Genomic DNA, 250,455 nt, shown 5'->3' with positions numbered 1-250,455 from the left:
AATAAAAACAGCATGGTACTGGCACAGACACAGACGTGTAGATCAATGTAGGACACAGTCAAGCCCATTCAACTAAACCCACCTCAATCTTGATAAAGATACACATTGGAGAGGTTAGCGTCTTCAACAAATGGTGCTTGGCTATCTGGTATGTACATGTTGAAGGAGGAAACTAAATTCTTATATCTCACCCTGAATGTGCGCGCGCATGCACACACACACACACACACACACACACACACACACACACTAGCTCCTTGAGAGTTCTTATCACCTATTGCTCTTACAGAAGACCTAGGTTCTTTCTGTTCTGTCACCTACATAGCGGTTCACAACTATCCAATGCTCCAGTTCCAGGGTATCTAACATCACCTACTGACTTCCAGGAGCACCAGGCACACATGTGGATCACATAAAACCATGTAGGCAAAACACTCAAATCTTTTTTTTTTTTTTTTTTTTTTTTTTTTGCTTTTTCGAGACAGGGTTTCTCTGTGGTTTTGGAGCCTGTCCTGGAACTAGCTCTTGTAGACCAGGCTGACACTCAAATCTTTTAAAACAAAAATCCCTCCAAATGGATCAAAGAAAAAGCCTAGCTGTCCATCAGTTGATGAATGAAAATGAATATCTGGTATATTATATAAATATATAATTTATTTAGTTAAGAAAAATGAGTCAGGTGTGGTAGTGCACAGCTTTAATCCCAGCACTCAGGAGGCAGAGCCAGGTGGATCTCTGAGTTTAAGACCAGCCTGGTCTGTAGAGCAAATTCTAGGGCAGCCAGAGCTACATAAAGAAGCCCTGTCTCAAAAATGAAAAGAAAAAAAGAAAAGAAAATGAAATTCACAGGTAAGTGAATGGATATGGAAAAAATTATTCTGAATAAGATAGCACAGGTCCAGAAAGATAAATACCACATCTCTCCTTTACAGATGTTAGCTCTGAATGTTCATTTGTGTATGTTTCATTTGGAATACTCGGGCCAGAAATCAGTAAGAGGCCATGTGGGGGTGCTTCTAAGGGAGTTGAGAGAGAGAGCTTAAAGTGGATTAGTAGAACAGAAAGTTAAAGTATGGTCAACCTCCTGAGGGGAACACTCTGGAAGAAAACTGACTCTTCCTTGCCCCTAGCTATCAGTTGCCATTAGCTCCTTAGCTAGGGGTGGGACTTCCTGCCAGCTCCCCTTTCTGCTGAACTGATCAGTACTGAGCTGGCCTTGTATATGCTATCACAATGGCTGTGAGCTCTTAGTGCGACAGCACTGCCGTGTCCTGAAGACTCCATTGACTTGTATTCTTCCATCGCCTCCGACCCTTAGTCTTCCCAGCCCCTCTTCTACAGTGATCCCGAGTCCTGGGGTTTGTGTGACGCCGTGATGGGGAAGCACATGCCAAACAAACCCCGTCCTCCCCACGTTGCTTTGGTGATGGGGTTTCATCACAGCAACAGGAACCCTAAGACAGTGGGTATCATGAACACACAGAAGAGCTAGGAGAGCGCTCATGGTGACTCAGGAAACAGGCGCCCTGCAATGCAACTAGAGGAGGAAAGAGAATTACAGAGCCCCTGAGAACCTCTCACTTACAGCCCTCAACTAAAATACACAGGCTAATTGGTTATATTAGACAAGATCCAGCACCCTGCCCCGCCCAGGAAACACTCCTCCACGGCAAAGCACCCGGAGCTGAGAGTTACATGGGGTCAACATAGCAAGAAAACAGAAGCCCACACAAGCTGACATAGCTATTCTGACAAGCAGGCTCCAAACCGAGGTTAGAAGAGATAAAAGGGCCTACGTATTAATAAAGTAACTCCATATTATACATTAGTAACTATATATTGATAAAGTAATGTGCTATCAAAAAGTTATAACAACTGTAAATGTATATGCACCAAACTTCAGGACTTTGGAATTTCACAAAACAGGTACTGGGCATAAAACAAAACAACAAAACAAAACAAAAAACAGTGCTTCAGATAAAATAACATTGGGGGACTTCACAATTCTTATATTCAAGAGGTAGGTTCATGTGGTAGTTTAAATGTAATTGACTCCTACGCTGGGTGGTAGTGGCGCACACCTTTAATCCCAGCACTCGTGAGACAGAAGCAGGCAGATATCTGTGAGTTCAAAGCTAGCCTGATATACAAGAACTAGTTCCAGGACAGACATCAAAGCTACACAGAGAAACACTATCTTGAAAAGAACAAAGAAAAGGGGCTGGAGAGATCTCTAAAAGCACTGGTTGTTCTTCCAGAAATGCTGAGTTCAATTTCCAGCAACCACATGGTGGCTCACAACCATCTATAATGAGATCTGGTGCCCTCTTCTGGCCTGCAGGAATACATACAGTCAGGATACTGCATACATAATAAATAAATCAATCTTTTTTTAATAAAGAAATTAATTGACCCCTATAATCTCATATGGGGTGGCACTGTTATGAGGTGTGGCTCTGTTGGAGTGGGTGTGTCCTTGGAGGAAATGTGTTACTGTGGGGGTGGACTTTGAGGTTTCCTATGCTTAGGATACGTCCTGGTGTCTCAGTTGACTTCCTATTGCCTGCAAGATGTAGGACACTCAGCTACAACTCCACAGCCAAGTCTGCCTGCACACAGCCATGCTCCCTATCATGCTGATAATGGACTGAATCCCTAAAACTGAGACACCCAATTAAATGTTTTCTTATAAGAGTTGCTGTGGTCATGGTGTCTCTTCACAGCAATGAAAACCCTAATTAAGACAGTTCTCTATAATAAACTCCATCAAAAAACATCAGAGTTAATCTGTACCACAGATGAAAGGCCATATTGGACATACTACTCCACAAACAGTTAAAATACATGGGCCTCTCAGCTGCCTATGAACTTTCTCTAACACAGACTACTACATTTTAAGCCATAAAGCAAGTCTTAGTAAATACAAAAAAGTTGAAATGGTTTCTTGCATCCATAGCATAAGAAGCTACACAAACTTTGCAAATGTATGGAAAGAAGATATTATACTCTTAGATGACTCGTGGGTCATTGAAGAAATCAGAAAAGTACAACTTATCAAAACCTTTGTGATACAGCAAAGGAAGATTACAAAGGAAATTTGTAGGAATGACATTAAATACATTAAAAGATCAGGAGCTGGAGAGAGATGGTTCAGAGTTTAAGAGCACTGACTATTATTCCAGAGGTCCCGAGTTCAATTTCCAGCAACCATACAGTGGCTCACAACCATCTAAATGAGATTTGGTGCCCTCTTCTGGCATGTAGGCATACATGCAAGCAAGCAGAACACTGTGTACATAATAAATATTTTTTAAAAATCAGCCAGGCCAGGCAGTGATAGACCACACATTTAATTCCAGCATTTTGGAGGCAGAAGCAGGTGGATCTCTGAGTTTGAGACCAGCTTGGTCTACGCAGTGAGTTCCAGGACAGCTAAGGCTACACAGAGAATCCCTGTCTCAAATAGATAGATAGATAGATAGATAGATAGATAGATAGATAATAGGAGAGATCTTAAATATGTAACTCAACGATGCATTTCAGTATTTTAGAAAAACCAAATTCAAAAGTAGCATGATGTGGGATCCCCCTCTGTATGCAGTGAATACCATTGGTTAATGAATAAAGAAACTGTCTTGAGCCCTTGATAGGGTAGAACAGAGCTGGATGAGGAAGACTAAGCTGAATGCCGGGAGAAAGAAGCGTGGAGTCAGAGAGAGGCCATATAGCCCCCGGATACAGACACCAAAACTTTAGCCAGTAAGCAACAGTCATGTGACAATACACAGATTAATAGAAATGGATTAAATTCATATGTAAGAGTTGGCCAATAAGAAGCTAGAGCTAATGGGCCAAGCAGTGATTTAAATAATATAGTTTCTGTGTGATTATTTCAGTTCTGAGCAGCCAGGACAAACAAGGAGCCTCCTCCAACAGTAGTGCATGAAAGAAACAAAGATCATGACAAATGAATGAGATCGAGAATAATAAAAAGAATACAAAAATATCAATGGAACAAAAAGTTGGCTATTGGATAGAGAAATGATTGATAAACTCCTAGTCAAACTAACTAAAAGAAAATGAGAGAAAAGTCAAAATACATTTTAAATTATAGGTGACAAGTGGAGACATTACAACAGATAAAATTGAAATCCAGAAGATCGTGAGGTGATATTTTGAAAGCTTATATGTAAAACGCTGGAAAATCTAGAAGAAATGAACAAATTCCTAGACACATACGACCTTCCTCTATTAAAACAGGACAGAAAACCTTCACTAGATCTGTCATGATAGAGGATGGAACAGAAACAATGAATGAGGAAATGTCATGACTAAAAGGAGTCACTACCAATGTTAACCATACCTTCAAGACCAAAACACGGGGTCCTCATCCACCCAGACTCACTCCATGGAGCCAGGATCACCATCCCATAACAGACTGGAGAGAGAACTCCTAGGTTAAGAGCACTTGCTCTTGTGTAGAGGATCAGGTTTTATTCTAGGCACCCACTGAGTTACCATCTCCATCTCTACAGTTCCAGGGGATCTGATGTCTCCCTCTGACCTTCACAGCAATGTGCACATAGGCAGAACACTCACACAAAATAAAAGTAAGTTCAACAACAATAACAACAGCAGCAGAAACTACGGCCCAATTTCCCTGAAGAACTTAGGGGCAATAAAATATTTGCAAGCTGAACTCAATAGCACATTAAAAGGTTATAACCATCACCAAGCTGGTTTCATTCCAGATGTGCCAGAATGTGTCAACATATGCAAATAAATAATGTAACACAGCACATAAACAGACTCAGGTGCATAAGTCCTATACTCATCCCAGTAGCTGCAACGAAGACCCTGAACAAAGACCAACATCTCCTCATGTTGAAAGCCCTGAAGAAGAGTTGTCTGGATGGCTCAGGATATTGTCAGTGGCCAGGATATTTGCCACCAAACCTGACAACCTGAGTTGGTTTCCCAGGACCTCAATAGTGGAAGGAGAGCTGACTTCTACAAATTGTCCTCTGCCTTCCACATGTGTGTGTACATGCACACATACACATTTTAAAATATAATTAAAATATTTTTAAAGCCCAGAAGAAACTAGAAGAAATATAGCTCAAAATAATAAAGGCTATGTATGTCAAATTTAGAGCCAGCAAAGTTATTAAACAGTTAAAACGAAGTGTTTGCTGTTTGAAGCCTTTTCGATAGCAATAAACAAAAGAAATAAAAAGGCTACAATTAGGAAAGGGTCAAATTATCCCTTTTTGTATGATCTATACTTAAAAGACCCTCAAGAATTCACAGGAAACAAAGCTCGGATAAAGGCTTTCGGCGGAGCAGCGGGAAATACAACGCTCAGTGTCTCTTCAGTCCTAGTTAGGCTTCTATTGAGACACAACAACGACAACGACAACCTGCCCAAATGCAAGTTGTGGAGGAAAGGGCTTATTCCACATACAGCTTACAGTCTGTCATAGAGGCGAGGCAGGGCAGGAGCTCCGGCAGGAAGCTGGAGGCAGGAACTACAGCAGGACCAGGGAGGAAAGCTGCTTACTAGCTTGTTCCCTATGACTTTCTTAGCAAACTTTCAGATCGAAGCCTGGACCACCTGCCTAGGGATGGCAGCACCCACGGGGAGCTGGGTTCTCCCACAGGAAGCGTCAATCAAGAAACTGTTGCACAGATTTTCCTCCAGGTCAGCTTGTTGGAGACAATTCCTCAATCAGGAGCCCTCTTCCCAGATGCGTCTAGTTTTGTCTTACATCGACAAAACTGACCAGCACACTTCCTTTTTTCTCTTTTGTTTTTTTTTTTTTTTCAGACAGGCTATTTTTTTCCTCCCCTGGCTGTCCTGGAGCTTGCTATGTAGACCATACTTTAAACTCACAGAGATCCACATACCTCTGCTTCCTGAGAGGTGGCATTAAAGACATGCTCCAGCGTGACCATCCTGAGACAGGCTGTCATATAGAAAAGGAAGGCTCCGAACTCATTTTCTAATCAAGATTGGCCTTGGTACATCTCCCAAGTGCTAAGACTCCAGGCATCAATATTTATGGCAAAAATAAATAAAATAAAGTGTGTTTTTCTAAGTATCTATAATGAACTTGCTGATTAAGAAATCAGGGGAAAACATTACATTCACAACAGTTTAAAATATACCTAAACAATGAAGTGCAAGACTCTTATAATGAAACTTTAAAACACTGAAGAATAAGACGGCAGTTGTAAATGGAAAGGCATCCCACTGACAAGATTGGCATAATATTCTGGAAATGACTATATTACTTGTATTAGTCATGGTTTTCTAGAGGAACAGACCAATGGGAAACACACACAAGCTCATGCACGCACACACCTGTGAGAATTTATTAGGTCAGATTTAAAATAGTAAAAGCCAAATCATACCTGAGACGCCAAGGCCCTGAGAGTGGGTCCTTGAAGCTGAAGACCTCAGTAGTCAGCTGTCCCACAGTAGCTGTTTCTTAGAGGGTGTGAGGAGGAGACAACCGGCAGCTACTTGGTCCACAAGGCAAGACGCCTCAGTCCTTTCTGGCTCCCGAAGCCCGGGAAATCTCCTAGAGAGCCACTAGTCTGTTGTCCGGGATGAAGGGCCTGGAAACGCTGGCGGTGCTGTCAGCAAATGAACAGCAGCACGGGGTCAACCAAGCCCAGAGAAGAGGAGGCCAAGCCAAAGGGGAGGTGACCACCTTCTGGCACAGGCCTTTTATCTGGGCTGTTAATGGAAGGTGCCGCCCCCAATCCAGGTGGGTCTTCCATACCCATCAAGACAGTCAGGACACTTCTTCAGGTGAGCTCCCAACTCAGGTGATTCTCATCTGCAGCAGGTTGACACTGAAATCAACTGTAATATTACAGAAAGTAATCCAGAAACTCAGTGCAATCCTTATTAAAATTCTAATTGCATTCTTCACAAGACTAGAAAAAAATTCATAGAAACTCATTTGTAAGCATAAAAGACCCCAAAATAACCAAAGCAATCCTAGCCAGAAAGAGAAAGAGGCATCATAGTACCTGATCCATTCTCTACTGAGCCATAAAAAGAACAGTATGACAAGAACTGTCACAAAAATAAACACACAGATCAGTGGGATACAATGAAGGGACTTGTCCCATTCAGCTACAGTCTCTGGAGTTTTGACAAAGGTTTAAACAACATGCATGGCCAGGTGGTGGAGGTGCATGCCTTTAATTCCAGCACTCGGGAGGCAAAGGCAGCAAATCTCTGTCAGTTTGAGGCCAGCCTGGTCTACAGAGTGAGTTCCAGGACAGCCAGGGCTTCCCAGAGAAACCCTGTCTTGTGAAAACCAAAACAACAACAATAACTACAACAATAATAAATAAAAACATACATTGGCAGAAAAAGCCAATCTTCTCAATAACTGGTGCCCAACCTTGAAACCCACATGTAGAAGAGTGAAATTATAGCCCTATCCTGATGGGAAATCCAATCAAAATGAATCAATGACACTAACGTAAGGCCACGAACTCTGAAACTGCCAAAGGATAACCCAGGCAGGACACTAAGATATGGCAGTCATGGGCTTCCTCAAAGGACTCTGATGGCTCAGGACAGAATACCAAGAACTGGCATCTGATGGCTCAGTCATTAAGAGAGCTGGTTGCTATTCCAGACAACCTGGGTTCGAGTCTCAGCACCACATGGTAGCTCACAGCTGTCTGCAACTCCAGTTCTAGAGGGTCCATCATTCTCGTCTGGTTTTCATGAGCGGCACCAGGCAGGGCGCACAGATGAACATGCAGGAAATGTCCGGGATTCTGTGAAATAAAAAGTGTTTTGCACAGAATGCAGTGAAGAGGCAGCTCACAGAATGGGAGAAAATATTTGCCAACTGTACATCTAGCAGGGTCTATAAAGAACTCAAAAATTAAATACCCACCCCATATCTATCTTATAATAAACAAAGTTTGTAAGGGAAGAAATACAAATGACCAGTAAAAAAAAAAAAGCTCCACATCCGTAGACATCAGGAAATGCAGATGAAAAGAAAACAACTGATAACAAATGCCGGCAAGGATGAGGAAAGAAAACCTTTTATACACTGCTGGTGGGAGGCCGGCTGTACATGATACATTACAGTGGGATTCTGTGCAGAGGTTCCTCACCACACTGAAAACAAAACTACCATGGGATCCAGCTGTGCAACTCCTATGTCCAAACCCAAAGGATTCTACGCTAGCATAGCACAGGGAATTCCACATGCATATTTACTGCAGTGCTGTCACACACATGCATGTTTACTGCAGTCACACACATGTTCACTGCGTTGCAGTCACACACATGCATGTTCACTGCATTGCAGTCACAATTGTGCAGTCACACAATGCATGTTCACTGTAGTGCAGTCACACATGCATGTTCACTGCAGGGCAGTCACACACATGCATGCTTAGTGCAGTGCAGTCACACACATGCATGTTCACTGCAGTGCAGTCACACACATGCATGTTCACTGCACTGCTGTCACACACATGCATGTTCACTGCAGTGCAGTCACACACGTGCATGTTTACTGCAGTGCTGTCACACATGTGCATGATCACTGCAGGGCAGTCACACACATGCATGTTCACTGTAGTGCAGTCACACACATGCATGTTCACTGCAGGGCAGTCACACACATGCATGTTCACTGCAGTGCTGTCACACACATGCATGTTCACTGCAGTGCAGTCACACAATGCATGTTCACTCTAGTGCAGTCACACACATGCATGTTCACTGTAGTGCAGTCACACACGTGCATGTTCACTGTAGTGCAGTCACACACGTGCATGTTTACTGCAGTGCTGTCACACATGTGCATGTTCACTGCAGTGCAGTCACGCAATGCATGTTTACTGCAATGCAGTCACACACATGCATGTTTACTGCAGTGCTGTCACACATGTGCATGTTCACTGCAGTGCTGTCACACACATGCATGTTCACTGCAGTGCAGTCACACACATGCATGCTCACTGCAGTGCAGTCACACACATGCATGTTTACTGCAGTGCAGTCACACACATGCATGTTCACTGTAGTGCAGTCACACACATGCATGTTCACTGCAGGGCAGTCACACACATGCATGTTTATTGCAGTGCAGTCACACACATGCATGTTCACTGCAGTGCAGTCACACATGTGCATGTTCACTGCAGTGCAGTCACACACGTGCATGTTCACTGCAGTGCTGTCACACAATGCATGTTCACTGTAGTGCAGTCACACACATGCATGTTCACTGCAGTGCTGTCACACACATGCATGTTCACTGCAGTGCTGTCACACATGTGCATGTTTACTGCAGTGCTGTCACACAAATGCATGTTCACTGCAGTGCAGTCACACAATGCATGTTCACTCTAGTGCAGTCACACACATGCATGTTCACTGTAGTGCAGTCACACACGTGCATGTTCACTGTAGTGCAGTCACACACGTGCATGTTTACTGCAGTGCTGTCACACATGTGCATGTTCACTGCAGTGCAGTCACACAATGCATGTTTACTGCAATGCAGTCACACACATGCATGTTTACTGCAGTGCTGTCACACATGTGCATGTTCAATGCAGTGCTGTCACACAATGCATGTTCACTGCAGTGCAGTCACACACATCATGTTCACTGCAGTGCAGTCACACACATGCATGTTCACTGCAGTGCAGTCACACACATGCATGTTCACTGCAGTGCAGTCACACACATGCATGTTCACTGCAGTGCAGTCACACACATGCATGTTCACTGCAGTGCAGTCACACAATACATGTTCACTGCAGTGCAGTCGCACACATGCATGTTCACTGCAGTGCAGTCACACAATACATGTTCACTGCAGTGCAGTCGCACACATGCATGTTCACTGCAGTGCAGTCACACACATGCATGTTCACTGCAGTGCAGTCACACACATGCATGTTCACTGCAGTGCAGTCACACACATGCATGTTTACTGCAATGCAGTCACACTAGTCAAGATATGGGACCAACTTAGATGCCCATGAACAGGTACATTCATACTGTTCAGCCATCCAAGAAAGTGGATGGGACTGGAAATCATGTTGAATAAAGTAAGTCAGATTCAGGAAAAGAAACACACACACACATGTAAAAGAAAACATTTCTCTTTCTTAAGAGTGTCTTACTTTGCTCAACATGATATCCAGTTTTGCACATACACAAATGTGTGTGTGTGTTGACATTAAAACCAATGAAGAGCCGGGCAGTGTTGGCACACACCTTTAATCCTAGCAGTTAGGAGGCAGAGGCAGGCGGATCTCTGTGAGTTCAAGGCCAGCCTGGTCTATAAGAGCTAGTTCCAGGACAGTCTCCAAAGCTACAGAGAAACCCTGTCTTGAAACCCCCCCCCCAAAAAAAAGAATAAAAGTAGAGTATGGATATATACAAAGTACAATCAATGACACATACACATGAAAACCCATTCTTAAGTAAGACAATCCCCAAACTACTTTACAATGTTAAAAATGAGAATGAACCAATATGAGAAGAAAATGATAAAAGTAGCCCAAACTGTTTATCTCTACCAGGTTGTTTATGTGTAATAAACATTTTTTAGCTTGGATTGGTGTTTAGCCAAGAGATGAAAATAATTTTTTTTCTCATTTCCTAAGGGAGTGCAACCCAAACATTACAGGGGAAGCAGATCTGAGCCATTCTCCATGACCTTGCTCTTGACATCACCATGGAGCAGTGACTCTTCCCTCTAAGCTGAGTAGGTAAGCATCGGCTCTGGGAGACTCAACAGGTGCATTCTGAGCACTGATTTGAAGATGCTGACAGAAAGCCTGGTGGGCTCAGGTCTGGACTACAATATGTTGTTCATTCTTGCTTTCTTGACAATGAAGCTGTTTGAGCACAGTTTGTAATTCTAACCAGAACTCCAAGAATAAAGAGTGCAATTGCTACCCTGGTCAAACCCGAACACATGATGTTACTTGGGCTCAGGTCAAATGACAAATGATATATGAGGTGCTTGCTGCCTTCATAAAGGAGCAACCAGAGAATGAGAAAAACAAATACTTCAAAATTTAAAATATAGCTGAAATGTAAATCAACGAATCATACAATTAATTCAATATATTAAGTCCAGGATTTGTACATTATAACTTTATTTCTTAGATGACTCACCAGGCAATGGTGGCTCATGCCTTTAACCACAACACTCAGAAGGCAGAGGCAGGTGGATCTCTGTGAGTTTGAGATCAGTGTAGTTCAAGGACAGCCAGAACTACACAGAGAAACTCTGTCTTCAAAAACCAAAAAAAAAAAAGAAAGAAAGAAAGAAAGAAAATATAGATGAAAATATAGATGACTCAGTAGGTAAATGTAGGATGGAAGCTGCTTGTTGGTTCCTGGCCGCCCGGCTAGCCTAGCCCTGAAATAATCATACAGAAACTGTATTAATTAAATCACTGCTTGGCCCATTATTTCTAGTTTTTTATTGGCTAACTCTTACATTAATTTAATCCATTTCTATTAATCTGTATATCGCCATGTGGCTGTGGCTTATCAGCTGAAGTTCCCAGCATCTGTCTCCAGTGGCTCCATGGCTTCTGACTCTGCCCTTCTTTCTCCCCAGCATACAGTTTAGTTTTCCCCACCTACCTAAATTCTGCCCTATCAACAGGTCAAGGCAGTTTCTTTATTTTTTAACCAAGACAGAAGGACCGCCCACATCATTTCCCCTTTTCAATTTAAACAAAAAGGAAGGCTTTAACTTTAACACAGTAAAATTACATTTAACAAAACAGTTATCAAACAAGAATTACAGTTACAATATTTATATCTACTTCCTATCTATTCTTCAACTCCATCAAAGACTCCAGAAGGATGTGATATTACTTAAGTAAATAGGAAGTACATTGTAAGCAACTTCCAAAACTTGAGAATTGACAGAGACATCTCACTGCCTGGACAGTCATTCAAGGTTCTTCTCTACCATTGGGGCATCCAATCTTCAGCCTACAGGCCCATAGTATCCAGAAGACCTTTCATTATGCAGGACATTGCAAAGATAGTTCTGAGTATATTGGCAGTTAGCCAGTCACTTTCTTTTGTATCCTGCAGAATGTCTAGTAGAGTCTTTTATGAAGCAGGGACCCCAAAGGACCATCTTGCCTTTAGGCAAGTTCAGCAGTCATTTCTCTCTGGGTCCTGCATGTCCAGTCAAGCAGTCCAGACAAGAGCAGTTTCTGGCCCAAATGGCTAACCAACTCCATAAGGAGCCTCTTCAATGCCTCTACGACCTACATCAGCTTTGTGCTGCCATGAACAGAAGTGTCTCACTATCATGAAAGGTCTTAAGTTCTTAAACATTATAAATGCCATATTCTGTAGTCTTTGAAAGATTTGAGGAATGCCTATTTATCTGAAATACATATCTGTCCAACTAGAAAATCTAACATGACTACAAGATTGATGATTATCTATTAACCTATATTTCTTAATTATACATTATTTTTTTAATGAACTGCACAATCACAATACCTTAATCAATAGCAGAAATATATATATATATATATATATATATATATATATATATATATATATATATATTAACAAAATTGACCTTAAATTTGTATCAATAAACCAAGATTCATACCAAAGCAGAGTATTCATCTCTACAGCAGGTAGAGGTCTTTGTCGACAAACCTAATGACCTAGGTTCAAGCTCTAGGAGCCACATGGTAGAAGGAGAGAACTGACTTCCACAGGTTGTCCTCTGATCTTTGCATGTATACCATAGCATATGTGTGCTCATACATGAATGCATGCACATATTGGCAGATGCTGTGGGACAATGGTTTTACTCTGTAAACATTTGTTTCTTGTACTTGTTTAATACAATGCTGATTGGCTGGTAGCCAGGCAGGAAGTAGAGGCAGGGTGACCAGGCAGGAAGTAGAGGCAGGGCAATGAGAAGAGGAGAATTCTGGGAAGAGGATTCTGCAGTCTGCAGTCATGACCCAGCTGCAGAGGAAGCAAGATGTGACTGCCTCGCTGAAAAAGGTACCAAGCCACATGGCTAACTCAGACAAAAATTATGGGCTAATGTAAGTTATAAGAATTAGTAAATAAGAAGCCTGAGCTAATGGACCAATCAGTTTATAACTAATGTAGACCTCTGTGTGATTTCTTTGGAACTTAACTACTGTGGGAACTGGGTAGGACAGAAACACCGACAACAGGCAGAGGCTGCTCATATGTTCCCAGCTGCCCAGGCTCGAAATAACCACAGTATTGATTAAATCACTGTTTGGCCTATTAGCTCTAGCTTCTTATTGGCTAGCTCTTACATCTTAAATTAACCCATTTTCTATTAATCTGTGTATCGCCACGTGGCTGTGGCTTACTGGCAGGGTTCTAGCACATCTGTCTCCTGCAGGCGGCTACAAGGCATCTCTCTGACTCTGCATTTTTTTCTCAGCATTTAGTTTAGTTTTCCCACCTAGCTCCACTCTGCCCTATCACAGGCCAAAGAAGCTTATTTATTCATTAACCAATAAAAGCAACACATATACAGAAGGAGTTCCACATCATCTCCCCCTTTGTAAGTTGCATTGTAAGAAAGTTCCAAAACTCTAGAATTGACAGATACCTTGTACTGCCTGGACCATCACCCAAAGGGCTTCTGTAACAGTTTCATGAAGCAGGAAATTTCAAAGACAGTTCTGCCTATATAGCAGTTTGTCAGTCACTTTCTTCTGTGTCCTGTATAATGTCTGGCAAACCCTTTTTATGAAACCAGAACCCTGAAGGACTGTCTCTACTTCTTTAGGCAACTTCATCAGTTATTTTTCTGTGGGTCCTCTATGTCCAGTTTATATAGTATAACATCAAGCAGTCCAGGCAAGAGCAGTTTCTTGCCCAAACAGCTAATACACTTCGTAACATGTCCATCATCCTCTTGAGGTAGATTGGTGCTGCCAGGAGCAGATGTGTCTCACTGTCATTAAAAGTTCTAAGTTCTTGAAACATTTTAAATGCAATATTCTGTTAGTCTTTGAAAGATTTGACAAATATCTATCCGTCTGAAATATATCTCTGTACATCCAGAAAACCTAACTAACACGACTATAATTTTGACCATTACAAATGACTATCCATTAATCTGTATTTCTTAACTATACATTACATTTTTAAATGAGCTGCACAAACATAATACCTTAATTAAGAGCAGAAATACACATATAACAAAATTGACCTTAAATTTGTATCAATAAACCAAGAGCCATATCAATGCCAAGTATTCATCTTTATATAGCATATCCCTTTTTAAAAGTAAACAAATATTTATAAACAATATTTGGGAATTTGGGTGTAGTTATCTCCAACTGCTTCCTGCTGTTTTTTGGGCAAAGTAATTTTAGGGGTTTATGAAGACCTTTTGGGTAGTCTTGGTCCATCAAACCACACTAGTCTAGAAGGAATCCATAAATTCTCATCTTCTGTGGAAACAAAAGCAGAACTTCTTTTCCAAAGCAACATATCCTTAGACCTAAATTTTGAAGTCAAGGTATCTTTAAAATAACATGCTGGTTTAGATTAGCAGCCCATACAATGAAATGTCTCTCTGTACTTATTCACAGACAAAAAAAATTCAAGGAAAACACAATAATATGCATAATCCAGACTCTCTGTATATTTTCCATCTTCACGTGGCTTATTTTCCTTATTTATTTTTTTACAAGTTTAATATTTATTTTATTATCTTTACTCCTTTAACCTATGACTGTTTGTACTCTTTTATATTATAACTGTCTATACACTTTTTCCTCTCTGTCAAACCTACATACATTTATCTAACATTGTGACAAATTTAGAGGTCTTTTCCATCTGAATTTCTATGTATTGCACATGTAGCTGTAATTTTTTTTTGTCAGGAGCACTTTTTTTTTTAAATGCTAAGCAGGCGTGGCTAGGACCAACTCCAAGGTCCTGCCTGTTGGCTCTGCCCAGTCCAACATAAAGGCGGCATGTTCACTGCCTCTGAGAGCCATGTACATTGCTCCATTTTCATGCACACAGCAGGTCTATGTTGCCATTAAGCAAGTTGTAGCACTCTGTTCACAAACCCCATTTAAATGCTCCATAGCTGGACCCCCTGAAAGAGTCAGAGTTCACCCTGCCAGCAGGAACCAGGAAGTTGTTTTTTTAAAAGAAGTTTTTGCCACTAAAGCTGAGAGTCAGGAAACCTCTTATAGGAGCCATGTCTCTGCTTGCTGCCAGTAAACAGAGCCTATCTGAAAAGAAAATGATGGCTACCAAGAAGCCATGCTTAACTCTGCTCTCTTGTGCTTAGAATTCCTTTCCACTCTCAGGTTTTATGGATGTAGTCATCCATGTTGGTGCCAATCTGTTGTTGGAGGCTGCTTGTTTGTCCTCAGCTGCTCAGACCCGAAATAATTACACAAAACTGTATTAATTAAAACACTGCTTGGCCAATCACGTAAGCATATTTCTAGCTAGCTCTTACACCTTAAATCAACCCATTTCTGTTATTTTATATTTTATCACAAGGCTCATGGCATACCAGCAAGGTTGTGGCTGGCAGCTCACATCTTTCTCCTCTGGTGGCTACATGGCACCCCACTGACTCTGCCTTCTTTCTCCCAGCATTCAGTTTAGTTTTCCCATCTAGTCTACTCTGCCTAATCACAGGCCAAAGCAGCTTCTTTATTCATCAACCAATAAAAGCAACACATATACAGAAGGGAATCCCACACAATGCACATGCACACATATAAAGGTTAAGAAAAAGGATAGGCATAATGAGCAGAGTCCAGGGTGGTCACCTTTATAGAAAAAAATTAGTTGGGGGAGGAAAGGCATGTCAAGCAAGTTTTAACACCCCCACAGTGATACACTTCCTCTAACAAAGCCACACCTACTCCAACAAAGCCACACTGCCCAATAATGCCACTCCTTATGTGCTTATGGGAACCAATAACATTTAATTACCACACACACCCATGAAGAGATGTCTTAATCTCACCAGTGAAATTCACATCATCACCTCCCAGCAGTGCTGTAAACTGAGGACCCAGTCTTCAACACATAAGCCTTTGGAGCACATTTTGGATAGAAGTTATGGGGCTAGAGAGATGACTCGGTGGCTTGAATGTTCTTGCAGAGGTTTCATTTAGTAGCCACATTGTGAGGTCTCCCACAATGACCTGCAATTGCAGCTCCGGCAGATTTAATTCTCTCATTTGGCCTCTGTGGACACTGCAATCAAGTGCACAGATCCACACATATATACCAACACTCACATAATACAAATTTTAAAAAAATCTTTAGTGAAGAGACCCAGGTTTGAATGGTGTTTTAGTTAGTAAGGGCACTTGTGGCAGAAGACCTGTGTTCAGTTCACAACACCCACATGGTAGCTCAAACCATCTATGACTCCAGTTCCAGGGGATCTGATGGCCTCTTTTGCCTTCTATGGTACATGGCTCATAGATACACATGTAGGCAAAACACTCATATGTAAAAAAACCCAAAACCACAAAAGTAAAAAACCCAGACTATGACTCCTACATGTGTTTTTCATCTTCATTAGTCCTACCATAATGTGCCTAAATAATTAACTAACTGTTGAGGGAAAAAACTAAGTATTCACATGTATGTGTGTAAACCTGTCCATTTCTCTACATCATTTGGTAACTTTTATGCCTGTTAACTTCTGAGGCTTTATCTGAGACTAACTTGGCATAGAGTAAAAAGCCTTTCTGACCTCCTCCCAATTTTCCAAACTTTTATTTATTTGTTTATTTTTTTGAGTTTGGGTATAGTTTATTTAGTGGGTTATGGAAGTGAAGGGAAAGGGGGAGAAGGAAAGGAAAGAGAGAGAGAGACAGACAGACAGAGAGAAAGAGGGGAGAAGGGAGAAGGGAGAAGGGAGGGGGAGAGAGAGAGAGATGGCAGCCACCTTTTCTGAAGAGGGACAGGGAGAGTCCAATTTTCCAAACTTCTTTAGCACTACAATTCCCTTCTACAATTCTCCTTTCTATGTCAGCACTCAACTGTAGTTAAATATTTGTGTACTTTGTGGTAACTTCCCATCCCTACTACAATAATGCATACTTATTTGTCAGTGTTTTCATAGTTCATAGAAGGCACTCAGCAAATAGTTGCTGAAGTAGAATGTGCAAAACTCAAAAATAATGAACCCAGGATTGATAACAAATTATCTCTATGACAAACCATTAATACATAAGGAAAGAGTAAGTCAAGGTTTTAATTTAGGACGGAGCTGAGTGTAGTCTTCACTCCCTGTCCTCTTCAATGCCAAACTCTTCTCTGTACCCCTCCCACCCTGAGCTCACTCCAAGAAACCGTCTTATGAGCTATCTGATGTATCATCCCACAACTCCACTTCTGCTCAGCTCATTACACACACTCTTCCAATCCTGAGACTTCCGAACCTTGGCCCTGCAGTTTCCTCTCATCTAGTTCTCCATGAAGTTGACAAAGCACACTCTGGAGAGCAGCTGAACACTACTGGAGAAACCAACACGGCCCTGCAGTCTGCCATCACATTTGTTCACGTGGCAGCCAATGATGGCCTGCAGTCTTTCCACACCTCCACAAAGTCTTCCCAGAACTCTGGTCGTGGCCTGGCAGGCCCTTCCCTGCCCCCACTCCCAGCCTCTGGGTGCAGGCTCTCTTCCCTGCCGCTCTTCCAAAGCTTTCCACCCCCATTCCCTGATCCCAAGTCACATGCAATCTGGTTTTTGCTCTCATCCTCTTTAAAATCACTCTCCTTGCCGGGCGGTGGTGGTGCACGCCTTTAATCCCAGCACTTGGGAGGCAGAGGCAGGCAAATCTCTGTGAGTTCGAGACCAGCCTGGTCTACAAGAGCTAGTTCCAGGACAGGCTCCAAAACCACATAGAAACCCTGCCTTGAAAAACCAAAAAATAAATAAATAAATAAATAAATAAATAAAATCACTCTCCTTAAGGCTAAAATTTACATCACAAATGGAAGACCTACCATTTTTCTATCTTGGTTTCTGTATTCTCCCGAGTGACTTTCCTCTTTTTCCTACACAAAGTTCATTTTCTTCCATCATACCTTAAATGCTGGTAGCCTCCGTGGTCTCTCCTTGGCTCCATGCTGCCTGTCTTTTGTAGCATGCATGCCAATGACTCAGAGACACAGCCTGCCCCAGGCCTCACATCTAAAGAGCCATACATATGAGTATTGTACCATCTGACATTACCCAAATGACCCATGGGTACAAACTTTGAGTATGTTGAAAATTCAACATTGTCATTTGAGCTAGAGGAACTTGCTAGCTATCCTCCACAGTCATTTTAATTTGTCCCATTCAGACAATTGTTAAATTATTTTTATTTTCTTTTTATATAAATTTATTTAACTTTATTTTATGTGCATTGGTGTGAAGGTGTTAGATGCCCTGTAACTGGAATTTACAGATAGTTGTGAGCTGTCATGTGGGTGCTAAGAATCAAACCCAGATCCTCTGTTAGAGTAGTCAGTGTTCTTAATCACTGAGCCATCCCACCAGCCCTTATTTCTACTTTCTAAATGTATTTGTAACTCTGCCAGTCTTTTTATTGATATCACCCCTACCTCCCAGTCAGTGGCTATCTGTAAGACTTAAATGTTCTCATCTTGACACTCTTAAAATCTGTATATAGAGCCGGGCGGTGGTGGCGCACGCCTTTAATCCCAGCACTTGGAAGACAGAGGCAGGCGGATCTCTGTGAGTTCGAGACCAGCCTGGTCTACAAGAGCTAGTTTCAGGACAGGCTCCAAAACCACAGAGAAACCCTGTCTCGAAAAACCAAAAAAAAAAAAAAAAAATTCTGTATATAGCAGAGTAAGCTCTGAATTGCCCCCTTTCCAGGCAAGGGCTCACTCTATCCCTTTAAATACTTTAGATATAAATGGTCAGATTGTATTGAGTTGTTTAAATCGTCACAATGCACATGCTGTTTACAAGCCAAGCAGGGGCTCACTGCCACCCTAGTCAGGATTTCCTGATTCTCTTAGCTTCATCTTTTGATATTGAACTCTATGCATATCCATTCTCTACTCAGTATGGTGTTTCCATCCAAAGCAGAATTCGCTCCTCCATATCCCTATTTAAAGGAAACACTACAGTTCCACCTGGGTAAACCACACAAGATAGGGATTTAAGCTCTCACAAATGCTAGGTGATTTTTATTTATGAAGCTTCATTTTACACTGTTTGAAAAACACATGCCTTCAAACTATGTCTTCTTGACCTCAAATCTAACACTTAGAAAAACTCAATTCCAGTTTAAATCCCCTATATCAAAGTTTAAAAAATAGAAAACAGTAAAAATACAACTTTTCATTCTCCATTTATCTAATAATAAGGCAGACACCATAAAACATCTGGAAAAAGTGGGGTCTCTCTGGAAAAAAGCAAAGGCGAGGTTTAGTCATTAAGTACCATCCCTTCCCAGCTTCATTAGGAGGTGAATAAAGACTTGCTTGTACTCACCTTGGCGGTAGGGGCCTCGTGCTGCTCTTTAGAACAAGCTGCTGGACAGCACGCGGGTGTTACATCCCTTGTTTTCGTATGAAGTGTAAGACTGTTATAGCAAAAACGGCACTTTTGGAACTTGGGGTAGGGCGACTGTGGATGTCTTGAAATTATGTGTATGATACTGAGTATGGATTTGTTAGTTCCATCTCCTAAAGGACCTTCCTAACTCATCAGATGCCCAAAAGGCAAATGGAAATGGAAAATGCTTAAGATAACCAAGAACAAGTGATTTCTCAGACCCCTCCCTCATATATCCATATATATATTAAAACTATAGAATAAAGAAATTCAGTATTTGGTTCAGGTTTTACAATTTTTTTTTCCATTTTGCTGCGAGATCTAAATCTGAGAATGCTTAAACTTTATGCTGTCATTTCTTAATGGAAGAAAGTGTAAAATTCCAGTTGAATGGACAGTAAATAACTATTTTCAAGGTTGTGACTGATTAATCAGTCACGGAGAAAAGTTCCAAGTGAAAGGTTTGAAGTCCCATTCAGCATGAAGCACAGCACACGTGAAAATACATGTCAATCACAGCCCGAAAATCTGCTTACTCTATGGAGGAATGAACAACTCAGACATCCACCTGTCTTTGGCTGCAAGTGTTGGGATCCAGTAGCAAGCTTGGTATTTGCAGCTCGAATGTAGAGGGACAAGTAACAGCGCTATTTTCTGCAAACTGCATCTTGCTCACTGGATCTCTAGGGCACCTCCGTTGTTATACAGGCTCAAGCATTAGTGAACTGGACTATCTCTCAAACCTACAGCTCGGTTAAGGAACAGATAAAAACCAGAGGATAACTGTAGCCCTCCATATGAAGTAAACTGCTTTCTTAAGAACCCAAGAAAAAACTTTCTTTATAAACACTTTTTACAAATGAAATGATAAAGACACACAAAGAACCCCCCAAATATGAAGTTGGATTTTTTTGGGGGGTGAGATTTTATTGTTCTCAATATCTGTCTTGAACTAGGCTCAAATGATCCTCCTGCCTCAGCTTCCTGAGAGTTGGGACTGTAGTTGCTCATAATCATAACCAGCTAGACAGCTGGAAACTGAGCACTTAGTGGGCATTTGCTAGCAAGTGAGTATTAAAGATAACAGTTATAAACGTGCCTAGGATTTTCTCAAATGCCTGTCTCAGGGGATGCATGGGGGGTTAATAGTGGTCTGAAATTCAGTGTGTGAGATGGGGCACTGGGTATGTGGAGTTTCTTCTAACAATTTTTTTAAAAAAACGAAACCAAAATTTCAATGAGAGGGGAGGGAGGGAGAGAGCACAACACCCTACTTTCAGCAAGTAAGCCATGCATTGCTGATATTTTCAAAAGGAAGAGGTTTGATGGTAACCATCCACCGTCAGGGACGGAGTCTAGGACCTCAGAGACAGGCTACCACTGAGCTATACATTACACTGTGCAGAGACTTCTGCCCTTATTTTCTGAGACAGGGTCTTGCTGAGTTGCTTTGGTTATCCTCAAATGAGATCCTCTGCCTCAGTCTCCAGAAATGAGATTAGATGAGCTACTTACATGGTTTTTAATGACCATTAGTCATTACACAAATTTGTTTGGTTAGAGATTTATCATATCCAATTGTCATTCAGCTATTTTAATCCAATTTCTCACAGAGGTATGTTTAGAAAAAGAAATTCAAATTCAGCAAAACTCAATCTGCAATAAATATACCTCCACCGATGAAAGTTACATAGAGTATTAAACATACCCACCAAAAATGAACAAACTGCAAAACATCCAAACAAACAGGTGCGGGGTCCCCCCCACTTTACCGCTAGGCTGACTATGTCACGGAATAACAGATACTGTTAAGCTTCGCTATTAGTATTTGGTGGAGGAATTGGGCGAGTTTTAAAGGTGGTGAATCACACTTTAATCTCAGCACCAGGGAGGTGGCACCGCAGTGACTGCGCTAATGAACAGAAGCTTATTCGTTTGCCATTACAGGTTCCGAAGAGCAGCTCACCTGGATCTCATCCTAGTGACCTGAAAGTGAGGGGAAGGAAAAGGCCAGCCCCTCCATTTACTTCCTAAGTTGAATTCTGAGAAATCCATTAGGGAACATTCAGCTTGAGGGGCTGAGGTAGCTTATTTAGTAAAGTGCTTGCTAAGCAAGTATGAGGTCCTGAGCTCGGATCCTCAGCACCCATCAAAGAGCCAAGCACAGTAGCCTTGGCCTCCACACACGTGCCCATGCATCTGCACATGTAATAAGCAAACAAAATTAAAGGCACAGCAGCTTGACTTACCTGTCTTCATCAGACAAAGCATTCAAAACCCTGGGGCTTGAGTACCTTGCGAACAAGTCAAACAGGCACACTGAGTGAAGTAAGCTATTTTTCTCTAAAAACTGTTTAAGATTACTGAGTTCTAGGAAATTGTACTGACTTCTGACTTTTCTACCATGTATATTTTCATATGGGCAGCTTTTGGCAACTAGACATTCTTTGCTAGAATAGTAAAAGGTTTTCTTTCTTTCTTTCTCTTTCAGCAGGGACTTACTGTGTAGCCCTGGCTGGCCTGGAACTCACTATGTAGTCAGGCTGACCTTGGGCTCAGAGATCTCCCAGCTTTTGCCTCCCAAGGGCTGAGATTAAGGGCATTCAACCACCATTCCTGGCTCCAACAGTTTCTTTCGAGGGGTGCTGCAGAAGACACCTCCTCTGATTGAGGACTCACTCCATGCCAAGAACACCATCTGGTCTTGCCCCTGTGCATTCCTATACTACCTGTAACTTCAAGTCAGTACGAGTTACTCATCTATAGCAGTTAATCAACAAAGCAGTTTAAGCCTGAGCTTTGTAAATCCCATATGCCTGAAGTTTAATTTTCTATGCTCGACTACCAAGGCCTTAACTTCAGTGTTATCACTTAGAAAGGTCATCTTTGAGATACCTTCAACTTCTGAAAGCTCTGGTCTCATGTTTAAGAGTCACTCGCTCCATTCTGCTGGCATTCTGCTTACATTGCGAACAGCTTAGAAGTTATAGAAAATCCCAGTAACTGGTGAACAGGAACCCACCTCTGACCAAGGAAACAGATTTATTCAGGAATCTGCTCTAAGGATGAGTTTAAATAGGATTCCTCACCAGGTATGTGTGCACAGGGGAGGGTGAGATGGGGGGACTATGGACCAATCTGTCAGCCTGGGCTGTAGTTAGTTCCATGCCAGCATGGACTCCATAGTGATATACAATGTCTCAGAAAACAAAATCAAAGTTCTTGTACTCCTAGGGAGACCAGAAGGGTTTCTTTTCTGTAGATTTCAACACAGTTGAGCCTGAGAGCTCTGAGCCTATCATCCTCATCTACAAAACGGGAACAAAATATTATAGGATTTTGTGAGACGTGAGAGACAGCAAGCATCGCCAGACACAAAGCACTTAAGAGTTGCCTTTTAAACTCAAGTTTATTTAGTATTCTCTAGGCGGGACTTTTATGTTTTCTCTAGATGGTATTTTCCCCGTACTGATAGACTGCTGTATTTATAAGCTACCTCAAGTCTACTTTAGACGTAAACACTCCAGGGAAAACCCACTCTAGTGCGCAGTGAAGGGAAGGAAGGGCCATGCAGCTGGGGGGAAGAAAACAAACACAGCCTTCAAGCAGGCGTTCTCAAATATCCCACATAGGAAGTAGAGTTTGGAGGTATTTTCATTGTGTTTAATAGGTGTTCACAAAGAGGAAGTCCGTGGCAGTCACTGTTCCTCACAAACTGAGTACGTTCATTTACTTGCTGGTTTTATAAAATTTAACATTTTAGAGGTCATTTAAAAATCAGTACATATAATAGCCTCCCAATTTAGTTGAAATATCTGTAGTAACTAATCTATATGACAATTGTTCTGAAAACATGTATAAAATTTTTAGGCTACAAAATGAATATCCCAACTAGTAAAATTACTCTCAGCATTAAAAAATAGCGTGTCAAAATGTAGTGTGTTTAACTAGGAAGTGTCACACTTAGTCAACTCTATTTCTAAAATAACATGGCGTCACTTTAAGAGAAATGCGGTTTTTCCAAAAATAGCAAAATTGTTATCTTTCCCCATGGTTTAAAAAATAAGTATTACCATCATGACATCACTAGAAAGAAATGGAAGCATACAAGGAATAAACTATAGTTTCTTTTATATCAAAATGTACTCTTGAAAATGTGTTTGGCACAGTGCTAAATCATATATAGTTAATACTAAATATTGCAGGATACAATAAACCCTGGAGCTGTTTACACCCTCTTATGGGAATGAAAATAATAGATAGCAATTATCAGAAGTCAGCCTGTACAAACTGTATAAACAATATTTTATGTTCTGCTTTGAAAACCAATGATATAATAAATTTTACATAAAAGACTGCAAAATAATATAAATGGATTTAAACAGATCTTTACAATAAGAAATTCAAATGGAAACAGACAAGTAACAAAGAGAAGTAAAAAAATTTATTGCAGTATTCGCTCCACCAGACGGCCGGGGCCCTTCTCGTACTGTTTTCAGGATGACCTAATACAACAAAATCTACATTTACAAAAGCTCCTTCTGCAGGTAGGCCACAGGTACTGCATGCTTTGTTCTCGACAGAATAAATTATATGTCCAGGAGAGTCTGCCACTTTACAGCCTGGAGAGACAATGCTTCCCTGGAAACTGGGCTAAGCTAAAGAAAGCCATCCGCTTAGGTTCAACTCCAAGAACACTTTATTAAGAACATTAACAGACTAATTTCCAACATTCACTTGTTTATTTTTTAAACAGAAAGTTTTTTCCAAGATATAAACAATTTTGTTAAACTATAATACAGTGGGAGTAAAAACGAACCGAGAAAGGTCTCTGCTGCACAACAGCGAAGGGAGCTCCCACAGAAATGTCTGCCCAACATTCCTTCCTTGTTCCTGCATCCCAGGGTCCACTCTTCAAAAAACTCATTTTTTTGCCAGAATGTTGATATTTCAAGTTTTTTTGCCTTTTAAAAAAATTCCTGTAAATTTGGCTGCATGTACAAATTCATTAGCTGGAAGTCCCGTCCTTGGCGGCATACAGGGATCGTAAAGTCTGAACAACTTTATTAGTCAGCTTATTAGCACTCGTTAGAGTGATTTTTCTGTAAATAATGTCTGACTCTTTAATAGTGTCTACCCAAGGCACCAGTTTGCGGCCATCGCGGCGCTTAGCCTCCGTCCAGGAGCCACTGTAGGAGCCTGCCATCCACTGAACACTGAAGCCACTGCTGGTTTTCTGTACTACTCTTGCAATTTGTGGTCGATCTTTGTACTTTGGACAGCAAATAGCGATGACATCCATGACGTCAACACTTTCATTCATCTGTGCTGCCAACTCCGTAGAGTCTGAATTTCGTTTTGACCTTCTCAATGACTAAAACATTGGGAGGGGAAAAAAGACCAAGTGTTACACAAAAGAATTTTAGTGAAATTATCGTTTTTATTGCTTTTAATCCCTTGACGCCGGGAGTTGGGATTTCCCAGCACACTTCCATTGCCGGCAATGAGACGCACCGTGACCGCCAGCGCCAAGGGGTTAACATATACTTGTAAAACCATATAACTTTTAATTTGTACCCGTGTCTTTACTCTTGATATATAAAATTATATGTACATATAAACCATAAAGCTACATAAAACTTAGCAACAATAAAAAGGATAGCACACATTAATACAATCCAAAAAATTATTAACCCTTTATGCTGGATAAATCTCATTTCTGTTTTTTTTTTATTATCTTTTATGTTAAACTTTCTACAAAAGAATGTATAAATGGTTGAGTAGAGAATCTCTATCTACAAAATGTTTTGTTGTATAAGTATTACATTACTTGGTGTACATTTAATAGACTGACATATATAAGCACATAAAATCATTTTACGTAATACGCTGGGAAATACGTTGACTCCTCCTCCGCCTCACCCCTGAAGTGCCTCCTCCTCTATCCTCCCCATCACTTTCATCATCTTCTGTCTCTGCTGCTGTGTTATTTTTAGGGCTGCCTCCTCCAAGCAGCGAGGTAATTGCTTTGTTCCGAGCATTCGTACTGGCCGACACCTCGCCTTCCTCTTCTTCTTCATCAGGGTCCAGGTGTTCCATGAGAAGTTTAAACTGAAAAAGGATTGAGAGTTTTAAGTAGATAGGCAATGTGTTTGGACTGGTGGCCACGTGGTCCCTCTCCTAGTTAATGCTCTCCCACAGTTGCATGAAAGCACACAGACTGCACACGGCTGTTTCATTAAAATTTTAGGCAATGGGTTTGCTGGAGGTGGGTCCAGGTCACCGAGCATTCAGGTGATAAGCAAGGACACACACACTATCTTTCATCTTTCTGCTTGTTTTATGCTATGTCAAAAAAAAGATGAATAATTTTAAAAATTAAAATAATTTTTAAATAAAGTTTGAAAATATAATAGTATAAAAACAATGGTGTACATTTGTGTTTGGTTATAAACAATAACAATAATACTCGTGTTACTTACTCTAAGAAAATTATAACATAAAAATGTTAGGACAACATTCTTTTTTTTAAAAGAGATTCGTTTATTTATGTTTTTAAGTGCTCTGTCTGCATGTACATCTTCATGCTGGATAAGGGCAATGGATCCCATTATAGATGGGTATGAGATGCCAGGTGGATGCTGGGAATTGAACCCTGGTTCTTTGGAAGAGAAGCTAGTGCTCTTAACCACTGAACCATCTCTCCAGCACCCTAGGACAGCTTTCTAAACATATTCCAAAAATAGTATTTTAAAATTTCATTGTGGTAAAATGTACATATAATTTAGTACTTTAAGTATTTTAGGTACCTTCACTGCTTTGTACAGCCATCACCGTCTTCCATCATTTAAAGAGAAGCTCTACTCCCTAAACCTGGCAATCTTGATACATCTGCTGTATTTTGGGTGTGCTTTAGGTTTACAGCTGTTTTCAAGCTGCCCATGCAGTCACGCCTGGACTCGGGGCTGGATGGAAGACACGCACGGCCACTCAGGGGTTTGCTTATTCTACAACACATTTTTTTTTGGGGGGGAGGGGGCGGTTGAGACTGGGTACCAAAGATTGCCTGGAACGTGATATAGCCTAGATTGTTCTTGAAATTACAGTCCTCACATCTCAGGCTCCCATGTACTAATATTATAGGGAATCTGCTAGCAAGCTTGGATCTTTAAAGACATCTTAAAAAGGTGTATTTATATATTTGTTACACACACACACACAGCATCCAAGCATATGTATACTTTGATTACTCATGTAAAACTGAAAGAAAAGCTGGGTGTGGTGAGGCACACCTTTAATCCAAGCACCTAGGAGTGCAGAGGATTTCTTTGAGTTCAAGGCTAGTCCAGTTTAGATATCAAGTTCCAGGACAGCTATAGCTAACACAGAGATACCAGAGAAAAAGAAGAGAGGAACAAAGTGGCCGAAGAAGGTAAGAGGACGACCAGTCATGGCTCTAACTTTAAGATTGTAACCCTCACAATCTGATGACAGTAGCTTACAAAGCAGTGTAACTACGCTGCGGTGGGTGCAGTGGGAAGCTCGCCCTGACAGCCTGTGGTACTCACGTCCAGATACTGCCTTACTATGCTCCTCTTCACCTCCTCCGTTAGCTTGGTATTAGCCATGTCACTTCGCAGGAAGTCCAGTGTTTGTTTGGGATGAAAATGAACCCCTGTTTTTCGGTTAATGGCTTTATCATATACTTTTGCAGATTCAGATGGAGAATATTTCTGAATTTTACTGTTTTGGAAATATAAAACCAGAGTTTTAAAAAACATCAGGCACATACTTAAACTGATTCTAGTTCTTTCTTACTTAGTAATAACTCAATTTTTAAATCATATGAATTTCAACTAATGAAAAGAGAAAAGAAAAAGCAAATATTAACAGTGTTCTTTAGTTTTCATCATAAACTACATTGACAGGGATATGGAAAAGAGATACCTGGCTCAGGAAGCAACAGACCTGGACAAATCCAATTATAAGTAGAAGGCATTATTTTAATGAAATTAGTTTCTTGTATCTAATTTATAGACAGTAACTATGGCAATAGGGCAGCTTTCTTACAAATGATCTTATCTAACTGCTAAGTTAGTTAGTTTGCCTGCTAACTTTTAGTTCTTTTCTCTAAAAAGAAATGTCAACATTTGTGTGTGCTTGTGGTACATGTGCTCACCTCAGCACACATGTGGAGGTCAGAGGAAAAGTCAAAGGTGTCAGTTCTCTCCTTTCACAGTATGGTTCCTGGGAACTGGACGTGGCTTGCCAGGCTTGGTTGCAAGCACCTTTATACATCAAGTCATCTCAGTGGTCTTACTTCTTTTGGTTTACAACTAGTTTCAGATGATGAGAAACAGTCTGGAACTCTTTACAACTCCTTATCAAGACTTTACACTGCTTAAAATTATTCTACATTAGTTACTGATATCTTACGCCCAAGCATTTCTCTGAAAAATCGGGACTTCTAGGGCTGGCAGCAGAGCTCAGGGACACAGTACACACCTGGCAAACACAAGGCTCTAGCTTTATCTCCAGTACTAGATGAACACGGTGGCCGGGTTTTTAGCACCTCTTGAAAACATTGGAAGCTCCGGCTACACTGTGTAATCTCTCCTGTGGGAACAGCTGACAACTGAGAAATCTCTTTGTCCCTGACTGCTGTTAGGGACAGAACCCAGGGCTTCACACATGCTAACCACATGTTTCATCATGGAGCTATGTTCACTAGTTACAGAAATGTTCACTTTAGCAAATGCCTTTTACATAAGATATACTGTGCTGTGGGATTGTGTCAACTTATCATAAGTTAGAGTCACTGGAGAGAAGGAGGAACCCTCAGTTGAGAAAATGCCTCCATAACATTTGGCTGAAGGCAAGCCTGTGAGGTATTTTCTCAATTAGAGACCAATCAGGAGGGTCCAGCCCATTATGGGTGGTTCCATCCTTGGGCTGGTGGTCCTGGGTTCTACAAGACAGCAGTTCAGCAAGCCATGAAGAACAAGCCAGGAACAGCACTCCTTCGTGGCCTCTGCATCAGCTCTTGCCTCCAGGTTCCTGTACTGACTTCCTTTGATGATGAGCAGTGATGAGGTCCTCCCAAGTTGCTTTGGTGATCGTGTTTTATCACAGCAACCGTAACCCTGACATGTACTCTTGCCATTTGGCTACTAATATTAACATTTGACTTGGAGATGTAAAAAAGATTTTTAAAATTTGCATATATGTATGTCTGTGTGTCTCTGCCATGCACGTGCAGTATCTGCTGAGGCCAGAAAAAGCTGCCAGATCTCCTGAAGGTAGAGATACCTGTGAGTGCTGGGAACTGAAGATGAGTCTTCTGAAAGAGGAATAAGTCCTCTTAACCACTGGGCCATCTTTTCAGCCCCTAATTGGTGAGTTTCTTTAAGCCCAAGGTTTCAAAGACTGTGCAACGCTCAAAATTCCACCGATGGCTTCAGACATTAATTTATGTTACAAAACCTATTTGGGGTGCTACCAAGAGTTCTGCGTAGTTAGTCTATGTTTACTCTTATTGTATAGCATTTTACAACCCCAAATTTGTGATACATTTTAAAACTAGACTGAATATCTAATAAAGCATTCTTATGGAAATCAACAAAAAAAGTCCTTTAAGTTTGGAATTTATTGAGTGAAGAAGTATGTTTTCCCTTCTTTTGATATTGTAAAAAACTCCAAATAATGGTTTACAGTAGATGAATAATACATAGCAATAAAATGAACCAAATCTGAACCTCCTGTGGATTTTTAGATGGGGTGCCTGTTAATGTGATCTGAACAGAGTATGACCGCTTTCTTACTGATTATATAAACTCACCTATCAGAAAATCCACAGAGATTCTTCAAATGTTGTTTTAACATAAGGAGTAATAAAATACCCTGGGAAACATTTGCAAATTCAATTAAAGGGGCTGAATTTTCTGGCAGACACTTCATTACTGAGTTGACATCATCTTCAGAGTCCGAATCAGAATCCGAATCTACCCGCTTCCGAGATTTCCGAGGCCTGGAAACTTCCTCTTCACTCTCACTGGACTCATTCTCCTTGGTAGGGGACGTTTTCCTTTCTTTCCTTTTGTCCTTCACCATAGACTGAAAGAAAGAGGAATTGTTCTGTTTGCAAAATAATAAAAACAAAGTGCCACTAACAGTGTTAGGGTCCATCTAATAGCCGCGAAAAGTTCACTAAAGAATTGATAAAGCTCATTGACTTTCTATTAGCAACTGAGATGTAAGCCTGAAGGGAAAGCTAGTCCTGAGACTAAATCATATACAGCACCCATGCCATCTCCCCAATCCAAACAGGCCCTCTACAATACTTAAAGAAAAATGATTTTCTCATAAAGACAGTAATGAGAGACCTTATTATAAAAACATTAATTTGGCACATATACAAACCACTGAAGAATAAGAACAACACTTATAATTTAAGGGAGACTATGGTGGGCTCAACACACCTCCAGATTCCATCTGCAAGCTACTCTGCAACTTCCTTACATTAGTAAACTCTGCTTCTCTGCACTCTGAAAATTTTCTTTGGAAGAGCTGATTTATAAGAGTGAGGGGTCACACTGAGAGAACCAAATTACAAAAGCAATTGTTCAAATTTTACCTGTTAAGAAATAACAGGAGACACATTTCTAAGTACGTCCTACAAAGTAGAATAAAATTAAGAGAGCAAGATAGCTAGAATTGCTAGAAAATTAATATTCTCAAATTTTATTGTGCACACGCATACCCTAGAAGCTTCCTTTAAAATGTGCAACTGATTGAGCAGGTGCAGAGTGAGGATTTAGACTTGGTAGCTAAAGGGGGAACCAGTGTTGCTGTTCTGTGGTTCACAAGAGATTAGGTACTAATGTAATTTACTTTGGTTTCTAAGGTAATTTCTCTGAGTTACTAGTTTCATTAGGCTGAGTTTTGAGTGCTACAATTTTGTAAACTGAGATCTAACTGGATTAGCAGGCATACAAAAATATTTTATTCAAGTATTAAAGAATGTATCCTGCCTAGTGCTGCATCAGGTATTTTCATAATTAATTATATTTGTTCTTATGAATTGTGACAGAAAGGACAAACTTAGTGCATGCCAGCTCCATTTTAAGATGCATCTTGGAAGGACAAGGACATCAGTGGTGTAAGCTACACACCAGACACATATCCATCTATATCAATGTATACTCACTCCAGTCTTACGAGCTAACACAGTACCACAACACCAGCACCAGCAGAATAGCAACAGCTTCTAATGGGACTCAAGTGGATACATGTATAAAACAAAATATTTTGTCAGTCCTTAAGGTGGGAGGGAGAAAGTGGATGACCTATCAATGGAATAGTTCAAATGTGCAGAAAGTATGCATAAGCTATCTGGAAATAACATGGTTTTAGACCTGAGCAGAAATGAAATAGTAACCCACTTCTCTCAGTTCAAGTACTGCCCAGATTTCAGTAAGTTCATTTAGAAGGCATTTATACGCCTGTAGAGAGAATAATGAGAAATGAAACAAGGAAAATAGTACATTTGCATTTGGGTGGATGCATTTGAGAATAGCAACATGCTGGTGTGGTAGTGCATGCCTCTATTCCCAGCACTGGGAGACAGAGGCAGGTGGATCTCTGCGTTCAAGGCCAGACTGCTCTACAGGGCTACCCAGAGAAACCCTGTCTTGAAAATTGAAACCAAACAAGAAGAACAGCAATGTGTACTTACCTCCTTGAATGACTGCAATAGGTTACTACCGGAAACAGAGAGTGTAATGTCTATGTGATGCATTATAAACAACGGCTCTTCCTGAGTCTGGTACGGGAAACAGGCTAGATTGTCTGCTATGTACAAGAGCATAGTCACTTCAGTTTTCTGCAAATTTTAAAAGAAGGTACACAAGTTTAGATAGCAGCTGGAAACCCGCCCAAAGAACTTTTAGAAAATTATCACAAGGCACGTTTGCCTCAGTTAGTACTGGAGAGAGAGGAAGCCAAAGGAAAGAGAGAGGAGAAAAGAAGCAAAGAGATAGACAGTGGATGACAGACATGCAAGGGTGAGGCTAGGCAGAAGCAGAATTCACAAAAGTGACCTCACAGTCACTCTAGGAGATTTTATAATGATGTACACCATGCTACCTCACGAAGGAAGAGGCAAAGTTTCTAGTGCAGTTACGTAAAAATCCTTTTCCTTTATAGATTATGTGAGATCTTTATGACAGATCCACACTATATTAGAAAGCATACATATGAAAATATAGTAATTAGTCATTGTTGTCTCAAAATGTAACTCTTATGGAGAACAGTTACACACAGTTATTATTCAGCCTCCAAAAAAAGTATATGTAATACACTACTAATATCTGAATTTACCCATGGCTGATTATGCACTGGTAAAATACTTTCCAGGGCCAGGCCTGGTGGCAAACACCTTTAATCCCAGCACTGGGGGGCAGCGGCAGGAGGATCTCTGTGACTTTGAAGCCAGCCTGGTCTACGTAAGGCTACATAGTAAATTCCAGGACAGCCAGAACTATTAGTGAGACCCTGCCTCAAAAACAAAAACCACCACCAACAAAAAAAAAAAACCCTAAAACAAACTAACCCATAATACTATGAAATACACAAAATGCAAAAGAAATTATGGTTGATACTGGTCGTTGGCTTTAAAAATAACAACTTTAAACAGAAACTTAGGCTGGGAAACACTGGAATGTGACTGTAAGCCTAGCATTATGGAGGTAGAGGCAAAGTACCACTTGAGTTAAGGGGTTCAAGACCAGGTCAGGCAACACAGCGAGATGCCATGCCCTAAATAAATAAATAGGAAGGCACGTTAATATTTACATTTATGGATGTTTGATAATTTACAGAAAAACGATCATAAAACTAGTAACCAAGGCAATTACTTGCAGATATTCTCCACTAAGCTTACTGACATTTAGAATTTTAACACAGAAAGTATTAACTTTTCCCCTTTTCTCTTAAAAACATCATCATCATCATCATCATTTGTGCATGCTGTGTGTGGGGGACATGTGGAGGTTAGATGACATGTGACACTGATTCTCTCTTTCCGTCTTCATAAAGGGTCTAGGAATTTGATTCAGGCTTGCATGGCAAAGTTTTACTGCTGAGCCACATGGCAGCTAGCCCCTTTTGCTCTTTTCTTTTTTAAAAGATTTATTTTACGTGAACAGGCATTTTACTTGCATAAATGTATGTGTATATTTTGTGTGCCTGGGTCACTGGATCCCCTGGAACTGAACTTACGGATGACTGTGAACACCATATGGGTGCTGGGAACTGAGTCTGGGTCCTCTGCAAGAAGCACAAGGGCTCTCAGTCACTGAGACATCTCTCCAGTTCCCTTTCCTCTTTTCTCTGGATACTGGTCAAAAGCTTAAGCATGCTTGTCCAGATTCTCTGGGCTAGACAGATGTGGTAGCACACACCTTTATTCCCACAACTGCAGGAGGCAGAAGAAAAGCATCATAGTATATTCCAGGACAGCCAGGGCTACATGGTGAGACCCTGTCTCAAGACACCAACAGATTCTTGGAGCTTCCACCTGCCCCAAACAGCTGCAAAGCCACTTTGTTGAGCCTTCTGCTGTTTTGGACCTAACTCAAAGCCTCTCTCTCCTCTTCTCCATCTCCTTCCTTCTAGCAGCAGCCAAGACAGACAGCGTTTGTGCCCTGCTGTTTTCTTCTCAAATCCTAATGAATTGGTTATTAAACTAAAAAACCAGACTAAAACTAGTAATTAAAAGCATGCTATTTTCTATCTATTTTCTCTGCATGCAAGTAACAAAACATATAGCAGCAGCAGAAGCAATAGTAAAAGCTCATAAGGCAGATGTAATAAATTTAGTATTTATAAGACACCAAATTTTTAAAAGTTAATTGTTTTATTTTCACTTTGTTTCTCTTTTAAAAGATTTACTTGTTTTTACGTGTTAGACTGTTTTGTCTGCTTATATGTATGCTCATTATGGGTAAGCCCGGTACACAGAAAGCAGAAGAGGGTCTCTGACTCCCTGCAACTGGAGTTATGGGTGACTGACTGCAAGTGGTCACATGGGTGTTGGGCACTGAACCCAGTCCTCTGTGAGAGCATCAAGTGATCATAACCCGAGCCTTCTTTCCAGATCCCCAGTCTACTCTTTAAAAGTTGTATACCACTGTCCAAATGTCACAGAGAGGAACACAGAGGACAGAATTCCACTTGTCAATATTCATCCTTTCACCCGTCTCTGACTTCTTCTCTCTCTTTTGGTTTGGCCTGAAATAATCAGCTGTGGACAGGGTAGCTTTGAACCTACAGTGATGACCCTATGACCCTGCCCCTGCCTCTGAAGACTGGGATTAGCTACTATACCTAGCTTGTCTATTATTTCTTTTCTGATACCCTGTGTTAGAGGAAGTCAACAGTAAAGTTCTGTACTGAAGGTAGTCAGAGTAAAGTTTTAAAGTTCTAATATCCTAATAATAGAATATCTGATGATTTAGCAAAGATTATGCATTGAAACCACACAGGCATGAATTCCAGCAGAGATAAAGACTGAAGAAATATCAGTAGAAACCATATTCAATATATGTTAACTACAATCGTTTATTTTCCTTATTTGTATTGTATCCTCTTAATGGAAAGAAACCCTTTAAATGCCATAGCACTATAGCATACCATACTTAGTCTTAGCAGTAAAGTCCTAGTCCGTGAAAACTGAATCACAAACTTATGACATGTATTTGTTATGTCATATGTAAAAAGTTTTCACGCAATATTTTAAAAAGAACAGATCTAGTAAGGTATATATGTTCTGGTAAGTATAATCCTGCTTTACTATAAAAACTCTGTGTCATATGATTAAATAAGAAGAATGTTTACATTGCTCATCCATAAGCTGCTCTCCAGATAGGCTGGTCTGTGCTCTATGTGGGTGGGTAGGTGCTACAGCTGGCTTTGCCATTCTATCTGGTAACGTCTTATACAACGGTGGGTACCATAATAGGTACTAAAGAAGTATTTGTAAAATGGATGAATAAATTAAAGATAAACCTAAAGAAAAGAACTTTCTGCATTCTTGACTAGTGGACCTGGCCAGTGCAAATGTGTGTCAACTTGCAATTACATAAATGTGTAATTTGAAGAAAATCAAAATCAAAAACTCAGCACTAAAAATCTATATTATTAAGCCAGGTGGTCGTGGCGCATACTTTTAATCCCAGCACTTGGGAGGCAGAGGCAGGCAGATTTCTCGGTACGAGGCTACCCTGGTCTACAGAGCAAGTTCCAGGACAACTAGGGCTACACAAAGAAACCCTATCTTGAAAAACAAAAAACAAAAACAAATAAACTCCCCCCCCCCAAACAATATTATTCTCCAACAACATTTGAGTCCTCCAGAATGGCAGAAATAACTGTTCCTCGCTGGTCAGATGTCTTAGTGGAGAGAGACGCCTGTCACCTAGCCTGAAGACCTGAGCACAATTCCTGGGATCCACATGGTGGAAGGAGGAAAGCGACTCCAAGCTGGTCTCTGATCTCCATATTCACAATGTGGCAACCCCGCCAAAGATAAAATAAAAAATGAAACGTAAAAATTTAAGGAAAAAAATCCAGATAAAATTTCCAAGATATTCAGTATAGAAGAAACACAATCATATTTTATTCCTCAATACATTTTTTTCTCATGTAAATGCCCCTTTTGATTGTGACCATAAACTTTGTAAGTAACTTAGTAGAATAAGGAAACAACTTAGTCAGTGACATTTACCAAAATGGCAATATTTAAGTCATGACTCCTTTAGGCATCCAGTTTCTAGAACATTTATTTTTGGATGATAATAAAGTATATGCTTACTGCTGTGTCATCAAAGAGGTTGAGTAAGGAAATAAGGAAGGCGCGTCTGTGCTGGCGGTTCCCGCGGATCATGGAGTAGAGGTGTGAGCACAAAGCACTCGATGACTCATCTTGTCGGAACCCCCTGACAGGATCTTTTAGGCACGTGTTGATCGCCTGTTGTACTTGGTAAGACATCTTCATACCAGCCACTGCTTTCATCTGAAATTAAAAAAGGCTTCACTTGCATAAGGGATATTAAGACTCATACTCAACATCACACTGGGCTAACTTATTATTTGATTTCCCTTATTAAAATAAGAAAAATCACAGAATGAGGTACTGGAGTAGTAACTGTAACCCCATCCATTTGCACATACAAGAAACCAAGGTCTAGAAGTCATTGCTAGCCAAAGTTAAGTTAGGGTCTACAGTTTATGCCTCCTGACTTTTTTTTTTGAATAATCACCCTGGCCCAATGTCACAGTTAATTGTAAGCTAGAATAATAAACACTTTAAGGAAAAAACGTGGTTGTAAGCTAAGAAAAATATTAAGTGACTCATTCTAAAATAATGATTTGAAAGTAGTGATTTATTAAAGCAATATTAATTTACTAAAAGCACTTACATGAATGAATCCAGCATACTTCTTGTCTATTTCCACAAGCTGCTGATCAGCCTTGTTCCTCATAGCAGGTTCTGGATCTGTGCCCATGGCAATTAAATATGGGACACACTGGGAGAAAAAAAGGCTTTATAAGACATCATAGTAGTAAAAATTCTATATGGATTTCAACAAATGTCAGGCTTGTACATAAGATATAAAAATCTAGCAGTACAAACTTTCTTTAATTGCTATGTTTTGGTGTGACAATCTTTCTTTTTTTTTTTGATTTAAATTAAAGCTAGAAAACATCAGCAATAATGATGATGCACTTAGATTTAAACAATTTCAACACAAATTTAAGTTTCTTTAAAGTTCCCGGGTTAACACTATTCATGTAAGTCTATAATATAGGGACCAGTGAGGTGGCTCAGTGGACAAGTTAACGGCTGCCAAGCCTGAGGACTCGAGTTTAATGAGAACCTATATGGTAGAAAGATAACACAAAGTTCTGCAAGCTGTCCACTGACATACAGACAGACAACCTCTTCCTTTACCCACTGAACCATCTCATGGGCCCTATCTCTGAGTAATAAAAAAAGGTGAAAATCTCAATATGCTGCTAGGTGTTATAAAGTGATCTTAACAGCCGAGTGATGAAAAGCAGACTAAATAGATGTCAATATGCTGTTTTATGACACACAGTTATATTTACATTAGAAAGTATACATTTACTTATATTTTAGAAAATAGCAGAAAAGTTCCTTTTCTAACATATCAGTGTGCATTAGAGTAAACCCCGTGGAACAGACGAAGAAAATATCCATAGTCTCTGGAAGTCCCACAGTTTGTGGTGCTCTACTGACTACTGGATAGCAGTTGTTCGCCAGCAGAGGACACTTCACGGATACTAAACATTTTATGACATTACTTCTTTTTCCTTTTTCTTATGCTGGGGTCAAGTCCATAACTCAAATCTGAATATCCTAGGCAAGTACTCTACAACTGAGTTACAAACCCGGCCTTTTAGTCTCTCATCCCAACCCACACTGCGACATTTTAACATGCTGTATAGCTGATATTACCTCCAATTTAAAGAGAAAAATGGAACTCAGGCGATGGAATTTATGTTTTTGTGGTAGAACAAAATCTTATTTATTACTCTTTTAAACCTATTTAATTCCATTGACATTACTTATTGTTGGTTTTTAGAGATCTGAGTAAAATTAGATTAAGATGAATTTTATCAAAGCTAGTGAGAGAAAAGGACAATTTCTCAAAATAGAAACTGAAAGTTTAACATAAATATATAGGTATTCTGTGGCAGTGGCAACATAACAGATGATTAAGATTTTTAGGGTCTTCAGAGTTGAAGACAACCCAGAAAGTTGAGGCAGGAGATATTTAAGCTCATGAGGGTAGATGGCCTGAGTAATGCTAAAAGACTATTTTTAACAAAAGGAAGAAGAAAGAAGGAGCTAAGAAAAGTTTAGTCACAGGAGTTTAGGACACAGGTTTCATTAAGGGGAATAAAGAATTCCTGATGTCCCCATCATGGTGTCATCACACAGTTCACTTTGCTGTCTGTGAGTGCTGCTATCATAGAATTTGCTTACCTGAACTGGATGAATAAGACCCTGGTTTAGAGTTAATGCGATCACATTTAGGGCAAAGTGGCGGACACTTGACTGGGTGTGAAAGAAGGCCTCAAGCACCTGTTTGAGGTAAAGCTGCATGATGGAGCTACTCATCCCCGAGGAAACATCTCCCATTTCTTTTAGGTCTTCCTGTTTTGCAACTTTCTTCCCTACAACAGAGGACAAAGGAGAAACACATCAAGGTCATATTAACTTCGGCTTCCTACTCCTGACTGAGCCTACGACTGACTACTACGAACACAGTAGTTCAAGCTCAAATGGTTTCCAATGGTTTTTCCTCAACTGTGTCAGAGGCTCTTTGAGAACAATAAGAGTAGATACCTAAAATCTTGTAACTATTTTAGAGAGTTTAAGAATGCCATGGGGCCTATGAACTTAATAACTCCCACTAACAGAGTTCCATCATCCTTTCTAGGACGAGGGGTGCTACCCGAATGAGTTGTGTTTAAGTGTCCGGACTACCTGCACGGGCAATCATCAACCACACTCTCACTTACAGTCTCTGTCTGCTTGCTGCATACGCGTGTCTTCTTCTTGTAGGTAAGTCTGTAGGTTTTTTAACACTTGTATTTTTAAATTCACTGAGGAGTTTTTATCAGATAAAATATTATTATACAGATTCTTCACTTCTTGCTCAAACATTAGACTTGGATGCTGTATAAAGGCAAAGCCTAAGAGAAAGGGAAAAATGTTTTTATATATTCCTACTAAAGGTAAATAGAACAATGAAAATATCAAATTACACAAAGAGCTCCTTATTTCAAAAATTTAAAACTTAAAATGACTGGAAGAATATGCTGGTGGCCTTACCTAGAGAAGCATTAGAGCAGGTACTTCTTTCCCCATGAATTAAAAACAAGAAATTGCATTTCAAAGGAGAATTTCACACAAGAGGAAACCTTGAGGAGGGAGCAGGGCCTAGTGGCTAGGGGAGTGGATTAGGAGTCAGGAGTCTTGGGTTCTATTCCTGGCTCCACCACTGACTTGTAGTGTGACCTTGGCTGAGTCACACAATCTCTCTTTGCCTCAATTCTCCATCTGTAAAATGGGGACAATAATATTTACCACCCGCCTACCTCAGAGGGATGTTGTCAGGATTTAAGATGTAATGTCTGCAAACATTTTTTCAGACCCCTAACAGAAGGTACTACAGTGACAATGTAAAAAAATATTGAAATATATCCACTGATGAAACAGAATTTAAAAACAGAACTAAAATTATCTTCCCGATCCTTTCTCAAATGGCCCTAAATTTGAGGCCACAATGCTAACTTATAACCACTAATTAATAACTAGCAAAATAAAATTATCAATGTATATATAGATAAATGTTTAATAAGAAAAAATTAAGACTCGTGATGTCAGCAAGCATTAGTAATACCACAGCCAAACCACCAGAATTAAAGCAGAGCAGACAATCATGTCAAGGTCACACAAGGTAACCATGGCTCATACAGTGCTACTTCCTTACATTAAAACTTCATTTATTTGTTCTCTGAATTATCTGTCGTACTCTATGAAACTTATTCTCTGCATTTCCTGCTAAAGGATACACTGGCACGAAGGCAGTATCACGTCACAGAGCTCTTACATTGTCACCCTCCTTCCGACTGTAAGGACTTTCCCCGATGGCTTGAGAGAGGACTTCGCTACGCAATCCCAGCTGACTTGGAACTCACTCTGTAGACCAAGCTAGGGTCAAACTTAAAGATTTGCCTGCTTCTGCTTGCCAAGTGCTGGGATTAAAAGTGTTCACGACCATACCTGACTTACGAGTAATTTATGAAAGGAATGATGAGGAAGAAAGCAACTATATTTAAATATCTATAAAATTATCAACATGATTTAATAGGGTTTGGGCAGCTCAGAATCTTTTCAATTACTTCTTCCAAAGACCATTATCAGTGACTACTCATGAATATCAATTAAATTATAGACCTTGACAATGCTATCAAATATTCCCCAACAAATCAAGTTATTGAATATATATATATATGTTTTGTACATATATATATATGTAAAAAACACACAAAAACAGTATAGGGCATATTTATCTTTTTGTCTTTTATAAATAAAAAAATTTATTACAGGTTTAAGGCACATGAGTTTTTAGATCTCTTTTATTTTTTAAAAAAGAGTATTTAATTCAGGCAATTTAATACTTTCCTGTTCCTAATTCTCTATACTAATTCTTTTCCAGGTAATCTGTATAAAGCTGCATGCAAAACATGTTTTTATTACACCATTGTTTCTGGAAAAGGAACATGGATCAGGTTCACATATCCCAACTGATCTTATAATAAAAGACTGTCCATTTAACAAGTGGCAGATATATATAAAAACATTATTTGCACTGAAAAAGAACAATTTTAAGAAATACACATAGCCTAAAACTTTCAACATGTCCTCAACACTACGGGGTCCAGTCACTCTTCTTACTAGCTCTAGGAAGGCAGGTGGGAGACAGCACTGTTAGCTCTGCTTTACTAAAAAGAAACTGAGGAAGGGAGAAGTAGTTTTTACCCAGAAAGGCCACAGGCTGAAACATGAACAGAATCCAGTTGCTTTAAACCCCAGTTTCTCATTCTTCACATCAGATCACACAGCCATAGAAGTATGTCTAAATAAACCAACAACTTAGACTCACAATAGTCAAAAAGCCTATTCTACTACCCAAAGAGCTAAAAACTACTAAGAAATTTAGATTTAACTTACCTAGACCAATGATGGCTTTTGTTTGTACTTCTTCATCTGAGTGTTTCGTAAAATACATCAACAGCTCAAGTACTTTATCCTTTATGTTAACCTAAGGGGGGGGCACATAATAAAGGTATTCAAGAACACTCAATGTCAGAGCAAGTTTTCAAGTATGTGTAACAAAGAGGAGGGGAAGGGAGAAAGGGAAATAGACAGACAGAAAGATAGAATGAATGAATGTGCAGGCCCCATAGTGCTTGTGTGGAGGTGTGGAACCCAAAAGAATTAATTTTAAGGACTTGGTTCTTTTCTGTCACCTTGTAGGATCTAGGGATGGACCTCAAGTAAATACAAGTTCCTCAGCCTGCTAAGCCATCTCACCTGCCCTCAATTCCCAACTATAGAGGAGGAAAATGCCTAAAAGCAAACAATGAGAATTTTCATGTGAACTTTGCAGTGGATGTTGGTCAATTGCAGAGCACTGGCCTGGCAAATACAAGGCACTAGGTTTGATTTACAACACTGGGAGAAAAAAAAAATCAATTGCATTTATTTTAATTATTTAGATGTATTTACACTTTTATATGCATAAGTGTTCTGTTTCCATGTATGACTGTGCATCATGTGTGAGTCCCTGCCTGCAGAGGCCAGAAGTGGGTATCAGATCTCCAGGAACTGGAGTCACATAAGGTTGTGAGCTGCCATGTGGATGTTGGGAACCAAACCCAGGTCCTCTGGAAAGCAGACAGTGCTCTTAGCTTCTGAGTCACCTTTCTAGTGTCTTCATTTATTTTAGAATAGTGGCGACAGTCTGTGACAAGTATGTGCCACAACCTGTTCTAAACAGTGTGTCTCTGTTAATGAATTGATATAATTGGTTGTGGAAACTTCAAATCTGTCATAGACCATTACGAAACTACTCATAGATTGCAGGAAGTCTAGCGATAGTGCTTGTACTAGCACTCCTTCCAAAAGTCTCATTCCATTACTCTAAAGATGCCTTCTTCTGCGGTCATTATACTGATTCTTAGCCCAGGGCCACAGGACTGTGTTTCACAGCACACTAGGTAATACTGTGATCTTTACCTTACTGTTGCCTTTAAAATCTTCCAGATCAAAGTCAAAATGCCGACAGAGTGCTCCAACAGTGAAGAGGGACCTAAGAAGCGCTGGCTTATTTGTTAAAAGGGAAGTGTTATTTGGGTCTTCTTGGTGCTGACTTTTTAATTTTGAAATAGCACCTAGTAAAGATAAATCAGAGTTACTTAGAGTCATCTCTTCATCTTTGAATTATGCAAAAGCAATTACTAATAAAATACAGTTAACTTTTACTAATGGTTTTAAGTATTAAATACACCAAAAATGTGTGTGTATCCTTTAGAGCTAAAACAATGTAAGAATACTAAAATTTTACTTTATATGGTGGCCAGAAAGCTTATCACTTTAAAGAGAGAAACTTGAACTAATAAGAATCCAAAAGATCATAGAGAACTTCTCAGTGTGGACCCCCAAGGTCACACTTATATCTTCACAGCTCTCCTTGATCAGATTTTTTTTGATGTAGAAACATTTGCAGAACTTAGCAAACAATTTGAAAGCCCAGCACTGAACTTACCGTAGTATCTATTGAAACAGGCCCACACAAACTTAAAATTCTGTGTCACTTTATTTACAACAGCCCCAAGACAGCTCACACAATGCTGTACTACCTAAAAGATAGAGAGAATGTTATTCTTTAAGTAAAAACTAAAACAGTTGAAATATATGATCTTTTTTTCTTTCTAACATATTTGTCTTAAAATATGATAAAAGATCTTGGGACTTATCTCTGACATATTATATAGCAATCTGCTGTACACACTACAATAGACATGGTAAACTACTCACAGTCATGCCATATTTGATAATCAGCTTCATCAGGTCTTCTTCAATAGTAGCAAGGAAAGTCTCACTTGGGTGTTCCATCAATGGTACAACTAACTCAAGGATTTTTGCAACATTGCAGATAACCATGAAATCATTTTGTGTCTACGAGAATAAAATTAATGCCTTATTAATATCTAAAACTTAAAAAAACATATACAGGTTTAAGTCTGGAGTATAAGCATAGAGCATTGTGTGTGTAAAGTTACATTTAAAACATTAAAAAGGAGCTCTCTACCCCAAGTATGAAATGAGCAGCATCTGAGAGATTATCAAGAGTCTGCATTCTAGCTCTAATGCTAATTTACCGTGTGACTTTGGGGCACTTAATAATGTTAAGGCTGTTATACTTAAAATAATTTGGGGGCTTCATTTATTTTTAGTTTATGATTATGATTGTTTGCCTGAATGCATGCATGTGCACCATGTTGCTTATAGCCAGTATTCTTAATTGCTGAACTATCTCTTCAGCCCCACATTTCCCTCGCTAAAACAAAATGTAAGTCAATTATAAACAAAATATTTAAATATTAGGGGAATATTTTACAAAGTCTGGCAACTTTGAATATACCTTCTTTATGAAGGTTATTAACCTGATAGTTCTCAATTGTAGGGGATTGCTCTCCATTCTCCACCCACAATTACTTTGCAGTGTGAGAAGGATTTCTAGTTGTCACAGTGGAGGTGACATTTATTGGACAGAGACCAAAAGATACTGTCGAACATTCCATAATACAATAAAAGCTCTTACCAACAGTGGATCATCCAGCTCTGTCAATAGTGCTGGAGTTGAGAAATGCTGGGGTAAATATATTTTATTTAATAACTATTTATTACCTCAGAACTAGTTAGGAGGCTCTTTAATTTTATACTTACAGATATCTTGATTAAAAAATAAGCACATAAAAATTTTTGTTATTTATTTATACGTATTAGAATTTTGCTTATATGTATGTACCATGTGCATGATGTGCCTGTAGAGGTCATAAGGGGACACGTGATACCCTGGAATTGGAGTCACAGATGATTTGTGAACCACGTGCTGGGAACTGAACCTGGAAAATGCTCCTAACCACTGAGCATCTCTGCAGCCCCATAACACACTTTTTCCCACTTGTCTTCTGATCAGCTAATTGTCTCTCTAAGAGCAACATTACTAGTCTGGAGGGAGGGGCTGTAAAGGGAAAGAAGACTTTCTATGTATGCCTTTAATCTAGCCAAGCAAAATTTCAAAGTAACATGTGGACAATTTTTTTTTTTTTTTGGAGACAAGGTCTCTCCATAGAGTCCTGAAACTTTCTATGCAGGCTGGCCTTGAATTTAAACATCTGCCTACTTCTGCCTCGAGAGTGCTGGGATTAAAGGCATATACCACTCTGCCTGGTACGTATATAGTATGTTTAAATTATTTAAAGAATAGTTTAAAATTTCAAACTTTGAAAGAAGGCACACAATTCACAGAAAACAGGAAAACTACATAAACAGTCAATTTACAGAACTGGTTAACTGTCAATATATCAATAAGGCCAACTGGTCAATATGAAAAATGCTTAATTTTCTTAGAAGTGAAACAACGAGAAATTATTCCTTTATGCCTGTTAGATTAGCAAAAGGTACAAAAATGATTCCAATAGTTATGCACTGCTTTTCAAAAGAGCTAAAGATATATCTAAAAACTAAATTAAAAATCACACAAAATTCAAGAAGAAGCAAACAGAAACACTCAAATTTTTCTCAATGCCTTAGGGAACCCATTCCTGAGAATCTGACCAATAAAATGAATGGAACACTGTTTCAAAGTGTATGTCAGAAGAGTGTGTTTTATACTAGAATCCCAACTATAGAAAAAGAATATGGCACTGAATTAAATGCTTGGCACGGAGGAGCTATGTGACATGGATTAAGATACATATATTTTCTATGCTTTAGTTTCCTTAACTTTAAAATTAAATGAGAAAATGCATGTAAAGTTCTTCAAGTGTCTAATCACAGTGTTACGCAGACACGAGCTAACTATTAGCTACAGATTATATATGAAGCTAAGTCATTTCTGGATCTACTATAGGCAGATGGAATAAGTGTCTTGGAAATAATATATAAAACATATAATAGTATATATTTATATATAATAGTATATGTATGTATGTACACACATACATACATATATAAATATTTCTTATTCTCTATTATTTTCCTTGATCCTTAAAAATTTCTCAGGAAGTCCTGAGGTTTTCATGGAACTTACAAATTAAGTGGAAATTGTTTAACACCTAATAACAAAAGAAAAAAACCAATTCAGTAGAGGAAACTATTAAAGTTAGCTCTTTAGAACACAGTATATAAAAAATTAAGAGTGGTTTCTAAAACATTTTAAAATTTAGCATATGTACAAAATCACAATTTACTATTTTGCTATACATCACATTTAAACAATCTCATTTGATTTACACTATTTTTATTTAAGCAATATTTTGTGAATTTTTATTTTATTTTAGGAGAACATAGCATATTAAAATATCAATGTCTCTACTATCCATATTCAATATATTGCTTTATAATAAAAGTAATAAAATTTATTATGACAAATGAATTGCAAATTAAGAATCCAAAATATGGCTGGGTGGTGGTGGCACACATCTTTAATCCCAGCACTCAGGAGGCAGAGACAAGCAAATCTCTGTGAGTTTGAGGCCAGCCTGGTCTACAGAGTGAGTTCCAGAACAGGCTCCAAAGCTACAGAGAAAGAAACCCTGTCTCAAAAAACCAAAAAGTAAAAAATCCAAAATATAGTAAGTTTCTTCAAGTTACAATTTCTGCTTTATTCACTTTTGAGGTACTAACAAGAGCTACAACTTTTATTAAACAGTTACAAAGGGGTTAGCTTAAGATCTAATAGAGAGGTCTAGAGAGATGGCTCAGAGGTTAAGAGCACTGTCAGCTCTTCCAGAGGTTCTGAGTTCAAGTCCCAGCAACCAAGTGGTGGCTCACAACCATCTGTAACGAGATCTGGTGCCCTCTTCTGGTGTGCAGGCATACATGCAGGCAGAATACAGTATACATAATCAATAAATCTTTAAAAGAAAGAAGAGCAGACATAGAGCCTGCATTTGAATTGTTGATATGTTTAGATAACAAGCAGTAGAATGCAAATCTGAGTCAGTGAGAATGTGGCCAGCATTCTGTATACAAGAAAGAATAAGACAGCACAAGCTGGGTGTGGTGGCACATACCTTTAATGTCAGCACTTGGGAGGCAGAGGCAGGCAGATTTCTACTGAGGGAGTCCCAGAACTACCTAGACTGTTACACAAAAAAATCCTGTCTTGAAAAAAACCAAGCCAGTAGTGGTGGCGCATGCATTAAATCCTAGCACTCGGGAAGCAGAGACAGGCAGATCTCTGTGAGTTTGAGGCCAGCCTGGTCTATAAGAAAAAAAAAAACTAACCAACCAAAAACACAGTACTTGTACTTACACTACATTTAGTGGTAAGGTACGGCTGCATAGTCATAGCATGCTTAACCATGAGTTGGGGTCTTATTTTGCTGAATAAGAACAAAGTGGTTATACAAGCTACCAATCTTCCAGAATTCACACCTTTATTGTCTGAGTCTAAAAAAAAAAAACCAAACAGAGAAATAAGACACCAGATTAAGGCAAAGTAGTGAAAACTAGAATATTATTGAATTTACTGAACATAACAGATTCAGTATGGGTCTTAATAAAATGCATTAGTATTTCTCATGATATCTGATTTCCTGTATTTCATTTTTGGGCACAAAATTACACAATGAAGAAAAAGGACAGAGGCCTTACTAAGAAAGGCAAGTTTCAGTGTAGGGGCACGACTGAAGTTTAGAAGGAGAAGGGAGTGGGAAAATTCAGGGAGTCTTGGGAAATGTTGGCTACATCTATGGATGGAGTGAATACAGAGAAGACAAACAGTTCAGCTACACGAGACTGCAGAGCGCCCTGTGAGGCTGTTGAGTAACTATCAGCGCTCTGTGCAGTCAGTTACACAGAAGACTGTGCAAATGAGGCCAGTTAGAGATACTCTGGTTCTTAAAAAATACATTTTTAAGAGATGATTAGTAATGTTAAACATTAATGGATATTAATATCACCAATGAAGTCTAGGATGAGAAAAATAGAAAAGGCAAAAAGGTACACATGAAAAACGAGAAAATTTAAAGAAAACTAAAAAACCAAAACAAACCTCCCCAAACTAGTAAGTCCTGTGTAAGAAGAGAAAGGCTATCTACAATTTCTTTAGGGGCCATAAGTGATATGTCCATAAGAGGAAGTTGGCCCTTCAGTTGAGTAACTGATGTCTAGTGCTGCTCTTCATTATGTTTATCAGGAAATGGGAAGTTATATTAGTAGTTTGTGTTTTTAAGCAATAGGTACCAAACATAACTTGTCTTTTTGGTGCAATTTTTGATATTTGTGACTGACATAAAATATTAAGCATTTAATTTATATTAAATTTCAACAGATTAAAAATTAAGATTGAGAAATTTAACAAATTAAACATTAATTATTAAGAGAATTTTATAAACAATGAGGAACAATGTTAGAAAGATAGTACAATATTCTTAGAATATCTTAAATGGTTACTACATTTTCTTTGAAAGTTTTCTATAATTTAAATAATACCAAATAATTTTGTGATGCCATTAAAAAACATTAGGCTGTGGACTTTATTCTTATTCAATATGACATCTAAAAGTACATATTTAGAGATATGTAAAACAGAAAATATTTATGAATTTATTATACTGTCTGATCTAGGCAATCTTACAATATAATCTAAAATAAATAACCAAACAGAAATTTACATGAACTCAAATTACCCTTAAAAATGACACACTAGTTACTAAGCAGGCAAATCCAGAGGTAAAACTGAGAAAAGGGACCAAGTACTTAAAAATCTCATAAATTAACTTAAGGATTAATATATAAAATATCTTACCAGCTAGAGACTCCTCATATTTAAGAATATGCTCAACTAGGTTATCAACAAGTTGAGTACAAGCTTTCTTCACAGGTTTATATGAGGAATCCTCTTCAGACTTCAACAACTATATGTATACATATAAAAATTCCAGTAAAATTATTTATGAGGCAATGATGATAATGTACATGCATTAAATATCAATAAGCATTTTTTTAGTTAACATTAAAAGACAAAGGAAATATACATGACATATTTAAAACCAGCAATCTGCAAAGTCAATGATTTTAGTAGAAGTATTTGAACTACTGTGTGCAGGGACTGACACTGGATAGATGCAGGGAAAGTGGCTTTTCTCTCTCAAGCCAGCCAAGACCACAGAAACACTGTCTGATATTAGCAAATTATTTTAAATAATCAACTACTGTATCTGAATTATACCTTAAGCCTTACAACTACAAAACATAATGGCATATTCTTTGGAAGATTTTTTTCTGCTTCATTTTTTGCCAAAGCATTAATAAGATGTGCTTAAAAACACGATGAAGAACAATAAAGAGGATGGAGATAAGCCTACCTGTAGTAACAAAGTAAAACCAACCCAATCTGAAATCATGGAAAATTTTAAATCTTAAAATCACGGAAAAAATGACTTAAGGTGTATCTGCTTTGCCAATAATAATTACGTGAATATTTCTAGGGATATTAAAAGAAAGTTGCACTTCCCTTCTGTGGAGAGTTTTCCAGAGCTATCAGACATAATTTTCTGCAATAGCATAAACGTTCTCTTTTCTTGTGTCTGACAGAGTTGCAACAAGTCATGAGTGGCTCATATGAGAGGAACGAAAGTGAAGTAAAACAAAAAAAAAAATTCAATATTCAAACTGTAAAAATGCACGATTTTAAATTTTTACTACAAGATGCATGGGTAGGCAAGTGTTTACAAAGAGCATTATACTACTAGGTTGCCTGCCCCCCCCCCCCCCTCGTAAAAAACTGGACCAAGTCTGAGAATCCTGGACTTTTCTGGACATTCTGATCTTTCTCAATCTTTTTAGAAGCTATCCCTCTTCTCCTTGCTGTACAGTTACTTGTTAAGCCTCACTGCTGAACCTGCAGGCTTCCATGCACCCTAACTTAAGACATGGCTTTTTTCCTTCCTTTTGGTGTTCCTCCCCAGGGACAGGGTCTGTCTATGTAGCCCTGCCTTGAACTCAGAGATCCTTCTGCATCTATCATCTTGTTCTTCTCTCAAACGTTAATAAAAATCATCTGGATAGTTAAAGGTGAGTGACAGCAACCAGAACAATACAAAGTCCACAGCATCATTGTTTCAGTTAAAAGATAAAAGAGACAGTTCAATTTGCCCATTTTCAATTTATAAACTGCAAATTTTCCTTGATCAACTCTATAATTCAATTTCTTAAGTGTAGTTACCAATATCTTACCAATATCTTATTCTAGCTTGGTTTACATAAAGCAGTGCAGTCACCCAAAACTATCTCATGTTCCTTTTTTGTAAGACATCAAGAACAAGCAATATAATTTATTATAAATCTTGGTTCATGACACTATCACTGCTGACTGGTATATGATTTAATATATTAATCATAAATAATACTCTGGTATGAACCCAATTCAGAAACACTTCTAGTAATTTGCAACTACCAAAGTATCTTCTTTCTTATCCTATGAAATAACTCGAGAAATTTGATTACCCTAATGCATAAAGAAATGCCTAAGCTGGCAGTTTTTTTCTGTTGTTCTTGTATTTGTTATCTTTTTTTGACACATGATCTCTGTTCTGAAACTCACTCTGCACACTAGGCTGGCCTTGATCTCACAGAGATTTGCCTGCTTCGGCCTCCTAAGTGCTGGGATTAAAGACTTGCGCCACTGCGCTTGTCCTGGTAGCTTTTCTTTTCCTTTTCTTTATTTAAATTTTAAACTTCTACAAATGTAATTTGATTAGTGTTTTGAGTCTTGCATTTTTACTCAAAAATTATGACATAACTTTAATTCAGGCTGTTCCAGAGAGTTAATTTTATATTTCACTGCTATTTAGCAGTCTTTTTTGTATACAAGCCACTTAGTTGTTCTTCTGTGTGTAGATTAAGTCAAATTTTAATGGTGTACACACTCAAAATAATCTTTTCCAAAATGATTGCATAGGACAAAATGCTTATGTGAAATGCTTGAAACCTAAAATCTTCTAGACTTTAGGGCATTAACATACAACACAAGGGAGATGCTTGGGCAAAGGACAGAGGTCTAAATATGAAACTCATTTAAGTTTCATACACTTCTTATATAAATCTCTTGAAGATAATTTTAATATGTGTGAGTCTGGCTGTCAAATGAGCTCAGGTGTGGAATTTCCAATTTGCAGAAGTCATCTCAGTGCTCAGATATGTCAAATGGAGTACTTCAGATTTTAGATTTCTAGAGTAGAAAGTAACATATTCTCAATGAGCGCAAGTGTTTATAGACACAATTTATTTTTTATTTAGATCTATTTATCTTATTATTTTACGTGTATGAGAGTTTTGCCTGCATGTATGTTTATGTAGCACCTGCATGCCTGATGACCTAACAGGTCAGAACAGGGTGTCAGATTCGCTAGGATTGGAATTACAGATGGTTGTGAGCTGTCATGTGGATACTGAGACAAACTCAACAAGTGTCCTTAACAGTCCCCACCCCCTAATTCTCTCTCTTTAGCTGGGTGGTGTTTGGGGCAGGCTTTTAATCCTAGTACTCAGGAGGCAGAAACAGGTGGATCTCTTGAGTATGAAGCCAGCCTTGTCTATAGAGTGAGCTCCAGGACAGTCAGGGCTGTTACACAGAGTAATCCAGTCTGGAAAAGCCAAACAAATAAACTTGTGTGTGTGTTTGATGTTTTATAGAATAATCTTTCTAAATAGCCTGTTGTACCTGAAGTCAAGATTCTCCTGTTTCAGCTTCAAGAGCACTGGATCATACAAAGTTAGGCGGCATATGCCTTTAATCTAAGTGCAGTGGAGGCAGAAGTAGGTAGATCTCTGTGAATTCAAAGCCAGCCTGGTCTATATAGAGAGAGTTCAAGGTCAGAAGGCCTACACGATGAGATCCTGTCTTAAAAATAAAACAACAACAAAACACGTGGGGGAGGGCTAGGCCTAACTCAACAGCAAGATGCTTGCTTTGCCATCAGAAAGTGTTAGCTTCAACTCTCAGCAACACAAAAGGAAATGTGAATAGAATCTTAAAAACAGTGAGGACAAACATAAGCACTAACTATTCAACAGTTCATGTGGAGAATTTTTACTTCCTAAATGAAGTTGAACATATGACAAATTGTATTTTACACTGCTGAGTTGGCAATATTTGAGGACTCAGATGACAAATGACAGAAAGCTAAATGGACTAAAGGCTAGAAATGCTAAGTCATGCCTGTTTATACAGACATACATAGAACATATATATGTAAAATAATGATAATACTCTTCTGTGTAAGTCTGTCATTCTGCAAAAATTGGTGCATGTATGAATTTTATGCTATTTAATGTAGTACTCTAAGTTGCCCTATGAAATTATATCCCATATATAGAAAATTACTGATTCACAAGAAAAAAATTCAATAAAATTATAAATTTCTGCAAGGTGCTAAATGGAACATATGCATGTATGTTTGGAAGTATGGAAATGGTAGGTGTGCTATGTACTCTTGACTTTAGAATTCTTAAGAACCCCAGGTTATCTCTCTGGCACATACACTTTAACAAAGTTTTTGTGTCTGGGGCTGGAGTGATGGCTCAGAAGTTATGAACACTTACGCTCTTTCAAATCACAAGTATGTAATACTAGCCTCAGGACCCAATGCTCTCATCCTGCCTTGTACACATGCACACACACATGTATGTGCAACACACACACACACACACGCACACTGTCATGAAAGAAAAAGGGATGGATGAAGGACAGATGAAAGAAGATTTGATGGGTAGGCAGAGGTGGAAGGATCACCGAGCCTAGAGTTTTGTGAGCAAAACTGAGGGAAAAAGTGAGATACTGCCTCTAACATTAACTCTGTGGGTAAGAGCACTTGGGGACTGTAATTCACATCCTTAGCACCCTCATACAACTAGGGCAGGGCTACTGTCTGTAACCCCAGCACTGGTAGACAGAAACAGGTGGATATTGGGAGCTTGCTGGTTAGCTAGCCTAGCCCAATCAGCTAATGTCAGATTGAGTGAGAGCGTCTCAAGAGATTAAGGCAGAGAACCACAGAACACCCAACACTCTTCCAGCTGCACACATGCTGCCTACCTCCTACAAAGAAGGAAACATGCTAGTAACTTTTACAGTTGGGAGATGAATACTCTTACTAAAAATTTCTGAAAGTTCAAATTGTGGTTTAATTTTATACTACTAAAAGAAGTTCTATATGTTTTATAATATGCCAAACAATTATGTATTTAACATTATTTTAACTTAAAGATCTCATGAGTAGTCCCTAGATCAGTGATTGTCAACCTGTGGGTCATAACCTCTTTGGGATCAAATGACCTCTGTCACAAGTGCTTCATAATATATCACACATAATAGATATTTACACATTATGGCACACAACACCAAAATTAAAGTTATAAACCAGTAATAAAATACTTTTAGAGGGGATCACCACAATATGAGGAACTGTATTAAAGGCTTGCAGCATTAGGAAGGTTGAGACCCACTGCTCTACAATAAAGGGATAAGAAACAAGTTATCTGAAAGTGGAGCTAGTTATTAGTAAATCAGAAAACATTTTTAGCAGTCAACTAGATAACTGATTCAATAAAAAATTATTGAATTCAATAAAGGAATTAAAACATAGCTTAAAATACTGAAGTACCTTTCTTCTACTAAAACACAAATAATTAAGAAAGATCTGAAAAGTTTTTTTATTTATTTTTTAAGATCTATTTATTTTATGTATATGGTGCTCTAACTGCATGTACACCTGAATGCCAGAAGAGGGCATCAGATCCCATTACAGATGGCTGTGAGGCACCATGTGGTTGCTGGGAATTGACCTCTGTAAGAGCAGACAGAGCTCTTAACAACCAAGCCATCTTTCGAGGCCTAAAAAGTTTATTTTTAAAGGATAAAGGTCTTTATTAAATTTCATGCCATCAAATATACACTCACATTTTGAAGGAGTTGCTCGAACCAATCATATCCAGTATCTCTACATGCTGCAACCTACGGTGAAAGGAAATGAAATTATTAAAATAAGGCATTTATAGCAACATTAAAAGGGCTGAGAAAGTTATAAAAATGAAAAAAGAGGCCATGGATTTGAAAGGCAGCAAGAAAGAGGATAGGAGAGGGTTTGGAGCAAGAAAAGGGGAGGGGAAAATGTTGAAATTGTAGCTCATAAAACAAAAAAAGGCATTCATTTTAAAACAGACATTTTAGTTATGCTGTAACATGAAGGGTATGTCTACTTTTTAAATTTGAAAGGTTATATTTAAAGTAAAATTTTTATTCAGTAACTTAAACATCAAAAACATTAGTTTAATATTAAAAAGACAAATATGGTATCAAATCATAAAAATATAGTTTATGCCATGCTTTATCAGAAAAGTCTGTGAGATTTCAAAAAGTAAAAAAAAAATTTGTTCCTTAGTCCTCTGGACAATAGAAAATGGAGATGCTCATGAAACTGAGTATATAATTACTCAACACACATCAGCAAACTACAATCATTTATGTAATAAAACCTAAACTCTGAATGCTATCTGCAAGCTGCTAGCCCAGCAGTACACAGCTGTCCTCCGCTTTCTCTCTTCCTTTTTCAATTATGGAAGAAACAGAAAACTTCAACATCAATGCTTATACAAATGAGTATGAAGAAATTGAGCCATATGCAGACATCGGTTTCCTCTTAATTAAATCCCAGGAGAAGCTCTAAGGATACAAAGGAAGCAGCACTAACGCCAGGCACAGGTAGGTATTTCATCTCTGCAGTGACTTCAACCAGCTTTGCAATCCTAGTAACCACACACATGCCCATCGTTCTTACCACATCAGTGATGTTTAAGATCTTCCTTGTCATTGCTTCTTTGTCATTATGTGGAGTTGGAGTAAACCAGAGTTTTTGGAATGTTTCATTTACTAATTTCTAGAAGAAAAAGAAACCTAGTCAATTACTAACAACAAAAAAAAGGCAAACTTTTAATTGTAAATCCCCATTACAGCTAGCTAAAAAATAAAATTTCAGGGATTTATAAAATTTTCCCTTTATAAATTTATAAAATTAAAGAAATTTATTAAATTTCTTCATGATTAAAATGACCAATTGATTTCCCAAATTATACACTTTTTTCAAACAGGTAATGATGGGCAATACTCTGTTTAACCTACAGTTTCTGCATAAAATACTACAAAATAACTTTAAACATGTATTTATAAATGTGTGCCTACAGAGCTGTATATCACCTGTGTGCAAGTGTCTGCAGAAGCCAGAGCCAGCTGGGTCCTTTGGAACTGGAATGCAGGTGGCTGTGAGCTACCTGGTATGGATGCTGGAAATTGAACCTGGGGTCTCTGCAAGAGCAGCAAGTATACTTGCCAAGCCATCTCTCTATCTCCTGAGAGGCTTTGATCAGACTAACATCACTTTTATTTATTCATCCATCTATCTCTATCTTTCTCTCTCTCCTATCTATCTATCTATCTATCTATCTATCTATCTATCTATCTAATCTATCTTAGTGTTGTATACATATACATATGTGGGTGTTTATGCCCATGAGTACACATAAAATAGATCACAGCAGGACATAAGGGTGTTTACCGCTATCATTTTTCCACCTAGTTGTCTTGAGATGCAAACTCCCACTGAAGTGGAAAGCTTGCTGTTTTGGTTAGGCTTGCTATCCAGCAAGCCCTTAGAATTTGCCTGTCCCTACCTGCCCACTGCTAGGGTCAAGGCACATGGGACTATGTCCAGCTTTCAGTGTGGGTGGTGGAAATTTGAACTCGGGTCCCCATGCTTGTAGAACAAGTACTGTTAAGCACTTTATTGCTTTAAAGGGAGAAACTTGTGCTGGATAGCTTTATGCCTACTTGACACAGCTAAAGTCATCTGAGAGGAGGGAACCTCAATTAAGAAAATGCCTCTGTAAGATTCAGCTGTAAGGTATTTTCTTAATTAGTGAATGAGTTGGGGAGAGTCCAGTCCATTGTGGGTGCGATCACCCCTGAAGTTCTACAAAACTTGGGTCCTGGGTTCTACAAAAAGGTAGGCTAGATATGCTGGGCGGTGGTGGCGCACGCCTTTAATCCCAGCACACGGGAGGCAGAGGCAGGCAGATCTCTGTGAGTTCGAGGCCAGCCTGGTCTACAAGAGCTAGTTCCAGGACAGGCACCAAAAACTACAGAGAAACCCTGTCTCGAAAAAATTAAAAAAAAAAAAAAAGCCAGAGGGAACAAGCACTTCCCTATGGCCTCAGCATTAGCTCCTGACTCGAAGTTCCAACCCTGTTTTGAGTTCCTATCCTGACTTCTTCCAGTGATTAATAGTGATATGAAGTTGTTTTGTTCATGGCGTTTCATCATAGCAATAGTAACCATAACTAGGGACAGGAACTAGTTAACAGAATAGTGGGCCACTGTTGTCATATTTGGTAGGATTGTGGAAGGGCTTTAGAAGTTAGAGCAAGAAAAGCCAAGGGGTGCTCAAACGTGGTGGGCTGTTCTGTGGGAGCCTGGAAGACTGCTGAGAGCAATGCAGAATATGGAAGACTGCTTTGTGAAGTTTCAGAAGTTTGTGAGTCTCTTAATGACTATCAGAGCTATTTGCTATTTTGAGTTAATTTAAGATTCTGGTTAGCTGGAGCCAAATAATGAGCCGTGATTAACAAGATAGCAGAACCACTAAAGAAAAATCTTTGGTTCACTGGGACAATTGCTGCTGGTTAGGTGGAGCTGAAAAATTGTGGGAAGTCTTTTCTCAGAGTCAGCACACACAACAAGTTGTGTTCAGAGGCAGCCAAGGACTGGTTTTGAAGGTATGAAGGGGTCATGGAGAGCAGCTGAGGCTTGGCCCTGGGAGAGGCCACTTGTGAAGGTGTAGCCAGAGTAGCAGTGGAAGCCCCAGGACTGAAGGGGTCATGGAGAAACATTGACGTTTGGCACCATGAAGAGGATATCAGCGAAAGCACAGTTCAGTTGCAGTACAAGACCCCGCATTTGAAGACATCAGTACCATGGGATGACGGCCAAGAACAGCCGCAGCCCTGGAATGGACCCAGCCTGAGTCTAAAAGACAAGCTGGGTTGCAGTGTGCAGTCTGAGAAGTGACCTAGGCTCTTTGAAGGAGCCCAGATTGTGATTGAATCCCAGATACTGGACATTAAGTGATTTATACTGTTGGAGTCTGGTTCCTGAATTTATCTGAATGTACTGTGCCCTGGTTTTTGCCTCTTGAAATAAGAAACTATTTAACTTATTATTATTTTTGTTAATAGAAGTCCACAGTTGAGACTTTCTATTTTAAAAGACTTTGGTTTTTTTAAGAGACTGAATTTTTAAAATGTTTGAATTTGTAAGACTGTGGAACTATTTTTGTTTATGTTTTGTTTTTCGAGACAGGGTTTCTCAGTGTAGCCTTGGCTGTCGTGGAACTTGCTCTGTAGACTAGGCTGGCCTCGAACTTACAGAGATCTGTCTGCCTCTGCCTCCCAAGTATTGGGATTAAAGGCGAACACCACCACCAACTGGCTGGGCCTTTGAAGTTTGTAAAATGTTTCACATTATGATTTTTTTTTAAGTTTACACTAATGTGTGATTGTGAGGACAAACAAGAAAGGAGAAGTATTCTTTACGGTAATATGTTTTCCTGTCAGGCTGACAAGGGATCAATTATACAGAACAGTTTGATGACAACTAGACACCAGCTGAAGACATCTGAGAGGAAGAAAGCTCAATTAAGAAAATGCCCTACAGGTTGTAGGCAAGTCTGTAACTGAAAACCAACATACTATTTAAAAACTGAGATAATTTTATTCTCACAATATCTCTGGATAGAATAGTTTCTATAGTTAAATACACAAAACTGTAATGGTTGGATAGGTTGGGAAAGATCATATTTTATTAATATAAACTCTAGATTATATATAAATAAATAAAAAATAGATTAAATAAGTATCTAAATTATTTTAAACATTAATGAAAAAGATATTTCACAAGATCAGATTTCCATCTTACCTTAATGCCTTCTTCATCGTTGACTCTACGAATCATTTTTACACACATTTCTGTAATTTTTGGAAATGTTGGTTGTTCAATACAGATGTCTCTTAAAATCTTTATTACCCTTTTCCTGACACTGATACCAGTATCCTAAGAACAAAAATGTATTTTCATATGTTAGGAAAATTTAGAGGTTTTAGGTGTGTGAAATTTGAAAAAACAAGGTTAAAGATTTTTTTGTAAGCATTATAATTCCTATTTGTTAAATGAAGATTATGTTGCATATATTCACCCATATCATAAACATGACATTTAGCTTACCAAATTTACTTTTAAAATATGATGTAACATGGATATATGTACACTCAGTAATGAACTCAAGACCAGAGAACAAATTCAACAAATTTGAATAAGAGGATAAGCTTTTAGAATAGTGTCTGGTACTTCAACAGCATATAAAATGCTAATTATGATACAGACAACAAAGTGTTTACTAAGCTAAATCAAGTAAACCTTTTGGCACTAACTACTCTTGTATTATACTAATGGTAATAAATGTCCCTGAAGCAATATGTAATTTTTTGTGTGAATGTGTCAATGTGTAGTTCTATAAAAATCAATATGCTTGTAGTGGGTGGTGTGCCTGCCATGAAAATAATTTTCAGACAGACAGACAGACACACACACACACACAATCACTCTGCAATGATAATTACTCTAGAGTACTCTTCAGAACCAGGTAACTATCATACATAATTACTATCACTATCAATTACTCATTAAAAACTGGTATAATAGTAATTGAAAAATGGATCTTATTTTCACTAACAATTGGCTTGATAATACTGAGTAGCTTGCCTCTTGAAAGCATAACCTTCTTTAGAATGGTGCTATATGGTTCAGATTAGGCAATATAAAATTGTAATTGTCATATATATATTTTTAGATTAATTTAGTAACATTTAGGGCAAATTATATTCATAAATTCTATAAAACAGAAGAAAATACCAATATTCTTTCAATCAGCATATCATAATACTGCTCAGCAAGCTGAGGTCGACAAAGGACAAATCGACCTAGTAATTCCACGGCTGCCTCTCGAACACTAGTGGAGTTATCCATTAATCGGCCATGAACTCCTCGCTGCATGTCAAGCTAAAGAAGAGTGAGAGAAATGTCATTTGTAGCAGAGAGATAATCTTCAATATTCAAATTTGAATAAAAAAGCAGGAAATATTATTTTTGCTCTTACCCTTGCTAGAATACTGGGGTCTACAGCAACAACCTCAGATAAACACTTCATGGCTTTTGTTCGAACGGCAATTGCATTTTCACCAAGAACTCGTAGTATCTGCCAGGCAAAATTAACATTCTCATAAATTTTAAAATACATAAAATTTAATGAAATATAGCACGAATATATATAAGAACACAATCTATAACTTGCTACCTTTTGTTTTTTATGTGTAAGTCAAGTTATACATCATCTTACTCATCCAAAAATCTTTTCTTTTTTTCCACAAAGACAGGGTTTCTCTGTGTAGCTTTGGAGCCTGTCCTGGAACTCTCTCGGTAGCCCAGGCTGGCCTTGAACTCACAGAGATCTGCCTGCATCTGTTTCCTAAGTGCTGGGATTAAAGGCCTGTGCCATCACTGCCTGGCTCTAGTCCAAAATCTTTTTTTTTTTTTTTTTTTTTTGGTTTTTTGAGACAGGGTTTCTCTGTGGTTTTGGAGCCTGTCCTGGAACTAGCTCTTGTAGACCAGGCTGGTCTCGAACTCACAGAGATCTGCCTGCCTCTGCCTCCCGAGTGCTGGGATTAAAGGCGTGTGCCACCACCGCCCGGCTACTAGTCCAAAATCTTAACAGAGACCAGTATACATGGAAAAGCACTCTATATTTTGGGGTCTTTACCTCAGTATTCTCAGTTAAACATACTGCTGCATATATATTTAAGAACATCAAGCTCCACTAAATCTATGTGTAACTAAGACAGTATTATCAAAGACTTTATAACTGAACAATTTTCATGTCAAACAAGCATGTCTATTTGTTTGTACAAGAAGAATCAGTTTGTGGATGGTAAGCATAGCTAAAGACATGCAAACAACATGGAATAGAGACAAATGCTGCTTTCACAATGAACACAAACTGTGCACGATCTCCAAAAGTAACTAGAATAAAAAAAAAATCAATCAGAACAATCAATCAATTTACCTGCGTCAAATAAATATCAAAGCTCTGGGCAAACGGCCTCATAGAGGCCAAGTATCGGACAATCAAGCACGCATCATCATAGTCCACAGTATCTGAGTTCATCCTACAACAAAAAGCACTGCAGTTTTAAATGTTCTTTGTAAATGAATATTTACAACACACACACACACACACACACACACACACAATTTTTTTTCTCTCTCTGTATCTTACTTTAATGTGCTGAACTGAGATGGTGTGGTTTTGATAATGCTTCTAAGGAACTTTTTCCGGTTTTCAGCTCGATGCATTATTTGACCAGTTGTCTCAATTTCTTTTGCATGATGTGCCCCATCAGAGGATTCTTCATCTTTTTGTGATTTCATTGCTTTTTCTGTTTCCAGAGTTGTGTCACGAAACCACTGGGCTATATAGAATTTACGAGAAAACTGGAAAGACATTAGATAGGTTTGAGCTCATGTAATTAGTAACATTTTAAATCAGGAATAGAAGTTCTAAGTTTTTTTTTTTTTTAAAGCAAACTCTTGGACAGAAGCAGATGTAAAGACAGAAATATCCTGGATTACAGGATTTTCCCTTTTTTACATTTAACTAAAAATTTAACTGTTAATGTAAAACACTGACAATAAAAATAGCTACATTAAATAGAGTACTACTATCAACTACTTAAAGTAGGACATTTCATATAGTTCAGTAGATTTGGTAAGACCACTAGAAAAGTTTAGAATAGATGGTGTGAAGGTAAAAGACTTTCATCTGTTTCCAACTCTTGTCTTATCTGTGCAAAAATATGCAAGTTTTAAATACATTAAAACATTCAGCACTGAAGCACTCTGTGCATTTGTTCCATACCCACAGACTGGAAATCTACTAGGTAGTTAAAATAATACAGAGGTTATTGTAACTTTTTCATTTCACTATTTAGAAAAATTGAAAATACTCCATTATGTGCATAGTGTTATTTACAAACTTATGCCAAGACTATAAAACATACAAATTGTATACAGTTTGTTATATTCCAGATATGCTACTTAATATACATTTTCAAAGAACTGTATGTATGCATATATATGAACTTGACAGCTTCTTTGTATGCTAACAGGTCACCTTCACCATCAGGAGGTCTATATTCAATTTTAGGATTAGCCTAGACTTGAAGATAATCTATAAAAATATTTCCAAATATTTCTCTTATTTTCTTTCCCTCTAATGCCCCACCTTACTTTTTGAAGATAATTTAAATTTAAAAAGCAAAATGAATCTCACCACCAGTGAAGGGTCAGTCTCAGTGTTCTCATCCAAATAATCCAGCAATGCCTTTTGCAATTGTTGGATTTCATCTTCTCCTCCAGAAACCTAAACCAAAAACAATAATCACAAGATTATTGGTAACTTATTTGCCTGTTACTGATCCTCCCACCCATTTCTAAAACAGTGTTGTACCAGGGCTCACTTCAAGTTTGGAAACCTCGGCCCAGCCTCCCAAATGATAGTCACAGATATGTGACTACTAAAGTACTGGTGTGCGTTAATAAATAGTGTAGATGTGAATGGAAGCCTAGCGGGGGAACAAGCCAGGAAGAAGGAAAGAAAGTATACTCATTATATAGAAACAAAAAGTATGGTTTTTCAAAAACACGCTGATAGCTAAGTTTGGCTTTATAAGCTATTTGCTATCTTAAAGAGTTGGGAAGTGGTTGATATAAATATCAGAAGTAAATATCATCACAAAAACACCCTATTCAGCTCTGTACCTAATTTACATTTACAACTGCTAATTTTTTTCTTTTTTTCTGGAGACAGGATTCACATATCACAGCACTGTCTTGAACTCATTGTGTATTTTGTATTTATGAATATATACCAAAGTTTTGATCTAGTAAATAAGAATGTTAACAGCTGTGATAATATGCATCATACATTTCAGGTAGCTTTATAATTACTGTGGAAATAATACTTTAGGCATAGAAAGGGAGAGAATTTATAGGTTCTGGGAATTTAACTGAGTTTGCTTAGCATGGATTCTGAGGACCTGAGTTCAGATCTCCATGCTTTTATGACACTTTGTCGCTGAGCTATCTCCCCAGTACTATTTCCATCATTCTTTCAGACTTTATTTCATGATGTAATAGGTACTTTAAAGACAGCTTTTACTTTCAGTGTCTCATATGTGGGGTCATTTATTTCTTCAAAGAATCCTAGTCCTTTAACTAATAATGATAAGATAGAGAATGACTGAAAACAAAACAAAACAAAAAGAAAAAAACCTGAACTAACTTTCTGGCATCCACATGCATGTGCAGACATGCACCTATGCATCCATGTGCACACACATTAGCAAGTACACACACCATAAACACAACACATACCTACTCCCCTGCCCCACACCCAAAAAAGAATATAGGGAACATGTCAAAAAAGGCACAAAGGCTAGCTTCAAAAGGCATCTCACTAGTCAAATGTAAGGACAATTTGACCATTAAAATAATGATGATGGGTTAGAGAAATGGCTTAGTGATTAAAAGTGCTTACTACTCTATAGGTTAAAAGTGCTTACTGCTCTATCAGAGGACTGGAGTTCGGATCCCAGTACCCACATTCAGTAGCTCACAAATGTCTGAAACTCCAGCTCCAAGGGATCCAATGGACCCTTCTGGTTTCCATGGACACCTGCACACACACGTACACATATACACACTCACACAAATAAATGAAATAAAACAAATCTTCAAATAAAAAGGCCGGGCGGTGGTGGCGCACGCCTTTAATCCCAGCACTCGGGAGGCAGAGGCAGGTGGATCTCTGTGAGTTCGAGACCAGCCTGGTCTACAAGAGCTAATTCCAGGACAGGCTCCAAAACCACAGAGAAACCCTGTCTCGAAAAACCAAAAAAAAAAAAAAAACAAAAAACAAAAAAAAACCCTTCAAATAAAAAAGATGGCAATAGATTATACTCTTAGTATTATATTCATTAGTAATATAGTAATATTAAATTTTTGCTTTTGATAGTGTATTACAAATATTTATGTGCCAATTCTTATTTGTACAAATATACACCACACAACAGCACTCAAAATTTAGCACTAATTACAATCTGATGGGTTTGTTAAATCACTGACTACTCCACTCCTAGGGTTCTGGATTCAGTGAATCCAGAGAAGGACCTAAAATTTTATCTTAAGGATTAGTTCCTGAGGACATTATGAATACAAGACTAGCTGGGACTATAGTGAGAGCTTATCACATTCAGGACCAAATAACAAAACAAATTTTCCTTGAATCTACAAAATCTACTCTTATAAGGCAAGAACATGTAGGGCTAGATGACACAGTTCAGGTGGTAGAATGTTTGCCTAGAATGCACAAAGCCTTGGGTTCCTAGCACTTCTTAAAATGGGTCTAGTGTGACACATGCCTGTAATATCCAGCACTTGGGAAAATCAGGAATTCAAGGTCATCCTTGACTATAAACTACACAGCAACTTTGAAAGAAAGCTGGATAACATTAGACCCTGTTTTGTTCCCCCACACCAAAAGCAACCAAATATCCAACTATTTGTATATTAATTTAAGTTCTCTATTTTAATACCTGCTTTAAAATTCTTTCTATAGACCCTTGGTCCATCTTGCTGGTAACAGCATCTTTTCTCAGTCGTGCAGCAACAGTTCCAAGGTAATCAAGAGACGCCACTCTTAAAGCCATTTCTGTTGACTTATTACTAAACTGATGAACCTAAAGTTCAAAGATGGGATATCACTGAATAAGAATTTAATAAGATTCTGTTGTCTACAAATCATTATAGTTTCAGAATAGTAGTATTACTTTTTTAAGTTAATAAAAAGTTGCATTTTAAAGTTTTGTAGCAACTTATATTGCACAACTTCAAATATACTTTAAAATGAAAAGAGATCACTGTATTTCCATTTTTATTCTATACTATGAGACTTAAAAGGTGCCATATAATTTTAGAAATAATCTTAAAAAAATGACAAAATGTTTGCATTAGTCTGTTTCATGCTTTCAAACAGTTAACTCATTACTGATATTTTAAACCAATGACATAACAAGTCCAAGCCCCACCCAAACCATCTCAAAAAGCATTGCCATTATATGTAATGAAATGAAAGTGCTAAAATGTACAATTTTGTTTTCTACAGGTATCAATGATAAAATGTACAATTATACACATGCAAAAATAGATGCAATGTTCATGTTTCCTTACACATTTTTAAAGAATTCATCATCTGTGAATCAGAGTACATCCTCATTATGTTGTCTTCTAGTAATTAATAATCTTTAAATGCTATACTCTTACCAACAGTCTCCCTAACAAACTAAGGAGTAGTTCAGCAGCTGGCCACTCGGGCTTATTGACTGTTGAAAGAAGGTCTTGAACAAAATTTTCAAAAAGTGGTCTGTAATCTTCTTCACCTTGCTTACTACCACATCTAGTCAAAAAGAAAGAAAATCCCAAAAAAAAACAAAAAAGATGTTAATTTATATAATGCTTGCAATTTTGTTAAGTACAGATTCCTCCATGGTATATGAGAGTACATTAAATAAAATGATGTATAAATAAATATATTTCTATAATTGTCTTTTCCATCAATTATAAAGTATATTAACTGATATTATTCTCTGAAAGTTACAACAACTCTGAAGAAATGAATTTTTCTATAGTTAGCATTAATTCTCATGAAGCCTGAGTAACATCTTTCCATAACTTTCCTTTACAAGCAGAGTGCCTCAAAATTTTGTAAAGAAAATTCTAGAAATCCAACAATCCAGTACTAAAACTTGGGAGTCTACTGGAAGCAAATTCACACATTTTTAGATTTTTAATTCTCTTCCTCATTTTAAAGATCAGGTGTATCTGAGGTTCCAGTTATGGCAGGAAACGTGATCAGTCTTCTTTCTATATTGACCACTCCACACTATGGAAAATAAAAACCACATCATTGATCTTACTCACTTTTTAAGGAAGATGGAAAGAAAGTTTTGGGCTGTTCTCATAGCTGTTTCATATGAATTAGTAATGACAACATCCTGGTCAACCTACAGTGAGAAAAACAACTTTATAAAGATAGAAGAAACAATGAATAAATGAGGCCAGCTGCTATTGGTATGCTATTATTGAAGAGAGTATTTACGTATTTAAGATACTATTTTTTACAAAATAGGACAAGCCAGTTGGCATATTAAACACATTTTTAAAAATTATAAAAATATGGAAACAGTGGTAATTAATTTAAGTTTATTAAAGCAATCAGAAATGTATTAATACTTAATCAGTAGTTGTATATCATAATCCATACTGGAAAAAGAAGAAATGGAGTCAAAGTACAAAACTATTTTTCAGAATTGGAAATATATAGTTCAGTGTTAGAATATGTGCCAGTACAACCAGCTAAAACAGATAAATATTTCAACCGAAGAATATTCTAACTTCAAAGTTTATGAAGCCACTACAATGTAAACAAAAATTTGAAACTTTCAGTAGAAATTAAAAGATTAAGATAAAAAAAAGACATAAAAAGTCAGTCTACAGCTGAAGAAACTCAGTGGTAAACATAGAAAAAGGAGTTACATCAGTAATATTAAGCAGAAAAAAAACAAATGAGCACAGTAGTATTTTATAGTAACTAGAATCAGTAAAATCAGAATGCAGGAATGCAAATGGGACTATCACTTAAGTGAAAATATGGACAGCCTCAGTGAAGTAAATGCTTTTATACTATAACAATTCTGCTTCCAAGGACCTTATAAAAAGATTCTTCTTTTTTTTTTTTTTTTTTTTTTTTTGGTTTTTTCGAGACAGGGTTTCTCTGTGGCTTTGGAGCCTGTCCTGGAACTAGCTCTGTAGACCAGAGATCCACCCACCTCTGCCTCCTGAGTGCTGGGATTAAAGGCGTGCGCCACCACTGCCCGGCTATAAAAAGATTCTTAACATTAAACTCTGATGGAACTGTTGTGTGTCAATCTCAAGGAAAAACAAATCTGACAAAAACTGTCAGCTAAAAAAATTAGCCATGAATTCATGTCATTATAATTTATGCATAAATTGTAAAACAAAATAACCATATTCAAATCTATATATAAAATAGAAATAAACATACTTATGATAATAGTCACCAATGGAAAAGGAAGGTTAGACTAATCTAATCTAGAAAGGAGAAAAACAGTATTTTGTACTACATTTATTTTGTTTATTTTGTGTGGAACATACACATACACACACACTCTATACTATAGATAGACAACTCTTGTTTCTTTGGAATTGTCGTTGAAGTAAAACTATATAATCTAGAACTGGGCATTGTGACACACACTTTAATCATAGCACATGAGGGGTAAAGATCTTTGTGATTTTGAGGCCAGCCTGGTCTATAGAGTGAGCTCCAAGACAGTCAGCGCTACACTGTAAAACCCATCTCAAGAACAAAACAAAATAAAACAAATAAAGCCTTCAGTATACTAAAAATAAGTATCAATAGACTGTATAAAACAAAAGCAAACCTTAGCTGCCACTCAGAGAACATTAAATTATTTTCCATGTCAATTCCATACTAAATTATATGTATGCACACATAGACACCTAACTCTGATATTCCCCTTGACATTCATTTCTCAACTGAGTTTTACAAGCTGGTGTAACAAGCCTGTTAGGTATTGTTGATTTACGTGCTTCATAATGCCCAGAGAAGAGTTGGAACCAGAACTTACTATAATGATCTACAACCCAAACCCCAATCATGAACCCCTAGATAAGAATTTCGGTTTTAGAAGAATTACAGAAAGTATAGGTGTTACCAATCCTTAATGTACATACAAAGTTATAAAATAAATATTTCCTTACTTTTTTGTTTGAGTCTTCTTCTGAATTAGGGTCCTTCTCTGTTGATGGTAAGTGAACTACACACTGAATAAGTTGTAAAACTAGTGCTGTAACCATCTGAATATACATAGGTTCTCCATCCACATCACTACTATTTAACCTTTAATGAAGAAGGAACAATTTAAATCAGAGTTAAAAATAGTCACATTTTACATGTTTCATTACGACTCGAAAGTTTCAATATGCTTTTTTTTATCGTGCATTACTGCTTTATGACAGTTGAGTATATTTCTGAAATAGTTTGAAAAAAAAAACACCAAATAATGCCTATTCATGAGGAAAAACAGTATTTAATATAAAATTTTCTATTTTTATGCATCACAGATAAAAAGTTAAAATGAATAATTATTGAAGAAGTTAGAACAATAAAAGTCTGAGGTTTCTAAATGCCAATGTATTCTGGTCTACACCTGCTGAGTAGGATAGTTAACTGGTATTAAAATCACCTACATGAGCCGGGCGATGGTGGCGCACGCCTTTAATCCCAGCACTCGGGAGGCAGAGGTAGGCGGATCTCTGTGAGTTCGAGACCAGCCTGGTCTAGAGAGCTAGTTCCAGGACAGGCTCCAAAGCCACAGAGAAACCCTGTCTCGAAAAAACAAAAAAAAAAAAACAAACAAACAAAAAAAATAAAATCACCTACATGGACGTGTATATTTGTGTGTGAAATAATAGTGTCTCACTTTAAAGTAATGTGTGTGCCTGCTATCATAGACCTGGCATTTAGAGGACAACTTTCAGGGAATCAGTTCTCGCCTTCCGACATGTGAGGTTCCAGGGTTTGAATTCAGGCCATCATGTTTGGTTGCAAAAGTCTTTACCTACTGAGGCATCTAGTTCATTATCTGTACTAGAGTATGAGGACTGAAACACGATTATATAAGATCAATTTCCAAGTGTTTGCTTCTACAAATATTGTAGAAGTGCAATAATTCATCTGCATGTTGATCGGTTTTCTTCAGTTGAACAGATGTTTATCAATGCACCCTTAGTTCAAACTACATAAAAACAAAAATAATTATTTTACAGGACCAACCCCAAAATAACCCTACATACCAGGGTCAATGCACTAATCACTAGGAATTATATAACTGATGATAACCTATGATAACAGGCAATAAAGTTGATTACAGCAGTGAGTTTATAAATGTCTGTAGTGAATAAACAGCATTTAATCAGTCTGTTCTGTGCAACTCTCAATTTAAAATAATTATTTTTATGTGTACTGGTATTGGTGTTTTGCCTGAATGTACATCTGTGTATTACGTACATATCTGATGTTCACAGAGGCTTTCTTTTTATATTTAGGGGTGTTCTATGTGCATGTATATGTGTGTACCATGTGCATGGCTGGTGTATCCTCTAGGGCCAGAGTTACAGACAGTTGTAAACTGTCATGTGGGTGCTGGGAATCAAACATGCAATCCTTCCTGGAAGAGTAGCCAATGCTGAGCTATCACTCCAGCCCTTCTATATTGCTCTTAAAGCCATCTTTTAGCTTCCTAAAATTATTGAATAGTTAAATACTGTCTAAAAGATTAAGCCTAACTTTATTATCATAGTTCCTAAAATCTTTTAAAACTGTCTGAAGTCTTTTGAACCACATTTCTCATGCTTTTCATGTAGCACATTTTGACCTCTAGTGCTTAGAAACAGTTTTGACTGTCACAACTGAAAGGGGAGGTTTCTATGGGGTTAGATATGAGCCTAAGCATTATGGAAAGCACAGAACAGCCCGGGCATGAAGACATTAACTGGTCCAAATGTTACCAGTGTTTGAACTGCCACAGATCTTTTTATTTCAGATCAATGAATTTCTTTAAGTCTCCCAAATTATGCTGTATTTTTTCATAAATCTAAGCTATCTATGTAGTTCTGATTGAAGTAGTTTTTTCCTATAACCATTAAAAAAATAAACCAGACAGAAGTGGTAAGGAATAAATATATAGCAGTTAGAACATAACAAAATTCTCCATTGTAGTTAAATTCTACTATAGTTACCTGAAATTCCTTAAACTTCTCTTGCTAGTTGGTAATCTTGCAAGTGAAGTAAAAATTTCTTCCAATATTAACTGCCTATGCTTTTCATATCTTGAGAATACCTGTTTAGTAATTATAAAATTATAAATTAAACTTACTAAGGCAGAAAAAATAAAAATAGTATGAAATTAGGACAATATTTTATCTGAAGGAAAACTGAAGTAGGCATGTTACTCAGAATGAAAATGTTTTCAACATGTTAAACAGTAATGTACATGAGCAAGGAAGTCAGGACCGCGAGGGGTGCGTCCACCTACGGAGACAGTGGAACCGATCTAATGGGAGCTCACCAAGGCCAGCTGGACTGGGTCTGAATGAGCATGTGATCAAACCAGACTCTCTGAATGTGGCTGACAGTGAGGGTGGACTGAGAAGCCAATGATGACACTGGATTTTGAATCTACTGCATGTACTGGCTTTTTGGGAGCCTAGTCTGTTTGGAGGCACAACTTCCTAGACCTGGATGGAGAGGGGGGCCTTGGACTTCCCACAAGGCAGGGCACCCTGACTTCTCTTAGGACTGGAGAGCGAGGGGGAGGGGGAGGGGGAGGGAAAAGGGAGGATGGGAGGAGGTGGAAATGTTAAATAAATAAAATTTAAAAAGTAATGATCTAAAGAAATGTATTCAAATTTTGTTATTAATTACCAAAGTGAGGGAGTATAAAGTTTTGTTTTGAGGGATATGATACTTTGGGTAGAGAAGTAAGACAAGATTTAAGATTTTAAATAATTCTGGTTTTTACAATAATTTTAAAAAGAAAAAAATTTAAATTCAAGGAAAGCATGATCAGTGAAATTAAATCCTGTTAATAAAATATAGTAAGACTAAAATAGTATTTATTATGAAAAAAATCTAATGGAAAACAAGAAAAAAATAAATCCAATATCATAATTTTTGGAAGTTTGGACCAAGTGATGAAACTCTTACTTCATTTGTGGGTAACTGAAATTACAAATTGATTATACTTACTGCAGTGACTAACTTAATAGCACACAATTGTAGTTCACTGACATTTTCCACAAAAAAAGGTGTTATTCCCATTGATGAAACCTGAAAAATCCAAGATTAATTGTTTAGTATGTTTCTCGTTGACTTCAGTAACATTGTACCCTACACTACATTCTAACAGCCACACCTCAGTAACATTGTACCCTACTACATTCTAACAGCCACACCTCAGTAACATTGTACCCTACTGAAGGAATTAAAGGAACAAAAGTAATTTTGTTTTCATGGATGAAAATATCACAAATTCTTAAACATGAACTTATTTTTTGTAGAATTAGAGTTTGGAATTTATGTAGTATTCTTTTCTCTTCAGCTCAGGTAGGTACTTCCTTTAAAATGCTGCAGAATCTCTATTTCTTTAATTTACACATAAAATACTCTGAATGGGTAAGTTGAACAGAGTGTTGGTATTACTACCGAGTGAAGAAGAGTATACTAGACTAAGATTTTTCTCACGCCTAGAAGTGTTCAAAATGTTTAAAAACAAACAAACAAAAAACTTACCTGAAGAATTGTTGTGTCTGTAAGAAGCTGTATCTCTAGCAGTTCTGATAAGCTACTAACAATGTCACAAACTTTGTTATAAAGCATTACTATTACTCTCTGCTTATGAGTAGAACATTTAGCCCGCTTGGCCTTCGAACTTAATAATCCTCCTAAAATAAAAGAGGATTCAAGATAGGAAAAGTATTATTAACTTTTTGCACTCTTCCATGGAGGTTACAGCACTATCTTCTAAATTAAGACAACACAAACATTTCAGGGTGCCTCATAAACATACAGTGAAGCCTCTACAGATGAGTGTTGATTAACAGAGGAATTATTTCTTAGTGGTACTGTAGTGGAACATCCTTTAACAAATGTCTGGTAAACTACAGTGGCTACTATACAGATTTTTCTTTTTTTCCCCCCTTCATTCAAACTAGATAGTAAGATTATATTTTTCATTTAAATTACCTGGCATTATTACACAAGTAATCAAATGAACTATATGAATATTTAACTACTGTACTGATCATATAGTACAGGTTATGGAGCTATATATATGGAGAATATCTTAAATCAATTCATTTTGCAAGTAAGCATTATTTTGAACTAAATTAGAAGGGATTTTCTCTAATTAGGAACAATTACTTCAATTATAAATAAATACTGGTTGAATATCTCTTATTCAAAAGTTTTTCAGATTTTTGGAATATTTGTATAGATTTTACCACTTGAATATTCCTAATCTAAAAATCATAAATCCCTCCCCCCCAAATCCAAAGCTTTTTGTATTTCATGCTCATCCTTAAAAAAGTTTTTAAAGATTTACATTTAATTTATGTGTATATATGTATATGCTATGTGTTTGGGAGCCCATAGAAGTCAAAAGAGGGTGTTGGATCCCATGGAGCTGGAGTTATAGGTGGTTGTGAGTTGCCAAGTGTAGGTCCTGGGAACCAAATTCAAGTTCTATAGAAAGCACTCTGAACTGCTGAGTCATTTCTCTAGCCCCTCAAAGAGTTTTCAAAGCATTTTGGATTTTCAACCTATAGATGTTAAAGTAATGTAACAGTTATTAAGCTTTTATATTCTAGTCAAAAGTCAAAGTCAATTATGTATTGTATGTGCATAATCTCTGAATTTGGGAGCCAATTAAAATCACTGGTTTCTGATTCACCTAGCACTGAAAATTTACAATGGATAATTCTGGTAGTGTGGGGGAAAAAAGGAAAAAGAAAAAGAAAAAACAAAACCAAAACCCAAAACAGCAACCAAGCTATCAGTACAAAAAAGAAAACTAACCTCCATGCGGATCTAATCTGTAAACAGGGTCATACTGGGGATAGAGTGTATTCTGTAAGTGAAATTTAGTGTACTGTATAACTCTTTCAATTACATCTTCAATGTACACAGCTTTCGGCATGTTAGGAGATGTCATGATGTTGATAGTGGTAAGACAAGCATCTGCTGATTTGGTAACTCTCTCCATAATAAGGTCTCTCCACAATCTTTCTTCTTCTTCAGTATCATTATTCTATAAAACAGACCATTGTTAGTGAAGTGGGAATAAAATACCTATAGTTCACAATATTAAAAAACAGATATATGACTTTCAATGGTAGGAGAACAACCTGAAATAGTATCTAGAACTTTTATTAAGACTATTCTAAAAAAATGTCTGGAATAAAGTACAAATAATGTTATCACTTTAGCCAAGATTAAAACAATGGTTTGTGAGATAAAATTTCATTCTACAGCCCATGCTGGCCTAGAGTTTTCCAGGCTAGCCCTGAATTTGAAGCAGTCCACCTGCCTCTGTTTCCTGAGTGCTAGGATTATATGCATGAATCACCAGGCCTTATTTAGGCAAGATATTTTTGTATTCTGTTTTTGTTGTTGTTTCAACATTTTCAAACACAATCTACTTTTCTTCCTATCTCACCACTAGAAGATACTCCAACAACAAGGTTCTTGTCACCTTTATCTTCTTTGTGTTTCATCCAGATTTAACATTTTAATTTAAACTATAATGAATGTAAATTATTTTTGTGACTCGGGTATAAACACAATAGTTAAACTTTACATGAGAACAAAGGAAGAATTTACAAATGAAGAGCTTTTACTAAAAAAAATAGCAAAACGTTACTGACTTAATTACTGCTAATATCTGTTTTTGTTTGTATCCTGCTTGGAGACAAGGTCTCACTATATATCTCTGGCAGGCCTGAAACTTGCTATGCTGTATAGGCTGGTTTTGAGCTGCCCCCGAGTGCTACGGTTATAGTCAAATTTGTTTTTTAAGCACTATTTTCTGAAACATATTGAAAAGTAAATATACACAGATCAGTGGTATAGCTCTAGGTAGAACTATGTACTCGGTTCAACTCCAATCTCCAGAACTTCTCTCTTCCATCTGCAAATGAAAAAGCTAAAGGTGGGAATGGCAGTGCTTGCCTGTAACTCTAGTTCTTGGTAAATTAAAATGGGAAGATGGTGTACTTAAGGCAAATCTGGGCTACGCAGCAAGTTCTAGTCCTGTCTGGGCTATATATCAAGATTCAAAACTAATGTCTCAAAAACATAAGAGTAGAGATACACAGAGTATTTATGACCTAACATTTTCTAAAATGGATAATTTAAAATTGACATAAGTCTTCCTTTTATTTTAGACATTAAAATTATGATGGAGTAATGCTTTAGGCTTCCTGCTAGAGTGTAAATCCTAACATATTCTTCTTGTAAATGAAATACAATCTTTATATTATAGGATTACTTGAGAGCCTCACACATGTGATTTGTACTCTCTGTCACTGAGTTTATACTTCAATCCTAGAATGCAGCCTCCACGGTATTCATTAAAATTTGTAGGTGAAGTGTCTAAGAGACTTGTAAACTTAATTATGGAATACATTGGCACCTGAGGTTTCTCTAAGCTTCTCTTCTCATTCTTCCCTTGCTCCACATGCCTTGATCAAAACCTGGTTAGAGAGGCAGCTCAGGGGATACCTTCATTTCCCACAAATACCCTATACTTATCACACACACTCTGTCTTACTCTATCAAACAAAAACTCAAAATTCTCTTCTTTAACTAGTTAACAAAAGAAGGGCACTAAATATAGATCCAATGAGAATGGTAGCAGGTGCTTGCAATCCCGTCACTCAGGGTGAACCAAAGGGAATGGGAAGTTGAGGGTCAACCTAGGTTCTATGAGTCTCTTGTTTTAAAAAACATCGCCATCAAAATTAGTCCGTATAGATATATTTAATAACCCTTAGAATACAATATTTTTCTGTGGATTTTATTTTACATATATCACTTAGAGACCCCATCTATTCTATAACAACTTTCTCATGAGATAAAAATTCAGTGCATGGCTGGGTGGTGGTGGTGCACACCTTTAATCCCAGCACTTGGGAGGCAGAGGTAGAGTAGAGGCAGGCAGATCTCTGCGATCTCTGTGAGTTCAGGGCCAGCCTGGTCTACAGAGCTAGTTCTAGGACAAGCTACAAAGCTATACAGACAAACTCTGTCTGGAAACCCCTGCAAAATTCAGTGAATGCATTAAAGACAGACATATATGTATATAGATTGTGTTTATACAAATGAGAGCAATATGCAAACACACATAAAAATTAAAGATTTTATCCGTGATTTAAAATTCAAAAGTGTTAAATAAGTAGTTATTGCTAGATGAGGATATGTTTTTTAATGTTTTAGAAATTTTCAACAATAAATACACTATTTTTGTAATCAGGCCCATTTTAAAGACAGAATGTCCTTATACTGCCACGACTAGCCTGGAACTTGCAATTCTCTTGTTTCAGACTCTTAACTGATGATTCAGTGCTTTAGCTACAGAAACTTACATTTGTTTTCATTGTTTCGCTTAAGACAAGTCATCTTCCACCTCTCCTTAAGACAAGGTTTCTCGGTGTAACAGTCCTGGCTACCTTGGAGCTTGCTTTGTAGAGAACTCACAGAGATCCACCTTTCTTTACCTCCCAAGTGCTGGATTAAAGGTATGGGCTACCACTGTCAGCATGGCAAGGCTTTTTGGATGTGTGTATACATGTTGATGTGTGTGCGCACGCATGTTTGCAGAGGTCTAAAGTTGATGCCTTCCTTGATCATTCTCCACGTTACTTACATGAAGCAAGGTGTCTTGCTGAGCCCAAATCTTGCCAATTCTAGGTAGTTTCATTTGCCAGCTGACTAAGAATGTCACTGTCATCTCCCAAAAGGGGGAAATTACAGCAGTCAGCACACTTGCCTGGCTTTTATGCTCATTCTGGGATCAGCACTTTGGTTTGGTTCTCAAGATTGTGGGGCAGGTACTTATCTACTGAGCCATCTCCCCAGTCCTATGGCAACATTTAATTGACAATGCATGTTGGTATCACTAAAAGTGAAATTGCACTAGAAATGTTAATCAACATAACTACTAATATGTGGTAACAAACTAATGAAATCTAGAATCTGTTTAGTGAGTAAAAGTTGTTTACGAAAAAATTTGTATCTTAATGTTCTATAGTTAGCTGTAACTGCCAACTTGAAACAGCCCAGGAACTCCTGAGAAGAAAGTTTCAATTGAGTAATTGTCTTTTCCATGGTGGTTAACAGACATGTTAGTGAGGGATGGTCTTGATTATTAATTGATGGGGGACCCAGCCCACTGTGGGCATACCATCTCTAGGCAGGTGGTCCTTAGCTGTACATGAAAGCTAGCTATGCATGAGCCTGTGAGCAGGTTGGTAAGCAGCACAACTCCATGGTTCCTGCCTTAAGTTCCTGAAGTATAAGATGAAATAAGCCGCTTCTCCCCTGTGGTGCTTTTGGTCAGAGCACTTTTATCAAACCAACATAATGAAAACCAGGGCATTTAACAACACCAGGGGTAAAGTTAGTAACACAGGTCTTAAACTTACATGATTTAACAAAGTAGAAAGCTTTGATCCATCCTGAATATTTTTCTCCAATATATTTAGGACTTTCACAGTTTTATCAGTTGAAAGCTAAAAGGAAATGTAAGTTGTTATATCACTCACTGGTAAAAGTTTCAAATTACTCGAGAAACAATCTAAGTATTTATTTTCTTTAGGCTATGGAATATAAAAACATTATCACTCTTTTAAATACTGGTAGAAAACAAACTTTCCTCTCTAGAGCCTCTACTCAATTCTGACGTAATTACCTCCTTTAAAGACAGATAACTGAACCCAGGATGAGCACACATGCATGTGCATGGCTCAGAGCTCACCTCACACCACTTATCTAGGCAAGATTCTGATACACACACAACCACGCATTAGCTATTAAAGATTTCACCCATGATTTAATTATCATTCAGTGCCACACAATCCAACAGGCTTTAAAAATTCAACACGGGAAAAAAAAAATCCAAGTATTCTGAATACCAAGCATGAAATTGTGAGTGAAAAAGTTAGGAATGAGAAGAAAAGTTGCTTTACTTAGGAATTGCTTGTTACTTATGCTTTATTCACTTAACAGTATTTCTTTAAGGTCCCTAGCATGCTGGTAGGACATGCACACAAACTAGCCATAAAAGCCAAATAGATCAAACAAGTTTGATTACTGATGCTGGATTATAGAAAATTGTTCCTCTGTAAACTATTTTAGATTATCTTGAAACATTGACAAAATATCTATATTTAGTCAACAGTTAATGAATTTGCCTTCTGAAAGAGAAATACCAGCTGTAATGTACTTACTGAACTTATAAAACAAATGACCAATATTTGCACTGGTATCTCAAAACTTATTGAGATAGTCTTACATACAAAACGAATCAGTATCTCTGTATATAGTATTATCAATACAAACCAGAAGTCCATTAATTCTTTATTTTTAGATTCACTGACTTTTATTTTATGTGTTTCAGTGTTTTGCTTGGAAAGGGGGGCACTGAACTCCCTGAAACTGGAATAACAGATGGCTCACCTGCCATGTAGGTGCTGGGAACTGAGCACATGTCCTCTGCAGGCGCAGTGAGTGCTCTTAACCATCTCTCCAGCACCCACCCCTAAATTTTAATGTGCTTATTTATAAACGGAGAAATCCCTGGTTCATTATCTGATATTTCCAGCTTTAAAAGTCAACTTCATGGCACACTGATAATTTAGAATGTAGGCAATATTTGAACAAAACAAAACAAAACAAACAAACAAACAAAAAAACCCAAAACAAAACTGGAGTTCAATACCAGGCCCCACAATGGAAGGAGAGAACCAGTCCCTGAAAACTGCCCTCTGCCCTAAACATTCATGTCACAAAGCTTAAGAACTTTCTCTAAGCACACATAAAATAATCAAATAATAAATGCAATTTAAAATGTAAAAACAAAATAAAACCACCAAAATATTTTCCAGGCTATGTTAAAATTATAGAACTGGAAAATTAAGTAAACAGGCTTAAGGTGTTAGAATCAATTCCAAAGTAAAGATAATCTTTTATTAATTTTTATCCAACTAGAAGGACAAGGCATGTAGACCAGGAAACTTAAGACTAAGAGTAATACCTCTGTACTAGAGACTGGTTAGATAGGGAGGGAAGTCTATGCTGACTGGTGGATGACAAATGCAACGGCAGACCACCTTTGGATGAACAGCTGCTGCTTCTGTTTGAACTGTCACACCAGAAATAATGTGCTATGCATTAGTGGAATGAGACACCTCACTAACATGGACTCCCAGGAAAGAGAACTGACCAAAGCCTACGGAAATGAGACTATAAATGGAACAGCAGTTAACCAAACTCGGCCACCTTCTATTAGTACCAGAAGTGATGCTACTGTTTTATAACCCAGGACTAAAACAACGCCAGAAAAAAGTCTAATTATATTTCTACACAGAACAATGTAAATACTTGAAAAAGTGAAAAGTCAGAGTCCATGATGATAATCTGCACACCTCTTTTACCAGGAGTTTTTCCTAAGACATAGTTCATTTAGATGCTTAGATGACAATCCTGAGTTTTCTTTTCAATATGTTCTTAACTTTGTAATCTGCCTGAAAACTTTAAGTTAATTTCACATGCCATGTCTTAGGAAAATCAGAAGTTTACTTTGCTGAAATACCTTGTCCATTATACCCATGGCTTTAATCTTAGCAGATTCGCTCCCAAGTTCATTAAGCTGATGCTTTCCTAACAGCAGTTCCTGAGGGATTTCATCATCATCACCTGAAAGTCAAACCAACCAAAAGTAGTTACGTAAAAGAAAGAGCTGAAAATGGTAAGTTAATAAGCTTTTAAAAATAAAATTTGATCACATATATAAAAAACCCTGAGGAGTTTAAGAGAACTCTGTAAACCCCATAGAAGCCATAACCAAAAATAGCAAGGGTGAACTCCGAGTTCTACAAAGGGAAGACAGTGGTCCTGTCTTTACTACTGTCGAGATAGTGTTGACACTTGTCAGTCATGCTCTCTGCCTCAGAAAGCTGGCCTGGATGAACTAAGTTAACAATATTCAATGCCCTGTGGCTTCTGTGTGGGCTCAGCCAGTAGGGTACCCTGTGAGAGGACCAGAGAAGAGAGTGAGATCAAGCTATTTATAACCTCATTCTTTTCTCCACTCTCCTCATCCAAAAATTACTACTTCTTTCAAGCAGGATATAGTTTTTTCCTATTGAGTGAGTTTTAGAGAACTCCATTTAACTCTTCTTTTGGGTAAAGGGGCAATAAACGGTTCCACAGCTGTTAACTCTGGGTTCTGGCACTATCTTGTCCAATACTTATAATTACTCTTTTTTTTAATTTTTTTTTTTTATTTTCGAGACAGGGTTTCTCCGTAGCTTTTTTGGGTTCCTGTCCTGGAACTAGCTCTTGTAGACCAGGCTGGCCTCGATCTCCCAGAGATCCGCCTGCCTCTGCCTCCCGAGTGCTGGGATTAAAGGCATGTGCCACCACTGCCCGGCTATAATTACTCTTTTTATATATAATTAATTTCTTTGGTAAATAATTCTTCTACATAAAAACCTAATTTGAGAATTCCTGTTCTTGTTTTTGGGATTCTAAACTATATAGAAGATAATTTCTTAGCATAGAATTAAAAAGTTTTAGAAAAACTAAAACATACTCTAAATAATCAGAATGATACTTAGATTACAATTCTTAAAAATGCTTTAAAAAGTCAATACCTTTGAAGGTGTCCGCATATCAAAAGTATTGTGATCTGTAAAGCTTTTACATCAACATCAGTGAGGTCGCATATGATGTCTAAAAGTAGGACAATCAATACATATTTTTTTTTTTTTGAGACAGGGTTTCTCTGGGTAGCCATGATTGTCCTAGAACTTGCTCTGTAGATCAGGCTGGCCTCTACCTCAGAGATCTGCCTTCTTCTGCTTCCCAAGTGTTGGGATTAAAGGCGTACGTCACCAAACCCAGATCAATCAAATATTCTAATCGGTGTTCTTTAATGGGCTATGTTTTATTTACAGATATAATTTTGTTTCTTATCAAACTATATAACATTAGCTATAGTACATTTTAGCTGGTGCTTCATTTTATTTTATATATTGAATTTTTGTTCTTCATATAAGGGGCTCTGGTATTATGTATTTTAGCATCTAATATCCTTACATAGTTGACTGCTATAATAAACAAACTGATAAGTTGATTCCTATTTCTGCATGTTTCTCATTATCTAGAGAATGTTCAAGAATGACCTGCAGAGCTATTTCATTACTCTACCCTGTTGTGATAGCTATATTCTCAGGGACTTAAGATAATTTGGAGCCTAGGTTTTGCAATAGTTTTAGTTTGAGAACATGAACTCATACTAGATTTCAAGTTTCTTGATAATTCAGATCATGACTATTTTTTAGAGTAATTTGCAAAAAATAAAAAAAGACACAGACAAAGGGATAAACAACAACAAAAAACCCTATAATTTGATTTTACCAAATGCAGTAAAATCCATATCTTCTAAATTATCCAAAATATTCTCTATTGAGGCTGTAAATCTCTTAAAAGTTGAAGAATCCATCATTTCTACAAGAAAGAAAAAGACGTTATGTTCATATTCCAAGTAGGTAAGTAAAACTGAAAATCACACAGCTGAAATAAAATGTTACCTTCGGGTGTTAATTTCGGTTCATAAGCTTTCCTTTTCTTTTGTTTTTCTTTTTTCTTCATTTTTCTAGCAACTAAAATAAACAAAAAGAAACACTGAAACTCAAGAGTGATAAAATATTTCCACTTGTATTGCCAGTTTCTGAACATTAATTCTTAAACAACAATCACTGTAAATATAAAAATACTTTTATTTTAGTTAAAAATTAGATGTGTTAATTAGCTATGACACGATAAAAATGTTCTTTAAAGTTAGAACCCAACACTGAAATCAGTTTTAGAAATCCACTGGAACTGATGAATTACCCTCACTAAGGCTGGGAGGAGGAGAGTAATCTTCCATATCAGAATCTGATGGACTTCGGTTTCGGTAACGACCGCCACCCGAGCTCCTTCTTCCTTCATGTGAGTGGCCAGTTCTCCTATGATCCCCAGAGCTTCTTCTGTCACGTTCTTCGTATTCCCAAGCTTTATCGTCATCCTTTTTATGCCGTTTCCTAGAGGCTAGAAGCAAATCCCCATGACAAATAATTTACCTCACTTTAAAAGACTGTCAAAACTTGTACTTTACAATGAACTACATCTTCATTCTGAGGGTCTATAAATTCTAAAACATTTATCTAGCAGAAGATTAAATTTTGGTAAAGAGAGGATACCATGAATTTTAGCATTATTTAAGCTAAAAAAGAGATTTTTACATGAAGCTATTAAAGCAACAGGAAGGTTCTGAGAATGAAAACACAGTGTACATTTCAGTGAAAGGTTTCAGCACATCAGCAAGGATTATATAGAAAATTCAAGATTAATTAAGACTTATAAAACAACCTTTATTTAGAATTTGGTTAAAAAAAAACAACCAACCACCATTTATATTTTTTGGGGGGAGAAGGGTTTGGGGAGAAAATAGTCAATTTTGAGATACTGTTACAGAATATGAGTAACCAAGTATTTCACCAATCAACAGCTAAGTTTATACTTAACTTAGCAATAAATTCCAGAGACTCTGATAACCTAACATCACAAACCTACAGAGATAGTATATATCAAAACTGCAAACACTAATACACTGAAACAGTTCTCTGACAATTGACGAGCTAACTCAAGAAAAGTTTCTAAGCTTATGCATGCTACATAAGCATTTTTATATGGTACCTTCAAACTTCCCCCCATCTTTCCAAAGCATAGATGCATTCTGCTAAAATCACCAATACTGACAGGAGACTGTGGCAAACAATTTCATCTGACATAGCAACTAATGTATTAAGTTGAAAATGATTCTGAGCTCTAAGAAAGCATTACATTACAGTAGGAAAAATGACAGTTCTGCAGTGAAAGCTAGAGGGCAGTGCGAGCAAAAAATACACACTACACTTGGTTTTCAGCACAGGCACCACCAGTTAAAAACAGGTAGGACGGATGTGTCTTAGGACTATCACAACAGCATTTAAAAATATTTATTTATTGTTACTCTGCATGTGTATGGTTATGTGCATGTATATGTGTAGCTCAGAGGGCAGCTCTGGAGTCGGCTCTCCCCTCCCACCTTAGGTGTGTTCCGAGGGTGAACGTAGGTTGCCAGCTTGTGTGACAAGTGCCTTTTCACAGATGAACGATCTTACTGGTTCCTACACCAGTTACTATAGTGACAAGTTGCTGGTGACAAAGATAACTCTCTAGTTCGTTGGATTGTTTTTAAAAAGCCTTTCCTCCTGTCTGGTTTCTTTCCTGAATTCCTAACTATGATCAATATACAAATTTTCAGACAGCTCTCTTGAACACACTATGTGGCTTAGATTTAAGGCTGTCAATCTGGCCCGTACACCCTATTATATTTGTGTTAGTACTACTAGTGTGGACAATAAATGTTTAAATCTGGTAATCTTAACCCATATACAGCCATCATTATTCCTACTCATGAGATGGTTTGTTTCTGTCAGATTGGACAGAAAGGGGTCATTTGGTCTGAACTAGTTTGGGGACAGTTTTGTCACAGGAAGAGTTGTTATTAAGAACGACTGTATGAGAATGAATATATTCAAATCTTCAATCATTTCCTTCATAATTAGATACAAATTTGATTTGGCTATAATGAATGTGAGGAAGGCAGGCCCTCCTTTGCACATTTATGATTAGGGTATGCTCTAGAACACCATTTAAACGAGTTGTCTCATTTATTAGAGAAAGTGGGAGAAATCTGCTGAGATGGGTAATGTGTTTATATAATACTCACTAAATGCTAACATGTCAACAGTTACTGAATTGTCTACCAAATAAGGATTTGGCAACTAACAAACTTGCTCAGAAAGAAGCATGCTATAATGTCAAGTATAAGACCTTATACGTATGAACCAAAACTATACAATCTATTATACTCTTTCTATATTTTAATTAATTTCAGAGAAATCTATACTTGCCTTCAATTCTATCACTAGAAAACACATGATAAATCTTGTGGTTATTAAAAATTATACAGTTTGCTGCACTCATTATTCTTTATAGGCCTTAGAGCATCTTCATGTCATACTCATTAAAGTTTGGGTAGTTTGGATTAGAACAGAGTGAAATAACCTAACCTCACAATGTGTGGCACATTATGTATTCCATGAGGTTAGTAGGGTTGCAATTCATTGGCTAGCTTGTCCTTTATTTTTCTCTCTGCTCTAGAAGGAGCACAACTGAGACTCACACACGTAAAGTATGGACTCAGTGTTCTCTACCTCCCCTTTCCAAATTTAAGCGCCAACTCTCTCATATCTGTTATCTCTCTATCTTTTCTGGGCACTAGTGACCTTATCATTATTATTATTTTTTAAAACAAAACTATTTCGTTAAGCTTTAGATTTTAGTAAACTTTTTTGAACTTAAGGGAAATCTTAAATTTCACAAAGTCTACCTCAAAGTAACATAATTCTTCCAACCACTGTTCTTGTGATACTTTTAAATTTTGTACCATAGTATCTTTTGATTATTGTTATGACAACATGACAATTGGGTTCTTTACCAAATTACCAATTTTTATAAATTACCAATTGAACACCTTTCACCACTTGAACCAGCAGGTTCTTGTTTTATACTTAATTAGACTGAAATAAACCAAGTAAAACAGTAAGCTACTTGGACATCTTTTTAAATATCCAGAGAAAATTTCCTTTTTCCTAGTAGAGGTTTGAAGACCAATTTCTCTCAATATTAGTTTCCAATATATTTGGACACAGCTATAATGGCATCCATGGTTTTAGAATGAAGCTTTATGCTTTCATAAAATGAGACATCACCCGCAACAGAAAGGGGGAAAAGAAAGGAATTTTGTCTGCATTGATGACAAACGTGTGGCTCTGCTCTTCCTTATTTTACAGTCAGTGAACATTTCTGCTTATGTCACCCTTCCACTATTTGGTTATTTCATAATCCTTACAAACTCAGCAATGCAGGCAGTCACTAGCAAGCAACTAGACACAAAGTGAAATTTATAATGAAGCTGCAAGTAAGGAATTTAGAAATGGTGAAAGAATAGGGGGAAGGAGAAGGAATAGACAAATAAAAGGGAGTGAGTTTCTCGGCCACCATGCTTCCTTTCTCTTATTTTTTCAGACTAACCATGTCCTTATATCACCAGAATGTTTGATATAATTAAAAAAAAAACTTTAGTCATTTTAATATACTGTATTGTTAATACATCTCATAATAATACAAATTATAACAATCACACATGTCATATTATCTTGTTGTATATTTCAATTTTAAAACTGTTAAAATTTGTTCATTATCATAGTCTACTGCTCTAGCTGAAGAGCTCACAATTTTAAAAGGATGAATAAATGAACATTGATTAAAAACTTTGGAGGAGGTGAAGAGCTTCCATCGGCAATATACACTTAAAAATGGCAGCATGCATCTGTCCTTCCTGCCCTTGCTTGTCACACCTCAATCTACAGACACTAGGTGGAAAAGGTAGAACACACTGGTGGTCTTCCCACTTCTTTTGGTCATTATGACTAAGTCAGTTGGCACACAAGTGAAGATCTCCCATAGTCTGTTTCCACTGAATGCCGTTTAAGTCAAACAAGGTTGCTGACCCCTCTTGGCTAGGCTCAATTCTCTTGCTCCAGAAGAAGGAAGATAGGGATAAAAGAGAAGAACTTTTTCAGTGGACCAGTAGGAAGACAGGCGAGGTATAGCAAGTCTAGTGCAAAGACAGGTGATCACAGTGTTGTAGAGAGGTAGCTGTGTAGTGAAGAAGCCAGCTCTGGAAAACAGTGAAACAAGGGAGGAATTCCAGGACACAGCTGGGCAAAACGGAGAAGCCAGGTCCAAACCACACAGATAATCCACAATGTGGCTAAGCCATTCATAATTTAGTGATAGTATGGCTTTAAATATTTCTTTATCTGGCTATCTCCTACGTGTCCTTCCGGACTCAACTCAAGTGTCACCTCTTCCAGTAAGCATTCTCCGAACCCCCACTGATATTGATGCCAATGTGCTCCCACAGCACCCTGCATTCACTATTACCATTGTACTACAATTATTAATCACATATTTCCCCCAACAGACTGAGACTGTGAGACAGGGGGTCACATTTTTATTTGTAATTTTATTTCCAATGCCTAGTATATATCAGGAGTCCAATATAGGTTAAATACAAATAGACACATACTTGGTGTTTTCTGTTACTAATTACAGCTCATCTAAATTGTTTTCTTGGTGCCAACTGATCTCATCTTTCATATAATTTTAAAGCATAAAGAAAAAAAATCTTACTATACTAGGTTATTAAACATTACGGTAACTGTGCTCTTGTTAACCCCCAAATTATGTGACACATATTAATCTGCCTTTAATTCCTAAAAATAGTTAAATGATACTTACATTCAAAAGCTTCATCACTATCATTATCTTCATCTGAACTGATTTCAGCATATTTTGGCTTTTCATTAACTGTGCTACGCTTGCGTTTGTTCATTTTCACACGTTCACAAAGTGGCATGGTAGATTCAATTTCTGCCAGGAGTTCGGGGGGCAATTCTTTTAACACTGATTGATCTATACTACCTATTAATGAAAGGTAAAAAAGAAATTTAAATCTGAAGATAAAATTTAACCAACTTAGCACTATAAAAACAAATCTTTTTATATTTACAACACAAATATTAACCCTAAACACAAAAATTTTATACATACATGTATATATTTATATAACCTCAAAAATCAATGTTATTAATGTAATAACAAAATTAATGTAATAATAAACTTAATTATATAGTCACTTTTCCTAAAAGGTACTGGCGTCTTGTACATGTTGGGTAAGCACTTGTACCACTGAGTTACATTGGCATCTCTATGTCATAATTTTTTAAAGACTAAAGTCTTTACTAGGTCTAGGGCAGGTTTCCATAGACTGGAACAAAAGCAGATCTTCAGTACACATGGTAAGTCGGAAGGCACTTACCACCTCCTTATACTCCGGTATAGTTCTGACAGTTGCCTACGGTGACTGGGTAAGAGCTTTATAGATCTTTACCTGCCACTTTCTATTTGAGAAGCAAATTAGTGCCTTTAGAATCACAAAAATTTCTTTGTAAGAACAAAACAGTGAACATTTTAAATATGACAAGAGTCTGGAAAGTAGGATCAATAAATCAAAATATTTTAAAATGATTACAAATGAAAATAGTAAATGAATTCAAGCCTGTTATGATAGTTTCACATTTTCCAATTAAAGAGTAATGACAGAAAAATCTATCAACAAAATATACTGAGAATCATTAACACCATATAAACCTAGAGACATAAAACATTCACATAGTTTCTATGAAGAAAATATTTGTTAGTATTATTTTGACTACTTAAAATAAAGGCAGAAGTAGCAAATACTATGTTTTTCAAGACAATTTACCTTTGAGGACTAATAAAGGTGACAATTTTACCTAACTTTACTTACCTATGTAAACCTTTGTGTGGAAGACTAGAATTGATGCCTTACATAATAGATTTTATAAAATGGAATCAAATAGTTCCTTAAGTTTACAGCAGGAAATATCAGCAACTTGTAACCAACATTAACACTACCTCTTGCAACATTCAAATAACAGTGCTTACATTAAAAAAAAAACAAATCATGACAGAAAAATAAATGGGTATTAAGATATATTTCCCAATCCCAAGAGTCTACATTATTTAAGATACAGAATGAAAACCAATTTTGAGAATATACCCTTTGCTGTTTTGAAGGTTTTACTCAGTCTCACAAAGGCTCTTCAAGCCTTCTCAGTCTTCTGCTCTGCTATGGACACAGATGGCAGGGTTCTATGGAAGACACAGGTCTAGTGACTGAGGGTGAGCAGAGGACTCAACCAGGGACTGAACTTCCCAGTGAGTGGATATTGAGAGCTCGTGAATGCAAACCCGAGGTCACAAAAGAGGTTGGTGTATGTTTGAGCACTAATTTGATAAAAATAAAACGACAGAAAATTGGGAGGGAAAACTACATACTTTTGGCAGAGCCTCACACATTAAGTCAAAATAGCAATCAAGTGAAATGTTACTGGTTGCCAGCGTAATAAGAAAAAGGATCTGTGCATAAGTCAGGTCACAAGACACGGTCTTAATTTAAGGGAGAAGGACACAGCACAAGTGTATAAAGTTGCCTTAATTTTGCTTAAGAATGTAGATGTCTTAAACGCTGCCAGGAAACCTAATCATTGTTCAGTCTTAAAAAAAAAATAAAAGAAAAAGAAAAGAAAAGAAAAAAAAGGGAGGGGGGATGGAGAGCTACCAGCCATTTATCTTGGCATCAGAAGAGTTCTCAGGGTAAACGGTCCTCAAAGAGTTTCAGCAGTTTATGCACCACTGTGTCTTCTTTTTAATTTCCTAGTCATTTTCTCTTTAACATTATTTTTATGTAATGTGAGTATGCATGCACACAAACAGAAATATGCATGCCACAGTGCATGTGTGGAGGTCAGAGGACAACTTTAAGGAGTTGGTTCTTTTCTTCCACTATTTGGTTCTTAGGGATAACACAGGTTATCAGGTTTGGTAAAGGGTTGTTACCTGTGGAGCCATCTCACCAAGTCGTTACCTGGTAACGTTCAAGCTGTGACTTAGAAGCAAGTTACAAAATAGTTTTATGGTTGTCCTTTCTTTGTTTCTTTCTTTCAAGTAACTATGGAGCTCTGGCTGGCCTGGAACTTGTTACGAAGATCAGGCTGGTCTCCAATTCACAAAGATTCATCTGCCTCTGTCTCCCAAGAACTTTTGCTGGAAGTCTTATGGTCCTGAGATTATTTTTTTATCAATTCAAGCTCTGCTTCCGAGGTACACACACACACACACACACACACACACACCATTTTCTGACCTGTGCACACTCAGACTCTGCTAATACAACAAGTAGTCTTCCAACTTTTTAGCAATACCACTGTTGAATATTATTCAACAAAATAAAAGAGCTACACTAACGATTTTTAGTTTCGGCCACTATACCCTTAAAATGCCCCCAAAGAAGAGTTGATCACATTGAAAGATAACTACAAAAATTGTTGGTACTGAAACAACAATAATATTTACTTACAGTCATTTACAGAAAAAGCTTGCAGGCCTCCTCCGATCCACATCACATATACTTAGTTAAAAATGAAACAGTCACACATATCCTATCACTAAACAATCTATAAAGTTTCGGTCATCACAAAATCTTCTGTTTTTTGGGGGAGTTACTGGGTACTGAAACTAGTATCTTGAGCATGTCAAGCATACGTTCTTGTAAAGCAGTTTACTTAATGAAGACAAATATCAAGGGATTAGTTGACTTGTACCATGAAAGAACAATATTATAAATGAAACAGGCAAAAGAAAACCCAGGGTTAGCATTATAGTTTTAATTTTGACATCAACATTATAAAAATTTCCATGTTCAGTTGCCAAATTACTACATGGAAGACTGTAAGAACTTGTTTTCTGGTAAGTAATGTAAATGACAACATACTACGCGAGACAGAAAAGTAGAAATTAGGGATTGTATGACCTTTTCCTGCCATGTACATATCATGACAGTAATGAAGTGCAGCAGGAGCATCCTAAGAACACATTGCTTACAAACAATAGACAGATAAAGACATTTTAAAATTGGATTGGCTGCATTCCTGTATATACAGTACAGCTCTTATTACAATATCCATTTGCTCCTCCTAACCATACAGAGCAGAAGAAAGCTGGTTTTTCAGTTTTCAAAAATGAACATACAAAGCTTTGAAAGGTTCTTTATTTTCCAAAGTTTGGATTCCACTACTTCCAGTACTATAATTTATATAAGTAAGTTTAAATGAGAAATTCAAAAAAATTGAAACATGGGAAGACAGAGTATTTGTTGGAAAAGGTAGGAAAGCCTGCATTTAGAATACGTGTTTTATAATCAAGTAAAATTTATTGTCTTGTCAGTTGCACAAACTCTTCAGCAAGGCCACATTATTTCTTTTAGAATAGGGATTTGTGTATGTTAAAGTTCATTTCTTTCACAAAAGAACATTTTTTTATGAGAGTTATTTGCTAACCCTTTCTGTCATCAAATATGCGATGGCTAATATTATCAACCTGACAAGATCTAGAATCAGCTCTAAGACAAGCCTCTGGGCATACCAGTGAGGAATTATTTAGAGCAAGTTAGCTTCTAGTTAATCCTCTAAGGGAGTGACTTGATTGAGTAAATATGAGATGGGAAGACCCTTCCAAGATTTGGTAGAGGCATTCCCAGGTCCTGGACTATGTAAGAAGGAATAGGCTAGGTGAGCACCAGTATTCCACGCTCCCTCATCCTGAAGGCTACAATGTGACTGGCTGCTTTAGTTTGTGTTATGTTGACTTACCTGCCATGATGGACTTGAAATAAATAAATCCCTCTTCCCACGTAAGTGGGTTTGGTAAGAGTATTTTATCCCATAACAGAAGAGTAACTAAGACATATAAGATGCCTATTTCTGCATATCTGAGAACCCTACAGAAACTGTGCTGTGGGGTGACTTGAATTACAAACTGTTTAAGTAGTAAGAATACCTTCAGTATATGTTCATCTCTCTCATTGTGGTACTAAATTGAACCTATAGCCTCAGCTATTCTGGAGCAAACACCACACAGAGCTCAATCTCCAGCTCAATCCATTTAATTTGTATGAAAGTCTCTACTGAACAAATCTCTTTACATTAATAATAATTACTGCATATAATTTGACCAAAAATTTCCACAAATGGAAATAATGGACACAAAACTTCAAAATACTCTTCTAAAATCACACCTAACTAGTAGATACACACATGAAAAACTCTATAAAAAATATTCTCCCAACACTTTCTACAGATATTATCAACACTAAAGTCTTTATGTGAGATTTTTGAAATGAGCATCATGAATCTGCTAAAACGAAACCAATTTCTATTGTGGTATTATTAAAGATGCTTAGTAGTATGATTTATAGTAAAGAAAACAGAATCCTATTCCCTAGTTCAAGAATTCAGACTATGCTACAAACTCACTCAGAAACAACATTCTCCACAGAAGCTGAGCAAAGCATAGTTCTATTAAATGAGACTGGTAAGGGTGGGGTAAAAAACAACACATTTTAATGGTAGCACATAGTAGTTCAACGACTACAAATGATAACGTTTTGTAGTACTGATGCTGAGTACTTCTAATAAGAACAACTATCATCTGATCAAACGACACTGATTACATCATTGCTAGTCAACACTCCTACCCAGAGAAACTTAGATTTAAAAAGACAGCTCAGTCGATAAAGCTCTTGCCAAGTAAGTGTGAGGCATGCTCACATCCCTGACACCCATATAAGAGCCACATGGGGCTCATCTATCACACTAGTGCTTAGAGGAGACTGGCTAGCCAGAATAGCAACAGGTGTGACATATTTCAATACGGTGTGACAGCTAGGTACTGACCTGATGATATTTGTAACTGCATATAAGATGTTGAAAAAAGTTGGTATTGACCAACAACGCCGAGAATCATGGTATTGGCATGATGATAATGTTTGAAACTATGTTGAGAGAGGTTTGATACACCCTGTAAATGTTGGGCTTTAATGCATATGTTAAGAATTTTAGATTTTGATACAACGTAAAAGATTTAAGAGCTGTTCTATACTAGCTAAAGAAGCATTCTCAACTCAGGCGATTCTCTTCTCCTTTAAATAGGAGACTATAGCCTTTGGGAGCACAATTATTCATAAATATTATAATTTATCCTGACAAGAAAGTATGGCTCTGAGATACAGAGCCCAAAAGGTATCTCTCTCCCTTAATCTTTTTTCTTCACAGAGATCAGCAGTCAATGACGGGTTTGAAGCTTCTTCTTCTTAGATGCCTAAGACAGGAACTCGCATATATGTATGCTTGCTCCAGAGAGGGGAAATTTGGGTAAATGAAGAGGTCTTTGCCCAAGCCAGGCACAACTGTCTGTTCAGTTGCAGAAGCACAGGTTTTATTAAAATTAATAAGAAAGAATGGATTGTAGGCCCTTATTTCTATATGGTGTGACAGCCAGGCAATCAAGTCATAGTTCCCCACCCAAAGTGGTTAGGTAACCTTCCAGACAGGCTGTTGCTACCCTAACAAAAGGTCAGGATGTTGCTCTGCTCCTTTCTTTGTAATCTGGAGGATGCCTGAAAAGAAGTAATAATTCAGCCTACATGACAGAGCTAGATACTGACCAGGAAGCTGTGACAGAAAGCACAGGTAGATGTGGACGTGACTAAAAGCCATTCACCTGGTTACTAGGAAACAGAATGCTATTGATTTTCCCCCTCAGTTTGTGTCTTGATATATAAGGCTGTTTGGGGAGTAAAGCAGAAGAATTCTTCAGGATGTGAACTCAGGATTTCATGAGGGATCTCTGAGAATCTCCCTCCCGATAAAGCCATGTGAGTTGTGTCTTTATTCCTGCGCCTCCACGCCAATCAAGAGAGATAGTTTATGTTGGGGTCTGGTCCAGAGAAATAATTTATGGTCCGGGCTAGCACTGGACCCCGATAAATAGGTGAGCAACTTTCAGGTTCAGTAAGAAACCATGCCTCAGTAAATACAGCGAAGATCCATTACAGCAGACACTTGATATTAACCTCTGACACCCACACCAAAGTGCACACACATGAGCATAATAACAACCCACATACACCACCACCAACAACAAAGAGAGATGTCCACACAAATAGTAAAGGATATTCTTGGAGACACTAAATCAAGTAATGGAGAATAAGGTAACTGAGAGAAATCAGAGGGAGGAGAGGCAAAAAAAAATTTTTATAACCTTCCCTTTTAAAAATAGTTTTGTTTCAAAGATTTAAAAATTTTATTTTTGTCCTTTTGTGTGTTTCGCTTTCACAGATGCATGTGCACCATGTGCATGCCTGGTGCCTGTGGAGGTCAGATGATGGCATCAGATCTCTGGAGCTGGAGTTATGGATGGTTGTGAGCCACCACGTGGGTGCTAGGAATTGAACCTGGGTCCTCTGGAAGAGCAGTCAGTGCTCTTATCTAAGGATCCATCCCCCAACCCTCTAGTGAAGACTTTCTGAGGTAACTTCTGAGTATCTATTAAACTGTTAAGGTCTATGTAAGGCAAGCTAGCTATCATGCCACTTTTAAAGGATCATTTCATTATTTAATATTTTATTTGTAGATATACTCTATGTAATATTCTGATAAAACAAGTATTTTGGCATTTTCTATACTGATACAAATTTACGATATTAAAAGGTTCTCCTTTGTATCACAGGAACAAGAAGATATGCTGAAACAAGACTGACATGGAATCTACTGTGTAATGACTACAACTCAGAACAAGGCGGAAGGAAAGTGAACACACAGGAATATGACTAGGTTTCTTTTGTATTCTAACAGAAGTCAGGCAGCTGGCAGGGCAAAGAAAGTTAATACAAAGTTTAGAGAACAACAATTTGGAAATTAAGTAGATCTTGTTATAATGTAACTTGTGGGAATGTAAGAGATCACTATATACTTTTCCTTGTTTGCTTTTTTTTTTTTTTTTTTTTTAAGACAAGGGTTCTCAGTGTAGCTCTGGCTGTCCTGGAACTAGCTCTGTAGACCAGGCTGGCAGCGAACTCAGAAATCTGCCTGCCTCTGCCTCCCAGATGCTGGGATTAAAGTGTGTGCCACCACTGCACAGCTTTTTTTCAGTATATACTTTCAACCTATACACAAAAGCCTTTTCTGAACATAACAGCAACATAGTCACAATTCATTTATTAGGCACTTATTATGTATGAAGCAATACACAAGATATTAAGTCTACATACATATTACCTCACTGGTCAAATGTAACTATCAGTTTACATTCAATACCCTCATATAAAAAATTAAATTATGTCAGTAACCTAAATTAATTTATGCCTCTCTATTCATTGAAAATTTATTGGCCTAAAGCATATCTAAAGAATTTCAAATTATGCTAAAGAGTGAGTATTAACTATATAAACATTAAAGTAAAATATTGGAGGGTAGATTTTTATGGTTCTTTCAACAAAGGAAGTTACTAAGAATTTCTGTGCTAGGACAAAAATTAACTATAAAAGTATCCCAGGAATAGTCAGACTAATTCTTTTACCTAACTGGGCTTCAACTACAAATAATAATAACATACACAATTGTCTAATTGTGTCAGCTTAGTAACAGAGATATAAAACATATACAAAAATAGAATGTCACTAAAAACAAACAATAGATGCTGATTCTGAGACATAACCCACACTCCCCAGTCTAATGTACTGTCTGGAAGTAAATCTGAGAATGGAAAGATATTCCTACTAAAGTCCTAGCTAGGTGAAGGCTGTGGTGCACACCTTTAGTCACAGCACATGGGATGGGGGCAGGGTCAAGTATATCTCTGTGAGTTTGAGACCAGCCTTGCCTAAACCAGCTCCTGCCTCCTGAGTGCTGGATTACCCTCCAAACTACATTCTCTGTAAATATATTCTCTGTGGGTTCCAGGATAGCCAGGGCTACATAGTGAGACTCTGTCTCAGAAAACAAAATATCCCCAAAATTCTGCAGATTGTAATCGCAGATCTATTAATATATGTATACAAATAATATATATATATACACACAAATATCCTCATCTCTCTCTCTCTCTCTCTCTCTCTCTCTCTCTCTCTCTCTCTCTCATAGGTAGATACCTAGTCTATTTATTAGTATACTTATTAGTATGACCATATCAAGCATATACATATAAGAAACATGCATTAGCATTAAAAAGATGTGGAAAAACCATGCAAAATAACAAAACAATTTGGAGTTTGAATCTTTGTAGTTTGTAGCTCCTTCTCAGCAAGTGCCTTTGCCCCCCGAGCCTTCTCACTGGCCCCATAATATACTCTTTTTGCTTGCTTTGTGTTTTGAAACAGGTCTTGCTATGGAGTCTTGGCTGTTCTAGAACTCACTCTATATACCAGGCCGGCCTACAGGTCACAGAGACTTCCCTGCCTCTCCCTCTCCTTCTTTGTATAGGATATCATATCTAGTTTTGGTGGCAAGAAACTCTTTATGTAGACCAGCCTGGCCTACATCTTGCTGGGATCCTCCTGCCTCTGCTGCCCAGGTGCAGACGGTAGAAACACAGGCTTGCACCATCACACCCACCTCTACACACCTCTTAATGGTCTTTAGCAGCTGTAAAGGACTTTGTTAAAACAGAGCTTCAAAAGCGAGGCAGTTGACACTTTCCACCTTTCTACTTACTCTATTAAATTATATACATATTCTTATTTTAAAATTTTATTTATTTTATTGTGTGTGCTTGCATATGTCCATGAAGTGTGTATAAGCCTGGCATGCTTGGTTCAGTATTTGTGTAAAGAAAGTAAACACACACTTAGGAGGCAGAGGCAGGCAGATCTCTGTGAGTTCGAGACCAGCCTGGTCTACAAGAGCTAGTGCCAGGACAGGCTCCAAAACCACAGAGAAACCCTGTCTCGAAAAACCCCCCCCCAAAAAAAAAAGAAAAAAAGAAAAAGAAAGCAAACACAATTTATAAACTTAGCTCTCTCTTTCTACATGTAGATTCTGGGTCTTGAACTCAGGCTGCCAGGCTTGCACAGCAAGCACCTGTATTCTGAGTTTTTTCACTGGTTTTTCGTTTGTTTGCTTTGTTTTCTGAAACAGTAGAGCTAGTTGGCCTAGAACTCACTCTGTAGACCAGGATGGCCTCAAGCTCACAGAGATCTGCCTGCTCCTGCCTCCTGAGTGCTGGATTACCCTCCAAACTACACTTTCTGTAAATATAAGATGTCCTAAAACCTTCAGTGAGAATTAAAGGAAATCTTCACCTATCAAACAAGCAAACAAACAAACTTCATTTAAAAGAAACAATTCTTGTGCCAGTCATATACTCAATATCACTTTGTATTAATTTAAGAAACAATTGCAGAAAGACACATTCAAGTTAAATACCACCTATTAGTTTTCTAGTTCTGACTGCTCTAACAACCCAAGAAGGGCACAGATGATAGTGATTCAGAAAGTAATCTTCATTTTTGAGAAACAAAAGTGAACGTTTGATATGAATCTAGAAAAAGTAAAAACATATTTGCCATAAGTCACTTTGAATGAAGAGACTTTATAATACTATTTTCCTTGGTAGACAGCTGCAATAGTATGCTCCGAATAGTCATAATTATACCCTCCTCTTCTACTATACTGAAATGTTACACAGTCGAACTCTGTGATGATACAGATCTTCTCTGTGCTGAACAATATAGTCAATAATCATACTTGACTACAGAAAAACAGATTTTGACATTTAATTTATGTTTAATTTCAATTAAAATAGCCAAAAAGGCTACTACTACCACACTGGACAGTAATTTTAGATTTCATATATTTGTTTATAAGTATAAATTTAAGTTTTAAGTGATGGTCACAGAATGAAAACCTAAAATTAAACAAACATTTTGCTTTACTGCCTTCAGAACTATATTTTATTTAGATTGTATTATCAGATTAAACCCAGTTTAAGTAGGTCTTGCCACATGGAACCATTAAAAAAAAAACACCAAAACCAAACCTGTATTTCAAACAGTTATACAAAGAAATAAGATTACATTTTCTTCAGAAACTGCAATTATATTCTCAGCACTTAATTTTAGTCGGGTTACTAACTAGAGAACTTAATTCAGCAACCATGCAAAAATACACCAGCTTCAACTTCACAAACCAACAATTTAAACCAGTTTTAGAAGGAAGCACCATTCCCTACCATTTTATATTCTTAAGTTACAAAACCTATTTGACCAACTGCCTCCCCAGGAAAAAACTTTTAAATAATTTTATAAATAATAAAAATTAAAATGATTCATTAATAATTAAAACATAAAGTCTACAGTGTATGACAATTAAAAATCATAAAACTTGTTCTTGCATGCCATAGATAGCTTTATTGAGCTGTTTGAAACTAAGTACTTCATTGAATAGTGTATCTCTATAGTCAAAACATCTTCTTAAGTCTAATGTCTACCATAACACATCATGCACTTGACTAACAAGTAATTTTCAGAAATACCGGAAAGCACAGAGAATGTCTTTCTATACCCAGACAGAAAGTAAAATTCATGACTGCTATGACTAGTTGAAGTACACTGGAAGAAAAGTTTACTAAAAAAATTTAATTTATATTCCTGAAAATAATTCACTGCTGTCTTATATGAATACTGCATTTTCATGTATCAGCATGATATGATTCAGTTTTAAAGATTTTTATTGCTTATATTTAGCAAACTTAAAAAACACAGTGACAGGGAGTCTTCTTACCTTTATTTGACTTGGATGGCTTATTCTTGATAGACTTAAGGGAGCTTCTTGCTTTATCCTCTCTATCTTTAATTAGCTTCTGGACATCATCCAGCGACAGTTTTTGCAGAACAACTACAGGCTTAGCGCCTTTGTTTAGATCTTCAACTAATCCCATTTTTTCTACTTTGTCTTTCTGCTCTCCTTTCATGTCCATTTTCTTAGTTTCCTGAGTAATATTGCCATCTTTATCCCTCTTGATTTTTGGAATGACGAAATTTTTCAATGCACCAGACCTGCCCCCCAACAAATAGCTTGGAAATTCAGCCTTATTGTCAGTGTGCGCTTTATTACTGTCTACTTTACTTCTGTTACCCTCTGTCCTTTTGTCATCTTTACTATTTGGTGATTTAAAACCAGGTCTTGACTTATTAGTATCTCCTTGTTTTACACGAGGACTATCTGGTCTTGATTTTTGTTCCCCAGGAGTTCTGTCCCGTGAGTCCCCTGATTCATGCCTGTGTTTTCTTTCTAGCTTCTCAGGTTTTGAACCATCAGATTTAATGTTATGTTCATTTCTACTAGAAGATCTCAGTGTTTCTGGTCTTCGAACCCTTGACTGATCCCCCCGATGTCGTTCTGACTCACCCCTGTCGTCTGATTTCTGTTTACTATCATGGTCACGTCTTAATGACTCAGATCGCCCATCAGGTCTCTGTTTTAAGGCTTCAGCTCTTTCTGATTTTAAGCGAGGTGAGTCAGATTTGATATCCTGTTTATGCTTAGACACATCGGGCTTTTTCTCTGTTGATGGCTTTCCAGCATCCCTCCTATTTTCATGCCTGTGTTTTGGGGTTTCTGGCCGGCCTTCACCCTTTTGCTTTGGAGTCTCAGGTCGTCCATCACCCTTCTGTTTTGGGGTTTCAGGCCGACCTTCACCCTTTTGTTTTGGAGTTTCAGGCCGGCTTTCAGCTTTCTGCTTTGGGGTTTCAGGTCTTGATTTTGTTGTTTCTGACCTGGTATTGTTTTGTTTGTTGTCATTTGGTTTTGTGTCACATAGTCTACTTTCATTCTGCTTAGGCTCAACTACAGTGCTCTCATTTTGTTTGGATTCTGCAGCTTTGTTTTCATTCTGTTTAAGTTCTTCTGTTTGGGTTTCAGTTTTAGTTTCTAACTTACTTTCATTTGACTTTGTCTCCACCAGTTGGTTCTCATTTGGTTTAGATTCTGACAACCTACTTTCATTTTGTTTCGTTTCACTTTTGGAGAGCTCAGGATCAGACTTTTTTTTAGGTGTCTCAGGATGGTTTTCTGGTATAGACTTAAGACTTCCAACAATATCTTCCTGAAGAACAGAACTGGGTGCATCATTACACTGTTTGATTTCTTCAGGCTTTTTTATGGAGTCTGAATCCTGAGTAATAGAAGCCTGAGAGTCCACTCTTCCTGCCTGATGAAGATCAATGCTAACCATTAATGCTGGCCTTGACCCATTTCCCGTAGAACCCGTCTCCTGAGAAGCTGGTCTATTACCTCCTGTAGCACCCCCAGCCTCCTGTGGGTAAGAATCTTGTTTTCTTTTTTTCAAAGGTTTATCTGAAATTTAAAGATAAATATTCAATATCAGTAACAGATATAGTCTTATCTTACTAAAAACAAAATATATATTTTTTAAAACAGGATGACTACTTTTAAAACTAAAATTTGAGATCTATATGCTTCTGAACTTCAATAATTAATATATTATATCAACAATAATTCAATAGCATTTTGATTACATAAGTATAAGAATACAAATGAATAGAACTTGTAATACACACATTAGTTTATATATAAATGACCCAAGACTAGCTATAAGTCATATTTTCACCTTAGATTATTTTATTATTAAAACAAGAGTCCTAACTTTGCCAAATACCATTAAGAACACAATCTTTTACTACATCTAATAAGACATATAAAAATAAAAGTAAAACGTAGATGCAGTTGTGTCACCAAAGAAAAGCAAATGATAGAGTAACAAAATACCCTGATTTTGTCATTATACTTTAATCCAGAATTCACACTCTTCAGATGTTAATAACAGTGCACATGGAACTTAAAAGCTAACACACAATGTTAAAAATAAAATCGAATAAAGAAGTTATATTATAGGCATTCTCAGAAACGTGGCACTTTTTTTTTAAAAAAAAAGATAAATCCTGTCTTTCTGTTTGTGTGTTTGAGACAGGGTCTTGTTCTATACCTTAACCTGGGCTAGAACTTATAACTAACATAGCCCAGAGTGGCCCTGACCTCTGGCTCCTCCTGCCTCAGTCTCCTGTGAAGGAGATGATAAGCACTTTACTCAGATAAATTTTGTGTTGAGCAACTTTCATGGACAAAAATGTCTTTGGGCTTTTCATTCTAGTGGTTTATATTATCGACCACAGGGGGGAAGAAGAACTACAGTATTCTGAAATATAATAACATGTTTATACTAACCCAAATCTACTATAGTAGACTGTGAAGCACTTTTTAGCAGCTATGCATTTCTGTTTGTTTGATTCTATTTCTAACTCAGAAGATTTCTGGTTCACTGTCTATGAACTGAATCTTCAGTTCTAAAAACAGTAGATTCGTAGTACCTTGTAGATTTTGTCTACACAATTTATTGCCTGAACTCCCTGACTATGTTTTAAAGTCATTTTTAGTTATTTTAAGAAGAGAATCTCTAGATTCTCTGATAATATCCACTATTTGGGATACACCATTTAAGTTAACACTGTTACAAGGTAAAAACTTCACAGCAGCGGGTGAGACATCACATCATTATTTTACTGTAGCAGAACAAAATCCTGAAAACATTTTTAAAAGTTATACTGTGTATTTTATATACCAAATTTCATTGTTTGACTCTCTTAAGACAGAAGGAGCAGCTCATTCCATTATAAAGTCTAATCAAATGTAATGAAAATGTACTTCAGGACTCAGTGCTTGCCTAGAGTGCACCACAGTACAAGTTTGATCTCCAGGACACCCCCGACCCCCAAACATACAATCTGCTCTTTCTGTTACACAGAAGTAAAAAACATAGTCATGCATACTCCACTTCTAAAACAACAATAATAAAATGTTATCATTATTATCATTACATTGTTTTCCCAAGTTCCAAATAATCTGTCAGCTAAGAGAGCCTTTAACTCCAATACCTGAGGAAAAAATTCTCAGAATACTAAAATTATATTTATTGAATCCCTTTAAAATATTGTCACAAAATTTTTAGTCTTGCCATATACCACATAAAGCAATTCCTAGATTACAAACAGAATGTCTTTACTAAGATTATCCCTTAATCCTTTATAACAAATACAAAAATTCATACAACTTAAGACTTCTACAGTTTCAAGGCAACAGATTTTTGTGAATGTCATTAAAATAGTAACTTAACCATATTTTGAAACTAATATAATTAACCCCAGGCATCTAAAAATTTGTTAAATCTGTGCCTCATTCTTTGATTAGTATATTTTTTCAGAAATAAATAATAGCTTAGTAGGTAGACTTTAAAATAATAAAAAATTCTTAGAATTTATGGATCATTAACTTCATTTTAATTTACACGTTGTTATTAAAATAAAAATTTGGTAAATAAGTTATTTCAAAGAAATTTCTTAAACTAAAGATTCTATGAATAACAGCAGAAAAGATAGTATGTATATAAGCAATGCAGTAAAGACTAAGAAAGGATCTTACATTTTTTATTATAAAGAAAACATTGCTGGATACAAAGTTTTAAACCAGCCTCCCTCTTCCTCTTCTCATCCCCCTTTCTCTCTTACAGTCTCATGCTGGCTGTGGGACTTGCTATGGTGTCCAGGCTGCCTCTTCTCATCTTCCTGCCTGGCCTTGCAATTGCTGAAATAAAGGTATGGGCCACCAAACTATGTCTGAATTTTTCATCTGTTGAAAAATACATCGTTTCTATGAAACTAGCAATATTTTATCATTGTTGCAGGGAGCTGGGGGAACTGGAAGAGAACTTATTTTCTGATTTCAGGGTCTGCTTCAGTTCTCCCATGGTTCTGGATGGATAAAGGCGGCTCACCTTTGCCCACGTATGTTTGTTTTCACTATATCATGACCTATCTACATACCAATGGAAGCCCATCTGTATAGAGTAATGTTAGTATTTGGGACACTGATTACCTTTAATTCTGAATCTTAACATTAGCTATCAGAATTTACCACACTCCTGAAGAAAATGTGTACAAAGAATAATTTCAATACCATTTGTCATCTAGTTGTGAATATTTTGAAAATAAGACCCTACCTTCCAAAATTTCTAGCTTCTTTGGCTCATAAGAAACAAATTTTAACTGTTACTAAATATATTTTAAGCAAAATGTAAACCTACTCAAAGCAAACACACAGAAACTGACTAGAACAAATGAAAATACTCACACCTAACCAACAGCACAGGCCAGGTGGCTCGCTGTTTTACTCTTGTACCTCTCTTTCAAATAATAGTAGGTAACATAGTTTGACTATCTCTTATCTGGAGTGTATGGGACTGAAGTGTTTCTGATTTTTAGTTATTCAGACTTTGAAATATTTTCATGGACTTTCCTGGCTGGACACCCCTAATCTCAAAATAACAAAATTCATAATGCTTTGGAACCTGAAATTTTGATGCTCAATATGTTTTATATGTGAGAGAATTCTGGATTTATTTATTTTTTGGTGGGGGAGAAAAGCAAAGATGCTCAATCTATATTTTTATATATTTCATATATAAAATTTTATATATTTACTTCTTATAAAAGTTACAGTCAGAGTATTTCAACATTATAATAAACATTAGGAAGGTAGGCCATTCCTTACATTTGGTGATATGGAAAACACACCTTGGGAAAAGAAACACACAAAGATAAACAAAGGAATTCTTTTGATTAAAAGAAAGAATATTTAGCACACAAAGGACAAATATAATTCTGATAGGTCATCCCAGAAGCAAAGATGAACAGTTTGTTTTCTTTTAAACTTTACTTTATGTACATTGGTGTGAAGGTGTCAGATCCCCTGAAACTGGATTTTTCAGACAGTTGTGAGCTGCCATGTGGGTGCTGGGAATTGAACTTGGGTTCTCGGGAAGAGCAGTCAGTGCTCTTAACTGCTGAGCCATCTCTCCAGCCCCTATGAAGTTTTTTTTTTAATATCAACATATATAATTACAGATGCTATAAGTATGAACAAGGCAGATCAAGAGAAACTTAGTTTGGGAATAGTGTAACACTGGGTTGCAATTAGTCTTTTAGTGTATATATTTATGATGCCCAAAGAAAGAACAGGTCAAAGGAACACAAAACCTAACATCCAGAAGAGCAGTTTTGCCTGGGTGTAGAACCAGGTAATCGTAGGCTTAACCACAATACATGTAGACTACTTAAGACTAACCTATTACTTTTCTTGAATTCCAGTTATCAGTTTCTATTCTTAATTATAAGAAACAGGGTTTTAGTTTCTGTTTTTTGTAGAAATTTTTTTTCCATAACAAATAAATGTCATGACAAACAACTCAAACCCAAGAAAGGGCATGCAACAAAACTCCAGACTAAACAAGTACTTCAGTGTGCTCCTTGTAATCAGCAATACAACAAAAAGTTGTCAGAGCCATACTCTAGAATACATTAAAAGTTAACTTTAGACTTTAGTTTGAAAACATCAAAATAATGATAAGAAATTATGAATTAATATCAAGTGATTATTTTGTCTTTTCAGGGCTCATTTAGTAAAAAACCAACTTCAGAAAATTACACTTTTACTGATAATTGTATGTACGACCTTGAAACACTATAACATACAATTTTAATCTATTTATTACTTCCATATAATTTATGTACGACATAATAAGAACTGATGTCAGAAAACAACTTAAAAATGACAACTGTGACATGAAGTTAGCAAGGTCTACTTAATTTTTATAGTCACAGAATGTATATGAACTTCCACTAAAACTATATGCAGCTTTGTCCTCTGAGTTTCAGTTAAATAGCCACACAATCACTGATTACGGAGAAAACTATTTAAATGATTCAAAGTAAAATATGTATTACAAATTTCTGAAAGAATAAATTGTAATTGCTTTGTTTTATTCTCGCAAATAAGTTGGGGGGAAAAGTAAGTTTATTAATAAGCAAATTATGCTTAGTATAATTACATTTATTTTCACACCACTTTCTAAAAATTTTTATTTTATGTGTATGAATGTCCTGTTTGCACATTATGTCTTTTTACTACATGTCTGTTTGGTCCGTGTCGAGGTCAGAAGGGAACATCGGAGCCCTGGAACTAGAGTTATGGAAGGCTGTGAGCCACTTGCGGGTGGGTTCTGGGAATCAAACCTGTATCCTCTACAAGAACAAGCATGCTTAGCTGCTGAGTCATTCTCCAACCCCTTTACTCCACTTTTAAAAAACAGATTTATCTTATTCTTGCTCATGTATGTGTGTTTATGTGTATGTATGTTATGTGCACACGTGTCAGCTGCCTTCAGAGAACTGAAGAGGGCATTGGCTCCCCTAAAGGTATAGTTAGAGGTATCTGTGAGCTGCCAGATATGAGCGCTGAGAACCAAAGCCTAATCCTTTACAAGAACAGAATTTGTTCTTATTCACCAAATCATCTCTTAAGCCCCCCCATTCCACTTTTAAAAATAAAATCTCTGGTTTCAACAAATATGACATAATGAAAATCGAGAAAAAGTAACAAAAGTGTTTGTGATTTCTTCTTGTCAACAACTACTAAAAATCATTTGAAACACTACCCACCTCCCCCTTGTTTCCAGAACAGACTCCCCCTTAACAAAAATGAAATGCCACACAGAAATTTTGTTCTCTCCACTACTACTATTTCTCGTTGGCCAATATCTGTTTCAAAACTGTCATAGTAGTCACAAATTTTGTGTAGATCAATATTATAAAGAAAAGCTGAATGACTTAACATACACAATTTTTATAAAAGCAAAGAATACAATACTCAATACAATCTATACTGAAACTCAATCACAAATTAAAAAAACCAACACTTTCTTATCTTTAGCAAAGATTTATGACCAAGGTTTTCAAAAACTACAAAACAAAAAAACCCTCAATCATAAAAGACTCCAGTTCTCTAACCAGTAAGATAAAGACAATTGTTCCTATTTATGATTTACTCTGCAAACATAGTATAATAATTCTCCAACAATGTTGACAATTCATCGTGACAGAAGAGGTAACACGAACCTTCAGCATATGTTTTAAAGAAAAACACAATTAGTGATGAACCTTTCACATAACAGATAGGCAAAATGAACTCTTCAATATCAAGAAATAAAATTGAACTATAAAGCATCCCTTACATTTGGATAATCAAATGTATATACACATTGGTAAAGATATCAAATTCATAAATTATACTAGCAATCCTAGTAACTCATGTATCTTGCTTAAAAATTTTAAGGGATTTTATATCTAGCATTCGCCAAATAATTAAACACTAGAGAGTTCTTTTTTTTTTTTTGAGCCTGTCCTGGAACTAGCTCTTGTAGACCAGGCTGGTCTCGAACTCACAGAGATCCGCCTGCCTCTGCCTCCTAAGTTCTGGGATCAAAGATGTGGGCCACCACTGCCCGGCAAGGCTTATTTCAATTTGATTATGAAGGATAAAGCAAGCAACAAGCTCATAATACAGGTATACCTTCAAACTGTGCCCATTATATACTAATCCAATAAAAGGTGAACACTTAATTGTGAACACCATCAAATGATCTTTGATCCTTAGGATTTGATATTTAATATTAGCTTAAACTTTCTAAAACTTGTTATAAAAACTTTGCATTATCAAAATAGAAGAATCCTAAACCAAATGGAGTATGTAACTTACTAATAAACATACACATAAGATGTCAGATATACCCACTTTGTATTATTATTATTGTTGCTGTTGTTATTGTTGTTGTTGATTTTTGAGACAGGGTCTCACTCTGTGGCCCAGGTTGGTAATAAACTCACTATAAAGCACAGCCTGGCTTTCAACTTGCAGCAGTTTTCTGACTTCTGCCTCCCAAGTACTGAAATTACAAGCATCAACCATCACACCTAGTTTGTGCCCTGCTTTAAAACAATTCGATGGTAATGAACCTAATTCTGTCAGCATAACTTAGAGAAAATAAGTATAATATTGAAATAGCAATGCTTGTTTTAGTAGAAGAGTAAAAATAAAATCATATAGTTCAAAATTGATAATATATAATTGCCAAATTTGATATAGTTGTTTTAGATAATGAATGGAGCTCACACATGAGAAGACATAAGATGTGCGTGCCCCTTGTTGAAGTTGGAATAAAGAGATTTCTTACCTTTATCTTGAACTTCCTTTGAGAAGCGCTCCCTTTCAATGGCTGATTCTCTTTCTATCCGCTCAATTTCAGCCAGTGCATCCAATTCCACTTCATCATATATCGGCCCCTGCTGTGATACCTGTTGCTGATTCTGTACTACAGAAGTCTGTGGTTGTTTCGTAGCAACTGAAGTGTTCTGTTGTAAAACAGGCACTTGGTTTGCTGGAAGGAATGCTGTTTGTTCTTGCTGCGACAAACACTGAGCAGCATTAAGTGGGCGGTTTACGTCCTGTGGAGTAATGGGTGTTTTTGAAGTCTGTCCAGGATACTGCACATTAAAAGGAATATCATTTTCTGAAACATTGCTATTTTCCATACCAGATAGCATATCCTCTTGCTGGTCCATATCTGAAGATTTTACACGAGAGAGTCTTAACGTAAGTTTTGTAGAGTCCTTGGTTGGAGAACTAATTATATCATACATTGCAGCTTTCTCATTCTGGTCTTTTTCATCCTTGCCTAATTTCATTTTCTTTTGCTTTTTTTGTTTTCTCTCTGGAGAATCTAGTAAGATATCTGGAGGAACATCTCGAGGTGATGAACAAGGTAAAGACTGAGATTGTAGAATTAAAGGTGGTCTTGATCCTAGAAAAACAATTTAGCAGAAATAGTTATGCTACTTTACACATTTTATTTTTGTATAATAAAATATTAAGTGATAGCACAGTTAAGTTGGATCAAATACTAAGAAATTATCTAATCCAAGTACTTTGGAACTGTAGCTTGAACTATAAAAGATACATAATATACTACTTCATTTAATTTTTGAGACACAGAATCATGCTACCCAGGCTGGCCTGAACTTGCTAAGAAACCAAGACTGACTTAGAACTATTGATATTGCCATCAGCTTTCTAATACTGCAATTACTGTGTGTACCACCATGTTTGATTAACTCATTTATTTTTAAGAAATTTCTTGAGCATTAATGTCACAGTTTTGCTGAAAAGGAACCTGTTCACAGAAGTTAAGAAAGTTTTATAAAGTTAAATAGCCAGCAAGCATGAAAAGCTAAGGGTAAGATTTTTCTCTCTGCATTTTTACATGGTACTATGCATGCTTTTTTGCTTCAAGTTTATGTGGCAAATTATATATATATATATATTAGAAAAAAGCCTCAAATTTCAGCAATTTACCTTAAAATTAAATTAAAATAACAAACAATACACTAATATTTCAAGACTATTTGGAAAACAACCTGATAAAGTGAAGTTTAGGCTTTTGACATATAATGCATTTAAGATATTGTTCAAGCTGTCATTTTGAAGTTTTCTATCATTTATCTACCCATGATCCATCTTCCCCTAAGTGTCAAAAGAAAAGCAAGATAGTTATTTAGATTACCCATCTGTTCCTTTGTTATCCCCTCCTTAGAGCCATCAATAACTTCCTACCTTGACAATACTTGAATGGGGAAATAGCTAACTGTGGCGGAAACTCTACAAATACACTATCTTTCAAGTTTCTTTTCTACAAGTTGGGTTTTTAAATCTCTCAAAATGAATATATTTATAGAAATAAAATATCACACACTGCAGCTTTCTCACTCTTGTCTTTTTATCATTCTTGCCTAATTTCATCTTCATTCTTTATTCTCTCTCTCTCTTTTTCTCTCTCTCTGGAGAACCTAGTAAAACATCTGGTGAAAATGAGATCTTCAACCTATCTTGAAGAGATAGGTTCAGACTTTACTTTATAAAGAATGTCCTTGAGTTGGAACATTGCCTGCATAAAGAAAAAAAAAAATGCTTTACCATATGGGACAGAAGCCCATATTAAAACTTACAAGGAAATGATAAATCACCAACTATCTTACAACTTATTACCTTTGTCTTCTTTCGTGTGTTCTCTCTCTCTCTCTCTCTCTCTCTCTCTCTCTCTCTCTCTCTCGTTGTTGTTCCTCTGTGTAATAACCACGGAGGTCCTGTCTGGGAACTCTCTCTGCAGACCAGGCTGGTCTGGAACTCATAAAAATCCGCGTCTGCCTCCTGAATGCTGCACCACCACTGCCTGGCTTTATTACCTTTTTCTAAAGACAGGGTCTCATGTAGCCTGGGCTGCCCTCCCAAGTATTGGAATCAAAGGTCAAATGATAAAAAGTACAGTGGGGACACTGACAGAAATCTTGAAAAGGAAGTACAGAAAAGGAGCCTGTAGAGATACAACAACATCAACTCAAACAAAACAAAACAAAACAAAATGAAACGAAAAAGAAAAACCAAGAGAGCTAGCCAATTCAATATGAAGTAAATTTTTTCAAGTGGACAAATGAATCTGATTAAACAGTTCAAACATTTAAGAGAGGTTAAGAAGGTTATGACTGTGAAAGGTCATTAGATTTACTAGTGAGAATGATATTGTATTGTATATACCTAAGAATACTCTAAGAGTTTACTGGGATTTTGCAAATATAAAGATGAACAGTTTAAATAAATTGAAACAGACTCAAATATCTAGATAATTGGTCTATATCTGCCTGAAAAATGAAATATAGAGAAGGAAATTCTAGTTAAAATAATACCTTTAGGTGTTCCATCACTTCCAGCAGGAGAACACACTGGCTGAGGAGACCTCAAAGGAAAAGATGTAGCATTCCTCATTGTTGAAGAATCACCATCCTAAATATGAAACACAAAATTTCTATTTGAATGCTAGGAAAGGCCTTACTGAAATCGGAAGGACAACTAATAGAGACATAAATTACTGACAGGTAAAGTGTTGAAATTCAACAATATAATTCTTCTGCACTTTTCTGTTTTCTTCATGGTATACCTTAGAAGAATTGAAACTGTATCCAAAAGAATCAACACCCTATGCATGACAATGAATAAAGAAAACTGACATAATGAGCATGCTCCATTTTGGTTTGTTTTCTATAAAAGAGATATGTGAAGAATACCCTATGAGACTATAAACATCTTGAGAGCAGAGTCCATTGTCATCTCTGTTGTGGTTACCTATAGGAAATTTACATAAAAGTGCAGTTACATCTACAATACGAAAATTTCTAACATGTAAAATAGCTTAATGAGAAAATGTTAAATATGAAGAAGGGAAGAAGTCCGAATATAATTTAGAAAGAGAAAAGCCAAATACGAACAAAAGTTTGCTACTTGAGAAAATATTTTGGTATAAACACTATTAAATTAAAACTAAAATTTAATCCTGCTCTACAGATTAAGCCCTAGGTATGGTATTCATACCTAGATTCTTAAAATATAGTATAATTCTCAAGGCAAACTAGATATCCTTCACCTGTGCTATAAAAATGCTGGACTACAAGACAGATATCAGCTGTTACCGCATTTATAACTAGTACATTACATACATCACTACTTAGCCTGTGCACCATGTGTAGGTAGTCGTCACTTGAGCCATGTCTAGGGTTATCAGCATGATGATTAGCTGAGTTGCCAGATAATGGACCAGAAACTTTGTTATCATGGATGTTTCTCAAGCCACCAGCAACAATAGGACTTGATACTGATGCTGGAATAAAACATTTTAAAAATATAAAAATCAACTAGAGGAATTCTTAGAAAATAATTACAAGAATATTTTAAACATATAAAAATTACAAAGAATACAATGAACATTTATGTGCTGATCTTGGATACATAGCAAGTTTGAAAAAAGCATGAGCTATTTAGGACCTTACATTAACAAACCAAAACCTAAACAAAACCACAAACACTGACAACAAATCTTAACACCATGATAGATGTCATTCAGACCCATTTTTAAAAGAAGTGTCACACCACAGACATGGGTAAAGCTCTCTATATTTGTGTTTTCTCTAGTCTCTTCTCTCTTTATCCCATAGGAAAGAACAGTTTGGATTCAGACCACTCTACTTATGCATGCACATCTTTATACTTTTATTATAAGTAAATATATTCTCAAATAATACAAATAAGTACTGTTTTGAATATAATGTGCTAAATGGCTTGTTTATAAATTCATTTACAACTTGCTTTTATTTTTTCAGACAGGGCCTCATGTGGCCCAGGATGGCCTCAAACTTGATATGTAGCTAAGGCTTTCCTGGAGCTTCTGGTATTCCTTCCTCTACCTCCAAATGCTGGGATTACAAGACTGTGCCACCACACCTAGTTTTATGCAGTGCTGGGAACAGAATCCAGGGCTTCATTAATTTCAGGCATATAACTTCTTTTTTCATAATGTATTATGCTGTGATTTTTCCATTTCGTATATATGCAATCTTAAGTTCATTTGTTTTTAATGAACAATTACATATATTTTGCTGTATAATGTACACAGTGTATTCATTTTTATATGGGAACAGTTGGATTATTTAAACTACAGGGTGTTACTATTTATGATATATACATGAGTCTTTTTATAAATGTGCTTGTAACTTTAAAGACTTAGATTAGTAAATAAAATTACTAGTTACATATGTTTGTAAGTCTTTCTGAATACTTTCAAATAACTTTTACAAATTACTTCAGTCCCTTAATTCAACAGTAGTATGTGTAAATTCCCACTGTTTTATATACTTACCAACAATTTTTGTGATTGAGGGTAAAAAATATTCTTGATAGCCATTTTACTTTACATTTATTAATTAGCAGCAAAGCCAAGACTTTTTTATTTATACTGTCACTCATATTCCCTCCTTATTACCAAGTCATAGAAAAGGTTTCTACATTTTAAAAAAAGTTTTATAAAAATAAAATTTACTTTTACATATATAGTGGGTAAATGACCCAATTAAGCTTTCTTTCTTAATTGTCTCACCATAATTAAACAAATAACACCCCTATTATATATAATACACAACAGATACTATATATAATAGTTTATATATATTATATATAATACACAATTATATACTATACAGTATATAATTAAGTATTATCTCCTAGTAAGATACATATGAAGTTTTCATTTGCTTTATGGGTATGTTTCTAGACATTTTATCACACTGCACTTTAGCATACATTTTTTTTTTCAATGTCTGTCCTAACAGTACAACAGATTCGATTTCTGTTATATTGAGCTATTACAATACTCCTTTTAAAAATTATCCTATCCAAAAAGAGAGGCCAGCTGGATGTGTTAATTCATACCTTAAATCCCAGCAATTCAGAATCAGAGGCAGGCAGATCTCTGTGAGTTAGAGGCCATTCTGGTCTACAAAGCAAGTTCCAGGACAGCTATGGCTACATAGTGAGACCCTTTCTCCAGAATAATCAGAAACCAAAACATAACAAAATGAAACCTCCCAAAAGAGGCCATGATTTGAAAGAGAGGAGGCATATATGGGAGGATTTAGATGGAGGAAAGGGAAGGGGAAGTGATGTAATCATAAAATAAAAACATCACGATAAACTGTTCTGCCTATTCTTAGACTTCTATTCTTTCATATGAATTTTTAGGAGTTGCCTCTGTTTCACAATACACTCTGCTTCAAATTTCTGGTAATGCTATACTGAATTAAAAGATTTGGAAAAAGCAATCTTTATCTCAATATTCTTATCTATGAGAACAGCACATTTTCACTTTTTATCATGTTGTTAGCAAAGCTTATATAATCTTTCACTAATCACAAGACATCTTGCAATTTTTGTTACAAGTGTTACTGATAGTTAAAATAGTATCTGTAATTGCTTATTGATATGTAAAATATGGTTAATTACATTCAGGAACTACAAAGAATGCCTTTATTAAATGTAATATCTTTTCTGTAGCATCTTTTGAATTTTTACCAAGATATTTCTATACCCAAAGTGGTATTTCATTTCTTCTGTTCACATGCATACATATGTGTATGTATATCCACACACCGATATTAGATATGTAGAAAGGTCATATGCAGCTCCTCTATTGTGTAGGATACCCATTATCCACTAAGTTAGAGTGGTGTTCAGATACTCAGGTAAAAAAAAATTTTTTTTTTTAAATTTCTAATTTGTCACCATTAGATACCCTATAGCAAGATAAAGCCGTACCAATTTATTATCATTTGGTAATATTTTTGAAATAATGAATTAAATTGCTTTGAATGTTCTTTTGGTCCCTATGAAGGAGTTTACAAGATCCTCTTATTCCTATCAATCTGAAGTAATAATTATATACTTTAAGTATTCCACAAATTCCTAACATATATCCAATTTTGTCATAAAGGCTGGTAACATTGAACGCCTAAGTTTTTAGAATTTTGTTTCCATGAACATGAATAACAGGATCATACCCTCCTCCTCATATTCTTCACCTTACCTAATTTTAGAATTCAGTTATTATTTAATTTTATAAAATAAGTTGGGAAAGTGCTGATGTATTTCTTTTTTTGACAAAATAGTTAAGGATTTGAGCAACTCATCATTAAATGCTCTGGAAACCTGATTTAAAAAGGTGTTTTATCCCTTAGCCTTTTGAAAGAAAGTTTTAACTTACTGAGTGAGGTAAATAATTTATAAACTATGCAAACTGCTTTCCAGAAAATTTGTATAAACTTTTTTCCTTATTAAGAATGTAAACATTGCCTGACGGAGGTGCGCATGCCTTCTCCCAGCACTTGGGAGTTAGAGGCAGGCAGAACTCTGGGAGTTACAGACCAGTCTGGTCTACGAGAGCTAGTTTCAGGACAGGCACCAATGCTATACAGAGAAACCCAATCTCGAAAAGCAAAACAAAAAAAAGTAAAACATTTACCGATTCAATATAATTTTATTTCAATTTATAATATATCGGTTTACTTGTTACTTTAAGTTAATAATTATTTTAAATACGAGTTAAACTTTTCTGTATTTGTTGGCTGTTTAATAAAAAATTGCTTATTTTTAGTTCTTAAGGTAATTTTTGTCTTGTTCTTGATACTGTATATAGAAAATGCACATATATACAACATTAATAATTTTATATACCTTGGTATATAAAGAATAATTGTATATAATATATACTTATGTAGTAACATATTTATGTTCTCATGAAGAAATTTTGGATAATCTTTCTCTTTTCTCAAATCTAGGTATTCAGTCTGCTCAGACACAGGTTTTTCTCATTCGCTACTAAAATTTTGTAATTCTATTGTATAGATTATTTATCATTCTTAGATACTGATTTCAAGGAGTCATCTTTTGAATGAAAATTAAAACTATTACAACATTCCAAGAACAAGTCTAAAGAAATCTTAAAAACTGAATCACTGGATGATGCTCTCTCTATAAGATTACTAGAAAATAGGATATTTTTAGTATTAACCCAGATTATCTAATAATTACAAAGGAAAAAAAAATACATGCTGTATTTAGATTAGTGAACACATTAGATGGTACTACCAGTCCTGTAGACTTCCAAATGTAATACATGACAAAGTATACATCACTTATAGAATATCCTTGCAAAACTCATATAACACATTAATCCCTTAAAACATGTTTTTAGCTGAAAGAAAATATGAGAACAAACCAAGTCATATTATGAGAACACAGTAACGTCTGGAATGTGACATAAAGACTGCTAAATCCCCACTACACACAATTCAGACAAGACTAGTCGATAGACCTGTCGTCCAGCTACTCAGGAGGAAGGAAAGTTCAAGGTAACCAGAGCAAGTTTACTGCCAGTTTGGGTAGCTTAAATTCTGCCTCAAAATAACAAGAAAAGACTGTAATTATTGTTCTTGAAAATTTGTTTTTTAATATTTATTTAAAGAGTATAAGAATTTGTACTGCTAATAAATTACTTAGTAGTTGTGAGACAGTATATTCTTTAAAAGATAATAGGTATAAACAAACGTTCTGACAATAAACTGAGAATAGTAATTCAATTCAGAAAATTCTGCATTAAAACCATAATTTGACAATAAACTGAGAATAGTAAATCAACTCAGAAAATTCTGTATTAAAACCTCTAATTTTCTTTAGTTATAAATATGAAATAAAATGATACTGTAAGAAGAAACTCAACTAAAAGAGTTCTAAATTTCATAACAAAATATAACTACATCGTAACCTAATCAAAGACTCAATGACAATGCCTCATTTACTCCAAAGATAAATCCCAAAAAATAATTTAATGTTTAAAATGATTTAAGCCACAGTTAAAATTTGACAAACTGAACATCATTTTGTTTATATTTAAAAATTATTTTTAAAATGAGCTTGTTTGGAATTAAGGTTATTTAGGTATATCCAATATTTAGTGTAATTATTTAGGTAACAAACAACTTTCTTACCTTGCTGCATCTGTTGATGTGTTGTGTAACTTGAAGGATGGGAATATGGCATGTATCCTGCAGGGCTCTGTGGGGCATATGGACTAGGCACTGGGCTATTTTGTTGTGGCATAAATCTGTTCCCAGAGCTTGTCTGTGGTGGCACAAACCGGCTAAAACCCAAAACCCAAATGAAGTATATCAGGAAAAGAAATCAAAAGGCTATTCCTTGAAATTTAACTGTGACTAAGTTCTTTGGACTTCAATTTATGCATAAAATCTACACAAACAGAAAATAGCAAAATAACACATAAATTATTCACACTGATCATGAGTCACATCAAATAACTAAAAATTCACTTCTTTAACTACGTAAAAATCAGCATTCTATTTAGAAAAAACAATCTATGGCTCTTAAGGTCTGTTTCCCAAATTTTGTTATTTATAGAAAACCTACATCAAACATTACTTTTCTCTGTTTTAGGTGGTAATGCTGCTGGGAATTAACCTACTGAACCAAGGGTTTTGTAAATTTTAGGTAAACACTCTACTAGTGAGCTATATTACCACCCCAAACATCATTTATTTTATCAAATATTTTTCTATGTGAAATTCAATTACTAATATGGTAGTTTCTTTAGTTAATATATTATATTACAGTAATTCTACACTCAACATTTTTAGGTGAATGTTCATGAGTGCAGCTAAGCATGGAACTATTTATATATAATTCATGATTATTTAAACATATAGACTTGATATTCAATAGCATATTCATTCACCCAGAATTCAATATTTAATATATAACATATACATAACTATTTATTTACCTGGAGGGGCTATGTGAGATAGTGGTTTGTTGGTAATTGGAAGATGCAGGACTATGCATGGAATTCTGAGAAAGTTTATACTGAGACATCATCATTCCTGTGCAATAGATAAAAAACATTATTATTTTCTTCTTACAATAAAGAGTTAACTCATTCTTTTAAAACCATTTAAAAGTTCCTTTCTTCCATCCAGAAATAATTTTGTTTTGGAGAAGCAATATACAGCTACTAGGCAAACTAAATTTCAAGAACCATCAATTTTATTAAAACATAATTTTAATATAACTAGTCTAGTACTGAACATAGAGATGTTGCTCACAATTTTTAGAGAGCTAGGAATTGACACAGAACATCATACACTCTAGGCCGGTGTTAAAACTGAAGTACACCCCCAACCTTATACACATCCCGTTAGCCTTTAGCCTTAGGACTAAGAAGAATTTTTAAGTCATTTCATCTAGCTTTTGTCAAAATTCTATATACTTCTTTTAATATAGGCCTCTAACTAGTTTATTGTTATTATATAGAATTTTTTTTTTAGCATGTACCTCTCCTGTGCTTAGGTACTTAATTTCACCAAGTTAATTGTTTCACTCCTAGGTTTTATTACTAATTTATCTATGGACCAAACATTTGGTTCATGCAATTTCCATCCAAAACTCTATTAACAAAGCATCATATTCATATGTCTTCTAAAATAACCTTTTGTTACTCATAAGGATTAAAAGAATATTTCATTAGTAAATGAAAACACGAGAACATCTTCATTTTCTTTTTTTTTACAGTTTATTTTTATGTGTATGAGTGTCTGCCCACATGTACATATGTGTACCATATGTGTGCTAGGTCCCCTTGGAGGTCAGAAGAGGACACGGGATTTCCTGGGATAGGAATTAGATGTCAGCAACCATGTGGGTGCTCAGATACTCTACAAGAGCAGCAGCAAGTGCTGTTACCAACTGGGCCATCTCTCCAGATCTAGCTTTTAGATTCTTCTATTTCTTTTCAAGCAGGACATTGCTTCTTGATTCATGCACAAATGGCATTTTGTTATTTTAAAAAAAGCAGCAGAAAAATTCAGTTAAATCAGAGATAAAATTCTGCAACTAACCCTGACTTTCTTATATGGCTTTTGGGAACTGCGATCAAATTAATATTTAAACTTTATTTCTTGCTGTTGACATGAAAAACGAAAGGTTTATATGTTTATTTGCCAGTAGCACTGCAGAAGGGACGATAGCTCAACAATCAGTAGAATGATGTGAGGGCTCAAGACCACCTCAAAGACTACTAAAATACGAATCAGTATGAAGCAGTTTTATTCCACAACTTAATAATTTAATGACTATAAATACTGTTCCTGGTTGTCCTTTTTTGTTGATGAATGGGGAAAGCAATGTCATAAGACAGAAATTAAAAAATTTCTTCCTCTCAATTAACAGTCATCACTTGGGTAAAGCTGAAATGACCAGTTTGAAAGTAACGACCATGTAAAAAAAGAGGCAAATAAAATCAGAACAGCTCTTTCTGATTACCCCAAGGTTCCAAAGACTATGATTACAGTGACGTGTGTATAGTAAAATTGTTGTGTATGAATCACATTTGCATTTAACTACAAAAAGTTATCTTTCTAAGGATGGGATATGGCTCACTTGATAAAGTACTTGTTCTGTTAAAAAATAAATATGAGGGGCTTGAGTTTAGAACTCTGGTGATGTAGGAGGGTTGCTATCTGTTGCTTTCATTGGCTAATTAATAAAGAAAACTGCTTGGCCTGATAGGTCAGAACATAGGTAGGTGGGGAAGACAGACCAGAATGCTGGGAGGAAGAAGGCAGTGAGGCAGACGCCATGGAGCCAGCCGCCAGGTCAGACATGCTGAATCTTTCCCAGTAAAACACCAACTCGTGGTGCTACACAGATTATTAGAAATGGGTTAATCAAGATGTGAGAATTAGCCAATAAGAGGCTAGAACTAACAGGCCAGGCAGTGTTTAAAAGAATACAATTTGTGTGTTGTTATTTTGGGTGTAAAGCTAACCATGTGGGAGCTGGGCGGGACAAAAAGCAGGCCTGCTCGCCTTATCACTACACTCTGGTACCAAAATAAAGAGCTTGTTGTGGCCACACACTTCTAACTCTAGTGCTGGGGTAGGTTGTAAGAGTGAAGACAGGTGAGTCCCTGAAATTCAGTAGCCAGCTAGCTTATGCTAGAAGATAAGCTTCAGATTCAGTTAGAGATTCTGTCTCAAAATATGAAAGATGCAAAGTGATTGTTGTGACATGTACACACACACATGTACAAGCACATATGCACAAACCCACAACATAATAAATATCCACATAAATTATCCTTTGTTTTTAAAAATGACAACAGTATTAACAAATTGTTTTAAAAATTCTACTTTTCCTTTTCACAAAATAGGATATATAGCAATATACAATAATTATACATTTTAACTAAAAATGTATACAGAATCAAACAAAATGTATAACTTAAATAAGGTGAATGCTGTAAAACCTTTTATTATAGTGATTTAATATCCAAATTTATACTTAAAAATATAGATTACAAAAAATGTAGCACTAGTATACTTGAATCATTTTATTTATCCAAAATTATATTTACATTCTCTTAACCTTATTAATTAATTCTACTAGGCCTTCTTTTAAAGTTCTATTCTCATTATTTAAGAAATAGTTTATGCATGTGTTTTTGTGTCTACATTTGAATGTAGCTGTCTGCAAAAGTCAAAAGAAGGTATTAGATCCCTTGGAAATGGAGTTACAAAAGCCCAAAGCAGAAACAAAGAATAGTATATGCTTTTAATTAACATCTGGGCCATTTCTTCAGTTTCCTGTAGTGATATTTCATTTGTATTTTAATAAATAAAGCTTGCCTGAAGATCAGAGAGTAAAACAGCCCCAATTGTCAGCCTTACAGACCAGGAAGTGGTGACACACACCTTTAATCATAGCCCTGGAGAGGAACATAAAACAGGAGGGGACAGCTCTCACACACAGTCTCATTCTAAAGTTTCTTGGAGGCAGACTGCCATTTCACACAAGGTGGCCTTGCCTTTTTGACCTTCAGGATAAACCCCAATATCTGTTTCTGAGATTTTATTCATCATGCTACAGTTTTCTATTTTTTTTTAAAAACAACACTAACTTTATATTCTCCTTTAGCTCCAGCACTTTCAGAATGCATAGCTTTATTTCCTTGCATCACTGTTTAATGGATCTGGTTAATCCACAGCCATGCTCTGTATATCTGTTTTCAACTGAGAGGTAAGAGGAGCATAACTGAGTTGTGAGGAATAGGTAGGAAATATGTTAATTGCTTTAACAAAACAAACAAAATAAAACAAAAAATTCAATTCACATAGAAAAATATAAACAAAATAAAACAGTATTATTTAAAAATATTCATATACAAAAAATAACTAGGAGACATAATAGAAAGCTGCATGGAGACATTGCTGAAAAGAAAGCTAAAATGAATCTGATGATATTTTTTAAAAAGTGAACCAATTAGCTATAACTTGGACCTTTCAGAATTGCCTAAACTATTCCTAGTTTAACCTTGAGAGTCGAGGATAAACTTGGATTTGCTAAACACAGCTAAATTCTAGAAGACAATGTTTCTTTAGCTTTTAGGTACAGTTAAATACATAACAATGATATCTGTGATAGATATTAAAATTTAACCAGCCTTATAATACTTAGAATAAATAAAAGCTTTGTTACTAACAATATTAACTGAGTTTTACTGGTAAGGCAAAATGAGTATTATGTCAATTCATAGATAACCATGAACACTGTTACTAAAAATAACAATATATCTATAAAACATATGCTCAAATGTTTTCATATATTTTCATTACTGAAAGATTTCTTCCAAACTTTCTAATTTTCTAAAAGCAAAATTTCTAAAGTTCACTTAATAAATACATTTTAAGAGACTTTAAAAAAACCTCAAAATTTTAATTTCCAAGGAATTTAATTACATATTAAACCACAGGACTAATTACTAAGTTTCCTTCTCGCTCTTGTCTTGATGCAAAATATAAACAGACATTTGTAGGTGAAAAGCCAGCTAGTTAAAGACACTTGAATTTAATCATGTGTAAAACAAGTTCTGATACAGTATCCACAAACACGCACTATAAAAAAAGAACCTCACCACTTTGTACATATCTGTTCTGCATGCTTTTCTCCCTGAAGACATTTGGACTCCTTGCCAGGACGGCCTGCAACAAGACTGGTATATCACCTTCTGGGTCATCGCTCCCAAGGTTATCTTTCAGTTCTCTGGCATTGAAAAAAAATTATAAGCATGATTAATTTCTTAAGAAGACTTATAGAATAAAATCATATACTTCAGTAGGCCCAAGGCATAGATTTTCCCAGAAGAAAGGAAATTATCAAAAACAACAGAGAGGAGTGACTATAGACAACAACCCCACTTCATTTTTCTAGGGCATGGGAAAGGGAAACTGAAACCATAATCTTACAAAACAACACGATTATTTGAATTTTCATGTCAATTTTAAGAAAGAAAAGCAGGATCTATTACATATTAATAATTAACAGATACAGAAGTGTTGATAATGTTAAGAAGCTACTATTTGAACTTGGAATATTTGTTTTGTTTGGTTTGGTTTTTGAGACAGGCTTTTTCTATGTAACAGTCCTGGCTGTCCTGGAACTCGCTATTATAGACTAGGCTGGCCTCAAACTCACAGAGAGTCGCCTGTCTCTGCCTCCCAAGTGCTGGGATTAAAGGCGTGTGCACCACCACTACCCAGCTGGAGTTGGAATATTTTGACTCTCCCTTATGTCTGAACATGAAAAGAATGCGACTTTCTTGAAACTGTTCTCTCAATAAAATAACCAATGTTACAATATTGATTAAGAGAAGGTTAACATACAGGTTATGTGATTTTTCTATCTTACACTGGTTTTTCAAATAAAGTCATAGTAAGAGGCAGAACCAAACAAGTGATAAAAATAAACACAGTAGCAATTCTGAGAAAACATCTCAGTAATTGGCAAATTAGACAGGGACTGTTTGGAAACAGTGTCTTCAATTTTTTTTTTTTCCATTCAAATACTAAGCCTAACCCTGCTTAGTTTCTGAGCTCAGTGGGCATTGAGTGTGTTCATGAAGGAATGGCAATGGACTCTATTTTGTTTACTACATTACCACTGCTCTATACCCTGCTTCAACTTGGTAGAAGTAGAGAACTGATCTCTGAAAGTTGTCCTTTGACCTCCACAAACTCACACACCCTGGCACATACATGGGCAAACACAGAAACTCATTGGATCCAACAATAATGACCTAAAATATGGCACCCAACAGAGACTCAATAAATTCCTGGGAATAATCTTAAAGAAACTTCCTATATAATAAATCCTAATTTTTTTACATGCCTTTCCCTTACCCCTTTAAATATTCAGAAACCACTGCAGAGTATATATAGGCATAAGCAACTGTGTAATATCTAGACAATGGAATTTCTAGAGTAATTAAAACAGGAACATTATAGTTCCTTCTGGTTTGTAAGCAGCCATTTCTTAGTTTCTTCACCAAAAAGTCACATTTAATAAGTTCAACTAGTCAACTTGGAAATTGTCCCTCAAATATGTACTGCATCTAATATGCTTCATCTTTTCCCTAAATCTTTAAACTTGAAAAATTAATTATGAATGGAAGTTTATATGAATACTATTTAATAGTAGGTTATAATGGTATGAAAGTGACAGATCTTACTTGAGAAAAGCTTGTTATTATATGTGTGCATGTACAGGTATGTGCATGTCATGACACACATACAGGGCTGGGAGATCTCTATTTTTACCTTCATGTCTATTCTGGGGACGGAACTTAGGTCCTATCAGGTTTGAGTGACATTTACTTTAGTCACTGAGTCCTCTCTCTGCACCCAGATGTTACTGTTAAATACATTCTGTGCTGTTTAGCTTGTAAAGTATGCATTACTTTTGGATTGAAAAACATATTAAGTACACCCTCATTGTTTAGCTCAATTTTATTTTTAAAAGTCTACTACATAAGCCGGGCGGTGGTGGCGCACGCCTTTAATCCCAGCACTTGGGAGGCAGAGGCAGGCAGATCTCTGAGTTAGAGACCAGCCTGGTCTACAAGAGCTAGTTCCAGGACAGGCTCCAAAAAAAAAAAAAAAAAAAAAAAAACACAGAGAAACCCTGTCTCGAAAAAAACCAAAAAAAAAAGTCTACTACATGAAAACATACACTTATGTTGAAATGCTATTGTCAGTTCCAAGAAAAAGAAACATTTTACTGCCCAAGGAGTTAATTATACTCAGAATTGTATTCCAGTGTCTAGAAATTTACTAGATTACTCCAATACTATAAGAAAAAAGAAGATAAGTTTTATGAGCACATTTAAATCTTTATGCAGATGTTATCAGTATCATTTCCGTAAGTTGAAAAGATCTGCATCAATGGGTATGGGTCAAAACTATTGTCACAAATCGACTATGGCCTACCTAAATCTCTTTAATGTTTCTTCAAAATTGGCTATAATCTCACTTGGCTACTGACATTTTCTTTTCTTCCTTTTTAGAGAGAGGGTTTCACTAGGTAGTCCTGACTGGCCTGGAATTTGTTACGTAGACCAGGCTGGCCTAAGACTCAAAGAGATCTGCCTGCCTCTGTCTCTGGATGCTGGGATTAACGGCATAAGCCACCACTCCTGGTCGGGTACTGACATTAAAAACAATGTATGAACTTGCGTGATAACTCAAGACATATTCTAGTCCTTGCAAGGTTGGCAAGAAAAGGACAGTTGGTCCAAGGTCAGACTGGGTTTTAAGGTGAAGCTGTCTCAAAAACCAAAGGTAGGTTGTGGATATAACTTTACTATCAGTGCATACCTATCATATATGAGACCCTGGAACTGAGTCCCAACACCACATAAGCCGAGCATGGTGGCACATGAAATACTCAAGAAAAGGTAGCAGAACATCAGCTGCACGGCAAATTCAAGGCCAGCCTGGGATACACGAGACCCACCACAAACAATAACCTCCTTGCCCCAATATGAATCTGAATGCTTGGGAAATTACTTAAAAAGGAATGCTGATTTTTCTTAGCAAGACAAAACCTTTTTACTTTTAGATATAAAATTGATTGTACTTACATGTGATCTGTTGATACCTGGTTGAGACTATGGACAAGCTGTGAAACCAAACTGTCATCCCTACAGGCCAAAAGGCAGTTCACCTCTTCTGCTATTCGTGAGTTAAAGAGGAGGCTCTTTGTAGTTGTTGCAGGTAAAGGAGATGGAAGAGGCAGCTGGTTCAGGACTATTCAAGGGAAAAGCAGATTATTAGAAACTGACTGACTATAAGAAGTCTTTCTATACATATGTGTGCTTATATAAATTTTAGGACAAAGAATAAGTTATAAGTATCAACGTGACAAATGACTGAAAAACATTACTCTTCACTCTGAAAAACAATCTCAATTAACCCAAGAAATCAGCCCTCTCAAAACACCACAGGCCACTGCAAACCACAGTACTAGAAATTACTTAGCTTCTTTGTAGTCATGCTTAATTTTCATTTAGAAACTTGAATGAACTAAATAAAACACAACTTTGAGACATAATGTTGGAAGGTAACTTATCTACAAGATGGATCAGATTAGTAGCACTCTCAAGACAAATAAACCAAGAACACTACCTGACTCTCTAGTACAATGATATGCAATATAGTTTTAAAAGCTTAAGAATAGACAAAAACAAATAGCTCACAGTAGAATATTCAGAGTACAACATTCCTAAAGATCAATAAAAATTCCTGCCATAAATTCCTAAACAGTTCTTTTTTCCACTCTACTCTAAACAGCAAACAAACAAAAATAAATATTTTGCAGCTTAAATTATACTATTTAATGTTAGCACATTTAATGAGGATTTGTTAATTTGTCTAAAGGTTAAAAATTTCCAACTAAAATATCAGGTATCACGCTTTTGGGGTAATTTCAAACCAACTCCATAGTGTAGTATCACACTGCTCTCACCAATAGGCAACATGCTATTCAAAACCCAGCACCCCTAGAATTTAGGTAAGATGCTCTCAAGTTCTCACTGCTGGAGAGCAATTTCAGGTGCTGTTTTTATAAATGCATTCTAAAAAAGTCCTTATTCTTATTTGTCAACAAGTTTCTTTAGTTTTGGCATTTCTTAAAGTTTTGTGTCATGTTTTAAAAGTCTTTAGGAAACAGAAATTAATTTATGTATTAGATAGCAATATTAATTTTGCTACTCCCACAGGTACAACAACCAAATATATTGTTTTTCCGTTCTTTACAACATTAAAGATAATTTCAAGTGTCTCTAAAATTGAATGTTCGCAAACAACAAAACTTAAATTAGATAAATTATCCAAACTTACGGTCTGTGAGACTAGCGATCCCCGCAAGAGTAGTTATGGGGACATGGGGCATATCCCCATTCATCCTGAAGTTCTGGAATGGTGTTGCCTAGGAAAGTACTTAGTTCAGGTGCCAGCTGTCATTACTTTCCATTTCCCAAACTCTGCAACACACACACAAAAGAAAACCACATATTATTTGTGGAACTATGTCAAATATATGACTAGTATAAGGATGCTTAATCATTTAAAAACTAAAAATCTCAGCTTCTATTTGTTCAATCTATTTAACAAGTCATCTATATATACCACAATCAAAGAATGTGCCACCAGCCTGGTCTACAAAGCTAGTTCCAGGACAGCTAGGACTGTTACACATAGAAACCCTGTGTTGAAAAATTGATAGATTTTTGTATGTTGAACCAGCCCTGCATCTCTAGGATGAAACTACTTGATCATGATGAAAACAATCCTATACAATAAAGGATCTTCTGGAGGCATTACCATCCTGACATCAAGCTCTATTACAGAGCTACAGTAATGGAGACAGCTTGGTATTGGCATAAAAACAGAGATGTTGACCAATAGAATCAAATGGAAGACCCAGATAGTAATCCACACATCTATGAACACCTGATTTTTGACAAAGAAGCTAAAATTATACAATGGAGAAAAGAAAGCATCTTCAACAAATGGTGCTGGCATAACTGGATGTCAACCTGTAGAAGAATGAAAATAGATCCATATCTATTGCCATCTCAAAACTCAAGTCCAAATGGATTAATGACCTCAATATAAATCTGACCACACTGAACCTGACAGAAGAGAAAGTGAGAAGTAGCCTTCAATGCATGGACAGAGGAGACAACTTCCTAAATATAACCCTAGTAGCACAGACAATAAGAGCAACAATAAATAAATGGGACCTTCTGAAACTGAGAAGCTTCTGTAAAGCAAAGGACACAGTCAATAAGACGACAAAAAAAAAAAAAAAAGGCAGCCTACTGAATGCGAAAAGATCTTCACCAACCCCACATCACACAAAGGTCTGATCTCCAAAATATATAAAGAACTCAAGAAATTAGATATTAAAATTCTAAATAACCTAATTAAAAAATGGTGTACTGAACTAAACAGAGAATTCTCAATAGAAGAATTTCAAATGGCTAAAAGGTACTTAAGGACATGTTCAACTTCCTTAGCTATCAGGGAAAATGCAAATTAAAACAACTTTGAGATACCATTTTACTTACACTTGTCAGAATGGCTAAGATCAAAAACACTAATGATAGCCTATGCTGGAGAGGATGTGGAGTAAGGGGAACACTCATCCTTTGCTGGCAGGAATGCAAACTTGTGCAACCACTTAGGAAATCAGTGTGGCGGTTTCTCAGAAAACTAGGAATCAACCTACCTCAGGATCCAGAATACCACCCTTGGGAATATACCCAAAAGGTGCTTAATCATACTACATAAACATTTGTTCAACTATGTTCATAGCAGCGTTATTTGTAATCGCCAGAACCTGGAAACAACCTAGAAGCCCCTCAACTGAAGAATGGATAAAGAAAGTGTGGCACATCTACACATTAAAGTATTCATGATGATATCTTGAATTTTGCATGCAAATGGATGGAATTAGAAAACACTCTCCTGAGTTAGGTAACCAGACCCAAAAAAATGAATATGGTACATACTCACTCATAAGAGGATACTACCCATAAACAAAGGTCATTGAGTCTATATTTTATGATTGGAGAGAAGCTAAGTAATAAGTTGAACCCAAAGAAAAACATATATAGATCCACCTGTAAATTAGAAACAGACAAGATTGCCTGACAAAATTTGGGAGCATGGGGGCAGAGGGTAGAAGAAAGGGGAGAAGGGGAGGGTTGAGGAGAACTTGAGGGAATGGGATAGTCGAGATGGAGGAAGGACAGATATGAGAGCAAGGAAAGATATCTTGATTGAGGGAACCATTATGGGGTTAGCAAGAAACTCTAGAAAAATGCCCAGGAATCCACAAGGATGACCCCCAGGTAAGACCCTAAGCAATATAGGAGAGGGTGTCTGAACTGGCTTTGCCATGTAGTCAGTCAGACTGAAGTTTATCTTAAATATCACCATAGAACCTTCATCCAACAACTGGTGGAAACAGAGGCAAAGACCCACATCGGAGCACTGGACTGAGCTCCCAAGGTCCAGTTGAAGAGTAGAAGGAGTGAGAGTATGAGCAAGGAAGTCAAGACCATGAGGGGTTCATCCACTGAGACAGTTTGCCTGAGCTAATAGGAGCTCACCAACTCCAACTGGACTGGGAGTGAATGAACATGGGATCAAACTAGTCACTCTGAATGTGGTTGACAGTTGGGGCTGACTGAGACACCACTGATAGTGACACTGGGATGTCTCTACTGCATATACTGGCTTTTTGGGATCCTATTCTCTTTGGATGTATACCTTACTCAACTTCGATAAAGGGCCTTGAACTTTCTACAGGGCAGGGTGCATTGCCCTCTCTTAGGATTGAAGGGGGTGGGGTGGGAGGATGTTGAGGGAGTGGGAATTTGGATTGGTATTTTTTATAGTAATAATAATAAAAGAAAGTATCTTGAACATGGGTGGGAGATAACCCAGTCTGTAAAGCCTGCAGCACAATCATAAGGACTTGAAAATAACCTCAGCACTTGTGTAAAAACCAACACACATTATTGTAGAGTGCTAGAAACATGCTCAGCTGTTAAGAGCATTTGCTGCTCTTCCATGGGACCTTCCAAACACCCATATTGGGGGACTCACTCTAACTCCATAGTAGTCTACTCTCTTCTGGCTTCACAGACACATATGCATATATATTTATTCCACTCCAACCCACCACCACAAACATTTTTTAAAAGTTTGGTATGGTAGGGTACACTTGTATCAATGCTGAGGAGATAGAGATGGGTGTATTTCTAGGACTAACAGGCCAGTCAACATATCCTAGATGGGCAACAAGAAATTCTAAGGAAAAAAAAAAGTTGGCCTGAGTGAGGTGGAACACTATCCCAGCACTTTGAAGGCAGAGGCAGGGGAATCCCAGTGAATATAAGAGGTAGAACACCATCCTGGCACTTAGAAGGAAGAGGGAGGGGGATCCCAGTTAGTTTGAGGCCAGCCTGATTTACACAAAGATTTCCAGGCTAACCATGGTTACATATTGAAACCCTGTTTCCAAAAAAATAAAAGACAACTGAGGCTGTCTTCTGACCTTTATATGTGCACAAGTGTACACTCACACTTACAAGTACGCACACTTGCATGCCCTGTACATAAGAATATGCCCTGAAGGGGCTGGAGAGATGGCTCAGAGGTTAAGAGCACTGGCTGCTCTTCCAGAGGTCCTGAGTTCAATTCCCAGCAACCACATGGTGGCTCACAACCATCTGTACTGAGATCTGGTGCCCTCCTCTGGCGTGCGGGCATACATCGAGGCAGAATGTTGTATACATAATAAATAAAATTAAAAAAAAAAGAATATGCCCTGAAGAACTGATCATATATATGGCTCAAAACATATGTGCCCATATAAACACATTATAAAGCATTTTAGCAGTAAAAAATGGGCAGAAAAGATAACTGATGTTTATTAAAAGCAGCTACTATATTATAAAGTTGCTTTAAAACACTTAAGTGTACTTTCATCTAATCTTTGATGAGTAACCTGGTATACAGAGAAGGTAAGAATTTGTCTGAGATCTAGCCTATCAGACACATGGACATTTTACATAATTAAAATGTATAATCAACAATGTCACAATATATAATCAAAGAAAAAAAAACTGGTCTATTTAAGCTCTTCCACTAGGCAACCACAGACAAATTATTTAATATTTCTGTACCTCAATTGCTTATCTCTGTAAGAGACAAGTAATTATTATTTCTAATTTTGTTACAACGATGAGTTGAATTAATACATGCAAAGATGTAAAATATTTAGGTTTGTGCTTGGAATGTAGAAAGTTTCGATAAAAGTGTACTGCAACTTAATATATACTTTTCTGTGCTTTGCTTCTTATGTTATATCAGACTATATTTATATACATACATTTTATATATATATATACACACATAAATATGGTGCATTCTTTTTCTAATATTGTTAAATGGGCAGTTAAAAGTTAGATTTGGTCAGTAGTTCACAAAAACCTATGCATGGCATCCAATATAACAAACATTTCTACACTATTTGGTTCTTCATGATGATGTACCCAATGTCAGTTTTGTGTCACAGATACTATATGCTAGGAAAACAAAAGGGATTGTAGCACATGTTAAAGAATACTAGATAGAATATACAAGATGTATTTATAAACAGGTTGACCAGCGCATATGGACAGAGAAGAAATGCCTGCAAGAGTTTATCATATAATGTTGAAGGAGTTCCCATATCCTTGCCATAAACAAACTCAAGATTTCACTTAGGAGTAATAAAATAATCAAAAGAAAGATGGGATAGTAGTGTGAGAGAGAGAAAGCAAAAGGTTCTGTGAGAATAACAGTATTAGCATGCAACAATGGTCCAAGTCTGGATTTAAATAATCTAGAATAAATGTCTGTGTAATATTTAACTGCAATTTTCAAAGGTAGGAAGCTGATAAGGATAAAAATAGTGAGAATTACAGCTATGCTATAGAATGTAGCTCAATGGGAGTCATTGACTCACCTGCCCAAAGCCCTGGTACAATCAATGCCAGCCGCACAAAAATTACTACCCCTTACCTCCCAAACCCAGAAATAGTTCAGGAAGAATCCATATATTACATAGAGTAACTGTTAAAATGACACAGGATAAAAATATAGAATGTTTCAACAACTGGAGCTTTCAGCATTGACAAGATGCCACAAGGGGAAAATTCCATAACTGACAGACATCATGTGACAGTGAGGTGTAACATGGGCATATCTGGGCTAAAAACATAGCTTGCCAAGCCTGTGGCAACCTGAGACTGATCCTACATAAAGGCAGCCCAGAACTAACTCCACATAGCTTTCTTACCTCCTCACATGCGCCATGGTACACATACTTGGCACACAGAGTAAATAGGTAAAGTACAATTATATTAGAAACGCTACTTAAAAATTACCTTTTTCAGTAAGCATAGACTGTTTTAAAAAATTACCTTCAGGCTTGATTTATTAAACAAACAAGTTTTTTGGGGGGAAGCAATTCAAGGCAGGGTTTCTCAGTAGCTTTGGAGCCAGTCCTGAAACTAACTCTTATAGACCAGGCTGGTCTCGAACCCATAGAGATCTCTCTGCTTTTGCCTCCCAAGTGCTGGGATTAAAGGCGTGTGCCACCACTGCTTGGCTGAAACAAATGAGTTTTATCATTAGATTTGGTCTCATTCTCAAGATACCTATGTGCATACGAATATTCCCAAATTAAAACAAAACAAAGACAACAACAAAACAAAACAAACACCATACCCAAGTATAAAAATCTGCAATAGTTCTGATACTAAGCCTTTGGATACAAACAGGAACAAGAGGAAGGTAACTTTGTTGTAGGACATTTGTTTTTAAGCACTTTTTCCTGTCAGGCACATGTGCACACACACACACACACATGCAATCTTTACTAACTATGTAGTAAGAAAGTGATTATAATGATTGTTATTACTTCCCTGATTAAAATTTTAAGTCTTAGGACCTGAGCAGTTTGTAGCTACATGGGTAGAAAGCAGAGGTAAGATTTGAACTTGGGTGTTTTCCATTTCTTTTATGTTTACTTGTTTATGTTGAAGCTAGGATCTCCTTATATAGACCAGGCCTTGAATTCACGATCTTTCTACTTCAGCCTACTGTGTGCTAGGGTCACACACCTATGAGTACCACAAGGAGTCTGAATTCAAGTGTTTCTAAACCAGGTTCATATTCCTGGCACATAAAAAAAGATTATAAGCCAGGGATACATGATGTGGGATGTCCTTCTTTATATGTGTTGTTTTTTATGGATTGATGAATAAAACTTTTCAGCCAATGGCTTAACAGAATAAAGCCAGGTGGAAAATCTAAACAGAGATAGAGAGAAAAAGTAGGCAGAGTCAAGCAGATGCCAGCCAGCTGCCAAGGAAATAAGACATGTAGAAAATGAGGTAACGCACGGCCATGTGGCAATACTTAGACTAATAGAAATGGTTAATTTAAGACATAAGAGCTAGCAAGAAATATACCGGAGTCATCAGTCAAGCAGTGTTGTAATTAATAAAGTTTCTATGTGATTATTCAGGTCTGGGTGGCTGGGAAACAAAAGCACAATCTCTGTTTACAGATACAAGGATCCATCTACATTGTTATGTCCAAAAATAAAAATAAAAAAGCCAATAAAGGTACAAAGAATAAAAGTTCTTTTAAAAGCTAAGCATTTGTCTAAGCTCTCAGAGAAAAATAATTAGATCCTAGTCCAAAAATAGAATACAAATGTCTGATATGCTGTAATTCAAAATCTTTATACCAGGTGATTATAAGATTATTTTCATCTTTGACTCAAATTTCATAAATATGGACTATTTTAATAAACTGATGCTTTTCCTTCTTTGTTAATGTAAATTTTTTTTTGTTAGGGGTAGACAAGGTTCAAAACTAGCATATCTCAGAGCTAGGGAGATGGCTCAGTGAGTATGGTGCTTGCCTGCCTGTGAACCTAGCACTGGGTTAGGTATAGATGCGTAGATCCTGGGGAAAAGCCAGCTGGTGAGCCAAGCAGAATGGAAACGGCAAGCTCAAAGGTTGAAAGACCCTGTTTCAAAAAGAGAGGAGAAGTGATTGAATGATACATCTCCATATCAACCTCTGGACTTCATACACATCCTACATGGGCGCGCACGCGCACACACACAAGTATATTTTATTACTTTAGTTAATATTATATTGAATTATATAATGGCTTCAAATCCGTTTGGGAAATGAGTGGAATATAAATCTTCAAAAGCTACAGAGTTAAGTAAATAAATCTTATGTTGCACTACTTAATCATTTCACTTTAGTTAAACTACCTTCAGAATCTGTTTCCCCATCTGCTATTTAGGAATATTTTTTTCCACATTATATTCATACATGGAAGAGTGGATTTTCCTCAAATCCTAGCTCAAAAACAAAGTTATCAATCGGCAACCCCTGTCTACTGTGAAAATTTACTTCCTTTAAAACATTTCTGCCTCTGTAAGATTCCAAATTACCACCATTGAGTAAGAAAAATATAAAATAAAACAAAGCTACTATGGGGTATTGGCTTCAATTTTAGAAGTTCCCTTGAATCATTCAGGGAATACTAAAAATGTTTGTGTATACATGCCTAAATCATGTAGCTCTATCATAATATGTACAGTGAAGTGTACAAACATAACATAGAAGGGTATACTTATATCACCGAGTTTATTATATAAGGAAAAATTAACCACTAAGAAAATCAGTTTGGGATTTGCATTCTTCAAAAGCAGTTTGTTTGTTTGTTTATTTATTTTTGGTTTTTCGAGACAGGGTTTCTCTGTGGTTTTGGAGCCTGTCCTGGAACTAGCTCTTGTATACCAGGCTGGTCTCGAACTCACATAGATCCTCCTGCCTCTGCCTCCCAAATGCTGGGATTAAAGGCGTGTGCCACCACTGCCCGGCTCAAAAGCAGTTTATAAAATGAAGTTCTGCTTGCTGAGAAACAAAAGTGTAAGAATTTGCCTTGATATTTGTTTTCTTTCCCAATTTTACATGAACTTAATTAGTGGCAGTTGTATATAGTGAGGACTGAGTACTTAGACAAAGTAAGACAATATCAGTATATAAATATACAAACTGCATCAGAAAAAAATTAGCACTAAATCCCAGAATGATAACATTAAATTTATAGAGTGGAGTCTGGGGTGTGTCTCAGTTGCCAGGGTGAATGCCAAACACGAAGGAATTCCAGCGTTCATCCCTAGCACTTCACAAACAGGGTGTAGTAATACATAATACATGCTAGTAAACCAGCACTTAGGATAAGGAAGTCCTCTGCTATACAGGGCTATAAGAGACCCTGCCTCAAGTAAGTAAATAAATAAGTAAAATTAAAAAGATTTTATAGAAGAAAAGAGCTACTGTGTTTTGGTTTGCTAGTCTATCCTCCCCCAACATAAAAATATTTTTTAATGCTGCAAATAAAATAGCCTGTCTCTAAGATCTGCGTCACCAAATTGAGACTATCTTAAAAAGGTTGTTTCTAAAACAGAGATGGATGGTATTAGAAGGGTAAAATAAAGCCACTTTTTTATTTCTTTCTAAATTAAGTTTTTGTTTTAAATGTATTAAGAGTTGGCTCTCAGGCTTGGAACAAAATATGTTTGGACAATATGAAATTTTAACTGTAATCCAAGAACTCCACAAGAGGGCAGACTTTCAATTACTGTTAAGTGGAATAGTTAAAAAAAAAATCAGATTTAATAAACTACTGTAAGGAAAGTTTGCCAAATTTTTCCAAACTGATGACTCAACATTATTAGAAAGCAAGAAATGATGAGTGTGTGATGTGTAAAGTGCTCGCATAGTGAAGTCTTTTTTTCAATGCATGCAATCTTTTAGAAAAACTTGGCTATACAGAAACTCCTATATTAATATTAAATTACAAATAACCTTAGTCTTGATATCTGTGTTGACGTTTGGCCGCCTTAGAATTGTCCCTCTTTTCTCCTCCTCTCCACTCCTTTCTTTTTTCTTGTTTTTTGAGACAGGTTCTCAATATACAACTCAGGCTAGCCTTTAGCTCAAGTGTGCACTTTCATGCCCATCTCTGACCTACAAACCTTTCCAAGAAACTATGGCAACATTGATTTTTTTTTATCCTAATATGACACAGATTTGTGAGCAATCCATTAATTAATATAACTCAGGGTGATTACAAATGGGATGCGAGTCTGATATTTTACTAAACTCTTCTAGTTAAAGAGGTGAAATAAGAGGCTAGAGAGAAGCCTTAGGTAAGAGCACATTCCAGAAGACCCCAACATTTATAGGGATGCTTAAAACCATCGGGGACTCTCGTTCTGGGGACCTAATGCCCTCTTCTGGTTTCTATGGACACTGGGCACATACAAGGTGCACAGACATACACGTAGGCAAAACCACCATATACACTTAAGATCATTAAGAAAGTTATCTGAAAAAAAAAAACTTCAAAAGGATACAGACTATAAAAAAAAATCAGATTACCTGTGCGTAATCTGCATCTCAATCTCTCTCTCTCTAAAGATACCATTCAAGCAATCCTTTGTAATGATTTTTTTTATTACCAAATCATTTTAATCAGTATGAAATACCTGCTTGGTTAATGATCCCTGTTCCCAATGAAGCAAAAACAAAAACCTGATCTTGACAGATTCTCCTCCAACGACTGCTTGGTAGTTCTGTTTACTTTCACAAAGTCTTCAGCTATCTATCCTCATTTCAGAATTTTTCTTGAACCCACACTATTATATATTCACTCACATCCTTTCTCCAAATGCCTCACCAAAGTCAGTAATCACAATGACAATGTTAAATTAAATGAACAAGCAAGTCTCAGGACCCACATAATTTGTCCAATACAACTGACTATTCTTTTTACAGAGTAATTCTTCCCTTATCTTCCAAACAACAATATAAACTTCTCAGACTGTGCTCCTCTTCCTGAATCTCCCCTTTGCATCTTCCTGTCTTCACTCTGCTATACACCGCCTTCAGTTTCCAGTTTAAAAAACAAGAAAAACAAAAATCAGCACCTCCATGCCGATAACTCCAGTTAGTACCTCCAGCTCTGCTCTCTGCTCACCCCAACTGCCCAGAACAATTTCTGCCTTCTGTTTCTGTTAGGTGCAAATGTGGAGCAGAGGCCGGCACAGTACTGACCTGGAGAATGTTTGCATAAATCCTTTCAGATATAAATTTGCAATATTTTGTTTTCTTCGGCTTTTCACTATCTCAACATTAGTCTTTGAAGAACTGAATATTAATTTAGTGATGAAATCTGATATACCAAGTTACTGTTTTATAAATTATTCTTTTTGGTGTTATAGGAACTTTCTACTTAATACAAACAGATAATGATTTTCCCCATTTTTATTTAGCAGTTTTATGTAATGTGATAAGTATGGAATTAATTTCAGCTAATTTCTTTTTGTCTGTTGTCACATCAACATTTGATAAAAAATGTCCTTCTTTCTAGACTGACCAATCTTTATGCTATTTTAAAACCCTCAGTTTTTAAACGTTGAGAGGGTTCTATTTCTTGACTCTCTCCTTTAAATATCACATAGCCTTGATCACTATCATTGTGTGGTGAATTTTTCAATTGGTAATGTTAGTCCATATTGTTTGTTCTTTTCTTTAAAAATCACTATGCTACCAGCTTGTACTCCCACCAGCAATGCAGAAGTGTTTCCTTTACCCAGCAACCTTTCCAGCATAAGTTGTTATCAGTGTTTTTGATCTTGGCCATTCTTACAGGTGTAAGATGGAATCTCAGAGTTGTTTTGATTTGCATTTCTCCGATGACTAAAGATGTTGAGCATTTCCTTAAGTGTCTTTCAGCCATTTTAGATTCCTCTGTTGAAAGTTCTCTGTTTAGGTTTGTATTCCATTTTTTTAAATTGGATTATGCGATCTTTTAGTGTCCAATTTCTTGAGTTCTTTGTATATTTTAGAGATCAGACCTCTGTCTGATGTGGGGTTAGTGATGATCTTTCCCAAGCTGGTACAGCTCCTCTGGATGTCAGTGTGGCAATTTCTCAGAAAATTAGGAAACAATCTTCCTCAAGACCCAGTAATACCACTTTTGGGTATATATCCAAAGGATGCTCAATCGTGCCACATGGACATGTGCTCAACTATGCTCATAGCAGCACTGTTTGTCATAGCCAGAACCTGGAAACAACCTAAATGCCCCTTGACCAAAGAATGGATAAGGAAAATGTGGTACACTTACACAATGAAGTACTACACAGCAGAAAAGAATAACAACATCTTAAATTTTGCAGGCAAATGGATGGAGCTAGAAAACATCATTTTGAGTGAGGTAACCCAGATCCAGATAGATAATTATCACATGTACTTAATCATAAGTGGTTTTTAAACATGAAACATAGAAAACCAGCCGACAAATCACAATCCCAGAGAACCTAAACAACAATGAAGACCCTAAGAGAGACATACATAGATCTAATCTACATGGGTAGTAAGTAGAAAAAGACAAGATCTCCTGAGTAAATTGGGAGCATGGGGACTTTGGGGGAGGGTTGAAGGGAAGAGGGGAGAGGCAGGGAGGAGAGCAGAGAAAAATGTAGAGCTCAATAAAAATCAATAAAAAGGTTTTATTTTGTATTTAGAAAAAAATCAACTATGGTTCTAGAGTTTTTACAGTGATGGATTATAATCATTTTGACAATTTCTAAAACTTTACTGGTATTATGGTAAGTATACAAATTTGTATACCTACTAATTTGAACAGTAGTGACATGTTAATGATAGAGTCTTATGATCTACAATGCATGTATCTCTTGACTAATTTTCATCTTTTTAAATTGCTCTCGCCTCATGACTTGAGTATTTATTTTTTTGTTCTATGTTCTTGGGTTGTTAGCAATATCCTTTATCCAGATTGTTTTTTGTTTGTTTGTTTTTTGGATGGTGAAATGATGGAAGAAAGGAAACCTTGTAGCATCATAGGGGATTTTTGTTGTGAAGAAAATAAGCAAAAATTAGGAGTACAGAAATGAGGTATGCAAAGAGACTTCTCAAAATATTTCTTTTATTTTATATCTTTATGTGGATCTCCAGGAACTAGAGTTACAGGTGGTTCTGAGTTGCTATGTGGTTGCTGGGAAGCAAATGTGGATCTTCTGCAAGAGTAGTAAGTAAACAGTACATGTGCTTAACCATGAGCCATCTATGTAGTTCTGAATTATGATGGTTTTTGAAGAAGACTCTCCTGATCTTCCTGCCTTAGCTCCCCTCAGTGCTGGAATTACCAGGAGTTCACCACCTAGCGTTCAAATTATGTTTTAGCACAATTAGTTTTAAACAAAAACAGAAAAGCGTACAAAACACTTTCATTTAAATTATAATACTAAATTATCTGGACTCAACACAATATACTTAAGGAAAATTAACTTACAAGTTTCCTTCTTTCTGTTAATTTTCTGAGTTTGAAATGTCAGTACCTATGGGAAAACTAAAGGCCCACATGTAAAGGAATGAAATTAGACCTCTATCTCTGACCTGCAAAAAATCAACTACAAATGATCAAAGACCTCAGTGTGAAAGGTGAAACACTGAAACTGCTAGAAGACAGCAGTAGCAGAGAACTGACTCTCAAAGCACCTGGAAAAGTAAGCAAGCTGCCAGCAAGGAAACAGCCAAGGATAAATCATAGAGAAAACAGATGTGTAGACAAGTACTTTCTGACTAGGATTCCATTTGCCTAGGAATTAAGCCCTACAATAGACAAATAGGACCTCATAAAACTAAACAGCTTCTGTGAGCAAAGGAAACAATCAAGTAAGGAGGAAGTCCACAGAGTGGGAGACAATTTTTTTTTGCCAGCTATGCATCTGATTAAGGATTAATATTCAGAACACACAAAGAACTCAAAATAGAGTCAAGAAAATAAGAAAGCAGGGCATGGTGGCATACACCTTTAATCCCAGCACAGTCAGGCAGATCTTTATCCTGGTGGACACAGGACAGGCCAACGTGGTCTACAAGGTGAGTTCCTGACAACCAGAGCTATATAGTTGAGACCTGTCTCAAAAAAACAAACCAACCAATCAACTAAACAAACAAAACCCAAAAAGCAAAGAAGCAACCAGATTAAAAAGTGGGTTATGGATCTGGACAGAGTTCTTGAAAGAATAAAAATAGCTAAAAAAAAAAAAAAAAAACAAAAAACAAAAAACCAAAAAAACAACTTTTAAAGTATTGGACATTCTTAGCAATTAGGGAAATGCAAATTCAAAGTACTTTCAGATTTCACCTTATCTCACTCAGAATGGCTAAGATCAAGACAACAGCTGGAAACAAATGCTGGCAAGGACCAATTATTACTGTTGGTGGAACTGAAAATTGGTGGAGAATCCCTGGAAGTAAGTTTTGAAGATTCTTGAAAAGTTAAAAATAGATCTACAATATGAACAACTATACCACTCCTCAGTAGATGCCTGAAGGACTTGACATTCTATTCCACAGATACTTGTTTGGATATGTTCTCTCTCCTTTTCTCCATCCCTCTGTCCTAGCTGCCTCAACTCCCAGTCCCTGGTTGGGTCCTACCTATAGTTAGTACTGGCTAGCCTGGAACTCCTTACTGAGCTCACAGAGATCCACCTACCTCTGCTTCCTGAAAGCTGATATTAAAGATGTGTGCCATTACACTTAGTCAAATTTTTTTTTTCATATTTGTGGATCCTAGCTCTGCATTCTCATATGTGAGTAGATAGCCCAGAGTAAACACAGATAGGAGTAAGAAAAAAAGGGACCACAATTGGGGCCGGCGGAGGGAGGGGGTAGCTATAGAGTAGGACTAGGTGGACACAGGTGCAAACAGGGGAAATGAGAAAGAAAGACTGGGAAGGGGAAAAGGTTGGGAATAACAACAAGGATGTTTGGAAAAGCCATTGGGATATCATATTATTTTATGTTTAGTTAGAATCACACACAAATACACATTAATATATATGTACATAATACACACATATATTTTTGAAATTTTTGAGATTATAATTACATTTTCTTCTTCCATTTCCTTTATCCAAACCATCCCATATATCCCTCCTTGATCTCTTTCAAATTTATTGCCTCTTTTTCTTTAATTGTTAAACATATACATGTGTGCCTAAAAACAATCTGCTCAGTCTATATTTTACTTGTATATATGTTTTCAGAGCTAACCATTTGATATTGGATAACCAATTATTGTGGGAAAGACTATTTCTCTCACTTAGCATTCTTTGTTGCCTTTAGTTCTTTGTCTTGGGTTGAGGCATGTGAGCTTTTTTCCTTTCACATTATATTGTCTATTGGTCATCAAGTTTAGGCAGCTATACACACTACATGGATATAGATTCTGACATTTCTAGGAGACAAATATCACAGCAAAAATCTCTGTTCCTATGGCCCTTTACAGTCTTTCCACTCCTTCTTTCACAATGATCCATGAACTTTAGGTGCAAGAGTTGTGTTGTAGACATATAACTCTGCATTTTGATCAGTTGTGGTTTTCTATAATGGTCTCCATCTCTTGCAAAGAGAAGTATCCTTAATGAGGAATGAGAACTATACTCACCCAGCTAGATCCTGGAGAAGGATGGGATATACATATATGTATATATAAAATGAAGTTATATCATGTGGGGTGATGATGCCCTCCCAAAAGACATACACTATCTAACAAAACCCCCCAGGTCAGGCATGGGAAATTTCCTTTTGAATTGTTGGTCAGGAGTCCAAGAGACTCCCCAGACAATCATTGCCCCTGGTTGCTGCCCATAAATTGAAGGTAAGATCACTGCTAAAACACCACATATTTTGGACACACCAGAGCTTCCAACTTGTAAAAAGAAAAGACAAACATTTTTTATGCTCCAAAAAGGCAACAAAGGAAGGTTGCTGTGAATGTGGTTCAAAGAGGCCAGGCTCCATCCCAAGCAGGCAGTCAAACTTGGCGGTGTTGTCCATGTGGTCTGGCTTTTGAAGGATACAATCGTCAAAAAAATTGTGAAAACTCCCAGAGTTAAAGAGAGCTGCTGGGGGCATTGCATACAGCTGTGAAAGTGAAGCCCGGGTTGCGCTGGAGACCCCAGGATGTTAGAGATGCCAGAGCGGTGGGATTATCTGCCAAAAAGAGCTGCATGCAGGATGTGAAAACAGCACAAGAGAGAGAGAAGTGTGGTGCAGGCAGTAAAGCTGGGAGGATAGGGCCATTTAAGTCCATTGACATCAAATATGAATTTGGGAGTTTGCCCAATTTCAGCATTGCTTTGGGCCAGTATTTCCTCACTGTGCCCCTACTCCTTTTTGAAATGGTAATATATATTCTGTGTCATCGTATTCTGGAAGCATATAATTGCTTTTTGATTTTACAGGGGGTTACAGTTAAGAGATTACCTTGAGTCTCAGAAGGTACTTGGACTTTTATCTTAAAGCCAGGTATATATATATATACTTGTAATCCTAGCACTCAGGAAACTGAGGCATTAAGATCATGAGTTAAAGGTCAGTCTATACTATTTAATGAGATCTTGTCTTAGAAATAAATTAATTTGAATTATTATATATGCCTATCAGATTAAAGTGCTTCAAGCCTTTGAAAAGAAAAATTATCATCCTCAACTGCCTCAGAATAAACTTTAAAGGACAGAGCTAAATGTTAAATAAAAGGCAAGTGTATATCCTTTTTCATTTATGAAATGAAACCTAGACACAAACACTCATAGAAACTTTAGCTGTGATATCCCAAAGCTAGAAACACCAAACATCCTGCACTGCAGTTAAACTATGGTGGATCCATAATAAGGAATGAATGATGTTACTCGAGAATAGAAAGCAAGAAATTATAGGCACATACAGCAACTTGGAAATCTCAAGATTATGCCGAGTGGAAAAATGCTATTCTAAAGGCTATATACTATATGATTCCATTTATGTAATGCGAGAAACACTGTAATAATGAGACAGGAAGCAGATGCTGGGGATTAGTGATGAAGAGCTACGGAAGAGCACTATTTCAGAATATTTGTTTACCCTGTAAATAAGTGTCTCCACATAAGATACCTTCTGATTGGCTTAGTAAAGCCCTAAATGGCCAATAGCTAGGCAGGAAAGAATAGGCAGGTCTTCGGGGCAAAGAGAGAAAAACTGGGAGGAGGAATCTAGGTGCAAGATTTTGCCAGAGATAAACCCAAAGAAAAACATATAGCTATCCTCCTGGTTAAGGGAAGTAGACAAGAGTGCCGGGCAAAAAAATGGGATCTTGGGGATGGAGTGGGAGGGGGGCAAGGGGAGATGGGGAGAGAAAAGTGAGAAGGGGAGGATGGGGGAACTTGGGGAAACGGGATGACTGGGATAAAGGAAGGTTGGATAGGGGAGCAGGGAAGCACATATCTTAATTAAGGGAGCCATCTTAGGGTTGGCAAGAGAATTGGCCCTAGAGGGGCTCCCAGGTGCCCAGGGCAATGTCCCCAGTTAGTTCCTCGGGCAGCTGAGGATAGGGAACCTGAAATGACCCTATCCTATAGCCATACTGATGAATATCTTGCATATCACCATAGAACCTTCATCTGGCGATAGATGGAGATAGAGACAGAGACCCACACTGGAGCACCGGACTGAGCTCCCATGGTCCCAAATGAGGAGCAGAAGGAGGGAGAACATGAGCAAAGAAGTCAGGACCACAAGGGGTGCACCCACCCACGGAGACAGTGGGGCTGATCTATTGGGAGCTCACCAAAGCCAGCTGGACTGTGACTGAAAAAGCATGGGATAAAACCGGACTCTCTGAACATGGCGAACAATGAGGGCTGATGAGAAGCCAAGGACAATGGCACGGGGTTTTGATCCTACTTCATGTTCTGGCTTTGTGGGAGCCTAGCCAGTTTGGATGTTCACCTTCCTAGACCAGGATGGAGGGGGGAGGACTTTGGACTTTCCACAGGGTAGGGAACCCTAACTGCTATTCAGACTGGAGAGGGAGGGGGAGAGGGAGGGGAGAGGAGTGGGAGGAGGGGGAGGGAAATGGGAGGCCAGGAGGAGGCAGAATTTTTTTTTTTTCAATTAAAGAAAAAAAAGAGTTTGCCAGAGACTTGGAGCAGGTCAGATGTGCCATACTAAGAAGAGTTAAAGAAGCCAAGTGGTAGAATATAGATTTAAAAAAAAAGAGTTAATTAAGTTATAAGAGCTAGTAGGGGAAAAGCCTAAACTGAGGTCAAGCTTTCATAATTAATAAGTCTCCAAGTCATTATTTTTAGGCTGGTGACCCAAAGATAGTCCGACAAAAAAGCTTGCTACAGAGCACAAGGACGTAGTTCTTACAATAACTCTGTTTCAAGTGTCATAGTAGTTACATGTATTACTTAGCAAGACAAAAAAATATCCTGTTATATTCCCTAGTAAGTTCTCATAAAGAACTGGGACTTGGGGATGGAATGATGGCTCAGTGTTCAGTTCCCGGCACCTACATGGTAGTCCACAACTGTCTGTAACTCCAGCTGTAGAGATCTAACAACTTCTTTTAGCTTCTATGGGTACTGCATGTATAGAGTACACAGATGAACATGCACACAAAATGCAAATATACATAAAAATTTAATTAATTAAAAAGTCTATTGTATAAAAAAATAACTGGGAATAGATGAAAGATATCATGGGAAAGGCCTTGATATAGCACCCCTAAAGCCCTCCCCACAAAGATCTGCTTTGTATAAATTGTCCTGTTCTTTCTCTTAAAAAAAAAAACAAAAAATCATATCCTAAAACATGTGTGAAGCTATAAAGAGACCAAATAATATAATGCACATATATAATACGTCTAATGATATGATTTATCTAAGATTAAAATGTAAAGTATTCACAGGAATGGATAGAACACTAGCCAATCAGTGCTCTAGAGACATCTTTTCTTAAAATTGTGCTTCTAAAAAATTTAGACGGGTAACACTTGAAAACATTTGGTATTCTTTGGGGCAAAAGATTGCCCTATATATATGTTAATCAATCACATTAAAATGGCATGCTTCTGTGAGTGTATATGTATGATGCGTGTGCAGGAGCCTGTCGAGGACAGAATGAGTGTCAGACCACCTGGGACTCAAGTTAGAAAGGTTGTGAGCCTTCATGTAGGTGCTGAGAACTGAAGCCGGGTCCTAAGCAAGGGTCACATGTATTCATAACTCTGAACATTCTTTCCAGCCTCTGTAAGAACTTTATCCAACCCAGCTGTGGTAGCACATACCTGTAATCCTAACATCTGGGTAATTGGGAGGTAGAGGCAGGATGATCAAGAGTTCAAAGATCATCTGTGGCTATACAGTGAGTTTGAAGTCAGCCTCATCTATATAAGACCACAGCAGATCAACAAAACAAAATAGAAAGAAGGGGAAAAAAAGCTAATTCCCCAAACATTCTATTTCTATACAGATGCCTCAGATAAGAGAGAATATTTTCAATAAGACTGATATTGCATACATGAGTGGACTATGGTCACAAACTATAAAACCAGGGCTACTAACTACAGATAAATGCTGTATGTAACATATATAATTTTGAAGAATTGAAAGCCAAAAAGCTGATGAACACCTTATATTAGGCAATATTTCAAAACTGTTCCTATTGTTCAATATCTTGAAAATTGACCTTTGTAGAAAAGAATATTATATATAACAAACTTACCAGGCTACCTAACTAAAGGCAATACAAAACCTATATTCTGAGGTATACATGAGGAGAAAGAATCTTATCTACAGTGAGTTATGTATTTTGATAGCTACCTAGATAACTTCTATTTACTGTTTACAATAGCTCAACAAGTTAGTTTCACCCTCATTTTAAATGTGTGAAACCAATTTAGAACTAACACTCACCACTAAAATCAGAAAAGCAACTGAAACAGCTTTTACAATAAAGAAGATAATCTCACATTTAATATTTGTCATACAAACTAAAACTACACTGAGACAGCAAAGTTATAATCTTGCCCACCATGCAAGTGGCAAACAGCTCTTGTTAAGATTGACAAATAGGTACTCTCGGTACTAGTTAGAAAGCAAAATGGAGCTGACTTTAGCAATATTGAACAAATTATACATATAAGCGAGACAGGCATAGAAGATCATGCTTGTATCACTGCTACAGGAGGACCAAACAGACAGGTTATGCGTTTGAGCACAACTTGACAGCATATTTTCATCGCCTACCCCTTTCCCTCCTTGGGTTTTTTTTTTTTTAAAGATAGTGTTATTATGTAGTCTCAGTCTCTAGAATGTTGGGATTACAAAGGTGTGTGGTACCATATCCAACTTAGGTAAACATGCATAAGAAGCTGAAAAAGGCACTATGAAATATTATAAAAAATCTTTCTTATATATACACACCCTAAACAGACCTCTAAGCAATGTGGGATAATTTCTAAAATATATTAAGCAAAAAAAAAAAAAAGCAACATGTTACAAAGTATACAGAGTGTTTTTTTTCTTCCATGAAGGTGAATTAAGAATATAGATAGGTAATTGCTTGATTTAAAAAAAAAAAAAACAAACCTGAAACTAATGAGATAGGTCTCTATAAGTAACTCAGTGGTCCGCTATGTGCAGCTGCCAGCAGACGAGGTGGACACACAGCTACTGCAGGATGCAGCCAGGAAGGAAGCCCTTCAGCAGAAACAGTGATGCCCTCGTCCCCGTCCCCTCCCTCCCTTTCCCATTGGTGACCATAACTTTTCCAACAAAGGACAAGGCCACCCTGCCCAGTCCTTCAGGTGTGTTTTGTTAACGATTTTTTTTTTAATTGAATGGATGAAAATGATACTAGTCGGGAGCAACTGCCCTCTGTTGGTGAGGGAGGGTAAAGCTGGGAACTGAAATGTTCCTGGTCCCTCCCTCCCTCTCCCTTCCCTGGAGCCAGGAGAGCCTCCTAGGCCTTTCAGGGCAACATGTGATACACTTGGGGTGAGGGGGGAACTGAAAGAATCTGTCCCGCATTGTAAATAAAATTTATGATGGAAACTGGAAAAAAAAAAGTTAATGAGACTCAAATGTAGCCTTTAAAAAAATTGTATTTTTGAACTATACATGTTAAACATATTCCAAAATCACTATTATTAATAGAGAAAAAGCAAATTCTACAACCAAACACAAACAGCAACAATTGATATATTATCAATTACTACCATGAAGAAAAAATTAATTCCAGGATTTTTGAAAGAAGTAGTCCTCTGACTATAAATTTTTTGGGTTCAGTGAGTTGAAATGTAAACTCTTTTCCTTCTGTTGTGGTTTGGGGAAAAAAAAAAACCAGCCCCCAAAGGGAGTGGAAATATTAGGAGGTGTGGCTTTTTAGGAGTAGGTATGGCCTTGCTGGAGGAAGTGCAGAGGTGATCAGTGAGGTCTCATATATGTTCAAACCATGCCCAGTGTCTTAGACGACTTCCTGCTGCCTGTGGGTCAAGATGTAAGAACTCTCAGCTCCTTCAGCACCTGACTACATTCTGCCTTGCTTCCTGCCATGGACTAAATCTCTGAACTGTAAGTGAGCCACCACAATGAAATGTTTTTCTTTGTAAGAGTTGCCATGGTTATGATATCTCTTCATAGCAAAAGAAACCCTAACTAAGACACTTCCCAAACAACTGTACTGGGAATATATAAACATGAATTTATTGAAAGGAAGGATAGATATCTGATAAGAACATTTTGGGTACAGGCTAGAGCCTATATCTAGAGGTCAAGGTCAACCTGACCTATACAGGACTATAAGAAAATGAGAAGAGCCATACACTTATTAACTACTTTAGAAAACATCATTATTACTTCAGGTATAATGGGTAAAGTGAAAATTTCTAAGTAACTTTGAAATAAGTAAAGGTTCTGATACTACACTTAGGTGAATGTAAATTTCACTGGATACCAACATAAATAGCTAACTATTAAGGCAAACTCCCAGAACTGACAACACCATAGATTCAGAGATACAAAATAGCCATCATTATCAAGGTATAAGTAAAATCTTTGTGATTGTTTAGAGAAAATATTTTTGAAAAATTAGCTCTCATTCTAGATAATCTACTTAAAATTTCATTAAAGGAACTATTTCCCCCAATAAATTCAAATATGAAGATAGTTGTGATAAATTAGGATGGGACCCTCTAAGTAAACTCAAAGTAGTTTTTAAAAAAATCTACATAGGAACTTGGTACCCTAAAAGAACACTTAACACAAAAGATGGCAGTGAAAAAAAAATGGAAAAAGCAAATATAATAAAGTATCAATGATTATACTAAATAGGAATAGAATAAACATACCATTCATAAAGCAGAGATACTGCCACATGAAACAAGACATGCACACACTTCTACAAAAGACATATCTTAACATTCAAAGATACAAATAAGTTAAAAGTTATGCCATACATATAGTAACAATATGAAAGCTGGAGTGGATATATTAATAGCATACAAAATGGACTTTAAAGAACTTAAAGACAAAAGGGATATTTTATAATAATAAAAGAATCAATACATCAGGAAGACAACATTCATAAATAGATTAAAAATAAAACTACCAAAACACAAGCAAAAACAAAACGATAAACATAAATGATGAAAAAGAATGAAATAGAATCAGCACAGATATAAATGAGTTCACCAACACTATCAACCCACTTGACTTAAATAAATCTCAAAACATTTATAACTGAGACATTTTTTAAAAGACAAAAGAATGAACTCAAAATTCATTAAAAAAAAAAAGAAAATCTAGGAAAACCCACCAGTCAAAGAAGAAATTACAATGGACATTAAATATTTTGAACTAAGTAAAAATACAACATAGACTTCATGGGATGCTAAAGCAATGTTTATACAGAAATTTATAGCTTTAAATGCCTAAACAGATGATGCATCTCTTGGAATGTTCAAGACCAGACTTATTCAGATTTGAGGTGTTTCTAGATTTTAGTAAATTTGCATAGGCTTTACTAGTTGAGGATCCCAAATTTAAAAATCCAAAATGCAACCTATTTAAAAGTTTCAGATTTTGTAACATTTTAGATTAAGGACAGTTAATGTGACTTTTGTTTGTTGGTTTTTCTTTTTGGTGTGGGGGATCCAGCTCATGGCCTGGCACATGTTGGGCGATCACCCTACCACTGAGCTACATCCTCACCCACCAACATGTATTAGAAAAGTCACAAATCATAATTATCTAAAGCTTCCAAACTTTAAGAAACTAGTAAAAGAGCAAATGAAGTCTGAAACAGAGAAGAAAAGAGATAGTTAAAGTAAAATAAGTGGAACTAAGCACTGCTGTTGAGAATGACACCGAATTTTGAAAAAAAAATTACAGAGCCATGTAAAATTCTAAGACAGGAAACTATGTAATTATTGATGTACAATACATGAACTTTCTATTATGTAAATTACACATCAATAATTTGCAAAAGAAAAACCCTTTTTATCTAGAGAGTAATTCATCTTAGTTTTAAACACCTTTCCTTGACTGGTAAGATGCTTTAGTGGATAAAGGCACACACACATACATAATTTAAATTCTGCTATTTCTTATTATCTTGTGTTTCTAGGCTCTTTAAATCAGAAATAATCTTTAAAATCTTGAACCAGTTTCTGATATAATAGTTTTCTAACAAAAGTTTATATTGTTTAGGGAAAAAAAAAACCTTAAGCAGAAGAAAAAAGATATTTTCACAATACTACAATACTAAAATCTGGCCCTGCTCCATCCCTTTTGGAAGTCAGGGTCTCCCTATATATCCTTTGTATCCTTGGAGACCAGACTAGCCTCAAACTCCCAGAGATCTGACCTGCTAGTTTCTGCCTCCTGAGCGATAGGACTGAAGGCATGAGCCATTGATCCCAGGAAAAATCTGCTTTTTAATATGAGAGGGGGTAGATTATGATACTTCCAAGAAAGTGACACTTTTTCTTCATGAGCAAAATAAAACACACAATACAGTTGTTGATTAGTATGAAACCAGGGAAGCAGTAATCAGTTTGTACTGTATGTATCATTAGAATTCAGTTAAGTCTATAACTTCATTAGAAGTTTTATCTAGCTTAGAAGTATCCGGGTTTGGATTTATCTATTAACCAATATGAAGTTCATTGCAAGGTAAAATAAAATCCTGCTTTCTTCCTGAATTTAGCTTTTGCTCTCTCCAAGTTTTTCTGGATGTTAAAATCTTGGGCTTGCTCTCTTACAACACATGTTAGGAAAATAAGTTAGCCTATATTTTTAAAATGTATTTTGCTACCATACTTGTGTGTCTGTTACTCTCATGTATGTGCACCACACCACACATGTCCAAGTCAGAGAATCACTTTGTAGAATAGGTTCTTGCCTTCCCCCTTTCTGTGGGTTCCCAGGGTAAAACTTGGGATGACAGGCTTATGCAGAAAGTGCTTTACCAGCTAAGCCGTCTTGCTGGCTCCCAAGTAACTTGGTTGTAAAAAAATAATGTGAGAGACTTGAAAATTAAGAGCCCTAGCTGTTCTTGCAGAGGATCCAATTCAGCTGTCAGCACATAACTGATGGACAGTAAACTTCAGTTATTGGCATGCAAGTGGCATACACACATTCAGGCAGACATATTTAATTTAAAAAATCTTAAAAATGTGAGAAACTTAAGTTAAATAGAAGGAAATCTAATTTTGCTCTTGAAGAAATTTCCAAAGTTCACCTTTCTGATGAATTTGAAAATGTGAAACAGAAAAAAAGAGATGCTGGAAAAACCAGAGATTGGTTGAGACTGGCACATAAAGGAAGACTAGATACTGCAAATGACTTAGTAACTGTAGTAACACTTGGAGCTACAATAATTTCATCCAGAAAATTCCATGTAGTTGTGGACACAGAAAACTATATAGCCAACCACATCTCTTGAAAGGGAGGAAGGGAAAGTCAGCACTCACTGAGAAAGATTTTCAAGCCAAAACCATTTTCCGACTGCCTCTCCCTAGATGGCTTAACCACTTGCCAGAACAATATAATTTCTGCCTGTGCAACAGGAAACAGCATTGCTAACAAAAGAATGTTAGTCATTTCAGATAATTTTTACCTGGACTATTAGCATATCTGTAGTTACTTACCACACATTTCTATACACATCTTCACAGGCAACTTCAATCCTAACAGTAGTCTCTAAATTGATTAGGTCTCTTGCTCTATTGCAGCATTAAAACCATTGTACTTTTCAGAAACCCTAGTTTTAGGCAATCTCATGCTTCCTCTGTATCTAAGATATATAATTATTTATAAAAAGTATGTGTTTCACATTAGATTTATATAACTTAATAATAACCATTTAATTCCTTATTTTAATATATTCATTGCTTACTACAATGCCATTTCGTTTTAAACTATAAAGAAAAGTCACACTAAATTGTTGACCATCAAAATTCTTTCCACACATATATGTATTCTACGAAACAAACTGGTTTTTGAGAAAGTCACTTTCTAATTTCCCACCAAAAGAGAGGACTAAAGAGACATCACACTCTGCAAAGTACCTGCTGTGCAAGCATGAAGACATAGGTTCAAATCCCAAGCACCCATGTCAGAAAAAGGCAGGTGTGGTGGCACATGCCTGCAATCCTAGCCAGGGTGAGACAGAGACAAGAGGATCCCCGGAACTCACAGGCCAGCTCATCTTGCTGAATTAATGAGCTCCAGGGATCCTGTCTTACAAAATGATACAGAGAAATAAAAGGCTGAGAGAGAGAAACCCAAAACTAACCTCTGGTCTCTACATACATATGCACAAAATCATGTACACATATATGAAACACACAAAAACACACTTAGCAGGATTATCTGATAAAAAACTATTTTTCTTGAGTTATCTACATTTAAAGTTTATAATGCTTGACATATAAATCTGCACACTTAAATACACATATACTAATATTAAGGAAAGGGTTGCTAACTTAAGGACCGACTGTGATGATGAAATCACTCAAAACAAACAAAAATAAGAATGGGTATAAAACAAGAAGCCCCTGTCTTCAAATCCACATAGAAGGTGACTGTTTTTTAGCCACTACCCTTTCTCAATTGATCTTTTTATGTAGGTACTGCACTTGATTGTGTCTAATGCAGCTCCTTGGTTGATCTTTTCTATCCTTGGTACTCCTAGGTAGTTTTACACAGTAGTCAGCGATTTTATTCAAATATACTGTTGCTTTTTTCTGTTCAAAAACCTCTCAAGTACTTTCTTTTTCATTCAGAAAAAGGCACAATCTTTAATATCTATAAGCTCGCATATAAATTTTGACATTTCTTAACTAAAAATATACCTTGATATTTCCCCTCAATAAAATACAAGTCTTTATTATTAATTCATAGAAATATTATTTGTAACATACAAAAGTTACACAACTTGATGAGTGAGAAGAGACATAACTCAAAAATTAAAAATAGAAGATTCTTGTCTTTCCTTGAATCTCATCTCTACAAATTATTTTGGTTAATTTTAAAGGGATTTTTTTTTTTAAAGTTGCATGAGTGAGAGTGTAGGTGGCTCCAGGATGGTCAGAAAGTAGCACTGGATGTAATGGACTGTCCTGTCCCCTTAAGAGACAAGACACACCCTCCCTCCCCTGCCCACCAAGGCAAGCTGATCTTTAGCTCCCAGCCTGGGTCCTTTCCTTTCCATCTCTCTGAGGCAGCTTTTGTCTCTCCCTTCTTCCCACTTTTCCCCTTCCCCCATTTCTGTTTCTCTCTCTCTCTCTCTCTCTCTCTCTCTCTCTCTGCTCTTCACCCCCTTCGCCCCTTCCCTTCCATAACCCCACTAAATAAATATTCAACTTCACTCTGTGTGGCCTGCCTATCCCTAGGTCTTTCACCCGCCACATGGCTTTCTGCCTGGGACCGGGCTGCCTTCGTGGCCTGTCGTGGTCTCAGGACCTCATGCCCGCTGCTTGCTGCTGCTCGGGGAGCTGTGGCGTAGTCTCATGGCCCGCTGCCCACTGCCGTCACTCTGGGACTTGCAGTTTTTTACTTAAACCATTACACTGGATCCCCTGGAGCCAAACATGGGTGCTAGGATCTGAACTCAGGTCCTCTTTGCTTTTAAGCACTGAGACATCTCCCTAGGTCCCCATACCTATAAATTTGTAAGCTCAGGATATGAGATGAAAGTATATAGTATTACAGTATTAACCAAGAATCAGGTTATTAAAGGGAGACTTTATATATTTAGAAGAAAAAGGATTCATAGTTTTAATGATAACAAAACCAACTTCATCTTTCAAATCAAATCAATAAATGCTTTGGTTGAGCTACAGGAGAAAATTAACTCCAGTTATAGCTGTTCTGATTCTAACAAGTAAGTGCTTAAATTTGTCAGTAGCAGAGAAAGACATGAAATCATTTGTACTTTTTATAACCAATTCAGTTTTCACTTGGATTTACACAATCTAAAACTGGTGTGATTTCATGGTGGCATATTAAAAACAGCTACACTTTTTTTGGCGGGGAGGGGAAGGGGTTTCAAGACAGGGTTTCTCCGTAGCTTTGGAGACTGTCTTGGAACTCACTTTGTAGACCAGGCTGGCCTGGAACTCACGGAGATCAGTCTCTGCCTCCCAAGTGCTGGGATAAAAGACATGTACCACAACTGCCCAGCTCAGTTACACATTTTTTTGCTAGTCCTTATTGAAATCTAATTTCCCTCTTGAATCTGGGTTGACCTTTGCGATTTGCATGACAAATAAAATACAGTGCAAACAGCTTCTGGAATTCCAAAGCCTGGGTCCTAAGAAACGTTAGATGACCATGAAACAGACACAGAGCTAATTCTGTTAAAAGGTGTAGCAGCTGAGATACCCAGACTTCTGCATATCTCCATCAGGGTTTATCTGTCTGAAACTAGCTTGGACTCACTAACTCAGCCAGCCAACAACTTCAAGCAATCACCATCAAAAGCATATCACCAGAGCTAAGAACCAACTCAATTCCTGATCAACAGAATTATGATACATAAGAAAATGGTTACTATTTTAAGTCACTCTAAGTTCTAAGGTTAGTTTGTTATATGGCAACAGACATTGACAGCACACAGTTTTTGAAGATACATTTAACAAGTGCTAAATGTTAAGGGGTATATGAAGTGAGTTTAAAAATTAAGTCAGGAAATAGAGCTGTTTTTAATATTTGCTGTGGGCCTAGGGATGGGGAAACAACTGAGTCATTAATAAATTAGACATTGGCATAGGTAGAAGAAAATATTCATAATTTTGGTAGCAGCATCAGCAGAGCAGGAGATTAAAATCTATCTATGATATAGAAATGTGGGACATAAAATTCTGTTTGGACAGAAGAAAAAGAGAAAAACAAAAATGTAACGAATAAGAAAAATAAACAGACAAGGATACAACAGTTGTGTATATTTTCTCTTAATTCAGATTCAAGGAGTAATTATTCTACACTGAAAAGCAAAAATATAAGCTTTAAAAATATAATTTAGTGCCGGGCGGTGGTGGCGCACGCCTTTAATCCTAGCACTTGGGAGGCAGAGGCAGGCGGATCTCTGTGAGTTCAAGACCAGCCTGGTCTACAAGAGCTAGTTCCAGGACAGGCTCCAAAACCACAGAGAAACCCTGTCTTGAAAACCAATATATATATATATATATATATATATATATATATATATATATATATAATTTAGTCACTGATAGTTGAACAACTTTAAGCTATTCGTTTCTTTGATGGTGCCTTCAAATATAAAGTGAGGATGAAAGTATTGAGCACATGTATTTTTAAATATTAGGCAATGAACATGAAATTAATATAAGAGAAAGACTCTAAATAAATATTAACAGTTGTGAGATAAATGTGATATGAAAGAAAAAGCTGCTTAAAATTATTATTAATACAACTACAACTAATAAGCAGCATCTCTTCAGTAATTCTATATGGAAGACATTCTGTTAATTGTATTATATAAATGCTAATCTTCACTACATTCTTGCTAGCCAGAAATTAGCCTCCACACATTTATGAAATGCCTCAGTAAGTAGGCAAACTAATTGTTTAATAGCACTGTAAAATGTGGGGGATATGAGCATACAGAAAATTCATGTACTAGAAGAACAGAATTTTCTATTATTGTTGGTAGGAACAGCAGCTAACACCTCTGACGTATATTATTAACTCTTTTACACTCGTAATTTTCATGGCATTCATGTAAAAACATATATTCATTTAGAAAAAAAACTTACTGAGTACCTACTAATACCCAAGACAATATGGTTTCCCTGACCTTCTCAACTTGCAAGTTGCTGCAGGATGGAAGTCTTTTCAAAAGGTTAAGTAATTTTCTCAAAGTAATACAGTTAAGAGGAGACATACAAACTCAAATGTTACTCTAGACCTACATTCTTTACTATTCTCAGTGCTTCAAAACAATATTTAAAAATAAAAATTTCATAATTCCTGAGCGCTAAAAAAACGGAATGAAAAGTGGTTGTTTCCTCAAATTATCAGCAACACTTACACAGTTCTCTACTACCTGACCTAGTTTAATTCATCACTTGAACAATCATTACCAGGCAACAATAAGTGTTGAGAGTGATGAGACCATACATAAGCAATCACTAACAACAAAAAAAATCTAAAGATGGAACAAGAGTAGACCTTTGTACAAAGCAAAATACACGAGTGGGCAAATTATAATGGTGCCACCTACAGGACAATTCAGAAAACTTTGAAACTTGTAAACAATTCTTAACCACCTTTATTAGGAATTATTTCAGAATAAAAATTAATTACCAGTAAAACATTCAAACTGGATCTTGTCCTACCCCATTGTAAGGCTAAAGCTTTCTAGGACTTGATTTGCAGTATATGTACAACAATATATATGGACTTCCTACAAAAGTGAACCTAGTCTGGCAGGGTTAAGTAGGTCTTACGATTTATTAATACATAATACCCTTAAGAAACTTATTCAAGTTTATCAGTTGATGTTTAAGAATACGGACCCTACACAGAAAGTCAAATAAATAAAAACTGACTTTTAAGGCCACTGAGGTAGTTCAGTAGGTAAAGACGCTTGTTGTGCAAGCCTGGCAACCTGGAAGGTAGAAGGAGAGAATCAACTCCACAAAACTGTCCCCAACACCTACATGTGCATTGTGGCAAGCACATCATATCCAATCCCCCTTATCCATGATTAAAAAAATTAACTTCAACAGCTGCAATAAAAGCTCTTCTGGGGGCTGGAGAGATGGCTCAGTGGTTAAGAGCAGTGTCTGCTCTTCCAGAGGTCCTGAGTTCAATTCCTGGCAACCACATGGTGGTACACAACCATCTGTAATGAGGTCTGGTGCCCTCTTCTGGCCTGCAGATGTACACGCAGACAGAATATTGTATGCATAATAAATAAATGAATATTTAAAAAAAAAGCTCTTCTGTTTGTAGAATTTTAGGAGTATTTATCAGAACACCCTAAAATACAAAGCAATATAAGTAAATTTCATCTATTTTCATGTTACAGAGAGGAAAATGAAGGAAAAAGTAAGAAGCTGGGCAATTTTCATTAAAAAAAAAGTCTTGATAAAAATTGTTAACATTATATAACATTCAAAGATTGTTCTAGTTACTAGAAATAATGATCAATAGATGTGTGCAAGTTAGTCATGAAAAATTTAAAAAGATAAAACCTTGTCTCATAAGAAGTGAGTTTAAAAATTGATTACAACAAATCTTATACTTAAAATGTACTTCCCTTTAACTTTGTCTATAGATATTGTTGGAAAGTACCTAGAGGACTTAAAGATAGGTGAAAATAGTAATTCAAATCTTCTACAAATGTAGTGTCTCATTATTAGTCATAGTTTAAAATTCCCATTACCAAAGGCAAGATAAAGAAAGGTAATCAATTTTACAGGGGTTTGTATTTGGTATTTACTGGTATCAACAAAATTGCTACAGTACATTAAATCTTAATATAATAACTCTATTTGTTAAATAAGGTGACACATGAATAAAATGAGGGAACCTCAAAGAAACTGTTACTTGCCTAATTTCAAAAAATGATAAAGCTGAAAAAAAGCTAGAACCTAAGTGTTGCAGTAATGCTAACTACTGGTCACAATGACAGTGACACCACAGAAGGTAGTCATCTACCGTGGCTGATGTTTGTATAACAGATCAGAAGTACAATATTTGGTGACAGCCAAACAAAACAACCTGTTTAGTTTTATACACAGCTCTTATGGATCAAACATTACTTTTAGGAATATATTCCTAAATTGGTTCATTTCTGATGAATCATACCTATACTATGAATAGCAAGATTTTTTTTATAACAGGTGACAAGAGTAAAGAAATCAATGAAAATCCAAATTTAAATATGAGTCAAAAATTCAAGGCCAGGGGATGGTTCAGTTGATAAAGTGCCTGCCACACATGACGGCCTGGGTCCGAATCCCCAATACAACGGTTAAAAGTCAAACAAGGTTGTATATACACTTGTAGCCCTATATATGAGGAGGCAGAGACAGGATTCTTTTTTTTTTTTTTTTTTTTTTTTGGTTTTTTTGAGGCAGGGTTTCTCTGTAGCTTTGGTGCCTGTCCTGGAACTAGCTCTTGTAGACCAGGCTGGCCTCGAACTCCCAGAGATCCACCTGCCTCTGCCTCCCAGTGCTGGGATTAAAGGTGTGCGTCACCACTGCCTGGCCAGAGACAGGATTCTTGTAGCTTGAGGGTCCACAAAAACCCCAAGAAAACAACAACAAAACCCTCAAAAAACTACCACCACCACCACCAACAAAACGAAGGGATCTCAAAAGGAGTAGGTGGAAAATTATAGAAGGAAGAACTTGACACTGACTTCAGGTATCCACACGTACATGCACACATAAAGTGAGCATGCACACCTCTCTCTCTCTCTCTCTCTCTCTCTCTCTTCTCTCTCTCTCTCTCTCTCTCTCACACACACACACACACGAGTTTAAAATCCAAGCATATTAAAAGATTAATGGGAATATGGGCAGCCACAGAAACTGGCAATATTTTAAGGACCATATTAAGAAAAAGTTTCTTGAAAAATAAATGACTAGTCACTTGTTTTACTTTATTAAAGAATTACGTATCAAATTAAAACTGAAGTTTTAAAGTACTAATCAATTCTGTGTTATCCACATTCACTTTGGAAAGGAAGCATTTTCATTTCATTAAAGAGCTTTAAGAACTACAGAATCTGACATTTTCGATACACTAATCTCCTTTACCTAAATGAAGGTAGAGATTTAAAGAATCTATGCAACTTCTTGAAATGAGTTAAAGAGATAATAGAGATATTTATTGTTATCAAATAGTCATGTGTAATTTCCAATATGACTTAGAATCCTACCAGTACAGGCATGTAACATATTTTGATTGATGGGTTGTGGGTGGAAGTGATCTGTCATTCCGAGGCTAAAATATTTAAAAGTTAAAGGCGGACCCACGAACTGTTTATTTCCCCGTACATCCTAATGCTCCAGATGCCCAGTTGGACAAATTGTCAGAAACTCCATCAGTGTGGCTTTTTTGAGATACTAAGTGAAGCTCATCTATTCCTCAGCCAACTGATGAATAAAAAATTTTCACCCTCTGACATTGTAGGGTTAACTTAGAGTAGTCTGACTAAAACAGGGTTCATCAATACTAGATAACAATAATTCTGGCCCATACACCTAGTAGGTTTATCTGAAGAGACAAGAACCCCATGATATGACACTGCTTTTACAGTGAATGTTGCATGGTCTGACCGTCTGTAGTCAATTCAGAAGAGTCCAACATATGGTAAATAGAATCCTATTTAATTTCTAATACTCAATTATATTTATTAAGAAAATTCGGCTGGATGCAATGCCAGGTGCCTGTAGTTCCAGCTCTTGGAAAGTTGACATAGCAGAATCACTTGAGTACAGAGGTTTCAGCCTAGCCTGGACAACATAGAAATATACCCTCGAGTGATTATATCATGGCACTCTATCCTAAGAAAGCGGTCATTCTCTCCTATGTAACAATAAATGATCACACTTGTAGCATGAATAATAAAGACTCAGCGACAGATATTAGGATTCAATCTGAAGATCGGAAAGGCAAAGCAGCCAAACCACTAGAGAGCTCTTACCTCTAAGAAATCCTCAGACTGAAAGAGAACGAGTTCCTGTCTTATCCTGTCTTATATTCCTCTCTAGTGCTTAGATTAAAGGCATGTGAATTCTTAGTCCTGAGATTAAAAGCAAGCCTGCCACCACCACCTAGATGTTTCTGCATTGATTGTGTGTAGTCCAAGTGTGGGTGCCTTGAACTCAGAGATCCATCTGCCTGTCTCCCAAATCCTGGGATTAAAGGTTTGTAACATCATTGCCTGGCCTCTAGTGACTTGTTTTACCTTATGATTTTCAGGCAAGCTTTAATTATAAAACATAAATAAAGTATCGCTATACACACTAAGTTTAACTGACATTTTTTCCCAATATACGGCTCACATTCGAATTTTCCCATCTGTCCCAATATTGTAGTCTAGAAGGATAACTCAAGATCAACCAATCAAGGATCCAGTTGCATTATTTTTTATGTGTCTTTTAGTCTCCTTGAATCTGGAAATTTTTTCAACCCTTATCTTTAATCTTTCAAGATGCTGACATTGGTGAAACCTTAGTATCATTTAGTTTATGGTGTTCATCAATTTTATACTGCTTTGATTTTTTTCCTTCTCATGACTTAGGTTGAAAGAAAATGTATGTAGATAATTAGAAGAAAAAGAACTATAAGTAAATCATCTTCTAGGCCAGTGGGGACAAAAGAGGGGGAGGAGAGGATGGTGGGAGACTGGCTAATTGACTTAAAACTACTTTTCATGCTCTCTTACCTCAATTACTAGCTACTCCTACTTTGAATCCACATGCTGATGACTCTAAGCCTTCAGAGAAATACAGTTGACTATCAGACATCTTTGACTGTTTTACACACAATTGAAGCTCATTATGTTCAAAACCCACTTTAGCTACGGACATTACTGCTGATTCTCTTACTCAAATGTCAACACTTCATCTAGTCTGCAAAACACAGTTAAGAAACTTGTCTCTGCTTCACCCCACCATGAAGTAAGATACCAAGAAGTCTGTTAATTTGTTACCTGTTTCTTAAAGATATTCTCTTCTAAACTACTATACTGTCTTTGTTCTAGGAACTTAGAATCTCTTCTTTTTCAATTGCCTAGCTGGGTTCCTGACTTTTAGTTTTATCATCAATAGCTAGTTTCTTCACTGTGTAACTTATCTAAAAATAAGTTTGATCAAATGATTTCCTCCTAAAATACCCTTCAAGCACAGGATGAAGTCAAACTGCATTTCCTATCTACATCTCCACTAACTAGCTGACAAGTGTTAATGCTGTCTTCAGTACAGTTTTCCTAACTTCAGTCATTAGATATTACCTTTATGGCTTCTGTTTATTTTTGGTCAGGAAAAAATATTTCATGGGGAGAATAATTACATTTGAAGTTCACTAACCTTTTCCCACGTAAATCTCAAAATAATTTGATCAGAAAATATTTAATGAGCCTCTACACTATGTAGAAGGTATTGTATTAGTATCATGAAAGACACAAAATAAGTTATGTACCCTACAAAAGCCTAGAATATAAGCTTTATTTAAAAATAGTCACATGTAATTTCATAATAAGGTAGAAAAGTACAAGAGTCATAAAAAGATCTAGGTAAGGTCAGAGGAAAAAAATTATTTACAAATGTGAAAGGTTAGAAGGACACCAGACAAAATTTCTAAAGGGGTCTTTATAAATTCACTCTACAAGAGTAGACAGATAAAACTGCTCCCAGAAGCCATTTGTTAACAAAATCCCAAGTCCAGGGCAAGGATACCTCTTCATGAGCTGTTATGGTCAATGAGGACTCAGAGGCCCTAAAAACAACACAAGCATTGCCAAACTAGATGGTAAGATTCTTTTGCTAAAGATGCCATATACTTTGAGTGTAGAATATAGAAAAATGAAGTTGGAACTGAGCTAGAAGCTTCCTCCTTGCTGGCTAGCTTTTGGTGTAAGGCCACTGTGAGAGAAAAATTATCCATGGTTTTACCCAGTAGTAGTCTGTGTATGATAATAGTGATCTTCCAGGAAAATGTGCCCACTAATACAATAGTGTCAGACCTTTCAAGGTTAACAACTGCTTTCAGATTGTTTTTGAGGCCATATTATAGGAAGGAATTCATGTCTGGGGAGATCATAAGCCCTTGGAGGTACTTACTACTGTAGTTTTGCTAATCACACACATGGTCAAATATTTACATCAGTGCTGCTCTCAGCCCTGGTCAGAGAAGATTCTTTTTGCTGTGAGTAGTGGTTAATTCAGAGACAAACAACTAGCTAAAGTTCTGAAACGAAGTGACTGTGAAATGTTCAGCCCTGGTACATCCCAAATCCTCAAGGCTCAGGGAACTTTGAAAAAAAAAATAGAAAGAATGTAAGAGCCCGAGGATGGGAAGAGATGTTGTGAAAGACTGTCTTCTGAACATGACATAGCTATTGCACTCATGACCTCACGGAAGCTGCAGTTTCCTGCACAAGATGGAGCCACCCACATTGGAGTATAGCTTGGGGAGGGGCTCAGGAGGCTCCACTCCTCTCTGAAGAACTACTGGCAGTTGATGGCTGCTGGAGGAAAATCATCTTTCTTCAGTTAGACAGCCACTGGTAAGTTGCCTGAGCTACAGTAAATAACCCTCCCTACATTGATGCTCAAGAAAGTAATTAAGCTCAGTAGGTCATCAAACAAAACAACAACAAAAACTCTAAGTAAATAAAAGTAGGAAAGAGATGGTCTAGGAAGAAGTGGTCCAGAGAGTTGGAAGAAATAAAGGGTAATTTACCCAGTTACCCATTGTGTGTATGGATACGATCTCTTCACAGCAATAGACACCCTAACTTGTATAACTGTGCAGGAAGTAATCATTCTTGCTCCCAACTCAATTTATGCCAACTGCACTAAATTAGTTTTTGTTCCTACACATAAGAAATCTTCATTAAGTACACCTGTATTAAAACAGAAACTGAAAGGATGAAAGGTATTAAGTGGATACAAACTCAGAATCTAATGAATATCCTTTTGGACAAAGTTCTCCAGGTGTTATGTCCTCTCTACAATGTCTTCCAAATGGGATATTTACTAACTAGTTTCTAGGTTCTGTAGTCTTTATAGAATGCTTCTAGACATGTGAATATAATAATTTTTCCTTGTTAGTTGAGTCAAGAATTTCTCAAAGAGAAAATAGAAGGCAGTGCTAGATGGGCATCTGGGCATGCATGTCAGGGATTATCTTCAATGTCTTGGGTTGAGGTGTGAATCCCTTCCCACTATGGATGATGCAAAGTATTTGGTTGGGGTCTTGGACTATGTAACTGGAGAAAAGGAGATAAGCAACAGAATGCATTCATCGCTCTCTGCTTCCTGATTGTAAGTGCATTATGTCAGCTTTTCTAAGCTCCTAATTCTAGTTTTCCTGCTGTGATAGACTATACCCTGGAACCGTGAGCCAAAATGAGCTCCATCTCTCCTGATTTGTTTTTGCTTGAGAATTTTTATCACAGCAACAGTGAAGAAACATTCAAAGAGATGGCTAAGTTAGCAAGTGCTTGCCCTTAAGGATCTGACTTCTGTCCCTCAGAAAGCACACTTTAGAAAAAGCCAGGCACAGTAAGATCACTTGTAATCCCAGCACAGGGGAGGAAGAGGCAAAGGTGGATCCCTCAGGCTTGTTGACTAACTGATTAGTCTAGTCAAATCAACAAGTTCCACAGTCAATGAGAGACTGTCTCAAAAAATAAGGGTGGAGAATTGAGGAGTGTGCATGCTATCAACCTCAAACTTTTATACAAAATATGTACAGATGGGCACAAACATCCACACTTACAAATGACACACAGAGGAAAATAGCAAATAAATAAGTCAATACTTAAAGATTTTAGGAAAAGAGACATAGAATTCTCAATCTCAAATTTTACCATGTAGGCTTCTAGCATAAATATATTTAAGTTTTGGCTTCAACTTATTCTGTAGTTTAATATTCTCTCTTCCTCAAGAGTTAGTTCAGTGTCCTAGCCTATATAATAACGACTGTATTTCAAGACAGATTACCAGTACCTAAGTGTAGTAATATCAGCTCCCATACCTCCCTTTTTCTTTACTTGCTTTCCTCACTACTAAACAAAGACTAGTGCTGGGGAGATGGCTCTGGGGCTGTTTGAAATGTAAACAGGAGAACCTAAGTTTGAATCTCTAGAACGTATATAAAGCTAGGTGCAGCAGGAGTAGTTCCAGCATTTCTATTGTGGGATGGGAGGAGAAGGCCTGAATCCCTGAAACTTGTAGGACAGCTAGCCTGGCTTGTGTAGTGGCAAACAAGAGGCACTCTTAAACAAGGTAGAAGGCCAGGACCAAAACCCAAGGTTGTGCAATGTGTGTACATGTGCACAAACACAGACACACAGATGATTCTGATACAGTTCAGTGCTAAAGATTTTGCTTGTGTAGTAGGCCAGAGTTTGATGATTAGCACTAAAAAACTAAAATTATTTCTTTTTAGAGTGAAGAGGTACAAACTACTAAAACAATTAGTTTTCAATCAGCATTTAGTATTTAACTATTTCTCTATGAACAACTTTATAGTAGGTGGAATATTTTGTTGTTGGTTAACTAGTTTTCTTTTAAATTTGTATTTATCTTAGCCAATATTTTACCCACGATAATACTGTAAATGAACATTCAAACAAATAAATTTTGATGCCCCTCAAGTTTTCTTAAGGTTAAATTATTAAAGTTCATGAGAAATGCTTATTTCAAATTTTGACTGAAAGTAGAAGACAAAATTATCTTCCAAGAAAATTGAATCTCATACTTTTCTGAATTTCTAAATTCTCAATAGGGCAGTGGCAGGCAGCAAAGTCCTGACATTTGTTTTGCTTATGCACTGACATATGACATGAAATTCACCTAGCAGGCAAGGGTGGGGCAGCAGAGCAAGCATGCACTAGCCATCATTTTTCTAGATAACAAACCAATTCCCAATAGAAGAAGGTGGTTCTCACCCAGCAACCTCAAGAGAACCTTGAAGATGTGTGGTATTCAGTATCTGAGGGTCCCAAATGCCATACTGAATGGCACATTAAGCCACATAACAGTCTAGACACACTATTTTGGATACGATTTACATGAAGGAAACTGAATTGGGGCTTACAGATTATCTTTCAGTGCCTAAAGTCCTTCAGTCACCATGAAAAGTTATTTTTAATATCTTTCTATTTCTTAAAATATTTTTTTTGCAAGTAACCGTATGTCTTAGTTGCTTTTTTACTGCTATGAAAAGAGACACCATGACCAACACAACTTACAGAACAAAGAGTTTTTGGGGGATCGCTTACAGTTGAGGGGGCAGAGAGACAGGAGAAAGGACTAACTAGGAAAGGCATGGGCTTTTATAACCTCAGGATCCACCTCCAGTGATACACCTCCTAATCCTTCCCAGATAGCTGTATTAACTCCAGACATGAACTTATAGGGTCTTTCTCATTTAAACTACCACAATATCCAGCTTCCTATTGAAACTGTTATGATTTTCAGATATACTCTCAAGATTTTATTTACTTTACATACTGACTTCAACATCTGTTCCTTGGAAGCATTTTTGAGAAGATTAAGGTTTTGTTTTTTTATTTCTTACTGTAAAGGTAATATTAGCCCCAGAGAGCATGTAATCTCAGAGTGGGGGAAACAGAGCTCTCTGGGGCTTGCTGAGCAGCTAGCCTAACCATAGTGGAGAGTTCCATGTCAATGAAGCCCTATCTTCAATGGTGCCTGAGGAACAACATTCAAGGCTGTTCTCTGGCCACAACACCCATACCCGCATGAATATGCACACTGTGTGTGTGTGTGTGTGTGTGTGTGTGTAGGTGTGGGAACAGCAATAAGAAAAAGTACTGGGAAAAGGGAATAAGAACACAATACACTGCATACAAAGAAACTGTCAAAAATAAGATGCTAATAGCAATACTGCGAAGTTACAGTATCTCCTCAAATATTCAACTGTTGAAAAACAGCAGCCCAGAGGACTAACTGTCATAAAGGAAGGAATAGCAGAAAACCAAAAACCAAGTTAGGGTAATTTAAAGACAATATTTAAGTAAATGCTTCACCATTCAACTGAAGTCTATTTTTAGCTTGTCTTTATGAATTATCCACCTCAAGCATTTACTGAGCAGCTACTAAGTGCCAGAAGCTATCCTTGATGCTGATTAAGATGAGAAAGAAAGCCGCCACTGCACCTTTCCTGTTCTTTCAAGGATCCCTAGGCTAAGGAAAGACGGAAACTATAACATGACATAATAGACATTATAATGAAAGGAAGAGAGAAAGAATGGGGGGGGTGAAAAAGAGAATGACAAGTCCCATTCCAAAAAGATAAAGAAGGCTTTATAAAAAAGATGCAATTATCTTGGAATTTAAAAGACTAATAGAAATGTTAAATGTTCTGCCAAAGAGAGAAAAATCAGTATTCCAAAGCAAAGTGTGTGTGTGTGTGGGGGGGGAGATGCTGAAATACAAACAAAAATTCTTGTGTCAGAAGACAGCTAAGGCTAATCTATTTCTTAGAATTTTGATCACAAAACACAATTACACACAATTAGCATGTACTATGGCTGACACTGTGCTAAGTAATAGTACCAATGCAGAAATATTACACTCCTAGCCTCAGGGAGCTTCAGTCTTACAGAACGTATGAACGTGCACTATTCGTTGTTAATTACAGTGATTCTGAACTGCTTGTGAAACTTCTTTTTCTTGTGAGAGTCACATTCTTTGTAATCAGTAGTTTCTGATATGTAAAGTAGAGGTTATCTTAAATCTATAACTCAAGGAATTGTAATGAAACTTGATTAAAAATTACCATTATTGCTATGACTATTATCTTTTTGTAGTTCTAAGGCATTTTATTAAAAAAACAGGCATTCACTCATACGTAGACTAATAGACTTAAAATTTATCAGACATTTTCATTTCTTAGTCTTACCTAGAAAGTACATAGTTTCACTGATTCTAGCTGCTCTATAAGGTGAGCCTCCAATGTCCATTTGGTTTAAGAACAAGACTTGTCAGTGAGCATTTATAACATTTCTTTTATTAGCATTAGGCTTACAGCTAACACTGATGTTGCCTCCCGTTTTGTCATTTTGGGTTCAAATCTACCACTGAAGGCAGATTTTGAAAAACTAGTTTTATTTGAATCTCTGAGCCTGCAAACTCCTTAGCAGCAATGGTCAGTCTGACTCCTACCACTGTACTGGTTATGACTCCCTTCCACAGCGGAGCACTGTGCATTTATTCCAGCCTAAGCCAGCTACCACCAAGGACCTGTATCTAGCGACAAGGTGGAGCTAGCATGTACCACCATCACTATTAAAAAAGAAATTAAAAATTTTAGTAAATATATTTTCTATTTTCTAAATTATAAAGAAACAGACTTTTGTTTAGATCGTTATACATTCTATAAATAAAAAAGTATTACTAATATAATTATCAACTAAGGAATCAAGAACCCTCCACTCTATCACATTATTTAAAAAGGAAAAGAGTACTGAAAACAGTTCTGATCCATTTATCTGATGATATAATCTAGGATGATGTTATCTGAGTACTGGCAGGTTTTTCAACTCCGCATATATGGCAGTATATTCATAACAGGGTTGGAGATGTGGTTTGGGGTTAGAACACTTGTGACTTTTGCAGAGGACCTAAGTTCAGTTTCCAGTACACACATGATAGCTCACAACCATCTGTAATTCCTATTCCAGGGGATCTGACACCCTTTTCTGATCTCTAAGGGTACCAGGTACCAGGCACACACACACACACACACACACACACACACACACACACACACACACAGAAAGAGGGGGGTAGTAATCTATACATTTTTAAAAATAAGAAATATTTGGTAACAGAGGAAAAGACTTAATTCATTCTGGATCTAAAATACAAAGACGGTAACTAAGAAGGTAATTTACAGTGGAGGTATTTCAAACAAGATCAAGAATGAAATATGTAGTTGTTTATGAAAAAAGAAAGGAAAAACAGGTTGCCTGAAATGATTAAATACATAATCACAGAAAGGATGACTGACGTTTAAAACCGAAAAAAAAAAAATCAGGGGAGCCTCTTTCATAAGATTTAGAAAACAATGCTTTGGAGAAGTTCATTATCAATTATTTTAAACCCACTGAAAATTCATTTTTAATAAATTTCACTGAGTTATTTATCATCATTATTATGTATGTATTATGTATATAAATGTATATGTATTATACATACATACATATATACATACATACAGGCAGAACATGCATATCATGTGCAGTACAGATGAAAACCACTGGGAGTTAGTTCTCATCCACCTTTAAATGGTTCCAGGCCAGTAGGCCTGCACAGAAAACTCAACTACATGCTTAGCCGCCCACCTTGTTGGCCCCCTAAAAATTCATTTTAATTGGACCATAACACCCAAAGTCTTGGGATCTTCTTTAAGCTAAATTTTCTTCTAGAAAGTTCAAAGCATTCAAACATTAAACAAACCAAAATCAGTAAGTAAGAATGGTTTCTACCAAATCGGAGATTACCAAGGAAAGGTACAGATAAAGCAAAATATGAAACTTCCATCAAGATGCAATTAAAAAACCAGAACAGGGCAGTAGTTGTGCACACCTTTAATCCCAGCACTAGGGAGGCAGAGACAGGCGGATCTGAGTTCAAGGCCAGACTGGTCTACAAAGTGAGTTCCAGGACAGCCAGGGCTAAACAGAGAAACCCTGTCTCAAAAGACAAAAATAAAAACAAACAAAAAAACCCACAACAGTTATTCATCTTTAAGTACATTTAAGAAAAATATATTATTAGTTTTTAATTTTTTGGTTTTTCAAGATAGAGCCTGCCTCTGTTTCTACTGCCTCTTAAGTGCTGGGATTAAAGGTGTGTGTGCCACCACTGCCCTGCTATATTATATTTTTATGCAAGAAAGATTTAAAGTAGACAGAAATGTTCAACACAGAGAAAACAATTTGAGCTAACTCTTTTAACTTTTACATATTCCTTTCTTAATTCCTTAAAGCCATAACAGGGCTCTCCTAGAACTTCTTTGCCAAGTTGACTTCTCAAATCTTGACTTCGAGTTTCAAGTGTTCAATTCTCAGAGAAAATTAAAAACACTTGAAATTCTGACTAATTCAATAGTACTAAAGCAATGGGCAAATCCTTCATCTAAAGTTTGAAATACAACAATGAGTTTTCTAAATAAAAGCAAACTTCAATTTTAAATTCTGCATTAAATTTTATTTAACGTGGCTTAGAAATCCAAAGAATACGATGTTTAATATAACCAACTTTGACATAAGCTCCTTAAAGGTAATAGAGAAGCAGTAATAGTATAGCAAGTAACAAGTTCAAGACTAGATTTTAGAATCTGAAAAAATTAGCTTCAAATTCCTCCACTTGCTTTAAGCCATACCTTTAGCAAATTGCTAATATCCTAGGCTCCCATTTCTTCATCATTAAAGTAAAAATTGTATTCCTGAGTTTTTTTAAGAGTATTAAATATGAGAATGAATAACATGTAAAATACAGTTGACAAATAGAAAAGGCATGAATTACCCACCAGCTGCTTTCTCTGTTGCAAAAGTAAAGGTCAGTGATAAGAGGAACAATACCATGGAGAATGGAAACAAAAACTTGCTCTCGGACTTAAAGTAAGAATTTTTCATTTTATTTAATCCTTGATCAACAGAACATATTATAGGCTAGCCAGAGTTTTACTCTTTATGTCCCTAACTGCTAGTCAGCTGGACATCTTTTTTGGATGTGTATGTCATTTAGTTACTTACCTATTCCTGCAACAAACACTTGAGGTAGCTTATTTCAGACAACAAAGACTGTTTTTAAATACTGGAGTTCTGTGTTATGTTGAAGTTAACAGCAAACGAACATGTTGACCTAACTGAGTGGCTATGATTTTTTCCACTCTTCATTTGCGTAAGTCTGTTCAGGTTCCAAAGGAATAGAACTGGGCAAACAAGAAGACTGTCTCATAACTACTGCCGGCAGGCAGAGAAGTACAACACATTTCTAACTGCAAAAAAAGCTGAAAGAAATTCAGGCTTAAAAGAAGGAAAGCCACTCCCACCCCCTTCTCACAGATGGGAGACTCCCATAGTAATGATGGCACGCTTCCTCCAGACAGATCCAATAACAAAGCTATAACCAAATCACAGCTGCATATTTCGTAAAAATTGATTTGACCTTAAAATTCCTATAAATATAAAAAACATCCATAAGGATGGACACAATCCATAAGGATAAATCAAAGTAATAAAACTAAATTCGAAATAAATTCTTAGATATATTTTCAACTGGGCCCTCAGGAATGTTAGAAAACTACTCCACCAATAAGCCATGCCCCAACCTTGATAGTGTTTTATGAATTTCTTAAAAAGTCAATTGCACCTTTATTTATTGTATTTGTGTTTGGGCATATGTGTGTCATAACATATGTCTGTAGGTCAGAAAAGAACTTGTAGGAGTTAGCTTGCTCTTTCCACTATGTGGGTCTTGGGGATAGAACTCAGGTTATTAGGCATGGTGTCAGGCAACTTACTCCCAAAGCCACTTGTTACACTGGCACTTACTTATTTTTGTTATGTGTTTATAAAATAAGGTCTCATCACGTGGCTCAGTATGGCCTGAAACTGCAGTTCTTCTATCTCCGATTCGAAAGTACTGGAATTAAAGATTAAAGCAAGCTTCACTTTGAAATATTCTGGACAAGGGTGCAAAAACTGTCATTTAGTAGATACAAAGAATCTTTTCACAAATCATGATGGACAAAGACAGTACATGTAGAAGGGTGAAGTTAGGTCTATTTCATACTATCTGAAAATAAAATAAAATAAAATGAATCAGAGACTTAAATGTAGGAGCCAGAACAGGGGTGACATGTCTAGGATTATCCAGCGCTTTCTTAGATATGACATCCAAAACACAAGCAATCAAAGGGGGGGGGGGGGGCGCAATGAAAGCAAACAGAATGTGAGAAACACTTCACATGTGAGGAGACTTGTCCTGAATTTTTTTTTAACCCTGTAATACTAAAAACCACGGATAAGCCAATTTAAAAATGGGCAAAGTCAGATAACAAGAAGTACCAGGAAGGCTGGTGAGATGGCTCAGTAGGTAAAGGCAATTGCAGTCAAGCCTGATTGATGACCTGAGTTTGATTCCTGGAACCCACATGATAAAAAGACAGGATTAACTCCTGCAAGCTGTTTTCTATGGCACTGCCTCCCTCTATCACACACAAAATGACTAAATGTAAAAAAAGAAAAAAAAATTTAAGTGCCAGCAAAAATGTAAGGAAATTAGAATCCTAACAGAAATGTTTTTAAAACGGTACAATACTGAAAAACAGCCTGATAGTTTCTCAAAGCACTAAACTCTTTTTATTGTTATTGTACAATCTAAAAACTTTACTTCTATATATGTACCCAGGAAAACTGAGGTGTACATATACAAATATATTCATAAATGTGTACATGAATTTCATACCAAATTATTTATATTATCCAGAAAGCAAAAAATGAAACAAATGTTCATTTTGTCTAAGTACAATCTCTAAGTAAAATGTGGCATATCTATACTATACAATACTATTAAGTCACAAAAAGGAATGAAACCTTGAGGCAGGGGAGATGGCTCAGTGGGAAGAGTACTTGCAAGCATGAACTGGAGTTCAAATCCATGGCACTAATGTGAAAATCTGGGTTCTATCAGGGACAAAAGCCGGAGGACTGCTGACTACAAGCCAACCTAGCTCCAAGTTCCATGAGAGATCCTGTCTCAAGAGAATACGTCAGAGTGATGGAGCGGGACACTCAATATTCTTCTCTGGCCTATGCATGAGAGTAAGGGCATAGGCACCCAGACCCACAGTCATATACATATACACAATCATACAAATAAAGAGGAATGCAGCCCTGACATTCTGTAATACAGATGATAAAATAAAAGAAGCCAGACTGAAAGGCCACTTGTACTTCCAATTATGAACAACAGAGGTAGATTTGGGGGTTGCCAAGGATTGGGACAAGGAGAAATCAGGATGACTGCTAATGGACATACAATTTCTTTGGGGGTGCTGAAAATGCTCTGGAACTAGAATCATGATGGGTGCCCTGCTTGTGAATACATTCTTCTCCCTAATCTGTGGTTTCATTTCCCTCAGTTTTGGTAACACGTGGTCAATTGAAATGATTAAATGGACAAGTGTACAATAATTCATATGCTTTAAATTCTAAGTGTATTCTAAGTGTACCATCCTACTCTGTCTTACTATCCCACCAGGAATATAAGCCATTCTTCTGTCCCATGTATCCATGCTGTATACACTACATTCTAAATGACAACATTAGTTACTTAGAAGCTGTCTTAGTTATCAGATCAACTATGAGATAACTCAGTTTGTTTGTGTTCAAATTAACATTTTACTCAACAATGGCCTCAAAACACAAGACTAAAGATGCTAACAATTTAGGCACACAAAAAAGACACCATATTAGAGCTTCTTTTAACAAACAGCTCTTATGACAGGTGGTGCTGGTAGACACCTTAAATCCCAGCACTTGGGAGGCAGAGGCAGACATTCTGAGGCCAGCCTGGTGTAGAGAGTGAGTTCCAGAGTTCCAGGACAGCCAGGGCTGGACAGAGAAACCCTGTCTTGAAAAACAAAACAAACAAACTCACCAACCCCCTCAAAACAAAACAAAAATCACACACACACACCCCAAAAAAGGGAAGGAAGGAAGAGAGAGCTCTTAGGTAGGTGTGGTGGTGCACACCTTTAATCCTAGCTTTCAGGAAGAAAAAAAAGAAAACTTTATCATCACAAGAGTGAAATAGAATAATATTTTGAAAGAGACCACATTTGCATAACCTTTATCACAGGTGGTTATAATGGTTTATCGTGCTTCATTTAGAAACTGAGCATTATCACATATGGGCTATAGAATTTAGTACTATCTATGGTTTTAGACTGGGGTTCTTGAAGTACACACACTTGCTAGGAGTCTGATTCAGATAAAATGCTTTTACCAAGAACTACAGCCCTCATACACTATACTGAGAAGGCAAGACAAATAAGATGACAATGATATAAAATTAATCTTACCTTGATGTATGATTTTTTTCTTAAAAAAAAAATGAGACTGGTTGGGAAACATGCATGCAGTATAAGCATGAGGACCTGAGTTCAACTCCCAAAATCCATGTAAAAACCAGTTGTGATAGATGTTACAATGTAGCCCAAAACTGAGATGGAGAGGCAGAAATGGGTGGATCCCAAAAGCTTGGCTAGCCAATCTAGCCAAAATGGGTGTGTGCCTAGGTTTGATTAGAGACACTGACTTAAGACCCTGACTCAAAAAATAAGGTGGAAAGAAATAGAAGATACCCAACGTCAATCTCTTGCCTTCACATGTACACAACATCCATACACCACTGTCAACCAAAAGTGAGAAGTCAACACACAATTTATTTAATTAGGGGACAAAAAGATCACACGAGTTGGGATAGAAGGAAAAGGAGAAAGTATTGTGTTGGTGGAGGGGAGGGGAGTAGATGACTATGATATGTCACCTTTCCTAGTAATGAATAAATAAACCCATAAAGTCAGGATAGGAAGAAGGAAGGACTTGGGTAAATGGGGAAAACAGGATGTAAATATTTTAATTAAAAATCATAAGGCACAAACTTAAAAAATGAATTATCAAGTATAGTACATTTCTGAGATTACTGAAAATACATATGTGAGAATACAGAACCACCTTGGGAGACACAGTTGTATTAGACACGAGTTAAAAATTAAACCTTATAGAAGTAGTTGTTACTTGGGAATACTCCATCTATAATAGCTAAGCTATGTTGTAAAGAGTACTTACACATTACTAGAGTAACTTAAGTTGATTTACTTACTTAGTTTTGTTTTAAGATAGAGCCTCACTGTTTAGCCTCAGTTGGCCTAGAACTCACTTTATTGACTAGGATGGTCTTGAACTCTCAAGAGATCTGCCTGCCTCTGTCTCCAGAGTACAGGGATCAAAGCACATGGCATTGTGCATGGAAAACTTAATCAATTCTCATCAAATACGTTTCTAATAATCCATTAAAGTGTCATGAATTAGCAATCTGTTTTAAAGTAACATTCAGAAAGTTTGCTGCCAACTGAACAAAAGAACAAATACTTGCTAAGAAATTAGTCCATGTATAAGACATGCTTCTATGCACTCAGGGTACTTTTGCACAGAGTATACCTATTATGAGATATACCTGAATATTTAGAATATTCTTTTAAAATATAAGATACTTTAAGAACATATCAATCAGTTCCAGTTCTTAAAATTCTATTCTGCACACACCTGCTTGTTTTAACATTGTTATTTTTCTTCACAAGTTTCCCCCCAATTGCGCTTATTCCTGCTACCCTAATTCCTCCCTCAATCATATGACCTAAGTCTATCAAGCAATTCCCTCTCCATTTTTCAAAAATAAACACACCTCTCCCTTCTATCACTAGCTTCTCACATGATTCCTTTCCCTTTCATACTTCTCAGGTGAGTTTTATAAAATCAAATAAGGTGCCACGTGAGGCTGGAGAGATGGCTCAATTGTTAGGAACACTTGCAGCTCTGCAGAGGTCCTATGTTCAGTTCCCAGCACCTATATTAGATGGCACACAACAGTTCCAGGGATCTGACACTCTCTTCTGGCCTCTGCAGGCACCTGTACACATATGGTCCATATTCAGACAAGCAGGTACATGCACATACATATAAATAAAAATGCATTTAAAAACATTAAAGGAGCCATGTTAAAACCAGGTTAAAATCAACTCAATTATTTCCAATGAATCAGTTTGATTGTTTTATAATTATTCCTGTATTTAACACTTTTGAAAACCTACTGGCATTTTAATTATAATCATAAAAATAATTCCCTTGTAGTGGTTTGAATAAGAATGGCCTCCAAAGGCTCCTATATATGAATGCTTGCTTAGTCATTAGGAAGTGGCGCTATTTGAGAAGGATTATAATGTGTGGCCTTGTTGGAGTAGATGTGCCCGTGCTGGAGGAAGAGGGTCACTTGAGGTTTCAAAAGCCCATGTCAGACCCTGTCTCTCTCTGCCTACAAATCAGGATATAGCTCTCAGCTACTGCTCCAGCATCTGCTTGCTGCCATGCTCCCCACTATGATGGTAATGAACTTAGTCTCTGAAACTGTAGGCAAGTCTCCAATTAAATGCTTTCTTTTGTCTTATGGTGTATCTTCACAGAAATAGAAAAGTGATTAAGACACTCCTTATGAAAAGTAGCAGTTTTCACTATAGTATCTCATTATATGTATGATTTAGTGAAAATTGAACGGCCAGTTTTGAGATTATGCTAAGTAAACAAATGATGTGGGAGTGTCATATATCAATCTGTTGATTTCATTGGTTAAGCAATAAAGAAACTGCTTTGGCCCTCATAGGTTAAAACATAGGTGGGTGGAGTAAACAGAACAGAATGCAGGGAGAAAGAAGCTGAGTCAGAGAGTCGCCATGATTCTCCCATTCCAGACAGACAGAGGTTAAGATCATTCCTGGTAAGCCAGCTGGTGGGCTACAGCAGATTATTAGAAATGGGCTAGTCCAGGTGCGAGAGCTAGCCTAGAAGAGGCCAGATAGAAATGGGCCAAGCGGTATTTAAAAGAATACGGTTTCTGTGTAATTATTTCGAGTAAAGTTAGCCGTGGGGGCAGCCGGGTGCCAGGGACGCAGCCCCGCCGCTCCTTATTCCAACAAACAAATATACCAGGGATACCCTAAAAGTGTGCTACCATGCTAAATGCATGGCAATACAGTCAATACACTGGAAAATTAAGCATTAGGAATATATGATACTATTATCTTTTTATAATTTAAACCATACTGGATAAAAAAATAGAAATGCAAGTACAGCCTACCATATGCTTTTAAAATTATATGAAGACTGGAAAGATCTTCCAGGTCAGCATAAAAATTAATTTTCAAATAGTCATTCATATCCACATTTGGTCAAGCCATTAAATTTTTCAAAATACATTCCCTCCAGAATATGTAAAGTGATACATACTTTGATAAACTACATTTTTTATTCACAGACAGTCAAAACTGATTGAACTTACATCTCAAACTCCAAGGTCCACATGTATGAAACTTGGAAATTAAGAAGGCATATTAACTGCTTTTATTCTCCATTACCCACTCTTCCTACACATGATCACTGAATGACTTAATACCTGTTAAGAGCTTTCTTCTCTACATTCTCAGAATCTTAACTGAACACTCATCATTCTCATTAGCCTCCATGACATCCTTTCTTCTCACTACTAATCAAGATTTAAAGAATAAAAACTGTAACTGGTGACCTAATAACTTCCCAATCCCTGTTACCTTAAATGCAAAACACACTATTCATAGAAATACATGTGTATGTGTGTGGGGAGCGCCTCACCCAGGCAGACACAAGTGGGGGGCTGAGGTTCCTCTATCAGGCTCCACCTTTTCTTTGAGGCAGGTTTCTCATTAAACCTGGAGCTTGTTGATTCAGCTAAACCGGTTGGTCAGTGAGCTGCCAGGGTCAGGATCCACCTGTTCCTACCCTCAGTGATGAGGTAATAGGTGCACACCATTGTTACTAACTTTTAAGTCTATGTGGAGAATGTGAACTTAGCAGTAAGCACTTTACCCAGGTCATACACGTTTCTCCACAATCTGCGTCCTGCCCTTTTGGTGGCTTTACATCTTTCTGTCACCACTTTTCCAAGCCTTTGTCATCCATGGTTTCCAAAACCTAACTATTGCTCCAGGCTCACAAGTGTGACTAAAGCTTACGGATTACATGCCATCTCTCCTGGAAAGGCTCTCCTGACTGACTTCCTATGACACTAACAGTCTCTCCCTCCCTCCCCCGCCCCATGTTCCTACTGTACTTTCTCTGTTCATCTTTATCACGGCGCCACAGCAGCTACACAAAGATCATTGCCCATCTATCTATAAGCCTTATTAGACTCGAAGATCTTGGAGGGTAGGGTGAAGGCCTTTGGCTCACTATTTCCAATGCCTGCAGTTTCTGAGTTGATAAAAGAAAACACACCTAATATTTGATGACCAGAAGAATAAAAACTAGATCAGAGTCATGCACATATCACACTAAAGGTTCTGTACTTCAAAAATTAAGACCAAGTAACATGGCTTGGTAAGATCACCAAGTCTGGCCACCTAAATTAAAGATCTGGGACCCACAGACTGAGAGAATGAACTCCTATGAGTTGGTCACACATACACGCCATAGTAAATGTTCCCAAACACATACATGTCCATGTATGCACTAAATAAAGGTATAATTTTGAAATTAAAAATAAAAATACTAAGTAATAGGTCTTATCTAGAAATTGATTTTTGTGTCCATTATATTACAATTCTGAATTTAGGCAAATAAAAGATTATCCCTTAAAAATCAACTACATTCTTACCAATTAGCACTTTTATTTTTGAATCTAACTCTTTCAATTTGTCTTGCTTTACTAGTCCACTGACTCCTCAGGCCTGTGACAACTTTCAGAAGACATGAGCTTGGCTTAGTAACTGGCACATGTGCTGCTCGGCCAGTAACTAGGACAGATCTTACACAAATTTCACTGCATATCTCCAAATGATGCATATGGTTTGAAAAGCCACAAATTTTACAATCAAAAAATTTAATACTGAAAACAGACACAATATTGGGGGGAGATAAAAGTTTAAGTGACCTAAAAATAATCTTAATAGAATCAGAGCATTCTTCATGAACAATAAAACTATTTTTCTTAATAAATCAAGACACCAAGGAAAATAGATTATGGCAGGGCAAACTATTTATTGGAACTACATATAAAGAGCCATAAAATGTTCAAACCTCTTAACTTTGTGTTCACCGGATTCTACCCTATAATGAAGAAAAAAGCCTGAAAATGGGACTCACCCCAATCCCAAATTGTACAGATAAAGATGTTCTCTGCCTCAACATTTATAAAGAAAAAAGTAAAAGCAAATAAAATATCCAATAGTAGAATGAAAAGTTATGGCTTACTTATAACAAATTAATAGGCAACATCTGAAATACTATGTATGAATAAAACATAAAAACTAAGAAAGTAAGATATGTTCTTAAAAAGCAATGTATGTATGTATCTTTATACTACATAAATATATGTTACGTGTCCTATTATTAAAATAATTTACTAGGAAAATAAAATTTTAATCTCTAAAGTTCCCTTTTTTTTCAAAATAGCATAAGGAATTCTCAAATTTCTTCTAAAATGAAAAGCCAAACACCTTGAGAAATTGTCAACGTTAATATTTTTGAAAAAGTTACAATTCAGCAGCAAATTTATAATTGAGCCTCATCTGACATACCAGAACACTATACACAGTCCTGGCTTGTAACAAAACTCAGGGAAGGGAGAGTTTCTGAACTACTACAAATATTTTTTTTCTTTTCTTTTTTCTTTCTTTCTTTCTTTTTTTTTTTTTTTTGAGACAGGGTTTCTCTGTGGTTTTGGAGCCTATACTGGAACTAGCTCTTGTAGACCAGGCTGGTCTCGAACTCACAAGATCCGCCTGCCGAGTGCTGGGATTAAAGGCGTGCGCCACCACCGCCCGGCTGAACTACTACAAATATTTTATTAAAAACATGAAAATACCTTTAGATTAAAAATATCAAGTTCATTTAAAGCATATGATTACTATAGGTAAGAACACAATCAGTTAGCACAGTAGAGATCCAGGCACTGAAGTTCACCCTAGAGAAGTTTATTAGAATTGAGCCATTTGAAATTCCAGTTTTGGGACTACTACATCTGAAGACAGAGGGCAGTACAAGGAACACTGACAAACACTAAGAACCATGAATAATTAGGTAAAATTTAAAGCTATAAGAAATACTTCCTTTAACCACCAATACCTTCCAGTTCCTAATATGCACAGATGGATTATGTAGATCATTTAGGCTGAAGCCTATCAATTTGTCTTTTAAAAATGCATATTGGAATAAACCAATAAAAAATGGGATATATACCTAAATAGAGAATTCACAAAAAAATATAAATTGCTAATAAACACTTTAAAGTGTTGTATAACATTAGAGAAATTAAGCTAAAACTTACTTTAAGGTTACATCTCACCCCAGTCAGAATGGCCAGAATCAAGAAATAAATTTGTGAGTCATCAATATATAGGTAGTGTACAATAAATCTTGTGAACCAAGGTTGAAGGATTATCTTGGGAATAACAATATTTAAAGAGGTAGGCAGAGGACAAACTCGCACACGCACGCGTGTGTGTGTATCTGTGTACCTGCTTATGTATGTGTGTATACATGTGCATAGACATGCACAATGAAGCCAGAGTTTGAAGATGATGGTATCTTCTTCAGTAGCTTTCCACTTTACATTTGAGATAGGGTCTCTCACTAACCTTGAACTCACTGAGTTTACTGAGCTGGCTAGCCAGTGAGTTCCAGCCTTCCCAGTGTTGAAATTACAGACAAATGTGATTGGTCAAGGTTCTCAAGCTTGAACGACAAGCACTTTACTGAATGAGCCATCTTCTCAGTCCCAAGAACTCTTTAGCCACAGATTCCAAAAGTGTGTGGAGTAGGGGCATAAACCTACAATTTTATCAACCAGGGAGCCTGGAACAGGTGGATCTGAGCTCAAGATCAGCCTGAACTACACAGTCAGTCAGCCTCTGTCTGTCCGTCTGTCTGTATCTGTCTCTGTCTCTCATACACACACATGTCTAAAATTGGGAGGGCAGAAGCTAGAGACATGGCTCAGCAGCTAAGAGCACTTGCTGTTTTTGTAGAGGGTCTGAGTTTGGTTCCCAGCACTCACATTTGAAGACTCACAACTGCCTATAACTCCAGCTCCTCTTCTGGCCTCTGTGAAACCTGCACACACATGTATATATCCACAAATACACATAAACAGAAATCTTTTTTTTTCTTTAAATAGAGGAGAAAGACACACACACACACACACACACACACACACACACACAAAGGATTCCTAACCCCCCAAAAGGAACCTATTTCAAAACTAGAGTTGGGATGGAGAGGTCAAATAAAATAAGCAAAGAACAACTTGAATAACTTTTTCCATTATCTGCCTCCATTTTTCAGTAAACAACACCATTTCTCCAACTTTAGTCTTTACAGAAAGACTACAGATTTTCCTCACTGTCATATATGCTTTATTTTTATCATGCATTTAAACTTAAATAAAATGTAAACTATCAGTGTGGTGGGTAGTGCCTGTAAGTGCCTTGGGAAGTGAGGCAGGAGGATTGCTTCAGTTTGAGGTCAGCATGGGTTACATACTGAAGTCCAAGTCAGCCAGAACATCACAGTTAACTAACAACCCTGTCTCAAAACAAACCAATTTGTTTTGATGGCTAAACAAAGAGATGGCTCAGGGGTTAAGAGCACCAGCTGCTCTTGTAGAGGACCTGGGTTTGATTCCCAGTAGCCACATGGCAGCTCACAACTTCACATCACTTCAGTTATAGGATATCCAGTGTCCTCTTCGGGACTCTACTTGCACCAGGCATGCACCCAGTACACATACATGCAAGCAAACACTTACAAAATAAATACATAAATATGTCTTTTAAAAACAAACAAAACAGTAAATTCAGTTTTAGTTAATTACTACACCATCCCTAATTTCTTGTTCTAAAATCCACATGCTAAAAGTTTCAAATACATAACGTTAATTATTTCCCCTATGATGAGTAAGAGTAATGTCTACTTCACCTACTTGGTAAAGTATTTGATCTAACAGCATGTACTAATATATGCCATTTAATAATAATGCCAATTATACTAGATTCGAGGAGGTAATGGGTAAAAACCGCAAAAGTACAACATTTAATAATAAAGCCACTAAGCTCTGAGAAAACTACGCACAGTTTCAAGTATTAGTTTTTGATAATACTTTCATAAGAAAGCCATCAAAGAGTACATTAAACCTAACTTCAAAATTCACTCACCAATAAACTATTGATACACAGAAACATGAATGAATCCCAAAAGCCTTTTGCTAAGTGAAAGAAACAAGACATGTAATGTTTTATGTACCATATGATTCCATTTATATGGTATTCTAGAAAAGGTCAAAGCTATAAGAACAAAATCAGACATACTGCTAAGGACTGGGATAGAGTTAGGAAACTATACACAAAGGGACACACGGATACTTTTAAGAGAATAAAAATACTTTGCCCATGGTAGTAGTAGGTGACAAGATTTAATTAATGTTCCACCAAAACTCACTTAACTGAACTGGACCCAACAATGACTTTTATGGCATAAATTATCTCAGTAAATCTACCTTAATTTTTTAATGCAGCTATCAAATAACCATTTCAGTTGAGAAGCATTTTTATATGCAGTAATGCATTTCTCACCACAACCTAATATCATTACATATAATATCTGAGTTAGCAAAGAAAACTTTAAAAGTATGTTAAGATTAAAACAAAGTAATGAGATAACTACTTTCTTAAAATAAAACCTACTAAAGTACTTCCACTATGTAGTCCAAAGGACTAGAACCAAAGGGGGGGGGATGTTTCTTATACTACACAGTCCTGAGAGCTGAGAAAGGAATTCTATCATTTTTATTATGCAAGTTATATTATTCATGTAGTACTAGGGATGCATGTAAATAAAAAGTTCTTATCCCAGAGGCAAGAAGGCTCAAGTACATACCTGCAGTCAAGAAAACAGTATTTTGAAACTGACTAAAAAAACTTGCCATTGCTACTCACAGAAGAGGAAGTGAGCTCAGACTCAACAGCTCTGCACTCTGGAGCAGAGACGCCATGCTCCCCTCTCCCGGGCAGACGCGATAGCTCTCTGAGGCAGACAAGATCAAGCTCCGGCCCAGGATTCACGTAGGCTAGAATCTTCCCGGTAAGCGCACCTTGGTGCTACACACTTTATTAGAAATGGGCTAGTCCAGGTGTGAGAGTTAGCAGAGAAGAGGCTAGATATAATGGGCCAAGCAGTGTTTAAAAGAATACAGTGTCTGTGTAATTATTTCGAGGCATAAGCTAGCAGGCGGCTGGGGTGCTGGGGACGCAGCCCCGCCACTCAGATTACTACAGAAAAGCTGAACTCCATATACAAAGCCTATACCTAGATGATCAATTTCTTTAGTTGAAACTGGCAAACCATAATACTATCAGATAAAGGGCAAGTCAAAAATGTTTTCAAGCCGGGCGGTGGGGGCGCATGCTTTTAATCCCAGCACTTGGGAGGCAGAGGTAGGCGGATCTCTGTGAGTTTAAGGCCAGCCTGGCATACAAGAGCTAGTTCCAGGACCGGAACCAAAAAAGCTACAGAGAAACCCTGTCTCGAAAATTAAAAAAAAAAAAAAAAATGTTTTCAGTAGCTCCTTGCAGCTCCATAAGAAGTCAGTGAACTAAATACAGTGCTGTGAAGAATTTAGCAACAAAAAAGGTTTCTGTCTACACAGCAACCAAAATTGAATTCAAAGCCACATGCGGATGACAGCAGAGGATTTTCCTGCAGTGCTCACCTGTGTCATTGAGTCAATGCAGCACAAACTTTTTGCACTGTGCATGTCATCACACCACATTGTTCCAGAATAACATATTCTAAAAGCTGCAGTGTTTTGAGTACATATTAAGTATAGAAAAATAATGGTTTGACCATAAAAAACAAGACTTCTAATACTTTCAAACCATATTTCTCAGATTGTATGTACCAAATTAGTTTTTCTTTGGATTATATCTTAAAAATTACTATTTGAGTTGCTACCTTGAATTTTGTAACCAGTCATTATACAATTTTTGTCATTGAAAAAGGGACAAATTTCCAACAACTGACCCTATCCATACTTTTACCATTCTGTACTAATTATTTACGTAAGGTGGTGTTCTTGGTGTGTATGATTATCAAAATATTGATCAACTCTTTAAAAAGCTGAAGAGATTTGTGTGTGGTGATGTACTGCTTTAATAACAGCGCTCCAGAGGCAGAGGCAGACAGAGACAGGCAAAGCTCATTGAGTTTTAGGCCAGCCCGGTCTACATAATAAATCCCAGCTCAGCCAGAAATACATAGCAAGACTTTGTCTTTAGAATAAAAACAAAACAAAAAATACAAGTCTGAAGACATTACATCCTGTATATCAAATATTCAAGGAAGATTTAATCCCTTCTGTAAAAAAACAAGAATGATATACATCACTTTAGCATGCAAATTTGCTTTAGTCTTTAATGGGTAGGAAAATAGTATATATCCCAAAGAATTGTTTAAAAATAAATTTCGTTTTGTTTTGTTGTTATTTTTAAAGTTACTTATTTTCTGTGTGTAGGCATTTGCCTGCATTTATGTCTGTGCACCACATGTTTGCAGTGCCCACACAGGCCAAAAGAGGGTGTTAGACCACCTGGGACTAGTTACAGATGGTTGTTGGCTGCCATATAGGTGCTGGGAATCGAATCCAAGACCTCTAGAAGAGCAGCCAGTGTACTTCTGAACTGCTGAGCCATCTCTCCAGCCCCAATGTTTACAATTTATCATCAGTAAATATTTGATTTACATGCTTATATATCCCAGGGTTACATAATAATGTCTTGTGGAAAAAGTTTAAGAAGCCCAGCTTTAAAATTCTTAAAGGGTTTAAAGCAGCAGTGTGGGGTAACTTTGTGATATATTTCCTTGGTATGAATAATTTAAGGGCATTTTTTGTTTTGAAAATAACAAATACCATAAACATTTTTAAGATAAACCACGTCCTGACTTTTAGTACTGCTTTAGAAATAGTTACATTTAAAGTATCTGGAAGAATACATTTTTTTTTTTTAAGTAACAGTCACATACAAACAAGTATGTATTTCACCTGTTTAAGACAACATGATTCTTTGGAATGGAGAAAATAAATAACCTAAATATAGCAGTATCAAAAAGGAAATCAGGATTTCAAATTTTCTCACAGTTTTGGTATTTCTCAAAAGAAGTAAAAACAGATACATTTTTTAATAGATTAATTTCTGCATATTTCAAGTGCTTCCTTTCTGATAAAAGGCAACTATAAATAAAAAGGTAACTTTAAAATTTAATGTATCCATGTTAAATGATGCTTGATACAAGTTAGCAAAACATTCTTGGAAAAATTGATACTTATTATTTTCCTAGAGTAATTAAAAACTGCAACAAAGTCATGAAAATAAAATAGCTGACATTTTCAAGAGCTAGTCTACACATATTTTAATTATATGGTTTACATATTTAAAAATCAATACCCTATTTAAATACATATGTATATATACAAGTATGCATAATGGATAGTAAAAAAGTATTTTAAAGACTATTATCTAGTAACAAGTAAGCTATAGCTTATCAAAACTTAACTCTTCTCTTTTGAGGAGGCTAGAGATATAGTTCAGTGATAAGAGCACATGCTGAGTATGACAGGGCCCTGGATCAGAACCCAAACAGTACATACACAAATTATTTTGAGGCTTTCTTTATAAGTTATACAAGAAAAAAAATGCTTACTTTATAACCAAGCCCACTCTTTTCATTAAAAACTATAGTATACATTTTCAGGCTCGAGAGACGGCTCAGCGGTTAAGAGCACTACTTAGCTCTTCCACCAAACCCAGGTTCAAGTCCCAGCACCCATGTAACTAACAGCCTGCAACAGGCTGAAACTTCAATTTCAGGGGATGCAATACCTTCTTCTATGGAAACCAGAAATGCACATGATGCATAGACATGCACGCAGACAAAGCATCCATACACATAAACAACTGTAAACTTTGAAGAAGCAAGATGGAAGAAAGCAAGAAATAGAAGTGTTCTAGAATTAAAAATATTTGGCTTGGAATCTCCTTAAGGCTTGCCACTAGAACAAGTTTTTTAAACATGATAAGTTTGTTTCCATGTTTGTAAAACAAGAATACTACAGCTTCACTAAATAACTGGATAGTTTTAAAATGATACACAGTATCAGGAATGCTTTTTCTACTTTTCACACTTTATCCTGTGACCTTGAGCTAGGCACTTAGTCATCCTAGAAGTTAATTTTATAATATGTCAACTTCAGGGAACTGAGACAATGTAAAGATTCCAGAGGAGTTTTCTGGTACATGAAAACCATTCAATATTTCTACCAGGTGTGGTAGAGCAAACCTATGATCTCAGCACTTGTGGGAAGAGGCAAGAGGATCCAAGCCAGTCTGGTGTACACAGTACATTCTAGTCCAGCCAAGTGTACACAGTGAGACCCTGCCTCCTCTTCTCTTCCTCTGTCTGTCTCTCTGTCTGTCTGTCTCTCTCTCACACACACACCACCACCACCACCACCAACAACAACAACAACAAAAACAGAACAAAACCAAGTACCACAAATCAAAAGGTATAACACCTGACTGAAAAAGATTAATTTTATTTCCTTACTGTATTTAACTCAAATCCACCTCCTGAAAATAAAAAGTCATCATAATGATTTTTTTTAATAGCCTACTTCAGTGCTGGGTGTGGTGGTACACGCCTTTATTCTAGAACTGAAGAGGCAGAAGCAGGAAAATCAGCTTGCTCTATACAGGGAATCCCAGGCAGACTATATAGTGAAAACATTGTCTTGACAGGAAAGTGAAAAAAAAATTAAAAAGGACTAAAAATGGGGGAACATAAAAAGGAGAATTTGGTGTTTCAAATGCTTTGCTGAGTAGTAGAAAAAGGGTTCCCCATGGCTATACTGGTGCACACCTTAACCCCAGTACTCAAAGATAGAGGTAGGTGGATCTTTGAGAGCTTCCTAATGAGACTATGCTTATAACAAAGCAAGACAAACAAGGCAAAATTCCCACAAACTTAGGTAATGACAACAGCTTTGGAACAAGTACACAATTAAGTGGGCGATTTTGAAAGGATCGACATTGACAACCACATAAATGCTGTTTTTTTTTAAAAAAAAAAGTTAGTCATATTAATGTATAGATTTATCTTCTATACTACAGTTAGTTGGTCATTTACATTTTTAAGAATGAAGTAACTCTAATGCTATTTTTTCCCTTTCTGAAAATAGATACTATGACAATTCCAACCCAATATAAAAAAAAAAAACTTAAGTAAAAAATATACAGACCACTTAACAAAATTAAAAAGCTAGTTAAAGCCCTATTTCAAAAGTAGCATGTGTACAGGACACAAATTCCATTCCATCTATCTTCAACTATATAGCTTGTGAATGTTGAGTCAACTGAGAAATCAAAGAAATACAAGATTTTTACAAACTAAAGATGTAGAAGCTTAAACCTCAGAAAACAAATGTATGTCAAGGCAATTATTTGTAAACTATATAGCTATGGCAATCTCGTACAGGTTCCTAACTTCAGTTTCTTTAAGTTGTGAATAACTGCTTCTTCTTTACATACTTTTTAGAATTAAACAATATTATGGGGGACACACTTAACACAATTCCTGACAAATAATAGGCAATCAAAAATCTTATAGGAAAATTGTTAGTTGGCAATACTCTTGTTATTAAATAACCTTTCTAAATATCACTTTGGGCCTAAAAAGGATAATGCAATCTCATAAAACTCAACTCATTAAAATTAACCCTAGGTTTTTACCCCAAACAAAATTATACATATTACAAATATCTAAAATCACTTTTATTAATTAATTTCCTTAGAGAAAAAAGTCTAATCATACAAAATATGCTTTAAAATGGGAATGATGGCTTTAAGAAGAAAGAAATGGGTTTTTAAAGTGCGAAAATCAAGTAAACACTAAAACTCCACTATAGTCGTTTTTAAAAATAAACCCAAACAACTCAGGAAATGTTACATATTGTTTAAAATCCATAGTAGGTGCATAAGAAAATAAAACCAGCAGTTTAAACATACACACCAATGTATGGCAAAGTAGTATGTTCACACCAAAAAAATACAACCAGCAGGAAAAACAGATACCATCTCTTTTAAAATTAAAAAGGGGGGGAGGGATTATTTTGAACATGGATAATTCAAAAAAGTAAAAAAATGATGTAGTAGTGCCACTATGAAATATGTGACTCGAAGACCAGAGTGCAGACATGTTTTAGAGAAACATAATCTAATAAAAGATATTAATAGGAAATTCCTTTAACTCATTCATTGTGTGTGTGTATAAATCACTTGGTCTCCGTGTGAAGTTTTCTATTAAAAAATAATCACACCAGTCATTTTTCTCAGATGAACATAAGAATGTCTATAAATGAATTCAGGTCAGATTGAAAAATTCTAAAAACACAAAATATTATTACAAAAGATAACTATTGGAAATAGTATATTTTAAAATTATCTCTAAAGTTTTTAAGAGCATAAATCACCATCAAAACAAACTTAGTATGCTTAGAATATTAAAATAAGCATTTTCAAGCTTAATAATTAATTAGGCTTCTTTAAAAGTACCTAGTTAGTACCTTGATGAACAGAAACTACATTTCTCTCAAAGGAATTTACCTCCAGATCTCCCAATAACTCAACAGAAAAGTGAAATATAGTCTAAAATTTTAGAAGTATTTTCAAATTATGCTTTTCTTAATAAGCAAGAGAGATAAATAACACTATAAAAAACTCAAAGTTAGTCTTTACTTAATTTTGTTATGTCTTATTCTGAGAAAGTAAAAGTATAATAGGCTATGTCAAAATCTAATACAGACATGTCATATGTTTCTATGACAGTCTGATGACAGATCAGTATAAAAATTAAATAAGAAATTCATTTAGAAAGCCTTAAAAGTACACTTTTGAGTTCAGTAGTATGGCTGAAATAAAAAAGCTTTTGCACATCAATTGGTATAGCTCTGCTCATGTTTTAAAATCTTAGTAACAATCACTATGCAGAACCAAAACTTTTTACTACCATAGTAAAAATCTTCATTTTCATCCCTACTGAAAGCCTTAATCTTTCTTCAAATACACCACTCTTTTTTTTCTAAAATATAGGCAGCAGTAAAATAATTTTTAGCACAGGTTCAAAAGTACATTCAAATATCTTCAGTAAAAAAAATGGGATGAGTGACCTTACAAAGCACCCCAAACACACTTCTTAAAATGCTGAGAGTAATTATGTATTTAATTTCAACTTTGGTTTACTAGATTTTCATTATTTACATTAAAGTTGTTTTTCTTTCCAAGTTATATTGGTAACTGCATACTCAAAAATGGAAAGCCATGGAGTTGATGTTAGGATATTAGGAACACGCCTGTTCAATAAGAATATTTCTCCAAATACTGTAACCAGAATGATAAAATTACTGGAATGTTTGGTGGTTGTTATATTTTCACTGAATTAAACAGAGAAAGAGGAGCAAGAGATTTGTCATTGGTGAACATCTTAACCAATGCAGGTGACTTCCAATAGATTACCCATAATCCTTCATGAAACGTAAATTGTTATCTCCAACTAAATTACCCAGAATAGAAAGTTCAAGAATTAAATTTTCTCCCTTAAAAACAATCTATATCTGAGCCAAACAAAAGTATTTCCAAGTAACTTTAAAGAAGTGTTTACAAGCTCTAATGAAAGCATCACTAACTGAACATTACTTACAAATTACAAAAGATGTAGAACTGGAATAATAAGATGAGAAGAAGGGACTAGCTGTAATCTAACTGCAAAGATTTAAGAAAAAAATATGTCAATCACACTGATATCTAGTAGACTGATTCAAACATCTGCATAAGGCTCCTTGGAACTTATAAAACTAAATAAAGTTGCCCTGTTTATGAAAACTAAGCAAGAAGTACTCTTTTCCCCATTATCTTTCATGAAATAGGTTCATTTCTTGACACACCGTTCCTTTTTAATCAAAAGTTGAAAAGATAATCACAGGGCCTTTCAAAAATTTTTAATGACGCCTTTGCCCAACCCTTTACATGCCCCCGCCCCCAAACACCAAACCCTCTGCTTTCTCAAGCCGGGAAGTCTTCCTCATTTAGGCAGTCCCTCCTGGCACACCCCCTACCAGCACCCCCCTCACCCCCGTAGGCCAGAGGCCCCGTAGCAAACAGAGTCGAACAGGAGCAGGCAGCACAAAGACAGGAATGGGAGATTAGTGGGAGGGAGGGAGGCCGGGATTGGGGCTCAGCAGGAGCTTCAGGCTTTTTAAAATTCAAACTGCTCCCCGACCAATACAAATCACGGACACGCTACTGACTACTACACGGATTTATAGCATTAAAAACATGCCTAGTACGTGACAGCTATATTAACTTCACTCTTTTTAACGTGTATCCATACGTTTGCAGGAAGTGGGGAACAATTTTTTAAAGCAGAATGTTAAACTCAAAAGTAACCAGCAGAAAAGTTACTTATTCCATCAAAAGAGATAAAAACTTAAGACACAAAACACTTAAAACAAAATTTAACCATTACTATTACAACAAGAGATGTTACCGAAGTGCTGCTTCCTTTTAACGAATGAGTTTTCCTTCAGCGAGTAAGAAACAAAATAGCAAAAGGGACATTTCTTTTTCTGTGCAATCTGTAAAGCCTGACGATTAAAAAAAAAAAAGGTATTTCCATCTCACGCCAACTTCCATTACCGAAGCTGCCACAAACAAGCGCCCAACATTTGCCTTCCTCGTGAACTAGAGCTTGTTAAGGTACAGAACTGGTATTTGTCTCCAGCATTTACAGATACATTTGACCTATTAAAATGACACCTCGCTCATTACACAGTCAAACATCATGGTACAAACAGCCAATGACAATCCTGGGACCTCATGAAGATCTGCCCTGACAAGAAAGGATGGCCCCTTCTACTTGTGTGTGTTTTAAAACCTCCCAAAGAACTGAAGAGTAACTTAACTTCTATCCTTTGAAAGGAAATAGGTTTCATCCTTATCTCGGCCTAAGCTCAGAACGTTTCCAATTCTTTGTAAGCCTGCACACGCTTAGGCTAGGAAGTACCTGGGGGTTTCATGTACAGTCATGTAAAATTATCCTTACATAACACACACAAATCCAAAGTGGCAGAGTATACCTGTCAAGTACTTTACACTTAGCTCTGAATATAAAGTCCATGTGCAACACACACTGTCAAACAACAGAAAAGCTCCCGGGCGAGGAGGTGCCGCGTCTACTACGCTATGGCTTTTTCTATATTAAATATACATGCGGACGGTTTGAGCCTTCTACAAAGAAAACGAGGCTTTATTAACTTTCCAACCTCCAAACAAGTTTGGCAGAGCATTCCCACCGGAGCCGGGTCTGAGTATTTACGTTTGTTTCACTAACTGAAACTACTTCCTCCCTTCATGGGGTCACAGGGGGAAGAAGGGGGGTTGTTTGTTTCACTGGGACGTTCCCCACTCCAGGACCGGGAAAGTTGTAAATATGGGGACGATCGGGGCACATTGGCCGATAGTTGTATTGTTTCCGCCTCCTCACTAGCTCCGGCTCCTCTCCCGGGCGAGGCCTGTCACCGACCAGCCGTCGCTCCGCTCAGCCCGGAGCTCTCCTAATCCCCGAGCTCAAGTAGATTCCGCTGGCCCGCGGCCTGCACTCTCCGCCGGGCCTACGCCTCCCCGGCCGCCCGGCAGGAGCCCCCGTTTCCCCGTCACCCAAGCCGGCCGGGCGAGAGGGGGGAACCAACCCGCCGCCACCCAGGGTGCCCGCCGCCGGGAGAAGGAGCGAACTCTCGACTCGCCCCGTGGAAGAGACCTGGGGCCGCTGAGGAAACGGCGGGGAGGGGAAGAGAGGAGGAGAAACGCTGAGGACCTGGCGCCGGCGCCTCCGCCGCCGCCGCCACTGCCGCCGGAGCCGCCGCCGAAATAAAGAGCAGGAATTTACCTGGGCGAATCGGCGTCTGAATCCGAGCGGAGGCCGAGGCCGCTGTGGCGTGAGACTATAATCCGGGCCGGGAGGGGGGGTGGCTACGGCTCCTCTTCCGTCTCCTCAGTGCAGGGAACATGTAGAGCCGGGGGGAGACCAGCCGAGAAGACAAATCGCTGCTTCTTCTTCCTCCTCCTCCTTCTCCCACATAGAAACACTCACAAACACCCGAGCAGGGGCCCGAGCTACCGGGGGGGCATCGCCGCGGGCCCGGGAACCAATCCTCCTGTCGGCGGGGGCGTCCCTCCCTGCGGCTGGCTGGTGTCGGGTGAGTCGGTACCGACGGAGGGAGGGGGGGGGAGGGCAGGCGGGGGGGAAGGAGCCCTGTGTGTGTGTCTCTCTCTCTCGTTCCGTCTCTCCCTCTCAGAACAAAATGCCGACCGGAAGTGCAGCTGCAGGAATGACTCCCTCCGCCGGCGCCAAACACTAACAACCACCCCCTCTTCCCCACTCCACTTCCGCCACCGCCGCCGCCGCCGCAGCCGCCGTCGCCGCCAGTCGGGCTCGCAGCTCGGCCTCAGAGGAATCGGTTCCCGCGGACCCGGGGCCTCGGCGACGGTGACGGCGGCGTTTCTTCTCGGCGTCCTTGTCCCGCCCTGGACGGCCGCCGCCTGTGGTGTCGCTCCTGCCGGGCGGCGTAGCCTGGGGGCCCGGCTCTCCCCGGCTTGAGCGCTCCTGAAGGCGACAGCAGCCGGGCGCTGGGCCGGTGCGGTGGCCGAGCAGCCGGGGCGCGCGCGCTCGTCTCGAGCGCTCCGGGCCTCACAGGCCGCGGACGGCGGCTAGCGGAGGTCGCCCTGCGCACCCTGCCTCGGCGGCCATCAGCCCCTGGGAAGCCGAGCTCGGGCGGCCGGCCGGCCGGTGGATGCCGACGGTGCGCCTTGTAAACGGTGTCCCCGCAGCCGTGATGGATGGATCGCACGCCTCCCGTCCTTGGAGCGGCAGGACTCTATCCGTCTGTGTTATTTCTGCGGAGGACACAATGCTCGGAGGGGAAGGCTCCCAGCCTGGCTGAGTTTGGAATCGTGATCGTGATGCATTAATTTCTGGAAATACACGGGCGCTGATGGATTTGCTTTTTTTTTTCTCTCTCTCTTTTTGACCGTGGTTTGATTCATCCCTGATAGTCGGGCTAAGGCCTGTAGGCGACGCTGTGCGAGCAAGGAGCCGGGCGCTCCGGCGCGGCGGTCTCGGTGTGGGTGGAGCCGAGGCCGTCCGGACGCGGGGCACCGGAACCCGGGGACCGGCGCACTTCAGACGACGTTTTCCTCTTTATGTTTGAAACTCAGGCACTGGACAAGGCTGGAGTACAAAATGTGAATAGACATACAGTACCGGGCCTGTCTGTATTGTCTTATTGTAAGACAAGAGGGAATTCCATCGCTACACAGCTTTCTCTATTTTTTTCTTTTTTGTAAAAGGGGGCTGTTCTTCAGGTAAAAAGTGCCAGTAGGTAAGCGGATTCTACTCAGGAGGAAACATACTATTTTTTTTAAATGAATTAAGTTGTCAACTTCAAATTTTATTCGTATGTGTACAGATGTGCTAGAAGGATGTGGGGCAGCTCACCTACAGGTTTTTCTGTTTTTTAGAAGTCGATGGGGGCGAGGTATTAAGATTTTGTCTTTACTGCCCTCCTGACCCTGTGGAGTAAGTCAGGGGCTAACGAGTCAAGCAAGGACCGGGGAAGAAAGGAACCCGATTGGCATCCTTGCAAATAAAACTATGTCTCGCCATGCTGCTGCTGTCTTTCCCCAGAGCGTCCGTTGAAGTTGTCTCCGTCTTCAGGGTTTCGCTCGGGTGCCACCTGGTGCCTCCACCGCTCCTGTTTACCTTCCAGGTTGGCGGCTTCCTTCTCATTCTGTCATCCGGGCTTTCAGCCTTGCCTTACTCTTTGCCCAGTAGCCCGGCAGCTTGAGGAGATGAAGTTTAGCTTTCCTTCGCTGGTGTTATGTATGCATCGCTCTGTGGATGCCTCTGGCACCCTCCTCCCTTATTTCTCAACTCTACCCTTTAATACGAGCTTATATATACCTAAAAGAGCAGATGGTGAAAACAAGAAAAAAATGTAGACGGAACGGAGGTAAGTTTATTAGAGGTCAGGAAAAGATCTCTTCTGGACATTCGAAAGCTCATAAAGGTGATGATTGCTTTTAAGTTTCTCTAGATGTTATGATAGATGATATGACAGAGGCCAATGCACTTGTTGATCAAATGACCTTTTCTATAGTGAGCTGATTCACTGTGCTCTCGTGAGTCACAAAACTTCATTCTTAATCCTGTCTGCCCTCCTTCTTGCAAAATACACGCCGTTGTGACTAAACCGAAGTCTCAGAATTTGGTGGGCTCAGCTAAAATAAAACACAGCACTACTAGGAAAGCTCATTGAGCAAGTATTTATTGGTCACACAATGTGCGGCGCTGTGATTCAAAAGGTGTATGTTTCAAAGGCTGCCAGGCCCTGTATAAAGGACCACATATGGCTGCTTTGGGACTCTTAATTATGCTGCTGTCAAGAAAAGCGAAAGCCAGAGGAGTTGACTTGTAAGTTTGCAAAAGATTCTGTGAGAGATGAGGGCAAGCTTCGTGTCGGTATTTTATTCACCGCTGAGGTTGGTGTTGATTTACCTTTGCTTACCTTATTGTAGCACTTGAGATACCAACTGAAAATGATTTTGAAAACTATAAAGGTAGGAAATTTGATTTCCTAGTAGCAGGAAAAGTAGGTCTTATAACTTCACTATAGCAGTAAACTGGAGCTGTATAGAAAAGGCTTTAGTTATATTTTAAATTTCTTTATTTCATTTACAGATTTCTTGGACAAGAATACAGTTTTAATAACTATTTTACACCCATTAGCTTAAATTATTAAATATTATTTAGTTACAGTCAACAGTCTGCTTGATATTAATTTTGAGAACAGATTTAAGTAACTTACAAATGGCTTAGAATACTTTTCACTCAGTTTCAAAGTTCGTTTTCCTTATGGAAGCATAATTATCTTCCTGTATACTTTCTTAAATGTTACTGGTGAGCTATTAATTTTGCATGCCTCAGTAAAGACAGTTGATAGGCTGTTTAGTACAAAGTCTTGGCATGGTTGCAGCATTTAATCCAAACTTCAATTTAAAAAACATAATTTGGTGTGTGCATGTTAATTTGTCAGGGTGTATATGTGTGGAAGCCAGAGGTGAATTAAGGTGTCATTCCCCAGAAGCTGCCAACTTTTTTTAAGAGACGGTTTCTCCTGGGATTTGGGAATCTGATTAGGTAAACTAGCTATTTGAAAGTCCCAGGGATCCACCTGTCTTAGCAGACATGTGTGCACCACCATGTCCAGCATGCAGGGACCCAAATCAGGTCTTCGGATTTCTATTTTACCAACTGAGCAATCTCCCCACACCCAAAATTAATAACTTTAATTTATTCCCTCAAACATATTGAAGATTTATTAGGTGCTAATTAGCTCTTTTCTAGGCACCTCATATAAAATAGTGAATGAAAGCAGACAAGGGCTCACTTTCTTTGAAGGTTTTTCCTATCCCAGAATTAAATAATTTTAGCACTTAAGAGTATTTCCTCGCGGAATCAATTAGTATTTTGCTTTCCTAAATTTAAGATCTTTGTTGTTTTGAGTCAGGCACTCACTATGTAGTGCAGGCTGGCCTTGATTCTTCACCCTCCTGTCTCAGCTTGCCCACGCTGAGATGAATGGTACCCACCCCTACACAACGACTTCAAACTGAGCTCTTTCATAGTCTCAGTTACTCTGCTGGTGATGTTGTTTTCTCCTTGTTTGCTCAACACCTGTCTTCCTCAACACTGCTAGTATGTTTTGCTTCTAGATTTTTAACATATCTCTTAAGCCAGTTGATTTTTTGCACCTTGTATCAAGGAGGGAATTTCCTAACTCATTTGCTGGGAATGTTCATGTCTATTCCCATTTGTATTTTTGATCTGTGGATTACAAAGATATACAGTATTTTAGATGGACTTTTTAACTGTGATGTTATTGCCAGAAAATTGGCAAAGCTGATTAATTTATATTTTAGTGAATATTTATCTTAAAGATGGTTGGAATTTGCATTAAAGTAATAAGAATAAAAGATTTTTAAAAAATGATCTTGTCACTATTTATATCTGACAATAAACTTTATATATATATAATAGGAACACATTTCTAAGAGGGAGAGAACAGCAGATAAAAACAAACTGTGTATGTCTTGTGGATTATTTTATAATAGACTCAAAATTACTTCATATTTAGCATACTTAAATTACCTATAGATTGATTTAAACTTTGGTGAAGAGTTAAAGATGCTGATTTTGAGGGTAGAACTTAAAACTGTCAGATGACTTAACATAAATATATTACTATTTTAGCTTTTGTGGGTTTGTTAAAAGATTTTTATTTATGTGTTTGGTGGGGATATCCTCAGAAGTCAGAAGAGGGAGCTGTAGCCCTCAAGTTGGACTACAAGTTCTTGTGCACCTCTGGGGCCGGTGCCATGGTGCTAGGAACCAAGCAAGCCTCTGGAAGAAAAGGAGGCGCCCTTAGCCACTAAGCCATCTCTTTAGCCTCATTTCAGGTTTGTTTTTGTGTGTTTGTCTTTTGTTTTTGTCTTTTTGAGGCAGGGTCTCATTGTGTAGATCTAGCCGAGAACTCACTTTGTAGACAAGGATAGCCTCATACTCAGAGATCCACCTGCCGCTGCTTCTGCCTCTGCAGTGCTGGGATTAAAGGCGTGCACCATCACCTGACTCACAAGTTTTAAAATAAATATTTATCTTGTTTGTGTGTGTGCGTTTACTAGGTTACGTTTTCAAAATATATTCCTTACCGTGAGTTATAGCTGTAAGCAAAAGGAGCATGTTTTCTTTGTGTTTCTTTAGAACAAAGCAAAGTTCAGATTTTTGTTTATTTTCCCCCTAGAAAATGGAAAAAGGGAATGTTAGAATGTTGCCTATAAAATAGTAAACTTTAGAAGAGACACTAAATATTTTAAAGGAGATTTGATGCTCTTTCAAAAAGGTATCTTCAGGGTTAAGAGCAGGAAATAAAAATGTTGGTTTAAAATGTCAATCATAATTCAAACTGTACAGAAAAAGTGTTTTCCTGATGGGTCTATATCCGATGTACTTAGTAGATCAGGGACTATTGCTAATCTGTTTGGTGCATTTTGTAAGGTAACATTTAGTACATCAAAATAATAAATGTGGGACAAATGTAAGGTTTCTGTTCCTTCCTTAACTTCCTTCTCTTAACTTTTATACCCATGTTCGTAAGAAAACTAATTGCCATCTTTTGCAGAGTAATTATCATAAGAATAAATTGTGTTTCAAAGTTATAAAAACTGTCCCCATTCAAAAAAAAAGCCATTCAATAAGGTTTCTCTACTTAGTTAGCTTCGATTTCCTACCCAGTTTATCCTGTTTGTTGAAATAAATGTGCTTAAAATTGTGTATAGAATTTTAAAATGGGAAAGGTACAAGAATTGTGAACATAATTAAGAGAAGTGTGTAATGAAAATATGTGTGTGTAACCCAAAGAAGGTAAGAGGTTTTTAATAAAATGTCAACATCTCATTACACTTTCATCTTACTCTCTATGGAGTTCAGTATTTTACTGTGGTCGATTTAAGAGACTTAAAAAGCCCTGACTTTCACCATATCTGAGAGGCCAGCCGGCTACGTATCAAGAACCTGTTTCAAAAAACTAAACCTGCCGGGCGGTGGTGGCGCACGCCTTTAATCCCAGCACTCGGGAGGCAGAGGCAGGCGGATCTCTGTGAGTTCGAGACCAGCCTGGTCTACAGAGCTAGTTCCAGGACAGGCTCCAAAGCCACAGAGAAACCCTGTCTCGAAAAGCCAAAAAAAAAAAAAAAAAAAAAAAAAAAAAAAAAAAAAAAACTAAACCTAAACAGAAATGGTTTTTCAGACTTCTGGTGCTGGATTCCTTTAAGTAACAGGTACATTAAACCCTACATTTTTTAAAAAGTGGCTAAGCATAAATTTTACCAGGGAAATAACTCCAGCTGAACCAGATCCTGTGTGCTTAGCAACACACTTATTAGTGCCCTGGAAACTGTGTTCTCCACTAACCAGCAGGGGGAGTGAGTCGCCTTGAAAGGTAAGCGTTAGCGAGGCCACATGACTTCCTGTTTTGCATTTAACTGTTGCAGCAGCTGTTCTGCTTTAGTCTGGTGTGGCAAAAGCAATCAGAAAGGGACAAAGGCTACTTGTGTCAGATGTGGGGATGGTGACATGTTTAACCACCAAAATTACCTTGGAGAAAATTGGGGGTAAACTTGAAGATCCTAACATTTTTATGTTAAACAGTCTTACACTCCTGGTTAAATTAGGAACAGCTCAAGAAAGAATAATGAAACAAAAAAAATCTTTTAAAAACCAGATGTTAAAAACTAAGAAGTAAAATATGCAAACTGCAGAGTACTAATTCTCATTTTACTCTGGGTGGTGAAAGGTGAATCGGAGCAAAGCAGAGAGCACCAAACATGAAGGAGAGAAATGTAAATAGAAGTGGGGATGTCACTGTGCTGTAGTCTAGGGTGGACAAACAGAAAAAAGTGACTTAGAGCCATGGCAAATTGCTCTGCAGATGTCAGAGTCAGCATTTCTTAGTACTTTGTATTAAAGTTGAAATTCTGTTCTAAATAGACACATTTTTAAAATACAAATAAGTAGAACAAAATTTTGGTTTTTAAGTATACACTTCAGCTAAGTGATACATTTTGCTAGAATATTTTTACTATGAAGTGATTTTTCACTTTAAACACAGAATAGAATTATTTTCATTTTCCTCCATAAACACAACAAATAGTGCAATAGTGTCTTTGTAAGATTTATTTGGAGCTGTGACTGAGTGATGTGTCAACTTTTAATGTCTCATAAGCCTCAAAATGCCTAGACACATGTTAAATTAATAGATAGGATCTATTTGTTATTTCAAGTAGAACTTTTTAAGACCTGGGTTTTAACTGACTGCATCAAAATAAATTTAAACACTCACACTGTGAAGCTAAACAATGAACTGAATTGTGGTAGCCTACATCTTACGTAATATAAGGTTGCAGCAATGCTGTCAGAACTGTTTCAGATGATGGATCCAGTCAACTTTTAGTCAAATGTATGTTAACTCATTTATTCATTTAAAAATGTTTCTTGAGCTCTTCACTACTTCCATATCATGTAAAAACCTTCATTATAAACTAGACAAAGCCTTAAATTCAGTGAAAATGCCACTGAAAATTTGGACATTTGTACAAATTAAATGTGTGCCACCAGTTCTGAGGAAATAGACCTTTGGAGGAGATCATTTAGCAATGGGGCTAGAAATAGTATTAATGAAGGATTTCGAAGTCAGTTCTCTTGTAATGCTCTGTTATTATGTCTGTTATGTATGTCTGTTTTAATTATGAAATGAGTTTGAAACAAAACTCATCGCATGTCCTTCCTACAGGAATTTGGCGCCAAAATAAATAACCAAAATACAGGTTGTGACGGGTATGAGCTGAAAAATTGTGTGAACAATCTAACCCTTTAAATTTTAAATTTTTATAATGCTTCTGCATATGGAAAAATCGCTGGAATAGTTTTTTAGTAATCACATTAATAAAGTGGCAATAACTATTATGAACCATTTCCTTATTGCCAGCTTAATGCATATCAAAATCTAATGGGATAATTCTTGTCACTTCGATTATCATTTCAGAATGCATAGTATATACAAGTTTTATCTAGTTTTTACTTAATGCAAACTATAACTTATAATAAAAAAGAGGAAAGAAAATAGCTCATACCTTGTCTAATTCTGGAAGAACTAAAGGTGACATTAGGGATATCAATATGGTGACTCCCAGTGAGCAAAAGCAGGACAAATCAGTATAAAATTTACTTTTCCCTAAAAAATCAGATATAAAAGTTTAATGAGAAATGTGCACTCAGTGGAAATGCTGTTTTTAGTATTGCTCCTCAGATATTTTAAACGTTTTCCTAAGACCTCGGGCTGAATAGTTGACTTGGTAGAGTGAACCTGGGATCAACACCAAGAACCCGCATGAGAAAAGATGGACATGATGGCACATCCCTTGTCGTCTCAGGGAGGCAGATAGGTAGTTTCCTGTGGATCACTGGACAACCGGCCTAGCCTGTTTGGTGTATTCCAGGCCATTAAGGAACCCTGTCTCAAAAAACAAGTGACTTCTAAGGTGGTGGGTTTCTGGCCTACACATGTATGAATATCCCTGTATATGTGTATCAGCATAAACATAAACAAACCAGTACAAAGATGTAAATTGTTTTTAATAGTCATGTTTCTGATGTAGCAACTTCTCTCTTCCTTCACTACTTCTAAAACCATCTGTCCACAATGTAGTTTCTGCTTTACCTTGTATTTAATCCTGAGATGAGCTTTAATTAGATTTTCCTGTACATTCACATAGTATTCAAAATGTTTCCTTATGTAAGGAGAAAAAGCAGTATTAAACCGGAAGACCTCTAGTAGTATTTGACAGTATTTTACATATGCAAAGATAATTTAAGACATATTTTTGCAGGGTATATAAACAAAGCATTGCAAAAATATTTTTTAAAAATTTCCTGGCTTTCCTGCATGGGACCAACCTAGGCCCTCTGTGTGTGGGTGACAGTTGTGTAGCTTAGTCTTTTTGTGGTGTCCTTAGCGGTGGGACCAGGATCTATCTTATTGGAACTTATTCCTTATGATGGAGTTTCTTGCTTAGCCTTGATGCAGGGAGGGGATGAACTTGTTCCTACCTTAACTTGATAGGCCAGGCTTTGTTGATTCCCCATGGGAGGCCTTACCCTTTCCAAGGAGTGGGTGGAGGGGGGGGTAGAAAGGAGGTGAGGGGAAGAAAAGGGAGGAGAGGAGGAAGGAGAAACTGGTTGGTATGTAAAATAAATTTTTAAAAATTAATTTAAAAATTTACTGGCTTACTTTAGAGCTTTGAATGTGATGGCAGCAAGGAATTCAGATAAAGTCTCATGTTTAGTTTGTATTTACATTAAATCTAGCTGTAGTATTGCTATAAGAACCTTATAGTTATGAATGCTATCTCTTTAAGGAGTGCTCACTAGAAAACTAGTTTGGAGGATTATTAAATTAATGAAAAGAATATCATGAAAATATGTGGATTTGTGGATCAAAACTTGGAGGATGGCTGATCTTTAGAATGAACAAGACTGGTGTAGAGGTGACATCTGTAATCATAGCACTGGAGGTAGAAGAATCATGAGTTCAAGGCCAACCTGAGCTACATAGTAAGACCCTGTCTCAACAAATAGCAGCAACAAAGAAGGATGTGATAAAAACAATGTTATAAACCTATAGACCTTTCAATCACTGAGCACGTGGACCATCTACGTCCAGGAAACAGTAGATGGGAAGTGAGTAATTGTTTCTTTCCTCATATAGCTAATGACATAGATTACTATCTATCTAGTAAGTTGCATCAGAAGCACTGTGAAATTACTGAGGCTCGTGAGGGTTTTAATAAAGCTTTGCAGCATGGTGGATTTTGAATGTCATTGAAGTAATTTCCAAATAGCCGACAGGGAAATACAGGAACTAAATCAGTTATTCTGATGAGGAGGCAGAGCATATAAAAACGTGCATTAGAAGGTTTTATAATCTGAAAACAAGTTTGGATGCAACAGATAAAGAGGCTGAGGTGTACTCTAGTCCAGAAGAGTGGCTTTTAGTCTCACAGGTAAATACGAAAGCTTTGCCTTTTCAAATAGTTGCACAGTAACATTAGAACTGCTACCCACATTACCCAAATAAGGAAAAGTAGCAGACCTGGAAATGACATACAATTACAAAATATGAATCTAGTTGTTTAAAGTAGCTGCTCTTTGACATACTGCTTTTTTACCTGAACTTTTGTTACAACTATATTGTTCTTGTAACTTCAATTAAAGCAAACCAAACCAAGCAAGCAAAAAGTGCTTGGGTGATGAAATGAAAAATAAAAGGTGAAAGAAGATGAAGGAAGGAGACTCAATAAGAAATTAATGTAATCATAATAAGGGAAAGGATGAGGGAATTGAGTGTTCCTGATCCTGCTGACTTAGTGCTCTAGATGGTCACTGTTGTACTTGAGACGGGTGCAGGACCAAGTGTAGGCTTCAAGCCCAGAGAATAAGTTTGGTGTTAGAAAAGTTATCCTGCTGCACGTACTGGCTTTGTGGGAGCCTAGGCAGTTTGGATGCTCACCTTACGAGACCTGGATAGAGGTGGGCAGTCCTTGGGCTTCCCACAGGTCAGGGAACCCTGATTGCTCTTCGAGCAGATGAGGGAGGGGGACTTGATTGGGGGAGGGGGAGGGAAATGGGAAGCGGTTGTGGGGACGAGGCAGAAATCCTTAATAAATAAATAAATTTAAATAAAAAAAGGGAAAAAAAAAGTTACAACCAAGGTGGCTGTTGACTCAGGCTGTCTGGCTAGGTAGTTGGAAATACATATAGATATCCAGGAAATGGAATTAGATACAGAGGTAGGAGTCATCTTCATACATGTGCTAATTGAAGCTACAAAGTCGAACACAGAAAATTTATTTTAAAAAAATAACCAAGAATTATAAGGGATACTTGCTATTGTTTAATAACCCATGAGTTTCCTGATAAGACATCCTAGAAAAACTTTTTATTGTATTCATCCCAATATTCCAGATACTAGTACCCTGTAAAGTCTTACATCACCTAATCCTGGGAGTTACTCAATTACTGTGTTTTTTACATTTTGAAGATCAGGAGAAACAAGTGGATTGATTTCCTAAGCCAGCAAGAGGTTAACTCTACTCCGAAGTAGCTAACTATTAACATTAAAGGATACTTTGAATCTAGATCTAGATAATTTAGGTACATCTTCCCAACTTTCCAGTCAGTCAGGATTTCTATGCATCAACATAGAAATTTGTGTCCAAAAAATAGTATGCAGCATTATTCACAATGACCAGATGTGGCCTATCTATTCCATAGCATATTATTTGTCCATAGAAAGGAATCAGTACTAATCCATGCTGCAACATGTTTGGATCCAAACAGAATACTGGAAACAGAAGGAGCTAAACACAAGATTTCATATGCTGTATGATTCATTCACATGGACTGGCAGGAGAGACCTGTGTGGACAGAACAGAGCGTTCTCTACAGAGGAGGTATATTAGTAAGTGGTAAAATGGGTAGACACAAGGTAGGCTACAGTGTTCTTTTGGAGATTATGAAAATGTTCTAAAATTGACTGTGTTGATGGTTACACAAATCTGTGTGAATATGAAAAAACTGATTTTTACCCTTTAAAGGTTGAGTTGTACAGTGTATATTAATTCTGTCTCAATAAAAGTGGTTAAAAACAAAGACTTCATACACACAGAGCCTATCTGAATCCCAGTCGATCCAGATTTACATTCTTAAAGTGACACTTGGATTTGACTTCCACAGTTCAGCAAAGAGAATATGAACATGTTTGGAGGAGGTGGAGAATGCAAGATAATAGCCACAGAGCCATATGTATTGTATGTACTCATCTTCAAAATCTCAGAAACATGATACGTTCTTGTTGAGCATTGTTTGTTTTCAATTCAGTTTTCTTGAAGTAGAACCAGGTTGACAAAGCAGATGCTTAGAAAACTCAAACACCAAAGTCAGCTGCAGAAACTTAGAGCAAAATCCTAAAAAAAAAAAAAAAAAAGCTAATGAAAATTTTTCAATTTATTTTGAAATTCAGATTTTATTTCTACCAAACGGCTCAGCGGTTCTTTCCATCCTGTGGCCCTGTTTCACAAAGCACAGCTCTGGAATGGGATAAGAATGCACATGCCAAGCAGCGTGTCCCCATCCCCTGTGTTCTGATCTGACTATTAATATCCAGCTCCTTCACAAATTCATCAGCTCTTTAATTCTTTTTCTCTGCAGGCTCAGGTTCAGTAAATGTCAATACCTCCCTTGCCACATCCAACAGTGTGGAGACCCAAACGCGCGACCAAAGGTCAGAGAGTTGGAACTCACCTCTATTCCTTCAAGGTTATTGTTTTTCCAGCTCAAACAAAGGTCCCACCTAGATTCAGACCAGAGAGTTCTTTTCTCTCAAGGTTATTGTCAACAGGTGTGGCTAATAGCCAGACCTTGTATTTCAGGAATAGAGAAGTAGATACGTCTCTACCTCAAACAAAAGTCTAAGGATCCAACTAAGGTCCAGTTCCCCTAAGGAGATAACAATGGATTCCACCTATGGAGTGGTTTGCCTACAGAATGTTTTGGTCTAGGGTGTGAGTACGACTTGTTTCGATAGAGGAACAGGTGTTTAACTAAGGAAGTAGCCCGTGACCTTCAACTCATCTATTCATTTTCCTGTAACACGTTAATGCAGGTTTTTTGTTTGTTTGGTTGGTTGGTTTTTTATTTTTTTTTGTTTTTTTTTGCCTTACTCCTACCTTTTGGGGTCAGGGGTATTTTAAGCCATTGGAAATTAAATGCAGGTGATTTCAGTATTCACTGGAACTCCCTCCTGGTACTATTCTATATGTTTGTGTTTTATTATTTTTAAACATGTCTTATATTCTTCACTAATATTTCTAAATTTCAATGCCCATACCCCGGCAAGAGGTATTTTTGTTGAGGCTGGTCCCCGACACAACAGAAAATAATCACATTAGGTACTTGGGCTCATATGAAGTTTTGCTTCTTAGGAGTTCTTAGTGCAGGCTTGTAACCCCATCTCCTATGATGGTTGAGGCAGGAGGGTCTTGTGATCAAGTTCTAGACCTGTCTGTGGTATAGAACAAATTCAAGAGCAGCCTTGGAAATTTAATGAGACATTGTCTCCCAATAAAATGTGAAAAGAGGGGTAGGGACATAGCTTAGTGTTTGTGTAATGGGCATAAAGCACTGGGTTCATCCTCTGCCGGGAAACAACAAAAACTTAGCCGGTATATTAGCAGACATTTCATGTTCTCAGAGTCTTAAACTCGAGTTCAAAGCCTGCCTCCCCTACATAGCAAATTCAAGGTCAGGAGGAACTATATGAGATTGTTTCAGCCAAAAACAAGAAGTACGGTTGGTTATTTGCTGACTGAAGGTTTTAGATTTGAAGTAGGTATCCTCAGTGCAACTGTTAAGCCAGATCTCACAATTTACCTGCCTAACTGCAATGAAATGAGGTAACTAATGCATTAAAACTAACACAAGACGAATAGTAGAAACAGAATAATTGCTACAAGAAGCCTGTGGACTCTACAGAAAAAAATTTGGAAAACCTGGAAGAACTCTTCTCAGATTAATTTACAGCTCCCCCATAGAAAGTGAAAAATGACTAAAATTTTAAATCATAGAAAATAAAGATACCTTTTAAAAGAAGTATTGTAAATGGTGAGAATTTCTTTTTTAATATTAACATTGTAAAACTAAAATAACTTGCAATATGATTGCCTTAGAGATTTACAGACAATTAGAAGATACTTCATTATATGTGGCAAAAGGAGAGATAGAATATTTAATATGTGATGTTGGTAAATAGCCAGAAACTTTAAAATCTCCATCTTCCCTCATACTACCATTTGTGGGTGTGTGTGACAGAGGGTGGAGGTGTTTACTGGGAATTGAGCGCAGGCCTCCTGTGTGTTAAACCAGTGCCCTCCGCTGAGCTACGGTCTTAGCTCTTCATTTTATCTTCCAAGCATCTGTTGATATTGTGTATTTATCTTTGTTTCCAGAAACTCCAATTTAGTCATATGTAGTTAAAATTACTCCATAGATAAATACAGTGGAAGTCCTAAATTTTTAAATGTGAAAACACTGAATTATTTACAATTATAGATTTGGGTAGATAACGGAACTGCAGATATGAACAAAATGGCTACCATCAATCTCACCTACCATTCCTGTAATAGCTTGCGTACTGGGCTTCTGGCATCCATAAAGATATTCCCCTTGCCCCCACTTTCTCCTGTTGTCACAATGATCTTTTCAAAACATAAATTTGACACTGTAATTTTGCTGCTTCAAACTAAATGGCTCACGTTACTTTAAAAATAGAGATAAATTCGGGGACTGGAGAGATGGCTCAGTGGTTAAGAGCATTGCCTGCTCTTCCAAAGGTCCTGAGTTCAATTCCCGGCAACAACATGGTGGCTCACAACCATCTGTGATGAGGTCTGGTGCCCTCTTCTGGCCTGCAGACATACACACAGACAGAATATTGTATACATAATAAATAAATATTTAAAAAAATGGAGATAAAATCCTCTACTAAGTCTCGAGGCTCTCGTGGTGTGTCTTTAACTGCCCCTGCAGCCGTGTCTCACGCCCATCTCCACCTTTGTCTTCACTGCGGCTGCCAGAGTCCTCTCTCCAGTACTTAGAACAACATTATGTTCCATCACGCCAATGTACTCACAGTTCCCTTCCTTAGACCACTTACCTCAGTTTGTATTCAGATGGTGTGGTGTACTATTTTATATCGGTCTATATGCTCTGCACTGTAAATTCTGCTAACAGGGGCCATGCATGGTTTCCCAGCACCTGATAGACTGTGTCTGATAATACGGAACTACTACAATTAAAGACTATAAAAAATCCAAATTACTACATTACATTTTCTCCTTCTACCCTGTGGGTCCTGGGTTTGAACTTCAGTCTTGGTAGCAAGTGATCTTACATGTTGAGCCATATAAGTCATAAGAAATGACTTTTTAAATAAAAATGCATTAAGAAAATTGATAAGTACTACTTACAATATCAAACAAATAAATGTCTTATCAACTGAATTGTTAAGGAAATGTGTCATATCTTCAGGTTACTGTTATAGGAGACTAATAATGTAATAAAGTGTAAAATTAGAAAAATATATCCATAATGACAATTTTATCATTTAAAGGTTGGTCAGAACCAGAAAATGTTATCTGTTGGGCTCAGGGTCATTTTCTTCACCATACTTTCTATATAACCTTTGTAAATGACCAAGAGTAACCAACCAAAAGGTTTTTGTAATTACTAAAAAATTATTCTGAGCTATTTCTGAGTGTAATAGTAAAAATAAAAAGCTACGGTTCCCAAGTGGTGGCAGCACCATCAGGTTCCCAGACCACAGGGGGCCATGAAGGCAGCCAGTGGCTCCCAAGGAGAGAGCCCTTGAGTGGCCCAAGAGCCACGAGGGGCAGCAAGTCCCAGGCAGGTAGCCACACGGTGGCCTGTGGGCAAGGAGGGCCAACAGGTCCCAGACAGGGAGCCTCATGGTGAGTGAGAGACTGAGACAGGACAGCCAGTCCTATGAGGAGCTACAGCCCCAGTGGAATAGAGACAGATGGATAGGTATACCATACAGAGAAAGTGGGTATTTATTTAGTGAGTTAAGGACGGGAAAGGGAAGAGGGGAAGGAGAGAAGTGAAAGGAGCACAGAGATAAAAAGTGTGGGGGAGGAGAGGAGCCACGGCAGCAGCTACCTTTTTGGGAGAGAGATGGAAAGGAAGAGACTTGGCTCAGGCTGCAAGCAAAAGGAAGATCTGCCTGCCTTTGTGGTGGATGGGGAGGGAGTAGGTGGGGCTAGTCTTGGTGGGGACAGAACAGGACAGACCATTACACTGAGTCCTACCAGATCATCAAACTTTTATAAAATGGAAAATTGTCCATGTTTTATAGTTTGAGAATTTAAAAGTAGTTCAAAATTATCTGATTCATTTTATTAGAACAATAAAAGCTCAAAGCTAAACTATAACCCTCAAATTATTCATTGCATGTGTGCAGTGTATGCACACATGTATGTGGCAATGTGGACAGGTGTGCACACATCTGGGGCAGCCAGGAGAGAATGCTAAGTGTCCTGCTCTCTTATTCCCCAACTTATTCCTTTGAGACAGGGTCTCTCATCCTGCTTTAGGTTGGAAGCTAGCCAGCCCCAGTGATCCTCCTGTTCTCCCTCACAACTTTGGGGCTACAGACCCATGGAGGATCACTCCTAGGTTGAAAAAAAAAAGAAAAAGAAAAATGGTGCAGGGGTACTCATGTTTGCTTCCAGAACAAGCTCTTTTCTTCACTGAGCCATTTGTTCAGTACTTCTGCTAACACCTCTTACGGCTTTTTTTTTCTTTCTTTCTTTTTCTTTTTTTGAGACAGGGTTTCTCTGCAGTTTTGGAGCCTCTCCTGAACTAGCTCTTGTAGACCAGGCTGTCCTTGAAATCACAAATATCCGCCTGTCTCTGCCTCCCAAGTGTTAGGATTAAAGGCATGCGCCACCACCGCCCGGCTTAAAATCTTAATTGAATAGTAACCTAAAGAATCTGCCAAAATAATTATGTTTCCAAGAGCACTGCAAAGATGTGATTCCATTCCCAGCACTCGGGAGGCAGAGGCAGGCGGATCTCTGTGAGTTTGAAACCAGCCTGGTCTACAGAGCTAGTTCCAGGACAGGCTCCAAAGCCACAGAGAAACCCTGTCTCGAAAAACCAATGATAATGATAATAATAATAATAATAATAATAATAATAATAAAGATGTGATTCCATTAACCTAATAGATGATCCATCACATCAGTTAAGTCTGAAGATACAAATGATCTATCATGAGTGGAATGTCTTGGGAAGAAGAATGAAAGGTTTTCCAATAAATGTTGCAGTAAAAATTGTGTGGACATTTGGCAAAATCTCTCTGGTGTAACTCATATAAAAATTATAGTTAAAAACTGAATAGTTCAGACCTGGAACATGAGAAATTTGTGCCAAATATGTGAATGAATAAGAAGCTGAAAGTTTTTAAACCATAAGATTTTTTTTATATAAAATGAGGATGAACTGAGTTAGAAATTAAAAATTATAATTCAAGGAATCCAACATTTCTGGGACTAAAGATCAAATATAATCTAAATTCTAAATTAGCTTTAGAGATACAAGCTAAGTAGATGTTTATGTTACGTGGCTGCTAGCTCCTCTCCTTGGTGGTTTGTGTTGGATTTTACCCACAAAGACACAGTTATACACGGCATATAAGCACTTGCTGAACGAGCATGAAGCCTCCGTTGGAATCATCTGCACCCATGTAAAGAGTCAGGCACATATGTACACACCTGTGACCCCCAGTGTCTGGGGGAGGGGTGGAAAGAAGCCCGTCCCAAGACCTCCTTTGGCCAACCTAGCTGAAGCAGTGAACTTCTGGTTCAGTGTGAGATCCTCTCCCAAGACAATAAAATGGAGAGTGACAGAGGAAGACAGGCAGTGTTCTATTCCTTGCATACTCGTCATGCACCACACATCCATACACTGCTCACAAACACTAGTTTATAAACGCATACACACTAAACGTAAGTAACTGTAGCCTACACAATAAGTATAGATTTCAAACAATTTCTTCGAAGCCAGGCATGGTGAGAAACACTTGTAATGTCAGCACTCAAAAGGTAGAGGGGTCAGCTCAAGGCTGCCCACCTACTGAGTCTGAGCTATGTTCTCGTGTTTTAACAAACATGACCCAACTCTTCTTACCACAGTTCAGTGTGGCCCCTCAAGAGTGAAACATTCATATCCTCTTCTGCACTCTGATGCTCCCTCTTATAATGTCGCCCAAATAGAAGTAAGCGTCCTTCTGATGACTACCCTGACACAACAGACCGATATGGACAGTGCTGGGCACAGTGACACACGCCTAAAATCTCATCACTCAGGAGGCTGCAGTAGGAACATTTCAAGTTCTAGCACAGCCTGTGCTATGCAGGCATGTCTAGACCGCATTGTGACACCAAGACACACACACACACACACACACGCATGCACGCACACACGCAAAGCTGAAGTGATATATAGACCGACAGGGAACTTTACCCACATACGCACAGACAAATTAACAGACCACGGAAGTGAATCGTATCACTGTCTTTCACATACTGACAAACTGTCACCAGGTTCCTAATAAGAACTAGGTGTAGCATAATAATCATACCCTACATTACTTGTATTTTGCTTATCTGTAGATACACATATTTGCTTTTATAATAGCTTATTATATAGTTCAGTCATGTTCAACTAAATCAATATATTGCAAAAGCAGAAGTTAAACAAAAACTAAGCCCACAGGCACACAGATCCAGGGTAAGTCTGAAGATTGTGATACAGAGGAAGAGCCATCTCACACGGGTCTTCCCTATTTACACGTGGCCTACTCCCAAACCAACGCCACTAGATTAGACATTCATCTTTATTAGGGATTATGTCACGGGTAATAACAGTGCTGAACGGAAGAGCTGAAAGTTTGCTGTCCCATTTCGTCCTCTTGATTAGCAGTGCACATTGCGGTTCCAATGCTGGGTGCAAGTCTGGCTATTCCAAGCGAGTCATGTCATTTTCTCAGCCCCATTTTTTCTCATCTGAAATTAGAAATTATAATTGTGGCTAATGTATATGGCTAGGGCAAAAGGAGAGGATTCTATAATTGTAAGATTTTAGTGTAATGCCTAGCATATAATCAACTCTAAATAAGTGTGTGGTATTATTGGAAAGTTTTAATTTTGAAACATTTCAAATATATAATTTTTCTTATAGAATTGATGTAAATGTCTTAAAAAGAATATTTGTAAGTCCTTAAATAATACCCAAATTTTTTGTGTTTCTCATTAAAAAAAATTTTACCAGTCAACCTTACACAGATTTTTCTGAAACTTCCATTTTACCAAAATTAGAGACCAAGAAACTGCCTTGACTTTACTAAGAAATTAATATGCCATGACTAAAGTGTTATACAACTGTGTCCCTTTCAGTGATGAATAAGCTGCAAATGATTGGCCCAAGTCACAAAGACTTTATAACAAAGGAATAAATAAGCTGGCTGAGTCTTAATAAATCATCATCACACGAAATTGTCAGGCTGTATGTAGCTACTTGTATTCAAATGATCAGAGACACATATGCACCCTGCAACCGTCTCTATTTGTTCTAGAAAAGTTACTGATATTAAGACTTAGCTTAAATGAAGCAGTTACAAATATTTTTCACATCTCCAACTCTAAAGAGCAGAAGACAAAATGATTTTCTCTCTAGAGTAAGAAAATAGTCTGAATCCCAATGTTTGCATTTTCATTTCCATCCTGCCACTAATCACCTGACCACTTTAAAATCAGTCTTCATGGCTAATTGGTTTAAATTGAAAGTGAGACAAGAGGGGAACTTCTGATGTCCGTTATGAAGAGAAAGCCTATGAAAAAAGGCATTAATTTAAGAATAACATTTATGCCCACATCCTTACTCTGTAACTTCTAGTTCTTTATCTTTGAGAAAATTTCTTGAAATAAAATTTAATTGGACTTTTCAGTGAAAAGCAAGTGAAATAAAACATGTAAAGTCCAAGCACGTAGGAAGTTGTAGAGAATTCATTTTTCCCATTAAACTACATTTCTTTTTCTTTTCTTTTTGTAAGAATCCAACAGAGTTTTCTTTTTGGATTTGATTTCAATTATATTAATCAAAAGCTTTTCTTTTTCTCCCCACCTCCCCCTTTCTTCTCCCCCTCTCTGTGTGTTTTCTCTTCATTTTGAACAAAAGTCATTATAAGACAAAATTATGTTATTTATAATATTTATACAAAGATAGTTCCATACGTTGTCTGGGTGAGGTGGCTCTTCCTAGGTGTGCCAGTCTTTGGGTTTACCCTGTGTCTGTATGCCTATGAGGGATTTTTTTTATAACTTCTGCTTTTGTAATATATTGATTTAGTTGAACATGGCAGAACTATATAATAAACTATCATAAAAGTGAATATGTGTGTATCTAGATAAAGTATAAATAATATAGAATATGTAACGCAACTCCTAATTCTTACTGGGAACATGGTGAAATCTTTGTCAGTATATGATAGACAGTGATATTGTTCCTTTGAAACAAATGGTCTGCCAGAGTAAATGCCAGGGGTATAGATTTTCCTTTTCTATTGTCCACAACTCCTGGAATTTGAAGCTTGAATATCCTATTTATAGTGTTGCAGCCCGCCCAGCCCTGACCTTCTGAACCCCTGAGCAGGGACGAGCTCCCAAACAGAAGGGTCTATTAATTGTAATTAGAAAATTCATGAAGACAGAGACAGAATGCAGGTAGATATGGAAGGAAACACTGATAGGGACTTAGTAACATCAGAGAGTTACCTAAATGTTTAAGCATGAGGCAAGTTATGCTGCCTCATACATGAACCTGCGATCAAAGGGTTCTTCACACTGAGTTCTGGCTGGAGCAAGGAAAGGGTACCAACTTAAAATTTCAGCTCAGATTCACTTATATTATTGCATGTGTTTGCTTACTGTAGGTTGTCCAGATGGTTACATTGGTGAACATGAAGTGTCTTTGCTAGATGGGTGTAATGGTAAAAAATAAAACGGCTCTAGTCCCCAAGTGGTGGCAGCAGGCAGCAGGCAGCAGGCCACGAGGGGCAGTGGGTCCCAGGCAGGGAGTCACTCAGTGATTGAGAGACCTTGGAGGGTCAGCCAGTCCCAACAAGGAGCTGCAGTGGGTGAGAGACAGAGATGGATAGGCAGGCCATGCAGAGTGAGGTTGGATATTTATTTAGTGGGTTATGGAAGGGAAGGGGAAAGGAGAGAGGGAGGGAGAAGGGGGATGAGGAGAGAGAGGCAGAGAGGGAGAGAAAGAGAGAGAGGGAGAGAGAGAAAGGAGGGGGGGAGCAGCCGCAGCTTCTTCCGAAGAGGGATGGAAAAGAGAGAGCTCACACAGGCTGGAACGGAAGGAAGATCCACTTGTCTCAGTGGAAGGGGAGGGGAGTGGGCAGGGCTTGTCTCCTAAAGAAACAGGACAGACCATTACAATAGGGGACTAAAGAAGTTAGATTTCTTTTTTTTTTTTTTGATTCTTTTTTTCCTTTTTTAAATTTTTTTTATTGTTTTTTTTAATTTATTTATTTATTAAGGATTTCTGCCTCGTCCCCACAACCGCTTCCCATTTCCCTCCCCCTACCCCGATCAAGTCCCCCCCCTCATCTGCTCGAAGAGCAATCAGGGTTCCCTGACCTGTGGGAAGCCCAAGGACTGCCCACCTCTATCCAGGTCTCGTAAGGTGAGCATTCAAGCTGCCTAGGCTCCCACAAAGCCAGTACGTGCAGTAGGATCAAAAACCCACTGCAATTGTTCTTGAATTCTCAGTATTCCTCATTGTCCGCTATGTTCAGCTAGTCCGGATTTATCCCATGCTTTTTCAGACCTAGGCCAGCTGGCCTTGGTGAGATCCCAATAGAACATCCCCATTGTCTTAGTGTGTGGGTGCACCCCTTGTGGTCCTGAGTTCCTTGCTCGTGCTCCGTCTCCTTCTGCTCCTGATTTGGACCTTGAGATTTCTGTCCGGTGCTCCCGTGTGGGTCTCTGTCTCTGTCTCCTTTCATCGCCTGATGAAGGTTAATATTCCTGAGGATGCCTATGTGTTTGTCTTTGGATTCACCTTATTTAGCTTCTCTAGGAACATGAATTATAGGCTCAATGTCCTTTATTTATGGCTAGAAACCAAATATGAGTGAGTACATCCCATGTTCCTCTTTTTGGGTCTGGCTTACCTCACTCAGGATAGTGTTTTCTATTTCCATCCATTTGTATGCAAAATTCAAGAAGTCCTTGTTTTTTACTGCTGAGTAATACTCTAATATGTATATATTCCATACTTTCTTCATCCATTCTTCCGTTGAAGGGCATCTAGGTTGTTTCCAGGTTCTGGCTATTACAAACAATGCTGCCATGAACATAGTTGAGCATATACTTTTGTTGTATGATAGGGCCTCTCTTGGGTATATTCCCAAGAGTGGTATTGCTGGATCCAGGGGTAGGTTGATCCCGAATTTCCTGAGAAACCGAAACACTGCTTTCCAGAGTGGTTGCAGAATGGCTAAAATAAAAAACACCAATGATAGCCTTTGCTGGAGAGGTTGTGGAGAAAGGGGTACACTCACCCATTGCTGGTGGGAATGCAAACTTGTGCAACCACTCTGGAAAGAAGTTAGATTTCTAAGAATAACCTTCCTCTATGGGAAAATGGAACAGTTCAGCAATGTTGGGGGTAGAGTGAAATGAGGATGAAACAGTCCAGGGTCAGTTGCTGCAGTTCCAGATCAGCTCCCTGTATTGTGACAAGGAGAACATGGGGTGTCAAACTAGAGTAAAACAAAAGACAAATCTCTCATGTAAAAATTGAGGCGCCTTAATAGAAATTTCTTAAATGTAATTAATGAAAAAAATTTTAGAAATCGTTATACTCAGATTCCAACTAACCACTTCTATTTTTACATTTTACATATTAATGACATAGATTCTGAAGGTTTTTCAAGAATGTTTTCTCATTATGAAGCATTAAGTATAAAGAAAGGATTGTAAAAAGTAAACAGTGGGAGAACTCTCATTCCAGTAGGACTGAAGATGCATATACATAACGTTGTCTTATTAGGGTTTCTATTGTTGCAACAGAACACCATGATCAAAAGCAAGCTGGAGAGGAAAGGGTTCATTCAGATTACACTTCCACATTGCTCTTCCTAACCAAAGGAAGTCAGGACAGGAACTCAAGCAGGGAAGGAACTTGGAGGCAGGAGCCGATGCACAGGCCGTGGAGAAGGGCTATGTGCTTCCATGACTTGCTCAGCTTGCTTTCTTTTAGAACCCAGGACCACCAGCCCAGGGATGGCACCCCCAACAATGGTCTGCGTCCTCCCTCATTGATTACTAATTGAGAAAATGCCTTACCGCTGGATCTCATGGAGGAATTGCCTCAACTGAGGCTCTTTCCTCTCTGATGACTCTAGTTTGTATCAAGTTGATATACAGAACCAGCCAGTACAACATGCTGCCATATATTTTACATAAAATATCTCAAAACAACAAATAATATGGGAAGTACATTTTTCACTTTTTCCCCAATTTTAATTTATAGCACATAGTCATTGCTTTTAAAATAAAAAACAATTCACAAAGTTATGAAAGAGAAAGTAAAACCACACAAAAATTTGTTCTAGCTATCTTATCACACACACACACACACACACACACACACACGGTTTGGATGACTGTATCAAGTCAGATGCACACTGTTTTATACAGCAAGTTTTAGAGAAACAACATATTGTAAACCTCTAATGTCTTTAAAGAGAGGTCTGTTCTTTTTATGTGATGTGCACTCTAAATGAGCAATAAATTATTAAATCAGTTATTGTTAAGGGACAGATGGTTTCCAAAGCTCTCACCAGCAGAAAGTAATACCATAGAGCATAGCCCATGTATCCATCTTTCAGAGCTTTTTGTAGTTACGGACTAAAACTACTACCCTAGAAGAGAAATTGCTAGATCAAAAGTATGTATCTACTTTTAAATCGGTTCCTATTTTTAAACTTTTCCCTTCAGAAATTTACAGTTCCACAAAGCCTGAATGTAAGTCTGTAACTTATGTGTGTGGTGCCAGCAGAGGCAAGAAGAAAGTGTTGGATACCGGGGACTGGACTTACACATGGCTGTAAGCCTCCATGTGGATGCTGGGCACTAAACCAGGGTCCTCTGGAAGAGCAGCCAGTTCCCTTAAACTCTCAGCTGGTTCTCCCTGAAGGTCCATTCTTAACACACACCACTACAGCAAGTCCTTTTCATTTTTGATAAGTCAAATGGATTTCCTCCTTACTTTCCCTCCTTTTCTTCCCTCCCTCCCTTCCTTTTTTCCCTCCCTTCTTCTCTCCCTTCTTCCCTTCCTCCATTCCTTCTTTTCCTCCCTACTTCCCTCCTTTTCTTTCTTTTCCTTTACTATTAAGTTAAAAATCTTTTTTGTCCATTTTTTTTGTCCATTTCCAGTTCATCTTCTGACATTGTTTATGTCACTAACATATTTTTATTGTGTCAGACCACTGCCTTAAAATTTTGAGAACTCTATATTGTGAATATTACATTTTGGGTTATATTGCCTTTTTATTTATAGTTGTAAATATAAGTATCTCTTTCAATTTATTTCTACTTCATCTTTTATTGACTATTTTAGTTACCTATTTAAAATCATGAAATGTTTTTATTTTTATAGGCCTTACTATTTAATTGTAGACTTATGTTTTTAAATGTTTCATTATGTTTATTTATGGATTGAGGAGCATGCAAAGGCCTGAGTTCCATGTCATGTGAGTGGCGGTGAGAAGATAGCTTTCAGGAATCTGTTCTCTCCTTCCACCACATGGATCCCAAGGATTGAACTCAGATCACCAAGCTTGGTAGTAAGTGCCTTTATCCACTAAACCATCTTGCCAGCCCAAGAATTATATTTTTTTAATGTAGGAATATAGTGAATAGCCAGGCACAGTGGTGCACACTTTTTGTCTCAGAATTTAGAGGGCAGAGGCAGGCAGATCTCTATGAGTCTGAGACCAATCTGGTCTACATAGCAAGTTCCAAGCCATTAGGGCTACATGGTGAGACCTTGTCTCAAAGACACAAACAACCATTGCCTCAAAAATGAATACAGTGAATGATAAAAATAGATGCCTGTGGTTTGAAAGAAAATGGCCTCTAAAGGGACTAGCACTATTCGGAGGCAGGGTTTTGTTAAGTGTTTTGTTGAAGTAGGTGTAGCCTTGTTGGAGGAAGTGTGCCACTGTGGGACAGGCTATGAAGTCTCCTTTGCTTAAGCTTCTTTCAGTGTGACACTCAGTTTAGTCTACTTCCTTTTGCCTGAATAGCAACATGTGGCAGCTCCTTCTCCAACACCATGTCTGCCTGCACACTGCCGCACTCCCTGCCATGATGATAATGGAAGACACCTCTGAAACTGTGAGCTGCCACCCCCGTGAAATGTTTTCCTTTCTAAGAGTTGCTGTGGCAGTGGTGTCTTCATAGCTGTAGAGATGCTGCCTGAGACAGTGCTCTTTCCCAAACTGTCAGCTCTGTCAGCGTCAGAGGTACATCCTTGGTAGGTAATTTGATCTTCTCATCATCTGCCCTCCTGAAACATAGTTGATAAAAGTCTACCTACTAAACTTCCTTCAAGTTACAATCTAACAGTATTCTAACTAGAAAACAACTGCACTTTAATCCCAGTCTAGAGTTGATTTTGAAGATTTTTCACAAGCGGTATTATTGGAGTGAAGAATAGTTATGTAACTTCTGTGGCTTCGTACCGTGTTGTTCTCCAAATGGCGAATGCCAGTAATACTGTGCCTCTAACCTGTTTCAGTTTTATCACTTTGGACTTTGTAATTGTTGTAAGTGGTTATCGGCTTGACAGGATTCATGACCACAGACAAGCCTCTGTACGTGCTTGTGAGGAATTATCTAGATTAGATCAGCAGAGGTGGGTGGAGCCACCTAAGTGCACCGCACTATTCTCCAGACTTGGGTCCTGGAAGTGAACCTAGTGCCAGCATTCGTCACTTCCTGCTTACCGATGGCAGATGCGATGTGACTTGGGACAGCCACTTCAAGCTCTTGCCGCCAGGGCTGCCCTGCCAGGCTGCCCTATGTTCCGATCAGAGTCAGAGTAAGTCCTTTCTCTCCCGGAAGTTGCTTGCCTCAGGGCATTTTGTCACAGCACTAGGAAAAGTAACTAAGGCTGTATTTTGTTACCTTAAAACGTATAAAGATATATTTGTTTGAATTTGTTTCATCTCAAGTTGCAGTTTTCTGTGTATTTTGAATTATAAAAAATTATAAGATTTGGTTTCTAGAGAGGTTACAAGAAAGAAAATTAATGATGATAAAAGTTTCTTCCTATTTTAGAGATGTGTTTTTAAATTTGGAGAACTAGAATAATCTCATTCTTGTAAGATGAAGGAAATGTCCATTTTGAGCAGAAAAATAAAAATCCCAAGCATAACTTTATGTCATAATTCTCAGATTCACACCCCTTTCATCTTGACAGTGACTTTCACTTATATGATCAAATTTAGAACTGGGCCTGTATTATATTAGTTTTCACGCTTCTGCTAGAATGATCTTTAAAGAATACAAGCGTAAAACCACTTAGTTAAGTCTTCAATCTTTAACGCTGCTTTTTAGAGCTTTAACAATCTGACATTTCCTCAGTATTCCTGTGAGGGCACTGCTCTCGGTGCTAGCATTCTCTTAGTTGGGTAAATCTGTTATCTCTAGTCACTTAGTACTATATTTCTCTTGCCTAAAAAGTTTTTTTGCACAAATTTGACCCCAATAGATCATCATCCTTTAGGCATATCTTTAAATATTTTGTATTTTGATGTAGGTGGGCAGAGAAAGGCTTTAAAGTAAGTTGGCTAACAGATACCAAGACTCAGGTAGACGGAATCAGCTCTGGGGTTCTGCAGGGGAGACAGATGTCCACAGTTTGTAGTAAACTGTTCCGTGTAATGAAAAGTTAGAAAAGCAGTGCCCTATCTAAATAAAATAAAATAGTAAAAGCAGTGCTCTATCTAAATAAACCAACAAAAAAGATAAGAGAAGGAAATGTTAACTGTCCTGAGTGGGTCAGTTTGTGTTTGCATGGGTTAAAATACACTGTGTACTATTAAGATGTAAAATCAACACGTGTTAGTACAAAGTAGCAACAATCCAGATAACACTTTAAGAAAAATGATGGGCAAACATGGCTAATCAACAATCCAGGTAACACTTTAAGAAAAACGATGGGCAAACATGGCTAACGTCTCCTATAAATGAGGGGTCCTAAAACTTGGTTTCACGGTAAAACACTTCTAGTGTGAAAAGCTGCCTGCCTTCTCCTTTATTTTGGTGGTGTTGGTTTACCAGTACTGTGCTCTAGTAGGCTGCAGCTATACATTTTTCCTTAGGAATTACATTTAAAAATGCAACTTTTAACGAGCCCAGGCATTTCCAGTAAAAGTAATTCAATGATCTTATGTGAGGAGAAGGAGCAGCAAAACCAAGTTTTCTACTCAGCCATCCGAAGTCGCCACAAAGTAGTAACAAAACTTGTCACAAGCTTACCCATGTTAGCACTTTAGCAGAGACCTGCGAGAAGAGAGAGCAGAAGGCAGGACAGATTCTTAGAGAGGAGACAGAAGACAAACTCCTCCCACTTGTTAGTTCCTTGGATTAGCCTGCGAGCAAGATGATAGGATCAGCGTTATTTTTCTGTATAATTATGAGATACTTCTATTATTTTACATTTGAGTTACTTTGTAAGCAAGTAGATGTCGATTCTGTTTAGCAGATCAAAGTAAAGTAAAGCTTTCATCTCGAGAATCTTTGAAACTAACAAAAATTTTAAACTATTTCTTATGTTGATAAATTTATTTATTTGACAAAAAAAATGTATGAAACACCTAACTAATATTTGTTGATGAACCACTTGAAAGGCTTAGGATGCAGTGATCGCCGCTGGGGAGTTTATAGCCTAGTGAGGGAATGAATAAATAAATAAGAACATAAGGGCTTAGTATCCCAGTGTGGTAAGTGCAGTAAAAGCCTGGGAGGTGGAGAACGACAGCAGAGCGTCAGGGCAAGTCCTGCCTGGGGGGGGGGGGGCACTAGAGGAGGGGTGCTAGTGTATAAGGGCTGAGTCATGTGACATCCAGGGAGTGGCTTTCTACGCAGAAAGAAAACGGGATAAACTCTTAGGTTAAGGAGGAGCTTTACATGCTGCAGGAATCAGCAAGAAGGCAGTTTGCTTCCAGAAGAATGAAGAACCAACTCCTGTTCTCCTGGAGCTTTCATTGTGTTACGTGGACACAGACCCACAAAAGGATAAGCCATCACTTAGAGATGCGCCTGGTGGCAAGAGAGGCTGTGGAAGGGGTGGGTCTGGAGGAGAGAGAATGTGTGCTAATTCAGTGTCATAGCCAGACAGGGAGTGCAAAGGCCTAGAGAAGCTGAGAGACAAGCAGAGTAGCGAGCATGGGGGATGCTGGCGGCAGATTAAGTTCAATGCCTCGCCGGGGACAGTTAGCCAGGAGGCTTTCGTGTGTTTGGATTTATCCTCAGTGAGATGGGGTGCTGGTGAGCAGTTTTGCCTATCCAGCATACATCTTTATATCTGGATTTCTAAATTAGTTCAAGAACAACTCTGAACTCATAGTTAAAACAAACATTGTGGAGAACCATGACAAACCCAAGCTTGAACATCTTGGGTGGAAGAAGCTTGATTACATAATATAATCCATAAAAGCCATTTTGATAGCTTTTGTTTCCTAAATCCACAGCAAGGCAAGACGTGAAACAGCCCAGAAAACAGAAGAAAAGAAGATTGAAGGGGAAAAGGAAACGGTATAATTGCAGAGACACAGGAGCTAGAGCCGGCAGAAATGATGAAAGCTGTGGGCGTGAGTGACAGAAGAGACCCCTTTAAGAGTGACCAGAAACTAGTTCCATAGCTCACGTGCTCTGGAGCTCTGGAAACTGTGGCTGCTTGCAGAGAGACTACTGACCGATGAGGATGATGGCACACAATGTCACCTCTACTTCAGTTCCCGCCTCCAGGTTTCTACCCGGCTTGAGTCCCTGTCCTGCTCCCTTCAGCGATGGACTGAGATGGGGAACTGTAAACTGAAATAAATCCTTTCCTCACCAGGTTGCTTTTTGTCATGTTTATCACAGCAGTAAATATCCGAACAAAGGCAAAGGGTGCTTATGATTAAAGTATATGATATGCTTGTGTGAGTGTGAAGATATCTTTATGAAATCCATAACTATGTGCAGTGAAAACACACATAAACATGTGTATGCACGTGTGTGTGCAAACACGCACACAAACACACACACATAGAGGCCAACAGGGTAACATGCTCTTCCCCTCACATATCTAAGCTGGAACCAGGGCTGGAGAGGCAGTGACATTCAGCCTTAGCCAATCTCAGCCAATAGCACAGCAATTGAACAGACTGCACCTCACCAGAAAGAAAAAACAGCGAGGGACTGAACATAATTTGAAATCTATGTGATAACAGCAACTATAACTTTAATATTTAAGATGTCATATTCTGAACTAAATGCTTTATATACACTGGCTCACTCAATCGTTAAAACTATAAAATATAACCTGGCAGTGGTGGTGCACGCCTCTAATCCCAGCACATGGGGTGCAGAGGCAGGCGGATCTCAGTGAGTTCAAGGCCAGCCTGGTCTACAAAGTGAGTTCCAGGACAGCCAGGACCCTGTCTCGAAAAACCAAACCAAACCAAAAACCTAAACAGAACAAAACCAACAGAAAAAAATTTTAAAAACCTACAATTGCTATTGTTTTCTTTACTATGAAGAAAACAAAATTAAGCCTCAGAAACATTAAATATCAGGTTGAAGAATCATCAAACTAGAAAGAAATAGAACTGAAAATTTACTTGCAATACCTTACTATGCTCATTGGTCTCTTGGTCAGTTTGTATCACTGTGTTATCCCCGGAGAGACAAAAGTTTCCAAATTGGTGTGTTTCTCATTATCCCATCCACACCACAGGTTGGGACAAGTATCAGAAATATGATCATTGAGCAAGGCCAGGAGATCATAAACCCTAAAATATATCTCCTTGCTTGCTCATATATGAAGAGATTTGTAGGAAACAATGTAATGAGTGGTGTGATTTGAATGAAAACAGCCCCCCTGAAGCTCACATATTTGAATTCTTGGTATAACTGAGAAAGATGAGGTGAGGCCTTGTTGGAGGATGTGTGCACTGGGAGTGGGTTTTGAGAATTTAAAAGCCCATGTAAATCCCACCTAGTTCCCAGTTCTTTTTCTCATGCCTGTAGATCAGATGTAAGCTCTTAACTACTGCTCCAACACCATGTCTGCTTGCCCGCTACCAAGCTTCTCCCCATGATGGTCACAACTAACCCTCTGGCCGGGCGGTAGTTGCGCACGCCTTTAATCCCAGCACTCAGGAGGCAGAGGCAGGTAGATCTCTGAGAGTTTGAGGCCAGCCTGGTCTACAAGAGCTAGTTCCGGGACAGGCACCAAAGCTACAGAGAAACCCTGTCTCGAAAAAACAAAACAAAACAAAACAAAAAAAAAACCAAAACAAAAAACCAAAAACCAAACCCTCTGAAACAGTATGAAAGCCCCAATTAAATGCTTCCTTCTGTAAGTAGCCTGGTCACATTGCCTTCTCATGGAAGCAGAACAGTAACTAGACATCTGGTTTCATACGTGAGGCTGCTGAGGTGGTTCAGTAGTCCTCTGCAGAAGACCTCGATTTGGTTCCTAGCAATACCATAGTCGCTCACAGCCTTCTGTAACTCCAGCTCCAGGGATTCTGATGCCTGCCTTCTCCTGGCCTCTTTGGGTACCAGTTGTACACGTGGCACACATACCTACATGCACACAAGACATTCACTTACATAAATCTTAAATTTAAAACACAAAACAAAACAAAAACAAATTTGAACCCAACTAGACACAGGTAAGTTTCCAGCATCTTTTCCAAGGAGGATGGTTTGCATTTCTGAGAAAATTATTTGCCCTTCTGAATACCAGTTAGAGTCCTACCACCTTGGGCCATAAATGCCTGGACTAAAGTGAGAACGTGGGTGGGCTGCACAGGAAGAAGAAAAGGGGAAACGGGAAGAATGGAAGGGATGTAAATACAGCGCTAATGGGTGGAATTATGAAAAACAATCATTGGTATGAAAAATGAGATCAACAGTCTCAAAGTGCCAGACCTGTAGGAAATGCTCAGGAACATAAGTCAAATGAGAGAAAACAAAGTAGATGGTATAACATTGATTCCTCATGGACAACTTCAGATTTCCCTATTTTTCTCTGCTTGTACTTGGATCCAGAATGTAGCTCATGGCTCTGGACTTGAGGAAATCTCTAACAATTTCTTTTCTCTCTGGCAAGCTCAAGCACTTCCTTGGGGGCAAGATAGGAGAAACCCGGACCTTGAGCATAGAGCCTTCTGAGTTCTCAACAGGACTTGTTTTCAAAATCTAGCTATAGCAAATTTAAATATTGATTTGCTGTTTTTTGACAGAAGCACAGGGGGACTTCCATTATTTGGGGAAAATTCTAATAAAATTTCAATAAGGAAAATTAGTAATTTTCCAAAAAGAGTAGTAATAAAAAAAATAATCCCTCCTCAATACAATAACCTCTAAATAAAAGTAATGTTAGCAGGAGGGTGTATACATATAGACATAAATTGAGAAAGGGAGTCTGGTCCTTTCTAAGGATTTTTTTTTTAAATTGGAACCTCATCTTTTTAATAAAACTGATCATCTCAACTGAGCATCTTTATATTGAGGACTGAAGATATAAGGACAGTTTACTAGTTGCTTACAGAATTATAAGACAGTCTGCCTCTGTGATATAAGGAAGAATATTGATATATAGTGAAAATTAATGTAAATTTAAGTAGTAGCTAGTGATAACTATAAAAGTGGGAGAAATGTCATTTGGCAGCTCATTAAGGCATTCCCAAGTAAATGATAACAGTAATAAGTATACAAGTTAATTTGATAATAATGAGTATATGGATCTATGGGGAAGGACACTATATGAAGAGATGATGTTTCTCATGACATAACAAGACACATGTATTTATTTGTTAGATGTTTATTGAGCACCATATATTGCAGGTACCCAGAGAGCAAAGCACCATATATGTTTGCATGTAGACTATAATGAAATGGTGCAGTACATAGTATACTACTGTCTCTGATGATCCTGCAATAAAGATATGATAGTAAATAGGTTCCTACTCATGTGGTTTGTACTAGAAAAAGAACACGAGAATACCAATAGGCAAGGAAAGAATTAGGGACTTTTACAGTGATAATGGTTAGGAAGGCAATAAAGTAAAGCAACAAGAAATTGATGTGGGGTGGAGGATGGGCGCAGTATCACAAAGAATGATTGGAGAAAGTCTCTCTAAAGAAAGTACCAATCACGGGGGGCTAGAGAGATGGCTCAGAGGTTAAGAGCACTGACTGCTCTTCCAGAGGTCCTGAGTTCAGTTCCCAGCAACCACATGATGGCTCACAACCATCTATGAGATCTGGCGCCCTCTTCTGGTGTGTGGGAAGCAGAATGTTGTACACATAATAAATAAATTAATTAATTAACAACAACAACAAAAAAGAAAGTACCAATCACGAAAAGACATCAAAGATGAGTGTTGGGAAGCTTCTGTTTGGGAACACTGTTTAGTGGCTTGCTCCCCATGGCTGGCTTAGCTTGCTTGCTTGCACAGCCCAGGACCGCCTGCCTGGGAGTGGCATCACCCATGTCTGGCTGAACCCTTTCACACCAATCATTAACCAAGACAATGCACACATGACTGTGCTCACAGACCAGTCTGATGGAGGTATTTCCTCAATGGAGGTTCCCTCTGCCCTGGCGACCCCAGTTTGTGCCAAGATGACAAAAGCTAACCAGAAAACTAATATCTAAAATGTTATCTCAACGTATGATTAAAAAACTTGGATGAGGTTTTTGCACTATTCTATAATGTCTTCAAATTCTAATGTTTGTTTTATATTTACAAACCTGCCTCACTCAGACTAAACACAAGTGGGCAGAGACAGCCATGTAGTTCCAGATATTATTTCTGTTGACTTTTGAGAGCAAGAGATTCAACCTGCTTTTGCTCTGTTGAGCAGAAGTACTATGTTAGTACCTTGTCCTGGCTCTGCTAAGACGTCCTGATTCTTGACATTTTCAAACCTGTAACTCCTGAACTGCTGATTCCAGAAAGGGATACTTCCCCCTCCTCTCTCAACCCTGTTTTCTGTCTAACACCATCCTGATGTCACATATTTGGTGGGGCACTCAGTGATTTAGTGATTATTTAGACTTCTCGGCATTAGAAGTGAATTCCATTTTCTAGGAAAGAACGGAAGAAGATCCTGAATTCTCCACAGCACATTTAAAGCTACATGTGGAAACCAGCTGTTCGAAATGAAAGACTTGTCTAGTTATGACATCTACTCCTGGCTATTTACTTCTTGCTGCCAGAGGACACAGAAGAAAACCATTTTTGAATATGAGAAAGGAAATACTATCTTGGTCTTTCTCTTTAGTTTTTAGTGAAAAAATTAATAATCTTTGCCACAAGTCAACGCTTGATTCATTGTTTCGAGTAGACTGGGGACAATGCCATGTGCTCAGGAAGATAGAGGCAGAGAGAAGCACAGGGGTGGATTTCTGAGATCACCTCACCCTCTCCTCCCCAACAGCTTTTTAACTTTTCTATTTTACTTTTGAGGACGAACTGCAAGTGTATTCTCACAGGCTGAATCTGACATTGAAGCTATGTCTGGTAGGCTCACGGGGTGCTAAAAATTCTTTTGCTTTGAAATTGGGAACTTTCTTTGATGCAAACTTCCAACTCTCCAGTTTCGTATAAAAATCATACACTGACTCATGCTGAGAGCTCTCCTTCTGTTGTACCTTGTGGCTAAGGTGGCCTTCAGAAAGGCTAAACATTTTCTATTGGGATACAGCTAATTCCCCATGGCCTATTTATTCTATATAGTAGATATGTCTGCTCTTATCTGGACATTGGAGCTTTGTAAACCTCCATAACACAGTGTAACTCTCTGTCCTTGGTCTTCTCTCAGCTTCTAGGGCCAGGAATCTCTTATTTACTTCTTAGTTCTTGGGTTTTTCTGATGATTAAGATGAGGTAAAACAGTGGTGGAAAGCTAGTTAAATGGTTTGGATACTGGTTAAGTCCCAAGTGCAAGTCAACCAAAGTGGCCACCAGTTTTAGGAAGAACTTTTGGCCTCTTTTGAATGCAGAATGTGAGCCTATTTCCACGTTGAGCAAAGGTCGAAGAGTTGGAACTTACCTCTATTCCTTCTTACTTCGTTTCTACCTCAAACAAAGATCTCACCTATATTCAGACCAGAGAGTTCTGCTCTCGCAAGGTTATCGTCAACAGGTGTGGCTAATAGACCTTGTATTTCAGGAATAGAGAAGTAGATAGGTTTCTACCTCAAACAAAAGTCTAAGGATCCAACTAAGGTTCCAGTTCCCTTAAGGAGATAACAATGGATTCCACCTATGGAGTGGTTTGCCTACAGAATGTTTTGGTCTAGGGTGAGAGTATGACTTGTTTTGTTCTAGCAACAGAATGTTTAACTCTGGATGTAGCTTGCAACCTTCAACTGGTCTGTTCATTTCCTTGTATCATATTAATGCTGTTTTTTTTTTTTGTCTTACTCCCACCTTTTGGGGTCAGGGATGTTTTAAGCCATTGGAAATTAAATGCGAGCGATTTCAGTATTCATTGGAACTCCCTCCCGATACGATTATATGTTTTTCTGTTTTATTAATTTTAAACGTGTCTTCGTATTCTTTACTATATTTCAAAATCCCAACACCCCTACCCTAGCAAGAGGTGTCTTTGTTGAGGCTGGTCGCTGACAGAGCCAGACAGAAAGCTATGATCAGAACAGCCCGTGGGGACCATGTGGGTGTGGGCGTGTGGGGAAAGACCCGGAAGGACTTTGTTTTTGGATCTTTTGATCAAGTGTGCTTGAGCTGAGGACACCCTGGTGAGAAACTGAAACGTGTAAAGCTGGCACCGGTACAGGAAACGACAAAATGAAAGTGACAGTAACACTGTCTCTACGTGCGTGACTGTTGGGTGGGTTCCAGAGCCTGGTTTCTAAGATGGCTTATTGCAGTAATCTGGGAACTGACCACTTTCTGCAGAACCGAAAAAGCATGACGCACCTTTACAGCCCACTCACGTGAAAGACTACAGCTGCAGCGTGGGGCTCTAGCGCCAACCCTGGAGACCACACAAGTACATTCAGAGAACGCCCACAATGTGGACCAAATAGAAATGTCAGCCTAATGCCTGAGTGAGATGAATAGTCGGTACTTACTGGCATAAAGCAAAATGATGAAGAGTGAGTTTAACACTATCTGATAGACTGTTAGCGCTACCAAGTTTATTATTTCAAAATTTAAATCTACACAACTATTTATAAAGTTTCTGCTTTCAACTACCATTTATTCTCATTAAATGTTACAATTATCCTGCCTCAACCTTCCAAGTGCTCGAAAACAGGAAGGGATGACTGAAGATGGTTTTTCCAAGAATGCCAGTAGTAATAACTTATTATTTTATCTAATAATATTTGAAACAATTAAATTGCTTACAAGACAAATATTGATTTATGTGCAGAGTCTAGTATTGGAATCAAATCAGTCTTATGACAAAATCCATACGACTTCTGGATTTTGCCAACAGCCTTAATTGCACTGTTTCACCTGGTTTTGGGGGACAACAGTGATGATAAAAATAGATGTGTGAATTAGTATTTCTTTTACATTAGGTGAGCTGGATTAATGTGGTAGAACGGAGAAAGGGATGGGGGCTGGGTGGACAGGAAGGAGGTTAGGGCCATGGAGGAGAACTGAGCAATACAGAAAGTTATTTCCAGGGTGCAAGGAAAACCCCGCCAAAGCACCTGGATCACTGTCCTGACCTCTCAAAGCACCTAGGGCACCCTGGCCTGACCCCCCACCCCCGGGGCACCCAGAGCGCCTGGCTTGACCTCTTGGGGTATCTGGAATACCCTGTCTGGAGTTCTCAACAGTCTCTTTAAGTGCCTGCTTCCAAGCCCAGGAATTTTGCCTAAGACGAGGAACCAAGATAAAGAGCGTACCTTTCCAGATGAGAGAAAACCTGACAGACAACTTGCTTCTTAGACTCCTGACAGAGTGCAGTCATGGGTAAATAAAACAGGCATAAATATCTCATTTCTTCATGAAAGGGACTATGGATCACAAAGTCTTCTTTCCTGCCCTCGGATAAATCCAAATGATAAAATAAAGGGCTGTCTACCTGTCCCCAAATTTCCAAGTCCTGGACTGGCTTCAGGTTTGCCCAGGCAGAAATGGATTTCTTGTTTTCTTGGCCCCTGGTGGAGAGGTGCTGCAGTTGGATGAAGGCCTTTCTTCCCTTGGTAAGTCCTCCTCACCAACATGGGCTCAACAAGATAGCTGTAGTGAAGAAAGACTGGCCTCCACGGGCAGGGTCAAGAGTGGTCAAGAACACAGTTTAATTTCAGTTTGGAGACCTAGAGGACACTTCTTGTACTTATGAAAGAAGAATGAGCTCTCTTAGATATTTAGATATTCTTACTTAAGACAAAACTCAGAAATCAGCTTCTTATCTCCCACTGCTTTCAGCCTTGCCTCCAGTATCTGCTTGAACTCCTCATGATAAAACTGTTTGCACCTACCCTCATTTTATTTAACACGGCATGCTTTGGAACTATGATCGTTCTCAAGGAGCCATCTGTAGCTTCAGCCTTCTCTCAGATTCCTCTCAACTGCCTGCTCTCACTGAGATGAGCCTGCCTCTCTTCCAAGTCTAATATGATGCTCTCAAGTAGTGAGATGCTATTTCCTGCCCTCAGGGGCCCTGGGGTTGTGAGTATGTGTGCTCTCAGTTCCTGTCACTCATTTTATAACTTCAAATTTATGTCTTATGTCCTCATTTCTCCAACACTGATCCTCATTTCCTGATTTTCATCTCCTGACTTACCATACATTACTCCTGTCTTAATTTTTGGTGATATTAGTAAATATGTGGATGATACTTCCAATATCCTGGACACTTAGTTCCTCAAACATATTTCCTTCAATAATCTTTTTAGTTAGTTAGTTTGCTTTGTTTTATTGAGACAGGGTTTTTCTGTGTAGCTTTGGTTCCTATCCTGGAACTCACTCTGCAGACCAGGCTGGCCTCGAACTCACAAAGATCCTCTTGCCTCCAGAGTGTTGGGATTAAAGGTGTGCACCACTACCACCCAGCATCCTCCAATAATCTTTATTTACCTCAGTAATCTTGAGATTTGATTCCCATCAAATCTATAATATTCTGATAACTCTTCATCCTAAAATTATATTCCATACCTTCTTATTCGAACAATTGCAATAGTTCTATTATATCAGGTTTTTCGGCATACTGTTCCCTGACAGCTACTTCTCCAGCTGGCTCTTCTCCATCATGACCAACAAGCTTTAGATTTAGACTGAAAACTAGTCCATTGACCCTATTACTTTGTAGCTGTCATGCCTGCTCCTGTTGATCACTTTCCCTTCCTTACCTATTTAAAATTCCATAGTCAGGTGCTATAATTGCTCACTTTAATTTGTTATAAAATCCTTTTACCTTTCTTACCTCGTAAGATTAACATGGCAAAATCAAAACCCTGGTTATTTCACCTGTTGTCTGCCACACAGAGCTGAAGCAATGCATTTGCTCTTCTCCCTGGAGAGCAGTTAGCCCCAGGAGGACACTCGGTGGTTCTGAGAATTGCTCTACAGTCTCCTGCTCTTTCAGGTGACCATGTCACACCTGCTTTTCCCTTCTCAGATGCCAGCTTCTTACTCAAGGGAAGCATTATTTTTAGGTGTGTTGTCTGGGTTCCTCCTAAAACCCTATCTCATCCTTGTAAATTTCCTTGCAAATTTCTGGTGAGCTTTCCCCTTCTTCCCTACTGTTACAGTCTAGACATTTGCTCCCTCTAAAACTCATATTCACATTTAATTGCCATTGTAACAACATCAAGAGACGGAATCATTAGGTCATGAGGCTTGTGCCTGAATGGGTAGGATTGATGTTGTTATAAAACGATAAATTTAGACCTCATTTGCCCCCTCATATCATGGGATAACAGAAAGAAGGCCCTTGACAGATGACTGGACATTGATACTGAACTTCCTAGCCTCTAGAATGGTGAGCCTATAAATTCTCTTTATTAGAAGTTTCTTAGTCTCAAGTGTTCTATTAGAGCATGCATAATGGACTAAGATACATTATCAAAATTTTCCCTCTCTCTACGATCATTCCCACTAACACACATTCTATACTTTTTCTCTAATCTTTAATTTGGAAACATTTATTGATTATCTATTATTTACAATTACGGGAGAGCTGAAAATATGGAAAAGAGAAAAAAGATCATTGTATACTATCCCCATAGACCAGAAGAGAAATTCTATAAGAAATACTTAGAGTTGAAGATTATAGCATAATGAATTACAGTATCTTAATACTTGCTTTTTATTGACTAGGTGATGTCTGTTATGGAGGTCATTTTGCTCTTTATGACGCTTTCCACAGTTTTGGTCACAGAAACAATAGCTCTGAGATTCCTTTTGAATTCTTATGCATAGTGTCTCACTATTTTCCTTGCAGAGAAAAAGTCTTTAAATTAAAGTTTAGGTAATAATCATTGTTATAAGATGTTTGAATGCTAATAAATGGTATTATTATTATTATGAGCTCAGCATTTCCCTAGAGCTTGTTCCTTTGATCCTCCTGGCAATCCCGAGAGGCAGATAATGTTTCCTTAACCGACAGGTAGATGACTGAGAAGCAGAAACTTCATCTTTAATAAAGTTTTTCTCCATGAGCTTTATAACATTTTAATTTTGATTAGAAAAACATACAAAGTCTAGTCTGAGTAGCCAAAGAACAAAAGAAGTATGGATGCAGATGGTCTGAATTTGAAAAAAATCGTATGCACTTGAAAATGAATGCCTTCTTACGAAAGAGAATGTACTAATGGCTTCAGTGGAGTTACTTGCCAATGATTTTTGCATCATGCCAGAATCAGAACAAGGACAGACCAATTTAGCCAACAAATAACTAGGAGATAAAAGGGCAAGGATAAAAGATGATGAAAGACGCAAGGAGGAAGAAGGAAGGGCTCTCAGTCATTGTATTGTTAAGATACAGTGTGTGTGTGTGTGTGTGTGTGTGTGTTAGTTAATGCTGTGCTTTTTTTTATCATAATTAGATTTACATTAAGCATTTTAGCAGGAATACCAAACAGATGAAATTGAGATTAATCTGTAATAGATATTAGGTTTCCTCAATAAATAACAAATAAACATTTTCCATTTCAGAATTAAATTTATTTTATATTTTACATATGTATCTATTTTTGACATTTATTTTTTTATGTAAAAGGGCTCATTTGGATCACTCTTTTAGAAACTTGGAATGGAGGAGCACCTGCTGAGCACCCAGTGAGGGCTTTCTATACTGAGGGCACCACAGGAGAGACTGTCATGCAGCAAGACACAGCTTGTCTTCTGGCATCTCTTCTCCCGCTTACAAAGTCACTCATTCCGCCATGGGAGTCCCAACTTCATGACCTCATCTAGTCCTAATTGCCTTCTGAAAACCTCATGCTCAAACATCAATAACACATGAATTTGGGAATCAGGTTTTCGACACCTAAACTTTGAAGGGGTGCGTTCAAACTAGCAATGACTTAAGTTTACTGTCATAGGTCTCAGGGTGTACAAGTGAACCAGAGATTCCATTTTTTTTTTTGACATGAGATATAACAAATGTGTCTCTCCTGGTTCTCTTATACTCCCTAGTATATCTCTGAATTAGCTATTTTATTTAACTTTCAGACTCTAAAAAATGTATATTTAAAATATTTATTTTCAGGGTCAACAAGATGGTTTAGGCCTTACCACCAAGACTGACAACCTGAGTTCAATCCCAGGACTCACATGGTAGAAAGAGAAAATCAGCTTCTGCTAGTTATCTTCTGACCTACACAGATGCACTGTCTTACACACACACACACACACACACACACACACACACACAGAGAGAGAGAGAGAGAGAGAGAGAGAGAGAGAGAGAGAGAGGGACTTACACATATACGGACAAGCACACACACAAAATGATTAAGTAAATATAATCAAATACTGGTTTTCTTTGGTATATGAAGCTTTACTCAAATTTTTTTTTTTTTTTTTTTTTTTTTGGTTTTTCGAGACTGGGTTTCTCTGTGGTTTTGGAGCCCGTCCTGGAACTAGCTCTGTAGACCAGGCTGGTCTCGAACTCACAGAGATCCGCCTGCCTCTGCCTCCCGAGTGCTGGGATTAAAGGCGTGCGCCACCAACGCCCGGCTTTACTCAAAAATTTTAAACATGAGATAAAATGTACTATATGATTAGCTCAAGCAAGAAATTCTTTGCATATTAGGAACGGATTAATATACGTTTGTGAATATCTATATCTATATTATGTGTATCAGTGTTTTGTCTATCTGTCTGTATGTGCAGAATGAGTGCGTCTTGTGCTCATTGAGACCAGAAAGCATGTCAGATCCTCAGGAACTGGAGTTTCTGATGGTCCTGGGCCCCATGTGGGTGCTGGGAATCAAACCTGGGTCCTCTGAAAGATCAACAGTATTCAAACCACTGAATCATCTCTCCAGCTTCCACAATGTTCAAGAATAAGAACAATGTGGCTTTAATGTGAATGCAGTTGGTTTGAATTATTTACTCATTTACTATGTGCAAAACAATTAATTCACTTTTTTGTCTTGAAGTTCTAATAATGTGGGATGTTTTTAGTAAATATTTATGGAAAGTTGAGCTAAAGCTGTTAGCTATGGAAACAAGAATCAAGGAAACCTGAAACAGGCTCAACATATCTACATACTTTCAATACTTGTTTTTACAATACTCATAGCTGCTCTTTATTGAGTACATGCCAAGTCTTTTATTTGTATTTCCTATAATTAGTACAATAACTGAGGAGGGAAGTATAATTAATATAGTTTATAGGCTGGGAACAAAAGACTGAAATGATTATGCTAAATCCCTCATTTTTATCAGTCTACAAAAGTGCTATATTTTGCTACTATGATGGATGCAAGAGTATGGTCAAAATTCTAAGTGGTGTCTATGTGCATCCGTATGCAGGGTTACATGCTTTCTCATGAAAAAAGAGAACAAACTTAAACGTATATCTGTGTAAATTATTCTTTGCTCTTCCCTAGTAGAAGGCAATAACCCTGAGAATAGTTATATTTTTGTTACATATTTTATTGTCATTTAATTTTTTCAATAATTATTATTAACTTGATATAATATAAACAATTACACCAATAACCAAGATGGTTAAAAACAAAGATGATAATAATAGTCTCATACCTAATAAGTGTTATGTTTGCCTTGTAAGAATTATCACCTTGGCAAATTAGCATTTTTGCCACATTTTTCCATGTAAAATATATGTATATATAGATTCAAAGAAGTAAAAATTTAATTTAAACTTCTCCTAAACATTAAATAAGATTTTGAAATAAGTGTTGCAAAAATGAATCACAATATAAATTTATTTGAAATAAATCATGATTAAACTCATATGTTGGTTTGAATAAGAACATACCCCCTCCCATATATTTGAATGCTCAGTCATCAGGGAATGAAACTAAAGGATTAGAAGTATTAAGAGGTGTGGTGCTCTGGGATAATGGTCTTGTGTACTCATACTGGTTTAATAAAATGCTGATTGGCCAGTAACCAGTAGGAAGTATAGACGAAGTGACCAGACTAGGAGAATTCTGGGAAGAGGAAAGGCAGACATGCTGTTATCACCCAGAAGCAGAGGAAGCAAGATGAGAATGACTTACTGAGAAAAGGTACCAAGCCACACGGCTAAACATAGACAAGAATTATAGGTTAAATTAAGTTCTAAGAACTAGTTAATAATAAGCCTGAGCTAACAGGCTTGATATAAGCCTCTGTGTATTTATTTGGGACTGAATGGCTGTGGGACTGGGTGTGACAGCAACTTCTTTCTATGGTGTGGCCTAATTGGAGAAAACGTCATTGGGGTGGGCTTGGAGAGTTCAAAAGCCCATATCAGGCCCAGTTTTTCTTCCTCTGCCTTCCTGTGGATAAAGGTGTAACTCTCAGCTCCTTCTTCAGCGCTATACCTGCCTGCATACCACCTTGCTCCCTGCTCTGATAATGAACTAAGCCTCTGAAACTGTAAGTAAGCCCCAATTAATGCTTTCTTTATAAGAGATTCTTTGGCCATGGTGTCTCTTCACAGCAATGGAAAAGTGACCAAGACTATAATACTAAAGTAGCTATTTCAGATAGGAAATCTACATAGTAAGTACTTTTATCATTAGCCTTCAGTTGTACCAAGGCTGTCAGGAAATGAGTTTGTAAACCCTAGGAGTGATTCTTACTTCTAGTTATCATCCAGCGTAAAATTATAATTTCTGTGTATTTGTATGGACTATTTTACATCTGATAGTTAGTGTAATCAGGTTGGCAACAGTGTGGGGTGACGGGGAGAAATAAGATTTCTTTGAATACAGCCACTAAGCCACTGAGGGAGGGTTTCTCCTGATGTTTGACTAAGCAATTTGAGGTTGACAGGTCTACGGAGGAAAGAGTTTCTGGATGCACCACACATGCCCCAGGGGCTGCACAGAAGAGCAGGGTGAAATGAGGGATGAAACTGCTGTAGTTGGCTCTTTAACGTGACGATTTACCTCCGCGATAAGAGGCAGACAAACTGGTGTGGGTGATCTGGTTTATTTTTTAACTTGTTAATATCTGATGAGAATACTTTTCTGCAAGTGAGACCGATGAGCAGATGGTGCAAGTAAGGCCAATTCAGGGCTAAGCTTCTGGGAGTGCTTGGCTGAGTGATAGCTCTAGGCTGGTTTCTGCTCACATTGAGTCTGAAATCTTGTGTTTCTGAGGGGCACTTGCATGAATACTGGCTTCTGCATTTGAAGAATACAAATTCAAAGAAAGCAGATGCAAACCCTTTTATCCTCAATTCCCAAGAAAGTATGTGAAATTGAGTCATGAGAGTCTCTCCCATCTGGGAGCTAGAGGAGAGATGGTCTTGGTCTAGGTACTTGGTCTCCAGGAACCAGGGCATAAGGAAACTTGCTATCATCTGTAATGAACGCTGGGAGCACACACACCAAGTAAAGGAATGTCACAGGTGGAGTGGGCCCGATATTGTCCCTTTTCATCTCTTCTCCTCCCCCTTGGTAGTCTTTCAGGTTTTTCTCATCGATTTTAAATCGACACACTATGGTTCATTTGAATCACAGGCAAAGAAACTGAATTAACCATAACACACTGTCTTTCTTGGCTCATGAATGGTCTTTAATTGTTTTCTTTCTGTTAGTTTTGTATTTTATTTTATTTGGGTTTGAACACAGGGCTTTGAACATACTAGGCAAGCTCTCTGCTATTGAGTTATATCCACAGTCCTGGTTTCTATTTTATTTTTAAATTTTAATTTTACATACTCTTCCTTTAAAACTTATTATGAATACACACCCAAACCAAGATTTTTTTAAATTAATAGCTAATATTTACCTTATTCATCTGTCCTTAGTCCTCAAGTGCCCTCCCTTGCCACAATGTCCCTTAGAAAATCACTGCCCTGCCGGGCGGTGGTGGTACACACCTTTAATCCCAGCACACGGGAGGCAGAGGCAGGCAGATCTCTGTGAGTTCGAGACCAGCCTGGTCTACAGAGCTAGTTACAGGACAGGCTCCAAAGCCACGGAGAAACCCTGTCTCGAAAAACCAAAAAAAAAAAAAAAAAAAAAAAAAAAAAAAAAAAAAGAAGAAGAAGAAGAAGAAAATCACTGCCCTAACGTCTGCACTTACCATCCCCTTGCCTTCTGAAGATGTAAAATCATCTTTTTAATCATAGATGTATATGACAGAGTGCTTGCTTGCATGTTAGTATGTGTACCACATGAGTTTCTGGTACCTGTGGAGGCCACAAAAGGTACTTTTGGACCCCTGGAACTGTGTTACTCCTGGATGAGCTGCCATGTGGGAGCTGGGAACCAAACCTAGGTCCTCTGCAAATGTTCTTAACAACTGAGCCATCTCTCCAGCCCCTAAATGCATATTTTATTATTATACATTACAAATAATTTTATTGCAAACATGTGTAATTGGATGTTTCGCTCTGGGTATTGTTGAACCTTACAGAAAGGGTGCTATGTTGAAAGGAAATCATGAAAAAGAACAAATGAATCCACAGGAGGTTTTGAAAAGGGCTTGCTCTTTTCCATCCAACATTTGTTAACAATATTAAGACCATGTTACACAGAGAGTAAAGGGTCATTAGTCTTTACCCTATGAGTGTAAACACTGTTCTGTTAATTTGGGGGCCTTTGAGTTGCTGCCATTGTTTGCTGTTGTTCTGGAAGTTCTAATCTCTTCTCCAGCAGAGAGAGAAAAAGTTTGCTGAATTATGTTCAGGAGCAGAAATGCTGTTATGTAAGACAAGTATTACCAACTCTATAAGAGTATATTAAATTGTTTTCAAAAGTAAGTTTACATTTTAAAAAATACATTAGTGCCAAATTGTTTTTAAGTGATCATATCAGTCGTAAAAAAAGACATTTTATTAATTCACACATTATTCCATATGCTTAACTTTTTACTATCTAGAAATACCTAAGATTATTGGTGGAGGCTGTTCATTTATTCCTGGCTTCCCAGAACTGAAAGAATCACACAGAAATTTGTATTAATTGCAATACTGTTTGGCCAATAGCTTAAGCATATTTCTGGCTAACTCATATCTTAAAGTAACCTATTTCTATTAATCTGTGTGTTGCCACATGACTGTGGCTTACCAGCAAGGTTCTGGTGGGTCTGTCTCTGGTGGTGGCTACATGGCTTCTCACTGATTCTGCCTACTCTCTCTCTATATGTTTTTTAGTCTGGCTATATTCTGTTAAGCCATTGGCCGAAAACAGCTTCTTTATTAACCAATGGCAATAAAACACATTCATAACATAGAGAGGGGAATCCCACATCATAAGACATCTGATAAAATAAGCTTAGCATTCTATCTCCAAACCTGTCTTTTGCATTGCATCCATTCTAGCATTACATTTGCTTCCTCAAATTAATAGGTGACTTAAAATAACTCAATTAAACAGTTACTTAGATTTGCCAAAAACTACGTGAACTTCTTTGCACACCATTTCTACCTGTAACAATACTTCTTGTTGACTGGTTTTTCTCTTTTTTCAACATGTGATTTAAATAGTATTTTTTTTTTCTGTTTCCATAAAGGCCGGTGAGTAGTAACCTCTCAGTGCTGATACAAGTGGTTCAGTTTTCTGGTGTTGGATAATAGATTGAGAAACACCTAGTGGCTTGACACAACAATAACTATTTGACCACAAGCATGTGATTTGTTCAGAGCTTGGTTAGGGGAATGAGTTTCTGCTCCCTATGTGATACACTGGGTGGTTTAACTGAGCAACGCGGGAACTGAATCCAATGTGGTTCTTTGCTGCAGCTGGCTAGTTGGTGCTGACTGTCAGCTGCTTACTTAGATAGGGCTGCAGTCTGGAGGACTAGGTTCCTCTTCTGACCTCTCATGGCTAGCTCACACGAGCTCTGTGTCTAAGGGCGAAGGTCTTAAGGAAGAATTCAGGAGTAAATGATTGCCATTTATGACCTCGTCTGAGAAGTCATGTAATACTCTTTCTACCAAGTTGTAAAGGTGTAAACAGTCTCAAGGGCAGGGACCAAACTTGTTGGCTTTTCAAAGAGCTATAGGACAACAAAAATTATTAGCCATTAAAAAGTTTAAACTGGTCTCATGAAGGTACATAATTGCTGTTATAATGATCATATCCCAGTTTGGGGAGTACTTAATATGAATAACTCTTAGATCCAATCAGAAGCAAGTTACTGGTTTTAGGCTACACAACTGGCAAAATGATTAAATAAACACAGTGATTCAATGTGTGCTTTCATTTAAAAAATGAAAAAAATACAATGTAAGAGGCTGGAGAAACAGTTCAGTAGGTAAAAGTCTGATGATGTGAGTTTGATCCCAAGACTCATCTAATGGAAGGAGAGAAGAAATTCCTGCAAGTTGTCCTCTGACCTCTCTATGTTCTCTCTCTCTCTCTCTCTCTCTCTCTCTCTCTCTCTCTCTCTCTGTCTCTCTTACACACACACACACGCACACACACACACACACACCACAAAGTAAAATAATATATAGCACAAGTAAAGATATTTTCAATTTATGCATTTAAGTTCTAAAAAGTTCTAGTCACTTTTTCTAAACTTTGTTTCTAGAGTTTGTATTACTGCATGAAGTAAACTCTCAGTCTATTTAGTACATAGCTTAACTTTGCATATATTTTCCTATGCTGTGTTAAGGGTTGGTTCTAAAGCATTGTTGCCCTGTGTAAAATACATCTAAGTAACTATATGTTTGAGTCAAGTACCATGTAGCTCAGGCTGGCCTTGAACTTCCAATTCGCTTGTCTTACCTTCCCCAGAGATGAGTATACAGGTATGTACCATTAAACATAACAAAGATTGATTGCTGCTTTTTAAAATTATTTCTAGAATTGCTGATTGTTTTGATTTAAAAGTCCATCTGTTCATGTTTAACTTCTTCCCATTTTTCATAATTTTTTATTGGTTATCTTTCATTATCTTTGAAGGCATAAGACAGACTTGTTTCCAAGCACTTTCCCGATTGCTGTGCTTTCCATTTCTTTGGGAGCAAACCTTCTATTGCTTGAGACCAGGTTTGTTCTGCTATGGTAACAGTTACTGCTACATGTTGATTTTCTTCTTCTTACAGGTTCATATTCATTGGAAAATTTCCTTTCCCTATTTCTTTGAGCCAATCTTTTCCAACAGCTTTGGAGCTGGTAACATCTCTTCCCCACTCTGAGCATTCTAATTTAGAACACAGTTTTATATTGGCAGATTGGCTCTCCTAGGAGCAAGTCCGAGAGGCCCCTTAGGCTGGTCACTAGATTTGTGGCTCCGGCTCCTATGGCTGTGGCTTCCATCCTGAAGTTCTGTGCTTCATGACGTGAGTCTGGCTACTGTGCTGCTTCTGCATTACTGCGACACAGTATCTGACATAAACAAATTAAGCCAGGAAGGGTTTATTTGGCTATAGGGTTTCAGTGCATTCAGTCATTATGGCAGCCAGGGTACAGCAGAGCAAGCAGTCTGTATCCTGACCCGAGAAACAGAAAGCCAAGAATGGATTGTGAACCTTCAAAGTTGTGTCTCCAGGGAACTCTTTACTCTCGCGAGGCCCCACCTCCTGATCCACCACCTCCTGACATAGTCCCATTAACTTGAAACAGAGTATACACTGAGCCTGTCTGGGGACATGTCATATCTAAGCTGTAACAGCTAGGAAAGCACTTTGAATTCTTTGAGGTCATTTGTGCCCCTTGAATTCCTGGTGCTCAGTGCTCATGCCCAGTACGAAAAAGCCCAGAACCTGCTTACTACTGCTCTGTTTTGGTCCACGGAAACAACACTTAGACTCGTGTAATCCTTGCTTAAAGTCAGAGGTAAGGTAGTATTTCCACTCAAAGATGTCTCATTAGCATGGAGTATGGTTTTTACTAAATGAAGTTATATGTATTCTGTAAAGGACTGTTTCTCGTCTTTAATATATTCTTTATATTAATTTGGTATTAAAACACCTTCTTATTATAACCATAATAGTAAACACATTTCTTAACATCCTTTCTTACCAGTTGAGAGACTGACAAGTTTGTGTCAGGCCCAAAAGTGTCTATGGATTTTGTAAGTCTGTGATAGCCACGATTTGGGAACCACTAACTAACCATCCTCGTGTCTTTGAGAAAATGTGTATCTGTGACTATCAATCATTTATCAAAGCAATTTAGCTACGAGCAAATGATATTTGGTGTTATGCTAGGTACTGAGGATGATGCAATAAGATGGCTGCGGTGAGAGTCTTTTAAATTTAAATCCACTTGAATACTACATACTTCAGAGTGTGTTCGCTTGCTCTGATACTCAAGATTGAGGGCCATGTCTAATTTACACTCTGAATATCTAATCACACTGAAAAAAAGTGCTATGACCGTACTTAATTTTTAATTCATTTTTTCTTTTTATCTTTATCATCATAACCACTATAAAGTACCATAAAACAGAGTTACAAAAAAAGGCTACAGAGAAGCCTCTGCCCTCGAGGGACTCATAATCTACTTAGAAAGACAGGATACATGGGGAGAAAGATTAATAACTCTGAAAGTTAGTGCCCGATTAACTTTTAATCAGCGGCACAGAGAGGAAGCGGGAAATTGCTAGAGGTGAGGCTTGCTGGGCATTGTAAAACTCAGTACCCCGCAAACCCATAATTTTTTTTTTTTTTTGGTTTTTCGAGACAGGGTTTCTCTGTGGTTTTGGAGCCTGTCCTGGAACTAGCTCTTGTAGACCAGGCTGGTCTCGAACTCACAGAGATCCGCCTGCCTCTGCCTCCCGAGTGCTGGGATTAAAGGCGTGCGCCACCACCGCCCGGCCAAACCCATAATTTTTTAAAGTTCTAGAGGCCAGTGCGATAAAAGGTTCCTAATATGGCCGTGTGACACCAGTCCTTTTTGTCCAGAAGAATTCTGCGTCACCGAAACTTACAAGTCCATTTGATAATGAAAAATCAGCAACTGCAGGAATCACTCTTCTTTGGAGTCTGCAATTTTCTGTCCTTGTAAAAGCATGCGGCTTACTCTAAGCTGCTTTTCAGAATATTTTCAATCCTAGGTGCCACCATGGTTACTTTAGTGCCTCACTGGTGTCTGGGCATACTTTACCGTTTGCACGATAAATCTGCTTTATGGGAGAGACAAGAGGCACAATAGTGTGGGATTCCAGAAAGAGTCTCCAAAGAAATGGCATGAGTGACAATATAATGTGGGAAGACTATGGGAGTGGTTAAAATCCATCATTGATTTTGCAAATGAAATTGACATTTATGAGAAAACCTTAAAAAAAAAATCTAAGTTCAGTCAGAAATAATTCTAGTCCCATTTCCACAAATTTGCCACATTGTGATATATTTCCAAAGTTGTGAATCAATGCATTAGTTTTCTAGCACAGTTTTGGTAGAGAAACACAAATAAGTAACTTAAGAGATAGGAATCTATTGTCTCAGCTCCGGAGAAGCCCAGAAGTGTTGGGAAGGGTCAGAGTTAGAATCCTTCGGCGAGCCATGGCAGGTCTTTCTCTGTGCCTTGTGTGCATGTGTGTGTATGTGTGGCGGAGTCTTCCACCGCATGTAGTGTTCTTTCTGTTTGTGTGCCGCTGTGTGTATCTCCAGATTTCTTCTTTTTAAAATGATACCATCCATCTTGCTGGGCATGGTGGCCCACGCCTTTAATCCCTGCACTCTGAAGGCAGAGGCAGGCAGATCTCTGCGTTTGAGGACAGCTTGGCCTACAAAGTGAGTTCCAGGACAGTCAGGGTGACAAAGAGAAACCTTGTCTTGAAAACAAAACCATAAAACAACAGTAACACCCACCTGACAAATGACAAATTAAAAAAAAAATAAAAGGATGCCATCCATTTTAAATTAGGATCTACACTAATGATTTAGTCACCATTGTAAACACTTTAGCTCCAAATGAGGCCACATACAGAGGTTCAGGGATTCAGGACAGTGGCCTTTGAATTTTGTGAATTAAACAATGAAATTTACTACAATAGAGAACTTAATTTTTGATTAATAGTACCAAAGTTACTAATGAATTGCTTGAGGAAACATCAGAGAGGATCAGTGAACATGAGAAAAGAGTTTAGACATTGACTATGACATATGCAAAGAGTCAGTCTTAATAAAGATGCCAAGACAAATCCATAACGGAAGGACAATTGTTTTAGGGTTTATAGTATCATATAATAATTGTACAAAGCTGGGCGCTGGTGACCCACGTCTTTAATTCTAACACTCAGGGAGATAGAGACAGGCATATCTTTGTGAGTTCGAGGCCAGCCTAATCTACAGAGTGAGTTCTAGCATAGCCACAGCTACACAGAGAAACCTTGTCTTGAAAAACAAAAACAAACAAACAAAAAATAATGGGTAAAACTTGCTTTGTTATAAGATTTCTGTAGATGAATATAATGTACTTTGATCATATCTGCTACCCTTGTTAGCATCTCCCCCTCCAGATAGAATTGTCAACAAATGATGACAGAACAAATAGACAGAAAGATGGTGAAAAAAAATACAAAAACAAAATCAGCTGCTTCTTACCGCACTCATGCATATGCACAAACTACTTTAAATACAGTACCATCTTCAACTTATGCATTAAAGCTATAAATGTTTTGGAAGTGAACATAATATACAATCTTAATAATATTAGATTTGAAAAATGCTTCCTCAAAATATAGAGAAAGAACAAATATTAAAGAATAAAATAAAAACTATAAAATGTTGAAACCCATTCCTGTTTAAAAGACATGGCTATAAAGTTCAAAATGCAAGCTGTAGTCTGGTGAAAATTATTTTCCAAATATATGTCCAAGAAAGAATGTTTAACTAGGAATAGAAACACTAATAAATCAATGGAAAGAGCCTAAAGGATCTGAAGAGCTTTCGCCAGGAACTGTTAATGACAAACTCACACATGGGAAGACTCGACACCGTTAGTTATTAGGCAGTTTAAAGTTTGAAGAGGCAGCCTGGACCACCTGCTAGCAAGAAAGTAGAGCGGCAGGCGCTGTGAGGATGGTAATAAAACGTACAACCCCTTGGGAAGCTTGGTTTTGTTGTTGTACTGTTAAGATGGAGTGCTGCTATATATCCAAGGCTTGCCTGGCACTCACTCTGTAGCCCAGGCTGGCCCCAAACTCATGCTCTCCCGTCTGTTTCCGAAGCACCAGCAGTTTCTTGATGACTTCTCAGGTCTTATAAGGCTGTACACTTTAAATACTTTCCGGCTTAAATGATCGTGATGTAATGTCACACCCCACCTCGTCCAGCAAGGATGATGCGCGACACACCGGAGCTCTTCTCACTGCAGTTTATTCACCCCCCCCCCCCCCCCCCCCCCGCAAACCTCTCCCAGCCCTTAAAAAGGCTTGGGCCGCCAACGCCGGATTGCCAGGTGGACACTGCCCATAGGTCCACGCATATGCAAGCAGCTGACAATCATTGCATGATCACAACATAGGTCAGGTCTTAGCCATAATTAGGAGCTGATTATCAGATGTGGCTCCACGCAGCTCGCTACAATGTAAAATTGAAAAGATAATTTTACTTTAAAATTCCTGAAAGACGCTGTTTATTACGTGCCAATCGTATCTCCGGAAAGCTGTGGAATGTGCCTTTAAAAGGTTCCTTTTCCAGAATTTCTACTCTAACTCCTGGAATGCCTGAAAAACGATATTGCATTTCTATCCTTCTCCTCCTCCATTTTTTTTTGTTTGTTTGTTTTTTTTTTTTGTTTTTTTTTTTAAACATTAACAGCATTGCCCTGCAACTAGAACAAAACACAAGAAAATAAAACCAGGGGCCGGAGAGATGTCTCAGTAGTTAAAAGCACGAACTTCTCTTGCAGAGGACCAGCGTTTAGAGCACCATACAGATTGCTCACAACTTCCTGTAATCCCACTCCAGGGGATCCTACATCCTCCTCTGACCTCCTGGGGCCTGTATTTCATGTGCACATACTTTCACACTGATACACGCATATGCACACAGCTAAAAAATAAAGCTTTTAAAAGAGAAAAAAATAATTCATTCTGCTTTACCATTGAAAAGCTAAGTGATAAGCATCAGTGATTTATCTAACCATTTCTATTAAATTAGGCTAACATTACTTTAAATGCAACATTTTAAGATATCAGGAATTGTTACTCTACACTTAGACAAACTACCATGTATTTTATGTACCAAATAACATAAATCTTGTATTATTAAAATTTTTATGACATGTATTGGACTATTAATGCACCCTTAGACAAGCCCTTCTAGATGGTAATTAGGACAGTAAACACTGCTAAAATCATTACTGTTATTGGTTAGTTAATTCAAAGAGTGGGTAAAAAATAATGCAAATAGTAGGCAGTATATTTTAAACACTAGAGTTTGTATCTTATGAACTAGTTCACTGAGGGTTTGGTGGAGCCAAGATTCTTCTCCTGATTTGGTATTTGTTGAAGCTTTGCACTCTTCTTCCCTGTGCTTTACAATCTCGTTTGCACTGATTTTGCATTTCATCAGTGTGTGCATGGCACGTAAGTCATTGCAGAGAGCACTGTGAGTATGGGGCTTTCTGCAGCCTCGCAGCTTCAGCTGCTTCATGCAGATGCAATTTAAGGATGACTCTCTCCAACTAAATTTCTAAGCAGCTTGAAGCATTTTGACTTCTTCAATCGAAAGTGTAATAGAACAGCCAGTACAAATTGCACCAATAGATCTGGGGATAAAGAACTAACTCTTTATTAACATAAATTTCAAATGTAGGAGAAGTCCTAGGTTCAGCTTTAAATATTCCCAATTTCTTGTAGCCATCAGTCAGTATTTTATTTGCAAACTGTTTTTCAGAGAATCAGTTTGAAAACTGGCTTTATACTCTGTGATAGTTTGAATGTAATTGGCACGTAGGGAATGGCACTATTGTGAGGTGTGGCTTATTGGAGTAGGTGTGGCCTTGTTGAAGTAGGTGTGGCCTTGTTGAAGTGGGTGTGGCTTGTTGGAGTGGGTGTGGCCTTGTTGGAGGAAGCGTGCCACTGTGGGGGTGGACTTTGAAGTCTCCTATGCTCAAGTTATGCTCAGCATCTCGGTTCACCTGCTGTTGCCTACAGATCAAGATGTAGAACTATCAGTTTCTTTTAGAGCGCCATGGCTGCCTGCATGTACCATGTCCCACCATGATGATAATGTCTAAGCCCCTGAACTAAGTAAGCCACCCCAGTGAAATGTTCTTCCTTTAAAAGAGGTTGCTGTGGTCATGGTGTCTCTTCAGAGCAATAGAAACCCTAAGACACTCTGTATTTTGTGTAAAGAAAAAAAAGCAAACATAAAATCAAAAGTAGAGTAATTACATAAAAATGAAGTCTGGCAGTATTTTACAGTAAAACTGGTTTTTCCAGAATATTAAGACAAAGCAGCATTCTAAAAAGATTGACTTGAGTTATACTTTTGTAAGAAATAGAAATTAACTTTGTGAAACATTAACTGTATTGCTATATTAAAATGCTTCATGTGATCCCAGGGGAAATAATAATCAGTACTGCAGATTGTATAATAGTAGGGTTTTTTTTTGTGTGGCTTTTTTTGAGAAAGAGTTTCTCTGCAGCTTTGGGACCTGTCCTGGCACTAGCTTTTGTAGACCAGGCTGGCCTCGAACTCACAGAGATCCACCTGCTTCTGCCTCCCCAGTGCTGGGATTAAAGGTGTGTGCCATTACCGCCTGGCTTATAATAGTAGTTTTGACTTAATACAGAAACAATAACTTTGCATTCAGTACAGAAGTAATAATTATGTCACTGACTATTCCAGTTAGATAATAGAGAGAGACATTAATTTCTATTGTTTATCAATTCTTTCAGTTTATCTAGTTACTGGTCTTATTTGCCAATTTATGAATGCCTTTTGATATTTTCAATTATTATAGGATACATGACAGTTTTATCTGTGAAATTTTCTACGGAGTAATGAAAAATAAAAATAACAAATCTTCAACATTTTCATCAATGAATGAGGGGATTTCCAGGAAATATAAATATACATTTATACTAACAGATACTGTAGTACATGCATAATGGGAACAAACTATTCAGAAATGTCTTGGTAAGTCATCTATCTCCTAAGAGGTAAAACACTGATAAAATATGTATTGATTTGGCATATATAATTTCCACAAGTGACTTCATAAGTAATAAAATACACACTGGTTCTGTGAATAACATTACCATCTCTCTCCAACTTAATTATGTCACTCCATATTTCAATAGCATGGAATATGTTCACAAAATCTGATAAAACAAGGTAAATTAATTTATTCTTGATTAATATGTTCTAGAAGGTTATATTACTCAGAAATTGAAGAAAATGGGAGGCTTTTGTTATTTCTTTTTGTTCTGTTTAACTTTCTGTCTGATTGTGTGCTTTTGACAACTGGATAAAGCATTAGCATAGTATGTTTCACCCTAGGCAGGCATTACTTTCTCAGACTTCATGTCTCGAGCTTATGATCTCAGCACTTGAAGGAGACTGTACCAAGAACACTACTGTGAGTTCGAGGCTGCCTGTGATACAGTGTGAGACTGTCTCAAAAACTAAACTAATCTAAATTAAACAAATAGTAATGAAATTATAACAGAAATAAAGAAACATTATCTTAAAATGTTTGTATATTTTGTATCTTCTTATATTTTGAATGATTTTTAAACATTTTAATGAATGTATAAAATAATGGTATCACTATGACATCTTCACACCTACATATTAATTTAAAACTGTAGTTTAAAAATTCAAGGAAATAAGCAAAACTAATATTGATGGATTTTATTTAATAATATATGCCCAATGTAACCATTTCAGATTGTGATCCATATAAGAAATTATTAAGATGTGTATCTTCTTTGAAACTGAGTTGTACACTATATTTGCATCATTGCTACTCTTTCTCCTCCTGTAGCTCCTCCTGTACCTGCTGACCACTGAGACTAATGACCTCATATTTATTCATGTGTGTGTGTGTGTGCGTGTGTGTGTATCTGCATGCACAGGCATGTGCATGAACAAGCATGTGTGTGTGTGTGTATTTTAAGTAAACTCATAAGATTATAGAATTCCTATGTGCTTTTAATTATCCTTAATGTTAGTTTCCTCCCACTTCCTCCTTCCTTTTCCTTCTGTATTATCTTCCTTCCCCAATTAAGTTTTCTTCATATTCCCTTTTCCCCTTATAGCACGGCCCTGCCAGTCTCCTTTGTGGAGATCCTCCTCACTTCCTCCTTTTTCATTTCCTGGCTTCCCTAGCTACTCCAGCTTATACCTCAGACATAAAGATTGGGATTGAGAACCCACAAATTAGAAAGAACAAACGTGGCATTTGTCTTACCTGTGTATTTCATGATTTCATGTTTTTGCATTTGAATAGAATTTCATTGTGTATGAGTATACTACACTCCCATTGACTGTTCATTAGTTAATGGACATCTTGGCTACTTCTGTTTCCCAGATATTGTGAACAGAGCAGCAATGAACTGCTACACCGAAAACTTCAAATCTCAGAAGAAATGGCAGAAACCACTAGAAGATGAAAAGCAATTCCATGTGACTGAATATTGTGAAATATTGTGAAAATGACCATCAGAGAACCAGTGCAATCCTGATTAAAATCCTCACATTCTCAATAAAAATATTTTTTAAAAAAAATTCTAAAATTCCTATGGGACCACAAATGACCCTGAATAATCAAAACAATTCTGAGCAAAAAGAAAATGTTGGCAGGATTATCATACCAGATTTCAAGTTATATTATCATATAGTTATAGGTTTCATATATAGAAATCTATCTATATCTATATATTTCAAGTTATAATATATGGTTCTGCTATAAAAAAACATGACACTGGCACAAAAACAGATACATAGATCAATGGAACAAAACGGCAGAGCCAGTCTTAAGTGCATTAAATTAGAGCCACCTGATATAATATTTTCATTTGTATTTTAATAAATAAAGCTTGCCTGAAATTCAGAGAGAAACACAGCTGCACTGATCTGCCTTACAGATCAGGTAGTGGCGACACACACCTTTAATCCCAGTAGCCACATTAGTTTGCCATAGAAACTGGGTGGTTGTGGTGCACACATTTAACCCCAGCACAAGAGAGGAATATAAGATGGGAGGGGACAGCTCTCACACACAGTCTCATTCTAAAAATTCCTGGAGGCAGGATCGCCATTGCTGACTGAGGTAGAGGTAAGAGCCAATGGCTGGCTGTTTTGCTTTTCTGAGCTTCAGGTTGAACCCCAATTTTTGTCTCTTTTTTTTAAAATAAATTTTCTTTTTTTTTAAAAAAAATAAGCCTAGGCTTATTCTTTTTTTTTTTTGATTTATTTATTTATTATGTATAGAACATTCTGCCTCGATGCATGCCCGCACGCCAGAGGAGTGCGCCAGATCTCATTACAGATGGTTGTGAGCCACCATGTGGTTGCTGGGAATTGAACTCAGGACCTCTGGAAGACCAGCCAGTGCTCTTAACCTCTGAGCCATCTCTCCAGCCCTGTCTCTAGGTTTTTATTAATCGTGCTACAACCTGATATTCAACAAAGGCAACACAAACTCGCTCTGGAGTAAAAGCAGCATCTCCAACAAATGGTGCTAGGAAAACTGAATGTCCACATATGGAAGAATGAAATTTGACCATTTTCTATGATGCTGCACAAAAATCAACTGCACTGACTCAAGACCTCCAAGTGAAACATGAAACTGGAAGAGCTGTTTGAAAACAGGCAGTGCCCTATAGGACAGAGGTGCAGGAAAGGTGCTTTCTGAACAGGATTTCACTTCTCAGGAATTACGGCCAACAAATGGGACCTTTGTATTGCAAGGAAACAACCTAGTGAAGGGAAAACTCCCAGAGAATGGGAGAGAATCTTTGTCACCTATTTATCCAATTAAAGATTACGATCTAGAAGATAGAACTTATAAAACAAAGAATCAAGGAAACAAATGCACTTGGTTTCTCCCTAACCCCATAATGGCTCCCTCTATAAAGACAGCTCTTTCATTGCTCCCACTCTGTGTCCCTCCCCCAACTCCACCATCTCCAGCCCTCATGTTCCTATCCTCCCTCCCCTTCCTTCTACTTCCCTTCCCAGTTTACCCAGGAGATCATGACTGTACCCTTTCCTGGGGCCCTCCACGTGTGTCCCTCTAGGGTTCTCCTTGTTACTTAGCTTCTTGGGTGCTGTGGATTGCGTCCTGGTTATCTTTTGTTTTATGTTTAATATCCACTTATGAATGAGTAAATGTCATGTTTGTCTTTCTGGGTCTGGGTTACCTCACTCAGGAGGTTTTTGTTTTACTTCATTTGCCTGCAAATTCAAGATGTCATTTTTTTTCCATTTTTTTTATTGAGAAAAGGAGAAAGAAAAAAATAAACAAGTTTCCACCTCCTCCCAGCCTCCCATTTCCCTCCCCCTCCTCCCACCCTTCTCCCCCTCCTCCCACCCTTCTCCCCCTCCCCCCACTCCTCTCCCTCTCCCTCTCCAGTCCAAAGAGCAGTCAGGGTTCCCATTTTTAACACTGAATAATACTCCAGAATCCACAAGGATGACTCCAGTCCAGTTAAGACTCCTAGTGGAGAGGGTGACTGAACTGACCTTCCCCTATAACTGGATTAGTGACTACCCTGAATGTCATCATAGAACCTACATCCAGTAACTGATGGAAGCAGATGCAGAGCTCCACAGCCATGCACTGCAGTGGCTGAGCTCCTGGAACTTAGTTGAAGAGAGGGAGGAGAGATCATATGAGCAAGGGGTGGTTAGGATCATGATGAGGAAAACCACAGAGACAGCTGACCTGAGCTAGTGGGAGCTCACGAACTCTGGACTGGTAGCTATGGAGCCTGTATAAAACCAAATTAAGCCCTTTGAATGACAGTTATGTGGCGTGGTCTGTTGGAGGGGGGCTTGGCAGTGAGATTTATCCTGGGTACATGAACTGACTTCTTGGAGTTCATTCCCAATGGTGGGATACCTTTCTTAGCCTTGATACAGTGGGGAGGGGCTTGGTCCTACCTCAATTTGGTATACCGGATTTTGTTGACTCCCCAAGGGAGGTCTTACCCCCTCTCTGGAGTGGATGGGGGTGAGATGGAGGGAGGTGGAGAGCTGGGAGAAGGGGAGGGGGGAACTGGGGCTAGTATGTAAAATAAAAAAAATGTTTAAATTTTAAAAAAGCAAACAAATGTACCAATTTAAAACTGAGCTACCAGTCTGAACATGGACTTGCTGTGGGAACTCCTTTTGCCAATAGCCTTTAAGATACCAACACACTTGGGCATTGTCTTTTGTACTATAAATGCAGAAGTAAAACTTTCACAGTGACTTGCTCTCCCTCTCTCTCTTCGGCTGCTAGATTCAGTTCCTGTTCCCTGCTCCTGCAGAGGACTGTTGAACTGTGAGTCTGTCCCTAAATAAAGAACCATTTCTTATAGCTCCATTAGCTAGTGTGGGATTACTTTATTGCATTCATCTACAAGGAGTTCTCCAAAGAAGAAATAAGATTTCTCTCAAAGTATTCTACAACCTTAGTAATTAGAGAAATTCAAATTAAAACTATTTTGAGGTTTCATCATACCCTAGTCAGAATGACTAAGATCAAGGAAATGACTGACAACATATCTTGACAGTGATGTGGGGAAAGCAGAATTCTCATTGACTGTTGGTGGGGCTACAAATTGTTCCAGCCACTATGGAAATCAGTGAGGAGCATCCTTAAAAAGCTAAACGTATGTTACCATATAACCCAGTTATACCATTCATTGGTATATACCCAACGACTTGATAACCTGCTACAGAAATACTTGTTCATTTGTGTTTACTTTGTATGTTTTTAATTGTATGAAAGTGTATATGCCATAGACATCACCATTTATCCTGTTTAAAATTCAGAGACCGTTCACAGGCACAATGTTGCACAATTATCAATTTCCACAGCTTATCATTACCCCAAACAGAAACTCTGTATCCAGAGTTAAAACAGCTTTCCATTTCCTCCTGTTACTAACACCTGGAAACCTCTATATTAGTCTCTGTTTCTATGGATTTGCCTGTCTTAGATAGCTCATATAAGTATAAGCAGATAATGTTTTTCTTTTTGTATCTGGCTTATTTCATACTTACTAGGTATATTATGGCTTAGTAACATACCTACTAGGTTCTCCCATGTCGTAATATCAGCATTTAAAGGCAGATTCCTTGGTGTATAGTCAACATTCTATTTCTCCATTCACCTGTTTGTGAATACTAGGGTTTTCTTTGTTTTTTTGTTTTTGTTTTTTTAACCTCTCAGCTATTGTAAATAATGTAATAACGAACATCAGTTTACAGTATCTTTTTTTTTTAGTTTCTTAGGGAAATGGAATTGTTGGATCCTATGATAAATTTTGTGTTTAATGTTTTGAAGAAGTGTTATACCGTTTCTTTTTGCATTAGCCACACCATTTTACCTCCCCCAGCAAAGCACAAAACTTCCCCGTTTCTCCGTATCCTTGCCAATCTTAGTATTTCCCATTTTATAAATAATAGCCATCCTACTGAATGTGAAGTCATATTTCATTATAGCATTGACTTGAAATTAATGGCTAAAAATGGTGAATATGCTAGTGTGTTTACAGTCTGTCTATATTTATATCTGTCTTTTGCTGGAATGTTTAAGCCTTTTGTCCATTTTTCAGCTTGGTTGTTTGTTGTCATTCATTCCTGGACACCCAGACCTGAAATAACCACTCAGAAACTGTATTAATTAAAACACTGCTTGGCCTATTAACTTATACATATTTCTAGCTAGCTCTTATATCTTAAATTAACCCATTTCTATTTATGTGGTTGTGGCCTACCAGTAAGATTTTGTCCAGCGTCCAGTGTCTGTCTCCTGTGGTGGGTACATGGCTTCTCATTGACTCCACCTACTCTCTCTCTACATCTATCTGTTTGGAATTTCCATCTTGCCCTATTCTGCACTGCAATAGGCCCAAAGCAGTTTCTTTATTAAGCAATGGTATTCACAACAGACAGAGGAGAATCCCACATCATACCCCACTTTTCTGTCTAAATGAAAAGGAAGATTTTAACTTTAATATAGTAAAGTGACATATAACAAAACAGTTATCAAGCAAGTATTATATTTATAATATTTTTATCTACTTTATATTTTATTATAACAAAGGGAAATTATAGCTATCTATTCTTCAACTCCATCAAAGATCCCAGAAGGATATAACATTACCTAAATAAATAGGAAGTACATTGTAAGCAACTTCTTAAACTCTAGAATTGACAGATACATCTCTCTGCCTGAACAGCCAAAGTTCTTATGTAACATTGGGGCATCCATCTTCAGTCTACAGGCCCATAGTATACAGCAGAATTTTCCATGAAACAGGAAATTTCAAAGTCAGTTCCATCTATATTGATAATTTGTCAGTCACTGTCTTTTGTGTCCTGCAGAATGCCTGGCAGACTCTTTCATGAAGGAACCCAGGAGGATCATCTTACCTTTAGGCAACATCCGGAGTCCCAGAATTAACAGGGCTGCTATCTTGACAGACCTCTGCTCGGGTATCAGCTACGGAGTCTTGCTTTAGGTGGTTTGGGGGATTGTTCATACTCTAGAGGCAAACCTCAGGGCTGAGCCAAGCAAAGGCAGAAACACATTATATGTGGGCATATAATTTTAGCTCATATAAGAATCAATCACCCAGAGAGCTAACAAGCAGGTTCCGTGCCCCAGTCCTCAGTGATGTAGGAGAAAGTCTGGGAAACTGCCAGGAACTTGACTTCGTGACAAGCATTCTTTGTGACTCTGAATTCAATGATCCATGGAACACAGTTGAAGAAACTCGGCTGGGTCCTTTAGTTTACCCAGAAACCTGCTGTGTAATTTTCCCTACAATACATCAAGACCGTATAGCATTACGCCACTCAGTTGATCAGAAGAAACACAGTTTTCAATAACATGGTAGACGTAGATGGCAATACATGAAGTCAGTTATGCAAACTGAAAATAAAGAGTCTTGTTTTATTTATTCTACGAGAGTGTAAATCATTATGTGTGGTGTGTGTGCATGCACGTGTATATGAGTGTACTTGCCTTGCATGCACAGGTGAGGGCCGGAAGCTGATACTGTCGAGTGCTTTCCTCTGTTGCTCTCCACTTTACGGTCACTTGATGAACCTGGAGCTCATTAATTTGGCTATGGCTGGTTAATGAGCTCCAGAGACCTGCTGGTCTCCTCTCTCCAGGACTGGGGTAGGCTGTCATGTCTAGTTTTTACATGGACTCTGTGGATCAGAACCAATTCTGCATGCTCAACTTGCAAGCATTTTTCCTCATGAACCATTTCTCTAGCTCTAAGTCACTACTTAAAAAGTTACTATTTTAATTATTGTCTGTGAGTGTTTGGCCTGCATATGTTTCTACACTTTCCTGGACATTGTGGGGGTTAGAAGAGGGCGCCAAAGCTCCTGGAAGTGGAGTTACAGTTGGTTTTGATGCTGGGAATCAAACTTCAGTCCTTTGGAAACGCATCCAGTACTCTTAATCAGTGAGTCATTTCTCCAATCCACCAAATCACTGGTTCGTCCAAACAGAAGTATTAGTAAAATCTACCTTGATCATCTCAAATTATTACATATAATGGGACAAACTTTTCTGTTTGTTTCATTGGAAGCGTTTGGGATTGTGAAGAAATTTTTGGGGAATTGCCGTCCTCAGACACCATATTCTTCCAGATGATTTTTCTGCTCGATATCTTCTGGCAACCAAGTGTCCATGACTTGGATGGGATTTGCAACAGCAAAGGAGCTTGCTGACAGTTTCTCAGTTCTAGTGTGAACGCTGGTGAGCTCGGAATCTCGAGTGGTTTTTTTTTTTTTATATATCACTTTATTCACAGGATAGCACAAACCAGAAATCCGAGTTCCAGATGGGGGAAAAGGTGTCGCAGTGAATTAATTCAACACACGGATGGATTTTTACCAGCACTTTCAAAGCTGCACTTTCATTCTTGTGTGAAATCCAAACGAGGGCTTAGCACCAAATTCAGTTTTCATATAAGACTTACCAGGAGGCTTGTGGCTGCTCTTGTCCATAGTAAAGCAAGTACAAAAACACAACAACCAAGCGCTAGGTACCACACAGTGGAGTATTACGCGGCCATTAATAAGGACAAAGTCATAGCACACATCGTTTATAGGAAAGTAGATAGGACTGGAGATCATCACATTGAGAAAAATTAACCAGCCACATGATGGTGTACACCTTTAATCCCAGCACTTGGGAGTCAGAGGCAGGTGGATCTCTGAGTTCGAAGCCAGCCTGGTCTACAGAGTGGGTGCCAGGAGAGCCAGGGCTGCTCAGAGAAACCCTGTCTCAGAAAGGAAACAACCCTCCCAAAAACAAACAAAAAAAGAGACATTTGTAGCAGTGCTTTCTTCTCTGCTGGCCCACAAATGAAGAAAGACATGGAAACTTGTAATTATGGAAGCCTGGCCTTTAGCTTAGGCTTGTTCCCAACTAGCTCCTAGAACTTAAATTAACCCACATTTTTAAATTTACATCCTGTCACTGACTTGTTACTTCATTTCCATACTGCTTGTGCTGCTCCCAATGCATCCCACTGGTGATTCAGGCTTTCATCTTCCCAGGGTTCTCTCTCCCTCGGAAGTCCTGCCTATTGTCTCCTGCCTAGCTATTGGCCACTTCACTCTTTATTAAACCAATCAAAAGGTACCTTAGGCAGAGACACATCTTTACAGTATAAACAAATGTTCCACAAGATTTAGAAAAGTAGGGCTGGAGAGATGGCTCAGTGGTTAAGAGCATTCCCTGCTCTTCCAAAGGTCCTGAGTTCAATTCCCGGCAACCACATGGTGGCTCACAACCATCTGTAATGACGTCTGATGTTCTCTTCTGGCCTGCAGACATACACACAGACAGAATATTGTAAACATAATAATAAATAAATAAATATTTTTAAAAAAAGATTTAGAAAAGTAACTACCACATTTTCTTTAATATGTGGACTCATGGAGAGGGCCTTAAAGATAGAAGGACTGTTAGAGTTGAGAAGTAAGATTGGGGGCAGGGAAAAAGAAAAATGAGATGGGGATGATGTCATCAAATTACATTATCTGCACACATGAAAATTTCCCAATGAGTGTCATTATTTTGTAGAATTAATATGTGTTAAAATATGTTGAAAGGCCAGGTGGTGGTGGTGCATTCCTTTAATCCTAGTACTCGGGAGGCAGAGGCAGGCAGAGCTCTGTGAGTTCAAGGCCAGCCTTGTCTGCAGAGAGAGTTCCAGGATAGCTAGGACTGTTACACAGAGAAACCCTGTCTTGAACCCCCCCCCCCCCCCAATTTAAAAAGAGCAATTGGCTGAGTGTCATGGGTGTAAAGTGTATGAGAGGTCAGTATGACACAGAAAACGAAACAAAACAACAACAACAAACATGAGCTTTGGAACCAGACAGATTTGGCTTCATATTCTAGGGTTTTTTTTTTTTTTATTTTTAAATAGGAAGCCATTCCTGTGTCTGTCATATCACTCAAACGTCTGAGTCCTTGCCTTCTACTCCACCACCTTCCTTAAGATAAATGCCGCTTAAGACACTGGGAATAGATTTCCCAACAACACAGAAATGTTTGGAGCTTACAGTTTGTGAGGAAAGAAAATGCATATAAAAATGACCAATTGCGAGTGTTGCTGTGAAGAAAATATGACCGAAAATAACTGGTAAGACCTACTTGCGTTCAGATGACAATGAAAGCCCGACCGAGGAAGTGACACTGGAGGATGAGAGACCTTTTAGAAGAGGGCCAGCAAGAACGGAAACCTTGAAGTTTGACACATTTGACGGAGCCAAAATGGAGGCGGAGGCTGACATGAAATGTGCGCATTTGGTGAGACAATCTGGAGCCGTATCACACAGACCTGAGGGAACCCTCTCAGAAGTTCTAATTTGATTTTCAAAGCAAAGGCTTGAGGCGGGGGAGAGTGTGATATGATCTATGTTTCAAGTGTCTCCGCCTAGAAAATAACTCTGAAAGACACAGCGGCTTGTGAAGAAGGTCTTTTAATAATTCAGCTCGGAGCTAATGAAAAGCTTCGTTCAGAAAGAAGTGGGGATGGAAAAGAGCAGATGGAGTCATGGTGGAGTTTGAAAGAGGCGTGTGGTGCCTGAGCTCGGTGTCGATGGGATTAGACTGCGAAGTCCCTAGGAGATTAGAGAATCTCCTCACTGTGCTGTGAGAGCTTTTCCAGAGAGAACTAAGGTGCTCTGACTGCAGCTTGCATCATCCCATAGGCTGGGAGCATAGCATGGAATCGAAAGGGGGAAAGAAGAAACCCCCTCCCTTCCTGCTCTCTGGCTCTCGTAATGTAAATTGTTCTGCTTTGCTACCCCCTCCTTGCCATGATGGAACAAATTTTATGAGCAAAATCAATTCTGCCTCCCTTAAGGTGTTTCTGCCAGGAGTTTGGGCATGCAGAGGAATAAGAGACACACAGGGCTTGACTGGGATGTGCGTGACAGAGAGGGGCAGAGATGGGAGAGTGAGGTAGGGAGGAAGAACATTATCAAGGCTCACACTCGAATTTTCAGCTGGGACACCTGCTTGAAGGAGAAGTTACAGCAGCTGCAGACGTGGGAAAGGTGGGAGGTGACGGGTGCAGGACTCAGGTTCCATTTGGAATAGATTGAGACTCTTACGTGTGGTCCTATCTAGAAGGCAATCGAAATAGAGGCAGCGGATCTCAAATAGAACTATGAGTTCTGGTTGGGGAGTGAGCCTTCTGGAGTACACGTGTAATACTGTGCAAAGATCTAGGTGACTGGGACAGGCCCTGAGGCAAACTGCCCAGGTTCAAGGTCACTGTAAATAAGGAACCTGTAAGTAAGTTCTGTCACCTGCCAAGAGTATTAGGTGAGTCCAAATAAATACATGTACTGTGATTTAAAAAGCATTTTGCACACAGTAAGGTCTGAATGCATCTGAATACATGGTAATGATTTGTATTAGTCTTACAAGGATATTTACGGCAGCTATTGTTTGTAACAAGCAATAATTAAAAAAAAAAAGAAAGAAAGAAAGAAAGAAAGAAAGAAAAGCTAGGAATAGCTGAGAAGTGGTGGTGCATGCCTTTACTCCCAGCACTCAGGAGGTGGAGACAGGGGGATTTCTATGAGTTTGAGGCCAGCCTGGTTTACAGAGCAAGTTCCAGGACAGGCTCCAAAGCTATAGAGAAACTCTCTGTCTTGAAAAATAACAATAACAACAACAAAAAGCAAAAACAAAACAAAAACCCCTAGAAATAACCAAAATATCCTACAGTAAAGTTCTAAATAAGTGAATTATATACTCGGTCGTACATAAGGAACTATCACAGACAATGCAAAATGAAAATCAAGGTGGAGAGACTTGTTGGTATGCACCATTTACGTAAAGTAACAAAGTTGCGCATGTGTGGTAGAGATTACTGGCTTTTTCTGCTATGTGGCTCTCTTGTTCCTAGCCTCACAGAAAATGAATCTTTGTTAAGTACATCTGTGATTAGTCCAAGCTCAATGTGAGTCCCTCTGGGTAAGAGATCTTGGATAATCAGCTTCATAGAAGAGATTAAAACAAACAAACAAACAAATAAATTGGTTAGTGAGATGGCTCAGCAGTTAAGAGCATTTGGTGTTCTTGCAGAGGACCCAGGTTCATTTCCATGAATCACTATTTCTGTCTGTAACTCCAGTCCCTGGGGATCTGATGACGTCTTTTGAACACTGCAGGCACCAGGCACCCATGTGATGCACATACATACATGAAGGCAAAACACTCATACACACAAAATAAAAAATAAATAAATCTAAAACAATGACAACAACAGCAAAAGTAAAACACTAAGGTTGCTTCTTGGGAGGACATCCAGGACTGAGTATCACTAGGGTTGCTCCTTGGGAGGACATCCAGGACTGAGTATCAGGGATTGCAGGGAGACCTGTTTTATACTCGATACTCTTTCAGGTTACTTGAAGTTTTAAACTGTAAGTGTGTAAAAACTTAAAAACAAATAAAGTCAGTTAAGGTCTGACAGGAACCATTAATTTCTCCTAAAATTTAGAGGAAAATAAAATACTCTTTGCTTACTACAGGGGATCCAGCGCCTTCCTCTGTCCTTTGTGGTTACACCCCCCCCCCCAAAAAAACCTTAATAAACAACAACAGAAAACAAATGACAAAACAACACCTCTCCATTATTAAAAAAAAAAAAGCCACAGAAATCCTTGAGCCTGATAACGTTATTTCCTTCAGAAATGTTCTTTAGCTTGAATGAGGGTGCAGAAGGAGAAACTCTGGGCACAGAGGGCAGCAAAGCCAGGAGGAACGTGGCTGGGGTAGTGAGTGGCCAGAGAAGTGGTAGATCGCTTCGCTGATGATGTCACAGGGGCTGAAGAGATTTTGCTGTGCTCACAGACGATGGCATAAGGATGCTTGTGTGACCTTATGGGATTCTTGAAGATGGGAACTGTCTGTCAGAGCAGCGCTCAGAATGGCAGCCACGTTGGGGTTTAGTCAAAGGCAGTACATTCTAAGCATTCTCATTTGTAGGAACATTTGGCTTGGGTTTCTAACTCATTGCGCTAATAATATTCTGAGTGATTGCAAAATACAGGTCATATTTCATAACACAGGTGGTGACAGAAAGGAGAGGTGTTTATCATTTCACCTCTGGGAGATTTCTGCAAAGGAATTCTTTTTGATTTTTCTGCAATGTTACCTTGTAAGTAAGAATGGGTGATAAATTGCTAATCAATAGAAGCAAACCAGATATTTTCAGGACAGACACGAGAAACGAGGACAGCAGTTTCCCAATAAGGATGAGAAATGGCCAGGATCAGAGATAACCCTGATAGATAAATCAGTACAGAAGGGAACTGAAGGGGAGCTAACATTCCTGACTCATATGACTAGATCGCTCTTTGAGAGGACACCCAAAATAATAATAAACAATATTTACATGGGTAATTTCCTGGAGTCACAGAAAAATTTTCTAGACAGTTAGAAGAATATGGCATTTTGGAAAACTGATGAATAGTTTTATTTAAAAAAATGAAACTTCTTTTAAAATATTGTTTGTTGGGGTTTTTTGTTGTTGTTGTTGTTTTGTTTTTTGAGACAGGATTTCTCTATAGCTTTGGAGCCTGTCCTGGAGCTTGCTCTGTAGACCAGGCTGGCCTCGAACTCACAGAGATCTGCCTATTTCTGCCTCCTGAGTGTTGGGATTAAAAGCATGTACCACCACTTTCTGGCTTTAAAATATTTTTTAAAATTATTTAATTAATTAATTAAAAGTATAGCTGCAACATTTTCCTTCTTCTTTTCCTTTCTCCAGCCACACCATGTACACTCCCCCGTCATTCTCTCTCACATTCATTTTATATATATGTGTGTGTGTGTGTGTGTGTGTGTGTGTGTGTGTTATTGGTAACTGGTATTGGCTAGCCAGTTAGTTGCTCTTTGCTGGGGAAGACTATTTTTCATGCTCTCGGCATTCCTGAGTTGTCTGTAGTTCTTTGTTTAGGATTGAGGCCCTTTGAGTTTGCTCCCTTCCATGTTAGCAAGTCTATTAGTGTCATCCTTGTTCAGGTGGAACTATTCTTTGCAACAGTTGATAATCTGGGGGGAGAAAACCTTCAATTAAAGTGGTCATGTAGCATGTACTGTATGTATAAACAATGAGATGGCTGTCACTTGAAATCTCCGTGATTCTTGATCTTAATACATTGGTACACTTGGACAGGCATAGAATGATGGGATGTTGCTCACAAGAAAGAAATAAATCAAGAGATCATTCATTAATGAATCACAAGATAAAGAATAAAAATGACATGGAATAAGATGAGTCCGGGAGAGCTGATACGTATAGTGTGGTCTCAATGGACGTCGCCGTCAGCTGAATCTGGATTTAGAAGACCTGGATTAGGACCTGGTGTGGCGCTGTGGCTCTGGACAAATTGGTTCTGAAGAGGATATTTACCGTTTGCCCTCAGATCTATTTATTGCCCTCTCTGTTTCACAGTAGAAAGTGTGTGTGGGTAGTGTCGAGGTGGGGTAGATGGTCAGGGGAGGAGTCTCATTTCTCTGTGATGCTATCAACTGATTTGTGTCCTCTCCACCCAATCCATGTGTTGAAATTCTTACCTCCATTATGACAGTATCGGAAGATAAATGGGGACAGAAAAGTAGGGTTTGTATCAGCAACTTTGGTTACTGCTGTGAACAAATACTTGACAAAAAATAACTCAAGGAGGGATTTGTTTGGACTCAGAGTTTGCCGGGGAAGGCAGAGCAGTTTCAAG

General features: G+C 37.6%; 1 protein-coding gene and 1 long non-coding RNA gene across 3 annotated transcripts; one reads left to right on the top strand and one right to left on the bottom strand.

Annotated features, from left to right (window-relative positions):
• Nucleotides 1-24,052: 24,052 nt before the first annotated feature.
• Nucleotides 24,053-182,880, bottom strand: Nipbl (NIPBL cohesin loading factor). Of its 2 annotated transcripts, none has more exons than XM_041631035.1 (47): nt 182,750-182,880; nt 119,960-120,102; nt 118,702-118,867; nt 115,699-115,826; nt 111,514-111,610; nt 110,705-110,856; nt 105,830-105,990; nt 105,023-105,119; nt 102,460-103,086; nt 94,101-95,675; nt 83,140-83,322; nt 78,577-78,774; nt 78,273-78,344; nt 78,100-78,189; nt 76,271-76,374; nt 74,103-74,189; nt 70,477-70,708; nt 69,193-69,344; nt 68,650-68,730; nt 67,641-67,741; nt 65,601-65,739; nt 63,717-63,799; nt 63,060-63,192; nt 62,333-62,476; nt 60,010-60,099; nt 58,957-59,171; nt 58,744-58,846; nt 57,781-57,879; nt 57,537-57,683; nt 56,544-56,678; nt 53,356-53,454; nt 52,479-52,532; nt 47,325-47,433; nt 45,828-45,964; nt 42,320-42,460; nt 42,048-42,141; nt 41,519-41,673; nt 40,451-40,541; nt 38,233-38,406; nt 37,694-37,884; nt 36,102-36,209; nt 35,495-35,695; nt 31,358-31,504; nt 29,462-29,736; nt 27,192-27,366; nt 25,546-25,734; nt 24,053-24,997 (listed from the first exon to the last, which is right to left on the bottom strand). In XM_041631035.1, the coding sequence occupies exons 2-47, from the start codon at nt 120,021-120,023 to the stop codon at nt 24,632-24,634; spliced, it is 8,361 nt and encodes a 2,786-aa protein (XP_041486969.1). In that variant the 5' UTR covers nt 120,024-120,102; nt 182,750-182,880; the 3' UTR covers nt 24,053-24,631. The 2 variants fall into 2 exon arrangements, with proteins under 2 accessions (XP_041486969.1, XP_041486970.1); XM_041631036.1 differs by having other exon boundaries at nt 24,855-24,997; nt 25,505-25,734.
• On the top strand, nt 182,238-211,302 carry LOC121432876. Its single transcript, XR_005972245.1, has 6 exons — nt 182,238-182,798; nt 182,944-184,871; nt 193,874-193,986; nt 194,744-194,816; nt 206,910-207,032; nt 210,948-211,302. It is a non-coding gene; the product is annotated as an uncharacterized LOC121432876 (long non-coding RNA).
• Nucleotides 211,303-250,455: the final 39,153 nt, after the last annotated feature.

This window comes from Microtus oregoni, unplaced genomic scaffold, assembly GCF_018167655.1.
Source record: "Microtus oregoni isolate MIOR12 unplaced genomic scaffold, Mior012 000036F_ref0000092, whole genome shotgun sequence".
Taxonomy (NCBI): domain Eukaryota; kingdom Metazoa; phylum Chordata; class Mammalia; order Rodentia; family Cricetidae; genus Microtus; species Microtus oregoni.
Note: the sequence above shows the minus strand (reverse complement) of the source record. Positions and strands in the feature narration are given on the sequence as shown.

Bases quoted from the DNA above. Each gene is read 5' to 3' on its own strand.
- Nipbl (XM_041631035.1), bottom strand. From the start codon at position 120,023: ATGAATGGGGATATGCCCCATGTCCCCATAACTACTCTTGCGGGGATC. The intron at 78,775-83,139 runs GTAAGTATCATT...ATTTGCTTCTAG, and splicing joins TAGTGATGAAGCTTTTGAAT to CCTCTAGGAAACGGCATAAA. The intron at 27,367-29,461 runs GTGAGTTTATAT...TTTCCAAAACAG, and splicing joins CTCTGTGGATTTTCTGATAG to TAAAATTCAGAAATATTCTC.